Source organism: Pristis pectinata, chromosome 31 (genome assembly GCF_009764475.1).
Source record: "Pristis pectinata isolate sPriPec2 chromosome 31, sPriPec2.1.pri, whole genome shotgun sequence".
In the NCBI taxonomy this organism is placed as follows: Eukaryota; Metazoa; Chordata; class Chondrichthyes; order Rhinopristiformes; family Pristidae; genus Pristis; species Pristis pectinata.
The window spans coordinates 3,027,290-3,284,939 of NC_067435.1; the positions used below are offsets into that span (position 1 = coordinate 3,027,290).

Below are 257,650 nucleotides of genomic sequence, written 5' to 3' on the forward strand. Positions count from 1 at the left end.
GCTGCTTCACCAAGGCAGTGAGAGGTATAGACAGAGTCCATGGTTTCCATGATGTGCCGGACTGTGTCCACGACTCTCTGCAATTTCTTGCGGTCCTGGGCAGAGCAGTTGCTGTACCAAGCCATGATGCATCCAGATAGGATGCTTTCTATAGTGCATTGATAAAAGTTGGTGAGTGTCAAAGGGGACATGCCAAATTTCTTTAGCCTCCTGAGGAGGTAGAGGAGCTGGTGAGCTTTCTTGGCTGTGGAGTCTACGTGATTGGACCAGGACAGGCTATTGGTGATGTTCACTCCTAGGAACCTGAAGATCTCAACCCTCTCAACTCAGCACCATTGATGTAGACAGGTGCATGTGCACCACCCCCTTTCCTGAAGTCAATGACCAGCTCTTTTGTTGACATTGAGGGAAAGGTTGTTGTCATGACACCATGTCACTAAGCTCTCTATCTCCTTCCTGTACTCCTACTCATTGTTATTTGAGATATGGCCCACCACGGTGGTATCATCTGCAAACTTGTAGATGGAGTTAGAGTAGAATCTGGCCATGCAGTCGCGAGTGTATAAGGAGTAGAGTAGGGGGCTGAGGATGCAGTCCTGTGAGGCACCAGTGTTGAGAATAATCGTGTTGTTGTTGTTGTCTGTCCTCATTGATTGCAATCTGTTGGTCAGAGAGCCAAGGATCCAGTTGCAGAGAGAGGTGTTGAGTCCCAGATCTCGGAGTTTGGTGATGGAAATATAGTATTGAAGGCAGAGCTGTAGTCAATAAACAATAGTCCAACGTGGGTGTCTTTACTGTCCAGATGCTCCAGAGATGAGTGTAGGGCCAGGGAGATGGTGTCCACTGTAGACCTGTTTCTGCAGTAGGCAAATTGCAGTGGGTCGAGGTTTTCTGGGAGGCTGGAGTTAATGTGTGCCATGACCAGCCTTTTGAAGCACTTCATGATGGTGGATGTCAGAGCCACTGGTCGGTAGTCATTAAGGCACATTACCTTGTTTTTCTTAGGTACTGGGATGATAGTGGTCTTCTTATAACAGGTGGGAACCTCAGAATGAAGCAGGGAGAGGTTAAATATGTCTGCAAATACCCCCATCAGCTGATCAGCACAATATCTGAGGACACGGCCAGGGACACCACCTGGGCCAGATACTTTCCATGGGTTCATTCTCCGGAAGACTCATTTTAGGTCCTGGATGGTGACCATGGGTTCAGGTGCATTGGAGGCCATCAGGGTGGGTGGTAACAAACCAATCCCCTTCTGTTCAAAATGTGCATAGAATGGGTGAAGGGTGGTGAACCTTTGGAATTGTCTACTCTGGGGTTGATCTTTGAGCTAATTCTAAATGACATCAATAAATTTCTGGACATTACACGAAACGAGGGATACGAGGATAGTACAGGAACATAAAGCTGAGGTAGGAGATCAGCCATAATCCTGAAGGGTGAGAGGTCAACTCCTGCTCCTAATTCTTATATCCACAACACCAGACTACAAACTGGATACTGGAGACACAAGAGACTGCAGATGCCGCAATCTAGAGCAACAAACAATCTGCTGGAGGAACTCGGCAGGTCGAGCAGCATCTGTTGGGGGAAAGGAACGTCGACAATTCCTTTTCTCCCACAGATGCTGCTTGACCCGCTGAGGTCCTCCAGCAGATTGTCTGTTGCTACAAAGTGGACATGGCTGCCTCCTAGAAGACTCCACTCAAGTATCTCCCTCCAGCAAGCAACATGTTGCCCCAGGCAATGGAAAGAGCTGTCTCCCAGCACAGACGCCCACTGTCCTGGAGAAGCAGCTGAAGTGGAAAATAAAAATAAAAATAAACTCACTATGGTTAGAAAATACCTGTTTTCTGCTCAGGGAAAAGTATCAGAAAGTAAACAATTTATCATAGGCTGTAACTATTCCTGGCACTTCAGCTCTCAATTTTTCCCTCCTAGCCTGAACAAGGAGAGGGTTCCCCTTGTCCACAACCTCCACCCCACCAGCCCCATTCAACAGATCACCCTCCAATTTCTTCCATCTTCGACACACTTCCCCCGTCAGGCACATCTCCCCTCCCGAGGTGATTGGACCTTTTGCAACTCTCCCCCAATCGCTCCCCTTCAATGTGCAACACCTGCACTTTCCCACATCCCTCACCACCACCCAGGGAGCGGAACAATCCTTTTAGTGCATCAGTGATTCCCTTGCACTTCTTCTAGAGTACGGCATTTAGAACTCACAATGTGGTCTCTTCTACATTGGAGAAATCAAATGCAGATCTGGTGACCATTTTGTAGAATACTTCCATCCTGTCTACGAGGGAGACACTGAGCCTCCAGTCACCTGTCAGTTTATTTCCCTCTTTCACTCTGAGAGGGCTCCATTGGAAGAGTGTAGGAAGTGAACATTGACAATCGAGGTACAGCATCCCACCTTCTAGCTAGGCAACACCCAGGACTCATTATTGAATTCAACATCAGCTTTCCATTAGTGAGGCTGCATTTGGAATATTGCTTCACTGGAGCTTTGGAGAATTGAGGGGTGATCTCATGGAGGTGTATAAAATCATGAGGGCCATAGATAGGGTGAATGTGCACAGTTTTTCCCAGGGTTGAGGAATCAAGAACTAGAGGGCATAGGTTTAGGGTGAGAGGGGAGAGATTTAATAGGAACCTGAGGGGCAACTTCCCCACACAGAGGGTGGTCAGTATGTGGAATGAGCTGCCAGAGGAAGTGGTTGAAGCAGGTACAGTAACAACATTTAAAACATACTTGGACAGGTTTGGAAGGATATGGGCCAAATGCAGGCAAATGGGACTAACTTAGATGGGAATCTTGGTCGGCCTGGACCAGTTGGGCCGAAGGGCCTGTTCCTGTGCTATACAACTACAACCAGCAACACACCGAATTCTGCAGTCTTATTAAAACCACAAGAACAAATAAAAGAGCGATACTGAATTTTAGAATCGAGGCATTGGGTGCTTATCATCATCTGTTGAGGTTAATGTGAAACCAACCAGCACACAAGCTTTTTAAGAATTCGTGCAGACCCCTATGTCCCAGGTGGATGCACAAATCTCAGCAAGGTACAGACCACCGTCAGGACACTGGAACAGAAGGCGGGGTGGGGGGGGGGGGCAGGGGGCAAGAGGGGAAGGAAGAATGTAAAATCCAAAGCTGCTGATTCAGATTGGTCAGGGCAATTCTCTGTTGGAGAACTGAGGGCAGGCTACGCAAATTAGGTTCAGCTAAGGTTGTGATGCCTTCCAAGATGAAATAACCAGTCAGGTCCCTGACTCAGCAGAGATACCAGAGGGGACTGAAACCCACCATCTCAGCACTTCTGTGAAAAACAATTTTAAATTCAATTTAATGCACTCAAAAGGATTTTGTTTATTTGCTACTAGGCTGTTGCAGAACCCATGGAAACCGTCTCATATAATCCTACACTGTATTACTATTGATTTTCTCACAAGTACACTGCTAATAGCACAACCTGTTTTTCTAGAAAAGTACCCAAAAACAATGCTAACTGGATAGTTTTGCATTTATCCCATGAGATGCTTACCACTGACAAAAAAATAAATACCTTTTTTTCAGACTGCAAACATGTTAAAATTGAAAAGAGCATGCGGACTGGTGAGTGTGTGGATAAATCAAAATAATTCCAAGGCGTTAGGTGGTAACAGTGAAATCACTGGACTGATAGTCCAGAGATTGGAGATCAAATCCCATCCAAGAGAGTGGTAGAATTCAAAGTCAGCAGTTCAAGAAGACGGCTCACCACCATCTTCCCAAGGGCAACTTGGGATGGGCAATTAAATGCTGGCTCTGCCTGCAAAGCCCACATTCCTTATATATCTATATAGTAATCTGGAACACCAGAATAAACTTTTTAATTTCAGCCCTTCAGGTGTTCTTGCTCAATGCGGCAACGTACAAAGCTGCAGAGTAGTGGACTCTGCCCAATACATCACGGGCACATCCCTCCCCACCATCGGCAGTATCTACAGGAGGCGCTGCCTCAAGAAGGCAACGTCCATCATCAAAGATCCCCGCCATCCGGGCCGTGCCATCTTCTCACAGCTGCCATCGGGCAGGAGGTACAGAAGCCTGAAGTCCCACACCACCAGGTTCAGGAACAGCTACTTCTCTTCAACCATTCGGTTCTTGGACCAACCGGCACAACCCTAATCACTGCAGTTTAGCAACACTATGGCCACCTTAAACTATATATAGATATATATGGACTAAAATGGACTTTTGTTCTTTCTTTGTTTTCCTTGTGAATGCTGCTTGTATGATGCTATGTGCCTGTGATGCTGCTGTAGCTAAGTTTTTCATTGCACCTGTGCACACATGGACTTGTGCAGGTGACAATAAACCCGACTTTGAAAAATGAGACTCCAGACTCAATATGGTTGACTGAAGTGGCCAAGCAAGCTACTTAGTCTGATGTCAACTAGGAATGGGGGAAATCAATAATTGGCCTTTCTAGTAATGCCTAGTGCTGAAAAATTAAAAAGTACCTGGGATTCACAGATGAGGTTAGATTTGAAGTTTGTCAAATGAAAGTATTTATAATAATTAAAGAATTTGACAAAAACTTACCAGGGACAGTGTTAGGGAGACAAATGCCCAGGCAAAGGGGCATGACTTTCAAAGGCAGTCACTCGAGTGATATCAAGCAGCACAGTGAGTTATTCTTCCCTCTCAAGAGCTGAACCAGGATTGTGTTGGGCATGGATTATGGAAATGGGGGATATTAGAGCAAATAGCCTCATCCACTTTGTGTCCTCACTACTCCAATCTCCAATGCTGTAATGTCGTATCCACACTGCAGTTTCTGGTTACAAAGCTACATCGAAGTTTGCCCAGACATGCTAAAATTAGTTCATCAAGAGGACCAGTAGCACCTCAGATTGTCTGCTGAAGAAGCCACTTACTGACAGTGGAGTCCCAAGGGAAGACAGGACCTCAACCATTTTCCTCTTACGGTTTTGTAACTGGTTTAAAATTCTGCCAGTCCTTCGACTGTTCTCAACGCTTAGCTTCACACACAGTACAACTCTGCCATTAACTTACCCACTGGCCACCTGTGGCTTACAAGTTTAGAGGTGTTTATTGCAATGAAAATGATTTGAAAATTATGGATATTTTGTTGGGCATTTGATGCCAACACATCTGCACACATTTAATATTTTATACAAGTGGTAAAATGGCAAAATAAGAGTACATTTTTCCATCGACGAGTGCTTTCATTGCCGTTACTAAATAGCAACATAGGCTGGTTAATTTGCACACATTTACTTACCTGTGTGCACGAGTGTAAGGAGTGTGTTACTATTTGGTGAATGTCCCTTTAGGACATAGCACAGTAGTGCGTGTGTGGGGGAGAGGTGGGGGGGGGGTGCGTGATTACGACAACAACAGGAGATAAGGACGTGCTGACGTTTTGGAGCAGTCAGTCAGAAAAGAGAGAGAAGGGAGAGAGACACCCTGCCTGCTGGTCTCTATCAATAGATGAAAAACAATAACTGTGTCTGTCACTACAATCCGCATATGGATTCTTGGAATAATCCAGGAGTCCGCTTTGTCATTAACCTGTAGAAGGAAACAGGTATTTCTGTGGACGGCCACAATTCCGATGCCTTTCGGGGTGGCAGATACTTCGGAACAAAGCAGTGGAGATCATAGGTGACTGAGGTGTCGTATGGGTTCCATCGTGGAACATTTGGATTTTGTAATCTCTCTACATCATCTCTTCAGTCAACGGTGGTTTTTGCAAAAGCTTTTGCTCACGTTTTACCTTATGGCTTGCTGAACTGAACTTTGAGAACTATTCCTGGACTTGGAGTTTGGGAATTTGCCACACACACACACACACTTCGGGTTTAGTTCTTGGGGTTAATGTTTAAGATCTAACATTTTTACTTTTATTTTTCTTATCATCATAAGTAATTACCAACAATAGTTTCTGACACTCATCCATGACTCAGTGTGTTTCTTTTGTTGCTGGTACGTAACAAGTGCCACTGAAATGAGTGCACATGGATCATCATTACCATCCCTGTGGTTAGCTCGCGGTTTCTACTGGGAAATACAGGCCTGATGATGTAAACTTGAGATATTGCCTTTGGAGGCACTGAGTGATCGGCACCTCAGGTTTCACACAGCCAGCAATGCTGCCTCATTTACTTTACCAAGCTAGTATCCGCGAGTTTTCCACCAACGGCTTTGCCATTTAATTACCATCAATGAGCAAGGACCTGGACCTGCTGCAACAGGTCTACAGCAGATGCAAACTCACTGGCTCTCAACTCTGCTTTGAAGCACCTAGACAACAGCAAGACATACGTCAGGCTGCTGCTTATTGATTACAGCTCGGCATTCAACACCATCGTCCCTTCAGTACTAATCAACGAGCTTCTAAACCTGAGCCTCTGTACCTCCCTCTGCAACTGGATCCTCAACTTCATTGGGAGACCACAGTCAGTATGGATTAGTGATAACATCTCCTCCTCGCTGACAATCAACACAGGCGCACCTCAAGGATGCGTGCTTAGCCCACTGCTCTAGTCTCTCTACACTCATGACTGTGGCTAGGCACAGCTCAAATACCATTTATAAATTCACTGATGACACTACTGTTGTTGGATGAATCTCAGATGGCGATCAGGCAGCGTACAGGAGTGAGATAGATTGGCTGGTTCAGTGGTGTCACAAGAACAACCTTGCACTCAACGTCAGCAAGGAATTGACTGTGGACTTCAGGAAGGGGAAGCCAAGAGAACACACACCAGTCCTCATCGAAAGGTCAGCGGTGGAAAAAATGAGCAAGTTCCTGGGTGTCAACATTTCCCAGGAGCTGTGTTAGGCCCAACACATTGATGCAATTATGAAGGTGGCACACTGGTGGCTCTACTTCCTTGGGGTTTGAGGAGATTTGGTACATCACCAAAGACTTGCAAATTTCTATAGATGTGCGGTGGAGAGCATTCTGAATGGTTGCATCACCGCCTGGTGTGGGGGCTCCAACTGTAACACTATATCCTGCATTGTGTTACTGTTCTTCCCCTTGTACTACCTTGATGTAATTATGTACGGAATCTGTCTGGATGACGTGCAAAGCTTTTCACTGTATCTCAGTACATGTGACAATAATAAGCCAATTACCGTTATTTAGAGCAATTTTTGCTTCTCATTACTGAACCACTACTCTGAAGCTAATGACACCTTTCCTCCAAACCCAGTTCGGCCTGGTACATGTTGAATCCAGCGTGTGAAGGATATAGGATATAGTGCAGGATATAGTTCAACCAGTGTGGTTGTACTTGCAATCAAGGCTGCATTGATCCCATGCAAGGTTTTCTGCAAAGGGACAAAGAAGTGACAGGAAAACACATTCATTCCAGCTCCAGCCACCAGTTTATTTTCTTTTGTCACCATTAAGATATTCATTTAATACAATTTTACTTGACCATGGCAGCATGTGATTGTAACCAGCTGACAGGGCAGTCAACCGCTGAAGGGACAACAACTGGGCAATGTTTGGTCACCTCTGGAAAGATGGTTTACGGTCAGATAAGAAAAATACAATGATCCTACTCAATATTTTTTTTAAGACACGATTGCTTGGTCACAGACACCAAAGGTTCACACTAAAATTGGGTTTGACTCAAGTGCATTGAAGATGCAACTAAACAGGGCCTGTTTGAATCATATTTGCCTTGATACTGGTGGGGAGGGAAGAGGGGCAGCAAGTCATGCGAGAAGCAGGTGTGAGCAGCACGTCAACAAAACCAAAGCCAGCAAGGCTGTAAAACCGTAGCTCTAACTGCTGCACAACAGAATCACCTGCTTATCACACATTCAAGTAATACACACTTACTGGTTTCCCGCTGATATTACAGCAGAGGCAAAAAGAAAACACATCTGTCCCTCGTGGAAGTAAAATAAAGGCCCCTAGAAAACCTGTTTCACTCTGCCTGAATCCAGCCAGCTGAGTAGTGAGAAACACCTGTTAGAAAAACCCGTCACATTAACTGCCTTGGCCTCCCATCGAGGGAGAACACTAAGGTTTCAAGCACTTGTTAAAAGGAGAAAAAGACTAGGTGGTGGTGGTGCTGGGAGGGGAACGAGGAAAGTTAAACAAATTAGAAACTCAGCACAGACAACAGTTGGCTATTTTGGTACTTTCACATTTAGGATACTTCCAATGTTAACACAGTAGAAGCTGCTTCTTGAGAGAGGAGTGGGAATGGGGAAGGAAGAAAGAACCCATGGGAAAGGAAGTTCCTCAATCAAAAATCTGCAGCATGCCTACAACCAAGTCCAGAGCCGAACAAGACCTCTTTTAAGAAAATAAAAGATGTGCGACTTAGAAACACTGGCCAACCAACGTACCACAGCCCCAATCAGCCCACTGATTTATTATTCTCCTCTAAGTTTTAAAAAATCACAGAAAATTTCAACTTAATTTCAAAGAGGCCTGTAGCATGCTGCTCAGGACTGGGTGCCAGACTGAGCCGCCATACTCTGTGGATATAATAAAGGGAAGAGGAAATGAGGAGACAAAACCCACATTAAAAACAAGAGACTTGTAAAATTTACATTAGCTCTGTGAATGGGACGGGATAGCATGGGACGGTCAAATACCCTGGGAATAAAGGAAATATTTTGGGAAAACTGCCCGTTGGGAGGGCTTCAACTATACAAAGAACAAGTCCATCAGAGAAGGCGCCTGCTGGGTTAGCAGTGCGGCAAGCCCCTCCACGCTCATCCACTTCTTCACACAGAGGATCCATCAACCTGCAAAAGAAAGAACAATCACATTTGGGACAACAGAAAGCATCCTATCCGGATGTATCAAGGCTTGGTACGGCAACTGCTCTGCCCGGGACCGCAAGAAACTGCAGAGAGTTGTGGACACAGCCCAGTGCATCACGGACACCAGCCTCCCCTCCTTGGACTCTGTCTTTACTTCTCGCTGTCTTGGCAAAGCAGCCAGTATAATCAAAAACCCCACCCACCCGGGTCATTCTCTCTTCTCTCCTCTTCCATCAGGTAGAAGATACAGGAGCCTGAAGGCACATACCTCCAGACTTCAGAACAGCTTCTACCCCACTGTGATAAGACTATTGAACGGCTCCCTTATACGATAAGATGGACTCTTGACCTCACGATCTAACCTTGTTGTGACCTTGCACCTTATTGCACTGCACTTTCTCTGTAGCTGTGACACCTTACTCTGTACTGTTATTGTTTTTACTTGTACTACCTCAATGCACTCTGTACTAACCCAATGTAACTGCACTGTGCAATGAATTGACCTGTACGATCGGTATGCAAAACAAGTTTTTCACTGTACCTCGGTACAAGTTACAATAATAAACCAATACCAATACCCAGAGAACAAATACTAGTTTCCTGATTTGTTTTTATGTCTAAATTGGTTTGTTCACAGCGGTTGGTGCAGCCAGAGTTCTACAATTCGTTGGACTGCAGAGGGATCTGTTCAAACCTGCACAAGTCACAGCTTACCAGGATGTTGCCTGGACTTGGGGGCCTGGGTTACAAGGAGAAGTTGCATAGACTAGGACTTTATTCCCTGGAACGGAGATTGAGGGGAGGATTCACCATGTGATGAACATGAAATGGTGAACTTATACAGTGAATGGTCAGCCCCGGGGAGTGTGTTGGAACAAGGAGACCTGGCAGTGCAAGTGCATAGTTTGTTGAAGGCGGCATCACAGGCAGACAGGGTGATGAAGAAGGCGTTTGGCGTGCTGGCCTTCCTCAGTTAGGACACTGAGTATAGGAGATGGGAAGTTATGTTGCAGTTATATATGATGTTGAGAGGCTGCACTTGGAGTATTGTGATCAAGGTTACAGGAGACATGTTACTAAACTAGACAGAGGACAGAAAAGATTTACCAGGATGTTGCCTGGACTTGGGGGCCTGAGTTACAAGGAGAGGTTGTGTCCACTCGGACTTCATTCCCTGGAACATAGAAGATTGAGGGGGTGACCTGATGGAGGTATACAAGATCATGAGGGGCATAGACAGGGTGAAGGCACACAGTCTTTTTCCCAGGGAGGGGGAGCTAAAAACAAGAGGGCAGAGGTTTAAGATCAGGGGCGAGAGGTTTAAAAGGGACATCAGGGGCAGCTTCTTCACACAATGGCTGGTGCATATTTGAATTGAGCTGCCAGAAATAGTAGTTGAGGCGGGCACATTAGCAACGTTTAAAAGCCAGCTAGATAAGTACATGGAGAGGATAGGTTTAGAGGGCTATGGGCCAAATGAAGGCAGATGGGTCTAGCTCGCTGGGCAACACAGTCGGCATGGACCAGTTGGGCTGAAGGGCCTGTTTCCGTGCTGCATGACTCTATGATTGTCAATGGATATTGGTTTCCTTCCCTTTGGGCTGGGTCGCAGAAGGCACAACCAGGGAATTGAGAATAGAAAAACACAAGCTGAGAATAGAAAAACACAAAGTTAACCTGATTCATCTGGATCTGAATATCATTGGCCTTTGAATGTGGAAGGAGAAATGTCTGTCTGTCCTATCTGTGGGGAAAAGTTTAAGCAACTTGTGACTGGAAAAATACTGACCAAAGTGAAAAGCAGAAAATGCTGGAGATACTCCTCAGCTCAGGCCATGTCTGTGTGGACATAGATAATGTTTCAGGGTCTGATGAAAGATCATCAACCTGAAACGTTTCCCTTCCCGCAGATGCAGCCTGACCTGTTGATAATCTTCTGTATGTATTTGTTTATTATCTGGGAACCAGAACAGACCTGCTCCCTGGATCAAGCAAGGCATTTCATTGCATGGAAACTTACACGACAGAAGGAAGCCATTCAGCCCAGTCTCCATGCTAGCTCACAAAGAGCTAACCAGCTTCATCCCACAGTCTGGGCAGTAGGCTACATACTTAAAGACCAGAGACAAATACTTTTTGAAAAGTGACTTTTAATACCATCTCAGTTGGTGAATTTCAGACACTAACCACAGAATGCAAAGTTTCTCAGTTCCCCTCTACAATTATTTTAAATCCATGTCTCAACTCTGCTGAGCAACAGGTCCTTCCTGTCCAGTTTATTCCTGCCTCTCACTTTTATACACGTCTCATCTCTGCCTCTTCAATTTCAAAGGAAGTAACACAACTATCCAATCTTTCTTCACAACTAAAATCTTCCAGTCCTGGCAACGTCCCAGATCTGATCTTCAACCTTCCTGTGACAGGGAGACCATGACTAACACATGTCACATGACTAACTAGTCATTTTATGCACACCAAGCAAAATGCTCGCCTCTTGCTCCAGATTCCAGCATCTGCAGTCTCGTCTCCACTTCTGTGCCTCAAGTCCTCTTTCCCGTACAATCTCCAAATCCTATGTACAAAAATAAAAACTCCTGACCCCAGCTGAATACGTTCAATGGCTAAAACAGTCCCAAGCTAGAGATTTACGAAAATATCCCTGCCGGAAAGAAGCTTCTTTCATTTTACAACAAAGTACAGTACAGGAACAGACCCTTTGGCTCTGAAATAATTAAACTAGTTACACGCCTCACTAAACTTATCCCTTCCACCTACATAATATCCATATCCCTCCATTCTCTGCACATTGATGTGCCTATCTAACTGCCATTTAAACACCTCTATCGTCTGCCTCCACCACCACCCCTGGCAGTGCATTCCAGGCACCTCCACACTGTAAAAAAAAACACTTGCCCCGCACATCTCCTTTGAACTTTCCCTCTCTCACCTTAAATGCATGCCCTCTAGTATTAGACATTTCAACCCTGGGAAAAAGATACCTAGCTGTCTATTCTATCTATGCCTCTAATAATCTTATACATTTCTATCAGGTCTCCCCTCAGTCTCTGCCACTCCAGAGAAAACAACCCAAGTTTGTCCAACCTCTCCTCATAGCACACGCCTTCTAATCCAGGTAGCATTCTGGTAAACCGCTTTTGCACCCTCTCCGCATCGTTCCTATAATGGAGCAACCAGAATTGAATGCAACACTCCAGATGCAGCCTAACCAGAGTTTTATAAAGCTGCAACAAATCTTCCTGGCTCTTGAATTCAATGCCCCGACTAAGAAAGGAAAGCATGCCATACGCCCTCTTTACCACCCTATCTCCCTGAGCAGTCAATTTTAGGGAGCTATGGACGTGGACCCCAAGTTCCCACTGTACATCAACGCCGTTAAGGGTCCTGCCATTAACAGTGTACTGTCCCTTTGCATTTGATCTTCCAAAGTGCAACACCTCACATTTGGGCTGGATTACACTCCATTTGTCATTTCTCTGGCCATATCTGCAACTGATCTATATCCCGCTGTATACTTTGACAATCTTCTACACTTTTGGTCCCAAGTGTCCAATTCTTTACCCCGAGATTGTCTCCTCATTCACAACTCTCCAGCCTCGAAATGGTCCTTCCAGCCGATGTGGCTCTCGCAATGAACACCTGAAACCTGATCCAAAGCACAGTCTGAATGTGCATGGTATCCAATACCTGCAACACACTTCCCTCCATGACAGAGGTTGATAATGCACATTAATTGTTAAACAAGGTCCAACAAGAGCTTTTTAAAAATAACGATTTGCTCTTTATTTTGCTCGTACATCTGCATCGTTTCCTCAGCTTCCATCACTTGAGGCAGTAATCGTGATTCTCCCTGATCAAGGAAGAAGCTCAGTCACTGGACTGCTTTCAAAAACCTATCTAGCTGATTAAGTGGGAAGGAAATAGGTTAAGACCATAAACTGCCATCAGACTTTCTCACCTGTTACATCCATTGCCAAAGCTCACAGTTCATCGTGGTCTGAGCCACCTTCTTGAACTTCCTCTTGACAAAAGGCTGGAGTCGAAAATTCCATCAGGTATTCGCACCGGCTGGGCTCCGATGTCGACAGCACAACAGTCTCTTTACCACAAGAAAGCTTAACCTGTTGGTAATTAACCAGTGCTGTTAAAGCCCCTGTGAACAGGTTAAATATTAAACTAACCTCCTTCACTTCCTTTGACAATATTTTTATTAAATCCATGAAAAAAAAGAGTACATGCATCAAAAAAAGGATAAAGATACTACTGAATACATTGTGTTAAATCATACTTAAGATCACAATATTCCAAATTAATAATCACATGTAATAGTTAATAAAGAAAAAATTGGAATATTTTTATTATAAAAAAAATCTTTCCCCACTACCAAAACCGAAGCTGTTTGATAAAAGAGAAGATAAGGAAAAACCCTTGAAACCTAACAATATCATCCAATGTCTGTATTTCAGTCACCAAATCAAAGGTTTTGAAAATAATTCAAAGAAGGTCCCCACTGGGTTTGAAATTCTAAGTTAGATTCAAGAATTGAACAACGGATGCCTCTTTCGCTTTCAATTGTTTCCTCCCCTTTGGTGGCTGTTGGGTTCAGTGGCAACTGAACATCTCAGCCGTGGGAGAAAACGTCTCGTGTGAACTCAATCCCTCAACTAAGATTTGAGCACACAATTGAGGCTGCCAAATCAGTTGATTACTGACTGCTGACTTACACTGCAGAACATCCCTTCTTTTGACTACACAACCAAAACAAGCTGTCTGGGCCACACGAATGTTTATGCACCATGAGCTTTCTCAAAAAACCCACCTGTATGAAGTCTTATCCTGATTTTATTCTTGCACCTACCTTGCTCTTCCTGAAATGGATTTATGCCGCTTGCCCCAACTATTCCTACGGAAAAGTGTCGCAGGTGGAAGACGGCCCAACCAAAAGAGAAAATATCAAAGAAACCCATGAAGAGTGCACCAAGGCATCAACCTGATCACTCAGGCCCTGCCATCAGACTTGAACTTGTGAAACTGCCTTGGAGGCATGTTGGACTGAGCTGCCCAGATACCTGATCCACTACCTCCAGATTCAGCAGCACTGAATCCTGCACCTGGCAACAAACTATTATCCAAATCCACTTACCATGGTGGATCTGTTTGGCCCCTGCCAGCAGCCTGTACCATGTTCATACTTCATGACACTATATTTGTTGTCTTCTGGTCCAGCCCACGAACCCCACACACTGTAAGAAACAAAATTGTTAATAATGCATAACATTACACACGTGTGTGATTGATGCAAAACTAAACTGGCAATGGCACAATGATATCACTTCATCAACACTAACCTCCTTTCAGTTCGATTGACATGTACCACAACTCCTGCCTCCACGTCCTGCAACAACCTTGGACAACCCAGTTTTTCCAGCTGCTCGCCATCACCCACGCCACAGCCTCAACAGATCCTGAGGGCACTGGATTTCCATTACTCTTTGTATGCATTGCTTTCTGCCACAGAGTTATGTGGGTTCCTTTGATAGGGCAAGGTTTCCAACCTAGTTTTCCAACCAAACGCAGATTGCGCGATTGCTTTGTGAAGCACCTGTGTTCAGCCCACAAGGGCAATGCCGAGCTCCTCGTTCCCTGCCACTTTAATTCTCCATCCCTCTACCACCCTGACCTATCGGCCTGTAGGCCCCTGCACTGTCACAGTGAGGTCCAACCTAAGCTCGAGGAACACCATCTTCTGTCTGGACCCGTTGCAGCTTTCTGGACTCAAATGAATTCTACAACTTCAGGTAACTTGATTTCTCATTCTGCATCAGTCGTCCATCAGTAATATTATCTCGGTGTGTGTTTTTTTTCTTGTTTTTCTCCCTCTGGGAATGGAAAACGTGCCCAGCCGGACCTGTTGGACTTGTTCTCCTGCTCTGCATTTCGCAGGTCTCACATTCTTACTCTCTAACTGCTCCCGTTCACGCATTAACCAGATAACCCTGTTCACAGCTTAACCACAGTCACCCTGGTTTTGCCCCATCAGAGACAACCCCTCCCCGAAGCTTCTTTTGTCTTCTATTTAGTTCTGACGTAGGGTCTTCGACCTGAAATGTTGACTGTTTCTCTCTTCACAGATGCAGCCCGTGCTGCTGAGTATTACCAGCATTTCCCCAAGGTGCTTTGACACACATTAAGTCACACAAGGAAACACAAGTCCATGGGTGACCAAAAGCCTAGTCAGAGGTAGCTTTTTTTCCAGACCTCATTGGCTATGCCAGTATTTGTCGCCCATCGCTAATCACTCTTGCAGTGAGTGACCATTTTAGACAAACATTTAAGAGTCAACTACACACAGGTCTGGTGTTGCTTACAAACTCGACCAGGGAAGGATGGCAGATTTCCTCTCCTTAAGGCAATTAGTGACTGGGTTTTTTTGTGGTCATTATTAGAACCTATTATTAAATTAGCACAGGAACAGGCCCTTTAGCCCATGATGTCTGTGCCAACCATGACGCCAATTTAAACTGCACATCTGCCTGCACATGGTCACTCTCTCTCCATTCCCTGTCTAAATGCCTCTTGCACGTTGTATTTTTAAAAAATCAAGATTATTAACTGAATTTAAATTTCACTGGCGGTGGTAGGATGCTGGTCTCCGGAACATTAATCCAGACTTCTCAGCTAAACTAACATGTAATAGCACAGTACTAAAGCAACAAAGGTAGAAAGATATCAGGAGGAAAATGCACATTCCAGCCACTTAAAGAATTCCTAGCAGCAGTGGAGTGATTCAGGAATATGCAAGAGGCCCAGATTTGGGGGTGGGCAGGGTTACGTGGATGAGGAAGTTACAAAGATATAGAGGGGTGACAGTTGAAATAAATGTGAAAATGTCAAAATCAAAGTGCAGCTAGAAAGGAACCAATGCAGGTCAGAGAGAACAGTCAAACCACCCTATTCTAATTGAAGTTATGCCCACTTGTTCTCAAAGGAAATGATTTCTCGCTTCTGCCAACTGGGTACAAGACTCACTAATTTCATTATCAGATAACCAGCCATTCCAGTTTTCTATCTCACATTTGCAGCAATGCTTTTATTTCCTCCCTTCAGATTTCAGAGTTATAGAGCACTAAAGCACAGAAACAGGCTCTTCGGCCCATCTAGTCCATGCCGACCTGATCTTCTGCCTAGTCCCATCTACCTGCACCCGGATCACATCCCTCCAAACCCCTCCCATCCACGTACCAATCCAAACCTCTCTCAAATGTTACAATTGAACCCGCATCCACCACTTCTGCTGAAATCTCATTCCACACTTGCACCACCCTCTGAATGAAGAGGTTTCCCCTCAGATTCCCCTAAAATATTTCACCTTTCACCCTAAACCTATAACCTCTAGTTCTAGTCTCACCCAACCTGAGGGGAAAAAGTCTGCATGCATTCACCCTATCTATACCCCTCGTAATGTTGTATACCTCAATAAGATCTCCCCTCATTTTCCTGCGCTCCAGGGAATAACACCCTAACCTATTCAACATTTCCTTATAACTCAGGTCCTCAACTCTCGGTAACTTGTCATCTCCTGCTTATGTTGGAAGGAGGTGTTTCTTAACCACCCCTTCCCAGCCAGCCATTCCATCTCTCGGAGTCTCTCTGCCCTCACTCCACAATCACACATCTTCCCTTTGATCTCTCCACTCCTCCCACCGCCTCTCCTACTCCTGTTTCTCTGCAACTTAACACTTATTTCAAACTGTTCCCAGTTCAAGTGAAAGGTGAGACCTGAAACAAATGCTAATTATAATAAATCTTTGCCTCACAGCTTTAAGTGCCGTGCACTGTAAATCATTCTTCCTGGTACCTAAAAATCCAAGCCAGTGCCCTGTCCCGACGGGAATGATTGAATTTTGTACAGAAAGAGCTTCAAGTGCTAACTGCAAACTGGACCTCCCCAGATTAAAAATGAAAATGATAGAATAGAGAACACAGCACATTCCCCAGCATCTGAAAGAAAGTAGAGATTTGAGTTAATAGGTAGAAGGATTAGAAGGGAATTGGGGAAATGTTTTTATTTCAGTCAAGAGGTGGGGTGTGAAAGTCACCGTCTTATAAAATGGAGACAACAAAAACCCTCATTACATTTAAAACATAGTTGAAGACCCATAATCTACAGACTGAGGTGGGATTAATCAAAAGTCCATTGATGGTCAGCATGTGTGCGACATGAATGGCTTCCTTCTGTGGTGTGAAGTAGTATGCTTCTAGAAAGCAGGTGGATATTTTAGATCAGGGCATTTCCTAGTTCTGAAGTGTTACAATGATAATCACTAAATATGAAAGGATAAGATTCAGAGTTGTAGGAAGAGCACTGGATTTACTCCAGGGAAAAGCTAATGGGCTATAACGCAAATTGCCTGATTAAACAATCTTTATCAGTTGCCAAGTACAAGACTTTTCACACTCAATTTCAGCAATGGTAGCACTTTAGTTTTACCACAAAGCAAGGAGGACAATAGCTGACAATCTTGTTCCTATTTTCATTTTGTTGAGATCCTATTCAACCGTATTTGACATTTCTGCTTTTCTGTTAAAGACATCACTTAGCAAAATGAGATAGAAAAACAAAGTCCATTATACAAGGCATGACCTTCATAGCTTTTAAGCTTAGATTTAGCACTGCATCCATAAATAGGTGCAGATATATGGATTCTGTACTTAAACTGACAAAGGATTTTTTTTAAATAAGCATTAACTTGCAGGATGAGTTGGTAGTAAAGGCAGCACATGCAATGTTAACATTCATTTCGAAAGGACTATATAAAGGCAAGGATGTACTGCTGAGGCTTTAAGGCATTAGTCAAACCACGTTTGGAATTTTCAGAGTAATCTTGGACCTTGTATCTATGGAAGGATGTGCTAGCCGTGGGGTGGGTCCAGAGGAGGTTCACAAGAACGATCCCAGGAATGAAAGGCTTAATATACGAGGAGCATTTGACGGCTCTGGGCCTGTACTCGAAAAGAGTTCAGAAGGATGGGGGGGGGGGGGTATCTCATTGAAACCTACTGGACAGTGAAAGGCCTGGATAGAGTGGACATGGAGAGGATGCTTCCATCAGTAGGAGAGTCTAAGATCCGAGGGCACAGCCTCTACATAAAGGGACGTCCCTGAGATGATGAAGAATTTCTTCAACCAGAGGATAGTGAATCTGTGGAATTCGTTGCCACAAACGGCTGTGGAGGCCAAGTCATTGGGTGTAGTTAAGGCAGAGATTGAGAGGATCTTGACTGGTAAAGGGGTTAAGAGTTACGAGGAAAAGGAACGAGAATGGGGTTTAAAAAAAACAGCCATGATTGAATGGCAGAGCAGACTCGATGGGCCAAATGGCCTGATTCTGCTCTGGTATCTGATGGTCTTACTTTTAATTTATTTCAGATTTACTCTCATCCTGCTAAATATATCATATAGAATAGGTGCTTTCAAAGTTAAATACCACATTTATTTTCTGGTGTTCTGTGTGCAACACAGAATCCAAGCATAGATAACCCAAACGCCAGGCTTGATTAGCACAAACGTAGAGCACTGTTCAGAGAATTTACATTCTCCAGTTTGACCCCTAGATGTTGCATGGCTGCAGTGGAGCAGGTCATTTTAAGTGGCAAAGCAGGTAGGATGATCCACACACAAGAGCTGCCTGTCTCTCTTCTTCCACATTCCCCAGGCACAAGCATTTGTTCAATCACCAGTTCTAAAATGCATTGCTCACCCTCCGAACTTGCTGGCCACGCACATCTGTTCCCACCTCATTTCTTTGCTTGTCCCACTCTCACCCCGTTGTCCTGCACCTGCACTCTCACCATTTTGTTCTTCCCTTGAACTTGCTATGAAGCAACTGATCAGAAATAGTGTCCAATTCTAATTAAAGATGCCCATCTGCTTCTCCTTTCAGTTATGTTGCCTGATCTGCTGAGTTTCTGCCAGCTTGTTTATATTTCCAGCATCTAAAGGTATTTGAATTTTGCTGTGCTTTGCATTAAATGGCATACTCTGATGAAATATTTCACATCAGGTAAATAAACATACAAAGCACTTATTGCAATTCGAAGTCTATATTTTAGGTTTAGTTATCAGACTATTAAGTGCCATGGATGATTATCAAGAAATCAGACTTAAATTACTCTGTTGGGATACAGAAAAATAAGGCCTTCTGACTGCATTAATGTCACAGTGGATTGCACAATGCTAGTGTACCAATGTACTGCTCCTGGCTTCCCTCAGCTACACCAGTTAGCAAAGTTCATGCACAGTAATCCTGACAGAAGCTGTTCAGAGTATAAATCAAAGCGCCAGTCCACAGTATTTTCTAACATTGGAGGGGAAGCAGGTACAACACTTGGAAAAAGCAGCAACAAGTTCAGGAATAACTCTATAATTATCTTACCCAAGACTAGTTTCTGAACCTCCATGCTTTGGTTTTTGTGCCACTTTGTTGAATGGACAGAGTTTGTAGACATACCTGCAAGAAAAGGAAGCTGTGGTTAAACACACAATCCTAAACAGCACTCATTACTTCCAGCCCAGTTGCCTTTAAGGACTGGCGGCTTTATTCCATCTTCTCTTGGGTTTACTGGTTGGTCTTCCATTGTTGAATTTCGTAGATTTGTAAGAGACTGCTTTAAGAGTATTGCTGAGTAGGCAAATCTTCAATGAAAACAATAAGGTCCATTAGTAACAGGATACAAGGAAATTAATCAGAATATGGATTTAAACATGGCTGCACACTGTCTGCTGAATGAGGGTAGTCTATTCATGCCTTGAGAGGTTGAGTTACTTGAAAGTAAAGCTACACAATGGAGCATTATTCTCATTCCTGCTCTACCTATCCCTGGAAGCACTTCACAACACACTGGTTTGGGAGAATATTTTCTTCTCATCACTAGAAAGCTAACATTACATTTACAAAGCACCTTCAAGGTATCTCAACTGTGTTTATAATCAATCAAATAGGTTTGAAGTACCGTCACCAGTGCAATGGAGGGAACTGCTGCTTTCAGACTGCACATAAGTCCACAAACACTGGAGCTCTTGTGAAAAGAGTGACACTGTTTCGGCTTGAATGACATGGATCTTGTATCTGCAGAGGGGATCGGGACAACAATTTCTCTGAAAAAACAGTATCTCCAAATGGCACAGCACACACATATACTAAAAATTCTCCAGGTAAATTATTTCTCAAATCAGCCCGAGGTATTATTAGCATTGCTGGTCGGCCTCTTCCATCCAATGTATCTAAATGCATTCCATCAGTTGTCAGCATCCTAACTTACACCAAGTACTGTTTACCCATCACCACTGTGCTTGATGACTTACTGTGCATTAGTCCCCAGAAGCAATGTCTTGATTTTAAAAATCTCTTCATTTTCAAATCCTTCTGTGGTTCCAGTCCTCCATGTCTCTCACCTCTGCTAGTCCAACAAAATTCTAGGATACCACCACTCCTCCAATTCTACCCTTATCACCCAGAATTTATTTACTCAGCAGATGACAGTCACACCTTCTCAGGAATTCCAACTCAATTTTTTTTCTGGAGGCACAAGAGACTGTAGATGTGGAATCTAGAGCAACAAATCTGCTGGAGGAACTCAGTGAGTCGAGCAGCACCTGGTCCTGATGCAAGGTTTTGACATGAAATGATGACAATTCCTCTCCCCCACCCGCCAGATGCTGCTCAACTGCTGAGTTCCTCCAGCAGATTGTTGGTTGTTCAAAATTCTTCTGCTTTGCTCCTCTCAAGACGGAAATTAAAGACATGCCATAAAACCAAACTTTTGACCAACCTTTGATCCTCTTTTCGACTACCACCTTATCTGATAAACTTTATTTGGTAATGTTCCTGTGAAAGATGCTGCACATTCTGCTGTGTTAGATACTTCATGATTTACAATGTTACAAAAATGCATATTAAAATCTACACATGTTGGGATTTTAAGAACAAATGAGAGGTACATCTTTTTGAAGTAGAAGCCTCTTGAAACATTTGGTTAAAATGGATTCCACAGTCAGAACTGCAATCAAGGATTATTTTGACATCTTCATGAATTTACATCCAAAAGGATCTGTTATGTTGAAATTTAAGATGTCAGTACGTGTTTGTTACACAAGTGTAAATGTATAAGGAGGAGGAACAAGTACATGTGCTAAACATAATGAATGCTACAAACGTCATAACATGCAAGTCTGTTCCAACTCACGGCATACAAAGAGTTGGAATGACAAATATCCCATAGGATCCAAGGCTCAAATGAATTCAATGGAGTTTGTAGGTACAGATTTAAATAGGGAAAGCAAATTAATTTAGAGTCATACAGCACGGAAACATGCCCTTTGGCCCAATTGGTCCATGTCGACCAAGATGTCCATCTGAGCTAGTCCCACTTGCCCACATTTGGCTCATATCCTTCTAAACCTTTCCTATCCATGTACCTGTCCAACCGTCTTTTAAAAATTATTGCACCTGCCTCAACCACTTCCTCTGGCAGCTCATTCCACAAACATACCACCCTCAAGTCCTATTAAATCTCTCCCCTCTCACCTTAAATCTATGTCCTCTATAGTTCTTGATTACTCAACCCTGGGAAAAGGACTGAGTGCATTCACCCTATCTATGCCCCTCATGATTTGATACACCTCTAAAAGATTACCCCTCAGTCTCCCATGCTCCAAGAAAAAAAGTCCTAGCCTGTCCAACCTCTCCCTATAACTCAGTCCTTCAAGCCCTGGCAACATCCTCATTAACCCTTTCTGCACTCTTCCCAATTTAATAACATCTCTCCAACAGCAGGGTGACCAAAACTGAACACAATACTCAGTGCAGCCTCACCAGTGTCTTATACAACTGCAACATAACCTCCCAACTTCTATACTCAGTGCCATGACTGACGAAGGCCAGCGTGCCGAAAGCCCTCTTCCCCACCTGTCTGCCTGTGACTCCACTTTCAGGAAACCACATACCTGAACTTCAAGGTCCCTCTGTTCTACAACACTCCCCAGGGCCCTACCATTTACTGTGAAAGTCCTACCTTGATGTGACTTTCCAAAATGCTACACTTACCTGAAGTAAACTCCATTTGAAATTCCTCGGCCCACTAACCCAGCTGATCAAGATCCCCCTGTAATTTCCGATAACCTTCTTCACTGTCAACGACACTGTCTATTTTAGTGTTATCTGAAAAATTTATTATTTTGCTAATGTTAATAATTTCCAAGGCTTTTAGTTACTTTCAATAATGCTTCCTAAATTTACTTGAATGTCAATAGCTTCTGAAGTATCTGAATATCAAAGCCCATGAGATTTCTACTGTGCCAAAGTAATCAGCACCAATCAAGGGGGGTGTGCAGACTAGAAGTGAGTGGGAGATGGGACTCCACACATGCAGCGTGTGGTCCTATTGCTCTCTGCACACAGCCCAGGTAAGTGCAGGTGTTTGTAAACCTTGGGTGATAATTACAGGTCAGCAGGATCCAGCCCTCGATGCTTTTAGCAATTATGTGACTGCAAAAACCTGTCATCCCACTATGGATCCCAATACGAAGATGGGGCTGCAGAGGACAGAAGGATATGGGACCAGGAACAGAGATTACTCTAGAAGAGTTAGCTCAGTCACAAAAGCTCACCAACACCAAAGCAAAATGTTTTGAAATGGAATTCTTGTGAGCTGTGGATAACAGATTAAAGATGTTACATCCCTGGAGCTAGATAAAAGTCAAGCACTCCATGGTTTGACCACTCATTTTCACATCAAGGCACTCTGATCAGAGCCTGACAACCTGACCAGAGTATGACAAGGCACCAGGTGTGTGTTCTGATAAAACATCAGGGGTTGAGCCATGCCAGGATAGCTCACAACTTCATCTGGGTCAGAACAATTTGCATTGTATTATCGAAGTCCCCTGTTCTTGTCCAATATTGTGATTTGCCCTCAAACAGCATTCTGAAAATATTATATATACAGACTGTTAAGATGGGTATAGAATGGAAAAAATACTTGGGCTCAGGTCTGGTTTGAGTTTTATTCTTGAAGACATTTTAAAGAGATTATATGCCCTAATTGCACTTAGGTTTAATGTCTCATGCATGGCCATGTAGTCTTTAAACATTAACACCTGCTATGGAGAGGGTCTGAAAGCTGCAAGAAAAGCACTACAAACCATCAGACAGTGATCAGTTAAATAGTTAAATCACGGGGTCAGGGTGGGGTGGCAGCGAAGAGACAGAATCCAGCTCCTAAATCCAAAGCACAAAATAAATTATCCAACTGGTGAATTACCCAAGCGTATTATTCATAGCAGAAACTTTTATTGTGCACCATTCCACCTGTGAACAATGAATTGATTGACCAGTTAATCTACTTTAAGTGGGCCTTTGAAATGGAATAAGTTGACAAGGACACTGGAGAATTCATTGCTCCCTTTCAGATATTGCCAAGGAACATTACAAACATCCATTTGAACGGCCACACAAGCAAACATCTTCATACAAAGTACTTCTCAATGTCATATCTTCACTAGATTTGTCAACCTAAGACTCAACACACAAGCATGCCCTTCTGACTTGGCCTTGCCAACAATGAATTTCATGTAACAAGGGGAAATTTCTTGCTGAAATACTAATACTCTCACTTAACACATATTAGAAAAACAATTAGTTACACTTCACACTCTTACCTGCATTTAAATTAAATTAGCTTATAAATTCCCATGTTGGTCATCCTATCACTTCAGATACAGGCTGCAGCTAAATACCAAAGTAAAATTGTAGCTTTGGGAAAGGCTATGGTGAAAGGGTGGGGGTCGGGTTGTTGGCATTGCTTCAGTGTGAGAATGGGGAGGTGGAGAAGAACAATTACAAGGTGGACAGTTATGAACCTTAACCCAAGTTTTAGTATCTTGTGATTGGGAATATGAAGATGGATGAGAATCCACCTACTTACAAACATTACCAACCATTATGGAACACTTTGCACTCTTAGTTTTGCCAGTTCTAAACAGATACACAATTATATTCAAAATCCATTCCAAGTACCAGCCTCAAAAGCAGCGAGGATACAAGATTTATTTTTTAAAAAAGTTAACTTGCCAAAATAAGGCTGCTACTCCTAGTCACAGATATAAAACAAAAGGGAAGAAATTAACTTAAGAGGATTTTATTTACACAGGGCAGTTGGAATCAGGAACACACAACCTTCAGATCTGGTGGAGTTCGGTTTCACTGTGACCTTCATGGGAATTGATAATTGGGAGAGAAAACTTGCAAGGCTACAAAGAGAGAGGAAGTCGACGAACTGGAGAGTTCCACAGGAAGTGAGGGCTGGCAAGGGCCAAATGGCCTCCTCCCGTGCTGTAACCATTCTGTGATTCTAATGCCAAACTGGCACTGACACATTTGTACGAACATATTAGTTACTTTTATACAGACGATCCCTGCACTATGGGGGGAACTGCGTTCCTACAAAATGAGCCGTATCACAATTTTCCATGTCGCAAAGCCGAGTCATCTGCACATGCATCAAAAAACACATTGTTTAAAAAAAATTGCATTGATTTATTTACTTTTTCTCCCCCCCCCCCCCCCCCCCCCACCACACTGAAGTTCCATGAGAACGAACTTTATTCTGTCTCTCAAATTTTTGGGTAGTGATCTGTGAATTCTGTAAGGACGAATTTCTGAAACCTGAACGGCTGTAACTTGAAGTGTTACATTATGAGGAGACTAAGGGAGCTAGGGCTTTACTCTTTGGAGAGGAGGATGATGAGAGGAGACATGGTAGAGGTGTACAAAATATTGAGAGGAATAGATAGAGTGGACAGCCAGCACCTCTTTCCCAGGGCACCAATGCTCAATACAAGAGGGCATGGCTTTAAAGTCATGGGTGGGAAGTTCAAGGGAGATATCAGAGGAAGGCTTTTTACCCAGAGACTGATTGGGGCATAGAATGAGCTGTCTGGGGCGGTGGTGGAGGCAGGTACATTGGTCAAATTCAAGAGATTACTAGATAAGCATATGGAGGAATTTAAAATATATATGGGAGGAAGGGGTTAGATAGTCTTAGGCGAGGTTTAAAGGTTGGCACAACATTGTGGGCCGAAGGGCCTGTATTGTGCTGTACTATTCTATGTTGAGGGTCACCTGTACTGGACATTGCTTTCAGATGATTCGTCCAAGTCTTTTCACCACTTGCAGGAAAACATGGGAACAGAACCTCGGGACCAGCTACTCTACTTTTGAAACTGGCAGCCTGAAACAAATTAACTCCCTGATTGGGCTGTTCCTTACAGCCAGACATGGACAAGTGCACGCCTGCTGTCAGCAACGTTTTTAACTTGCAGAAGCACCAACAGGATGAGTCAGCTACAGAAGTTAAGCAGGTGCCATTAATATGCAGAAAATTACACGCGAGCTGATAAAGGTAAAAGGCTGTGATCACTCAAATGCTGCAGTTTAATGCTGCCAACGTTATTGGTCAATTAAAGCTCATTGCTACAAAGTCAAAGTCGAGTTTATTGTCATATGCACAAGTACATGTGTGCACAGTGCAATGAAAAACATACTTGCAAGCAGCATCACAGGCACATAGCATCAGACACAACATTCAGAAGAAATAAGCAACACAAATTATACAAAAAAGCACACAATTAGATCAAAAAAAGAGTGCAAGGTGCTATGTGGATGAAAATTGATCGAGGTAAAGAAATTTGATTCCACATTCCACCTATTTCAGTTCTCTGATAGGAGATCTCAATCATACTTTACCTGTCTTGAGTAACAAGAGAACCAGCAGTATCTTCATTTTACACTGAAACCAAAAGGGACATTACAAAAAGGAGCAGGGACTGAGGGGAAAAAAAAGCCACTTACTCATTAGTTGTCATTTCATAGCACTGATTGAACAAGTAGGCAAATTCTCCATCAGGTCCAAGGTCAACCATCAGTTCCTTCTCGAGGCTCCTACAAAACAGTGTCACTGAAATGGTAAATACAGGGCTGCATTTTCTAGGTTGGAACTTTTGATATTTGAAACTGCAATTCAAAGCATTCCAAATCCTGTCTACTGTCACCAACCAAAAAAATCAAATGGCAAAGAAAATAAAGAAGTTAGAAATGTGCCTTTCAATTGAAAATGGCAATCTGTTTAGATTCTTACTGACCCAGTCCCACAGTATTGCTGTAACTGCACAAGTCAGAGTTAAAACATTCCCTACCAAAACTGTTCTATACTTCAGTTAATACCCTTTTTAAACACTTTTTGTTCCAATGTCAGAGCATCTACACCACCGTTTGGGGTAGACAGAGTCATTGACTAATACAGCATTGAAACAGGCTCTTTGGCTCAACCCATCCATGGTGTCCACTAAGCTAGTCCCATCTGCCCACATTTGGTCCATATCTCTCTAAACCTCTCCTGTCCATGAACTTGTCCAAATGTCTTTTAAATGTTGTTAACGTACCTGCCTCAACCACTTCGTCTGGCAGCTCGTTCCACATACTGACCACCCTCTGCATGAAGAAGTTGCTCCTCGGGTCTCTTTTAAATCTTTCCCCTCTCACCTAAAACCTACGCCCTCCAGTTTTTAGTTTCTCTTCCCTGGGAAAAAGACCGTGCGAGTTCACCCTATCTATAGCCCTCATGATTTTATACACCTCTATAAGGTCACCCTTTCTCCATCACTCCAATGAATAAAGACCTAGCCTGCCCAACCTCTCCATATAACTCAGCCCCTCAAGTCCTGGCAACATCCTTGTAAAGCTTCTCTGCATTTCTTGCTTCATGTGTCAGACAAACATCTGAAGCAGGACAATCTGCCAGGCAATTGATTAACTTTCTAATTATTTGGAATGAGGTGGGGGAGGAGAGAAATCAATTCACATATAGTGCTAAACAATTTATATTGTGTGCTGCACTTTGAAGTAATCTAAGAATCTAGGTTGAATTATTTTAATTGTCCATCTGGATTGGTCTAGTTTAGGGCACTGTAGAGGCAGGACAATTAACTTCAGTTGATTCAAGGACACAACAAGCCCCCGGCATCCCCACCGCACAAAAAAAATGCAGCAGTCCTCATGACTGGTTACTATCCAGCAACCACGAGGACAAGATAGCTTCAGGCTGTGAAACATCCTGCAATGAAACAGCCCGTCAACACTTGCAATCTAATCTGGAGCATGAAGAACAGTCAGGATATCAGAGCTGATGACACATGTGCAGTCATACCTCAGAAGCAATCACCACCTTCAGCAGAGAAAAGAAAATATCTTATTTTAAAGTACATTTGACTTAAATAATAGCAAAATTAAATATTGTCTAATTTATGGCAAAAAAATAAATGCATTGTGCTGTCATATATACTCCTGCCTCTTAATATAATTTGCAACTCAGATGGCAGCACTCTCCAAGTCAGAAAAATGTGAGTTCAAGCCACCCCAGGGACTGGAGATAAAATTTAGGTCAGTACAGAAACAAGGGAATAAATGAATCATGAACCAAGTTTTTGTGAGCAAGCTCTCCAGGTTCGTACATTACAGGTACGTCAATGATCTTGAATCTTTTACAGGAGGACAGGGGAGTTCAGGTGGACATTCAGTCATTGAGCTATTGATGGTCAGCTAGAGGGAATGAACACCTCCTTGTGTTCCCATTCCTCAACCTTTCCTACATTTGGATTTTCCAGTTGAGGGCACTACAGACATTGTTTGGCATCAAAGTGACGCCCCTCCATTTACCTTCGTTATGCCACATCCCGGATCAGGGAGGACAGAGCACTGAACAGCCATTGGAAAAACACAAAGATACAACTCCTCCCCAGGTTACAAACAGCTGATGTACAGTCCGTACATACAAATGAGCATTTGGGAAACTGGCAGGATGGATTTGCCAGCTGCAGGCATCTGCCGTGTGGGAACTCTGTTCAGGGCAGTATCTGAATGGTTGAGTTACACACCCTGGTTTAACCGCATGTTGCTCTTGGTTGGCCTACGTTTTTATTTAAATACATCGCGGCCGCATTTCCAGCTTGCAAACCGTCTGGGTTATGAACGGTTCTCAGGAACAGAACCCTGTCATAAGCTGGAGAGGACCTGCAGATGACAATGTCAATTTGACATCAGCACTCCCTCTTTGGAGCTCAATACAAGTGACAGGAGCATGAGGTCACGTGATTCCCTTGTACCTGCTCTGGCAGTCGGTAAGATCATGGCCAATTCCCTTACCTCAGCAGCACTTTCCTACACAACCCTGTATCTTCACATTCCCTTCATGTCCAAAAACCCAGCCATCTCTAACTCGAATGAACTCAAGCCTCCACAGCTGCCTTGGAGAGTGAATTCCAAAGATTCAACCCCGCTGGCTGAAGAAATTTCTTTTCCCAAACCTGTCATTTTTGGCCCCCATTCAAGATGCCGCAGCCAGAAGAAAAATCAACTTCACATCTACCCTTCCAAACCACAGAATAATTTGTACAGTTCAGTGCTATCACCTTTCCTCCTCCTAAACCACAGAGCATAGATCCAGTCTGCTCAGTCTTTCCTTACAAGACAAACCCATGATCGCAGGGATCAATCTGGTGAACCCATGCTGCAGTCTCGCAATCACAAGTCAATCCTTCCTTGGGTAGGGAGAGCAGATATTCCACATGCAGTCTCACTTGGGCTTTAAATAATTCGAACAAGACATCTCTACTTTTGTACTCAAATCCTCTTGCAAAGAAGGCCAACATCCCTCTGCCACTACCTGCTTTCTAACCCTCATTTAATATTTAGTGATTCACATACAAGGATGCTCAGGATCCTCTGAACTCCAATGTCTTTTGAATCCTCCCCATCTGAAGAATACTCCACCTTTTATTTTCCATCAAACCTCAAGCACCCTCTCAAGCACACACAAGCCGAGCGCTCATTACCCCATCGACATAATTTAAAGAGATCATCCACTATTTATAGGTTAGCTGCTAGTTGGCTTTTCCTGGCTGTTGCCACGATTCCACGTGAACCTCTTGTAGTTGCTGGTGGAAGAATAAGTGTTCAGTTGTGTGTTTACAAGTTGAAGACTGCAGGGTGGTACGGAAGGTTCTGAAAGATTTCACCGACTACATGCTTCAGGCACAGCCATACATACAGCAAAGGAAACAGGCCCTTCAGCCCGACTGGTCCATGCCATCCAAGATGCCCATCCAAGCTAGTGTCATATGCCCATGTTTGGCCCATATCCCTCTGAACCTTTCCTATCCATGTACCTGTCCAAATGTAAATTGGTAAATTGGTTTATTATTGTCACATGTACAGAGGTACAATGTAAAACTTTGTTTTGCATGCCATCAATACCGATCATTTTATTACAGTGCACTGAGGCAGTACAAGGGAAAACAATAACAGAATGCAGAATAAAGTGTCACAGTTACAAAATGTCTTTTAAAGGTTGTTATTGTACCTGCCTCTTTCTCTGGCAGCTCATTCCATCTACGTACCACCCTCTGGGTGAAAAAGTTGCCCCTCAGGTTCCTATTAAATCTCTCCCCCCCCTCACCCTAAATCCATGCCCTCTACTTCTTCATTTCCCAACCTTGGGGGGAAAAAACTCATTCACCCTATCTATGCCCCTTATGGTTTTAAATACCTCTACAAGGTCACCCTTCAGTCTCCTATGCTCCAAGGAAAAAAGCAATGATTGGCATTCTTGTAATAAGGCATAAATAGGAGAAGTCTGCCACTTAGAACATAGAACAGTACAGCACTGGACAGGCCATTTGGCCCATGTTGTTGTACCAATCTTGATGCCAATTCATACTAAATGTCCTCCTCCTGTGTGTCATCCACATCCCTCCATTCCCTTCATATTCATGTGCAAATGCTGGAATCTGGAGCAACACACACAAGCTGCTGGAGGAACTCAGCAGGTCAGGCAGCATCTATGGAGGGAAATAAGCTGTCGACATTTCAGGTCGAGACCCTTCAACAGGACTGGCAAGGAAGAGGGCAGAAGTCAGAATGAGGAGGTCGGGGGTAGGGGAGGAGTACAGGCTGGCAGGTGAAAGGTGAGCAGCTGAGAGGGAAAGGTACGTGGGTGGGGAAGGGGGATGAAAGAAGCTGAGAGGTGATAGGTGGAAGGGGCAAAGGGCTGAAGGAGGAATCCGGTAGGAGAAGGCAGTAGACATCGGGAAAAAAGGGGAAGGAGGTGGGACATAGGTGAACAGGATATGAGGGTGGGGGAAAGGAAAGAGAAGGGGTGAGGGCCTACTTGTGGAGAACAACCTTTGATTCTCTGACCCAGAAGGTACCTTATATAATCCTGAAGTGCAATAGGAAAGGAATTCTGCTAACTTGGCTGCAGCAATAATTCCAGCATCTTTGAGAGACTTGAGTAGGATTTTGACTTTATTTTACAAGAAGTATGCTCCTTCACCTGTAGGATAGGAGGGGTTTAGAGGGATGTGGGCCAAATGTGGGCAAATGAGACTAGCTTGGTGGGCATGGATGAGTTGGGCCGAAGGGCCTATTTCTATGCTGTATTACTCTGACTCTAATTTTTGAAACATCCTACGAGATAGGTTGGGCCTTTGAATATAAAACGAGGCTACTGGAAACACTAAACACTTTGGAAAGAGTTAACATTCCAGCCTTTTCTGTTTTATTTCAGATTTCCAGCATCTGCAGTACTTTAGCTCTTATGGACCTTTTTATAGTTGTATTGGCAAGACAGTCCAGTATCTGAATCTGCCATTCATCTCAGTGCTGTGCTCCTGTCAGCTTGAATGCCCGTTATCCTTAAAGTACTGAAGTACAGTATCTTTCAGCATAATGCTGATTGTGAATAATATTAAAATACAGCAAGAATTTAAGAAACCATGGGACTAAGCTTTTTCTCAAATTTTAGAGTTGTCTCATTGTGCAAATATCAGCATTCACTTTCATTATGCTGCAAAACTGACAGCGGACTTCAGGACTCCTGGGCATTCATAGTTTAATGCAGAAATCCTCGTCGGTAACTCAGCATTCCTCTACACTGTTGTTTTGCAATCTCCTCTACCAAAGGCAAGTGATCCGACAAAAATAACCTGGTGCCTGGGAACTATTTGTGCTGTAACAGTTTGAAATTGTTGCATCCCTACACATATTTCAGCATCAGAGTCTGGTTTAGAATCAGAAGACTTTCCAAACTATTTGGCCCTAAAAAAAATCAAACTATGAGGATTGTAAATCCCTTGAAAGTTTCATGATGTTTTAATATGCAAGTCAAAAAAATCAGTTGATAGTCCAGCTTCCATCTAGACCTTGTGTATATCCAATCCTTACATTACGCTTTACAGAATACTAAATTAACTAAAATTGAGCTTTTCCTTTCTAGTTTGATGTGAAAATTCTATCAACATGATTGGGTGCTCAACCACTTTGATAGCATCACTGTTGCCAGATGCCTAATATCCTCCAACTCTGATGTCTAACAGTAAATGCCAAGGGGCAGAGATAGCTCTATAAAATCTGCCCCCAAGGATATAGCAAAGTTCTATCATTGCACCACTGACAGCAAAATTCTGTCTCAAAGAATTCCTTTTTGAAGCAAAGTGCAGTGATTTCCAATTTTATCCACATTCAAATGGAATTTTCCCTTTAAAGATCAAATACCGTTCAAGTGAGGATTGAGAAACAAAAAGAGTTACAGATGTGCCAACCCAATAATGCAGACAAAATTCTCATCATCATATGAAATGTAATGCTGAAGACAGTCAACCAAGGTAAAGCCATTGAAAGAAAATCAATTCTGCTTCCAGTTAACAAAGTATAAAGGCATTGCATATTTGGCTGGATTTTCTGTGAGCCAGATTTGAATGCAGCTTTGCAAGACCATTTTGTCCTAATACAGTTCTTGAATTAGCATTTCAATCCAGCGTAATCACATTAACTAATTCTCAACATCAAATATTTCTGGCACTAAGGTCTTCAGTGACAGAGAAGGATGGAAAATCACCTCCCATGTTAATTAAGTGCCCTCAGTCTGTAATGGGGCAGATTGATGCATCGTAAAACGTCTACATGCCGTGCCTTAGCTTTTCCAGCAGAGAGAACCTTTCCCTTTCCTACTGCTTCTTTTCTGCTCTGCAAACATTACGTCTTCCTCCTGTTATTTCTTAACTTTAATGGAAAGATTTGCAAGTAGCTTCTGAAATCCTTCAAGCTCTGGGGCCACAGATGACTGATTTTCTCAGCTTCCTGATGGTGCCATTTTTTTTTCCAAAAAGAAACATTGGTCACTTTATCTTAAATATCAAACTGCTAAAATATTTGAGATACATTACCCAATCGAACTCTCCACCTCTTTCAACGATTTCTCTGCTTCGGAGAATTCATTTCGAGCTTTTTCAGCAACTGAAAGAAAATGACACACAGATAAAGAGGCTACAGGTTTAATGCCCTACTGAGCAGGATGACTTAACTTCGACCAGAATGGTTCAAGAGTTACAGAACTAGCAGCCAGGGTTTAGGATCATTAATCCAGAGAGAGTGGTCTGAATCCCAATACTGCACCTTGGGAATTTAAGTTCAATAATTAAATAAGATCTGCAATTAAAAACAAGAAGGACGCAGTAATGGCAGCTATGAAACTACAACTGTAAAAACCCATCTGTTTCATTAATGTCGACACAGAAGCAAATGCGCTGACTTTACCCAATCTGGGCTATATGTGGGTCCAGTCTCAATAATGTGGTTGACTCTAACTTACCTTCATAGTTTGGGGGCAATTTGGAATGAATAATAAAAGCTGACATTGCTAACAATGTCAACACCTTAATAACAAATAAATATAAAGAGCAAACTTGTTTAGTTGGCATTGGTGAACACCTCTTTACTTCTTCACGAGAATGAAGGTAATGATAGCATTACTGGAACAGATGGTACGTTGAAATGTCTCAAAGTGCTTTATACAATTATAACACATACAGTTACATAAACTGTTACGTGCTGACACAGAACACTGGCATATCAGTGCTTTGCACTAGCTTATGTATTCCCATATTGTAAAGCACAAGGAAAAAGTCAGCGAGTCATTATTTAAACATTCCTTAGAAGAGGAGGATATCGATGATGGCAAGACCCATGTCTGCCGAGCAGCAATGTTGCTGCACAACTCCAGTGATCCAGGATCGACCCTCACCTTAGGTGCTATCTGTGTGGACTTGGTACGTTTTCCCCATGTCCGCCGATTTTCCGCAGGATGTCCCAGTTTCCTTCCACATCCCAAAGATGTGGTGGTTGGTTAAATGGCTGCTGTAAATGACCCCTGGGTGGGTAATCGGAGAATCAGGGGAAGTCAATGGGCATGTGAGAGAACAGGCTACAGTGAAGGAGGTGGGGGAACGCAATGGATGAGAACACCCTGGGAGCTGGCATAGACCCAATGGGCCAAATGGCTTGGGTGTCATAAGAAAATGAGAAATATGAAGAAAAAGGTATGCAAATTTACTTGAAGTATAGATAGGGTACATAGTAGGAAATTCTCTTCCATGCAAGTAGTATCTAAAACTAGAGGTACCTAGGTTTAGATTCAGAGGCAAGAGGTTAGAAGGATCTGGGAAAGAATTTTTTCACTCGAAGGATGGATGGAATCTGGAATGAACTACTTGAGTTGAGGAGGCAAGTACTCTTGTAACTTTTACATATCTAAATGAGTATTTGAATCACCAAAGCATAGAAGGCTGCGGACCAAGTGCTGGTTAACGTGGATTAGTATGGGCGGCCCCCCGCTGGGTGCCGGGGGAACGGGCAGGGCCCTTGCTCGGCGCCAGGGGGAATGGGTGGGCTGAAGAGCCTGCTTCTGTGCTCTGACCATGAGCAGCCTGGGGTCCCAAAGATGCCAATAGTTTACTCTCTTTATAGAATCTGAAACCATCAGTGATGGAGCAGCCAAACCAAAGGCAGGGTTGACAACTGAGCTGCTGAGAAAAAGCTCCCCAGCAACAAGCCTAGGGACGACAAATCCTTCAAAGTACGGATGTTCACCTGGTGTTCATATGTGTGGTGTTTTACACTCCAGCTTTACTCTGCTGGTTAGTTATGTCACAAGGTAGTCTTTTCCATCAGTAAAAAGGCAATGTTGGAATAATGCAGAGATCTGCTGGAGGAACTCAGTAGGTCGAGCAGCATCTGTGGGGGGGGGGGGGGGGGGGGGGGGCGGGAGAGGAATTGTCAATGTTTTGGGTTAAGATCTTGCATGAGTTCCTGCAGCAGATTGAGTGTTGCTGCAGATTCTAGCATCTGTGGTCTCATGTCAACATCGCAATAATATTCTGCCAACCAATAATGAGATGGCAAATGAGGGCCCCATTTGGCTCATTCAGAGAAACTTAAGCGGTTCAATGGGAGGGGCTGCACATTTTTCTTAATATTCTTAGCAAAATGTGTTCATCAAAAATCACATCATTGCAGTTTGTGGGCCAATTTGTTGGTCCATTAGCTAGGTGACTACACTCAAAAGGTCGATTAGCTATAATACAAGAGCAATCCAAGAACATAGAAGTAGCTATGGAGAGTCTTAAGCCAATGCATTTCTGAACTCCAAACGAATCACATTAAACTAGAAGCTGCTTCCATCATTTTCCTCTCTCTCCCCACTAGGGGTCTTTTCTCTCCTTATCCTAACAGACCAGGAGTTACACAGGGAATTTTATGCTTGTAAATACCGGTTTCATATTCCAGTGTGGGTGGTTACCCAGGCAGATTCCAAGATCGATTCAGACAATGACAGATATAAAGCAGTAGTCTCAAAAATCTGAGTAAAAAGTGATGAAAAACAATGTCCTCACTGTAGAAAATTTGCCAAGATTTACGAGAAGTATCATTCCAGATGATGAATGTACTCAGTACACTGTGCCATAAATTTTCGAAGAAGTGTCATATTATTCATACTTAAGACGCAGAAGGCCACTCCACACATTGTCCACACCAGTTAAAAACAAAAGCTTCCCCCCCTCCTGCACCTGCTCCACAGATCTGCAGGTCATTGTTTCTCAAGTACACGTTTAGGCAGGATCAGGGTTTCTGCCTCCACTACTCTTTCGAACAGCAAGTTCCAAACCCCAACCAACCCTCAAGTGAAACTACTTATCCTCATCTCCTATTATTTTAATCCACACCCTCTGGATTTTGACCACTGCCGTCCCAGCACCACAATCTCTCTGCCCTTCACCTCACTGCTCCCCTCCCTCCCACCACAAAGAGAAATTCCTCCTTCCTATTTACTCTATCTAGGTGTCTGAATTTGTTTTACAAAACTCTACTCAAGTCTTTCAGCCTCCTCTGTTCCAAAACAATTCTTGTTATCCAATCATTGCTCAGAGCTACAACTCCCCAGTCCGGGCAACAACTTTATAAATGTGGAGTGAAAGACAAACTGCAGCAGGTCAGGTAGCATCTGTCCAGATGAAGGGTCTCGATCCGAAATGTCAACTGTCCATTTCTATCCACAAATGCTGCCTGACCAGTTGAGTTCCTCCAGCAGTCTGGAGACATCAGAGAGTTTGTTTTTTGCTCCAGATTCCAACATCTGCAGTCTCTTGTGCCTCAGCTTTGTGAATGACTTCTGTACTCTCTCCAGTGCAATCCCACCTTACTGCCATTTGAAATAAAGTTGCAAGAAATACAAGGGTGCTCTTCAATGACTGATGATAGCAATTAAGAGTGAGGCATCTGGTGTACGTCCCTGGTCTGGGTTGAGATGTTCAAAGGTAGCTACTGCACCACTCAAACTAAGCTACAGTCTTTCTTCAGGGTGCTAGCCACTGATCCTTTCAGAGAGGTGGATGAGGTATGGATTAAAAGGATAATGCTTAGATAACATCTTCCTCCACTCTATAATCTAACTGCATTCATGCTGCTCACACGAGCAACATCTCCACAGGTCCACCAAGCCTTTGTGCATTTGTGAGGAAAGGTAACTAGTTAAAATGCTGAATGGTTGGTCTCTTGCAACAGCATAGAACCTCTGAACAACACACAGCACTTTACATTTCACAAAAAACTTCTCTTATTTAGACAAATACAGCAATCAATTTCAATAGCTATGATGAATAACCAATTCAACTAATTTTGTCGATATTTCTGAGAGCATAAATGCTGTACAGAGCTCCTGAAGTTTTGCAGAAAAAATGGTAAAAAAATGAAATCAAATCCTTAGCAAGAAGTTACATAGGATCAGAAGACAGACTCCTCTTGGGTAGGGTTAAGGAACTGCGAGCGTAAAAAGACCCTGATAGGAATTATATACAGGCCTCTGGTTAGTACCCTATATTTGGGGTACATATTACAACAGGAGATAGAAAAGGCATGTAAAAGAAGCAATGTTAAGGTGGCCATAGAGGACTTCAATCTGCAGGTAAGAATGGGAAAATCAGGTTGGCACTGGATCCCAAGAGAAGGCATTTGTAGAATGCCTAGGAGATGGCTTTCTCGAGCACCTTGTGGTCAAGCCCACGAGGGAAAAGGCAATTCTGGGTTTGGTGTTGTGCAATGAACCAGATTTGGTTATGAGCAAGGTAAAGGAACCCTTAAGAGGCAGTGATCACAATATGATAGAATTCACCCTGCAGTTTGAGAGGGAGAAGCTAAAATCGGATGTATCAGTACTAAGAGTTGAGTAAGGGTAATTACAGAGGCATGAGAGAGGAGCTGGCCAAGGTTGATTGGAAGGGAACCCTAGCAGGGATGATGGTAGAGCAGCAATGGCAGGAGTTTCTGAGAGTAATTCGGAAGACGCAGGATCATTTCATCCCCAAAAAAAAAACACTCTAAAGGGAGGATGAGGCAACCGTGGTTGACGAGGGAAGTCAGAGACAGCCTAAAAGCACGAGAGGAAATACAATATTGCAAAAACTAGCAGGAAGCTGGAGGACTAGGAAGCTTTTAAAAATGAACAGAAGGCAACTAAAAAAGCAATAAGGGGGAGAACAGATGAAATATGAAGGCAAGCTAGCTAATAATAAGAGGATACCAGAAGTTTTTCAGATATATAAAGAGTAAAAGAGAGGCAAGAGTGGACATCGGACCACTGGAAAATGACGCTGTAGTAATGGGGAACAAAGAAATGCCAAATGAACTGAATAAGTATTTTGTATCAGTCTTCACTGTGGAAGCCACCAGCAACATGCCAGAAATTTGAGAGTCAGGGGCAGAAGCGAGTGTAGTTGCTATTACTAAGGAGAAGGTGCTTGGGAAACTGAAAGGTCTGAAGGTAGATAAGTCGTCAGGACCAGAAGAACTACACCCCAGGGTCTAAAAGAGGTAGTTGAAGAGATTGTGGAGGCATTAGTAGTGATCTTTCGAGAATCACTAAAGTCAGGAATGGTTCAGTAGGATTCCGCTCTTTAAGAAGGGAGGGAGGCAAAAGATAGGAAAGTATAGGTCAGTTAGCCTGACTTCAGTGGTTGGTAAGATTTTAGAGTCCATTATTAAGGATGAGGTTTCGGGGTCCTTGGAAGTACATGATAAAACAGGCCGAAGTCAGCATGGTTTCCTTAATGGGAGATCCTGCCTGACAAATCTGTTGGAATTCTTTGAGGGATTAACATGCAGGAGAGACAAAGCAGAGTCAGTGGATGTTGTTTACTTGGATTTTCAGAAGGCCTTTGACAAGGTGCCACACATGAGGCTGCTAAACAAGATAGGAGCCCGTAGTATTACAGGAAAGGTACTAGCATGGATAGAAGATTGGCTGACCAGCAGAAGGCAACGAGTGGGAATAAAGGGGGCCTCTTCTGGTTGGCTGCCAGTGACTAGGGGTGTTCCTTAGGGGTCAGTGTTGGGTCCGCTACTTTTCGCGTTATATATTAATTATCCGAATGACGGAATTGATGGCTTTGTGGCCAAGTTTGAGGATGATATAAAGATAGGTGGAGGGACAGGTAGTGTTGAGGAAGCAGGGAGTCTGCAGAAAGACTTGGGACAGGTTGGGAGAATGGGCAAAGAAGTGGCAGAACGAATACGGTGAAGGGAAGTGTAAGGTCATGCACTTTGGTAAAAGGAATAAAGGCATCGACTATTTTCTAAATGGGGAGAAATTTCAGAAATTGGAGGTGCAAAGGGACTTGGAGTCCTAGTGCAGGATTCCCTCAAGGTTAACTTGCAGGTTGAATCAGTAGTAAGGCAGCAAATGCAATGTCAGCATTCATTTCGAGAGGACTAGAATATGAAAGCAAGGATGTAATGCTGAGGCTTTATAAGGCATTGGTCAGACCACATTTGGAGTATTGAGAGCAGTTTTGGGCCCAAACATACCTTTGCTCATTGCCGCCAAAAAGTTCTATTTTGACTTCATCAGTCCACAGGACTTGTTTCCAAAATGCATCAGGCTTGCTTAGATGTTCCTTTGCAAACTTCTGACGCTGAATTTTGTGGTGAGGACGCAGGAAAGTTGGAGAAAAAATGGTGCTGAATTTCATGAAAAGAACACCTCTCCAACTGTTAAGCATGGGGGTGGACGATCATGCTTTGGGCTTGTGTTGCAGCCAGTGCATGGCGAATATTTCACTGGTAGAGGGAAGAATGAATTCAATTAAATACCAGCAAATTCTGGAAGCAAACATCACATTGTCTGTAAAAAAAAAAGCTGAAGATGAAGAGGTTGGCTTCTACAACAGGATAACAATCCTAAACACACCTCAAAATCCACAATGGTCTACCTCAAGAGGCACAAATTGAAGGTTTTGCCATGGCCCTCACAGTCCCCCGACCTAACCATCATTGAAAATCTGTGGATAGACCTCAAAAGAGCAGTGCATGCAGGATGGCCCAAGAATCTCATAGAACTAGAAGCCTTTTGCAAGGAAGAATGGGTGAAAATCCCCCAAACAAGAATTGAAAGACTCTTAGCTGGCTACAAAAAGCGTTTACAAGCTGTGATACTTGCCAAAGGGGGTGTTACTAAGTACTGACCATGCAGGGTGCCCAAACTTTTGCAACGGGCCCTTTTCCTTTTTTGTTATTTTGAAACTGTAAAAGATGTAAAAGTAATCTTGCTTAAAATATTAAAGAAATGTGTCATCTTTAACTTTATGCCTTTTGGAAATCAGGTCATCTTTTACTCGCTTAGCTATTCACAGTAACAGAAATTTTGACCAGGGGTGCCCAAACTTTTGCAGGCCACTGGCATCTGATCTTCAACACTCATCCAAGCAGGCAGAGATACTCTCACTGTGGCTGTGTGCATGCACCTGAATAACAACTCCCTCAGTATTGCATTGATGCTTCAGTACAGGAATGGGGTTCGACCCATCGACTTGAAAAGGGGTTTTACCACCGTATGGTCATCTAAAGAAATATGCAAACTATCAGCACTTCATGCAAGACGGCAGATTTCATAATTGGCTAATGAGTGGAAATACTAGGAACAATGAAAAGGAAAGGCCCCATCACCCCATTTCCATGTCCCCAAGACCCACGCACTTCTTGCAGTGTCCCCTCCTGCAGTTCCCATCTGCCCACCCCACCTCCCTTACCTTGATTCCATGCTCCACCTTCCTCTCCAATCAGATCCCATCTGCAGCCCTTTGTCGCCTCCGCCTATCGCCTCCCATCCTGTCACATTTCCCACTCTCCCCTCCTCCATCTGCCTATCACCCCTCCTCATTTGGACCCACCTATCGCTTGCCAGCTCTCGCTCCACCCCTTCCCCTCACCTCTTCATACTGACCATCTCCCTTCCATCTTCAGTCCAGGTGAAGGGTCTCGACCTGAAACATCGACTGTCCGTTTCCCTCCTGACCCGCTGAGAATCAGATTTATCACTGACATATGATGTGAAATTTGTTGTTTTGCAGCAAGAGTACAGTGCAAAGACATAAAAATTGATAAATTACAAAACAAATAAAATAGTTGCAAAAAAAAAGGAATCATGAGGTAGCGTTCATGAGTTCATGGACCATTCAGAAATCTGATGGCAGAGGGGAAGAAGCTGTTCTGAATCGTTGAGCCTTAGGTCTTCAGGCTCCTGTACCTCCAACATCTTGTTTTTTTTTTGCAATAGCACAGTACCTCTGAACATCCCACAGCACTTCATCGTTATTTTTATATGAAATGTTACCTCTTATTCAGACAAATACAGCAGTCAATTTCAATAGCTATGATGAATAACCAGTTCAGCTAATTTGATGATTATCAGAGCATAAATGATGCACGGGGCGATGAAGTCAAAGACCTCCAAAGGGAATGACAGAACTGGAAAGGCCCCACAAAGGAAGTACATAATGGGTTAAAATAGAACCTCTCTCAAATGGGTCTCCAAGTGTGTAACTACACGCTCATCGCAGGGCCAGTCTCCAGCTTGCAATGGCGCCACAAAGGCTGCAGCTCTGAGCGGAGAGCCAGCAATTTAGGTTGGAAAATGCAGCATTATCCTCCCAGCAGGAACCTGCACCTGCCATCCTCAGAGAGAATGACATCAGCTTTGTGCACGCTGACATAGCCACTTACACAAACACCACCTTCTCTCCTGGGACGACAACTACTCCATATTTCATGACAATCGATTTTTTTTTAAAAACATTCTCACTGTGCAATTTTTTTTTAAAAAGGTACATGGCAAATCCATTTACCCCATTTTGAAAATGGTGCCAGTTTACAGAATGATTTATAAAATTAAATAAAATGTTGTGCTGACGAGGAACAGGAGCAAATTTAATTAAAAAAGGTAATCTTGAGCATGTTGTGTCCCAGAGCAGTTATGTGCCAGGCTGCTGACTAGTAAAGTGCCAGATTGATGGGTCTCACCCAGGATCATCAACTGGGTCAGAATTTCAGGGGGAAAACAGGTCACAAGATACGACGATTTCACTCTGACACGCGAGTGACTGAATATCCTGCAGTCTCCTGTGATTAACAATTAGATTGTTCAATTATAATCCTCAATATGTGGCTCCGCTTTCAATAAAATTGCATGCAGGCACGCAAGGGGGAGGTCTGTGGAGGAGGCATACTCTCTACACTGACAGTTATCAAGGTCTTAAGAGATTTAACCAGATCCCACCAAACTAAATTTGCCAATGTTGTTGAGTAAAGCTGAAGACGACCAGATGCATCCTTTTTCACAACCATGCAATGAAAATATAGTCAATTTCAATGTGCGCGATGTCACAGGCAACAGACTGCAAAACTCAGTCCACTAGTATTCCACCTCCGTCACAGAATCCAGATAAACAGCTATAAATGCATCTGACTCAGAGCGAGATTGTTTCAACTATTTATTATTCTTCCCTGCCATTTTCAGTCACTTTACGCTGTCGCACCATGCTGGCTGGTTTTGAAGTAACAATCTTTATCTGCACTAATAAATATCATACTGATGAACTTATCTCTTCTATCCCATCCTCCTAACGTAGGGGAACACTTGCTTCTCCTCCCCATAAGGAGGCCTATGCAGATTTAGGGTGAGAGGGGTAAGATTTAAAAGGAACCCAAGCGGCAACTTTTTCACACAGAGGACGGTGAGTATATGGAACAAGCTGCCAGAGGAAGTGGTTGAGGCAGGTACAATACCATCATTTAAGAAGCAGTTGGATAGGTACATGGAGGGGCGGGGCCTGGAGGGAAATGGGCTGAACGCATAAATGGGGACTAGCTAGGTGGACAACATGATCGGTATGGACTGGTTGGGCCGAAGGGCCTGTATCTGTGCTGTATTGCTCTATGACTCCATAAGCTTTCATGATGCCTGGTAATATTTCCAAGATGCTGCTTATTTAGAACAAGATAACCAGACTGTGCAGAATCTCCCAATGTAAAGAAATGCTTTACACTTCAATTGATTCAAAAGATATTTCTCCATTTTGAAAATAAAATTTGTTCAAAATGGCAGCTGCAAATGAAGCCTTTTTCCACACAAAAATAATTTTCCATTAGCGGGTGTGATAAAATCCAAACATATTTGCAGTGCAAATAAGCTCAAAGCAGAAAGAAGTCAGACTCTTACTGTCAATTCTGTGTACTCAGATCAAAAAGATTCAGATAAGGCCTTTTTGCTCATTTTGTTGTTTCAGGCCTTGAACTTCAAAAAGAAAAAAAATTCTCTTCAGTTTGTCAAATGAATTGATATCCAGCGGACAGCTTCACTAATCCAGGTCACTTTCATCGATGGAAGCCTGAAACCACTCTGGAACAAGAATAAGGGCTGGTAGGAAACTGCTGGCTCAGCCCTGACCTGTCCTTTGATCTGTTTAGAGACGAAATATAAAGAGGATAAAGCAAGGAAGCAGGAAAAAAAAGCAATGCCAGCAGTTTTCTGCTGCAGTAGCAGCTCTGCTGAAATAGAACAGTTCAGTCTGCAGTGGCCTCTTCTTGCCCTCACCTCTCAGAACAACAACATGCTCAGCAAAGAAGCCAAATTAAAGAAAAGCTGAAGCTGCTCCCCTCATGTTGTCAGGTTGGAAACATGCAACGATGTTGGAGGAATGTTCATGAAAAGATTACATGGATTAGAAATTTACATCAATAAAGTGCATCACATCTCTAGTAAGGTGCTCTTTGCTAGTGAAACAAGTTATTACATATTTATTTTTGTCGCACTGCTTGTCTGGCATTCAGTAATCAATGAACAGATATTTCCTCAACATCTATATACAGGTTGAAACTCTCCAGTCCGGCAGCCTTCAGATCTGACCAGTGCTGGGCCACAGAAAAGGCCCCCTGATCATGTTCCTCTGAGAGGGAGGACTTCTCATTTTAAGTACAATCACTTTAGATACTCCCCAGGTTACGCAAGGGTTCTGAGAATACATAACCCAAAGTTTCCCCAGGTCGGAAATGCTGTTGGCTGAGATTACAGAAGTTGCACTGGTAGGTTAATTAGCTACAGATTAGTACAGATCCTAGTTAGAATTAGTTAATTTGTACAGATCTGTACTACAGATTCAAAACATACCAGACCATGGGAATCTGGAACAACACACAAAAAGCTGGAAGAACTCAGTGGGTCAGCCAGCATCTCTGGACGGAAATGGACAACCAACTTTTCAGGTCGAGACCCTTCTGGACTAGAAAGGGGGAGATAGCCAGTATAAAAAGTCGGTGGGGGGGGGGGGGGGGGGCGCGGTGGCGGAAGGGCTGGAGCTTGAGCTGTGTGTTGAAGGTACTCTGTTGTTTGGTTGGCAACTGTGGGTGATAGGTGGATCCAAGTGATAGGCAGATGGGAGAAGGGGGAGAGTGGGAGTGATGCAAGAAGCTGGGAGGTGATAGGTGGAAGTGACAAAGGTCTGAAAATGGAATCTGACAGGTGAGGACAGCGGAGCATGGAATAAGGGGAAGGCGAGGAGGGAAACCAGTGCGAGGTGTGTGTGGGTGATGGGCAGATTGAGAGGGCGGTGGAGGGGAAAGAGATGGGGTGATGGGGACCAGTGGGATAAGGGAAAAAGGGGCAAAGGGGAGTGGTTACCAGAGGTTAGAGAAATCAATGTTCATGCCATCAGGTTGGAGACCACCAAGGCAGAATATGAGGTCCACAGTTTTTCATGATTGAAGATGAAAGTTCAAACTGAGGTTCATATATCAAAGATCCCCACCATCCGGGCCGTGCCATCTTCTCGCAGCTACCGTCGGGCAGGAGGTACAGAAGCCTGAAGTCCCACACCACCAGGTTCAAGAACAGCTACTTCCCTTCAACCATTCAGTTCTTGAACCAACCGGCACAACCCTAATCACTGCCTCAGTATAGCAACGCTGTGACCACTTTGCACTACAATGGACTTTGTTTCTTTTGTTCTAATTATGTTCTTTCTTATAAAAATCGTGTATAATTTATGATTGCACCTGTGTATACATGTACTTGTGCATATGAGAATAAACTCGGCTTTGAAACTTTGGTAAAGGCTGGGTACAATGGTTAGTTATACTTCCTGCATTCCTCAGAACTGTTGTGCGGTGAAGATCACATCCACTGTTCCTCTAGATGGATAAAGTCCACACTGCCTGCAGGAAGTATCCTAGCTACAACTGTTGCAACACAGGTACAGTGTAGACAAGTGCTGCAGTAATCCACAGAAGATTCTTTAATAGCACCTGTTACATGTAATACCTAGGCTAGGTGATACAGTCATAAGAGAATATCACATACATCTAAGCTCCCCTCCATTGCAGACCATTTCAAGTTGGAAATGTCACCATTCCACCAATGACACCATGTCAAAGTTGCCTACCAAACAGCAAAGTGCCCTCACTGCACGGCAGGGCACCCCCACCTCACAAGCTGCAGCACAAGCAGCATCTCACCCCCAGCTTCTTAAATGCAATTAGGGATGGGCAAGTGCTAACCGCATGCTTTTATTGAATAATTTTATCAAAAACTATTTGTCTCAGTAAGAAGCTGCCCAAAGTTCATCGCAGTCATAGGTAATCATGACCCTGGGTTTACACAAGAACCTATATACCTGACGTCAAGCTTTGCTTAGAACCTTTGTGAAGCACAAGACTAAATCCAACAAGCAAACGATTAGAAAAAGTGCAATGAGCATAACTATTCATACACCTTGACAGAATTAAAACTGCAGGACGACAGGAAAAGAGACATTAGTGTTCTCACAACTGGTATTGTGTCTAGTTCAATGGCCATTACAACACATGATTATACATAGCTATGGTATACACTGTCAACAAAACAAATATGAGAGCATCAGATAAACCCAGCATGTAACTGGCATAGATGTGCCTGAACTAAAAACAGGATATGTTCAGAGTTAATCAATATCTGGATGAAAGAAGTGAGGCAATCTGGCTGATTGACTTCAAAACTCTCCTGTGTATTTCTGGCTGTGTGCTTTTTTTGGATCTCCAGCAATTGTGTTCTTTGACTCATTTAATTTGAGTAACATTTTCACTTGGGCGTATCGGTTTTGTAAATAGTACATCTCCAACGCAAATGCTACTTGGCTCTGCTTCCTGCGTTGGAATCATAAAACAGTACAGATGCGAGCACCATTGTTTGCATGTCGCATCCTGCACGTGTCAGGGAGTGAGCCAGCACTAACTAGAAGAAAACAAGTGTCCTATTAATCTGCATTTAGCTCGCCTAAAAGCTGTTTAGCTGGGATGAAACCTGAATCTAGAATGCACCCAGCAAACATGCCTCAACCTGCAGCAACCCCGGTTTCATTTTGCACTTGCATTGTGTAAACAAGCATCAGACACCCATATGAATTAAATGGCGACACACCTGCAAATTATAAAGAGCAAGACGGTTGTAAATAAAGTAATGATGCACCTGCTCACTCCTCTTCACACTATGGCTATTTATTACAGGTATAACTAAAATATGTAGAAGACTTGCAGCCCCCAAAGGCGATCCTGACCTCATGTTTTGTTTCTGTAATTGCAGGGACAAGCCCCAGTGGCAAATGACACTTAATATTTGCTGAATTGTCAGTTCTAGTCTAATCGCTGTTGTGACTGTTACTACCCAAAGGGGAACTTTATATAAAAAAAATGCTGTTTTCACCTCTTGTGTAAGCCAAGTTGTTTATTCTCCAGTCAAAAACCCATCCCAATGGCCTGATGAATATAAGCATGACTTGATATCTCTGCTGGGTGAAATGACCTTGGCATTCACGGCACCACAACTGAAGAATGCCAGTAAGCCAAGGAACACAAGAGCAGGAGTCAAACAAGGTCTGCACCTCCTACTGCAAGGAATCTAGCCGAGTGCTGCTACTGAATAATGCAATGAGGGCTCAGCTGTGATGCCTCCAGCGACTGAACATCCAGACTTCAATGGCCACATTTGAAAAATTATCCACTACAAGTTTGATACTCCTAATGGAACCATACCCAGCAGGAGGTTTGGGAAGGCCAAACAAGGGAAGAAAGAATACAAAAAGCAGCAGGATACTGAGAAGTCTAGAGGAAGAGAGCTCTTAGGAGGCCATGTACAAAGATCCTTAAATACAGATGAGACATCTGCCTTTATCGGCTGAAGCAAAACATTAGAGCTGAAAATGGATGAAACAGAAGTTGGACCACAGAAAGAGCACGGCGTACAATTCTGGTCACAGGGCAACTGGGAAGTAGCAATGCACTAAAGAGAGTACACGGAAGATTAACACACACAAGCAGCAGGTCAGCAGCATTTATGGAGGGAAATGAACAGTCAACGTTTCGGGCTGAGATCCTTCATCAAGACCATGTCATGTGCACAGAAGGATGCTGGACGGAGAAGCAGCAAAGTACTATTTTCTTTGGCAGAAGGTCAATTACCTGGGGAGTGGTCAGATCTCAGGCTGATGGTGGAAGGAGTAGAGGGCAAATTGAGGGATCAAAATTTCACCTGGAATGGTGAAAGTCACTATCTGAAAAGACAGAAGTAGAAACTCTTCCCAGATCTGAAGAGAGGTTCTAGATTGTATTTCCTGTTTACCATTCTGCAATGTTCTTTTTAGCCAGCATTGACATGATGGGCAGAGTGGCCTCATTCCATTCTGTGAATTTCTAGTTCAATAGGAAGGAACAGGAGAAAAACAAAACATAAACAAACATGCAACACCAAAGGACTAATCAATTGCTGGAACTTCTATTTAACTGCATTCCAATTCTCTGCAATACTTTTGGCAGCATTCTTGCAATTACAGCTTCACAAAGTTTATTACCTTTGTTGTACTGGTTTTGCTCCCACCACTAGAATAAGTCTCTACTATATATGAAAAGTGGGGAACTTTTATTCAGCAATTCCCTTTCATCACCAGACTCTCTCTTCTAAAATACTGATGTTCAAAGTTCCACTTTAAAAAACAAACAGCTTCGCTTCTTTGCAAATACTTAACATATCGTTCTGCACATCTCTCAATATTTATATGCATTTCACAAAACCTGAAGACAAGGAAATACACGCTCTGGTTACCCTGCGGTGGGGAAGTGCAAGGTCCTGCAAAAAGAAGAATCAAAAGGCAGATTATCTAAATGGAGAGAGACTGGAAATGAGTGAACTTCAGAGGGATCCATATGTTCCAGTGCCCGAATCAAAAAAGTTAGTAGGTGGGTCCAACTGGTTGTGAGGGCAAACAGTGTGTTAATTTTTATTGCAACGTGTTTGGAGTTTAAGAATAGGGAGGTTTTGTTTCAGTTGTACAGGGAGTTGGGGAGGCCACACTTGGAATACTGTGCACAGTTTTGGTCCCCTTACTTCAAAAACAAAGGATGCAGTAGCATTGGAGACAGTCCAAAGGAGCTTCACTTGGGAAATTCTTGGGATGAGAGGATTGTTGTATTAAGAGAAGCTAGACAGATTGGGTTTGGATTATAGTGTTTAAAAGACTGAGGGGTGACATTATTCAAACATATAAGATCCTAAGAAGGCTTGATAGGGTAGGTGGTGAGATGTTTCCATTGGAGTCAGAGATACAGGATGGAAATAGGCCCTTTGGCCCATCTGGTCCATGCCAACCAAGATGTCCCATCCAAGTTCATCCCATTTGGCCCATAACCTTCTAAACCTTTCCCATCCATGTACCAGTCCAACTGCCTTTTAAAAGTTGTTATTGTTCCTGCCTCTGACACCATATCCGTAACCATGACTAAAAACAAAAAGGTAACAGTTTGGGAAATTCAGAGTGGGAAATTACTGAGGATACAATGCAGACAACTGAAGATGTGGCCATAAAATGATGGGCAATTAAAGCAGGGATGCACAGGTAGTCAGAGAGACCACATCGCAGTGACCTGTAGGTCAAAAAGACATAACTGATAAAAGTGAAGGGTCACAAAGGAATCATAGTGAAGACCCAAAGCCAACTGTGCTCCAGATCTCAATCCAAGCTGGTAGACAGTCCACTTCAATGAGGTCAACTTAATGATATATTTACCCAGGGAAAGATACAGCTCTCAAATGAAGAAACAAGAACACAGCCCCTTTTAATGAGGTCCTCAGCTGAAGGTTTGAAATCTGCACTTTCACAATTAAGTAGCTGAGATGGAGAGACCTTCCTTCTGTTCAAGGGACAGTAGTAAAGACCAAAGACAATAAGTAGAAATGGCACTCTCCAGAAAAGCTGCATGAATTCAAAGCTAGCTTCAGTGAAGAGAAACATACCATCAATCAGAATTTGTGTTTCTTCATCGTATGCTGGCATCTTCTCTTCATCCGGTTCTTCCTTTTCTGGTAAATAGCTTTGTCGATTCTACAAAGAAAAGGATCATTACCTGTCTGGCAGCTTAAAATGCTGTGTTATCTGTGAGCTAAGTTCATAAACTATACAGACTTCAGAAACTAGTGTCTGATTAACAATACCAGAAGCTGACTGGCACTGAGAATCCAAAACCTCTGTTGGGTCTCGAACCAGACATTTTCAAATATGTATTTAAACAAAACATTGAATATTAAAAACAATTGGAAATACACTAAAAGGTTGTACACATCTCTCAAAATGAACAAATCAAGCTACCAATATCTGTAGTTTATTAGCACAGTACATGTATAGCACATATTTTAGAAACATGGTTTGAATCATAGAAACATACAGCACCAGAAATGGGCTGTCTTGGCCCGCCTGGTCCATGCCAACTATGACACCAATCTATGCTAATTCCATTTGCCTGCATTAGGCCAATATCCTTTTCCGTCTTCCTATCGAAGTAACTGCCCAAACCCCTTCTAAGCATTGTAACTTTACCTCCCTCCACTACCTCTTCTGGCAGCTTGTTCCAGATGTTCACCACCCTGTGTGGGAAAAACATACCCCTCAGATCTCCTTTAAACTTCTCTCCCTCACCTTAAACCTGTGCCCTCTCGTTCTATGCTCCCCAAATCTGGGAAAAAGATTCTGACAACCTGCCCTATCTATGCCCCTCATAATTTCACGAACCTCTACAAGGTCACTCCTCAGCCTCCAACATTCCACTGAGAATAAACCCAGCCTATCCAATCTTTCCCTACAACTACAGCCCTCCGTTTCAGGCGACATCCCAGTGAATCTTTTCTGCACTCTGCCTATTGCTACCACATTCTTCCTGTAGTGTGGTGACTAGAACTGTACACATTACTCTTAAGTGCAGTCGAACCAATGTACAACCACAACATGACGACCCAACTCTTATACTCTTGGTAACTGAGGACTGAGCCACAATTGTAGAATATTAGCACACATTATCAAACTTGGGACATCAAGGAACTGTCGGACTCAATTACTGACTGAATAAAAGTCAATGGGAACAAGCAGTGGCAGTGCTACCATTGAAATGTAAATACAGTAAAATACAATACAAGCACTACAGCCAAGTATACCGCAAACCCACTGAGAGATTAAGAATTTACTTCAAAGCAATGCAGATTACAAATGTTTCGAAATACCTTTTACCTCAAGTGCACAGAAATAAAACGTTTTCTTAGATTCTCATGGATTTTAGAGCTAAATCACAAGTTGAAAAATCAAAGTTAGGTAACCAAGCTGAAACTATAACTGAAGTTATTCTATACGGTCATCATGCCAGAGTCCATGACTTAAAACATCGAACAGTACAGCACAGTACGGGACCCTTTGGCCCATGATGTTTGTACCGGCCTACATAAACCAACCCACAATCAATCTAACCCTTCCCTCCTACACAGCCCATAACCCTCCATTTTTCTTACATCCATGTGCCTAAGAGTCTCTCAAATACCTCTATTGTATTTGCCTCTACCACCACCCCCGGCAGTGCGTTCCAGGCACCCACCACTCTGTAAAAAGACCTAACCCTGACATCCCCCCTAAACTTTCCTACACTCACCTTAAACTGATGTCCTCTGGTATTGGCCATCGCTGCCCTGGGAAAAAGGTGCTGGCTGTCCACTCTATCTATGCCTCTCATCATCTTATGCACCTCCAGCAAGTCACCTCTCATCCTCCATCACTCCAAAGAGAAAAACCTGAGCTCACTCAACCTATCCTCATAAGACATGTTCTCTAATCCAGGCAGCACCCTGGTAAATCTCCTCTGTACCCACTCGAAAGCTTCCACATCCTTCCTATAATGAGGTGACCAGAACTGAACACAATACTCCAAGTGTGGTCTAACCAGAGTTCTATAGAGCTGCAACGTTACCTTATGACTCTGACATAACATGGTTTTCTATGTTCTTTCTCAACCTTGCCTTCTCTCCTGTTCTGAAATACATTTACTGAATGTGCTACAGTTCCCTCTAGCACCTTGCCTTGTCATATTTCATACACACTCTAGGTTTTTTTGGGGCACTAAGGGCAGTGGTATCCAGCCCTACAAACCCAGTTCTTGTGCTGGTGAACCTTTCAATATTTGGCAACTATGAAGAGCAGGGATGCACCTAACCTAGACCCAGAGCACTGATGCAAATTGTCTCAAGTCCACTGATTGCTTCAGCAGGAAGTTACAATTGTTGCAGACCAGTGAATCAGGAACCATTCGTCCTACATAGCCAAGTGGCAGAAGTTTTACTTTATACTTAATCATGTAGACTAGACAATCTTTGAACACTGTCCTAACCCAAAGGCCTAAAGTTCAATCTTGTGTTAAAGAAATGAGTGTGCAGAAGACCTTATAAATAAACTAAAATAATTATCCCAGCTTACTCTATTAACTAGTTATGATTTTTTTTGAAAAAATGAGTATTCACTGCTCTTTTTATGATGCAAAGACAATGGTTTACCACAACCAGACGCTGTAAAATGGACCTTCTGTACCTGTAGAATAGTGGGAGCATTCTGTACCCACTGGAAGACTGCAGCTTCAGTGAAGGTGATGATAATATTTGGTAGGAGGAGGAACCTGGACACACAGTGAGAATTTGAGGTTGGAATTTTTTCCCCCTTTGGCAGCTGTCAAAGGGTACAGCATCAAACGTCTGCAAGCCACCTCTAATTCAATGAAGTTAACTGTGGGGGTTCGAAAGGAATCACAAGCAGGGTTGTCGTGGGCAAAGGAATGCTACTAATACCGCTGTTTGCAGATGGATCAGGTTTCACTTTCAGCTGACAATTTAACACAATGGATATGGTGAAAATTTCCACGGATGTGCAGGTAGCTTATATTGGTTTTTCCAAAGAATCACCCTCAGGGACTCACTTGAATTATTATATAAAACAAAATTATTGACTGGGAGTGAATTCAAAAAGAAGTTATTCAATTCATACAAAACTGTAACAATATCACATTGTATTAGTTGCACAGAGGATTGATATTAATAAGAACCCACTCCATCACTGAAGCAGTTGCATTTGAAAGTAGCTAAGAAACTACTCAATATTTTCAGCTTTGTCAGATACCATTATAGTCTGAGCATTCCACAGTATGTATTGTATAAGCCATCCGAGCCTGAAGAAGGAACATAAACACTTTCATTGCGAAAACCTCCAGTATTCATCCACAAGCAAGAAATGACCACATTCCTTATTGGAAGGGGGAGAGATTTAAGGTGCACTCCAGTCTCCAGGGACCATCAAGTGACTGTGGGATCTTTTTGTTTCCAAGTGACCAAACGCCTCATTTCTTTCCCCAGCCTGTCACTCACCAACAGTTGGGTCAGGAAAAACAATGGTATAACAAAAACGCATCCCGAGTGTCACCTGAAGGAATGCCAGAACATCAGAGAGCAAAGAGATCTCCAGGTTGTTAGACCAACACGTTAAACAGAGAGAGCAACCAAGAGATAAAATGTTATGCTTGTGCAGCATTCTATCAAGGTGGTGTGAGGTCCCAGCCCGAGGAGCTTATGGTAAATGACATGGAGATGTTAACTGCATGGAACTGTACAAAGCAAGGGCAGGTGGTGGGGATTCAGCCAATTAACTCATTACTGGTTTGAGTAGGACAGCCCAGTCCTTCCCATTCCACTGCTTTCACTCTGTAGCCCTGTAAATTATTCTCTCAAGATGCCTATCCTATTCATTTTAGAAAAGCATTCACTGCTCTGGGTTTCAACCATCCCAACAGGAAGTGAATACCAAACTAACTACTCTGCACAAGGAAGATTTCCCTCACATTCCCCTGATACCTTTGCACTGCTAGACATGGACCCCCTCCCAAGTCCTTGAACTTCATACCAACAGAAATGGCTTCCCTTGACTTGCCCTGTCCAAACTACTCATCTTCCTGTAACACATCTGAAATCTCCTACCAACTTTGGAGAACCACAGCTTCTCCAGTTTATCCCTGCAGGTAAAATCTCTCAACCCCAGAACCATGCTTATAAATCTTTTCTGCACTCTCTAAGACTGCGATTACCTTAGGTCAAACTGTGATGGTGGATGGGATAAAAACAGGAGGCTTAAAGATTAGCAGCGTTCAGGCGTCAGAAAGCCCCATCTCCAATAGTGGTATATTCCAACTCACTGAAGAAATAAAGGAAGCCCTGCTCTGAAGTCTTCTCATTATCCTTCTGTGTCAAGGATGCCAGAGGACAGGAGCAATGCAAATATCAAATCGTTATTTGAGTATTGGAGATAAAGCGGGCTGTTACAGATCAATTAGCTTGTCAATTTTTTTGTTGAGAGATGGTTATCAAGGACAAAATATTCTGACATTTAAATAAAAGAGGCCCATAAATGAAAGTCAGCATGGATTTGCTAAAGATAAAAGATGCTTGACTAATTTAAGATGAATTATCTTATATTTACACAAGAGGCCACTCAGCTTAAAGGGTCTATGCCAGCTCCTGGGGAGCAAGCCCATTAGTTCCATTTCCTCTCGCTTTACTTCCACGTACCCCTGCAACTTGCTCTCTGACGTGCCCAAGTCACTTTTGATTGTTTTTGCCATTAACCAACTCTAAGGGGTAATTTATAGCAGCCAATTAACCTACCAGCACACCTTTGGGATTTGGGAGGAAATTCGGCTACCTGGAGGAAACCATTACAGAGAGGACATGCGAATACCACACAGACAGCATTGGAGGTCAGGAATCTAACCTGAAATAGCAGCACTAACTACTGCACCATAATGCCACCCAATTAATTAGTCTATCATATAATTTGTCAACAGCACAGATGAGTAGAGTGCAAGAGATGCCATACAGACTTGGACCTTAATAAAGTGTTTTGACAGACTCAAGCAAAGTTAAAGATCACGCATTTAGGGACAATGACAGTGCCAGTGTCAGTGTCAGGTTAGATAAGGGACAATTTCTATCATCTTCCAAAATCCATTGGATTCCAAAATTGTTTCTGTGGATTAGAATGTTTTAAAGCTGACCGAACTATTTAAGAGCAGTGGGAGAGAGAAAACAGGAACTACTGATTGTTAATGGAACACGAGGGAAGATGCCAGAATCTATAACTGAAGATGTAATCCTCAACTGCAACATCTTGAAAAAAACAATAGGATTAGACAGGGTCAGCATGGATTCATGAAAGGAAAAGCACATTTCACTCATCACCTGGAGTTCTTTGAGGACGTGACCAGATGTGATATATGTGGATTAGCAGAAGGCTTTTAAGGTCCCGTACAGGTTGGTCAATAAGGTTAGGGTAACCCTAAGGTTAGAGCACACATAACTGGGGGCAACATGCTTTCAGAATTGGTTCTCAAGAAGAAAGCAATGGAGCAGTAAACAGATCGTTCTCAGATTAGCAACCTTTGGCTAGTGGGGTACTGCAGAGTACTGTGCTGGACCAGGCCTGTCATAATCTACATGAACAATTTGGCCAAGAGGATTAAGTGTGACATTTCCAGGAATGAGAAGATACAAAAGTGGAACTAAGAGTAGGGAGGAGGACGTAAGGAGGCTTTACATTCAAGCTAAGAGAGGAGGCATGAACACAGCAAGTGCAATATAATATGGATAAATGAGAAGTTATGCCCTGTGATTTGCAAAACAGAAGCAGAGCTCTGTGAGAGATGGCTGAATCTTCAAGTTCAAAAGGGACTTTGTGTCCTCGCTCACAAGTCACTTGAATGTCAACATTCAGACAGGGCAAGCAATTAGGAGAATGAATGTATGTTGGTCTTTATTATTAAAGCATTTGAGTGCAAGGGAAGGTCGGTGGAACCGTGGTGCAGCAGGTGATGCTGCTGCCTCACAGCTCCAGCCACCTGGGTTCCATCCTAAAGTCTGCGCGGATTTTGCACATTCTCCCTCAGTACTTGTGGGTTTCCCCTGGATACTCTGTCCATTCAGTGCTTTGGCCTGCCTGCCCTAGGTAGCCTTGGTCTCAGCAGCAGATAGGAGCTGTCAGGCAGACATGAAATTTTGTGCCAGCGTTGAGGTCTTTATCTTCAAACTCTTTGCGTCAATTGGTCAAAGCAAGCAGTGAAGGTCATCGTCAGTACCTGCCTTCGCTGAGGAGCAGTTCCAAAGACATGGCAAGTAGTCCATGTTTCCAAGGTGTCACAGTGAACCTTGTCAGGGGATGGTGTTAACAGCGGAGGCAAGTTGGAAGAGGACCTTGGTGTTGCAAATATGCTTCAGTGAACAATGATGACACTTGGAATTCAGCCTCCGATCGCATACAGACGTGAACAGTGCCTGCCTGCTGCAGCTTGACAAGACAGGCAACCCTGGTTCTGGAGTGGAAGGGACACAGACTGAATGATGTCCTATTAGTTCCACTCCAGCTAGAAGTTTGTTTGAAGAGAAGAGCAGTAACACAGCAATTAAGATTGTGTGTAAAAAAAAGCAACAGGGCAATGCCACAACTTAAGATGCCTGTACTAAGATTAGATCCACTGTGGACCCACTAGTTGGGATCACGGCCTGCCTACCATCAGAAATCGACATGAGATGAATTTCTATAGTGAGCTGAATTTGAAGAATTACTCTCCATGATCCCTCCAGACTGATAAAGTCAGTGGCTTTAAATGAGGTCAAAATAGGCCACATTATACCTTCCCTGGAGTTGTTGCAGAGTGAGAATCATATCCACTGTCAAATCCACACCGCCATTCGCCGGCCGGGGTGGGAGGGGGTGTTTTGACACCTGGGAGAAGACAATTGAGAAGAACCTTGGCAATGACCTCAAAGGCAAGGAGACCCAACTTGAAGATGGTTGCGATTACGACATCTGAAGTCCCTTCGCACATCCTCTTCTTCCCAGACATGGACATTGTCGTGGACGGACTTCAGTCACAAATCCAGAGGTTTCTGACTTCAGCAAGGATGTAGTCTGCTCCCAAGGCCTTGCTGCTGACACAGGACCTTTTCCACTTCATGATGGTCACAAGCAGCAGGAAGGCTGGATTAACCAGGTTGCAATGTGATGCATTCCTGGGCACTCAACAGAGATCAGTCTCTGTTGAGATGGTCTTAAAAATGTTCCTTCCTGTTTAGCAACCATCGCTATCCTTGACAAATTTACTCTGTTCACGGCTCATGGATGGGGCCTTAAGAGTGGCCTTGAAGAATCAAACGTCATGGCTGTCACTGAGCTCCTGTACTCTCTCCATCCAACACCTGTTCTTTCAGCCCTGAGCTTTCTGCTGGTCCTCGACCTTCAAATACCTGCAAAGCTATTTTCTCCCCCCCCCCTTCAGCCTAAGTGAAGATTCCATGATGCTGCTGCAAGTAAGTTTCTCATTGCACCAGTCCATACATGTACTTGTGTATATGACAATAAACCAGACTTTGAAGGAACCAAGTGTTGAAATGGACATCCACACAACTTTTCACACAGTAATGCAAAGTGGTACATTTTGTTGGAACAATAAAGAGGTAATATAAAGCAATTGGCCTGATTGCGAAAGGGATGCAAGAACAACGATCTGGCTGCCTGAAGACACAACAAGTCCCTAGTTTAAATGGCAAAGGACCAGCTAATGGACAACCAGCAGATAAAAGGAAGTTGTGCTGAACATTTATAAAACCATGGGGTTAGGTGACCACTGGGTGTCAAGGTGCCACACATCTGGGAGAATATCAGGGCCTTCGAGAAGGTGCAATAGATATTGACAAGACAGGTTGTATTCCAGACAATTAGACAACAAAAGAGCACGTGGAAGAGATTTAACTGTGTGCAAGATCATGAAAAGGTTTTAACTGAATAAATCAAAAAAAAATTCCAACCAGAAAAGAGAGAAGTTGATTGTCCAAAGAATTCCAGGTGACTTCAGGAAACTTGTTGAAGTTTAGACAGTGTCGGCTGTCAACTGGAAAGCACTGCCTGCAAGGACAGAGGAAGAAGGCTCAAAACAACTTTCAGAAGGGGGACAGGATAAAGAGGTAAACTGAAAACATTTACAGGACCACGGGAAAAGAGCAGCAGTGTGGGACTACGTGAATATCTTTTTCAAAGAGATGCCGCAGGCATGACAGACTGAATGGCTCCCTTCCGTGCTGTATCATTTTATGATTTTATTAGCTGCTTAGCTGATAGTAGTGAAGAAAGTAAGGTTTTCTATTTGTGGATCAGCTGCAGGGCACCAGTGAGATTTTTCTCTCCTTTCTCTTCTGCCGGGAAAACCAGAACGCTTTGAGGCGGTCACTGAAAGATAGCTGCCACGGTTACAGTTGGTGCTTGATGATTGCAGCTCTCAACCGTTGGTTCTGCAATCTGGCTCTGGATGGATTACTATCTCAAATATACAGGGCAAGTATCCTCTGATGTTCTGGGTCTCACAATATGTTATACTTGCATGAATTATTAGCCCATTTTTGATGTATTTAAATCCCATTGCAATACAAATATCCTGCTTTTCTTCAATTACCTTATAATCATCTTGCCCAACATCATCATCATCCTCCTCTTCGTCTTCATCATCGTCACTGTCATCATCGTCAACACCATCATCTTGGTCTTCGCCATAATCCTCATCGTCGTCACTCTTCCTCTGTTCTTCATGGTCCAGTTTAGGACTACTGTCTGCTCCACCTTCCACAGGAATCTCTGGGGCAATGGGGGCCTCGGTTACTGCCTGTCAGAGAAGGGGAAAGGGTGGCCTGAAGAGGCTCAGTGAAATACAAACCATGCAGTTAAGATGCAGATGTAATAAACCCGAATTTTTTAATGGCTTCATTGGCAGCACATCTGTGGTGCCCATTAGATAATGGATCTGCCAATGTATGACCAAGTAATAAGAGGCAGAAAGTCTTAAGTTTGACTCTCTAGGAGAAACTTCTTGGTCTAGGTCTTTGGAAATTTCAATGTCAGAGAGCTGGTCAGTCCTCGAGTATATTCAAGAGTGCAATCAACAGACTTTTGGGCAAAGGGAACCAGAGGATATGGGCATCAGATGGGCAAGAGAAACTGAGGCACAGGATCAGCACATGGCTCATTCCTGCTTCCAGTTCTTATGCTATTTCACCAGAGCTAACTACATAGATGAAAACACAGAATTTCAATACCCAACTGCTTTCAACGTGTTCACATTAAATAGGAACAAGTTAAACGTGGGCACCATGCACCCATGTCTGACCAGGCTCCTAACATAGGCTTGTGTTCAACAAACAGCCACTTCAATGAGCCAAAGAATAATCAGCATTAGGGCATCATACTACAAGGTGAAAACCATGCACAGCCAATATACATTACGAATTTAGCACCCCGAAAACCTGCAATTTGTAGGCAAACAAAATTCACTAACCTCAGACTTGTACTTGTCCTGGATACCTGCCCAGACAGCCTCCTGGAAGCTGGTAACATCAACCTGATTGGCACCTCCCAGTAGAGTCTAAAAGAAAATTATTCATTTAATATGTCTTGAGATATTTAATCACTACAAAGGATTATTCAACTCTGATCAGAAATCAAGCACTCCCACATCAATTTTGTAACTTAGAAACCTCTGATTCCTGCAATATTTTGCAGAATTCTGCAACTCTCCAAATCCTAAAGTCCCACCTTTCAGACGCAGCAATAATTTTGCTGATCTTCCAGAAGAGGAAACCTTGTGAATTTTGAAAGCCACAGGAGAGAAAGAAAAGTGGAATTGGTCAACCCAAGACCCTCAGATTCATCTGGTGGCTTGCACTATGCCTGGTCCCTCAGTTTATCTAACGGTAGATGCGGATGGAACTGGAAGGTGTACGACTTGAAACCCCTTTTGCTTTGAGGAAACTGTGAGGGAAGCAGGGGAAGGAGTGCGTGGATGTGAAAGAGTACACATGAAAGGAGGGAATAAAGGGCCATAGATTATCATCTTTGGAGCAGCTTGGGACAAGAGGCCATCTTACTTGGAAAACCTCAGCAAAACCAGATCCAAGGGCTTTAAGCACTATTTGGAAACACCAGCTTCAGATAGTAAAGCCAATTGATGAGGAGGATTTTGTTTCTCCAAGTTGTTTATATCAATTATACTCCGCTGGTTAACAAATCGAAGGAAAGAGGTAGAGGGAGCAAGAGTTGGAAGATCTAACCCAACCTGCAAGTTGGTAGCTAACAAAGGGCACCAGTAACCACCATATTAGAGATGTAGCCCACCTTCATTTCTCTATGCCTGAATGGAAGGTCAGGGGAATGAGTTGTAGTAATGTTAAAATCAGTGTTATACCTCAGCTTCTTGCTCAGAAACCACACCATCCCCATCGCTGTCCAACTCTGTATGAGTCTGAATTTCATTCACTGTAATACTGAAACGGAAGAGAAAGTTCTATTCACATTTTCATTTCCTTTATTCAAGTCTCAAAATCACTGCTGGAAAAACTACCGGTTTGTTATGTCAGAGACCACAAATTTAATTTGATCCAATAAGATAACGCACTCCGGTTAAATTGCAACATAAATTTAAGATTGGAAGCATATGAGAAAGGAAAAGAAAAGCCTTGCTATTCTTCATTTGAATTTTTTGATAAAATATTTTAATAGATGGAATAGCAGACAGTAGATCTTTCCACAGTTGTATACTCAATCTTACTTTTTAAATCAGTGAAAACACTAACCCACAAGATATAGAATTTTACACTGTTTGCTTTGGTATACAGTACTTGTCCAAAATGGACACACTGCTGAAGCATGATCTTAAACCATTTCCCAACTGTTTGACAAGGAAAGAAAATCTGGTTGACCAGATAGTTAAATTGTTAAACGAATGCTCAAAAAAAAAGGAAATCCAAGTACCAGCAGGGCAGACACTGGCAAATGCAAGACGAGCTTATTCAGAGAAATTAAACAGAAGATTTGTGAATAATAGGCAAGAATGAACACTAAAGTAATTCTGGAGAAACTCCAACCTTGTGAGAATGAGAGAAGATGAATTGTTTTCAGTCCTACTACCTCAATCAGAATATAAGGGTGACTAATTTGTAAGACTTTTTAAAAATATCTCTGGGAAAGGGAAATCAGAGCAAGTTGATATACTCACAAGCCATCTTCATTGTCATCTAGTTCCTTAAAGGTTTCAGCAGCCTTGGCTTTGTTCTTCTCTAACCTACGTGCAGCTTGGACTTCTGTCAAATGAAAACGCACATTAAAAGCCATCCAAAGCAACTATGGCAAGGGATTAAACCTACAAATAAAAAAAGTTACATGCAGTTCTTTTTTAAAAGCTGCTCTATTTTTGCCTTCCGTCACACCTTTTAATTGTTCACTACTAGGAAAGTCAAAACATTGTAATAGCTTCCGACAATAAATTTTAGAAAGCGACCATAAAACAAAGCTAGATAAGTCTTTTGTCATGATCAAAAAAGCTTTAATACTTTTTAGCGAGCATTTCCTTGTCAAGGACATACAACATGGTGACAGCTGTGGCTAATGCAAAAAAAAGCTGCGAAACTGAATTGGAAAATACTACAAAGAAAACCACACAGATTGCAAGGGGGAGTTCAAGGCCGTATATTATAAATCTTGGTTTAGATGTTGATTTTAAAACCATTCAATCTTCTCTGCTGCTGCTTGGATGTCATCAGAAAACCCCCCCTTGATTAAACTGCAACCACAGGCAGCTTGGCCAGGTATTCATTATGCACTCTGTAGATATATGCGGTACCACAGTACTGAATCATATTCGCCCTGCACATGTTTAAAAATAATTTGCTCATATGAATAATTTATTAGCTGGCAAGCTGCTCTTCATTTTCTAGAGCACAAGTGGCACGCGAGGATTTGAGGTGTCTTTTACTTGATGAGTAAAGAGAACCTCTCACAGTGACAGTGATTTCCAGACGTTCGCTCACTAATGCAAATGGAATCAGTTGCTCAGTTTTGTAGAGGTCTTTTGTAACAGAGACAAAACAGCAGTAACTTGTCACTGCTAAGCTGTAGGAACACACTTTGCCAACCTAGCAATATTCCTGCTCAGTCGCAATTAGCATACCACCATGGTCGCCTATGCAACAAGGGATGGTCCGCTGTTACAACCCACACAACCGAGGGGAGGCTGACACAGCGACTGCAAATCGAGTGTGGAATGGAGAAAGTAAAAGATAAAAGAAAAAAGGTGAGAGAAGACAAGGAACGAGTGCAACACAAAAAAAACCTGGACATGCTTAGAATGTGAAACAGCAAGAACAGCAAGACTAAACGGCAATTATACAGGCAGCTACGCAGGAGGAAACCGGACAGCCTCTCCAGACAAGTGCAGTTAAATACCGATTTCACAAAGCTGCTGCCAGTAATTTTCTGCCCCTCCAAAGGGTGCCTTGTTGCTTCCTCCTCTGACATAATCAATGAGTTAAGGAGAAATTCAACTATTGGTTGTTAAAATGCAAAAACATTATACCTTGTTGAATGAAGCGTCACTAAGATTTTTATGTCTTGCCAAGCAATGTTTGCACCTCTGATTGAATATTACTGTCCAAAATATCTTCCTTTCACTCCGTTTTAAAGTTGCAAGATGTCAGTCCCTTTGAGAATTTGGGTGCCAGAATATATTGCCTTGATCTTCACAGAATATGGTCAACAAACTCTCTAGCTTCAAAATAATTTGACACATAGATCGTCACTCCCTCGGATAATTATTTCAAAACTGTCTGAAGTTTGATATTTCAGCTTTCACCTAGGTTTTATTTTGGTTTCTGTCCCAGTCTGTGAAGCATTCAAATAATTAAAGAAGTATAGAGACACGAGAGACTGCAGGCACTGGAATCTGGAGCAACAAACAATCTGCTGGAGGAGCTCAGCAGGAGGAAAGGAATTGTTGGCACTTCAGGTCGAAACCCTGCATCAGGACTGATGCCAGGTTTCCACCCGAAATGTTGACACTTCCTTTCCTCCCACAGATGCTGCTCCAACCACTGAGTTCCTCCAGCAGATTGTTTGTTGCAATTAAAAGTGTTTTTACTTCCTGGTTTGCAGTCTGAGAGGTCTTCAATGATTGAATACCCGCTTTGCTTCACAACACAAGTGATGCTAGACCCCCTAAAGCAAAAGATCAACCTGTATCTGGGCTATTCACGCCTTGAAGATCACTTGATCTTCATGGGCAGCTTACAACATCCATGCTGTAACTTTGCCACTGACCACTAATCCAAATCAATACACATTCTTCTTTCAGATGTGTGCAAAAACATTTTCTCCTTTATACAGAAGGCACTTAAGTGACTTGTGGTCGACAAACAGCTACATATTACGAGCTTGCATGTGATCATTGCACACCGAATGCATGATAGAAATATAAAGCAATTGGTGGTCTTCAAAACTCTCATTGCTTTTCCTTCAGTCTTGAAGCAGTGACCTTACAATTGATTCATTCACCACCCCCACACGTTCATGTTACATTGCACCATTCTTCAGCAAATGATGGCTGTCGTTACAACCTCCTATACTCAGTTAGCTTGGTCAAGGCAGGGGGAATACCAGGTATGAAGCCTGGAGGGACGTTGCAAGTTTGTACACTATTTGCCGGTAAATTAAATTTTGATGTGCCTACAATTTTCTTTAAAATCAAATGAGAATATTGTTTTGATCTTGGGTGTTGATGTACTTGGTAAAACTGTACGCCAGCAGGTTTTATCTTCAAGACTGCAGAAGGCATTTCTATCTAACTCAAAGATAACAGAGCTGAACACCAATCTCTGAAGATAAGCAGTAAACCGCAGAATTATGTAACTGAAATGAACTCATTCCTTATTCATCCTGCGAAGATCAAGGCAATATATTCTGCCAGCCAATTTCTCAAAGGGACTGGCACTCAGCTACGTTAAAATAAAGAAGAAAAGGAAGATAATATTTTGGACTGTAATGTTTAGTCAGAGGAGCAAAATGTGGAGTCTGGCACCACCATGTGGGGAGACAGTGTATTAGGAATTCTGTTTAGTTAATTCAGCAGATAGCTTCATCCCTCCTTGGCTCGATGAATAACATCAGCATAAACTCAGGAAACAAGAAATTAAAGCAACAGAAGTCGACCAAGCAGCTTTCCTCCTCTCTGCTCTGTATTTCAAGCTGGTTGATTTGAAGGTGGGCTCAATACCTTCAAGATAAATCAGATCCTGATTGCCGTAACCCGACTCTCCTATTGACCAAAAGCCCATCTTGGCCTTGAACACCACTGTGTTCCAAAGGACTGGGAGATTTTCACTGAAGAAAGGTCAAGTTTCCCAACTCAGGAAAGCAAAGGTTGCTGTGGTACATTTGCAAATGTTAAAATGCTTTTACTGCCTCAATTTACAAATCACCCCTAGCATTTGCAGGCACAATTTAATGTTTTACTTTGTCCACCAGTGGATAAAGGTAAGAAATACGGTCAGAGAAACGAGAAGAGCTTAAATTTCTGATTGGTGGTTACTTCAGCTCCATCAGGACATCAGTTGATATACAAGTTGACTGTGGTTCAGGCTAGGAAGGAACCAGGAATATCTACACCAGACTTCCAATGATCCCTGCTTGGAGGTGCCTGTGGACATTTGCTGAGTAAAGTTTTAGATCTGCTTCAAACTTCTCCCACTGTCAAAAAATCTACCGAGGATAATGGAAGAAGAACAGCACTTTCAGAAATGTTGTTAACATGCAGAATTAGATCGCTCTATAAGCTAACGTTTCCATAAGAGAAAGGATTAAAACCAACCAGGAATGCAGTGATCAAGTTACTGGGCAAGAAGCAACTGTTCTGGAACCATCAACTCAAAAACATTAGTTCAAGTCCCACAATGGAAGCTGGGAAGCTTAAATAAAAGATAAATTAAAATTAAAAAATACTCAGTAATGGTAACTATGAAGCTACTGGACTGACTTAAAAACCCATTTGTCTCATTAATGTCCTTGCGTGAAGGCAACCTGCTGTCCTTACCCAGTCAGACCCACCAATGTGATCGATTCTTAAATACCTCCTCAGTTCAAGAACAATAAACGGCAGCATTGCCAGTGACATCTACATCCCATGAATAAATAAAACGAAGGATACTGTACTCCACAAGTGTGCAGCTTATCCATGTGAGTTTGTGTGTTTCTATGCACAATCTCACGGATTTAACACGTTAAACCAGATAAATGGCAAAATTAATTCTAGTTTGAACCTGTTCATTAATCTCATTTAGGATTCTTAAAATCTATGATGCATTAAAATAAACAGGAAGAGAGCATGCTAAAAACCATGTGCTGCTGATGGTGGTGAGCCTGCCAACAAAATAAAGTGTGAGCATCACTGCAACTGGAAGTCTCGTGACCCAGATCTTGCGGTTAGCAGCAAATGGTGCTACAGTCTGCGGGAGGAACTCAGCGGGTCGAGCAGCACCTGTGGGAGGAAAGGAACTGTCGACACTTCAGGTCGAGCGGGGTTTTGACCTGAAACACTGACCATTCCTTTCCTCCCACGGATGCTGTTCGACCTGCTGAGTTCCTCCCGCAGACTGTTTGTTGCTCCAGATTCCAGCATCTGCGGTCTCTTGTGTCTCCAGCTGCAAATGGTTGTTATAAACTGTTAATTAAGTAGGGGAGGGGAGGGGGGAAGAGAGAGATCGATCTTACGAGATTGCTTTGTTTTAAAGGCTCTTTTTCAGTGCTAGACAGGCTGGCAGTAATTATAACACTATTAATAATTTTAGAATATCATTAATATTTTATTTGCAATGTAATAGGCAAATCACAACTTTTTCTGGCTTATCCAGTGGGTATCAACTTCACACCCTTTCATTTATTTCTACGCTGAGTCCTAGGGCTTTACTATTTGGAGAGGAGGAGAATGAGAGGGGACATGATAAGAGGTGTACAAAATATTAAGAGGAATAGATAGAGTGGACAGCCAGCGCCTCTTTCCCAGGGCACCAATGCTCAATACAAGAGGGCATGGCTTTAAAGTCATGGGTGGGAAGTTCAAGGGAGATGTCAGAGAAAGGTTTTTTTTACCCAGAGAGTGGTTGGGGCATGGAATGCGCTGCCTGGGGTGGTGGTGGAGGCAGGTACATTGGTTAAATTCAAGAGATTACTAGATAAGCATATGGATAAATTTAACATAGAGGGATATGTGGGAGGAAGGGGTTAGATAGTCTTAGGCGAGGTTTAAAGGTCGGCACAACATTGTGGGCCGAAGGGTCTGTATTGCGCTGTACTGTTCTATGATTCTATGAAAAATTTCTTGAAGACCAGTAACTTCACAGCCTCTGCATTTGACTACAGAGAAGTCATGGAAGTTACAATTTAATTTACCTTTAGGTGATGATGAACTGTTATACTGCCAGTGACCTCATAAATCTGGGGTGAACCTGCTCAGGTCAGGAAACAGTGCGGGAAAAGAAACAGAATTAATGTTTCAGTTTGAAGACATTTTATCAGAACTGAAACATTAAATCTTTCTCTACAGGCACTGCCTGACCTACTGAGTGTGTCCAGCATTTTCTTTTTTTTCCCCCAGATTTCCAGCATCTACAGCTGTTTTCCTATTTTTCTTTATGTAGAGATGGGCAGAACCAGTGGGTGGGGAAAATATCCATCAATAATTGCCATGTTGATGGAACTCAAAGTCAACGGCAAGAACAGAGGTCACACTTTTAATGTCATATACTGCAACTAAATTATTTAACTGCAATATTGTGAAATTATAACTCAGTATTAATATTTAATATGCTCAGCAAATAATTTTCACTGCTGCTTTCAAATCCAAGTTCAAGTAAATAAAAGTAATTTACTAATCTAAATCCGATTTAAATATTATTTGTTCACAAGCAAGGTGCATTAGAGCCTGGAGATCCATGCTGGAATCTACGAACCACACAAGTGGAAGAAACCTGGCTGGATTGGAACATGCTTGTCAAACCAGTAACAGACTGACTGTGAAATGTGACAGGAAAGTTACAGGAAGTATTGGGGCTTCAAATATCAAAAGCAGATTGAGGAACCCTACATCCAACACCAAGTCACAGGCGCCTTGGAATTTAGACAGGTTTCCATCTAAGACAGGTGTCCCATGCGCATTGGGACATTAGAGTGAGTGGTAAGCCTTGTTGGTTGGCTAATTGGAGGGCACTTTAACCAACAAAAGGAAGGTGAGGTTAAGTGGAGCTGCCATTGTGATACAGACAAGTATAAGAGTGGGGAGCTGAGGTTTCAGCTCAAGAGGCTTCAGTGAGGAGGAACAGGTAAGGTTTTTATTTTCCTGTTCATCCTTAGCACTTGATTCAGTGTCAGCAGGATGGCAGTTAGGGCAGTGGAATGTTCCTCCTGCAAGATGTGGGAAGTCAAGGAACCTCATGGTCTCCCTGGTGACTGTATCTGTGGGAAGTGCACTCAGCTGCAGGTCCTGACAAACTGGATCAAGGAACTGGAGCTGGAGTTAGATGTACTCATGATCACCTGGGATGCTGAGAGCATCATCGATGAGACTTGTACTGTTCACACCCAAGGTGCAGGCTTCAAATAGATGGGTGATCATTGGGAAAAGTAAATTGAGTAGGCAAACAGTGCAGGATTCCCCTGTGGCTATTCCCCTCACTAACAGGTATATCTCCTTGGATATTGTTTTTGTGGGGGGGGGGGGGGGGGGGGGGGGTGATCTATCAGGGGATAGCAGCAGCAGTCAGGTCTCTGGCACTGTGACTGGCTCTGAGGCTCAGAGAGAAAGGGTGCAGTCAGACAGGACAGAGCAATAAATGATAGGATACTCGACAGTGAGCAGGACAGACAGGAGATTCTGTGGCCCCAGAAGAGACACCAGGATGGTGTGTTGTCTCCCAGATGCCAGGGTCAAGGATATCTGAGTGGTTGCAGAACATTCTCAAGGGTGAGAGTGAACAGCAGAGGCCGTTGTACACATTGGTACAAATGACATTGGTAGAACAAGGGATGGGGTCCTGCAGAATGAGTATCAGGAGTTAGGTAAGAGTTAAGAAGCAGGACCTTGAGGGTAATAATGTCTGAATTACTCCCAGTGCCATATGTTAGCAAGGTCAGAAATAGAAGGATAAGCCAGGTGAATTTGTGGCTGAGGAGCTAGTGCAGGGGGCAGGGTTTCAGGTTCTTGGACCACTTGGATCTTTTCCGGGGTAGAGGCAACCTGTACAAGAGGGACAAGTTGCACTTGAACCACAGAGGGACCAATATCTTTGTGGGGAAGTTTGCTAGTGCTATATGGGAGGGTGTAAACTAAATTGGCAGGGGGGTGGGATTCTGAGCAGGAGCAAGTCATGGGATAAAGCAGTAACCAGCAAGAGCAAGTTTAGTGATCAAGATAGCCAGGGGCACAGTAAAGGCAGGGAAAGGAATATTCAGTTAAACTGCATTTATTTCAATGCACAAGGCTTAACGGGCAAGGCAGACAAGCTCTGAGCGAGGACTGGCTCTGGGGACTGGGATGTTACAGCCATAACAGAAGCATGGCTGAGAGAAGGGCAGGACTGGCAGCTCAATGTTCCAGGATACAGAGGCTACAGGTGTGACAGAGGAACAAGTAAGTGAGGAGGGGGAGTTGCCTTTTCGATAAAGGAGGGCAGAATAGCAGTGCTTAAGAGATGACATTCTTGGGGCATCGTCCTGTGAGGCCATATGGGTAGGACTGAGAAACAAGGGGTCTCTCTAGTGGGGCTCTATTACAGACCCACCAATAGTCAGCAGGAACTTGAGGAGCAGGTGTGTTGAGAAATTGCTCATAGTTTTAAGAATAATAGGATTGTATTAGTGGAAGACTTTAATTTCCCCTGGTGCTGACTGGGCTACTGAGTAGTAGGGGCTTGGACAGGGTGGAATTTGTGAGAGGTTTCCTAAGTCAATATCTAGAGGGCCTGACTTGGGCGGGTGCAATAATGGACCTCCTCTTAGGGAACAAGGCAGGACAGATAACTGAAGTCGCAGTCGGGGAGGGAGCACCTTGACTGCAGTGATAATTCTATTAGTTTTAAGATACTGATGAAAAAGGATGATACAAATCCACAGGTTAGGTTCCTAAACTGGAGCAGGGCTAATTTTGGGGGAATCAGGCAGGATCTAGCAGAGGTTGACTGGGAGAGCCAGTTTGAAGGGAAAGGAATGAATGGCAAGTGGGAGGCTTTCGGGAGTGTGGTATCAGGAGTCCAGAGGCAGCATGTTCCTGTTAGGGTAAAGGGTAAACCTGGCAAGTATAGGGAACCTTGGCTGATGAGAGATATTGAGGCTCTGGTCAAGAAAAAGGAAGCATGCATTGGGTTTAGTCGGGGACAAGTGAATCCCTTGATGACTATAAAGAGATTAAGAATACACAAGAGGGAAATCAAGAGGGCAAAGACATCATGAGATGGATCTGGCAGGTATGGTGAAGGAAAATCCCAAGGGGTTTGAGATATATTAAAAGGGTGGCTGGGGAGAGACCAGCAGAGCCGCCTATGTCTTGACCCACAGGAGATGGGTGGGATTTTTACAAGAATATTTCTCCTTGGTGTTCACTAAGTTATGGGAAACAAGTGGAGATGTTTTGGAGAATATTCATGTTACCAGGGAGGAGGTACTTGCAGCCTTACAGCGCATTAAGGTGGATGAATCCCCTGGGGCCTGACAGAATGCATCCTCGGACTTTGTGGGAGGAAAGAGAAGAAACTGCAGCGGCCCTTGTGGAGAGATCTGCTTCGTTAGCCACTGGGTGAAGTTCCCGAAGACTGGAAGGCGGCTAATGTCGTTCTGTCCTTTAAGAAGGGTAGCAAGGACAAGCCAGTCAGCCTGACATCAGTGGTGGGGAAGTTACTGGAGGGAATTCTGAGGGACAGGATCTACTAGCATTTGGAGAGTCTGATTAGGAGGAGCCAGCATAGCTTTTTGTGTGGTAAGTCATGTTTGACAAATCTTTTCGTTTTTTGAAGAGGTAACCAAAAGGGTAGATGAGGGTGGAGCAGTGAATGTTGTCTATTTAGACTTTAGCAAGGCCATGAACAAGATACTGCATGGCAGGCTGGTCTCGAAGATTGGGTCCCATGGAATCCAGGGAGAGCTAGTTGGGTAGATTCAAAATTGGCTTGAAGGTAGAAAGCAGCGCATTATATTAAGGTGAATGGTAAGAGTCTTTTCCCCAGGGTAGAGGAGCATAGGTCCCAGGGAACATAGGTTCAGGGTGAGAGGGGAAAAGGGACCTGAGGGGCAACTTTTTCCACAGATCAGTGAAAGATAGAACAAGCTGCCAGAGGAAGTGGTTGAGGCAGGTACAATAGTGTCATTTAAGAAGCATTTGGATAGGCACATGGAGGGGCGGGGCGGGGCTTGGAGGGATATGGGCTGTACGCAGGAAATCGGGACTAGCTGGCAGGATGTGGTCAGCATGGATTGATTGGGCCGAAGGGCCTGTATCCGTGCTGTATTGCTCTCCCGCACAAACATTTAAATGAACATACTCAGAACAATAGACAGATCATCTTTGGAATTTTGAATTTTTTGAAAAATCACAAGGACCGTCTGGCTTCTCACCTCAGGCAAATTAGCCAATTCAACTCAGGAGCTATGGAAGATTCGATACACCCAGTGTAAAAAATAAATCTCCCCAAAAAGCCCTGATGATAAACCAGGTAGATGAGTCATAATGACCAGCTGATGAAAGACCTGATTGTCACAGTCCAACTTAAACACAAATATTTCATGGCTACAAAGTAAATTGATAATTTACAGCTCTGTGCAGAAGCAATTCTTAACTAACTTCAGCCAATTAGCAGAAAGGAAAATGCAGTTGATCCTTTACTTTTGGATTAGAAAATGGAATTAAAGGATTGGTAAGGCAATGGATCCAATCGCCCAGCAGGAATGTAGGTAACAGTCAGGCCAAGATGACAGGGGCAGGGCCAGAACCTACGTGGAGCATCTGATTGCTCTGGACTTGGGCTCAGGATGGGACGGGGGTGCTGCCTCATTGAAACTGACCAGATACTGAAAGGCCTGGATAGAGTGGACGTGGAGAGGATGTTTCCATCAGTGGGAGAGTCTAGGATCCGAGGGCACAGCCTCAGAATAAAGGAACGCTCCTTTAGAACTGAGATAAGGAGGAATTTCTTCAGCCAGAGGGTGGTGAATCTGTGGAATTTGTTGCCAGAGGGTTGTGGAGGCCAAGTCACTGGGTGTGATTAAGACAGAGGTTGATTGGTAAGGGGGTTAAGGGTTATGGGGAGAAGGTGGGAGAATGGGGTTTTAAAAAAAATCAGACATAGTTGAATGGCAAAGCAGACGATGAGCTGAGTGGCCTAATTCTGCTCCTATATCTTATGGTCTCATGGACACTGGGAGATGCTGGTCAATTCAGCTGTCAGACTGAGGTGGCAGAAAAATTAGTGCCACTGTGCCAGCCAATGCAGGCAGGCTGGATCCAAATCAGAACTTGTACGAAATGTATTTATTTGAAGAGTAAACAGAAATTAAAAGTGGAACAACAATATCACAAAATAAAAGTAGCATTAGTTCTGCTGAGGGAAGGATCGATGCCCGATGTAGACTGTTCATCTGCAGCAGTGCAGCCACCAGGTTTGACAGATGGGGCAATTATCCACTCATCTCCAGCTGAGAAAAGTGGAGGCCAGAAAAAGAGCCACTGCGCTGAGATACTGGTGTGCGGAGAACTCATCCCTCATGAACGGGGGGGGGGGGGGGGGGGGGGGGATCTGGGAGGGCAAAGAAGAGGGAAGATTTCTTTTATCAGGCTTCAGTACAGATGGATGAGTAGGAGAGGGTGAGCAGGAGTTCCTGTTACTGTGCTGGATCTAGCTCTAACTTTTCAGAAGTTAATAAGTACATGGATAGGAGAGGTTTAGAGGGCTATGGGACGCATGTGGGCAGATGGGACTAGTTCACTGGACAACACAGTCGGCATGGACGAGTTGGGCCAAAGGGCCTGTTTCCGTGCTGTAGGACTCTAGAAATCCACCACTGTGCTCTTCATTATTTCGTGGATACACAGTTCATTAATTATTCTTAGTAGGAATTATCGGAAGATTACCGTCCCAGGCCTTTTTATGCTTTTCTTTAGCTTCCTGTTCAGGCTTTTCTGCAGCTTCCTTCACTGTTTTAAGAGAATCCACCTGTTCTTCCCAGGTAACCTTCTCCTTCTGCAGCTCGGCAAGCTTTTGCTGTGGAAACACAAGATGTCAACCACCACTTCTACCTGCTTCAAAGTCAAGTGATGTCACGGCACAACAATGGAACAATTACCCACTCTTGGCAACACGAGTCTGTCATCCATTCACAGATACAGCAAGGAACATCCACAATACAGCCCTTGGACTGTGTTTTGACAACAAGCCTGGCAACTTTCTCTGAAGAAAAATATTAAAGATCCCAGATCACAAGCTGAAAAATGCCAAGGTGTCATCGTCCATTTGCGCACAGAATTAAAAATCAATCCTAACTCAACCGTGGCTAAATTGAAGCAACACACAAAGCACTGGAGGAACTCAGTGGGTCAGGCAGCACCTACAGAGGGAAATGGACAGTTGATGTTTTGGGTTGAGACCCTTCATCTGGACTGAAAGGTAGAAGAGATATAGCTCGTATATAAAGGTGAGGGGAAGGAGTGGAGCAAGACCTGGCAGGATCCAGGTGAGGAGGGATAATACGCAGATGGAGGGGAGAGTAGAAGTAGTGACGGAGACTGGGAGTGATAGGTGCAGGTGACAAAGGTGGAGGTGACAAAGGTGGAGCATGGAATAATAAAGGGAAGGAGGGGGATCTGCCAAACTGAACTTGACGTGAACCCAAAGAATCAAAATGCTTTGGATTCCCAACAGAGTGAGGTCCTGTCCAATAGCCAGGCTCTTGCAAGAAGTTCTCCCAGTGCTCAGGCCAACATTAATTATCACTAAAGTATACCAACTCTCATTGCCGTTTTTGAGATGTTGAACAGTAACTGGATGTAGCCTTTGGCAAGGTAACAATAAGAACAGTTTAGAAGTGATCCTTTTTTTTAAACTTTAAATATCTAAAGGAGATGAACTACACCATGCAAATGCTATGTTACGTTTGTCGTGCTCGTAATGTACTGTGCTGCAGCTGCAGAAATTAAACTTTCATGGCATTTATACCCAGGGTATGAATGCCCATAACAATAAATGTGAACCTGAGACCCATTGATGGCACACTAAGTCAAGTCAAGCACCTTTCTTTGACTTCCTCCCTCAGAACCAGCTGAAGCTCACTATTTAGAATAACAGATGGAAGTCCATGAAACGCCATGTCTGAGACAAGACCATACACAGCCCAAAGTTCATCCTGCAGAAAATGGAAGGTAGTTCTCTTTCATCAGTACACTTATACAGTAAATCTCCAATATCTTTGGAAATCTCAGTGGTTTGGCATTTAGTTCACCAAGTGATGTCTCCCATGTTCCGTCTAAACTCAATGTGGTCCTGGTTTGCGCATTACATTTAAATTCAGAGTCACTGGAAAATTTATTATAATACTGCGCAACATCTAAAAACACTAAGAGCGGGGGTATTAATAAAGAATAGTCCAGAAAATCTGCCTGTCCGACACTAAAGTCCACAGCATGCGGCATTGAGTTTTACTGTATTGGCAATCTTCAACAATGCTTAGCTAGGTGAACGCGACAACAAAGCCATATTCCATCACATTATCCCCAGAAAAGCAGAAGAAATTATAAACTGTTAACTTAAAAAAGGCCACAAAGTGTCCTTCAACTCACCTACACCCTTGATCCGGGAGACAAGAGAGGAAAAGCAAAATACTTTAAATCTTTATAGGGACTTTCAGAAAGACAAGAACAATTTCATGTTTATTCCCAGCGAGTCAGAAGAAACCTCACAAGTAGCGTTATAAACACAAAAGCAAACTGGGCATAAACATATAACTATTCTACAAATTGCAGAGTTTAAAACCGGGCATTTCGTGCACTAAGCTCAAGAAATAATAAAATTGCATTTGCAGAACCACATGTCTTTAAAGATCTAGTTACTTATGGGGAATTCAAAGCAGGAGCAAACCTGTTTATCTTCTCTGCTTTTCTTTGCTTCTTCAATGAGCTGCTGTTTCAGCTTAAATCCTTCTTTCGCAATTTCTGCCATTTTCTGCAGGGTTTCCCTTTCTTTGCGTCCTTGCTCCCTGTATTGTTGGAAAATTCAGTGGGTTAAAGAGTCTGTTTCCATGCTGTATGACTCTATAACAATCAGCATCTTGAAGGCAAACCTTCACTCACGAAAACAATCCCTGCTAGAACTTCCCTTTATGGCACTTGAGACCAGTTTGAATTAAGTGTACTTTAAGAATAAATCATATGGTGAAATTTAAGCATACCCCAAAATAATCTCCAGCTTTAAAGGAAAAAAGATTTTCAATGCACATCAGCATTTCAGATGCACAGGTTCTGAATCTGACAATCACAAGGGCAGATAAATCCAGCAACTGTGCTTGGAAGCAGATAAAGGAAGAAAAATATCTAAAGACTATCTAAGATTGTCTAAGATATTAAGTCAATTATCTTAATTTCTGCAGAAATGAAACCAAGCCATCAGCTAGCAAGAGGCTCCAATATGAACCAAGTTGAAAAGTTTTGTTGTGCTAACATTGACCTTCACAGTCCAATAAACAGTCTTTATATATTCCTTCAAAATTCATTCTTTAATGCAATTACTGAAAGATCAACACGGTATACTTACTTGCAGGTGTTTACACACAAAGCTCCACTGTTGTACTCATCAGTAGTATCACAGCAATCTACAAAAGTGACAAGAAAGGAACAATGTACATTTGCACAGGGTAGGGTTGTCAGTCAATGATTCAGAATGCTCAGTAACCAAGGGAACTTAAGCCAAGTCTGCCTCAATTTACTGGTGAGGATCTGTCAAATTTCCAACAAAGGCTTCTGATTTCAATAGAGAAACAAAGGACTGCAGATGCTGGAATCTAGATGAAAAAACAACAAGATGCTGGAGGAACTCAGGAGGTCAGGCAGCATCTGTGGAGAAAAGCAGACGGTCAACGTTTTGGGTCAGGACCTGAAGAAGGGTCCTGACCCGAAATGTTGACCGTTTGCTTTTCTCCACGGATGCTGCCTGACCTGCTGAGTTCCTCCAGCGTCATCTTGGTTTTTTTCTCCTCATTTCAATAAAACTGGGTGTGATACAAATCCCTTCCCTGAACTCAGACCAGCAAAATTCAGATTCGGACAAGAGCACAATTTAACTCTACCTATATTATATTTTCAAGAGAAGAGAATAGTTCTCTTCCACAAATGGAGTGGGAAAGCAGAATACTGAGCCCAGCCTACAGACTGAAGATCAAGGGAATGCAGAATGAACAGAGGCTTCAATAAATTTATATACAAGAGAAATGGAAGAGAAATATTACACTTCAAGTGATTGTAGCCTAACTTGGCACAAGGTATACAAACAAGTGGTCATTTCAGCAAGCAAGATTGATTTGAATAATAACACAAAATAATATTAATAAAATAATTATCACAACAAAAAGGAAGCACATATTCTAGCCAAACTATTATGGATTTAGGTTTCCCCTCCCCCTAAAGTTTCAGTGTACATTATCCTGTCCACTGCGCCACTGCCTTGCAGGTATTTAATAAATAACCAGCATTTTATTCCAGATTTTAATGACTTGAACTTAAAAGACCCAAGATGGTGCAGTGGAATTTGAGCTTGCAACTTTACAGACCTCTGGACATTCACCCAGCAACTTAAATCACCAAACCCCTGCAACACACACGTGAGGTACAGAATTATTTGCCTTGAAATTGTCAATTTAGATTCATGAATGAACGGTTAGTGAAAAGCAGGAATTCATGTTTATTTTCTACTCTGGACCAAACAAAAGAAGTTTGCCAGGTGTGCCCAGTAGGGATAGCCATAAAATTTCCAGAGAGTTTGGCTTCGTGGTACTCACGATACACCCACCGACAAGGGGCCCAACATCTTGAAACATCTTGGTTTGCCGTTCAGAAAAAAAACTCACAAAGCAATGTCTGAAGTAGAAGCAGGGAGTAATCTTAACCCTATCAACTAGCACCTATTAATCTGAAAAAAATTTCATACCTATTTTTCTCGATGCAAACCTGTGCAGCCAAATCTTAGCTGTGATGATGCCAAGTTTGCCATCAATAATCACTAAGGGTCATTGGAGTCTCACAAAGATTTTGGAGAAGTCTAACGAGTGCCATCTAAAATTTTCATTAGGTCCACAGAATCTGAAATACCCAATGATTTTAACAGATACTATTCTCCCAAACAGCGTTTTGATAAACACTGCATGCTGGTGAAGCAAGCATGGTGATAAAAGTGGATACAGTTAATGGTAAATTAAGGGCATCACATAAGGAAATTTTAAAAAAGTCTAAGCTGCATCCTTCCTATACAAGTACCAATATATTAAGAACACTGAGGTTGCCCTGTGCTCTAGAACAAAGAACACTCAGCATCAAAACCAAAGGAATGCTTATTCCTATTTTTAAAGGTTTTTTTTTAAAACACGTGTATAAATAGACTATTAAGTCACAGGAAAGGTTGTTAACTGAAGAGTCTGTAACTGAATTATTACTGCTTTACGAATTTTAGTAAAATAATATGCAGAATTGCAATTGAAGTTTCAGTAGTTATTCTGAAATAATGCAAATTTTATACTTTTCAGTCTTGAAGATACTATCTCAGTCCTACAACCAAGTCCTACATTGTTGACAGGTGGTTCCACTGACGGCAAATTTGTCCTGTTACAAATTGTGTCAAAGCAAGTTGGTATGAGCTATTTAAAAAAGAGCATTTTTTGTTTGAAAATGCTAGAATATCCTGATCTTCCAAGTGGAAGCATGCAAACCACAAAAATGAAATAGACAAAAAAAAATTTGTTAAGAAAACAGAGGAAGGATTCTTAAACTCCTCCATGCCAACAGCAGACGACAACGTAATACCAAGGTTAGCTAGTCCAGGCCAAGCACACAGTATACAAGAGGCTTTTTCTCGGGCACTGTGTTCTGGGTCACCAGGAACTACATTCAATTATTCCTAGAATTCCTCCCCACTTGTGATTGCTTAAACCTGGAGCATCCAAAGTCTGCTGGCAGCAACCTCAACAAGGAGCCAAATTTGTAAAAGTTGCCAGAACTACTTCATGGTGAACTGGAACCTTATCCAGGTCACCTGGAACCAGGATGACAGCCCAAACAGCTGGCTCTATGCAACGAAGAGAGCGTTTAATGCAAATTGGTAATTGGTCACATGTACTGAGGTAGTGAAAAAAAATGTTTTGCATGCTATCCATACAGATTATATCTGTGCATTGAGGTAGTACAAGGGCAAAGCAATAACAGAATGCAGAATATAATGTTACAGAGAATGTAATGCAAGATATTAATAATAGAAAAATAAACACTTTCTCTCCTTTTTAAACCAAATCGTATTTTCAAAAAAATGGAGCAAAAGTCCTTGTTTACCTGTTGTCAGAGTAACCCTGTTCCAAGATCAAACTACAGTCCATTACTGCCCACCCCGGTACGTTAGTGTAGCGGTTAGCATAACTCTTTACAGCACCGGCAACCCAGGTTCAATTCCGGCCACTGCCTATAAGGAGCTTGTACGTTCTCCCCGTGTCTGCATGGGTTTCCTCCAGGTGCTCTAGTTTCTTCCCACATTCCAAAAGATGTACGGGTTAGGAAGTTGTGGGCATGCTATGTTGGCGCCAGAAACGTGGCGACACTTGCACCCAGAACACTCTACACAAAATATGCACTTCACTGTGTGTTTCGATGTACATGTGACTAATAAAGATATCTTATAAGAGCTCTTACCACAAATGCCATCATTCACTCGGGAAGAGGGAATGTACCGAGGTCGGTGGCCAGCATTGGTGCAGTGGAAGCTGCCATTTGGACAGGCCGATGTTCCTGGTAAAGCGAAACAAGATCAGGCATTTCAACAACTTTCACTCATATAGCACAGCAAGCCTTTCCATGTGCTACATGGGGGGGGGGGGGAAATCAGGGTCTCTGAAGGAAATTGGGCAAATGGCTAATGGTTATTAGTTTATTATTGTCACATGTACCAAGTTACAATGAAAAACTCTGTTTGCATCCCATCCAGGCGGATCATTCCATCAATAAATACATCCAGATAGTAAACAGAAAACAGAATGCAGAATTTAGTGCCGCAGATACAGAGAAAGTGCAGTGCAGGTAGACAAATAAAAGTGCAAGGGCCACGGTGAGGTGGATTGGGAGAACAAGATTTCATCTTTTAGTGTATGAAAGGTCCTTCCAAGAATCTGATACCAGCAGAATAGAAGCTGTCCTCGAGTCTGGTGGGACTTACCTTCAAGCTTTTATATTTTTGCCTGACCGGGGGTGGGGGGAGGCAGGGAGAAGAGAGAATGACCGAGGTGGGAGGGGTCCTTGATTACATTGGCTGCTTTCCCAAGGCAGCGGGAAGTATAGCTGGAGGCAATGGTGACTGAATGAATGGTCATGTTGTGGTTTGAAGGTGAACGGCAGCACTGCAAGGCAAAAGTCCTTCAAAAGAGAATATAAAAACATGGATAATGAACAAATTTAGTTGGAAAGTGTGCAAGCTGGGATTTTTTTTTAATCTATTCAGAGAATGTGGACATCACTTAGCAATGTTGGCATTTATTGTCTATTCCTAAATAGCCCTGAACAGAAGAGCCAGTTAAGAAGCAACCACCATGGTTGGTCTGAAGTCACAGAGAACATACAGGGTAATAAACAGATTTCCTTCCCTTAACTGTATCAGTGAACCAGGTGTGTTTTTTTTATGACAATCCAGTAATGTTACTGTTACTGAAACTGGTATTAATTCCACATTTTATTTAATTACACAAGTTTTAATTCCCCAACTGTCAACATGAGATTCAAATGCATCTGCAAATGAATGGCCCAGAAGACAGGGTGCTGGTCCTGTAATCTACCCACCACACTGCAACAGGTAGCTTATGTAGGCAGCCTGGATTTGTACACCGCTGTTCACAACCTCAGGAGCTCTTAAGCATTTCATTGACAATGAAGTACTTATGAAGTGTAATCACATTGAAAACGATAATTAGCATAAATGAATTTGCCACGATCCGCAATGTGATATCCTGTTTTTTTTATTCACGTTATTATTCACTATCAGCCAGGACAACAGGGAAAACTGTCCTGCTCATTCCTAAATGCTGCCACAAGATTTCTTTTTAAATCAACCTCAGAGCAATTGGCAAAAGACAGCAGAGCCTTAGTTAAATATATCCAAAAAAAAACCCAGCATTTCCTGAGGCAGAGTTTACAATGAGTCTGCTGCTGTCATTGGGAAATTCCTGGAATCCATCATTGAGGTAATGGAAAATCATGAGACAATCATGCAGTCAGTTTTACAAAACGGAAATAATGCTTGATAAATTTGATAAGGGCTTTTGATGCAACAAACAGCATAAATAAAGGTGAACCAGTAGATATTTCGTATTTGGACATACAGAAGGCATTCAATAATGTGGCACATCAAAGGTTAGTGTATAAGCTACAAGTGCAATAGCGATGGGGGTAATAGAGTGACACAGACAGAGGAGCGGCTAACCAACAGGGAAAAGGTCTAGATAAATGGGTCTACCCTGGAAAGATTGCAGATGCTGGAAATCTGGAGCAACACACAAAATGCTGGAGGAACTCAGCAGGTCAGGCAGCATCTATGGAGGGAAACAGACAGATGAAGGGTCTCAACCCGAAGCGTCGACTATCCATTTCCTTCCACAGATGCTGCCTGACCAACTGAGTTGCACCAGCATTTTGTGTGTTGCTCCAGATAAATAGGTCTTTTCAGATTAGCAACCAGCAGCCACATAGGGTGCCAGAGGGAACAGTTTACAATCTACATTAATGATTTGGACAAGGGGACCGAGTGTACTGCAGCCAAATTTGTTGACGATGGGTAACAAGCTGCGAGGAGAAAACAAAGAGCCTGCAAAAGGATATAGACAGGTTAAGTACATGACCAAGTATACACTTACTATACAAGTTTACAAGTATGCTACTATAGCAAGTAATTAGAATATTAATACAACGTTGGCCTTTAATGCAAGGGGTAGATTCAGCCAGTTCCATCTAGGGCACAACACTCCCTACCATCGAGGACATCTTCAAGAGGTGGCATCCATCACTAAGGACCCTCACCATCCGGAACATGCCCTCTTCTCGTTACTACCATTGGGGAGGAGGTACAGGAGCCTGAAGACCCACACTCAATGATTGAGGAACAGCTTTTTCCCTTCCACCATCAGATTTCTGAACAGCCCATAAACACCACCTCACTATTCCTTTTTTTTTTGCACTATTTACTACTGTAATTTATAATAATTTGTATGTCTCTGCACTGTACTACTGCCGCAAAACAACAAATTTCATGTCATCTCAGTCAGTGATAATAAATCTGATTCTGATTCAATAGAAGTAGGGAAACTTTAGAACATAGTACAGCACAGAACAGGCCCTTCGGCCCACAATGTTATGCTGACATAGCTATTCCCTCCTAACTACAGAATGCCCATATCCCTTCATTTTCTTCTCATTCATGTGCCCATCCAAGCCCCTGTTAAAAGCCCCCCCCAATGAATCTGCCTCCACCACTCTATCAGGCAACGCCATTCCAGGCATCGACCACTCTCTCAGTAAAAACGTACCCCTCACGTCTGTTCTGAACCTACCCCCTCTCACCTTAAATACATGCCCTCTGGTATTGGATTGCTCAATAATGGGAAAAAGATATTGCTTGTCCACCCTATCTATGCCCTTCATAATTTTATACACTTCCAACAGATCACCCCTCAGCCTCCACCGCTCCAGAGAAAAGAGCCCAAGTTTGTCCAGCCTCTCCTGATAGCACGTGCCCTCTAATCCAGGCAGCATCCGAGTAAACCTCCTCTGCACCCTCCCTAAAGCCTCGACATCCTTCCTATAGTGAAGTGACCAGAATTGTAAGCAATACTCTAAATGCGACCTAACCAGAGTTCTATAGAGTTGTATCATAACTTCTTGCCTCCTGTACTCAATACCTCAATTAATGAAAGCCAGCATTCCATAAGCCTTCTTTACCACCCTATCTACCTGTGTAGCCACTTTCAGTGAGCCATGGATTTGCACCCCAAGGTCTCTCTGCTCTTCAACACTGTTAAGGGTCTTGCCCTTAAGAGTGTACTGCCTCTTGACATTAGTCCCACCAAGGTGTAACACCTCACATTTATTCCAGTTTACTTCATCTTTACAGAGCTAAAACAACACCTTGGAGTACTGCATACAGATGGCCCCTTTATTTAAAGACACATACTTGCATTGGAAGTAGGACAGAGAAGATTCACTCGGTTGATCCCCTGGAATGAAGGAGTTGATGTATGAACAGAGGTTAAGCAAGTTGAGTTTATGGCCACTCATTTAAAAGAATAAAGTCATTTCACAAAAGACTGAAGGTGATTGACAGGGTGGATGCTCCCCTGCAGGGGATATTTAGAACTTGGGGGCGTTAACTCAGAACTAGGGGCTGCCAATTTAAGTCAGATACAAGGAGCAATTTCTTCCCAGAAGGTCCAAGTGTCTGCCTCAAGCGCTGATAAGGAGTCATTGAAAATACTCAAGATGGAGATTGAAATTAAAAAAACATCACAGGAGTTAAGGGGTACAGGGAGAGCAGGTACTGTTTTGAGGTTAAGATTGGATCAGCCGTGATCTTACTGAATGCCAGAATAGGCTCAAAGGGCCAAATGGCCTACCAGACACCCACCACTCTGTAAAAAACTTGCCTCAAATCTCCTTTAAACCTTCCCCCTCTCATCCTAAAGCTCCGCCCTCCTGTATTTGACATTTCCACCCTGGGAAAAAGGTTCTGACTCTCTCCCCTATCTAAGCCTCTCATTATTTTATACACCTCAGTCAGGTCTCCCCTCGACCTCTGACATTCCAGAGAAAATAGTTCAATTTTGTCCAACCTCTCCTTGTACCTAATACATAGAAACATAGAAAAACCTACAGCACAATTCAGGCCCTTCGGCCCACAAAGCTGTGTCGAACATGTCCCTACCCTAGAAATTACTAGGCTTACCCGTAGCCCTCTATTTTTCTCTAATCCAGGCAACATCCTGGTGAACCTCTTCTGCACCCTCTCCAAAGCCTCCAAATCCTTCCCGTAATGCAGAGATCAGAACTGCACACAAAATTCCAAATGTGGCCTGACCAAATATACAGCTGCAACATGACGTGCTGATTTTTTATTCTCAACACCCCGACTGATGAAGGCAAGTACGCCGTCTGCTTATGGTGCCACCTTCAGGGAGCTATGGACTTGCATACCAAGATCTCTCTGTAGATCAATGCTCACGAGGGTCCTGCCATTTAGTGTATTTTCATCTAATGCTTGACCTCCCAAAGTGCAACACCTCACACTTGTCTGGTTTAAACTCCATCTGCCATTTTTCTGCCCACATTCCCAACTGGTCTATGTTCTGCTGAATCCTTTGACAACCCTCTTTGCTACTCACAACTCCATCAATTTTTGTGTCATTGGCAAACTTACTGATTGGGGCATCTACATTTTCATTGTATATATAATCAAACAACACACATCCCAACACTGATCCTTGCAGAATACCACTGGTCACAGACCTCCAATCAGAATAACACCCCTCCGTCACTACCCTCTGCATTCTATGGCTAAGCCAATTTTGAATCCAATCTACCAACTCTCCATGGATTCCATGTGCCTCAATCTTCTGGATCAGCCTACCATGAGGGACCTTGTCAAGAGCTTTACTCAAATCCACATATACAATATCCACTGCCTTACCCTAATCAATCTTCATCATCAGCCTCAAAAAAACTCAATCAAGTTTGTGAGCCATTACGTCCCCCGCAGAAAGCTATGCTGACTCTCCCAAATAGGTCTATGCTTTTCCAGATGTGAGTAGATCCTATCCCTAAGAATCTTCTCCAATAATTTCTCTTCCATTGATATAAGGCTCACTGGCCTCTAATATCCTGGTTTATCTCTGTCGCCCTTCTTGATCAGAGGAACAACACTGGCTATTCTCCAGTCTTCTGAAACGTCTGTGGTTAAAAGGATACAAAGATCTCTGTCAAGGCTCCACCAATCTTCTCTCTCAATAACCTGGGATCTATCAGGCCTTAGAGGCTTATCCATCTTAATGTTCTTCAAGAGCCCCAGCACCTCCTTGATGTCATCATGCATTAGATTATCAGCATACCCCTTCCCTTCTCCTTGGTAAATACCAATACAAAGTACTCGTTTAGCACCTCGCTCATTTCCTCTGGCTCCAAGCATAAACTCCTGAGTCTTTAAGTGGTCCTACCCTCTCCCTAGTTACCGAGTTTTCAATGCATGTATAAAATGCCTTGGGATTCTCTTTAAGCCTACACGCCAAGGACACTTCATAGCCCCTTTTAGCCCTCCTCATTCCCTATTTAAGTTCTCTCCTGCTTCCTTAATATTCCTCAAAGGCCCTGCCCGATTTCAGCTTCCTAAACTTTACATATGCTCCCTTTTCCATTTTGAATAAATTTGCAATATCTCTCGTCATCCAAGGTTCCCGAACCTTGTCATTCTTATCTTTCCTCCTCACAGGAACATGTTGATCCTGAACTCTGACCAGCTGGCCTTTAAAGTTACCCATTAACAACTGCTCCCAATCTACTCTCCCCAGCTCCTGCCAAGTACTGCTGTAATTTGCCTTTTACCAATTTAGCACTTTCCCTGAGGTCTAGTCACATCCTTATCGATGACCATCTGAAAACTTACAGTTACAACCATTATTCCCAAAATGCTGTCCGACTGAAATGCCAATCACCTAGCCAGGCTCATTTCCCAATACAAGGTCTAGTATTGCTCCTTCCCTGGTTGGATTATCTACCTACTGCATCAAGAAACCCTCCTGGACCCAGCCATCAAATTCTGCCCCATCTGTGGCTCTGGCACTGAGCCCAAGTCACGGTACATGACAGTAAATTCCAGACAGATTTACCACTGTGAATTAGCAAACAACTACACTCCACCATACAGGGTTTTATGCAGCTGTATGAGCCCATTCCCCACAGAAACAGTAACAGACAAAACACATTCACAGCTCCATCACTTCAGACAACCATCAACAGCACCATGTGGAACAGGCAGGTTTAAAAACTGATACATTAACAAATATGCAGGCAAATTAAATTTTGCACTTGTAAGTAAGTGACAGTCTTACGTTCTGACTTCTGGCCAAAATAAATCTGCAAACAACACTTAATAGGAACACCATCTTCAAACAAACAGGTTTAAAGATAACACTTCGAGAAGGAACTTAAGGCAATTCAAGCTGCATTTAAAAAAACTAGTTTATTACATGGCACGCCACAATCACTCAGATATGATCTTGAAATTGTTTTCTTTCCCCACAAGTAGCCCAAGTGCAAATTTAGTGACATCAACTGTCCCAAATTTATTTAACAAAGAGTGACATGTTTCTTTAGCTCTCCTAGATAGATCACTGAAACACTTATCTCATAAGCTATTTTGCCTGTTAAATATATTTCACTGGATGTAAAATTAGTTTTTGCAAATAATTACAACCTGTGCCCATCAAATGCTTTAAAAATTAGCACACCAACTGCCCACAGCAAAGGAAACATGCAAGTACACAAAACTTTGTAAAGAAATTATTAATAGATCTTATTACTAATAAATACGCATATAGACAAATTTCTTTTGGAAATGTACTGGTCTTGGAAAATTCCAGCGTTCCATTTTATTGACACCAGGCAACCCCCACGTTACAGCCATTCCGGTTACAGAAATTCACCCATACAAAATTCACGTCACCCTAAAGTTCGAGACGCGAATTAAGATTCGAGACGCGAATTAAGATTCACTCCCACGGAATTTGTGAAAAAATGGAAATAAACAAAATTTATTCTTTTTAAATGCATTTCTTGACACATGCACAGATGATGTGGCTTTGTGTTACGGAAAATAGCGACACGGACCATTTTTTAACTACGCAACTCTCCCCACGTGACACAGGAGTCACCTGTATATTAAACGAGCACAGGTACCAAGTGTACTCTCTTCACAAACGGGCATACTGAAAAATAAATCACTCAATTGGTAACGTAGGAAAATTAACCAAACTTTCATTTTAGTTTGACGTTAAAATGAAACCATCTAACCTGGTTCATCCGAGCCATCCTTGCAATCACAGTAATCATCGTTCACCTCATGGAATGGAATAGTTTTTGAGCCGTCCAAGCATGTAAATGGTTTGTTCTCCTCGTAAAAGTGTCGATCTACAAGAACAGAAATAAGAGTTACTGGTGAAAATCAGGATTCCCCCACTCCACCATGTAAATATTTTTCGTTCGCCAGTCCTACCGTGAGAGTGAAAAGATTAAAATCGCCTGTGCTCCCCGCACCTTTCACAACTTCAGAAAAGCCGAAGTGCTGCTCCGCTACTAATGAAATACAAACTCCACCCATTATAAGCTTTATTGGGATTTATGCAAACGTCCCACAATCAAATAATATTCAGCTAAGTTGTACTAAAAGATGGCCACCAACTTCTAGGTCTCCATCCTCACCGAGATTTACCGCATACTGGTCTACACCAGGGTTCATGCCCCACATCAGTCTCTCCGTCACTCTTTCAACCTCTGCTTTCTCCTTCAAACACTTACACAGTTCCTGCTGAGAAGCACACTGGGCATTTTTCCTTCCACTTTACAACTTCTTTGATGGCTTTGATGTATGAAAGCCTGGTTTTGTTCTTAACTGGAATCTAATAAGTGCAAAGGACACATTTCATAGTTGCACTACCTAGATCATGTGCATAAGATTATCAAGGTACCGATATACCACACCACCAACTGAATGCCTGCAACTGCTAAATAAGCAGCATCACTGTAAACTGACTCCTCCAGTGGCAAAGTTAGCAATTTACCCAATCTGGTTGGCTACCTGTAACTATCTCAAAACAACACTTATGAAGTCGTCACAATTGTAAGTGCATCAGACAATTAACATGTTGAAAAGCCTCCAAAACAACAGTTAATTACAGAAACATAGAAAAGTAGGACCAGGAGTCAACCACCTGAGCCTGCTCCACCATGTAACATGATCATGGTCGATCACCAAAATTCAGTACCCTGTTCCAGCTTTCACACCATAACCCTTAATCCCGCCAGTCCTTGGAAACCTATCCAATTCCTTCCCGAATATACTTAATGATTTGGCTGGTAGTCAAAGTCGAATTTAAAAGTCGAAGTCTGGTTTGTTGTCATATGCAGGAGTACATGTATGCAATGAAAAACTTACTTGCAGGAGCATCACAGGCACATAGCATCATGGTAGTACATAATCCCACAGGTTCACCACTATTTGTGACAGGAAACTTCTTATCTCAGTTTTAAATGACTCACCCCTTATCCCTAAGAACATAACCCCTGGTCCTTGACTCCGCAGCCATCGGGAACATTCCTCCTGCATCTATACAGTCCAGTCCTGTTAGAATATTTTACATTTCTGAGATGCCATACCCAACACAGGGGATAGGTGTTAGCCAGACATAACGAAGAACATCCCTATCCTTCCACACTCTACCTTGTATGACCTGAGCTGGCATACAAGATCTCACTGCAACATTTCATCCAAAGGCCAGCATTTCCCACAGTGCCACACCAAAACGTCACCTTTGTGCTGAACTCTTTGGCATTGCAATTGAACTGACACAGAGGCAAGAGTACAATCAGAGAGTGACACAGAGGCATGAGTACAATCAGAGAGCCAAGGTTAGTCTTGGTGGAAACTTTACGACCTTAAGTCTGTTTAGATATAAAGTTAACATCCAACCCCAAGACTTGAGATCTTTCCCATACCTCACCAGAGGCTTTGCTGAAACCCTAAAAGAATTGGTATTGGTTTATATTGTCACTTGTACCAAGGTACAGTGAAAAGCTTGTCTTGCATACCGATCGTACAGGTCAGTTCATTACACAGTGCAGTTACATTGAGTTAGTACAGAGTCCATTGATGTAGTACAGGTAAAAACAATAACAGTACAGATTAAAGTGTCACAGCTACAGAGAAAGTGCAGTGCAAGAAGGTGCAAGGTCACAGCAAGTTAGATCGTGAGGTCAGAGTCCATCTCATCGTATAAGGGAACCGTTCAATAGTTTTATCACCGTGGGGTAGAAGCTGTCCTTGAGTCTGGTGGTACGTGCCCTCAGGCTCCTGTATCTTCTATTACTTTCAACAGTGCACATACTATGTCACTTATCAAGAATAGATGACACATTTGCATCACAATGCAACTCATTCTGACCTGGATGCTTCTGAGCCAGGCTACTACAGCTGAACCTGCCCCTGTAGTTAGATCCTCTTGGGGTCAGATTGGGTAGAGTCAGGCTCCATCATAATCCAACTTTTAATCACTCTTAGTTCCTCGATCAATGCCTGCTGGCATTATCAAGCACTAAAATTAGCTGCATGGCTGCTGATATCGCAGTAGCATCTAATATTTGCATCTTTCACCAATTTAAAGGAAGATTACGCAAACACAGATGAAACAGTGGTCAGAATAAAGCTTTGTTTTAATACTCTCATGTCTTCATAACCATTTTCTTTTCCAAAGTCATTGGGCTCCAGATTTTTCATCCCTCCCCTCATGCTAATATAAAGACATGCTGTACGGTTCATTTAGGCACCAGTGGTCATGAACACTGCATAAGGAACATAAAACTGGCAATTTAGCGAGGTTTTTTTTAAAACCTTAAAATAAACTTTAGCTCCCAATGCTCTCAGGATGTTGGGCACTGCTACCAGGAAGTTTGTTGCCTGCTCTTGGCTGACCTAGCTTTGTAGTTATTGCTTTTATAATTAACTGTGATAGACTGCTTCCAAGCTTGCGATGAACCAGTTGGGTGGCAGCAGATTAACTACCTGGAAATTTTGTAAAATCGAGCAGAAGATTATTTCCTTTCTTTTCTCTGTTCACTTTTGAAGTTTATCAGAGGGGATTTCAACTGAATCTGGTGGCAAAGAAAACCCTGTGACAGTGATTCAGATCTCCACAGAAGAGCTGCTGAATACTAGTCATCATTGGTTGAAGATAAGGGGTAGGTGGTTTAGATGAGATCAGAGGAAGAATATTTTTCACCCAGAGGATGTTGAAATCACTTTTATAAAGTAGCTAAACAAGCATCTGAATCACCAGGGAATAGAAGGCTACAGGCCAAGTGGTGGAAAATTGGATTAGGATAGGTTTTCAATGGTCAGTTTGGAGATGTTTGATGAGGGGCCTGTTTCAGTGCTGTATGAATCTCTGCGACACAAGCATGTAGCATTTACCAAAGCTAGTAACAGTGAGGGCCACTTACTACTGTATTACTGCTTCCTGATACATCGTAGATTACTGGTCGACCTTGATCAATTAAGGAAGTGGACCAAGGAGTGGCAAATGGATTTCAATGCAGATAAATGTGAGGTGATGCATTTTGGAAAGACAAATCAGTATAGGACTTGTACTATGAATGGTAGGGCACTCGGAAGTGTAATGGAACAGAGGGATCTAGGAGTACAAGTACATAGTTTACTGAAAGTGGTGTCATAGGTAGACAGGGTGGTGAAAAAGGTGTTTAGCATGCTGGCTTTCATCATACAGGGCACTGAGTATAGGAGTTGGGACATTATGTTGCAGTCGTATAAGTTGTTGGTGAGGCCACATGGAGTACTGTGTACAGTTTTGGTCACCCTGTTATAGGAAAGACAGGGTTAAACTGGAAAGAGTGCAGAAAAGATTTATGAGGATGTTGCCAGGACTAGAGGGCCTGAGTCATAGGGAGAGGTTGGCCAGGCTAGGTCTTTATTCCTTGGAACGTAGGAGAACGAGGGGCGACCTTATAGAAATGTTTAAAATTATGAGAAGCATAAATGAGGTGGATGGTAACAGTCTCTTCCCCAGGGTCAGGGAGTCCAAAACTAGGGGGCATAGGATTAGGGCGAGAGGGAAAAGATTTAAAAGGGACCCGAGGGGCAACTTTTTCCACACAGAGAGTGGTGAGTATATGGAACGAGCTGCCAGAGGAAGTGGTTGAGGCAGGTACGATAGTATCACTGAAGCACTTGGAGAGGTACAGGGAAGGGAAGGGCTTAGAGGTTTATGGGCCAAACACAGGAAATTGGGACAAGCTGGCTGGGTACCATGGACTCATTGGGCCAAAGGGCCTATATCCATGTTACACTGCTCTATGACTATGTATTCTCATTGCATTCTGATACTCCTGCACATTTTATAAAGCTGAAGCCATGAGATGCAATACTATTTTTATAAATACTTGCATTGAAGATCTTTTGAGTATTTGCTAAAATTAGCAATGCAATTCCCCCTGACGCTGTTACATTCCAAAGTCTATACTATATCCAAAATATGATTGTTGTTGAAACTAGGAACAATGTAGAGCCATTTTTTCCACCGCATTTTTGCATTGCATCTCAGATGAGTTGCACAGTGGGTGAGTAGGTTGCAGTGCATTTTTATTGCCTCCTGGCCCCTTCCCAGCAGCAGCACAGGGCCACTTCCCGCAGCACCGGCGCTTTCCAACGTTCGCACTGCATCCTCAATGTGTTGCTAGGCACCGCGCCTTTAAAATAAACACTTGTTGCACGGTCACTAATGCAGGGTTCGGTGCTCGCTGCATTAAATGCATTGCACGGTTTGCGCCGGGTACTCACTGCACAGGGAGACCCCGCGGGGCCGCTTCACTTCCACGGCGCTGGCGCCGGCGCCGAGGGCCAGCAGCAGCAGTAGGCCCAGGCCCGGGGCCCCGAGCACCGACGCCACAACCGCCATCCGATCAGCGAGCGAGTCCAAGCGGCCGGAGCTGCGGCGGCGACACCGAGGGACGGAGAGGGCCTAAGGGACCGGCAGAAGCCCCGGGCAAGGGTACAACCAGGAGCCGGAGCGCAGGAGCCCCACCGCCACGGCGCCGCACCACCCGCCCGACTGAGCCCGCTGCCCGCCCGCCCGCCGCGGTGACGCGTCATCACCGCCGCCGCGCCACCTGATTGGACGCTGAGCCCGGCCGCCCCGCACCGCACTGCGCATGTGCCGCCCGCCTTCTGGGAATGATGTTCCCCTGATTCATTCATTCATTCATGGTGGCAGTGGGGTCACAGCTGGTGGGTGGGGAGGGAATGGGGGGGGAAAGGAGGAAGGTGTCACTGGCAAAAGGGTTTGGGGAGAAGCAGATGCAAAGGAAATAGAGTTATAGAGGTACATGATAGAGGTGTACAAAATATTAAGAGGAATAGATAGAGTGGACAGCCAGCGCCTCTGTCCCAGGGCACCAATGCTCAATACAAGAGGGCATGGCTTTAAAGTAATGGGTGGGAAGTTCAAGGGAGATATCAGAGGGAGGTTTTCAACCCAGAGAGCGGTTGGGGCACGGAGTGCGCTGCCTGGGGTGGTGGTGGAGGCAGGTACATTGGTCAAATTCAAGAGATTACTAGATGAGGATATGGAGGGATATGTGGGAGGAAGGGGTTAGATAGTTTTTAGGCAAGGTTTAAAGGTCGGCACAACACTGTGGGCCGAAGGCCGGTATTGTGCTGTACTTTCTATGATATGATTCTATGATAAAAACAGTCCCAGCACAAAGTCTATGCGCAAGTACTTGTATGCACGGATGCAATGAGAAGCTGACTTGAATCTTCTCTGTTTGCCATGAGAAGGGGGATGGGTATTGGAGATTCAGGAACGAGCTGAGGAGTCACAAGGGGAACTGTTCCTTTGGGATGCTGAAAGGAAATGTGTCTAGTGGCAGCACAGTGAAGATGGAAGTTATTAGAGAATTAATCCATTGAATGTGGATGCTATGGGTTGTAGACTCATAGAGGAAGACAGCATGGGATCAGGCCCTGGCAACCAGTCTTGCCTCCCTCATTGGCCTACACTGCCTCCTGGTTAAGCAATGCCTGATTTTAACATTTTTTATCCTCAATTTCCCAACACTCCATGGTCTTAGTTCTCCCTATCTCTGTAAGCCTATAAGTCCCTGAAATATTCGCACTCCATCTGATTCTGGCAATCTGAGCACTCTGAATACAGGCCATTCCCCACTAATGAACAGGTTCTGTTTTTACAGAAATCCCACAGGACAATTTTGTCCATAAGTTGGAAAGTACACAAAAATAACTCAACATGGTAACTGTACCTCTGCAGCATTGTAATGAATGGCAGATAAGACTGATAAGAAAAACAATGAATAAAAGTGGAGAGAGAGAGAGGAAGCTAGATCTGCCATTTGGAGGAACGAACATATGTATATACATCGGACTTGTTGAATTTAATAATATTATGAGAGCTTGTTCATACCTCCCGCATTCGAAAGGCGTATGGGTTAGGAAGTTGTGCACATGCTATGTTGGCGCCGGAAGCGTGGCGACACTTGCGGGCTGCCCCAAGAACACTCTACACAAAAAGATGCATTTCACTGTGTGTTTTGATGTACATGTAACTAATAAGGAAATCTTATTTTATGTTACCTAGGGGTTCCATAATCCAGGCATCCCAGCTGTGGCCTGTATAATTGTTCTATCACTGCTAGCTGTGCTTTAGCAGCATTTGATAGTGTGGTTAAGTTATTGTGTTATTATTCAGGTGCCCGGACCACTGATTTGGAGACATGAGTTTGAATCCACTATTGTTTAAATATGGAATAATATTGCAAAAACTTTTCCTTGAAAGTTTGTCAAACAAGATTAGGGAACGTTTTAGTCACTGACCATACAGACTTACAAATTAGAAGCAGCAGTTGGACTCTCCGGCCTTCAAGCCTGCTCCTTCATTCAATGTGACATATTCCTTGATCAACAAGTAGTAATGTTCTGCCTACTTTCCTAATTACTTGTTGTATCTGCACACTAGCTTTCTACGAATCATGCATTAAGACATCCAGATGCTTCTGCTTCTCAGAACTCTGCAGTCTCTCACCATTTCAGGTAACATGCTTTGTTTTTAACTCTTCCTGTCAAAATAGACAATTGGTAACTAGTAATTGGTTAATCATTCACACATACCTAGATACAGCGAAAAGCTTTTGTTTCCATGCCATCCAGTCAGATCATTCCATACACAAGTACCTCAAGGTTGTACAAAAGGGGAAAAAAAACAGAATGAAGTGTATGGTCTTACAGTTACAGAGAAAGTGAGTGCAGGTAGTCAAATAAAGTGCAGGGGCCATGACAAGGTAGATTGAGAGATCAAGAGTTCATCTTTATCGTACAAGACGTTCATTCAAGAGGCTAGAAGCTGTCCTTGAGCCTGGTGGTGTGTGTTCTCAAGCTTTCACATTTCACACTTTCCCACATTATAGACCACGTGGAGGCAGCTTGGATTGGCATCGTGGTCGACACAGACATTCTGCCTGTTCCTGTGCTGAACTGTTCTATGTTCTCTCTCCTTCTCTCTCTTTCTCTCTCTCTCTATTTCCCCTGCTTGTCCTCATGTGTGTCCCTTTCTCCCCCTCAATCTCAGTGTTTTGCTTCCCTTTTACTTCTTGCTGTAATGAGCAACGTACCGCCAGGATCGGTGCTGAGCCTCACCGTTTCGTAATGTATGTTAGTACTGCTGAAGTCGCAGGAGGTACGGTTGGCAAATTCATTGATGAGGCAGCGACAGGTGGGAAAGTCAGTTGCAGGAGGATTGAATGAGACTAAACCAATATATTTAGGCATAAGACCACAAGGCAATAAGTTATAGGAGCAGAATTAGGCCATTCAGCCCATTGAGTCTGCTCAGCCATTCAATCATGGCTGATTTTTTTTCTCAACCCCATTCTCCTGCCTTCTCCCCGTAACCCTTAACCCCCTTACCAATCAAGGACCCATCAGTCTCTGCCTTAAATACACCCAATGACTTGGCCTCCACAACGCTCTGTGGCAACGAATTCCATAGATTCACCACCCTCTGGCTGAAGAAATTCCTCCTCATCTCAGGGATGTCCCTTTATTCTGAGGCTGTGCCCTCGGATCCTAGACTCTCCACTGATGGAAACATACTCTCCATGTCCACTCTATCCAGGTAGGTTACAATGAGATCTCCCCTTATCCTTCTAAACTCCACTGAGACATCAAATGCTCCTCATACATTAAGCCTTTCATTCCTGGGATCATTCTTTCTTTTTCAATCTTTTTATTAGTTTTCAAATTAATACAGATTGATATATAACATCAATATTTATACATGTAATACAAAGAGATTAGGAGAACAATCATAGCATAGATAATCATAAAGAACAATAAAATATTTAAAAAATCTGTAGATCCAACGATCTCTTAGTAAATGAATATAATATAAAAGAAAGGAAAGAAAAAGATTTATTACTGGGATCATTCTTGTTATCTTCCTCTGGACTCTCTCCAGGGCCAGAACATCTTTCCTTAGATACAGGGCCCAAAATTGCTCACAATATTCCAAATGTGGTCTGACCTAAACTGTGGAATAGAGTAGAAAGTAAATCGGGGAGGACGGAAGTAGCCTATAGAACAATGTAGCTGTGATAAGAGGCTGAGGTGACCTGATAGAGGTATATATTATGAAAGGCACAGATTTGGTAGGGTAGATAGCTAGAGTCCGTTTCCAATGGTAGAAGTGTCCACAACTAGAGCGTGACGCTATTAAAGCACCAGCGATTGGGATTCAATTCCCGCCACTGTCTGTAAGGAGTTTGTACGTTCTCCCTGCGACTGCGTGGGTTTCCTCCGGGTGCTCCACTTTCCTCCCACATTCCAAAGACATACGGGTTAGGAAGTTGTGGGCATGCTATGTTGGCGCCGGAAGCGTGGCGACACTTACAAACTTGACGAACGCACAAACTCCTGACAGACAGCGGCCGGAACTGAACCCGGGTCGCTGGCGCTGTAATAGCATTAGGCTAACCGCTACACTACCATGCATAACTAATAAAGAAATCTTATCTTATCTTGGTCAGCACAGACAAGCTGGACCGAAGGGCCTGTTTCTGTGCTGTATAACTCTATGACTCTGTGACTGTGCACACGTGATCCCTTCGTCCAAATCATTTACACAAATGTTTGAAAAACAGAACCAATCCACTTCAGACATTGCATCCTGCCAGCCAGAGAAAGACCCATTTATGCTTGGGTCTGCAATGTTCCTGGGATCTGCAGTCTTTCTGGGATCTCCAGAAGATTGAAATTGAAAAGTTTCTGGAGGATTATCAGTACTCATGAAACAACCAGAATGTAAAACAACAGTCTGTTTCACTGCAGCTCTGACCCACGCATGTGACCATTGACTGTCAGTCTGAACCGGAATACACACAGCCCAGGAACAAATATGTGTCTTAAAAACATTTCCTTCTCTGGCTCGCTGTCAACATTCTGCCAAGGTTCCTTGACGCAGCTTGGACGGGCTGCAGCCGCGGCTATATAAATGGAGTGAATGTTGTTGGGAGGGTTTCAGCTTCTCCGCGGGAAACTGCTTGCGTCTGAACCAGGAAGTAGAACGGGTTGGGCGGCGATGGCTGGAATTTTGCTGCAGGTTCTCGGCGCCTTCGGAGCAGGAGATGGAGGGGGCATCGGAGGTGCCGGGGACGCTGGAGGTCCCGGGGGTGCGGCAAGTCCTGGGAATACTGGAGATCCCCGCAATGCTGGAAATCCCAAGGGTTCCGGAGGTCCCGGGAACCCAGGAGATCCCGGGAACACTGGAGATCCCAGGAAGACTGGAGATCCCAGGAAGACCAAAGACCCCAGGAACATTGCAGATCCCAGGAGTTCTGTCGATTCTGGGAAGACTGCAGATCCCAGGAACATTGTAGACCCCAGGAATGTTGAAGATCCCTGGAGTTCTGTAGATTCCGGGATGACTGTAGATCCTGGGAAGACCAAAGATCCCAGGAAAATTGTAGATCCCAGGAGTTCTGTAGATCCTGGGAAGATGGTGTATCACAGGAACCCAGGAGATCCCAGGAACACTGCAGGTCCCAGGAGTGTGGTAGATCCCAGGATCTGGGACAGCTCGGACATGGAGGGCTGCCTGCTGCTGGGGGAGAGGTCCCACGCCAAGACCGCCCTCCTGTTCCAGGCGGCAGCTGCGGTTGCTGGTCAGTGGGGGCGGCGGGTGCTCTTCCTCGCCCCCCGCCCCGTCCAGGTGCTGCCAGCGGCACTGCTGCACCTGGAGCCCTGCAGCTTGCGCAGGGTGCAGTTCGTGTACCCTCAGTCAGCGCAGGGGCTGCTGCATGCCGTGGCATCTCTGCACGAGAGCCCAGACAGGCTACCCTCCCTCATCCTGCTGGACGGCCTCGATGAGTTCCTGCAGGGATGTGGCGGCCAGGAGCTGAGCAGGCAGGCGGCTCTTCTCGCTGCCTTGCTACGGGACACCACTGCCTGGGTCAACAGGAGCCTTGCACCCAGCGCCCAGTGCCAGGTCATTGTAACCCTGCAGGTGAATATAACCCCATCCTCAACCCTCCCACACTGCACCTCACAACCTCAGAGTAAAGGGATGTTTCCATCAGTAGGAGAGTCCAGAATCCCACAGCACAGCCTCAGAGTAAAAGGATGTCCTTTTGGTAGATACTGTATGAGGAGCGTTTGATGTCTCTGGGCCTGTGCTTGATGGAGTTCAGGGGGAACCTCCTGGATACTGAAAGGCCTGCTGAGAGTGGACGTGGAGAGGATGTTTCCATCAGTGGGAGAGTCTAGGATCCGAGGGCACAGCCTCAGAATAAAGGGACGTCCCTTTAGAACGGAGATGAGGAGGAATTTCTTCAGCCAGAGGGTGGTGAATGTGTGGAATTCCTTGCCACGGAGGGCTGTGGAGGCCAAGCCATTGGGTGTATTTACGGCAGAGACTGATAGGTTCTTGACTGGTAAGGGGGTTAAGGGTTACAGAGAGAAAGTGAGAGAATGGGGTTGAGAAAAAAAAATCAGCCATGATTAATTGGCCGAGCAGAACCGAATGACCTAATTCTGCTCCTATATCTCATTGTCTTCACAGATTTCTTCCTAAAGTTCAGTAGCTCTTTACTCTTTAAATAACAACATTTAAAAGACATTTGGATAAGTACATGGATAGGAAAGGTTTAGAGGGATACAAGCCAAATGTGGGCAAATGGGACTAGCTTGGTGGGCACTGTGGTTAGCACGGACAAGTTGGGCCGAAGGGCCTGTTTCGCTGCTGTATTACTCTGTGACTGTGCATGTTCTGGGTTCGTAATTGGTTTATTATTGTCACATGTACAGATAATCTTTTTTCGCAAGTACTGGATAAAGTGGTTGGTCAAACTTGGGTTGTTTTCTCTGGAGTGTCGGAGGCTGAGGGGAGACCTGATAGAAGTTTATAAAATTATGAGGGGCACAGATAGGGTAAACAGTCAGAATCTTTTCCCCAGGGTAGAAATGTCAAATACTAGAGGACATGCATTTAAGGTGAGAGGGGGAGAGTTTAAAGGAGATGTGTGCGGGGCAGGTATTTTACACGGAGAGCGGTGGGTGTCTGGAATGTGCTGCCAGGGCTGGTGGTGGAGGCAGATACGATAGTGGAGTTGAGATTGACACATGAATATGCAGGGAGTGGAGGGATATGGATCATATACAGGTAGGTGGGATTTGGTTTAATTCAGCATCGTGTTTGGTGCAGACATCATGGGCTCTGGGGCCTGTTCCTGTGCTGTTCTGCGTTCTGCGAGGTATAGTGAAAAGCTTCTGTTTGCGTGCCATCCGGAGAGATCATGCCAGTACATGGAGGTAATACAAACACGGGAAACAGAATGCAGGGTACAGATCCACCCAGTTCCTTCTGCACCCATCCCAGCCCCCATCACCCTGTCTCCTTCCCCTTCCCCCACCCACTGGACGTCACCCACACACCCCTCCCACTGGGTCCCCTCCCCCACGGGTTCCCATCCACTGTCCCCACCTCCCTCCCTCGGTTCCATGCTCCATCTTCCTCTCCTATTAGATGCCACCATCTTCAGCCCTTTCTCACCCCCACCTCCCAGCCTCTGTCGCCATTCCCACCCTCCCCTCCAACATCTGCCTATCTCCCCTCCTCACCTGGATCCACCCATCACCTGCCAGCTCTTGCTCCACCCCCTCCCCTCACTTTATACTGGCTATCTCCCATCTATCTTTCAATCCAGATGAAGGGTCTTGATTCAAAAAGAATTCCTCTCCCCCCACAGATGCTGCCTGACCCGCTGAATTCCGCCAGCAGATTGTGGCTACAGATTCCAGGATCTGCAGATTCTTATGTCACTAGTTCATTCTTAGAAATAACAGAAAGAAAAGCTGACTTATCTAAAGTTGGAGAATATGATATTGAATCCTGCAGGCTGCAATGTGCCCAGACAAAAGATGAGGTGTTGTTCCTCAAATCTGCTTTGGACATTCTAACAGCACAGAGGACACAGCAGAGGGGTCAGAGTGGGAGTGGGATGATGAATTAAAATGGCAGGTAACCGGAAGCCTGTGGACTGAGCAAAGCAATCGCCCATTCAAGGGAGGAACGGTCACATTTCGTCAGGCATCACCCATCGCCCATAAACCAGAGCAAAAAACAAACTGCTGGAGGAACTCAACGGGTCAGTCAGCGTCTGTGGAGATAAAGGATGGTCAGTGTTTCGGGCGGACCGACAGATGCTGCCTGACCCAGTGAACTCCTCCAGCTGTTTGTCGTTTTACTCCAGATTCCAGCATCTGCAGTCTCCAGCTCACAAACCAGAGATCGAACCTTGATCTTTCCTGAACTCGATGGTGAATCATTTACTCACTGACCCACCAAAGAACCCTTTGTTCATTGATCTTTTAGTACTGGTGTGCACATTGGTTGACAAGTTCTTTTCACTTTTAACTCTGCCTAATATGTCAAATACTAGAGGACATGCATTTAGAGTGAGAGGGGATAAGTTCAAAAGAGATATGCTGGGCAGTTTTTTTTACGCAGATAGTGGTGGTTGCCTGGAATGTACTTCCAAGAGGCAGATACGATAGAGGTGTTTAAGAGGATCTTAGACAGGCACATGGATGTGCAGAGAATGGAGGGATATGGACATTGTGTAGGCAGAAGGGATTAGTTTAGTTAGGTGTTTAATTGCCAGTTTAATTAGTTCAGCACAACAACGTGGGCCGAAGGGCCTGTTCCTGTGCTGTACTGTTCCATGTTCTGTGTTCTAACTCTGCAGACGCTGAATCAGAAGGAGAATGCAGCAGATCTGGGCCTCCAGGTGATCGAGCGATACTTCCCGGTGAAGTGCATGATGAGTGAGCAGCAATGCCACGTGGAAGGGGCTCAGATTTACCTCGTTTCTTTCTCTGGATTGATGAAGAACGACACCAGAGAGGCGTGTGTTTCTCAGATCGAGGAGGACTGCACCTGGGAACTGCTTTTTGAGGATGATAACATCTCAAGAATCCACCGTGCAACAAGAGAGAGAACCTGAAGTAGCTCAGGGTACATAGGGACAGCAGGAAGGAACATCCGACTGATTTATGGCCAACTTTCAGAAGGAGACATTCAAGACACATTAGATATTGTCTTCTTCAGTGTCCAACTCCACTTCCAGCACTCTTAATGTCTCAGTCTTAGCTGCCACTGATCCATTTGTTAGATTTATAAAGGAGACAATTAATTCAGGTCCTGTCTGCCTAACAAAAGTGCCAGATGTTCAACGGGACAACAGATCTGTTCATCGTCAATGTGTTGGCATTGTTACAAAACACAAAATGTTACTGCTACTGGGTATCAGAGGTAAGAAAGAGAGTTCTGAAAATATTCAGTTGGTCAGCAGAGAAAATAGCTTTGTTAATGTTTCAGGTTGATGACACTTCTATCTTTATTCTCAAAGTGCTGGTAGTGTTCAAACTGTGTTGGAATTTGTGATTCGGGTGTGAGGTTCCAACAGTGAAGGTCTTCAGTGGACCAATGACCTTCTGTGAGTGGAACAGACATTGTGCATGAAGTTAACTGCTGCCTTACTCAACCCTTCCAACTAAACGACAACAATTCCTGGCAGATACTCCATGGCAAGGCTATGGACTGAGACCAGAGCTGCAAATGGAGGCCAAAGTTCTTTGAAGCAAAAACAGCAAATGCTGGAAACACTCCGCAGGTCCTCGGAAAGAGAACCGGAGTTAACGTTTCAGGCCAAAGACTGGAAAAGAGAGAAAATTCATTAGTTTTACGTGGCGGAGGATGTTGGAGGGTCGGACGTACAGGACAGATACCAGAGACATGCTGAGAGTTTTGGCTTTAGGTTTCCAACACCAGCAGGTTTTATTTTAATTTTCACCAGCTCCAAATTCTTTGGGTTGTCTCAGCTGCTGAAGTCGCTAATCAGCTGATATCTTCCAACAGGATGATCTTCAGAGAAGAAGCTTCCATCCCTCTCCACATCAGTCAATAATAATAATCCTTGGATGCAGCCGAGAAGGGAAATCAAAATGGCTTTAATGGTCAGGGGCAAAATAACGAGTGTCACCAACAGGCTCAACGCCACAGATCAGAGATTCCCAAACTTCGGCTGCAAACCACAGCAGAGGAGTTTGTTTATCTGCCCCCCAGTTATTTTCAACATTAGTTACAAGGGCTGAATAAAAATAACTAATTGTTTTATAATTACTTTCCCACTTCTAACTTTATCACGTGCCCAGTCTGAAAACCTAGTTCCTAAATCCTTCCTTCAGAGGTAATTCATTTGCTTTGAAGTCCTTCGACATATAATTACAAGTTTTTTCTATCTGTAACCAAAAAAGATTGGGGCTGGACAGTTTTCCTATTTAGGGAGGGGTGGAGTTATGCTGTGGTTTCCTGTTACTGTCAGATGATCCCCATTTGGAAGTTCTCTTGGAAGTACTCACATTGAAGAATTGTTTTTGATATTACTGTTTACACTACAATGGAATTAAAAAGTTCTATTGTGTTTTGTGCTTCTGCTGTCAATGTGCATCCTTCACACTTTACCAACAGCAGGGAGTGTCTGCTCTCTGAAGTCCAACAAACAACAAAGCCACACTAGGAAAGTCCCCTCCACACAAGAGGCAGAGTCGTTCCTGCTCACCCCTGTGAGGTAGGTCACGTCCTTCATCAGTGGACTCCCAGTCTGCTATGTCAGACGTGAGAGGGGAGAGATTTAAAAAGGGACCTGAGGGGCAAGTTTTTCATGCAGAAGGTGGTGGGTATATGGAGGGAACTGCCAGAGGAAGTGGTAGAGGCAGGTACAATTACAGTTTTTAAAAGATATTTGAATAGGTACATGGATAGGGAAGGTTTCAAAGGATATCGGCCAAACACAGGCAAATGGGACTAGCTCAGATAGACAACTTGGTTGGCATGGATGAGTTGAGCCGAAGGGCCTGTTTATGTGCTGTATAACTCTATGACTGTAGCATTCTTGCTTTTCTGGTTTCTGTGTGGGTAGAGATGTGTGCGTTTGGGTAAGGGTCTGAATGTAGAGGGGTGTGTGTGTGTGTGTGTGTGTGTGTGTGTGTGTGTGTGTGTGTGTGTGTGTGTGTGTGTGTGTGTGTGTGTGTGTGTGTGTGTGAACATCTACCAAACCACAATAATCAGGGATCCCACAGTGCAGAAACAAAAGCCCGCAGTACCTTTAATCTCATTTATCCAGCTCCCCGAGGTTCCCAGTGTCATTTCAGAATTATATACTAATTCAGGTGCTTCTTGGCCTCCATAAACCTCTGAGATGTCTGCTCTAGTTCTGGGGTCTTGTATATCCCTGATTTTAATTGATCTGCTGTTCTGGCCTTGCTCCAGAATTAGCTACCCAAACCTTTTCCACCTCCTTCTTTCCTCTGTTGTTGAAGTCAACCACTGACCAAGCTTTTGGACGTTGAGTCCTGATGGGTTGGATTGTCCTGAAGCTCAGCCACTGCCTGGACTCATTGCCTGTAGTAACCTGCCAAGCTCAGGCGACCTTCCCTACCTGAGAGGCATCCTGGAAGGTAAGATAAGATAGAGCACATCATAAGCAGCAACTCAGGTGACCTGTCCTGAAGCCTTGTTCCCAGAATGGGAAGACTCACTACTCTCTAAAGCTGTTGGAACTGTCTTTGGTACTCAGGAATATTTAAAAACTGTTAACATCCATTTAAATATTTTTTATAATTGCAAAATAGAATGGAAGTAAATGTAATTTAAAACACCTTAAAATTATTAATTAAAATGATTAATGAACAAATAATTAAAAGCATTAAATAAAATGCAATAAGTTATAATAAAAAGACAACATACCATTTTTCAGGGGGTTGGCAACTTCATTAAATGAATGGAGACAGGTAATGTTCACCAGCCAGCCCTGGCTAAACCAGAGGGCTGGTACAATATTGGCAGATGCTGCACTCAGCAGGTCGATGCTCCATCCCTGAGCTTGGTGGTGAGTACAGTGGACAGCAGGTGGGGGTCAGATGCACCAATGCCCAAACCAACCAACATAATCAAAGACTCCTCACGAAGACGCCACGGCCAAGAAAGCTCACCAGCGCCTCTACTTCCTCAGGAGGCTAAAGAAATTTGGCATGTCCCCCTTGACACTCACCAATTTTTATTGATGCACCATAGAAAGCATCCTATCTGGATGCATCACGGCTTGGTATGGCAACTGCTCTGCCCAGGACTGCAAGAGAGTTGTGGACACAGCCCAGCACATCACAGAAACCAACCTCCCCTCCATGGACTCTGTCTATACCTCTCGCCGCCTTGGTGAAGCAGCCAGCACAATCAAAGACCCCACCCACCCGGGTCATTCATCTCTCCTCTCCCATCAGGCAGAAGATACAGGAGCCTGAGGGCACGTACCCACCAGGCTCAAAGACAGCTTCTATCCCATGGTGATAAGACTATAAAATGGTTCCCTTATGAGATGGACTCTTGACCTCACAATCTACCTTGTTATGACCTTGCACCTTATTGTCTACCTGCAATGCACTTCCCTGTAGCTGTGACACTTTACTCTGTATTCTGTTATTGTTTTTACCTGTACTACCTCAATGCACGCTGTACTAACTCAATGTATCTGCACTGTGTAATGAATTGACCTGTACGATCGGTATGCAAGACAATTTTTTCACTGTACCTCGGTACAAGTGCCAATAATAAACCAATACCAACACCAATACCTGGAATTCTCCCTTCTCCCCCCTCCCACCAGGCAGAAGATACAAAAGCCTGAAAGCATGTACCACCAGGCTCAAGGACAGCTATCCCGTTGTTATAAGGTTCCCTAGTATGACAAGGTGGACTCTTGACCTCACAATCTACCTCGTTATGACCTTGCAGCTTATTGTCTGCTTGCACTGCACTTTCTCTGTAACTGTAACACGTTATTCTGCATTCTGTTACTGTTTTCCCTTGTACTACCTCAATGCACCGATGTGATGAAATGATCTGTATGGACGGCATGCAAAACAAAGTTTTTCACTGTACCTCCATACATGTGACAATAATAAACCAATTTACCAATTTTCCACAGTTCGAGGTGAAGGTGGGAGGAACAATGGGCAGGAGGTAGCAGGAGGCTCCTGAGAGAAACAAACTCTCCAGCTCAGCCTCTCTGTACTTGTCTGACTATTGAGGGGTTAAATGGGTTAGGGGGAGGTGCAGTTGTTAAATCAGTGGACCATGAATTCAATCCTACCACAGTAGCTCCAGAATTTACATTCAGTTAATAATCTAAAACTAAACAATGACCACACAAAAACTACTGTAATTGTCATAAAAACACTCTTCTGGTTCACCAATGTAGCTTGGGGGTTGAAATCCGTCAAGCAAGCTTGGTTTGGCCTGTATGTGATCCTAGCCCATTGAAGTGGTTGACTCTTAAACATCCCAGCAAGTCACTCCGTTCCAGCGCACCCTGAAATGGGCAAGATCCTGGACAACAAATAAAAACCTGTGATCGCAGTAAAGACACCAAAGGCATTCAAGCTGTTTTTCTAATGTATTGGTATTGGTATTGGTTTATTATTGTCACTTGTACAGAGGTACAGTGAAAAGCTTGTCTTGCAAACCGATCGTACAGGTCAATTCATTATACAGTGCAGTTACATTCAGTTAGTACAGAGTCCATTGATGTAGTACAGGTAAGAACAATAACAGTACAGAGTAAAGTGTCACAGCTACAGAGAAAGTGCAGTGCAATAAGGTGCAAGGTCATAATGAGATAGATTGTGAGGTCAAGAGTCCATCTCATTGTGTTACGGACTCAGTGAAAGTCCCTTTAAGATAGAGAGTGTGTGTGTATGTGTGTGTGGGGCGTGCTTACGTCAATAGAAGATAAAGGACGTAATGACGTTGTTGAAGAAGTTAGAAGAAGAAGAAAAAAGGAGAGAGAGAGAGAAGGGAGAGAGACACCAGCCTGCTTGTTTTCTCTATCGATGGATGAGAAACAATAACTGTGTTTGCCACTGAAATCCATGTATGGAAGTTGGAAGTAATCCGGTGGAGTTCACTTTGTTGCTGACCTGTAGAAGGAAACAGGTATTTGTGTGTGGACGACCACGGTTCGGATGTTTTCGGGGTGAGGAAGTCACTACCGAGTAAACACTGAAGTGTCGTTTGGGTTCCATCGTGGAACATTTGGATTTCGTATGTACTCTCTCTATGTTTTTCTACATCTACATCTTATCTTCAGACAACGGTGGTTGTTGAAGAAGCCCTTGCTCATGTTTCACCTTATGGCTTGCGGAACTGAACTTTAAGAACCATTCCGGAACTGGGAGTTTTGGACTTTGCCACACACACACGAAGAGTTTAGTTTTGGGGTTAACGTTCAAGGTTTAACATTTTCCAATTCTAACATACTAACATTTTTACTTTTATTTTACGTATTATCATAAGTAGTGATTAATAAAATAGTTTTTAACACTAAATCATGCTCAGTGTGTTTCTTTTGTTGCTGGTTCGTGACAATTGTATAAGGGAACTGTTCAATAGTCTTATAACAGTGGGGTAGAAGCTGTCCTTAAGTCTGGTGGTACGTGCCCTCAGGCTCCTGTATCTTCTACCCAATGGAAGAGGAGAGAAGGGAGAATGTCTCAGGTGGGTGGGGTCTTTGATTATGCTGGCTGCTTCACCAAGACAACGAGAGGTAAAGACAGAGGACACAGGAGTCCTGGAGACACAGGAAGCTGCAGATGCTGGAATCTGGAGCAACAAACAATCTGCTGGAGGAACTCAGCGGGTCGAACATCACAGAAACAGGCCCTTGGGCCCAACTCGTCCATGCCGACCAAGTTCCCCATCTAAGCTTGTTCCATTTGCTCGCATTTGGCCCATATCCCTCTAAACCTTTCCTATCCATGTACTTATCCCAATGTCTTTTGAATGTTGTTATTATTCCTGCCTCAACACTTCCTCTGGCAGCTAGTTCCATCAACGCACCATGTTCTGGGTGAATAACTTGCCCCCAAAGGCCTTCTTAAATCTCTTGCCTCTGTCAGATCTGGTTATTTTCAAATCTGCAGATTCTTTCAGGAGTCCAGGAATGAGTTGAAAACAACTTGGTGCTTCACAAAATTTTATTGGAAAAGTTTAAGACAAAGAAACAGTCACAGATCACATGGCACTAGCTTTACTACTGGGAGATGAGACGAGACAAAAGGGACTAAAGATGAGTTAGGGCCGGGGGGGAGGGGGGGGGGGCGGGAGGAAGAGATAGAGGCGAGAGAGGGAGATAAGCAAGAGAGTGATAAACAAAAAATGGCACCTTTTATACCTGAGGTAAGAGGTACTCCTTAGCTAACAATAGTCCAATCTGAAAAACTATTAGATACCTGTAGCAAAACCAACCAGTGAGAAAACACATATTCACCTGATGGACGAACCAATAAGCTAGGAAGAGGCCATTCCTTGTGCAGCCACTTGAGGTGTATTAAACATTATACATGTTAAAAAACTACTTAAAACAGTCGAATCCAACACCTTTCACCCTAAACCCATGCCCTCTAGTTTTAGGTTCCCCTTCCCTGGGAAAAAGACTATGCACATTCACACTATCTGTGCGCCTCATGATTTTATACACTTCTATAAGGTTGCTCCTCAGCCTCCTACACTGGAAGGAATAAAGTCTTAGCTTGCCCAATCTCCCCCTATAACTCAGCCCTCGAGTCTTGGTAACACCTGTAGGGGGGAGGAATTATTGATGTTTCGGTTTGAAATCCTGCACCAAGATTAAGCTGCTTTTGCAATGTTTTACCTCCACCTACAATCACATACTGCATGTCCCAAAGAGATAAGCAGCGGCGCCTTCACAGTTTTCCTGATAATGTGTGCTCAGGAATTTACAATAAGGACTCAGTGATCTATAGTTTTAAAATGAGAGCTGATTATTTCTGTGTTCCAGGTACTCAGTGGGGTTTTGACATCCGCATACAGTGCCAGAAGGGGTTGGTTAATGAGCTTTGGGTTTTCTACTGGGCAAGAACTCGCAGTGAAGACTGACGTTACTCCTTGTTCTGAAAGCAAGCTTCTTTCCCGCCATCTTGCCAGTAGAAGGAGCCTTTAATCTTTTCAGAATAATATATTTCACCAAGTGTGTCAAGTATGGGAGGAGTGAGTACAAAAGTCTGGGGGCGGTAAACATGCTGAGCCTTGGCATGGCTGACTCGGAGGAGATAAACTTATCGTGCGTGTGAGCAGAGTTACATCTCAGTCCACACCCAAATTTGGTCTGCGCTAATATGTCATCTTTCTCCAGTGTTACAGCTACTCACACAAAACAAATACATGCTTAAATGGATGTATCCATCTTCCTCTGAAATCCTTCCCCATCTCTTGGTCTTGTACAAGGAGATGGTAGTTGGCATTGGGAACAGGAAACTTGGCTAATTCTCCCTTCCCTAATCTAAGGGGGGGTGGTGGTTGACAGCTAACCAACAATGTGTGCACAAGCCATGGTCCAAACCTTGGATGTAGTATCACATCCAGTTAAGTTACTCAGCAGCAGAATTGGCTTTCCTATGGAGGTTTGGAAGGTATACAGGTCATTTGGAAAGAATAAGTGTAAGTGGAGAAGGTTAACAAATGGTGAAAGGCCAAATCTTGCTGCAAAGATAATAACATGTTAATGATGCACACTTCCTCATAAGCAAACTGACAGCTTGTTCAGGAGACGAGGAGTTCTTCTGTGTTGTAAATCACCAGAATTTGCTGGTTGACTTATTGTCGGGAACATCTTGCATTACTCCTGTAGCGTGTCCAACAGTTACCAAGAGTTTGCTGCACGTCCACATTACCTGCGACGTAAACTTGCTGCGGAAACCTCAGGCTCATCGTTAGCTATCAGTAACTTTTATAAAGATGAGGAAAATGTATTTTGTGGATTCAAAGAAGGACAAAGATGTAAAATAAATCAATCTCAGTTTATTTATAAAAAAATACCTGCCCAAAATAAGGTGCAGGAGATGGTTGCAAAAAATATTTACAACATTTTAGCAAGGTAAGAAAATACATTCTGTAAGAATAAAATGCTTACATTGATCAGTTGTTACATCTTACAGTAATGTGCACTTCAGATCAAGTGACTATGAGTAACAAATGGAAAATGTAATGTCATTTCAATAAGGTTGAACAGTACCTCACCAAAGCATCTGCTCCTAGGTTCGTGGCAGTGTTACTCTGGCATTCCACCATGTTTAGCAAGAAGGACAGAACACGAAGTATTCTATTGCTGTAAAAGAGATCCCCCCCCAAACCACATCCACCCCACCCAATAGATGGGAAAAACACTTTACCCGTGGAATCAAATTTGCAAAAGATCTTGTTTGATGCTGCAAGAATTCATCGCTTTTGTTTCAGTTCCTCAACCTCAAAATTTAACGCCTCATTCTTCCCCTCTGGAGGAACTTCTCATGCAGATGTTTGTGAGGTGCTGTGAAACATGAAACACAGTTAAGGTTCCCAGCTTATTCAGCCTGCTTGTCAAGCTCAGGATAGGGTGAGCTGTCAGAAAACTGTCCTGGGCCCAGCACATAGATGCAATCACAAGGATGGCGTGCCAGCGTCTTTACTTTCTTTGAAGGTTAAGGAGATTTAGCATGTCACCGAACACTCCGACAAACTTCTATAGATGTACTGTTGAAAGTATTCTGACTGGCTGCATCATGGTCTGGTATGGCAATTCCAATGCACAACAATGTAAGAATGCAGAGAGTAGTGGACTCAGCCCAGTACATCGCAGGCACATCCCTCCCCACCATTGGTACTATCTACAGGAGGCGCTGTCTCAAGAAGGCAACATCTATCATCCCCACCATCCGGGCCACGCCATCTTCTCGCAGCTACCATCAGGCAGGAGGTACAGAAGCCTGAAGTCCCACACCACCAGGTTCAGGAACAGCTCCTTCCCTTCAACCATTTGGTTCTTGAACCAACCGGCAAAACCCTAATCACTACAGTTTAGCAACACTATGGCCACTTTGATCACTTTGCACTAAAATGGACTTCATTTTATTTTGTTCTATTTGTGTTCTTTCTTGTAAAAATTGTGTATAATTTATGTTTAATTTATGTTTTTCTCGTGAATGCTGCTTATCTGATGCTCTGTGCCTGTGATGCTGCTGCAAGTAAGTTTTTCATTGCACCTGTGCACACATGGACTTGTGCATCTGACAATAAACTCAACTTTGACTTTGACCTGAAGCCCACAATTCCAAATTAGTTGAAAGTCAAGTTATTGTCATCTGCACAAGTCCATGTGTGCACAGGTGCAATGAAAAACTTACTTGCAGCAGCATCACAGGCACAAAGCATCAGATACACAACATTCACAAGAAAAACATAAAGTAAACATAAATTACACCAGAAAGAACACAAATAGAACAAAAAAAAAGCCAAAATCCATTGTAGTGGAAAGTTGGTTCAAGACCAAATGGTTGAAGGGAAATAGCTGCTCTTGAACCTGGTGGTGTGGGACTTCAGGCTTCTGCCAGGTTGGCAAACAGGCAGTTCTGTGGTGAGAGCAATGCACTCTACAACTGCACTAAGTTGCTGTGGCAAACTCGATGGGGATTTAAGTTGCCTGAATGGGACACTGCTGCTCGCACTCGCCATGAACTCACGTAGATGTCTCCCCTCCGACAATGCAAAATCATGGTCAGCACTTTCTGTCTCTACTGTGGCCTCTGCGTTAATGTCAAGCAGACAAGCATGGCAGGCACCCAGTGGAGAAATATATTAATTGAAAGCACTGACGACTCCAAGCAGGCCCCCTTAAATTTCTTAGAAACTAGTGCATGGGTGTGTGAAGATGCAAAGAGTGCAGTGTTCCCCTATCCATCAACACACACTCCTTACTGATATTGTCTGGTCTTCAACATGACACCACTTTTACAACTGATAAACTGTCCACCTACCACACAGTTAATGCAAAAACCCAATTGTTCTATAACTTCACCTCGAGGTTCAGTGACAGCTTCTTCCCCATTGGCATAAGGTTCTTGAACTGACATGAAAAACCTTAACACAACCTCCCACTATATTTTTCTCTCTCTCAATTTTGCACTAGTGTTGTTATGTTCATTTAGTTGTGTAAGTTACGTATAATTTATGTTAACTTAAGTTTATGTTAACCTATGTTTGTCCTTGTGATGTAATATAACGAGCTGTTGCTGCAGAAGACTAATTTTCATGGTCTTTGTACCCTGGGTATGTACGCTTATGACAACAATAAACTTGAACTTGAACTTGAGCCATTCGAGGTTACTTCTGGCCTCACCATCTTTTAGTTCCCCTCCCAACTCCCCTCCTCCATTTCCATCTCCTTGTTTGTCCAAGGCAGGCATTCCAGATCAGGGTTTCTGGTGTAACAACATCAGTACTACCTGCAAGTTGCAGGTTTGATGATCTGCTCCCTTGTTCTGACCTGGAGCTCTGAGGTCACACGACGGTTGGCTTTCCATTTTGAAGCTCACACACCATGGACGGTTCAGGTGCAACAGATGATTGTCCAGCTCTTGTCAGGGAGACTTGATCCTTCATGTTCTGCTGTGGGGGGTTTCCATGGGGAATCCACTTGTTGGGCAGCAGGTCTTCCAGAGCAAATGACATTGGCCATCATGGTCTGCTCAATAACCTTCTAGATTTAAGAGAGACTTCTTGTACATTGTCTTTGGATTCCCTGAAGTCTGTATATTTGTGATCTTCCAAAGCACTGGGTACAGGGGTGTTGATGTCAGTAAGTGCTTTCCAGTGATGATTCTACATGGGGTTCAGCTGGATACCACTAGACGAGGTGTGGATGATACCAGGGCAGAGTGGAGGGGTTCCTTGTTGTAACGTGTTGATGTTGGTGGAGGCAGGTGTTGGTGGAGGGTGAGTCGGAGTCTATGCTCCCCTTACAGATGAGGTGAGTTTCCAAATTGTGTTGATGATAGTTTCTTCCTGAGGTGGTAGAGCTGATGCCAGTTGTGAGGATCTGTAAAGGCGGTGTGATCGAGCGGTCTCCTGGGTATTACAGGTCTTGTTTTTGGTCACAGTTTTATCTCTGGGACTTTCAGAAGTTGGCTTGTTTCTTGTCGAGCCAGCATGGCAGAGGCCAGGCTTTTGTGCATGTTTTGGTGGCTCTTTGCTCATGAATACTGCGCTGGGGCATGTTCCATCCTCCAGAGTTGGGTATGGAACTCACAACCTTCTGGCGCAGAGGCGAGAGTGCTTGCCACCAAGGCATGTTTAGCACTGTGGGCCCAAACTAAGGCAAAGTTAGTCAAACAGCACCAAGGTTCTGGTCCATTGGCACTGTGTCATGAAATTAATTCCCAACCTTGAATCTGAGAAATTTAAATTCAATTAATTTAAAAAAATGAAGGGTGATGGTAGCGATGGAAACTCAGTAATGGTAACTATGGAACTACCAGCTTGTTCTAAAAACCCATCTCCGTCCCTGGAAGCAAGAGAAGAGGGAGCAACCTGCTGTCTTTGCCCAGTCAGAGCTATACGTGAATCCAGACCCACCAGCATGGTTGACTTTTAACTGCCTCATTCGGAACAACATCTCGGAGGATCTACCCTGGGCCCAACACGTTGATACAATCAAAAAGAAGGCATACCAGTGGCTCTATTTCATTAGGAATTTGAGGAGATTTGGTATGTCACGAAAGACTCTTGCATATTTCTATAGCTGTACGGTGGAGAGCATTCTGACCGGTTGCATCACCGCCCGGTATGGAGGCTCCAATGCACAGGATCAAAAGAGGCTACAGAGGGTTGTAGACTCAGCCAGCTCCATCACGGGCACAACCCTCCCCACCATCGAGGACATCTTCAAGAGGCAATGCCTCAAGAAGGCAGCATCCATCACTAAGGACCTTCACCATCTGGGATATGCCCTCTTCTCGTTACTACCATCGAGGAGGAGGTACAGGATCCTGAGGACCCACACTCAACATTTCAGAAACAGCTTCTTCCCCTCCACCATCAGATTTCTGAATGGTCCACGAACCCATAAAAACTACCTTATTATTCCTTGCATTTTGCACTATTTATTTATTTTGTAATTTTCTTGGTGTAAGGTGTCAGGGTGGTGTTACCCCAGCTGTGTAATCGCTAAGTAATCTTTTTTAGTTGAGGCTGCTCATACAGTTTATAAGCAGATTGAACCATTTCACGTCATTGATGTAAGTTCACCTAACAGTTGAACCCCTTCCATCTTTAGCCCTTGCACACGACACTACATTGAAAGACCTGGATTGAGTGGACGTGGAGAGGATGTTTCCATCAGTGGGAGAGTCTAGGATCCGAGGGCACAGCCTCAGAATTGAAGGACGTCCCTTTAGAACAGAGATGAGAAGGAATTTCTTTAGCCAGAGGGTGGTGAAACTGTGGAATTCATTGCCACAGACGGCTGTGGAGACCAAGTCACTTGGTATACTTAAAGTGGAGGTTGATAGGTTCTTGATTGGTAAGGGTGTCAAAGGTTACTGGGAGAAGGCAGGAGAATGGAGTTGAGAGGGAAAAATAAATCAGCCATGATCCAATGGTGGAGCAGGCTCGATGGGCCGAATGGCCTAATTCTGCTCCTATGTCTTATGTCTTATAATCTGATAGGTGTTATTGTATAAGCAAACTCATCCACTTTCTTATCTGAAAGAACATCATGCATTCCAAGGGATAAGTCAGGAGTACTGATAGTTAAGTGACATAGTTTCTCTCTGGAAGTGTACGGTCCAAATCGACTGGTCATGTTCTTTCCCCAGACTGTGCATATCCAACCTATACCCTTATTCTTGGCTTGCCAGCTACTTGCCCATCTATCACCTTGAAATTCCTCATGAAATCAAACACATGAAGATCTACTCCTTCACAATCAATATCGCTCGGATATTCTGCCTTGCTACAATCTCCAACTTGGTGCACTGACTTGGGTTGAGTAGTCTGTTTCTTTGGTGTTATCTTGGGAAGGTGCTGGGTCTGAGCAGATGTTGCCCATAGTAGCAGTTGTTCCTCTGTGAGCCCCATTGGTTTCTTAACCCTGCGCATCAAGTTAATTTGTCTGCTTCACTCTTACAGCCCAAATGAAACTTGTGATGCAATCTACATGATAAAGCCTTAAGTACCAACAGTAGGATTTTAACTGCAGTTCAGCCTTCCTTTTCCCAAATACAGGAACTTTCCACGACGCATGACCTTAGACTTCTATGTGGAGGATATCTGAGGCAGGAATGTTCTCACGGAGGCCTTCCCTTTTGCAGAGATTTGTGTAAATACCTGTGTTGGCTCTACTAATGAATGTTGGAAAGTCAGTTAGGCTGAAGCCAGTAGAAACCCCAGAGTCCAGCATTAGAAGGTACGGATAACTTGTGTTGTTCTCCGGAACAGCCTCCGAGGGAGTTGGGTACAGCAATTGTCCACTAGGGTCACATTTGGCATAGTCAAAAGCTCCAATTGATGCTGGGCTTTCACAGCCGATCCCACTTGACTGTGAGGACTGCTGTGACATTGAGTCATGAAACACAAAGTTTTCTTCCCCCTCTTCAGGTGAAGTCTTGTTCTGATGCTTCATTCCAGGACTCCAAAACAGCAACTGCAAAGGCATCTCTTCCTCTGAGACATCGTTGCTGCTGTGAGTGAAACTGTGCGTGTCAGAAAGGAAGTCGTTATTGAGCAAAATATTCTGATTCAGGACAACATAGGACTCCCTGGTGTTGGCTTGTGACTGCAAGTCGTCAGGTGACTTGCTCTCGTCCAATGGCGCCCATTCTTGCTGCAGCTTGAAGGCACCTGATCCGCTCATCAGGGACCTCTGTTCTTCTTGGAAGATTTCCTGATGCTTGTTCCTCACCAAGCCTGGCGGGAAGGTCTTTATCTCGGACAAGACCTCCAGGGCTGTGGGTGGTTCATCAGTGCTGAAGAACTGGAGGTTCCAGCAGACATGTACATTGCCTCGGCCAAGCCACTCCTGCAAATAAATTGGTAAATTGGTAAATTTTACTGTTGTCACATGTACCGAGGTACAGTGAAAAACTTTGTTTTACGTGCCATCCATACAGATCATTTCATCACATCAGTACATCGAGGTAGTACAAAGGAAAAGCATTAACAGAGTGCAGAATATAGTGTTACAGAGAAAGTAGGTTGTAAACAGTATGGTTATCCACAAGAATAATGGACAGAGAACAAGGAGGTCAAATTGCAACTGTAAAAAACATGAGCTGGGCCGCAGTGACTGAACAGTGTACCTGGCTAGAGACACCAGAGACTGTAGTGCTGGAACCTGGAGCAACACACAAAGTGCTGAGGAACTCAGCGGGTCAGGCAGCATCTATGGAGGGAAATGGACAGTTGACGTTTCGGGTCGAGAAATCTGGACGGGAAAGAAAGAGGGGAGGTAGCCGGTATAAAGAGGTGGGGGAAGGGGTGGAGCAAGATCTGGCAGGTGATAGGTGGATCCAGGTGAGGGGGGTCTTCCTCCCTTCACCTGGACTCACCTGTCAGGTGTCAGATCCTGCTCCACCCCTTCCGCTCACCACTTTATACCGGCTATCTCCCCTCTTTCTTTCCAGTCCAGATGAAGAATGTAACTAGCTACACCACTCTACCTGAGGATCGTGCAGAGGAGATCGATGATATTATTGTCAGGACTGAACAGTTTGAGATAGAAGCAGAAACTGTCCAGAGGGAAGTTGTTTTCCAGATTTGATTTGAACTGTATAAGATTATGAGAGGCCTAGACAGAGTACTATAGACTTGTCTTTCTCTTTGATTGTGTCTGTTTTTATTTTCACTTGTTTTTACACAGTCTTTTTTCGCTGTGTGGTATAATCCGTGTATAATTTATGTTCTGTGTGTTGCCTGTACCTACATGCCTGTGATGCTGCTGCAAGCAAGTTTCTCATTGTACCTGTACCTCACCGTTCTTGTGCCCATGACAATAAACTTGACTTGGGTGAACAGGGAGTGTGGAGAGAATAAAATGGGATTAGTGTGGATGACTGTCGAATTCTTAATGGTCAGTGTGACTCGTTGGGCCGAAGGGCCTGTTTCCATGCTGAATGATTCTATGACTTTTAGCAGAGAGGTTCATAAGTAGGGAGAAATAGACTTAAGGTAAATTCTAGAAAGATTCCCCCTCTCACAAATACGTCCTCTCGTATTTGACATCACTACCCTGGAAAAAAAAAGATTCTAACTGTCTACCCTATCTATGCCTTTCATAATTTTATGAAGCTCAGTCAGGTCTCCCCCTAGCCTCCGATGTTCAGGAGAAAACAACCCAGGTTTGTCCAACTTCTCCTTCCAGCTCATACACTCTAATCCAGGCAGCGTCCTGGTGAACCTCCTCTGCACCCTCTCCAAAGCCTCCACATCTTTCCTGTAACGGGGATGATTAATGTCAAGCTTGAAGAAGTACCAGAGGCAGCCGGGGAAACCCATTTCAACGCAAATCCCAGTGAAAGAAGGAAGGGCTTTTCCATTAATATTTTCCAAAACATTCAATGATTGAATTACCGTGAGTGCAGAGGTAATAAGCCAACACTTACATAGAACATAGCACAGAATAGGCCCTTCGGCCCACAATGTTGTGCCGACATAGCTAATCCCTCCGAGCTGCAGAATACCCATATCCCTCCACTTTCCTCTCATTCAGGTGCCCATCCAAGCCCCTCTTAAAAGCCCCCAATGAATTTGCCTCCACCACACCACCAGGCAACACATTCCAGGCATCCACCACTCTGAGTAAAAAACTCACGCCTCCTCTGAACCTACCCCCTCTCACTGTAAATGCATGCCCTCTGGTATTGGATCGCTTAATAACAATCTGGTTTACCTGGAAGTTTCCCTGGTATACAGTGAAAAGTCCATCGAACATGTTCTCCGGGGAAGGAATCAGCGGCCAGACAGTTTTCTTTATCATCCTGTAAATGAAAAGGATCCAGTTAAGTGTTGAACTGCGGTAAAAGTTTAATTTGTCTTCAAAGGTTTTCACTGTTGTCTTTGTGCTCCCTCAGCTGAACCCTGGGCCTAGCGATGAAAGGACACAATCACAGAGCCCATGAACTAGTTCAACACCCCCCCCCCCCACAATAATATTTAATTCTGCTTTCAGAAATGAAGAAGAGCCATTTATCGGTACTCTAAATTTGACGTCAATGTTACTGAAACAAAAAGAGATGTAAAGTGGAGCATCTTTAAAGTACACAGGAGATACAAGAGGCCGCAGATGCTGGAATCTGGAGCAACAAACAAAATGCTGGAGGAACTCAGCGGGTCGAGCAGCATCTGTGGGGGGAGAGGAATTGTCAACATTTCAGGACCGGTGCAGGGTTTCAACCCGAAACTTTGACAATTATTTTCCCCCCACAGGTGCTGCTCGACCTGCTGAGTTCCTCCAGCAGATTGTTTGCTATCCTAAAGGGGTATTTGGACAGAGGGGTCAGAATTCAGAATTCAGAATCAGATTTATGATCACTGAAGTGTGTTGTTTTGCGGCAGCAGTACAGTGCAAAGACAAAAATCTATCAATTACAAAAATAAATAAATAGTGCAAAGAAAAGGAATAATGAGGTCATGTTCATGGATTCATAGACTGTTCAGAAATCTGATGGCAGAGGGGAAGAAACTGTTCCTGAATATAAGTGAGTGAATCATTGAAAGTGGCAGGGAGAGCTGCAGAAATGGTTAAAAAGCACACAGAACGATGTGAATAGAGGCAGTGAATACAAGAGCAAGGAAGTTTTGATCGGCTTTATAAATCACAGGTTTAGCGAGAATTGGAGCATTGTGTCCAGTTCTGGACACCACATGCTAAGAAAGATCTGAAGACCTCACACAAGGTATAGAGAGGGTTACCCCGGTGACTCCAGGGATTAGTCATGTGGATAGACTGAAGCAGCTGAAATCATTCTCTCTGGAACACGACCTTGTCACTTTCTAACTCAGAGGCAATGTTAACCCATGAACAGTATGCCTAGCTTGTCTAACGTCTGCATGTTTAAGATAAGATATCTTTATTAATCCCATGTATAGTGAAACACACAGTGAAATGCATCTTCTGCGTAGAGTGTTCTGGGTGCAGCCCGCAAGTGTCGCCACGCTTCCAGCGCCAACATAGCATGCCCGCAACTTCCTAACCCGTATGTCTTTGGAGTGTGGGAGGAAACCGGAGCACCCGGAGGAAACCCACGCAGACACGGGGAGAATGTACAAACTCCTTACAGACAGCGGCCGGAATTGAACCCGGGTCGCTGGCACTGTAATAGCGTCACGCTGACAGTTACACTACTGTGCTTGCCCTGGGCAACAAACATAACAGAGAAAAATCTTTAACTGCGCCAGCCGATCGGGGGAATACCTGCGGTGGGTGAGGATAATCGTCAGTAACAGCAATGCAGTGATCAGGATGAGGACCGAAGTCAGGCTCACAATCAGTGGATCCAGGTCTGGAAGACAGAAATGCAGTGTGTGAAGGTTTGCTGCTCAGCCCATGGTTCATCGGCTCTGTGACCTTCCTTTTGCCCTCTCAGCCTCCGACACCATCTACGACACACCCCTCCTTTAGCATTTCCCACCGCATCCCAACCCTATCCTACGCCAACTCAGGATGCTAACCCCACCCTCCACATCCCATTCCCCCAAATACCTCCCACCCTGTCCTCCCAAACCCTCTCACCACATCACTCTGACCAGCCCCCCGATCGCCCTCCCTCCATCCACTCACCCCACATCATCCCCCTTCCCCCAGCACCAGCCAGGGGAAATGTAGTATGCTGGTTAGATCATGACCCAAGTAATCAAGGGATCCGACCCAGCGATCAGAAGGCAGAGTTCAAATCCCACCAGGAATTTAAATTTGTGATCAAATCGATTTAAAATCAGAATCAGATTTATTATCACTGACCTCTACAACGTGAATATTTGTTGTTTTGCGGCAAAAATAAGACATAAAGTGTATTATAAATTACAAAATAAATAAATAATATGAAAGACAAAGGAGGTGGTGTTCATGGGTTCATGGACCGTTCAGAAATCTGATGGCGGACGGGCAGGCATGGTAGTGCAGTGGTTAGCGTAACGCTATGACAGCGTCAGTGACCCGGGTTCAATTCCTACCACTGTCTGTAAGGAATTTGTACGTTATCCCTGTGTCTGCGTGGGTTTCCTCCGGGTGCTCCGGTTTCCTCCCACATTCCAAAGGCGTACGGGTTAGGAAGCTGTGGGCATGCTATGTTGGCGCTGGAAGCGTGACGACACTTGCGGGCTGCCCCCAGAACACTCTATGCAAAAGGTACATTTCACTGTGTGTTTTGATGTACATGTGACTAATAAAGATATTTTATCTTATCTTAAGAAGCTGTTCCTGAATCATTGAGTGTGGGTCTTCAGGCTCCTGTACCTCCTCCCCGGTGGAAGTAACCAGAAGACCCGGATGGTGAGGTCCTCAATGATGGATTAAATTAAACAAAACTGTCACAGTGGTGTCTGGATTGTGGTTCAAACTGTATCAGGGTCACTAATATCCATCAGGGAAGGGAGTCTTCTGTCCTTCTCCAGTCTGAGCTCCCTATCCAAATCCAGACCCCGAGTTAGGTGGCTGACTCCTCACTGCTGGCACTGAACCTGGATGGCCCAGCAAGCATCCAGAGACAGGCAGTAAACACTGTCCTCGGCAGCAATGCCTGAATGAGAAAGTTCCCATCACTGTTGAAAATAATGATGCAACTCACAGTACAATGTGAGTGATATTCTGTTGTAAGTGTTGGGTTATTACAGGGAACCCCATGTTACTGCAGTTCAGGTAATGGAAATTCGCCCCTATAGAATTCACAAATCACTGTCATAAATTCACTCTCATCAAACTTACCTGCCAATTTCTTTTTTCAATTCGGGTTCCTTGATGCATGTGCAGATGATGCGGCTTCACTTTCCGGAAAGTCGTGACCTGAACGGTTTTCTGGGAACGCAAACCTCTGATACACAGAGGTCACCTGTACTGAACTGTTATGGCGATGAGGAGGCGTACAGGAGTGAGATAGACAGGCTGGTTGAGTGGTGTCGTAACAACAACCTCACACTCAACGTCAGCAAGAACAAGGTACTGATTGTGGACTTCAGGAAGGGGAAGTCGGGAGAACACACACCAGTCCTCACTGAGGGGTCAGCGGTGGAAAGGGTGAGCAGCTTCAAGTTCCTGGGTGTAAACATCTCAGAGGATCTGTCCTGGGCCCAACACATTGATGCAATCACGAAGATTGATGCCCGCCAGCAGCTCTACTTTGTTAGGAGTTTGAGGAGATTCGGTATGTCACCAAAAACTCTTGCAAATTTCTACAGATGTACGGTGGAGAGCATTCTGACTGGTTGCATCAGCACCTGGCATGGAGGCTCCAATGCACAGGATCGAAAGAGGCTGCAGAGGGTTGTAGACTCAGCCAGCTCCATCATGGACACAACCCTCCCCGCCATCGAGCTTCTTCCCCTCCGCCATCAGATTTCTGAACGGTCCATGAACCCATGAACACTGCCTCGTTATCCCTCTTTTGCACTATTTATTTATTTTTGTAACTTATAGTAATTCTTATGTCTTGCACTGTACTGCTGCCACAAAACAACAAACTTCACGACATATGTCAGTGATAATAAACCTGATTCTGATTCTGATTCTGTTTGATTCTGTAAGATCTGGAGGTGATGTTGTCCAGAAGGTTCTTCAGAAGTCAAGAATGACACACAAATCTTACGATTACAGCCATTTTACTGGACGTTCATCAAAGTATAGGTCAGGCAGTGTCAGCTTGTAACAGAAAGTAAGGCAAGTAAAACGAAGTAACAAAGAACTTGCTCTCCATTTATACTGCAGACCAATCTAAACTGGTCAGAGATAAGGGGATCTTCTGATGATAAGGCAGTCAGTGGAAAAGTACTGTCTGTGTTACACTGTCACAACACCTCAGTCTTACAAAGAAAATACAGAAATACAGAAATACAGAGCCAACTATACTACAAGTTACTAAAAACTTAGAAATAAGTGGTTATATAAGCAAACAAAAAGAAAACTAAAACTACAAGAAAAACAAATAACCTAGACCCTAATTCGATAACTCCCAAGCCCATTCCTACTTGGAATTTCATACTTGACAATGTTTCAGGCATGATGGTCTATTCATGCTCTCTTTCTGATGTTGCTACGGAAGGTTCAGTGGAGAATCAGGCCATTGAGCCCACCTAGCCTATGCTGGTGCTTTTGGTGCGAACAAATTCATTCGCACCCTTCTTAACTGAAGCCTGCTCTCTCTCGCTGGTGGACTTATCTAGGATCCCCTTGAAAGCGTCCTTGCGGTAGCAATTCCTGAATGGTTCAGTGAAGCGTCACCCACGATAATGCGTAAAGTCAAGTCCTGAGACTTGACCTGCTCTGGTAGACTTCTGGGCGGGAAACGAGAAAGGTCTTTGTCTCTTTAACATGTTACTAAAAGTAATCCAACCCCACAGCCTTCCCTCTGCCAAGCAGGAGAACATGTCAGATGCCCAGAGATGATTCCAATACCTGAATCTGTAAAAGCTGACACCGGTTTGGACCACGCAGTCCAGTATCCATCCATGGAGAGTCCATCTGGCTTTGCACGGATACTGACAAGGTATTCCGTTTGTGATTTGAGCTTCAGAATGACACACTCTGTTTTCCCTTTGACAATCTCCACCTACACAGATGGCGGAAAGTTATTGAGATATATGTTGCCTGACGACCTGGTTCACAACACTCACTCATGCAGTAGTTTGTGAGATTCACATATTCAGTAACGTATCAGTAGAACAGAGGTGGCTACACAATGCGACACTGCTAGTCCCAGGCAGTCTATGACGAAAACCAGCCTCCCCTCCATGGACTCTCTACACTTCTCGCTGCCTCAGGAAAGCAGCCAGCATAATCAAAGATCCCACCACCCCGGACATTCTCTCTTCTCCCCCCTCCCATTGGGCAGAAGATACAAAGATTGAAAGCACGTACCCCCAGGCTCAAGGCAGCTTCTATCCCGCTGTTATAAGACTCTTGAATGGACCTCTTGTATGATAAAGATGAACTCTTGACCTCCCATTCTACCTCGTTGTGACCCTTGCACTTTATTTGTCTGCCTGCACTGCACTTTCTCTGTAACTGTAACACTATATTCTGCATTCTGTTGTTCCATTTGTACTACCTCAATGTACTGATGTATGGAATGATCTGTCTGGATGGCACGCAAACAAAAGCTTTTCACTGTATCTCAATACATGTGACAATGATAAACCAATGTACCAATTACCAACATGGAACCATTGGTTGCTTCCTCCAATGTTTATGGATTAACTTAGTGCTCATAAGTTACATTGTCTGATCTTTCTCCGCACACTGCATCTTGATGCGGAAATCATCTTGGTCTTATCAGAAGCTGCTGCAGGTTACATTGTGAGCTCTGTTTACAACAGGCTCTTTAAAATACACCTGTAGAATGGACCTTGTTGCTTTGCTCTCTGTGGACTGTCTGCTCTCAACAGTGGCTGGAATCTTGGTCTGTCCCCCTCCCTCTCTCTCCATCTCACTGACTCATACAGTGGTGTCAATGTTCCCCATACATAAACAGTTCTTTCATTATCCTGCACTCACCTCTGCTCTCACATAGAGAGACACACAGAGACACATAAACTCTCACACAGAAACACACACACCCTCACACACACAATCATACACACAGTCACACACACTTACACACATACTCACACACATACACTTATACACACACACACACTCACACACTTACATGTGCTCAGACACATACACTCACACAGACACACACACACACACACTCACACACACAGGTGTGTGTACATGTGTGTGCATGCACATACTTCAAAGCAGGTAATAATCAGGAGTGAGAACAAACCAATATCCAGAGTTGGTGATTGGTTTGAGTGTGTGAAGTGAGCGCCTCGCCACGTGGATAGAATCGTGCATTTCATTACCTTCTGCATGTTGGAACCAGCTGAAGAAAAATTGACTTCGTACATTAAGGAATTTTCCAGGTATTTAAACTGAGGCGGTGACCACTTGACGTGAAGCTGTCCGGGTTTCCCGGTCGGGCGGACTGTCATGTTGGACGGCGGATCCAAGACAACTGAGGGAAGAAGAAGAAGTCAGAGTTCAGAACTTTCTGTCTGTGTGCTTGGATCATTTCAGCCTCTGAGGTCTGGGCCGAGTGTGTGACTTCAGAGGAAGGTGTGAAACTGAGGGTCAGGTGGGTGTTGGAAGCAAGGCAGCATTTGCAGAGGAGCGGGGAATTCTCAGTGACATTGGCCAGGAATTAGATGGTGTAACATTCTTCGTTTCGGTATGAGCTCAGTGCCAGCACCACTGCCAGAGCAACTGGCCAGATGTGCTGACAACTGGTGAGGCCCCACCCTCAACTCTCTGCTCTCAGACCTGCTGTTTAAATTAAATGTGTGTGGATACCTTTGAGTTAGACAAATATTCAAAGTTATGCACGGCATTAAAACATTGAAATGTTAAAATTGTTAAAAAATTTGTTAAAATATTAAATTTATGAAAATAGTTAAAAGTAAACAAACAGATATACACAAATGTGTACACATATATACCTTTGCACATGACATGCAGACATGCACACAAACACAAGTAGATTCATGCAGGTGCATGTATGCAAATACACAGTGTTGACACATACATACATGTACATACACACACATACACACAATGCGCACACACACACACACACACACACACACAATGCACACACACATACTGACGCACACACACATGCACACACAAGCACATGTGCACAAGATCACACACATGTGCACATTCTACTGTGCGGAAGGTCTACGCTTCAGCCTCCAGTCGGGAATTGTCAGTGGTCATGGGCACAACCACCGGGTGATCCACACACTTCCCAACGGAAGATCGCGGCATCATAAAAACAGAAGAATAAGAAGCAGGAGTCGGCCATTTGCCCCTTCAAGGCTGCTCCACTGGTCACCAAGACCATGGCCAACCTCTCACCTCAGCACCTCTTTCGTGCCCTATCCCCGTATCCTTTCATTCCCATATAATCCAGAAAGCTACTGATGTCTGTTTAGAATGAGCTCAATGACTGAGCTCCACTGACTCCGGGATGGAGAAGTCCAAAGATTCACCGCCCTCTGAGTGAAAAAATGTCTTCTCATCTTGTCCTAGATAGCTGACCCTTCTTCTTCTGAGCCCTGGTTCTCGTCACCACAACAGGGGAAGCATCCTCCCTGTGTCCAGCCTGTTGACCCCTGTGAGTACCTTCGGTTTCAATGAGATCTTCTAAATTCTACAGTTCGGCTACTGTTTGACCTGAGTGGGTTGTGGCAATGGCTTTCTCCAGGTCTGTACCCAGCGCTACAAATATTTTGTTGGTTATGTCCCACCTCACTGCAATGTGTCCAAAATTCTTCATTAATGAATGCCAAAATTAAATCAATTAGCAGAGTAATTATGCACTCCATTTGCATTGATTAACTAACACAGATTAACTCCCACTTTCCATACAATGGAGATGACTAATTCATTATAAAGCTCTGTCTACATCTACTGGGCCACTCTCATGCCAGAGATGCTGTATATTTTATAATTTTTTTATCATGATTTATGCTGGAAACAGTGCCAAAAAGATTTACGAGGATGTTGCCGGGACTCGGGACTGAGTTGCAGGGAGAGGTTGACTAGGTTAGGACTTTATTCACTGGAGGGTAGGAGAATGAGGAATGATCTTATAGAGGTGTATAAATCATGAGGGCCATAGATAGAGTGAATGCCCATTGCTGTTGGGGATTCAAGAACTAGAGGGCATAGGTTTAAGGTGAGATGGGAGGGATTTGATAGGAACCTGAGGGGCAGCTTTTTCACCCAGAGGGTGGTCCGTATGTGGAACGAGCTGCCAGAGGAAGTGGTTGAGGCAGGTACATTAACAACATTTAAAAGGCACTTGGACAGGTACATAGATAGGAAAGGTTTAGAGGCATGTGGGCCAAATGTGGGCAAATGGGACTGGCTTAGATGGGTATCTAGGTCGGCATGGACCTGTTGGGCCCAAGGGCCTGTTTCTGTGCTGTATGACTATAGCAGACATTCTCTCACTGAAATCCAATCCTAACCCTGCATGGTTTCTTGGTTTATTGACCTTTGAAACAAACAAACCAGGGTCTGCATAACGAAGAAAGAATTTACATTTTATTGCAGCTTTCTTCACATTCCAAAGCATTTTATAACCAATGATAAATGGTTGTAGTGTAAGAAACAGGGCAGCCAACTTCTGTACTACATACATTGACCGAGAACAATGTGATATCAGCCAAATCCCCTCCTTCAGTACTACTGATTGAAGAACAAATATCCCGTTTTTCTTCGGATAGGGGGTCTTTTACACCCATCTGAGAGAACAGGTAGGACCTCAGTTCAACATTCCACCCCTGACAGTGAAGAGATCCCTCAGGGGTGTACAGAGGGACATGTGGGACTGCACTGTATAAACAGAGAGACACAATACAAGAGTAAGGAATTCCTAATGAGCTTTTATAAAACACTGGCTCAATCACAACTGCATTGTTGTGTCCAGTTCCAGATTCCACACCTTTGGAAGACCTGTAGCCTTTGGAGAGGATGCAGAAGGGATTTATCAAAACCTTTGTTATGCGGGTGGACTGGAGAAAGCTGGGGATTGTTCTTGGAATAGAGCAGGGAGCTGAAAGAGGAATTTAAAATCAGCAAGGCACAATGGAGTAGATGGAGACTGTTCCTATTAACAGAAGCTTCAAGAACCAGGGGATACAGGATAACGAGTTCGGCTAAAGAATCAGAAGGGACAAGGAAACGCTTTCATGCAGTTTGGGTTTGAAAACTGCGGTGTGGTGGAGGGTTCAATTGCAGTGTTCCAGACAAAGGAAGTGTCTGAAAGGGAGAAAAGATGTCAGGGCAAGAGAGAGAGAGCAGGGGTGCACCAGGTGAATTGCCCCTTTATAGAAATAAAAAAAAACTGCAAATGGAGTCATATAGAGTGCATGGAAACAGGCCCTTTGGCCCAACCTGTCCATGCTATCCAGGATTCCCATCTAAGTTAGTCCCATTTGGCTGCATTTGGTCCATATTCCTCTAAATCTTCCCTATCTGTGTACCTGTCCAAGTGCCTTTTAAATGTTGTTAATGTACCTGCCTCAACCACTTGCTCTGGCAGCTCGTTCCACACACTGACCACCCTCTGGGTGAAAAAGTTCCCGTTAAATCTGTCCCCTCTCACCTTAAACCTGTGCCCTCTCATTTTTGATTCCCCAACCCTGGGAAAAAAACTGTGTGCATTCACCCTATCTATGCCCTTCATAATTTTATACTCCTCCATAAGATCGCCCCTCATTCTCCTACATTCCAATGTAAAAGTCCCAACCCCTCTCCATAACTCAGTCCCGCGAGCCCCTGCAACATCCTCATAAATCTCCTCTGCACTCTTTCCTATAGCAGGGTGAAAATGCGGCTGTATTCCAAATCGGAAGTAAAAACAGAAAATGCTGGAAACACTCAGCAGGTCGGGCAGCATCTGTGGGGAAGGAAGCATAGTTAACGTTTGAAGTCAAAGACCATTCATCCAATCTGGAAGGTGAGAAAACACATTCGTTTAATTTGCAGAGAGCTGGGGAGGGACAGACAGGATAAAAGGAATAAGTCTGAGAGGGTAAACTACTATAGACTTAATAGGCCGAATAGCCTCCTCTCCCTGCAGTAATCATTCAATGATTTTTACACGGAGAGTGGTGGGTGCCTGGAACGGGCTGCCAGGGGTGATGGTGGAGGCAGATACGACAGTGGTGTTTAAGAGGCTGTTAGACACATGAACATGCAGGGAATGGAGGGATATGCATCATGTGCAGGCAGAAGGGATTTAATTTAATTTGTCATTGTGTTCAGCACAGACATTATGGGCCGAAGGTCCTGTTCCTGTGATGTATTGTTCTATGTTTTATGATTCTGTACTTATTAACATTCAGAATGTTTCTTTGTGTCACTTGCTATATGAAGTTAAGATTTTGTATGTTGTTGGACAACACGTCTTTAATCTCAAAGTCAAGGTAACATCTCTGCAGATGCACATGTACCAATGACCATTCAATTACAGAGGGATATAGCATAATGACGGGCATCGATAAGGTGGACGATCACAGTCTTTTTCCCAGGGTACGGGAGCCTTAAACTGGAGGACACAGGTTTAAGGTGAAAGGGGAAAGATTTAAAAGGGACCTGAGGGGCAAGTTTTTCACACAGAGGATAAGCAGTGACCTGCCAGGGGAAGTACAATTACAATATTTAAAAGACATTTGGACAGGTACTGTAGATGGAGAGGAAAGCTTTCGAAGGATATGGGCCAAACACAGGCAAATGAGACTAGCTCATATAGACAACTTGGTTGGCATGGATGAGTTGGGCTGAAAGGCCTGTTTTCCATGCTGTGTAACTCTGTGACTCTAAAAACTTTCACAGACAGCAAACCAGAAAATAAAAAGCTCTGATGTACAATTAATTACTTCAACGAAATAGAGTTGGCAAAATGAAGGAGTGCGGTATAACTCTATGACTCGAAGATGCATTGAATTTGGGAAATGGTACAAATTGATACATTCATGAAGAAGGCATGCCAGTGGCTCTACTTCGTTAGGAGTTTGAGGAGATTTGGTATATCATCAAAGACTTACAAATTTCTCTAGATGTACGGTGGAGAGCATTCTGACTGGTTGCATCACCGCCTGGTACGGAGGCTCCAATGCACAGGATCACAAGAGGCTGCAGAGGGTTGTAGACTCAGCCAGCTCCATCACGGGCACAACCCTCCCCACCATTGAAGACACCTTCAAGAGGCGGTGCCTCAAGAAAGCGGTATCTATCATTAAGGACCCTCACCACCCGAGATGTGCCCACTTCTCGTTACTACCATCAGGGAGGAAGTACAGGAGCCTGAAGACCCACACTCAATGATTCAGGAACAGCTTCTTCCCCTCCGCCATCAGATTTCTGAAGGGTCCATGAACCCATGAACACTACCTCGTTATTCCCTTTTATTGCTCTATTTATTTATTTATTTTTGTAGTTTATTGTAATTTTTATGTCTTGCCCTGTACTGCTGCCACAAAACAACAAATTTCACATCATATAAGTCAGTGATAATAAATCTGATTCTAACTCTGATTCTGAGAATGCACTCACCCAAATGATTAATGTATATGTCCTTCCTGCTCATGACAACACTTGCGTTTAGCACCACCTCAATGTCCAGTGGGACAAACAAAGCCACCTCCATAATCGGAAGGGAACAGATGTAACGTGTTGTGTTACCGGCAATCTTTTCCGTGAAAAGCTGACATTCTTTCTTCGTCCCTTCATCCCTGCAGAAGGAAGCAACATGACAGAGAGCAGCTGAAGATTGAAGGCAGAGGCAATGAAGCATGGACTTGATGGGCCAAATGGCCTCAAAGTTTCTATGATGACACCAGGCTGATTTTAAAATGCTGAAATATCCATCCATCCAGTTCTGCCAGAAGATTAAAATTGACCCCAGTGCCTTCTTTTTGTTCAATATTTCCACAAAATGTTCAAGGCAACTTTTTATTCATTCTCAGGATGTGGACATCGGCAAGAATGCCAGCATTTATTGTCCATCCCTTACTGCCCTTGGACTAAGAGGTAGTTAGGAATCGACCATATTGGTGAGTCTGGAGTTACATATTGGCCAGACCAGGTAAGTGTGGCTTGGTTTCACTCAAGGACATTAGTAAACCAGGTTAGGTTTTTATAACAATACAGTAGTTTTAATATGATTGTTACTAAGTCTTTTTTCCCTCAAATTTCAGCTATTATTCAATTACTTGTATTTGAATTCCCCAGTGGTGGGATTTGAACTCATGTCTCCTGATCAATGGTCCAGAACTCCAGTGTCTAATACAATAACTTAGCTGCTACATGATTACACCCCTCTATGGTCATGGATTTTTATAGAGACTTTAACACCTTAAAATAATTGTGACTTTAACACAATAAAAAGTGACTTTAACACTTTAATTCCACTGCTGTGCTTCACAGGAGTATAATGAAGCAAACTAAGTTGATCAAACAGGGAGACGTTACGGGAGGTTTAAAACAGGAGGAAGAGGGATGGACAGGTTAGGACTGGGAGGTCCAGAGCACAGGACCTCAGCAGTTGAGGACGTGGTCGGCAATGCGTAAAACTCAGTTAATCCAGCACACCCAGGACTTTGGTAGGGCCAGTCCAACAGAATTTCCTATTAGATTTTATTAATACAACACATTTTTAATGCACCTTCTTTAGATGTTACACGGTTATGTTGAAGTGAACTCAGTAAGTTTAAAGGGAGGGAGGTCAACGGAAACAGGTGAGCTGAAAGGGAGTGTGGGAACTGGGGCCCCAGTGAGTGTACAGGGAGTGTGGAGACTGGGGCTCCGGTGAGTGTACAGGGAGTGTGGGAACTGGGGCCCCAGTGAGTGTACAGGGAGTGTGGAGACTGGGGCTCCGGTGAGTGTACAGAGAGTGTGGGAACTGGGGCTCCAGTGAGTGTACAGGGAGTGTGGAGACTGGGGCTCCAGTGAGTGTACAGAGAGTGTGGGAACTGGGGCTCCGGTGAGTGTACAGGGAGTGTGGAGACTGGGGCTCCGGTGAGTGTACAGAGAGTGTGGGAACTGGGGCTCCGGTGAGTGTACAGGGAGTGTGGAGACTGGGGCTCCGGTGAGTGTACAGAGAGTGTGGGAACTGGGGCTCCGGTGAGTGTACAGGGATGTGGAGACTGGGGCTCCGGTGAGTGTACAGAGAGTGTGGGAACTGGGGCTCCGGTGAGTGTACAGGGAGTGTGGAAACTGGGGCTCCGGTGAGTGTACAGGGAGTGTGGGAACTGGGGCTCCGGTGAGTGTACAGGGAGTGTGGGAACTGGGGCTCCGGTGAGTGTACAGAGAGTGTGGGAACTGGGGCTCCAGTGAGTGTACAGGGAGTGTGGAGACTGGGGCTCCGGTGAGTGTACAGGGAGTGTGGGAACCAGGGCCCTGGGGAGTGGCAAAGGAACCTGGGAAACATGACCAGGTGAGCCAGATGACGAATCACTGGGATTTCCAATTGGTTGCACGGCAGATTATCTACGTTTTACTGTAGTGGATGCGCGGTAAGGCTGAATTAGAATGTTGAATTCTCAGAGTATTGAAGGATTGGGAAAGGTTACAGACTCAGGGAAGCCTGGGGTGTGAGCTGAACATTTAATGATCACAATCTTCCCGAAAGAAGAGTTGTCTGGATAAATCAGTTAACGGGACTATGTACTATCATCACACACAATTGTTTGCATTCCTAAGTAATAAAACTTTGCTGCACATTTTCTGAAGGAGACACTTTTCCCATTGAGCGTGAACCCCAAATGTAAAGACTCGAGAAAGTTCCCGGGTTGCTGAGGTGGGATTTGAACTTTTATCTCTGGATCAATGGTCCAGAACTTGTGTTCGACGCCATAGTTGAGAAACACAACATACTGGTACAGGTACTGGTAGAAGAATCTGTACTGGCTGCTGTTGCTTCTGTTACTCCTTTCATCCCAGACGCAGGTGAAGTCCTCCAATGCTTGAGTGAAGCATTTCAACTTCTCCGATTCAAATGTCTTTACCTGTAGGACTGGTGAGAAAGACTTGTGTAAGGCACTTGTAGCAGGGTGTGTAGTCATCCTAACGCAAGGGCTTGTGAACTGGCTGACAAACAACATGGAATGGATCACTGACAGCTTCAAGAACAGCTCCTTCCCTTCAACCATTCGGTTCTTGAAACAACCGGTACAACCCTAATCACTGCCTCAGTATAGCAACACTGGGACCACTTTGCACTACGGTGGACCTTGTTTTTGATGAGATAAGATAAGATATCTTTATTAGTCACATATACATCGAAACGCACAGTGAAATACATCTTTGCTTACGGTGTTCTGGGGGCAGCCCGCAAGTGTCGCCACGCTTCCGGCGCCAACATAGCATGCCCACAACTTCCTAACCCGTACGTCTTTGGAATGTGGGAGGAAACCGGAGCACCCGGAGGAAACCCACGCAGACACGGGGAGAACATACAAACTCCTTACAGACAGCGGCGGGAATTGAACCGGGGTCACTGGCGCTGTAATAGCATTACACTAACCACTACACTGCTACCTGCCCACGTTCTAATTGTGTTCTAATTGCATTCTTTCTTGTAAAAATTGTGTATAATTTATGTTTAATTTATATTTTTCATTGTGAAATCTGCTTATCTGATGCTATGTGCCTGTGATGCTGCTGCAAGTAAGTTTTTCATTGCACCTGCGCACAGGTCATAAGTCAAAATGCCCTTTTCCTGTAGCTACCTATATCGTATCACTCTGCATACACTTCCGATAATTCCTTCATTTCATCAAATATTCACCTTAACATTACCCATAATTAAACGAATGGAATATAGAGTCATAGAGCAATAAAGCACAGATTCAGGCCCTTCGGCCCAACAAGTCCATGCCGACCATGGTGCCCACCCACACTATATGCTATACCCTGTTGCTGACCAATGCCACAAAATGTTTTGAAAGAATTTTTCAAGATAGTAATAATAAAATGTATGGGATAATTTGTGCAAAAGCAGATTTCTGTAAGACATTTCATACAGCCATAGAGTCATACAGCACAGAAACAGGCCCTTCAGCCCAACTGGTCCATGCGGACCAAGATTCCCATCTAAGCTAGTCCCATTTGCCCTTATTCTGCCAGAAAATGGAAAACATCATCTGTTAGCTGGGGGGAGGGTGGGGGCTGTATTTGTTTATTGATAGATTCATTCCCAGATGTAAGTCCGGTTTTTTTTGTTCAACATATTTGCCCCTGAACTTAACACAGTTAAGAATCAACAGCAATGGTTGGGTCTGGAGTCATGTAGAGGTCAGATCAACTGAGATGGTTGATTTCCTTCCCCAAAGAGTGTGAATGAACCAGATAGGTTTCCACACTTCCCTGTGTCTTTCTCATTGCAAATATTTGAATTTAAATTTCCCAGCTGCCCTGGTGGGATTTGAACTCATGTCTTTGGATCAACCATGGTGGTCCAGTAATTTAACCACTGCACCATTGCTATTACTGTGCTGAGGTGTTTATTTACATCACTTAGGCTTTCAAGGAAAGTTGAAGGTCAGAGTTAGATGCACAAGTCCATGTATACACAGGTGCAATGGAAAACTTACTTGCAGCAGCATCACAGGCACAGAGCATTAGGTAAGCAGCATTCTTATACAACTTATAGCAACCTTAAACATGCCACTGTTCATTAGGTCCAAATCGTGTCTGTGCTTTGGTCAGTTGTTAATCACAAGAACGCAAGAAAATCAGAGCAGGAGGAGGCTACTCGGCCCCTCAAGCCTGCCCCACCCCCATTCAACATGATCATGGCTGATCTATGCTGGCCTCAACTCCTCTTCTGTGCCAATTCCCCATAACCCTCAATTCCTTGATTTTTAAAATATTTATCTATTTCCACTTTTAATATATCTAATGATCCAGCTTCCACCACCCTCAGAGGCAGAGAATTCCAGAGGTTCACTACCTTCTGAGAGAAAAAAAATTCTATGCACCTCAGTTTTAATGATTGTCCCCTTATTTTATAACAATGCCCCCTTGATCGTGACTCTCCCACTGGTGAAAACCCTTCACCTGGACTCTTTTTGGGCTGAAGAGCCTGTTCCTGTGCTGTACTGTTCACTGTTCTATGTTCTATGATCAGAAAGTTATGGGATGTTTAATCCAGAGATGTCCAGATGAAGGATCTCAACCTGAAACATCGACTGTCCACTTCCCTCTGTAGATGCTGCCTGACCCACTGAGTTCCTCCTGTTTTTTGTGTGAAACTAATTAACATCTCAGTTAAATAACAGGAAACACAGATTCATAAAGCTTGCTAAATGTTTACATTAGATCGACCTTCATGGCAGTTATCCATCTTAAAACCTTTGACGAAACCCTGAGATTGGATTACCAACTGGAGTCACATGAATATCTCTCCTGATACTTCTTCCACCAATGTCCGGCTTTGGTCTGTGATGTATATCTGCTGCAAAACCACAGATCAAACCCTCCACATGCAGAAGTAGATTAATAGCCACATCCTGAACTCAATTGTGGGCTAATTTGTTGCTGTCAGAACTTTCTTCAGGTTGACCATTTTGGGCAAAGGTCAAGTTGTCTCAAAGCTAGGAAATCAGGAAACACTGGTTGACCCTCCGTTTGGTTAATGCTTTTATTTAGAAGCACAGCCATTTATGCTCCAATGAATTGGTACTCTGCATAAAGTGTGGTCTGAACTGTGATTAAGAGACTTCCTCTTCCCCTTTGGTGGATTGAGGATGACAATTCCATTCCAGATTTGTGGGTAATGTGGGGACTGATGAGGTGACTGTGGGAAACGCAGTCTCTCCCCAGACGGGGAAGAAGGTGGTTGACGGGGTGGGTGGGACAGTTTGGGAGCACTCCTTCCACTACTTACATAAGGGCTTCTTCATGCTCCTGATGCTGGAGTCAAGGTTCTCAGTACCTCACTCCTTCTCCACCTTGAGCAATCATGTGCCAGTGACCCCCAGGAGGCAGTGGGGATTCACCAAGGACCCTCACCATCCGGGACATGCCCTCCTCTTGTTACTACCATCAGGGAGGAGGTACAGGAGCCTGAAGACCCACACTCAATGATTCAGGAACAGCTTCTTCCCCTGCACCATCAGATTTCTGTATGATCCATGAACACTACCTCATTATTCCTCTGTACTATTTATTTATTTGTATAATTTATAGTTTTTTACAACTTTGCACTGTACTGCTGCTGCAAAACAACACATTTCATGTCACCTAAGGCAGTGATAATAAACCTGACTCTGATTCCGGGATGTTGCATCTCTTCAAGGAGACTTTGAGCACGTCCTTGAACCCATCTGTCTGCCTGACAATCGCTTCCTGCGTCACAGCTCGGAAAAGAATGTTTGTTTCGGGAATCTGGTGTCAGGCATGTGAATGATGTGGCCTACCCAGAATAGCGGACTGAGAGTAATCAGGGTGTCAGTCCTGGGGAAAGACACAAATTGCTGGAGGAACTCAGTGGGTCAGGCAGCATCTGTGGAGGGAAGTGGACAGTCGCCGTTTCAGATCGAGACCCTTCATCTGACCTTTATGTGCAGTCTCTTGTTGGCCTGGTAGAGGACACTGACAGACAATCAAAATTTATAGGTAAACATAGATTTTACACACACACACACACACACACACGCACACACACACACACACACACACACTCTCACACACACACATAGACACACACACACACTCTCACACACACACACTCTCACACACACACATAGACACACACAAACACATACACATGTGCGTGCACACACACACAAACACATACACATGCACACACGCACAGACATATACACGCGCACACACACACAAACATAGACACACGCACACACACACACAAACAGACACACGCACACACACACACAAACAGACACACGCACACACACACACGCACACACACACACAAACATAGACACACACACACACACACACACACACAGAGGAATGGTAATCAGAACAATTGGTTTTAGAAAGTGTGAGATTATTTGGACTGAAATGTGCAAATATAAATCAAAAAACTGCAGATGCTGAAAACCCTAAATAAAAGCAGGAAATACTAGAAACACCCAGCAGGTCAGGCAGCATCTGTGGAGGGAAATGGGCAGTCGATGTTTTGGGTCAAGATGCTTCATTGGACTGGAGCGAACTGCCTCCAGCAGTTTGTGCTCTGCTCCAGATTCCAGCATCTGCAGTCTCTTGTGTGTCCAAGTTTCAAATCAATGACCATTCAGTGGAACAAATCACCATTTCCAACTCAGATGAAGGTTCACCAACCAGAACTGTTAACTCTGCTTCTCTCTCCACAGATGCTGCCTGACCCGCTGAGTGTTCCTCATGTTTCAGTTCACACTTTGCCAGGCCTGGCTCCCAATGCAGCACTACCACTGGCAGGAGGTGTAAAGATAGCGTGGCGTTGGCCTGGGCAGCTTCCTTGGTTTGGCGAACAGAATGAAAACATTTTCAGAAAGTGCAAGTAGGGAGTCTTGGTTTAATTTTCAACTTCCATGGTTTATTAACATTTAGCATCTATAACCCTGCACTGATTTTTGAATGTCGCCTCAACCGCTAAAGGACTATTCCAATGATTAAAGTCAAAGTCGGGTTTATTGTCATCTGCACAAGTCCACGTGTGCACAGGTGCAATGAAAAACTTGCAGCAACATCACAGGCACATAGCATCAGATAAGCAGCATTCACAAGAAAAACATAAATTAAACATAAATTATACAAGAAAGAATACAATTAGAACAAAAAAAATGCCCATTTTAGTGCAAAGTGGTCAAAGTGGTCATAATGTTTCTAGGATAATCACTACAATCAAGGTTTTGCTGGTTGTTTCAAGAACCAAATGGTTGAAGGGAAGTAGCTGTTCCTGAACCTGGTGGTGTGGGACTTCAGGGTCCTGTACCTCCTGCCCGATGGTAGCAGCGAGAAGATGGCACGGCCCGGATGGTGGGGATCTTTGGTAATGGATGTTGCCCTATTGAGGCAGCGCCTCCTGTGGATACCACCGACGGTGGGGAGGGATGTGCCCGTGATGTATTGGGCTGAGTCCACTACTCCCAGATCCAACTTTCATTGGACTGCATTTTGGGGTTTGTCTGTAACTTTTTATTCTCCGGTCTCCCACTCTGGAATACTGTATTTACTTCATTCCACCATAAAAACTGATCTTTCCACCACTACACCCTAATTCCTTGGAACTTTCCTCACCTTGTCCCAATGGACTCACCCTGACTTCCATGAGTACCTAATGATTCTTTAGATGGCTCCCTCAGTTCCTAACCCTTCTCCACTTCCTATTCTTTTTGTGGAGAATCAAATGAAAGCCTATTAAATATAACATTTCATTAATAAAACTGCATATTTCATGCGTCTTGCAGGGTATCGGGCACTAAGGTAAGAGGGTACACAGTTAATACAGGAACCACTGACATAAACAAGAACTGGCCTTCCAACCATTTCCAAATGTAACCTAAAATCACAAGATGAAGCTTTGGAAACAAAGTTCACTCTCTTGGAGAAACAGAAGTTTCAAAGGGGAGCCACTGGACTTAAGTAGTTTGGAAACTGATACTGTAGCATACATATCAATGATTGGCCCTACAAAGTATGTTATTTGTAGAGATATATTTGTTCATTATTTGGACAGAGAATAACTATGAGGAACAAAGAGGTTCACTTCGGCATGGCTGAGGCACAAGGACTCTGTTAATTGGATTCCAATTAACTTTGGAGAGGGTGCAGAAGAGGTTCACCAGGATGCTGCCTGGGTTAGAGGGAAGCTGCTATAAGGAGAGGTTGGACAAACTTGGTTTGTTTTCTCTGGATTAGCAGATGGTGAGGGGAGACCTGATAGAAATTTATAAAATTATGAAAGGCATAGATCGAGTAGACAGCCGGTATCTTTTTCCCAGGGTCAAAATGTCTAATACTAGAAAACGTGCATTTAAGGTGCGAGGGAGAAAGTGCAAAGGAGATGTGCGGGGCAAGTTTTTTACACAGACGCTGATGGGTGTCTGGAATGTGCTGCCAGGGGTGGTGGGGGAGGCAGATACCATAGAGGCGTTTAAGAGGCCCTGTGTAAAAAAACTTGTCCAGCAACTTGCCCCACCCTGCACATGAATGTGCAGGAAATGGAGGGTTATGGACACTGTGTAGGCAGAAGGGATTAATTTAGTTAAACGTGTAACCACTAGTTTAATTAGTTCAGCACAACATCGTGGGGTTAAGGGCCTGTTCTATGCTGTACTGTTCTATGTTCTATGTCCTTAAGAGATATCAGACTCAAAGCCACAGGATACTGATGGGATCAGCTTAAGGGAGCTCAATGTACTCTCGGACGGTGTGAATTGTACCAAGTTTCTTAGAACAGTCATTGATACAGGGAAGCAGCGGGTGAAAGTTCTCGGCACTAGAACCACCAAACATCCTAGAGTAAAGGTATTTTGCATCATTGAGACAAAGATGAGGGAAATGATTGACGAATGGGCCCAGTGTCTCCAACTCATCCCCAACACCATGAAAGGTTCCAAATGGGCCACATGGGCACACCAAGCATGGCCACTGTCACATTTGATGTCTGTCAATCAACATGTCGTGCTTTGTCACTGTAAAACTCGATGTATTTGAATTTCGGGGAGATTCTTCCATCTGATCTCTGCCCCCCGACCCTCCGCACTCGTGAATTGAATAAAGCCCTGTTACATCCATGATTCTGGGCTTGAGTGGCTTTCCAACCACAATACTCTCTGTCAGTTGGTTTTGACTTGCAATAGTTTAAAATATACAGAAAATCATACCATATGAACATTTATATGTGATTCCTTACCCGAAGAAGTGTTCTACTATGTGCAACATGACATAAGGAAACATGTAATACAACACTGATATTGGTATTTTAAGATAAGATTGGTATTGGTATTGGTTTATTGTTGTCACTTGTACTGAGGTACAGTGAAAAACTTGTTGTACAATCGGTATGCAAGACAAGCTGTTCACTGCACCTCGGTACAAGTGACAATAAGAAACCAATACCCAATACCGATATCAGTGTTGTATTTCATATTTCCTTATGTCATAGAAGGGGGCCATTCAGTCCATTGGGCCTACACCAGCCCTCAGAGCAATCCCATTCCCCCATTTATTTCCTTCTAGCCCTCACATGCCAATCAACTCCTCCCTAATTCTCCCACTGCCCACCTTCACTACACAGCAGCCAATTAACCTATCAACACGCACGTCTTTGGGACGTGGGAGGAAACCAGGGAAACCCACGCCGTCAGAGGGAGAACATGCAAACTCCACACGGACAGCACTGGAGGTCAGGATTGAACCGGCGTCGCAGGAGCTGTGAGGCAGCAACAAACCAAGGTGTTAAGACTGGAGTAATGTATGTACAGAATACATCCCTCTGTGTATTATTCTGTACAAATTGCATTCCCCTCTTAATAGCTTGACACTGAATTTTGATGGGAACATCCTGGTGGAACAGTGTTGCAACTTGTTAAATCACTGCCTCACAGTGCCAGAGACCTGGGTTCAATCCTGACCTCGGGTGCTGTCTGTGTGGAGTTAGCATGTTCCTCCTGAGACTTATGTACAGAGTAACATGGAGTGGGATATTTTATGTGCATAATAATAATTTGTCAACACATTTGTATAGCACCTCTGATAGGAAAACACCCTGAGGTGTTTCACAGGGGTGTTTTCAAACAGAAACCTGACTCCATAGATACTGGGGCCAATAGCCAAAAGAACAACAAGATATAGGAGCAGAATTAGACCATTCAGCCCATCGAGTCTGCTCTGCCTTTCAATCATGACTGATTTTTTTCAACCCCATTCTCCTGCCTTCTCCCCGTAACTCTTACCTCTCCTATCAATCAAGAACCTGCCTTAAATACACCCAATGACTTGGCCTCCACAGCCCTTGCTAACCATGGTGCCCATCTAAGCTGGTCCCATTAGCCTGTGTTTGGCCCATATCCCTCTAAACCTTTTCTATCCTGCCTCAACCACTTCCTCTGGCAGCTCGTTCCATATACGCACCACCCTCTGTGTGAAAAAGTTGCCCTTCAGGTTCCTATTAAATCTCTCCCCTCCCATCTTAAACCTATGTCCCCTAGTTCTTGATTCCACAACCTTGGGGAAAAGACTGACTGTATTCACCCTATCTATGCTCCTCAAGATTTTACACCTCCATAAGATCACCTAGTCTCCTACGTTCCAATGAATAAAATCCTAGCCTGTCCAGCCTCTCCCTATAACTCAGTTCCTCAAGTCCTGGCGACATCCTTGTAAATCTCCTCTGCACTCTTTCCAGCATAATGGCATCCTTCCTATAGCAGGTTGATCAAAACTGAACACAATATTCCAAATATGACCTCACCAACGCCTTGTACAACTGCAACATAACATCCCAACTTCTATACTCAATGCCCTGACTAATGAAGGCCAGCCTGCCAAAAGCCTTCTTCACCACACTGTCAACCTGCGACGCCACTTTCAGGGAAATGTAGCAGCTGATTCACAGACTTGAAGATCTTGCAACCAATAATAAGAGAACTGGACAGCTAATCTTGCCTTTAACCATGATGATTGAAGGTTGAAGTTTGCGCATACCACGAGGGTGACCTTCTGTTTTTATCTTCAAGGTCACTATCCTGGAATCTCATCCATGTGAGAGGATGGATGAGGCCTTGTTTACTCATCCATAACACAAAATGACAATGACTCTTGGAGGTACAAGGTACTGAAGATGCTGGAATCTGGAGAGTGTAAAAAAACAAACTACTGGAGGAATTGGGGCAGCTGGGGCTGCTGGGGCAGCTGGGGCAACACACAAGAAGCTGGAGGAACTCATCGGGTCGGGCAGAATCTGTGGCAGGAAATGGACAGTCGACATTTCGGGTCGTCCCGATGAAGGGTCTCCACCCAAAACATCAGCTGTCCATCTCCCTCCACAGATGCTGCCTGACCTGCTGAGTCCCTCCAGCAGTTTTGTTTTAACAATGACTCTTCTTGGATCAAGTCACAGGCAAGGACATGCTAACCATTGGTTCCTGTGTCTTTTTGAATGGTGGATAGAATAAATTACACCACTGCCTGCACTTGTCAGTAAGCTCTTATCCAGAGGCTCCAAGTGTCCATTCCTAGCCCATCACTGAAACACGTGTTTGGAAAGATAAGACTCCCTGTGAACATCACTGCTGGTAAATCCTGTGATAAACAAGATCGGGTGACAGTTTGTACCATATTTGCAGTTAATAATGTTATCTTGCTGCAGCAGAAAGAAAAGTTTTCTCCAAACTAATGTTTGTGTTTTTGTAAGGAATGCAGTTGTGTTCTGGTTCAAGTCCTCCCTGTAGATTTTGCAGCTGTGCTCTCCAGAATTAAAATTATTAAATAAGTGCAGTTGGGTCAATGTTCCTGACGGGTGACGGCTAAACTTTGTGCTGCTTAAATGTGACAAAAGTATTTAAGTTGTATGGTTTACTCAGACGCAATGGAAGTACAGGCTGTTGCTGAGGTGTCAATGAAAGGGTGGTGGCGATCTGGAAGCAAAACTTGTTGAAAGTGAATAAAACAACAGCCTTCAACAGAAGGAACTGGGCTCAGCTGGTTACAATAGTGCACATGTGCAACTTGTCGCCCTCCAGTTTCAGACTAACACTTGAGGGCTGGAGGGACAGGTTAGATATTGAAGCAAATTCTTGGCTACATTCTTATTCCCATTAGGCTATAGAACTAGAATGATAAGGCTTTGGACCGCTCACAAAAAGGAAGTCTTCGCCTAAAGGGACTGGTCCCCCCAGCTTCTGAATATCCAACTTGCGTACACCTCGCAAGCACGTGAGAGCATCTGGGAGACCGGCAGGATGGAGTTGCCAGCTGCCATGGGGCTGCAGGGTCTCCTGCCAGGTGGGAACTCAGGTTCGTGACCGCATTTCCAACTTGTGAACCGTTCAGGTTACAAACAGTTCACTGGAACAGAACCCTGCCGCAGCCGGGGGAGGACCTGAGGTCTGAACGTCCTTCACGGCTCATGAAGTAACTTGATGTGTGCCATCTTCTGTGAAGTCAGAACAACTGACTATTCTGCAGCAAACACCACCAACAACAAGGTGATAGCTATAAAGCAGTCAGTGTTACTGAGTTGCTTGAGGGATGAGTGTTGGCCAGGGAGAACAAAATATCCCATGGGATCTATGATAGAGAACAGGAGGGTCCTTGGTTTAAGATACGATTTCTTTATTAGTCACATGTGAATCGAAACACACAGTGAAATGCATCTTTTGCGTAGAGTGTTCTGGGGGCAGTCTACAAGTGTCGCCACGCTTCTGGCACCAACATAGCATGTCCACAACTTCCTAACCCATGCGTCTTTGGAATGTGGGAGGAAACCGGAGCACCCGGAGGAAACCCACGCAGACATGGGGAGAATGTACAAACTCCTTACAGACAGCGGCCAGAATTGAACCCGGGTCGCTGGTGCTGTAATAGCGTTACGCTAACCGCTACACTACCGTGCCTGCCCTAACCAATTGCTTTACAATTATCACTTTGTTATTGATGTTGTTAAATTGCCGGTGATTTTAGTAATAGTACAGTTTGCTCTTCATGAAAACCTGACATTGCACATTTTGATCTGTCATATTTTGACTTCGATTCAAGAAATGATTTCTGTTGCTTATAAGCAAGTATCTCTTACATACAAAGTGATAGGTTTAACATCTTGTTCAAAACAGAGCAGTTGGAACAATCTGACAATGCCGCCCTTTGTACAGTGCGGTGCCAGAACGCTTATCTGGGTTGTTGCACTCACAACTCTGGAGCGACACCAACTTACAGTTTTGAACTACAGGACAATCAAGGTCAATAGGTTCAGGTAGCTGAGGCCAAGGACCAGATCCTCTGAAGGTTATTGGACAGTGGAATGGGTTCAAGGGCCAACTCCTGTCTCAGTTTGTGATTCTCCTGTTTCCTGGTTCAACAGCTAGAATGGGCAACCTCTTGCACTCATAGAATCTTGGAGTAGTACAGCACGGAAACAGGCCCTTCGGCCCAACTTGTCCATGTCGACCATGGTGCCTGACAAGCTGGTCCAATGAGCCTGCCTTTGACCCATATCCTTCTAAACCCTCCTGTCCATGTACTTATCCGAATGTTGTTTATGTACCTGCCTCAACTACTTCCTCTGGCAGCTCGTTCCACACACTCACCACCCTCTGCGTGAAAAAGTTGCCCCTCAGGTCCCTTTTAAATCTTTCCCCTCTCACCCTAAACCTATGCCTCTAGTTTTTAGCTCTTCTTTCCTGGGAAAAAAACTGTGTACATTCACCCTATCTATGCCCCTCATGATTTTATACACTTCTGTAAGGTCACCCCTCAATCACCTGCGTTCCAAGGAATAAAGGAATGAACCACTCGATTAACAATATTATTGGAATATCGTCTGATTGACTGGAATAATCATCCAATAGCCTTTCCCTCAAGAAGCTGATCTAGTGTTGGAAGTTCTGCTTGACCCTCGGATGTTGTCTCAGTATAGACCTTTGATACTGCCATTCAGAAGTGAGGATGTCTCCATGGAAACTGTGACTCAAATGTGTGTGGTGCTCAGTCATCAGAACCCCCCGCTAAGCCAGGACATATACCTTTGAGTGTGGCTGTCATCTTATTTCAAAAGGAAAGTTTGTTTGCATCTGCTGATGAACAAAACAAGACCCCCACCATCAAAGACCCCCACCATCTGGGCAGTGCCCATCTTCTCTCAGCTACCATCGGGCAGGAGGTACAGAAGCCTGAAGACCCACACCACCAGGTTCAGGAACATCTAACTTCCCTTCAACCATTCAGTTCTTGAACCAACCAGCACAACACTAATCACTACAGTTTAACAACACTGTGACCACTTTGATCACTTTGCACTAAAATGGACTTGTTTCTTTTTGCTCTAATTGTTCTTTCTTCTAAAAATAGTGTTTAATTTACATTTAATTTATGTTTTTCTTGTGAATTCTGCTTTTCAGATGCCATGTGCCTGTGATGTTTGCTGTAAGTAAGTGTTTCATTGCACCTGTGCACAACTGGACTTGTGCATCTGACAATAATTCGACTTTGACTTTGACATCCAAGCCTGAGTTATCCAACAAATTGTTTATAACTTTAAAATAAAAAAATGGTTCCTCAAATCATTTAAAAAATATATTTCTTTATGATATATTGACATGGGAGATGTGGAGGCAGTTAAGAGTCAACCTCATTGGTGGGTCTGGAGTCATTCATGGGCCAGACTGGGTAAGGTTAACAGATTTCCTCTCCTGAGGGACATATGTGTGAACCAGACAGGTTCTCACAACAACCCAGCAGTCTCATAGTTATTATCGAGACTTGTTCTTTTAATAAAACCCAGATTTTATGTAATTACTTGATCTTAAATTCCCCAGCTGCCATGGTGGGATTCGAACTCACATCTCTGGATCAATGCACTGGAGCTTTGGCTGCTAGTCAGGTACCGCACACCTCAATATAAAATAGGTAATATTTCAACGTGTTGACCTGTTAAAGATATGTGAAGGATTCGATCCAGATGTGGGCAAGTGGGGTTGGTGTAGATGGGCAAAAAAGGTTGGCATAGACATGATGGGCTGAAGGGCCCATTTCTGTGCTGGATGATTCTATGACTAATTACTGGGCTTCAAACAGTTGTGACCAATGTTGGGTCAAATTGGCTTCAGGAACCAGTGGTTTGGTATGTTGGGTTGACCCTTAGGCTGTTTAGTTACAATGGGTAGGGTGTATAATAAAGTTACTGAGCTAGTTTACTGAGCCATCAGTTTGAGTCCCATCACAACAGCTGAGAAAAGAGAACAGAAGAAAAGAAATATATGTGAAAAGTGGCTTTGATACCAGTGAGTGTGAAACCACTGGATTGTTGAGGAAAATGCATTGGGTTCACTGATGTCCTTTTGAGAAGGGAACCTGGAGCTTTCTCCCAGGTCTGGCCTCGATGTGACTTCAGACCGACGACTGTGGTGGATTCCGAACCTCATTGTCAACAGACCCAAGGGTGGATAACAAATGCAACTCTGTCAGTGAAGACAACTTTTTTAAAAATTTGCTTTGGTGCAATGGAGTGTGTGTGGTGCATGTTGACGGCCTATCCATACACAGCAAGATCTGACTGCATACCAAGTGGGTTGCCTTTTGTGATAGTGTTACATAATAGTTGGATAAGATAAGATAAGATATCTTTACTAGTCACATGTACTTCGAAACACACAGTGAAATGCATCTTTTGCGTAGAGTGTTCTGGGGTCAGCCCACAAGTGTCGCCACGCTTCTGGCGCCAACATAGCACGCCCACAACTTCCTAACCCGTACGTCTTTGGAATGTGGGAGGAAACCGGAGCACCCGGAGGAAACCCACGCAGACATGGGGAGAACAGACAGTGGCCAGAATTGAACCTGGGTCGCTGGCACTGTAATAGCATTACGCTAACCACTACACTACCGTGCCTGCCACAATTAGATGCAGCTTCATTTCAGCACTTGGAACTTAACTATTGCCTCCAATCATGAATGAGAGAAATTTGCTTTGGCTGGGAATATAGTGATGGGATCTATCCCACCCACCCACAAATGGGGAGGCAAAGTGGTGCAGCTGGTAGAGCCGCTGCCTCACAGCGCTGGAGACCCGGGTTCAATCCCAACCACCGATCGTATCTGTGTGGAGCTTGCATCTTCTCCCTGTGACCACGTGGGTTTCCCCAGGGTGCTCCGGTTTCCTCCCACATCCCAAAGACGTACAGGGTGGTAGGCTACTTGGCCACTGTAAATTGTCCCTGGGGTGTGGATGAGGGGTAGAATCTGGGGGGAGTTGATGGGACTGTGGGGAGAATAAAAAGTGGGGTTAGTGTAAATGGGTGGTTGACGGTCGGCAGGGTCTCAACGGACCGAAGGGCCTGTTTCCATGCTGTACCTCTCTGTAACTCTATGACACCTCAACAGGTGGCAATTCAGTAGTTCAGCTGCACTTCAGACTGTCCAGCACTCCCTCAGCAATTCTGGACTCGATCTGGCTTCGAGTGTATGAAACGGAGCTCGAACCTTTACCGAGTTACAGGATGGAGAACAGCCGTGAGGTGATGTTGCAACATCTCTATTTATTCACGTCTTTTTAATCCTTAACACAATTAAACTGCTGCCGGAAGAAGCCGAGGGAATGAAGAAATCAAAGAGCTGGCAGGGGTTCGAGAGCCAAATGGCCTCCTTCCACCCGATTTGATTCTGTTTGAATTACAACAAGGATATGTCCAACTCAGTCACTTCCAATGATAGCTCCGTCAACAACAGCAGAAATTCAGTATTCCTTCAATTGATTGCAAATTTAAAACACTCGGCAATGTAACTAGAGAGCAGGATCACACAAAACTAAAACCTTTGAGATATCAGCCAATTCACAAGGATAGCCTCCCTCTCACCATAAGCTCAGTGTAATACACAGGCAATGTCACTCACACAAAGGAAAACAGAGCATATTTAAAAGTGAAAAAAAGAACATTACACTTTCCTTAAACTAAAGCATTCTGTCAAAGGTTTTATGTACATGCTTACAATTTGAAAAATGAACATATAAATGTATTTTTACCTGCTAAAATTCAAGTGAATGATCTGTAAGTATCAAGATCTCTGATGTACAGTGAAGAGTTTATTCACAAAGTGAGGATCCAATGTCTACAATAAGAAACTTACTTTTTACATCCAGGTTTGATGGTTTTGGCTTCAGGACAGCTGCAGCACTCAATATGAGAGGGTAAAATCCCAGTTTCCAAAGGCAAGCCAGCACGAATCATGGTGCGAGGTTCTTGCTTGTGAATGGCCCTGGCTGTTTCTGAAAGTGTTCTGAGCCAAGTAAACACGTCAAGCTGTTTCCCAATCTCTGAGATCTGGAGGGAAGGAGTTTGGGTCGGGGGTGGGGTTGGGTCGATTGGGGGCGGAGCCAGCGGAAGAGACTGCCACTTCCAACCCATTGCCAAGGTTGCTGAAGAAACAATTCGAACACCTTCCTAATCTGGTGAAACCTTTCGTAATTGGAGCTGACCACTCTGGGTTGGGAGCCAATAATTTTAGTCCCATGTTTCTATTAAGCAAGAAAGAAAACAAGAGATTATGGTGCTTTCACTGCATCACAAAAGCACTCAATGGCTAATCCAATACCTTGGAATTACAATCATGATTCCCTATTGCTGGGAAAAGCCACAGACAAGTTGTTCACAGTGATGCCCTATCGTGCTACGGCAACTGCTCTGCCCGGGACTGCAAGAAACTGCAGAGAGTTGTGGACACAGCCCAGCACATCACGGAAACCAGCCTCCCCTCCATGGACTCTGTCTACACTTCTCGCTGCCTCGGTAAAGCAGCCAACATAATCAAAGACCCCACCCACCCTGGACATTCTCTCTTCTCCCCCCCTCCCATTGGGCAGAAGATACAAAAGCCTGAAAGCACGTACCACTAGACTCAAGGACAGCATCTATCCCGCTGTTATAAAACTATTCAATGGTTCCCTAGTACAATAAGATGGACTCTTGACCTCACAATCTATCTCATTATGACCTTGCATCTTATTGTCTGCCTGCACTGCACTTTCTCTGTAACTGTAACACTTTATTCTGCATTCTGTTATTGTTTTCCCTTGTGCTACCTCAATGCACTGATGTGATGAAATGATCTGTATGGATGGCATGTGACTGTACCTCAGTCACATGTACCTCAGTACATGTGACAATAATAAACCAATTTACCAATTTACCAGTGAGGTCAGGAGCAGATCATCCTGTTTTACTGATGTATACCGAGGAGTGAATGTTGTCCAGACAGGTGAAGCATCGGCTGTGCGTCTCCAAGTATTGCCATGGAATTGCTCAACAACTGGAAGAGTTGGCTTAACATCTCTCCCCAAGGGTGGCACCTCCTACTCCCTCAGCACTGAACTATCTGCACAGGTCTCCAGAGAGGAAACTTCAGCAATGGTCAACGATCAACTATTCACTGAGTCCCAGGTAGTGTGAATAATCCAATTTAAAATTATCACAATTGCATTGGGCTTGTAATGCCATCATCACTGGGTCTAAATCCTGGAACATGCTCCCCAGCAGCACGGAGGGAGGTACCTTCACCAGAAGGACTGCAGTGAATGAGACTCAGATCCACCTTCTGAAGATAATTCACTGATCTTTATTTCAGAGGTTTCCAAACCTATGATTCCATTGAAGTCAATAGACACTCTCTTCTGTCCTATGTCATCTCACCAGTCTGGTCTACATCCACCTCATTGCTACACGGCGCTCCTGTCTCTTTTCTCTTGAGAAAAGGGGGCTGAGGGGCTTACTTAACGGAGGTGTTCAAAATGGGTTTGGATGGTGTGGATGCAGGGGAGAAGGTTTCCTATCCTGGAGAAAGGCAGAAGCAGGGGGTGTAAATACAAGGGAGTCAGCAACTGATCCAGCAGGGAATTCAGAAGGAACTTCTTTACCCAGTGAATGAGGGTGAGTAGGGTAGAGCTCACTTCCACAGTGAGTGGTTGAGGCTGATAGTGCTGATGTATTTCAAGGGAATGAGACCAGCAGTAGATGGAGAATGGAACTGACCGTCACGTCGGTAGATTTAAATGTGTTAATGGGAGGGGGTTCAACTGAAACAAAAAAGAGACTAGTTAGAGGGAAGAGGCTGAACAACAGTGGCCCAGTGAAATGGTGCTGCAAGAGTACTTACCAAATGTTTGACAGCACGTTACAAAAAGCATTGAGGCAGATGGTCAAAGACTGGGGGAAAGAGGCAGATTTTAAGGATCATTTTGGGAGAGCAGAGCTAAGGTGAGAGACACAAGAGATTCTGCAGGTGCTGGAATCTGGAGCATCACACGAAACTCAGGCAGCGTCTGTGGAGGGAAATAAACAGTCGACGTCGAGAGGCAGTGGATTCAGGGAGAGAATTTCCAGCAAAGGCCACAAGTGAAAGAATTAATTTTTAAAAAATTGCCCAGTCACAATACAATTCCCACAAGGTTTTAAAGGGGATATGGTTACACAGGGAGATAACACTAACACCCTACTAGATTTTCTCCGTATGACTTTGTCAATGAGTTCCACTCAGTGGATGGGTTAGGAGAAAATCCATCCTCCGTTTATACAGGTCATGGAGTGTCTGTGATAAGGACAATGTTGGGTTTCAAGTGCTGAAATATTTGCAATGATCATTCCTGCTCAATGTTACCTCTGTTCAGACAGGACAGTGAACTGGCCAGACTTTTCTGCAAGGAGATGCCTGAGACCTGAATCCATTAGAGGCTTTTCAGACCAGGAACTGCACTGATAAACACAGAGAGGCTACAGTGGAGAGCACAGGTTCTTCGGATCTTGTTCTTGACAACTCAGCGCTGCCTGAATTGTCACACAAGGAAGCAGAGAGGAGAGAGAGAGAGAGAGAGAGAGAGAGGGAGGGAGGGAGAGAGAGGAGGGGGGAGAGAGAGAGAGAGGGGGGGAAGAGAGAGACGAGAGAAAAAGGAGAGGGAGAGGTAGAAAGAGAGAGGGAGAGAGGGAGAGAGAGAGAGTCATCTGGTGCAGGAGATTTCATCAAACTTCAATCAAAGGCAGGAAGCAGCTTATCTTGGGGAAGGCAGGGTGAGGTGAGGGAAGTCGGTGTACGCTGCAAGAGAGGGATTACGTTGTACACTAATTTGGAGTTAGAAATGAAATGAGAAATGAAATCCATGAAACAGCACAAAGCAGGGACCGTCCAAATCCCTGGTGATGCGTCAGCCTCCATCGAGCGGGAATCAGATTTCACTTCACCAGACTTCACCCTGATCCACAATCCAATCTGATCAGTGATGACATGGCTTCTACCACTGACCTGCGTGACAGTTCTACAGCCTCACACCCTGTTATCCATGATTCCAAATCATTTATTTTTCATTCAAATACAACCAAAAAATGATTAATGCAAAAAAGGATTAAGGCACAGTAGTGTAGCGGTTAGTGTAACGCTATTACAGCGCCAGCGACCAGGTTTCAAATCCAGCCGCGGTCTGTAGGAGTTTGTACATTCTCCTCGTGTCTGCGTGGGTTTCCTCCGGATGCTCCGGTTTCGTCCCACATTCCAAAGACGTACGGGTTAGGAAGTTGTGGGCATGCTATGTTGGCGCCAGAAGCGTGGCGACACTTGCGGGCTGCCCCCAGAACACTCTACACGAAAAGATGTATTTCACTGCATGTTTTGATGTACGTGTGACTGATAAATAAATCTTATTTTATCTTAAATGTTCAGCAACTGGAAGGAAAGGACCGGGTCATGTCCTGGGAAAGGTACACTGCAAGGTGATGGGGAGCTAACTGAGGAGTGGATCTGACTGGGTTGTCCTTGCTGAGGGCTATCAGAGACTCGATGAGTCAAATAGCTTCCTTCCATATTTTAACAATTCCATGGTCAGCGGGAGACAGTGAAATTGAAAGTGATAAAAAGGAAGAGAGATAAAGTACATGAGGTGGCAGTGGAAGTGCTGGTGTTGTGGTCAGTTATCAGACAGTTGCACTTGTGCCATGTCTCCTTCTGATCACACTGATGCATAAAATCTATTCACTGTCTACTAGCACCTGCCTGACACTCAGTTTTGTCAGTACCTAACACAGTTTGCAGTCAGAAAACAACAGCAACCTACATTTATGTAGTGCCTTTAACATTGTACAATTTCTCAAACTGTTTCACTGGAATGTTATCAAATAATATAGTATGGCTGTAATATGAAGATGTTGTGGGGGGTGGGGGGCAACCAAAACTTTAATGGAAGAGGATAGTTTTAAGAAATGTTTTAAAGAAGGAGCTGGAAGTTTAGGAAAGGGAATTCCAGAACTTAAATTCTAGCAGATGAAGGTACCACCGCCATTAGTGGAATGTTTGGTTTCATGGCTCCCATGAAGCCAGGAATTGGAGGAGCATTGAGATCTCAGGGGATTGTCTCAGTCAGTAACACTAACTCGCTATACTGTATATATTCAATTCCAATATCCCTCCCCTCCATCGGTAGTATCCACAGGAGATGCTGCCCCAAGAAGACAACATCCACCATCAAAGATCCCCACCATCTGGGCCATGCCATCTTCTTGCAGCTGCCATCGGGCAAGAGGTACAGAAGCCTGAAGTCCCACACCACCAGGTTCAGGAACAGCTACTTCCCTTCAGTTCTTGAACCAACCAGCACAACCCTAATCGCTACAGTTTAGCAACACCAGGACCACTTCAATCACTTTGCACTAAAATTGACTTCTGTATTTTTTTGTTCTAATCATGTCCTTTCTTGTATAAATTGTGTATAATTTATGTTTAATTTATGTTCTTCTTGTAAATGCTGCTTACTGATGCCCTTTGCCTGTGATGCTGCTGCAAGTAAGTTTTTCATTGCACCTGTGCACACATGGACTTGTGCAGATGACAATAGATTCAACTTTAACTTACACCTTTCTTCCAGAATTCTGCTATAATGAAGCCAAGGGAATTTAATCTCAAAAGTAACGCGTTATGTTGTGTGTTTCGTGTCACTGTGAGGCATGAACGTTTAGTCAATTGTTTTCAGGAGCAGACATCTCTGTGGTGGAGGATTTTGACCAAAGATGATAGCTGAAAGAGCCAGAGTGGACTCGAGGAAAGTAGTTGTCGGGATCTGTAATGCACCACCCAAAATGGTAGTGAAGCAGATTTCAAAAAGAGGATCAGACAAATATTAAAAAAACAAAAAGAACATTCAGGTGAAAAGCTAAAAAACAGAAGAGTGGATTGATGGGATAGCACAGATCCAGCGCGCCAAATGGTCTTCATCTGTACGATGTCATTCAATAATTCTGTGAGTTCAGTCTGAATCCATCACTGGGAATGGACAACCTTCAGTATAGACCCAGAGTCTCCAGGAAGTAAAGGATTTCTCCCAGAGTATTGTTCGAATCAGAATCAGATTTATTATCACTGACTTATATAATGTGAAATTTGTTGTTTTGCGGCAGCAGTACAGTTCAAAGACCTCAAATTACTTTCAATTACAAAAATAAATAAATAGTGCAAAAAAAAGGAATAACGAGGTAGTGTCCATGGGTTCATGGACTGTTCAGAAATCTGATGGCAGAGGGGAAGAAGCTGTTCTTGAATCATCGAGTGTGGGTCTTTAGGCTCCTGTACCTCCACCCCGATGGTAGTAACGAGAAGAGGGCATGTCCTGGATGGTGAGGATCCTTAGTAATGGGTGACATCCTCCTGAGGCACCGTCTCTTGAAGATGTCCTCGATGGTGGGGAGGGTGGAGCCCGTGATGGAGCTGGCTGAGTCTACAACCCTCTGAGCCTCTTATGATCCTGTGCATTGGATCCTCCGTACCAGGCGGTGATACAACCAGTCAGAATGCTCTCCACCATACGTCTATAGAAACCTGTAAGATCCAGGTAATGCTCGAGAGAGAAAAAAAACACAGGCAGTTCAGAAAAATATAATTGTTTAAAATATTCTCGGAATGCTTTGATTTTTTTAGTCTCACAAACACTGAAGTTGGGAATATAGGCTGTCAGCTGAGAGTCGAGGATGGTCTAATCAGTTTATGAAGAGACGAGTTTGTTTTCACCCCCTTGCACTGTTTCATTGAAACCCAATGTAAAAGGTCCTCATCTCTGGACTCAACATAGAATTCAACCATGTCAGATAAATGTAACTCACCTCTCCAGCACTCAGAGAGTTCTGTTCCTCTTGTCTCTTCCATTTGAACCTCCCCAGCTGCACCTTTTGCTATTCACCACCCTCTAGCCATTTCCATGGAGACATAGTCCACAGGCCATTCAGCCCGTCATGTCCATGCCGACCTCTGGGTGCCTACCTGCATTAACCACATCTTCCAGTACTAGGTCCCATAGCCGTCTATGCCCAGGCAATTCAGGTGGTCTTCTAGATTCTTCTTAAATGTTGTCTGTGACTCTGTTTCCACCACTCTCCCAGGCAGTGTGTTCCACATACTCACCTCTCTCTGGATAAGAAAAGTCCCCCTTGGAGACTCTTTAAATCTTTTACCCTTTACTCTGAACCCATGTCCCCTAGTTTTATCTACCTCTGAGAGGGGAAAAAGTCTCCTGCACTCTACCCTATCGATACTCTCATAACTTTATATACCTCAGTCCTTCACACATCTCACTAGGTTAACCTGCGCCGCTCTAGAGAGAACAGGCCCAGTCTCTTCGGTTTCCCCTCATAACTGAACTGCTTCACCTCGGGCAATGTCCCGGGAATCTCTTCTCCTGCTCTCCGAATGGTCTCTCCGTCACTTTCTCTGCCATTTCAAAATCGTTTAATTTTTTTTAGCTTTTCTTAATTCTGAAGAAAGGTCGTTGACCTGAACAATTAACCCATTTCCTTTCTCTGTAGCTGAGCACTTCCAGAACTTTCTGTTGTTCCTTCCAGCATCTGAAGTTTGTGACTTTTCCAATCCCTGTCTCATTTGGGATGTTTTCGGGTCGAATGCAGGGAGGCAGCCACCACTTTGTGTGGCGATCAGGCCACCAATTAAAAGAAAGATTGCATTTCCACAGCAACTTCCACAACCCCAGGACATCTCAAAACATCGATGACGGTCCAGTGGTAGAGCTGCCTACTCACATCTTCAGTGACTGGGTTCAATCCTGACCTCCGGTGCTGTCTGTGTGGAGTTTGCATGTTCTCCCTGTGACCGCGTGGGTTTCCCCCAGATGCTCCGGTTTCCTCCCACATCCCAAAGACATACAGGTTAGTAGGTTAGCTGGCTGATGTAAATTGCCCCTGGTATGTGGGTGAGCGGTAGAATTCGTGGGGTGGGGAGTGTTGATGGGGAACATGGGGGGAATAAAAAGTGAATAAAATGGTTTCGGGGAGGGTAAGTGTAAAATTGGGTGCCTGATGGCTGGCATAGATGGGCTGAAGGGCCTGTTTTTGTGCTGTATCTCTCTGTGACTCTATGACTTCCCAGCCAGTGAAGGACTTTTGAAGTGTGGTCATTGTGGTAATGCAATGGTGGCCAATCTGCACACAGCAAGATCCCACAAACAGCAACATGGTAATAACACCAGATAAATGTTTTTTAATACAAATTAAGGGATAAATATTGGACAGGAGACACAGTGGAGAGAACACCATTGCTTTTCCTTGGAATAGAACCGTGAAGGGATAAAATTGGAGTCCAGTGTAAAAGTGTTCAAAGCGAAGCCAGATAAGGATCTGAAAGGTAAGTATTTCCACGGTGATGGGGAGAGGGACGAGGAGGTTTCCACGGTGATGGGGAGAGAGACGAGGAGGTTTCCACGGTGATGGGGAGAGGGACAAGGTGGTTTCCATGGTGATGGGGAGAGGGACGAGGAGGTTTCCACGGTGATGGGGAGAGAGACGAGGAGGTTTCCATGGTGATGGGGAGAGAGACGAGGAGGTTTCCACGGTGATGGGGAGAGGGACAAGGTGGTTTCCATGGTGATGGGGAGAGGGACGAGGAGGTTTCCAGGATGATGGGACGAGAGATGAAGAGATTTCCTGGGCGATGGGGAGAGAGACGAGGAGGTTTGCTGTGATGCAGAGCCGGTACTAACTCAGTCGAGTGAATGACCTCTATCTGTGCTGCGACCATTCTGTGATTGTGATCCCCATCTGGAAAACGCCACCTCTGACTGTGCGGCACTCTGACAGCCGTGTGTCAACCTAGGTCTCTGCCCTCAAGCCTCAAGACTGGATTTGAACCTCAGTCTTTACTATTCAGAGGCAAGAGGCGCTGGCAACTAAATCACAGGAACGGTAAAAGCACAGCAGGTCACGTGATTGGAGGCAAGGGTTCACCCGCTCCTTGACGTCCATCCACCTGGCCATGAGCTCTGACACCCACTCTTGCTCTACAGAGCTCAGTCCTGATGTGTTACCCATTTAACTACTGGGCGATGGTGTGGGAGGATGGTGGGATTGGAGGGGCTGTGCTGTATGTGGGAGAAATGTCTTGAAACTGGGCTTTGTGCAAGGAATATTATTAAGGGCCACATGAGTATTAAAATTATAAAAATGACAACAGCTCTATAAAGAGAGAAGTTCAGAGACTGACTTTACAACGTGGTACACAGCAGAGTGGTGAATCAGTTTATAGACTCCATCTTTTCCAGTGTTTTTACGGAGTATACGGAAAGAGCTGCCAGAGGAAGTGGTTGAGGCAGGTACATTAACAATATTTAAAAGGGCCTTGGACAGGTACATGGTTAGGAAAGGTTTAGAGGGATATGGGCCAAATGTGGGCAAATGGGACGAATTTAGATGGGAATCTTGGTCAGCATGGACTAGTTAGGATGAAGGGCCTGTTTCCATGCTCTGTGACCCTATGATTCTAGGTTTAGAACATTGCAGTAATCTACAATGTCAACAGTGATTGAAACTTCCACCCTCTCTCTCTCTCTTACTTTTCGATAATATTTTTCTCATTAAACACCCTGTAAACCCATTCCAGCCAAAACTATGTTTACACATTTTTTGTGTTTGTTGTGCTTAAAATGTTCACGGGGTTTTGAATGTGCTGTGTGGGTTGGATGGAGACTGAAGCCTGGGGTAGGAGGGGTGGTGATGAGAAGGAAAGGCCCCAGTTTTTCTTCGTGAGGCTGGAGTAGGTATTGTGGTTTTGGCTGGTTGGAAAGATAAACAAAAAAAACATGGTGAGGGCGTCACAGTTAAACCACAGGACAAGAGGCCCACTCAATGTGAGATGTGTTTTATCCCAAACAGTGAAGTTGCAGTAATCTCCAGTGAACAGAACCCCGTGGCCTCTGCCTTGTGTTCGAGCGAGCATTGTGTGAAAATAACAGGTCAAAAATATTCATATGAAACAAACAACGTAAGGGGATTCACTTCTGTTGCGGTCTCAGGATACTCCAAAATCTTGCTGACCTTTTTTTAAAGTTTATTTGCTCATATGCTTGAGGCATTGTAGACCACTGCTGGCACTTATTCTCCATCCCTGACTTAGAACACAGAACACAGAACAGTACAACATGAGGACGGGACCTTCAGACTATGATGTTGTGCTGAACTAATAAAGTAATGCTGCCTAATTAACCTAATTCCTTCTGCCTGCACATAGTTCATTTCCCTCCATTCTCTGCACATTCATGTGCCTATCTAAGAGCCTCTTAAACGCCTCTATCGTATCTGCCTCCACCACCACCCCTGGCAGCACATTCCAGGCACCCACTGCTCTCTGTGTAAAAAACTTATCCCACGCATCTCCTCTGAACTTTCCACCTCTCACCTTAAATACATGGCCTCTGGTATTTGAGATTTCAACCCTGGGAAAAAAATACCGCCTGTCCACTCTATCTGTACCTCTCATAATCTTATAAACTTCTATCAGGTCTCCCCTCAGCCTCCAATGCTCCAGAGAAAACAACCCAAGTTTGTCCAACTTCTCCTTATAGCACATGCCCTCTAATCCAGGCAGCATCCTGGTGAACCTCTTCTGCACTCTCTCCAAAGCCTCCACATCCTTCCTACAATGGGGCGACCAGAATTGAATGCAATACTCCAGATGCGGCCTCACCAGAGTTTTATAAAGCTGCAACATAACGGAGAAAACGTAAAGAGCTGAGGTCTTTATTTATAAAGAATTGAGGACCATATTGGTGGGTCTGGAGTCACATATAGGTCAGACCAGGTAAGGGCAGCAAACATTCCTTCCCTAAGGAAAATCGGTGAACCAGAGATTTTTTTTATATAAAATGACGATTGAGCAGTTTCATGGTCATCATTACTGAGGCCAGCTTTTTTTAAAATCAAAGTCGAGTTTATTGTCATATGCACAAGCCCGCACAATGAAAAACTTACTTGCAGCAGCATCACAGGCACATAGCATCAGATAAGCAGCATTCACAAGAAAAGCATAAATTAACAACATTTATTATACAAGATTATACAAGAACACAATTAGAACATTAAAAGAAAACAAAGCTCATTGTAGTGCAAAGTCGTCATAATTTTGCTTCACTGAGGTAGGGTTGTGCTGGTTAGTTCAAGAACCGAATGGTTAAAGGGAAGTAGCTGTTCTTGAACCTGGTGGTGTGGGACTTCAGGCTTAAGGATTCCAATTTTATTCTATAAACATTCTAGATTTATGGCATGACTTGAATTTCAGTTCACCAGATGCCAGGGAACTATCCACAGAACTGAAATCTCTCATCCCTGCTGAATCTCTTCCCCACCCTGTCCACAGCCCTCAAAGCTGTGACACCAGCCAGTCTCCGCTGCTGTTTGGATGTGAAGCTCCCTGGATCAATACTCTGGAACTGCAGCTGATGGTACAGCAGCATAACCATGCAATCGTACCCTCACTCCTCTGGGGCAGTCTTGCAATGCAGGGAATATGATGGCCAATTTATGCACAGCAAGATCCCACAAGAAGCAATGGTTTAATGACCAGGTAATCCATTTATGTGATGCTCCAAGGATAAATATTGTCCAGGACCCTAGAGGAGAACCTTGCTCATCCTCAGAATTGTGTCCTGGAACCTTTTGCATCATCTGGCGGAACAAAGAGCACCTTGGTCTGCTAGCTCATCAAAGAGTTGGTACCCCCAACAATGCAGCACTCCCACCTTTGACTTGCCACACTGAGAATGGGTGCTTCTAAACTGTTCTCGGACAAGCATTTGATGCAGTGCAGCCAATTGACTTTGGATGGTGTAATCAAGGGACTCTTATCTGCAACTGTAAACCCATCCAGGCAATGCCATACATTGGGTACTTGATGGCCAACATGGACATGATGGGCCAAACGGTCTGTTCCTGTGCTGTAGGAATCCGTCTGGAGAACACGGCACAGAAACAGGCCATTTACCCATCTAGTCCAGGCCAGAGTTCATGCTCCATTTGAACAACCACCCAAAGTCCATCAGCGAGATCGTCTACCCCTCCTTCCTCGACTGCTTGTCCAACCTCTCCACCAGTGCGTCGGCACCCTTCACTGTGGGAGCCACTGGGTTTGTCAGTGACTCAAATAAAATCATGAGGGGCACAGATAGGGGGAACACGCACAGTCTTTTTCCCAGGGAAAGGGAACTAAAAACTAGAGGGCAAAGGTTTAAGGTGAGAGGGGAGAGATTTAAGAGGGACCTGAGGGGCAACTGCTTCATGCAGGGAAGGTGGGTATATGGAACGAGCTGCCAGAGGAAGTAGTTGAGGCAGGTACAGAATCAGAATCAGAATCCGGTTTATTATCACTGACTTATATGACGTGAAATTTGTTGTTTTGCGGCAGCAGTACAGTGCAAGACATAAAAATTATTATAACTTACAAAAATAAATAAATAGTGCAAAAGGGGAATAACGAGGTGGTGTTCATGGGTTAATGGATCATTCAGAGATCTGATAGCGGAGGGGAAGAAGCTGTTCCTGAATCGTTGAGTGTGGGTCTTCAGGCTCCTGTACCTCCTCCCTGATGGTAGTAACGAGAAGAGGGCATGTCCCAGACAGTGAGGGTCCTTAATGATGGATGCCACCTTCTTGATGCATCACCTCTTGAAGATGTCCTCGATGGTGGGGAGGGTTGTGCCCGTGATGGAGTTGGCTGAGTCTACAACCCTCTGCAGCCTCTTGCAATCCTGTGTATTGGAGCTTCCATACCAGGCGGTGATGTAACCAGTCAGAATGGTCTCCACTGTTCATCTGTAGAAATTTGCATCTGTGGGGAAAGAAACACGGCGAAGGATGGAAGGATTGAATAGCTAGGAGGGATTTAGAGGGATATGGGCCAAACATGGGCAAATGGGATTGGTTTTATGGGCACCATGGTCAGCATGGACTAGTTGGGCCGAAGGGCCTGTTTCCATGCTGTATGATGCTAGTTCATGACTCTATGGCTTCTGTGTTAATGGCCTGTAGTTACACCCTTCCCCCCAAGTGGAAATGTTCTGTCTGCGACCCCTCTATTGTAACTATAAAGAAATTAATTACATCACACCTCAGACTTCCTTTGAATAGAGGTTCCTGCCCACTGACCATGAAGACTGGTTGATGTCACAGCTTCAATAGCTGTGGAGAGGAGATTTAGCAGGAGGTGTGACTTCAGTCCGCGGATAGGTTGGGCAAGCTGGGGCTGTGGTCCTTGGGACAGAGGGGAGATCTGACAGAGGGATTTAACGTCATGAAGGGGCTCGTGAAGGTACATAGAGACAAACTCTGACAAACGTTGGCAGCTACAGAAGGAAGGCGGAGACACGAGAGACTGCAGACGCTGGAATCTGGAGCAACAAACAATCTGCTGGAAGATCTCAGTGGGTTGAGCAGCATCTGTGGGGGGAAGGAATCGTCGACATTTTGGATCAAAACCCTGCACCGGGAGGGAAGGTGATCGGCAATTGAACCAAAAGTGAAAAGACAATTTGTTTTGAGGTCTGGAACACTCTGCCCAGGATAATCATGGATGTAGAACATAGAACACTACAGCACAGTACAGGCCCTTTGGCCCACAATGTTGTGCCAACATTTTATCCTGCTCTAAGGTCTATCTAACCCTTCGCTCCCACATAGCCCTCCATTTCTCTATCATTCATGTGCCTATCTAAGAGTGTCTTAAATGTCCCTAATGTACCTGCTCCCACCACCTCTGCTGGCAGTGCGTTCCACAAACCCACCAATCTCTGTGTAAAAAAACTTACCCCTGACATCCCCCTTATACCTTCCTCCAATCACCTTAAAATTATGTCCCTTCGTGTTAGCCATTTTCGCTCTGGGAAAAAGTCTCTGACTGTCCACTCGATCTGTGCCTCTTATCATCTTGTGCACCTCTATCAAGTCACCTCTCATCCTCCTTCTCTCCAAAGAGAAAAGCCCGAGCTCGCTCAACCTATCCTCATAAGACGTGCTCTCCAATCCAGGCAGCATCCTGGTCAATCTCCTCTGCACCCTCTCTAAAGCTTCCACATCCTTTCTATAATAAGGAGACCAGAACTGAACACAATACTCCAAGTGTGGTTTGACCAGAGTTCTATAGAGCTGCAACATTACCTCGTGGCTCTTGAACTCAATACCCCAACTGATGAAGGCCAACACACCATTTGCCTTTTTAACAACCCTATCAACCTGTGTGGCAACCTTGAGGGATCTATGGATGTGGACCCCAAGATCCCTCTGTTCCTCCACACTGCTAAGAGTCCTTCCATTCACCTTGTAAACATGGTTAGATGCCACTAAGTAGATGGCAATGCCTTAACCATTTGTGTGTTGCAAGGCCACTAGGGCCCCTTCCATCCTTATCAAGGGGAGTGCTAAGCTTCTCTCCTTTCATACAGTTATAGAGTAATACAGAACAGAGACAGGCCCTTCATCCCAACTCGTCCATGCCGATCAAGATGCCCATCTAAGCTAGTCCTATTTGCCTGTGTTTGGTCCGTATCCCTCTGAACCTTTCCAATTCATAAACCTGTCCAAATGTCTTTTAAAAATCGTAATTGTACCTGCCTCTACCACTTCCTCTGGCAGCTCGTTCCATACACCCACCACCGCCTGTGTGAAAACCTTGCCCCTCAGGTCCCCTTTAAATCTTTCCCCTCTCACCTTAAACCTGTGCCCCCTAGGTTTAGACTCCCCCACCCTGGGAAAAGACTGTGATCGTCCACCTTATAGAACATAGAACAATTACAGCACAATTCAGGCCCTTCGGCCCACAAAGCTGTGCTGAACATGTCCCTACCCTAGAAATTACTAGGCTTACCCATAGGCCTTTATTTTACTCAGCTCCATATACCGATCTAACAGTCCCTTGAGAGACCCTATCGTATCCGCCTCCACCACCATTTCCGGCAGCCCATTCCACACACTCACCACTCTCTGAGTAAAACCTTACCCCTGACATCTCGTCTATATCTACTCCCCAGCACCTTAAACCTGTGTCCTCTTGTGGCCATCAATTCAGCCCTGGGGAAAAGCCTCTAACTATCTACCCTATCAATACCTCTCGTCACCTTATACACCTCTATCAGGTCCCCCCTCATCCTCTGTCTCTCCAAGGAGAAAAGGCCGAGTTCCCTCAACCTGCTTTCATAAGGCATGCTCCGCATCCCAGGCAGCATCCTTGTAAATCTTATCTATGGCCCTCGTGATTGTATAAACCTCTGTAAGGTCACCCCTCAGCCTCCTTCATTCCAGGGAAAACAGTTCCAGCCTATCCAGTCTCTCCTTATAACTCAAGCCCTCCAGTCCCGGCAACAGCCTTGTAGATCTCCACTGCACCCTCTCCAGCTTAATCACAGTATTCTAGGTGAAGTCTCACCAACATCTTGTAGGGTTGGAACGTGACATCTCAACGCTTGTGCTCATTGTCCAAACCGATGAAGGCAAGTGTGTCTTACACCTCCTTCACCACCTTGTCTACCTGTGTCACCAGTGTTTCTCTCTCCACAGGTGCTGCCTGACCTGATGAATGTTTCTGGCATATTTTTTAATGTCAGATTTCCCGAATCTGCAGTTTTTAAACAAAAATAAAAACATAAAATGCTGGAAACACTCAGCAGGTCAGGCAGCGTTTGTGAGAAGAGAAACGGGGTTAACATTTCAGTCTGAAGATCCTTCTCTCTGTTTATCTCCCCACGGATGCACCATGACCTGCTGAGTATTCCCAGTATTTTCTGTTATTTTAGATTTCCAGCATCTGCAGTTTTATTTTAATTTTCACTTTATTTTTTTAAATTTTTTTCCCCTTCCAGTGCCGGGTTTGGAGTCGGTGTGAAGAACAAACCCCTCAAACCACCGGAGAATTGCTCAGTAATTACAGTCACTGAGAGTGATCACATGGATGAAACACAATGACACATATTGGAGCTAAATATTGACTTCACCACCTTTCCAAACCCCCTCTTTCCCGCTCATTTATACAGGAATAAACCGGCTCCGGTGTTCGCCCAGTGCAGGCTGCACTCATCTGGATTTGCTCTTGTTTTTTTTTTATTTCTGTCGGCGGACGTAAAATCAGGGCGACCCCTCGCCTTTAAGAGGCTGGCCAGGAGTTGGGGGGGGGGTTACCTGCCGAAAGGTGACGTGGGGCGCCTCACCTGTGCGGAGGGAAGCAGGAAGTGACTGCTGGGGATTTCTGCAACTCTGTGGGACACGGGGAATGTCGGCTTCTGCGATCTTTATCCTGGACCTCAAAGGCAAGGTAAGAGTTTTCATGGTAACTTCCAGCAGAAACCTCCAAAATTCCGGAAGAGAATGAAGAATTTAATCTGCTCAGGCCGGTTAACGCCATGCAGGTGATCCAGGAACAGGTATCACTTTGGGAGGGAGCCTCAGTCGTTGTTGTAGTTCCTGCTTCACTGAGCTGGGTTTCAGCTCCAATGCCAGGAGTTTGCCCAAGGGTGGACCTCCTCGGCTTTCCAAATCTTTTTTTTCCGCAATGCAAAGGAAAGAGCTTTAGAAACTCATGCCAAGGCCTTAATTGTGGATTTACCACTGTTTCAAAGGTGGTGTGAATTAAATGTTGACCTGATTTCTTCTGCTAAACCTGGTTTAACATCAGTTTTGTATTTCAGAATCAAACAATCAGGTTTATTATCACTGATTTACATGGAGTGAAATTTGTTGTTTTGAGGCAGCAGTACAGTGCAAAGACATAAAATTACTGTAAGTTGCAAAAAAAAGGAATAATGAAGCGGTGTTCATGGCTTCGTGGACCGTTCAGAAATCTGATGGCGGAAGGGAAGAAGCTGTTCCTGAATCGTTGAGTGTGGGTCTTCAGACTCCTGAGGCCTTGGTGACATTCCTGGGTTGGTAGCAAAATGGAGGCACAAGAGTGTGCAGATGTGGGAATCTGGAGCGAGAAAGGTTGACCGTCCATTTCTCTGACCTGCTGAGATCCTCCAGTAGTTTGCTTTGTTGCTTCTAGTTTGGCAGGCTAATACACCTTTGTCAGTTGTCCTGAGTATGGGAGGAGTTGATGGGACTGGATGAGTGTAAATTCAGTGTTGTGATCAGTGTTCAGTGGGATTCAGTGTTGTGTGACTCCATTAGGTTAGAAAGCTGATATCTGGCCTCACTCAGGACCACGGTGGGATGGAGACGTGTACGTTGGATCATCACCCTTTTGCATAGCTGAGGTATTGGGGCTCTTGCCCTTGAGGCAGAATGTTGTGGGTTCAAACCCCAACTTGAACACAAAGTTGAGCGATTCTCCAGGATCGAGGAGAGCATCTCTGTCAGAGGTGCTCACCTTCACTGTGGAAGGGTCTTGGAGTGTACATCAACAATCTGGACTGGGCTGTCCATTCCACTCTACTCTTTCAGTCCAGATGCAGGGTCTTGACCTGAAACGTCGACCATCCCTCTGCCTCTGCAGATGCTGCCTGACCTGCTGAGTTCTTCCAGCAGTTTTGTTTCTTGCTCCAGATGCCAGCGTTGGCAGTGGACTTACCCCGGGTGCTCCAGTTTCCTCCCACGTCCCAAAGGCATGCAGTTTGTTAGGTTAATTAGTTGATGTAAATTGCCCCTTGTGTGTAGGTCAGTGGTGGAGTCTGCTGGGAATGTAAGGAGAATAAAGTGGGATTAACGTAGGATTAGTGTAAATTGATGGTCGGCACAGACTCGATGGGCAGAAGGGCCTGCTTCCGTGCTGTATGTTTCTATGATTCTGAAGAGCAGGAATAAGCCCTTTAAACCTGGAAGATGCTACGTAGATGCAAAGTTTTACTTGGGTGAATAATTCATGTTCCATTAGAATTTAAAAGGTTAAAAAACTACTCCCAGTTTAATTTGCAACAAGGCAACAGTCAATGTGTGGCAACACGTAATCCGTCTCTGGATTTAGCTGAGGTTCCAGGACTCAGAGAGGCAAAGATTTTAAAATATAAAGGAAATGCGCATTGTCAATAAAATCTCATTTGCTTTTGTGCTAAAAACAAAATTGGTTTAATGCACTGTGCCAGGGCAGTCATTTTAAAATCTGGTTACCATTGGTAGCAGGATATCCCACAATGGCACGATACTGGCTTCAGTTTTAAAATAACTAATTGTTAAGATTAAAAATCAAACTGTAAATGTTGACAGAAAATGCAGTTCTGTTATCACAGTTTATACCCTGAAGTCTAGAGTCAACTTCTGAGCATTACCACAATATATTGAGAAAGTAAAATAGGGGCTTTAATTCTAATTATGTTTTGATTTGCTTTCTGAAAACACCTTCATTTATGATTTAAAGGTGTGGAGACGGGCAGGGTCAGCAGTTTACAATGAAACACTTATTGTCAAGTTCAAGTTTACTGCCATTGGCATCCACACCCAGGGTATCAATGCCATGAAAAGTAGCTTTTTGCAGCAGCAGCACAGTGCATTATAGACGTGATAAACCTAAGTTACGTAAACTTAAATTAACATAAATTATACACAACATACACGACAAACAAAACTAAATATAATGATATTGGGTGCAAGTTGAGGGAAATGTAGTTGGAAGTAGTGTTGGGGTTTTTTGGGTCGTTTCATGAACCTGACGGCAGTGGGGAAGAAGCTGTTGTTGAACCTTGAGGTGTGGGTCTTCAGGATCCTGTACCTCCTGCCTAATGGCAGTATGTGTTCCCAATAAAGCACGACTAAAGTATCGTCATGACGGCAATGGGACAGCTAGTTTTTTGCACAGCAAGCTCCCACAAACAGCAATGATCAGATACTGTTGGACATTACTGTTGTGTGTTTGTGTTAGTGATGTTTGATTTTGTGATAAATTTGGCCAGGGTGCTGGGGAGAACTGCACTCACCTCTGCAATAATGCCAAAGGACCTTTCTATCCCTCCTGAGAAGGCAAATGGGAGAGAGTGTGGCCAACACTAATACTTGTATCCTTTAACCTCCTGGTACAGCTCCTAGTATGTCGGAATTACAAAGGAGATGTGGATATGTCGGAGATCGAGCACTTCATCCCTATCCTAACGCAAAGGGAAGATGAAGGAGCTGTCTCCCCTCTCCTAACTCACGGCAAAGTTCATTTCTTGTGGATCAAACACCGAAACCTGTACTGTATCCTTTCTGTGTGACAAATTACCGAATCAGAATCAGTTTTATTATCTCTGTCTTATATGATGTGGAATTCGTTGTTTTGTGGCAGCAGTACAGTGCAAAGACATAAAATTACTGTATATTACAGAATAACTAGTGGAAAAAAAAGGAACAATGAGGCAGTGTTCATGGGTTCATGGCCTGTTCAGAAATCTGATGGCGGAGGGGAAGAGGCTCTTCCTGAATCATTGAGTGTGGGTCTTCAGACTCCTGTACCTCCTCCCTGATGGTAGTAACGAGAAGAGGGCATGTCCCGGGCGGTGAGGGTCCTTAATGATGGATGCCGCCTTCTTGAGGCACCGCCTCTTGAAGATGATCTCAATGGTGGGGAAGGTTGTGTTGTGATGGAGCTGGCTGAGTCTACAACCCTCTGCAGCCTCTTGTGATCCTGCGCATTGGAGCCTCCATTCCAGGCGGTGATGCAACCAGTCAGAATGCTCTTCACCGTACATCTATAGAAACTTGCAAGAACCTTTGGTGACATGCCAGATCTCCACAAACTCCTAACAAAGTAGAGCTACTGGTGTGCCTTCTTCGTGATTGCATCCATGTGTTGGGCCTAGGACAGATCCTCAGAGATGTTGACACCCAGGAACTTGAAGCTGCTCACCCTTTCCACCGCTGACCCCTCATTGAGGACTGGTGTGTGTTCTCCCGACTTCCCCTTCCTGAAGTCCACAATCAATTCCTTGGCCTTGCTGATGGTGAGTGTGAGGTTGTTGTTGCGACACCACTCAACCAGTCAATCTATCTCACTCCTGCACGCCTCTTCATCGCCATCTGAGATACAGCCAACAACAGTGGTGTCATTGGCGAATTTATAAATGGTGTTTGAGTGTTTACATCGCAGTGTCTCTACCCAATGGGTAAAAATTACCTGCAATGTCTCGGAGTTCTGATGAAATGGGCTGTTCAAATCCACACCTTAATTGCTGATTGGTCTGGTATTCGGGATACTGAATGAGGGTTTTGTCAACTCTGCCTTTTGCATTACTCAACTGATTGAGGGGTTGGATTCCTGCACTCTTCACACTGTCTTCCCCCACTCCCCCCACTCTGTTTCCACTTACCCACTGCTCACTCCCTCAAGCTGTTGATGAAAGTACGGGCAGACTTAACAACGCCCCTCAACAGAACCACCAAGTCATGCAATTACAATGTGACAGCCCAAACAACATTGAACAAGAAATGTTGACATAGCAGTTTACAATGGGAAGTATCAACACTGAAACATTGCAATAGTAGAAAATTAAGAATAAAGCTTGTGGGCTGTAAGAATGGATTATGTGGACCATTTAACCCAGCGCTTCATTCCTCATTGACTAATTACTACAAAATATGCAGTAAAGGGAACACAAGGATGCTAGTAGGAGAGACCTCTCCCCCTCCCCACGCTTTACCTTTTAATAAGATCATCGTTGATCTTCTGCCTCAACAGCACTTCTCTGCACTAACTTAGTATCCCTTAGTTCCCTTTTCTCTAAAAACTTGAGAGGTGATCTTACAGAGGTGTATAAAATCATGAGGGGCATAGACAGGGTGAATGCACACAGTCTTGTTCCCTGGGTTTGGGAATCAAAAATCAGAGGGCACAGGTTTAAGGTGAGAGAGGAAAGATTTAATAGGAACCTGAGGGGCAACTTTTTCACTCAGAGGGTGGTCGGTACATGGAACGAGCTGCCAGAGGAAGTGGTTGAGGCAGCTACATTAACAATATTTAAAGGATACTTGGACAGGTACATGGATAGGAAAGGTTTAGAGGAATTTGGACCAAATGCAGGCTGATGGCACTACCTTAGATGGGAATCTTGGTCGGCATGGACCAGTTGGGCCGAAGGGCCTGATTCCATGCTCAGTGACTCTAAAAATCTTTTCACTCCTGAGTTTATCTCCTTGTGCTCAAGTCTCATCCTGATGCACGGATCAATTCCAGCTGAGCGATGAGTATCTGCCTGACCTCGAGGGAGTCAAATCCAAGGTAGCTGGGGGCTGGCCTTATCCAGCGACAGTCCGGTGAATATCTCTGATACCGGAGGCTCCCTGGGACGGAAGCCCTGCGGTACAGAGGCTCCGCTGGTTTAACGTGGTCAATAACCCTGATGGCATTCCCCATCAGAGCTCCCATGCGATCAAATTTAGGAGCCTTTTCATTTTACTCACTATGGCACACGAGGCTGTTCAGCCCATCGATTCCATTCCAGCCCCCAGCACAACAACCCCATCGGTCCCATTCCTCCTCCCTTTTCTCTGTATCCCTGCAACTCCTCTAAAGTCCCCTTTGGTTATTTTGCCACTTACTTACACACCGACCCGCACGTCTTCAGGAGGTGGGAGGTCTGGACCACCCGGAGAAACCACACAGTCACAGGGAGAAGGTAAAAACTGGCAGTCAGTACTGAACCGGGTACTACCCGCTGCTCCATTTATCTTGGGTTATAAGACCAGAAGATATAGGAGCAGAATTAGGCCATTTGGCCCATCGAGCCTGCTCCACCATTCAATCATGGCTGACTTTTTTTCAACCCCAATCTCCCACCTTCTCCCCATAATCCTTAACCCCCTTACCAATCAAGAACCTATAGAACTCTGGTTGGGCCACATTTAGAGTATTGTGTGCAATTCTGGTCACCTTGCTATAGGAAGGATATCGAAGCTTTAGAGAGGGTGCAGAGGAGGTTTACTCGGATGCTGCCTGGATTAGAGGGCATGTGCTATCAGGAGAGGCTGGACAAACTTGGGCTCTTTTCTCTGGAGCGGTGGAAGCTGAGGGGTGATCTGTTGGAAGTGTATAAAGTTATGAAGGGCATAGATAGGGTGGACAAGCAATATCTTTTTCCCATTATTGAGCGATGCAATACCAGAGGGGGTAGGATCAGAACAGACGTGAGGGGGACATTTTTTACTGAGAGAGTGGTGGACGCCTGGAATGCGTTGCCTGATAGGGTGATGGAGGCAAATTCATTGGGAGCATTTAAGAGGGGCTTGGATGGACACATGAATGAGAGGAAAATAGAGGGATATGGGCATTCTGTAGGTTGGAGGGAATAGCTATGTCGGCACAGCATTGTGGGCCGAAGGGCCTGTTCTGTGCTGCACTGTTATATGTTCTATCAATCTCTGCCTTAAATACACCCAATGACTTGGCCTCCACCGCCCTCTGGCAACGAATCCCACAGGTTCACCACCCTCTGGCTGAACAAATTCCTCCTCATCTCAGTTCTAATTCCCCTTATTCTGAAGCTGTGCCCTCAGATCCTGGACTCTTGTCCTTATGGTGGGCATCTTCCAGCCTTCATTCCCCTGACCGCTGTCCATTGACCTTTATTGGACGGACGTGGACAGGCTCCTACTTGGACCCAACCAGGACTCCAATGTTATTATCCTCCCCTCAAGAAATCACCTGGCAATGCTCGTCAAATAAATTCAGGTACAAGTCCAATTAGCCAGCACTGATAACAGCTCCTAAACCCCACACCACCTCCCTTTCTTCCTCTGCTCACGTTCAACTCCCTCTGTTTACTCTTCTGACTTCACTGCTGGCTCTTCAACCAGCCCCACTGCCACTCACTCTTGGTCTCTGCCCAATCACAGACACTGCCTTTGTTATCTCCCACCTTCCCACTTCTCTACATCTTAAAACGTATTTGATTTCCCAGTTCTAGTAAAAGGTCATTCACCTGAAACATTAGCTTTGTTCCTCTCCCCATGGATGCTGCCTGACCTGCTGAGTATTTCCAACATTTTCTGTTTTCACTTCAAGTGGAAGTAAGTTCCAGAAGTAGCCATAATCAGCAAGGAGTCTGGTTATTGGGTGGCTGTCATTGTGATTTAATTAGTTTTGGATTTTCCGTGAAGGATTTCCATGCAGTGGGGTTTTTGTGACCAAGTTGTCACAACGTGAAGACAGAAGAGAGTGCAGATGCTGGGATCTGGAGCGGCAAACGAAATGCTGGAGGAACTCAGCGGGAGGGAGTGCTGTCCGTCTCCCTTCACAGATGCTGCCTGACCTGCTGAGTTCCTCCGGCATTTCATTTCTTACTCCAGGCTGCGGCAATCCTGGTCAAGCCCAGGACCACCTTAACGACAGTCTATCCCTTACACCAATGTGGTGGTGACCATTTCAGAGACGGGCTCTGTTTTCTCAAGGGCATTGAATGGGTTAACTAAAACTGAATTTATGATTGTTGATCCAAGTTAGTCAAACGAACGGAGCAGGAACAGGAAGGCTGAGGAGGAGTTTATAATGGACTTAAATTGATCGATTCGTGAGATTTACGCAGAAGTCAGGAGTCTGCAGAGAGATATGACGTAGTTAAGTCGATTGGATGTGCAGTGTTATACATTGGATATCGATAAGTGCTTTTTCTTTCAAAGTTTCAAAGTCGAGTTTATTGTCATGTACACAAGTCCATGTGTGCACAGGTGCAATGAAAAACTTACTTGCAGCAGCATCACAGGCACAGAGCATCAGACTTAAATTGATCGACTCTGCTGCTTTGGAAAGTTTGTGATGACTTGAATACGGTTGAATGACTTTCCTTCCTTAACCTGGAGTTCAGTGGTTGCAACGACAAAGAAAAATGCAAATGCCTCTCTTGTGTATGCGTTCCTGTATAAAATCATTCAGGTAACAGTTCCCATTTTGTTCTTTTTTTTAACTAAGTGATGCTTAGTTGATTATTTTCACTTTGTCTCTGCTCCTTTTAACAGGCCTGCAGCTCCTCTGGACCCTACCCGAATCACCCTTCCTCCTGTGCAGTTGGGGGCTACTTGGGTATAGTTAGACCAACCCGACCATCGCCCTCCAGAATCTGACCTGTCGCGTGACATGTGGCATACACGCACTTTAACCACAGCATAGCTGTGCCCCTCCAACATGGTAGTGTGTTTATATTAGGCCTGAGGACTTGTAATTGACTTAAGATCCCATCCGACATATAAAGGCAGGGCTCCCTTGGTCTTGGGTTGGGGAAGTAAGCGAGGCCCTGAGCTGTGAATGGCAGCATAGCTCAAGTCCGGTAAAACACTCACTAGCTGGTGAGTGGGTTAATCAGTGAGGTTGTCCATCGTGAGTGACCACTGTAGTTACTGTCACAGTATTTGAGATGAGATGAGATATCTTTATTAGTCACATGTACATCGAAACACACAGTGAAATGCATCATTTGTGTAGAGTGTTCTGGGGGCAGCCCGCAAGTGTCGCCATGCTTCTGGCGCCAACATAGCACGCCCACAACTTCCTAACCCGTACGTCTTTGGAATGTGGGAGGGAACCGGAGCACCCGGAGGAAACCCACGCAGACACGGGGAGAACGTACAAACTCCTTACAGATGGTGGCCAGAATTGAACCCGGGTCACTGGCACTGTAATAGTGTTATGCTAACCGCTACACTACTGTGCAAGTCAAGTCGAGTCGAGTTTATTGTCGTGGGCACAAGTACAGTGAGGTACAGGTACAATGAAAAACTTACTTGCAGCAGCATCACAGGCACAATGCATCAGATAAGAAAATTCACAAGAAAAACAAACATAAATTAAACAACTTTTACAAGAAAGGACACAATTAGAACAAAAAAAAACAAAGTTCATTTTAGCGCAAAGTGATCGAAGTGGTCATAGTGTTGCTAAACTTATGGTTGTGCTGGTTGGTTGAAGAACAGAATTATTAGGGAAGAAGTAGTTGTTCTTGAATCTGGTGGTTCAATTTCAGTTTCACAACCTGGTGTTGCTGTGGAATCTCATGCCCTGCCTTCTCTCCAGGTTTTCACAGAATACTTTAAGGAGCTGGAGGAGGAGAGTATCAGGGACAACTTTGTGATCATCTATGAGCTCCTGGACGAGGTGATGGACTTTGGGTTCCCGCAGACCACTGACAGTAAAATCCTACAGGAGTGAGTGTCAGCAGCCGACGTCAACCCCAGCTTGATCATCGGTCAAAGACCAGGGGTGTAGAAGTTAGTCACTGGGCCACAGAGTTAACGCTTCAGATCAAAGACCCTCGGTCAGAACTGAAACACTGGCTTGGTTTCTCTCTGCACAGATGCTGCCTGACCTGCTGAGTGCTCCCAGGTCCCTGGCATCTGCAGTCTTTTTGATTTGCGTTTCAGCTCCGGAGCAAGACGGGAGAAAGTGGGGTTGAGAAAGAGAAAGAAGTTTGAAAGGAGGTTTGATGGAGGTGGGCTAGTTTGGATCGGGTAGATTGTGGGAAGCAGATGGTGCATGGTTCAAGGTGCAGAGTTCATCGACTTTTTAAAAAAAATTGGCCAAAAGAGACAAAGAAGTATGTGAAGAAGACCTTTTCTTTGTATGATCTGGAATTGGTGTGGGCAGAATCCATCGGTGCCTTCGGTAGGGAATTGGATAGACTGGAGAGGCAATAATTTACAGGACCGTGGGGAAGAGCAGGGAAATGGGATCAAGGAGCCAGCATAGATTGAGTGACTGAGCAATTCTAAATCAAAGATCAGCTGGCTTCCCAGTAGAGAATTCATGCATCACGTGGGATAGGTTGCATGGAGCGGAGTACATTTCCCCAAGCGTTACGCTGTGAACAGAAGATGGAAATGTTTTGTACTTTCTCTTTCTTAACCAGAGTGAGATACTCTGGGTTGGAATGGTAAATATTGTGTTTCATATGGTCGCCTCATTATCGGAAGGATGTGGAGGCTTTAGAGAGGGTGCAGAGGAGGTTTACCAGGATGCTGCCTGGTTGGGAGGACGTGTGCTATAAGGAGAGGTTGGAAAAGCTGGGGTTGTTTTCTCTGGAGAGGCAGAGGCTGAGGTGAGATTTGATAGGTTTATAAAATTATGTGAGTTACAGATAGAGTAGAAAGCCGGTATCTTTTTCCCAGGATTGCAATGTCTAGCGTGCAATTAAGGTGGGGAGGGGGAAAATCAAAGGTGATGTGCGGGGCAAGTTTGTTACACAGAGAGTGGTGGGTGTCTGGAATGTGCTGCCAGGGGGGTGGTGGAGGCAGATAGCATCGGGGTGTTTAAGAAGCTCTTAGATAGGCACGTGAATGTGCAGAGAATGGAGGCATGTAGTCAATGTGTGGGAAAGAGGGATTAGATTAATTAGGAGTCATTGGTTTATTTTGTTTGGCACAACATCGTGGGCCAAAGAGCCTGTCCTGTGCTGTGCTCTTCAATGTTCTATTGGAAGCAACTCATGGGAGAAGAGTTTTAATGCAGATTGCAATCTTCTCTCTCTGGTGCTACTGCGAGGGGTAATCGTGCTGGTCTCTCTGACCGTGAGGTTGGATGTTACACCCGGCCCTCTGCTGCGAGTGGTCCATGTCCTCGTTCCGCAAAACCTAACGATCCCCTTGGAGCAACTCACACGTAGTGCTGGAGGAGCTCAGCGGGTCAGGCAGCATCCACGGAGGGAAATAAACAGTCGACATTTCGGGCTGAGACACTTCATCAGGACTGGAAAGGAAGAGGGCAGAAACGAGAATAAATGGGGAGGGGGAGGAGCACGAGTTGGCAGGTGATTCACCCCTCCCCTACCCCCTCCCCTCCCTTCCCCTCCTCCATCCCCTTCCCTCCCCTCACAACTTGCCCACCTTCTTCCCTTTGTTCTACTGTCCTCTCCTATCAGATTCCATGTTTTAAATTTTAAATTTTTTAAAAAAATTTTATTTACAGCGTGGTAACAGGCCCTTCCGGCCCAACGAATCCATGCTGCCCATTTTAAACTCAAATTAACCTACCCGTACATCTTTGAAATGTGGGAGGAAACCGGAGCACCCGGAGGAAACCCACGCAGACACGGGAGAACGTACAAACTCCTTGCAGACAGCGGCGGGAATCGAACCCCGATCGCTGGCGCTGTACTGTGCCGTGTTCTTCAGCCCTCTGCCTCTTCCATCTATCACCTCCCAGCTTCTCGCATCACCCCCTTTTACCCCCCCACCTACCTACCTTCCCCCTCTCACCTGGACTCACCTATCACCTGCCAGCTTGTGCTCCTCCCCCTCTCCCTCTCTCCCCCCCCCTCCCCCCCCACTCCCATACCCCTTTTATTCTGGCTTCTGCCCTCTTCCTTTGCAGTCCAGGTGAAGGGTCTCGACCCTAAACGCCAACTGTCCATTTCCCTCCCATGGATGCTGTCTGACCTGCTGAGTTCCTCCAGCATTTTGTGTGTGTTGCTCCAGATCCCAGCATCTGGAAAATCTCTTCTGCCTCTGTGAATCCACGGAGCTCTTGTTCCCTGTGAGCCCTGGGTCCCAGATCAGGACTGATCACCACAGGGCAAATCATCAAGGGTAGAACCAGGCCTTCCACCCACTCTGTCTATGCCGACCATTGTACTTATCTATACTGGTCTCATTTAGAACATAGAACAGTACGGCACAGTACGGGCCCTTCGGCCCACAATGTTGTGCTGACCCTCCACGATGTCCCTTTCTGCAGCTGTGATACTATCCCTGATTAACAATGCCGCTCCACCTGTTTTACCTTCCTCCCTGACCCTTCTGAAACATCTGAACCCCAGAACATCAAGCAGCCAATCCTGTCCTTGCGACAGCCAAGTCTCTGTAATGGCCAGAACATCGTAATTCCACATACTGATCCGTGCTCTAAGTTCATCATCCTTATTCTTCTTGCAATAAAATAGACACATTTCAACCCATCCAACTGACTGCGTTTATGCCCTATCCACTGTCTATCCTTCCTCAGTCCCCCTGCACATTGTACCTACCTTTACACCAACTGCTCCATCGTCTGACCTAACACTCTGGTTCCAGGTCACCCCTCGGCCTTCTCCACTCCAGGGAAAACAAGCCCAGCCTGTCCAATCTCTCTGTTAACTAAAGTCCTCCAATCCAGGCAATGTCCTGATGAATCTCTGCACTCTCTCCAGTGCAACCAGTGAGAGGTCCCCCTTCACTCTGGGCACCTATCTGTTGGCAGGACTTGGCAGGAGAGCAGGATAATCTCTCGTTTCTATTCGTTTACGTTATTTGCTGGAATTTATTGTCTGTCTGTAGTATTCCCCGACCTAAGGGGGAAGTTAAGAGAAGACCACTGTGGTGGGCTGGAGTCACAAAGGGCAGACTGGGTGAGGGTAGAGGTTTCCTTCTCTGAAGTTGACCAGATGAATCTTTCACAACAATTTAGCTCTTTCATGAGTGTCGGAGACCAATTTTTTTTAAATTTAAGAATTATTTAATCATTTTAAATTTCCCAGATGCTGTGGTGGGATTTGAACTTGTGTCTCTGGATCCATAACCCAGATCTTGAGCTACTGGTCCAGTAACTTAACCACGAGTCTACCGCTGGCAGGAGTAAGCCTAATGTCTCCTCACATCTGCCTCATCATTCACAGAGACTGACTGATCTTCCAGCTGAACCCCAGTTACCCTCCCAATGCCCAAACTCCTTCATTTTCTCTGTACTATTGGGACATTTTAAACCATTGCTGAGAGCACCTCTCCTTCTAAACTCCGGAGAGGATGCTGTTATGTGTGCTAGTGACGTCAATGGATCCTGTGGATTGGATAGTAGCTTTATAGCACCTTGCATCTGAAAACACACAGGAGGCCATACAACCCATCAGGTCCATGCTAGGACCCAGTGGAGCAGTCCAATCCCCCCTCTCCTTATTTCCCTGCTCTCCTGCCACTCTCTCTCTCACACAGACACCCATCAACTCCCCCATGATCATTTTTGCTATTAACCTACACCAAGGGGTAACTTAGAATCAGAATCAGGTTTATTATCACTGACATATGATGTGAAGTTTGTTGTTTTGCGGCAGCAGTACAGTGCAAGACATAAAAATCTATAAATTATAATAATAAATAAATAGTGCAAAGAAAAAGGAATAACGAGGTAGTGTTCATATGTTCATGGATTGTTCAGGAATTTGATGGCAGAGAGGAAGAATTTACAGCAGCCAATTAACCTACCAGCAGGTCTCTTGGATGTGGGATGAAACTTGAGAGTACTCAGCAGGTCAGTCAGCATCTGTGGAGGAAGGGAGAGAGACAGAATTGGTGTTTCAGCTCAGAGCTTTCAAATAGTTGGAGACTGGCAGGGGAATGGAGCATGTGGGGTGAGTATGGGTTTTGAGGGTTGTGGGGAGAGAGTGTGTGGGTTTCTGGGGGGTGGAGTGGGTTCCTGGGGAGGTGGGGAGAGGGGGTGGGTTCCTGGGGAGGTGGAGAGAGGGGGTGGGTTCCTGGGGGGATGTGGAGAGGGTAGGTTTTGGGGGGGGAGTGGGTGGGGAGAGAGGGTGGGTTTCTGGGGGGTGGGGGGAGAGGGTGGGTGTGGGGTGGGGAGAGGGTGTTTTTGGGAGGGTGGGGTGGGTTTTGAGGGGGTGGTGTGGGTTTCAGGAGGTATGGAATGAGACAAGGTGGGTTTCTGGGGGAGTGGGGAGAGAGGGTGGGTTTGGAGGGGAGTGCACAAGGAGAGGGAGAGAGGGTTTTGTTGGACATGGGGAGAAGGAAGTGGTTTAGAACATGGGGGGAGTGTTGGAGGGAGGGTGAACAAAGGAATTTGCCCACAGAGTGACACAGAACCCACCTTGAGCTTGCGGTGAGGTGCCGTTGGTTGAGATGCTGCCCTGGGCTTCATGGTTTTGTCCTGAGTGAATTCGACCCAGAGCTGAGTGTTGTCGTTTCACCTGGACAGGTACATCACACAGCAGAGCCAAAAACTGGAGCTGGCTGCCCCCACGACCCCCAGCCACCGTCACCAACGCTGTGTCCTGGAGGTCGGAAGGCATCAAATACAAGAAGAACGAGGTCTTCATTGATGTCATCGAAGGTGTCAACGTGTTGGTGAGTGGGGCAGTTTGAGATGACTGGCTGGCGTTCTGGAGTGTTCTGGAATTCAGGTCTGGACTGAAGGCGGTCCCTGTAAAAAAAAATCAATGGGACCTCAGTTCCATAAGAAAACTGACAAGGTTCTATGGGCATTGAGAGAGAATAACTTGCAGGATATGGGAAAAGACAGGGAATGAGAGCGATGGCAAAGTTCTACCAGCAGCCTTCATGGACCTGATGGGCTGAATGGTCTCCTTCTGTATCCTGGTGTTTCATGGAGCATTTCTCAAGATTGGTAATTGGTTTATTATTGTCACATGTACCGATACCCAGTGAAAAGCTTTGCCATCCAAATGGATCATTCCAGACATACAATCAAGGTAGTACAAAAGGAAAACAGGATGCAGAATAAAGTGTTACAGTTACAGAGAAAGTACAGTGCAGGCAGACAATAGGGTGCAAGGACATGACGAGGTCAAGAGTCCATCTTATTGTATTTGGGACTGTTCGATAGTCTTATAACAGCGGGATAGAAGCTGTCCTTGAGTCTGGTGGTACGTGTTCTCAAACTTCTGTATCTTCTGCCTGATGGGAGGGGGGAGAAGAGAGAATGTCCGGGGTGTGTGGGGTCTTTGACGATGTCGGCTGCTTCCTGAGGCAGCGAGAAGTGTAGACAGAGTCCATGGAGGGGAGGCCGGTTTTCTGTGATGTGCTGAGCTGTGCCCACAACTCTCTGCAGTTTCTTGCGGTCATGGGCAGAGCAGTTGCTGTACCAAGCCGTGATGCCTCGGGATAGGATCCTTCCCAGGAGGTTTTAATTCGGAATGAATATCATGCCAAAGGTTTGGTCAAAGACGTGGTTTAAGGAAGGTTCTGACGGTGAAGGGGTAACGAGGTTAAGGTGAATGTTCAAGAGCATGGGGTCTGCACAGGTGAAGGTACAACCGATGTGGTGAAGCTGCAGAGTGGGGAGTGCCAGGTAATCAGAATTCAGGTTTATTGTCACTGACTTGGATGACATGAAATTTGTTGTTTTGCGGCAGCAGTATAGTACAAACACATAAAATTAATATAAGTTACAAAAGTAAATAGTGTAAAAAAAGGAATAACGAGGTAGTGTTCCTGGACCGTTCAGAAACCTGATGGCGGAGGGGAAGCACAGTAGTGTAGCAGGTAGCGTAACGCTATTACAGCACCAGCGACCCGCGTTCAATTCCGGCCGCTGTCTGTAAGGAGTTTGTACGTTCTCCCCATGTCTGCGTGGGTTTCCTCTGGGTGCTCCGGTTTCCTCCCACATTCCAATGGCGCCAGAAGCGTGGCGACACTTGCGGGCTGCCCCCAGAACACTCTACGCAAAAGATGTGTTTCACTGTGTGTTTCGATGTACATGTGACTAATAAAGGTATCTTATATCTTAAGGAAGCTGTTCCTAAGTTGTTGAGTGTGGGTCTAATGGTAATGATGTGAAGAGACATGTTCCCGATTGGTGAGGGTCCTTAGTGATGGATGTCGCCTTCTGGTGGGGAGGGTTGTGCCCGTGGGTGGATGTGAAGAAGAAGGCAGTGCCCATGAGGCTTGACAGGGTCACAGATGAACAGAGGATAAGGAGGGTTTTAAAGGTCACCTGGCATCAGTGGCAGGGCTAGCATTTATTGTCCATCCTGAATTGCCCTTGGGAAGTTGGTTCACCTCCCTGAAGCACTGCAGTCCTTCTGGTAAAGGTGTTGTGGGCCAAAGAGGTTCCAGGATTTAGTCCACTGCTGCTGAAGGAATGATGCTGTATTTGTAAGTTGTTTAATCTGGCGGAGAATCTGCAGGTGGTGGTGTTCCAATACACCTGCCGTCTTCTCTGTGCTGGTAGAGGTCGTGGGTCTGGGAGGTGCTGTCGAATGACAACTCCAGTGTTATCTGTCGTGACAAAGAGTGAGCGAGCTGCACTTGGTCTTCCTATTTGTGATGTACAGTGGAATCTTGTGGTCCAAGTCCAGAGCTCCTGAAAGTGGCTGCACAGCTCGATAGGGTGGTACAGAGACGTACGGCACACTTGCCTTTATTAGTTGAGGCACTGAGTTCAAGAGTCAGGAGGTTATGTTGCAGCTTTATAAAACCCTGGTTAGGCCGCATCTGAGGTATTGCATTCAATTCTGGTTGCCCCATTGTAGGAAGGATGTGGAGGCTTTGGAGAGGGTGCAGAAGAGGTTCACCAGGATGTTGCCTGGATTGGAGGGCATCTGCTATAAGGAGAGGTTGGACAGACTTGGATGGTTTTCTCTGGAGCAGCAGAGGCTGAGGGGGAGACCTAATGGAAGTTTATAAAATTATGAGAGGCATAGATAGAGTAGACAGCCGGTAACTTTTTTCCAGGGTCAAAATGTCCAATACAGGAGGCATGCATTTAAGGTGAGAGGGAGAAAGTTCAAAGGAGATGTATGAGGCAAGTTTTTTACACAGAGAGCGGTGCATGCCAGGGGTGGGGGTGGAGGCAGATACGATAGTGGTGTTTAAGAGGCTGTTAGATAGACACATATTAATGTGCAGAGAATGGAGGGAGATGGATATATGCAGGCAGAAGGCATTAGCTTTATCAGTTCGGCACAACATTGTGGGCCGAAGGGCCTGTTCCTGTGCTGTACTGTTCTGTGTTCTATGTTCCCATCCACTTCCTCTGTTATGGCAATAGTCCCCCATAGGGACAGCTCATTTCTTCTTCTTCTTGAACAGGTCAGTGCCAACGGGAATGTTCTACAGAGCGAGATAGTCGGCCAGTGTGAAGCTGAGGGTTTTCCTCTCGGAATGCCAGAACTCCGGCTTGGACTGAACGATAAAGTGCTCTTCGAACTGACTGGGCGTAAGTAGGGTGGCTGTATTCTGTTGGCCCAGTGTCTCAGGGTCCTGGTCACAAATGTTGTCAGAGTTGAGTGCTGACTAAATTGTCCATTGTCTTTCCTACTTCAAACTCATTTATTTTCTACACCCACAAACAACAGTTTTATGAAAGATGTATTTGAAATATTCAAATGAAAACAGATTTTAAAAATGATTCTTTATTGTCCGTGACCTAAAATAGTAGTTTTAAAAACTCCAATGAAAACCTTTTCATATGTGTGGACAGATATTTCTGCAGTGATGTAGCCTTGATGATGTGTTAATGTGTCTGGAACACAAAACAATGCAACACAGGAAAAGGCCCTTCAGCCCATGATGTTGTGTCAAGTTTATTAAACTAGTAATTAATTGCCTCACTAAACTAATCCCTCCTGCCTACACAATGTCCCAATCCCTGCACTCTCTGCATATCCACATGCCTATCTAAGAGCCTCAAACCCCTCTATCATATCTGCCTCCACCACTACTCCTGGCAGCACATTCCAGGCACCCAACACTCTCTGTATAAAAAGAACTTGCCCCTTACATCTCCTTTGAATTTTCCCCCTCTCACCTTAAATGCATGCCCTCTAGTATTAGATATTTTGACTCTGGGGGGAATAACGATACCGGCTGTCTACTCTATCTATGCCTCTCATGATCTTAAAAACTTCTGTCAGGTCTCCCCTCAGCCTCTGACGCTCCAGAGAAAACAACCCAAGTTTTGTCCAACTTCTCCTTATAGCTCATGCCCTCTAATCCAGCCAGCATCCTGGTGAACCTCCTTTTGCACCCTCTCCAAAGCCTCCACATCCTTCCTATAATGGGGTAGCCAGAATTGAATGCAATACTTCAGATGTGGCCCGACCAGAGGTTTATAAAGCTGCAACATAATTTCCTGACTCAAAGTGCTGGATCATCTGTTTGGGACAGGGATTCTTTTGAAAGGGTGTACTTGCATTCTGTTGGCCTGGTGGTAAGAAGCAGCTCCTGCAACATTGCTGCACTGTTGACACTAGAGTTGACTTTAACATAGAATTTGCTTGGCTAGCCCTGTTGTGCAGCTGTTGTCTATCCAGCAACATGTTTGCATCAACCATCCCTGTGAATGACGCCTGATCACATCCGGAGGTAGTTCCTCTGAGGGAATTGTTTGCTGGGAATGCCTCTGACTGGGGGCTATCACTGAGGCAAAGATGAATTGTACTAACCATCAGAATCCGGTTTATTATCACTGACTTGTATGATGTGAAATTTTGTTGCTTTGCGGCAGCAGTACAGTGCAAGACATAAACATTACCATAAATTATAAAGGAAATAAATAGTGCCAAAAAAAAAGGAATAACCAGGTCGTGTTCGTGGGTTCATGGACCATTCAGAAATCTGATGTTGGAGGGGAAGAAGCTGTTCTTAAATCATTGAGTGGTGGGTCTTCAGGTTCCTGTACCTCCTCCCCGATGGTAATAACGAGAAGAGGGCATGTCCCAGATGGTGAGGGTCCTTAGTGATGGATGCCGCCTTCTTGAGGCGCCGCCCTCTTGAAGATGTCCTTGATGGTGGGGAGGGTTTTGCCCATGATGGAGCTGGCTGAGTCTACAGCCCTTTGCAGCCTCTTGCGATCCTGTGCATTGGAACCTCCGTACCAGGCTGTGATGCAACCAGACAGAGTGCTCTCCACTGTACAGCTGTAGGATAGGATCCCATACAGAGGGGCCACAGGATGCATTCTGATCTCAGCAGCTGAGTGTCCACATCCTTCTTGTAAGGGGGAATTCCAAAGAATTACAGTTTTCTGAATAAAATTTTTTTTAAACACGTCTGAATCTTGAATCGTGCAGGCAGAAGGAATAGTTTAATGGGACATCATGCTCGACACAAGAATTGTGGTGTTGTACTGTTTTCTGTTCTGTGAACAGCCAACTCCTCACTTTGTGTGCATGCCAGTAGGTTCTACAAAAGAATGAGATCACCTGTCATTCTTCTGAACACGTGTGTGTACGGTCCAATTTTCCTCAATCCCACATCCAAGGAACCAGCCTAGTGAATCAATGCTGTACCAAATCTATCTCAATCCCACTCCTGTGTACTCTTCCAACTTGGCCGACCGAGGTCTTTAGAATCAGAGGGCAAAAGATGCTTCCGGGGTTGGTCTGCTCCCTGGCATCAGGTGTGACTGAGTATGTGGTGCTCCCATCTCTGAGTCAGCAGGTCAGGCACTAAAAACAAGTAAAGTGCAGCCCTGCGGGAATGCTGCACTGTTGGACAAACCTTCTTGAGGATGAGGCATTAAACTAAGGTGCAGCCTTCCCAACAGAGATGAAAAACCACCCTATGGCACTGCATCGAACAGTGAGGAAGTTCTCTCCCAGTCACAATATAATATGTAGGAGCAGAATTAGGCATTGGCCCATCAATTCAATCATGGCTGATTTTTTTTCAATCTCATTCTCCCACCTTCTCCCAATAACCCTTAACCCCCTTACCAGTCAAGAACCTGTCAATCTCTGTCTTAAATACACCCAATGACTTGGCCTCCACAGCCCTCTGTGGCAACGAATTCCACAGATTCATCGCCCTCTGGCTGAAGAAATTCCTCCTCACCTCAGTCCCTTTACTTTGAGGCTGTGCCCGCGGATCCTAGACTCTGCTACTGATGGAAACATCCTCTCCACGTCCACTCTGTCCAGGCCTTTCAGTATCCCGTATCTTTCACTGAGATCCCTCCATTGAACTCCACTGAGTACAGGCCCAGAGACATCAAACACTCCTCTCATACGTAATATTCATCCTTCAGTCAACATAACCGAAAAGTCATTGAGCTAATGATCAGGTGAACTGATTCTGCAGCTTGCTGTACTCTCCATTGTAGACAAGCTGGTTGTTTTGTTCCCTACACTGTTGCAGGGAGCACACTTCAAAAGTAACTGATTTGCTGTAAGTCTGTCTGGGACATCCTGTGAAAGGTCCGATAACAACCCGAGCTTTGTTTTAATTCAGGAGGCAAAAATAAATCTGTTGAACTGGAGGACGTGAAGTTCCATCAATGTGTGAGACTGTCGCGCTTTGAAAATGATCGAACAATCTCCTTCATCCCACCAGACGGGGACTTTGAACTCATGTCTTATCGACTGAACATCCAAGTGAGTGAAGCAAGTTTGGGAAGACTTTCCCTAGTTTCGTTTTCATAACACTTGTAGACGAAGGGCACGGGAGCCCTGGGGCCAACGCAGGGACATCCTGGTAATTTGTGGTCTTCTGCTCCCAGCCAATGTTAAGGGAAAGGTGTTAAGATGCATCTAAAAATTGGTATTTAAAAATTTATTCACCATAAACGTGTTCACTCTGTGCTACAAAGAGAGATTAGACAAACTTGGGTTGTTTTCTCTGGAGTGTGGAGGCTGAGGGGAGACCTGATAGAAGTTTATAAAATTATGAGAGGCATAGACAAGTTAGACAGCTGGTATCATTCTCCCAGGGTCAAAATATCTAATACGAGAGGGCATGGATTTAAGTTGAGAGAGGGTAAGTTCGAAGGAGATGTGTGGGGAAAGTTTTTTACACAGAGAGTGGTTGGTGCCTGGAATGTGCTGCCAGGGGTGGTGGTGGAGACAGATACGATAGAGGCATTTAAGAGGCTGTTACACACATGAATGTGCAGAGAATGGAGGGATACGGACATTGGGTAGGCAGAAGGGTTAGTTTAGTTGGGCATCATTAGCTTAGTTAGTTCGGCAAAACGTGGGCCGCAGGGCCTGTTCCTGTGCTGTACTGTTCTATGTTCTAAATGCTTCCAAAACCAGTAACTGTGTGTCCCAGCTGTTGCCTTGGTCAGTGACCCAGAGATGTCCCTCTGCTCACACAATATATGTGCTAGGGTTGTGTCAGGTGTAAGTTCTCATGGAGTACCAGAGTTCGTTCCACGTCAGGCCCAGCTCAGTGCAGGTCGTCCCCGGGTTACGGCAGGGTCCTGTTCCCTCGAACTGTTTGTAGCCCGAACAGTTCACGAGTCGGAACCAAGTTCCCACCCACGCAGCAGAAGACGCCTGCAAGTGGTGGGTTGTTCTGGAGCTGCATTTTAAATCTCGTTTTCTCATTCTTATTAATAAAGTTGATATTAACACATTTCGCCCGTGTCTATCGCAGGCTGATGATGATATTCTTATAAAAGACTTTACAGCAGACGAGGTTTTAAATGCTATTGATGATTTTAAAAAGGATATTGCTGCTGCCAGACAGCGTGTCTCGAGATAGGATTTGCAAAATGGACATCAATGTGTTAACTAGAATGTTTTCTTCACGGGTTCGATGTGTCAAAGTTTTAGCTCGTGTTCAGAACAGTGTCCTGCAGCCTCTCAGCAACCTGCAGATCCATCCCACCAGTCCCTCAAACACTTGCTTGTACTTTCAGACTGTATGGGCATTTGCTTTGTTGTTATGTACCGAGGTACAGTAAAAAGTTTTTTGTTTGCATGACTTCCAGACTGACCATTCCATACGTAAGTACACTGAGGTGGTAAAAAGGAAACCAGGATACAGGATATAGTGTTGTAGTTACTGAGGGAGTGCAGTGCAGGGAAACATTAAGGCGCAAGAGCCATGATGAGGTAGATTGGGAGATCGAATTCATCTTTTGGTGTGTGAGAGGTCTGTTCAAGAGTTTGATAACAGCGGGATAGAAGCTGTCCTTGAGCCTGGTGGTACGTATTCTCAAACATTAGTATCTTCTCGCCGATGGGAGGGGGCAGAAGAGAGAATGACCGGGGTGGGAGGGGTCCTTGATTATGTCGGCTGCTTTCCCGAGGCAGTGGGAAGTGTAGACAGAGTCAGTGGAAGGGAGGCTGGTTTGCATGATGGACTGGGCTGCGTTCACAACTCTCTGCAGTTGCTTGTGGTCTTGGGCACTTGTCAGCTGGGGAGGACCTGTATTTTTAGCAGATCTGCCTTCCCATAACTGGCCTGTCGATAGTGTAATTGACACTGTTAAATCTGCAGCAATGGGGTCAGGTCCTGGGACCAGCTGTGGTTGGGTTGGGATTTAATTTTCTACTCCAGCAGATCTTTAACCCACTGAAGCCCTGTTGCCCACGAGGATTTTCTCTCCCAGCTTAAAGAACAATGAGGAGCTGATCCTCACAGAAGGTGGTACCCAGCCATTACATCCATACACACTCCAGGCCTGTTGACTCTCCACCCCCTCCAAGATCTGGTGGAAGCCGCTCATTCTCCTGAATGCAATGTCTGCAGAAGAAAGAGGTGGAGATGAAGCAATGAGCATCCCATTGTAGTGGGAAGGATGAAAGATGTGTTTGGAGCTCCACGTAACAATCCCCCAGCACTTCCCAGAACGTGGAGGGTCATTCAGACATTGTGAAGATGCACCTTATTGAAAGCTTTCTCTGTTTTTATTTCAGGTGAAGCCTCTGATTTGGATTGAATCGGTGATCGAGAAGTTCTCGCATAGCCGGGTTGAATATATGATCAAGGTAAATCCCTCGTTGTGGATGGACCGGGTCAACGTGAATTGACTTTCTTCTCCTTGTACTTTTGAAGGCGCAGGAGTTATTTTAACAATGAATTTTCTTCTCTCGTTGACCTAACCCACAGCCTGTGGCCACTCCAGCAGATCTCAGACTTCAGATGCTTCTGTCTCTTCCCCTCAAATCCAGAAAACACCCCATGGGTGGGCAAGTTTTGGCGAGACCAACAGCACTCCCTCATTTTAACATAGGACGGTACAGCACAGGAACAGGCCCTTCGGCCCACCATGTCTGTGCTGAACATGATGCCAAATTAACTAAATCTCTTCCTGCCTGCACATAATCCATATCCCTCCATTCCCTGCATACTCATGTGTCGATCTAACAGCCTCTGTCATATCTGCCTCCACCACCACCCCTGGCAGCCCGTTCCAGGCACCCACCGCTCCCTGTGTGTAAAAAGAAAACTTGCTCCACACATCCTCCTTTAAACTTACCCTCTCTCACCTTAAATGCATGTCCTCTGGTATTAGACATTTCAACCCTGGGAAAAAGATACCGGTTGTCTATCTGTGCCTCTCGTAATTTTACCTACTTCAATCAGGTCTCCTCTCAGCCTCTGCCGCTCCAGAGAAAACAACCCAAGTTTGTTTAATCTCTCCTTCTAGCTCATACCCTCTAATCCAGGCAGCATCCTGGTGAACTTCTTCTGTACCCTCTCCACAGTCTCCACATCCTTCCTGTAATGGAAGTTTGCCTTTTAAGAAGGTCATGTTGCTGATGGGCCGTAGCCCAAAGACACTCTGGCTTTGGTTTTCTAATGGAGAAACTTTATTGCTCTTGAAACTTGCCAACATTTGAAAACCATAACCCGGAGGTGAAAGGAAGCTGGTGTGGATCGGTGTGTCCCACCTGTAGGAAAGCAGTGGGAGCTGTGTTTGTGACTGTACCGGTAAGGAATTTAGGTTACTGTCACCCATCTACGTCACTGTGATCACGAGAGTCAGTGTCATGCATTCAGAAACAGGCTCTTTGGCCCACCAGGTTTGAGCCAACCATCACGCACCCATTTACACAAATCCCCTTTCATTCTCCCCACATTCTCCTCAACTCCCTCCCTAGATTTTACTGCCCATCTCTATCTGACACTTAAGTAGACCAAATTACAAACTTCCCCAATTTCTTATGATTCCCGGAGATTCTTTCTCACCCATTGGTTGGACCGGCTAGGACTTTATTCCTTGGAGTATAGGAGACTGAGAGCTGATCTTACAGAGGTGTATAAAATCATAAGGGTCATAGACAGGGTGAATGCACACAGTCTTTTTCCCAGGAATTGGGGCATCAAGAGGGCATAGGTTTAAGGTGAGATGGGAAAGATTTAATAGGAACCTGAGGGGCAACTTCTTTACACAGAGGGTGGTGAGTATGTGGAATGAGCTGCCAGAGGAAGTAGTTGAGGCAGGTACAATAACAACTTTTAAAAGACAGTTGGACAGGTCCATGGATAGGAAAGGTTTAAAACGTTTTGGGCCAAATGCAGGCAAACGGGACTAGCTGGGATGGGGCATCTTGGTCAGCATGGATGAGTTGGGCTGATGGGCCTGTGTCTGCTCGATGACTCTATGCAGTGGAAGAGCCAGCCCTGCCCTTTCTAGGCTGAACTTGACAAGAGGTCACTTGAGTAGATGTTGGCGCCGTCGTTAGTAAGGCTCTCGAAGTTCAGGACAGGCAGGAGGAAGACCAGAGGTCTATTGGTGGGAGGCCAGATGTTAACGTGGATGACCATTTCTTTCCAACAGGCCAAAAGTCAGTTCAAGAAGCAGTCTGTGGCAACAACGTGGAAATCATTATCCCAGTACCCAGTGATGCTGACTCACCCAAGTTCAAGACCAGCGTGGGCAGTGCCAAGTGGGTTCCTGAAAATAACACAGTGTGTGGACCATCAAATCCTTGCCGGTGAGTGAGAGTCATCTTGTTCCTTGAAGCAGCTGAAACAAGGTCTAGTGGGTCAGCAGTGGGTAGGGTCCAGTCCCCAGGTCAGAAAACGGTTGTGTTGGAATTCCACTCCTGCTTGTCTGGAGTCTTGCATTCAGTTCTGGTTGCCCCATTACAAGAAGGGTGTGGAGGCTTTGGAGAGGGAAGCAGAAGAGGTTCACCAGGATGCTGCCTGGATTAGAGGACAGGTGCTATCAGGAGAGGTTGGACAAACTAAGTTGTTTTTCTCTGGAGCAGCAGAGGCTGAGGGGAGACCTGATCAAACTTTATAAGATTATGAGAGGCATAGATGGAGTAGACATTGGGTATTTTTATTCCTAGGGTTGAAATGTATAATAGTAGAGAGCATGCATTTAAGGTGAGAGGGGGTAAGTTCAAGGAGATGTGCAGGGCAAGTTTTTTTACACAGAGAGTGGTGGGGTGCCCAGAATGTGCTGTCAGGGGTGGTGGTGGAGGCAGATACGATAGAGGTGTTTCAGAGGCTTTTAGATAGGCACATGAATGTGCAGAGAATGGAGGGATGGGGACATTGTGTAGGCAAGAGGGATTAGTATAGTTAGGTGTTTAATTAGTTCGGCACAAGATGGTGGGCCGAAGGGCCTGCTCCTGTGCTGTTCTGTTCTATGTTCTACGATCACAGTTGATGCTCCTTTGGAGTGGGGGGAGATGTGCCACTGTTTAATGGTGTCATCTTCCAGACTCATTTCTAAATTAAGTGGATGTAAATATCCAGAGCATCCTGTCGAGGATTTCCGCTCCTGTCCTGGTCACCAGTGAAGTCTCTGCCAACACGGACGAAGCTTTGTGCTGGCATGTTGTGGCTTTCTTCTGCAATGTTGCTGTACATGAATCACCAGCTGGGTTGAGTACAGGGACTTCCAGGTAACAGATGACTTGACTTACAAAAATTTGACTTTACACGAATTCTCCAATGCATTTTTCAAGCTAGTAATAATAATAAGTCAAAGTCGAGTTTGTTGTCATATACACAGGCGCAATGAAAAACTTACTTGCAGCAGCATCACAGGCACATAGCATCAGATAAGCAACATTCACAAGAATAACATAAACACAATTTTTACAAGAAAAAACACAATTAGAGCAAAAAAAAAGTCCATTTTAGTGCAGAGGGGTCATAGTGTTGCTAAGCTGCAGAGTGATTAGGGTTGTGCGGGTGGTTCAAGAACTGAATGGTTGAAGGGAAGCAGCTGTTCCTGAACCTGGTGGTGTGGGACTTCAGGCTTCTGTACCTCCTGCCCGATGGGAGCTGTGAGAAGATGGCACGGCCCGGATGGGTGGGGGGATCTTTGATGATGGACGTTGCCTTCTTGAGGCAGCGCCTCCTGTAGATACTCCCGATGGTGGGAGGGATGTGCCGATGATGTATTGGGCTGAGTCCACTACTCTCTGAAGCTTCTTGCGTTCCTGTGCATTCGAATTGCCGTACCAGACCATGATGCAAACAGTCAGGACACCTTCAGGATACTAAATAAAATATTAGTATTCAGGATACAGGATAATAAAATGTTTTATGGTGTTCATTAATGATTGCATTGTGTATATTTTCCATTAGTTTGTTTATGCATAGTGCTGGAGTGATTATTTAAAGAAATAAAAGAATTATAGCAAGCGTATGTACAGCGACATGTTGTGGGCAGCTATGGAAAATGGATGTTTCTGATTAACAAGGAAAGCGATAGATCTTGGGAACAGAACCCTTACTTAACCCAGGGACCACCTGTGTATTAAAAGAGTGACTGGACATCACCAGCACTTCCTTGGCTGAAAAGTGCTTTAGGACATCCTCGCGTGCTACATAAATGCAAGTCTTTATAAAGTGGAAGATCAATAAGAGGTGGCCCAAAGTTTGGAAAGAGGCCGAGGGTAAGGGGATGAGTAAGGGTAGAAAGTACGGGTTTTGTGATTTGAGATTGTTCACCATTATGTTCTCTAAATGGCTTCTCATTTTAATCTTTTCTTCTCTCTTGTTCTCGCTCCTTCTCTTTCTACCTCTCCCTCCACAGGGCGGGAAGGAATATTTAATGCGTGCTCACTTCGGCCTACCCAGTGTGGAAAACGAGAACAGTGAAGGCAGGCCACCGATCACCGTGAAGTTCGAGATCCCTTACTTCACCGTCTCGGGGGTGCAGGTCAGTGCTCGCGTCACTCTCTCTCCAAACCACAGCCATCTGGGACTGCTGGGTGTGTCATGGATCAAAGGTGGACAGGTGGCCCAACGCTTGCACAGAGCAGTGGGGTGCAAGCTGAGAATCAGTCCTCCCAAGTTCAAGTTTATTGTCATGGGCACACACACCCAATGCCATGAAAATTAGCTCTTTGCAGCAGCAGCACAGTACGTTACAAGATGAGGACACACATTAGTTAACATAAACTTAAATTATACATAACTTGCATGATAGATAGACGTAACAACACTAGTGCAAGCTGTGATAGAGAGAAAAAGAAATGTAGTCCGAGGTAGTGTTAGGATTTTTTGGGTCAGTTCAAGAACCTGATGGCAGTGGGGAAGAAGCTGTTGTTGGACCTTGAGATGTGGGTCTTCAGGCTCCTGTACCTTCCGCACGTAAAGACACAGCTTGTTGTCAGTGAGTGGGTCCAACTACATCCTCGGAGATGGAAGCAGTTGGGTGGGGGGTCAGTACAGTGTGCAGGTAGGAAGGTGGCAGAAGGATTTGCTTCAGAGGATAAAATCGCCGCTGTTTCTCAGTACAAGCTGTTCCCTGGATACTGACAGGTTCCATTTTTACAGACATCCATGTTGATTTTATCCTTAAATTGGAAAATACACAAAAATCATTCTATATGATAACCAAACCTCCACAGGATTGAAATGAAAGTCAAAGTTTATTGTTACATGCACAAGTATACTGTATGTATGCACAGGTGCAATGAAAAACTTACTTGCAGCATAACATCATATAAGCAGCATTCACAAGAACATTAAACATTCACAAAATAAATTAAACATCAATTAAACATAGTTTTTAGAAGAAAGAATTAGAACAAAAAAAGGACACAGTCCATTTTAGTGCAAAGTGGTCAAAGTGATTCTAAACTGTAGTGATTAGGGTTTTGCCGGTGGTTCAAGAACCAAGTGGTTGAAGGGAAGTAGCTGTTCCTGAACCTGGTGGTGTGGGGACTTCAGGCTTCTGTACCTCCTGCCCGATGGGAGCTGCAAGAAGATGGCACGGCCTGGATGGTGGGGATCTTGATGACGGATGTTGCCTTCTTGAGGCAGCGCCTCCTGTAGATACTCCCGATGGTGGGGAGGGACGTGCCCGTGATGTATTGGGCTGAGTCCACTACTCTCTGCAGCTTCTTGCATTCCTGCACATTCGAATTGCTGTACCAGACCATGATGCAACCGGTCAGGATATTTTCAACGGTACATCTGTAGAAGTGTTCGGTGACAAGCCGAACCTCCTAAGAAAGTAAAGCTGCTGCACCTTCCTTGTGATTGCATCTGTGTGCAGGGCCATATTCTCCAGAAGGACTTGTGACAGTTTAAGAAAACAGCTGAACACTTATCTTCTCAAGGGCGTTTAGGGATGGGGAATAAATGCTGGCATTGCCAGCAACAGTCACATCCGGAAAAATTAATTAAAAAAGGATGAATTTTTGCCCTGTAGCCTCCTTGACATGACTGGTGATCAACTGTAGGTAACGTTTTGGTTTGTTCCCTGTGTTGCAGGTGCGGTACATGAAGATCATTGAGAAGAGTGGTTATCAGGCGCTGCCCTGGGTCAGATACATCACCCAGAGTGGAGGTCAGTGCAGTGGTGACAGGGATGGTGGGGGGGAGAACAGACACTGTGTTGCGTGTCCCCAACATGCAGCTTGTCAATGAGGGGCCCCCTGTACCGTCCCAGTGAGTGGGAATTGGTCCAATCCTGCTGACTTGCCTCTCGGGCTGGAACCTCCAGCCATACCCTGTCCCAGTCCCTCTCCCCACCTCCAGCCATCTGCTCCAAGCCATCCCAGAACCTGGTGGCATGGTGTGGACAGCAGTCTCTGGTGAGGTGACTTCACCCCCAACAGCTGGAAAAGCCCCAGCCCCAACTCTGCCAGCTGTGAAATTTGCCCTGGTCATTTAATAGGTTTTAAATATCTCTTTTTAAGAAACTTTTCAAAACTATTTCACATTTAAGAAAATAATTAAAGAAAAGAACCCTCGTTTTTAAATGAACTAAAAAGATCTGAAAATGCACAATAAATTATAAATGTTAAGCTGAAGTAAACTGTTTTAAGATGAAGTCATGCGCCACTCAACTACCCTACAATTGCCACCAATAGAGGTACTTGGTACTGTCCTCCCTGGCATTGCCCTTCCTGACATCACCTCTCCCTTGGTCTGTGATGGAACCTCTTCCGCAATGTGAAAGAAAGAGAAATTCTGACATAATTCGGCCAACATCTGGTTTTATGACACTATTCTCCTCATCTCCCTTTCTGAAGGCAACAAGTATTTCTGGAGCAGGAATCCCAAGGGTGCTTGGCTGTGGTCCCAAGGGTGCTTCTTTGGCTGCATGCGCCCATTGTTGAATTAATAAATTGGTTTATTATTATTGCGTGTGCCGAGGTATAGTGGAAAAACTTGTTTTGCATGCCATCCATATAGATCATTTCATCAGTGCATTGAGGTAGTACCAGGGAAAAACAATAACAGAATGCAGAATAATGTGTTATGGTTACAGACAAAATGCAGTGCAGGCAGACAATAAGGTGCAAGGGCCATAGTGAGGTAGATTGTGAGGTCAAGAGTCCATCTTATCGTACTAGGGGACCATTCAATTGTCTTCTAACTGTGGGATAGAGGCTGTCTTAGAATAATAGAATAATTCTTCATGAGTTGATGCTAGGCTATTTAACAATGGTGGGCATCACCAAGTTGGCTTCAAGCAACCCGAAGGGGCACTGACTACCAGGGTGAAGAACCCAGGTCCCATCAAGGTTAATCTTTAACACTACCCCAGTTGTCTGACTGGAATCGACGAACTCCAACAGGGGCCGGATATCGAACTTGTGGTGTGGTGGTCTGAACTGCTTGGTGCTTCACCTCACGGTGAGATCCAGTGGGAAGGAAGGTTAGCAGCTCACACACAGGCTGATTGATTCCTTTGTAAAACTGAGAATTCGTTGGATCTGTTGGTCAATATAGCCGCTCTCTATAACTGGTTAATTTTTACAAAAAAGTCAAACTCTGATCTCAAATCTGATGAGTTGGTTTGAATGAATTTCTCGCTGAAAACAGACTCTCCTTTAATTCTGTGTCTTATTTTTCAGATTACCAACTGCGGACACATTAAAGTTGCGACAGATTGAGAAAGGTTCTCCTAATTATCATTGGTTAAATTGGGCTACTTATTACTGTTGTGGCAAGTGCCTTAAACATCTTGTTAACTTTTATCTGTTAAGCTACCCTACAATAATTAATGTTGGATATCTACAGTTACAGAAGTCTATCAGCAGACAGTGCTCCAAAATAAACACATATCCCTGGAAGACCATGATTTAACATCATTTGGACAAGCTTTTAGTTTCTGCCACTGAGAGGAATCCTTAAGCCTTCCCTACTATGGAATTATAACCTGCCTGATTTATACTGTTTTATTGCACACCTTTGCTCCGTATCTTCTCATCCTTGCCTAATATTAATCGCTGTCTGGAAAATGCCCCCAAGGATTCCCAGAACCACCACCTTTCTGAAAGAGAATTCCAGATTTCCACCATTTCGCTTCTGATTGGGTGAACTCTATCTCTAAAAATGGTGGGCTAATAACTCCGAGCTGGAGGTCAAGTCCAAACTTAGTCTGAGAATTTGATTTCACTTTTCAGTAAAAGTGGCCATAAATCTGTTTGATAGTTTAAAACCCCCTAAAAGTCCTTACCACATCTGGATTATGTGCAACTCCAAGCCTTAAATGATTCACTTCCTTCTTGTGGTCTAGTATGTTGAAACATCGATTCTGGAAATCCAAAATCAGTGTTGGAAACTCTCAACAGGTTGAGCAGCATCTGTTGGGGAGAGAAACAGAGTTGTGTTTCAGGTCAATGACTTTCCATCAGAATAAAACTTGGACATTAAAGGTGGTTGATGTTAGCACTACATGGAGGCGTTGCCAGCAACGACTGTGTTTCCAGATCCACATACTGACAATGCTTTCTGCTCAAGCCACAATGGGAGAGCTTGTCTATCTCACAGCTGTAATAAAGTCAACTCCCATTCTTTGCTGGCCCCACACTCCAATCACTTTGCCGTGCTACCAGAATGTTCAGTTGACGTTGTGATTGGTAAGACCTCGTCCCCGTCTCTGATCATGGGTTCCATCTCATTTGAACCTCTGTTGGTTTGGGCTGTTCATCAGGAGGGGTTGGAGAGAAATTTTTAGTACAGGAATCCTGAAATGACCATGGATCTTTTTCGCATCATCCCATCTCCCCGTTCACTCCAAGCACAAAAAGGCACCAATGAAATTAACCAAGGTAATTGAAAGTAGGGATATGATGGGCAGATGGCCTCCTTCAATGATTCTGTGAAGTTTTTGGGGCCGCATGGAAATTATTAATTGATAGTGAAACATAAAACTTGCCGCTGGAAGAAGGGTTGGACAGTCTCCTGAACAAGGAACTGCCACTCTTGGAATTCCAGATGGCAGGATGACGAGTAGTTTGGGCTTGTTTGTGACATCTTCACACTGCAGAGGATGTTGGGCTGGGGTGGGGAGCAGGTGAATGGGCAAGAGTGTGTGTGTGTTCCTCTTGGCTCCTAGTCCTTCGAGCTCTTCAATGTCTTCATAATGGCGGGCAAATAACGAGAAGAACATTAAATGTTTGCCACAGGTCAATTATTCCAGTTGAGGAATTCCAGATCACGGTTCAAAGCCCACTGTGTCCTCCCAGCAAATAAATGAATGACTTGTTCAATTGGTCACAGCAATGCTTGTGAACTCCATTCTCATGAAGTGAGACCTCCATTTTCACAAATCCAACATTTCTACACAGAGCTGTACAACACAGAAACAGGCCCTTTGGCCTACCACGTCCCTGACAACCTTTTTGCTCATCCATGCTAATTCCATTGGCCTGAATTAGGTCCATATCCTTCTATGCCTTGCTGGTCTAAACGTCTATTAAACATAGTACAGGTGACCTAGAAAATGACTCTTTCTGTAACGCGAAGCCATGTCATCTATGTGTATATCAAGAAGTACAAATGGAAAAAAAATTGTTTATTTACCTTTTCTTGTGAGAGTGAATTTTATTTCATATCCGAATTTTTTGGGTAGAGATTTATGAATTCTGTAAGGGCAAATTTCTGTTACCTGAAGGGGCGTAATACAGGGGTTGCTTGTAATTGCATCTGACACCATAACCTTCTCTGTAGCTTGTTCCAGATATCAACCACACTGTGTATAAAGAAAAATGCCTCTTTAAAACTCTTTCCTCTAATCTTAAGCCTATGCCCTCTTGATTTTGACACCCATACCATGGAGAAAGATAAGATCAGATACCTTTATTAGTCACATGTACATCGAAACACACAGTGAAATGCACCTTTTGCGTAGAGTGTTCTGGGGGCAGCCCGCAAGTGTCGCCATGTTTCCGGCGCCAACACAGCACGCCCACAACTTCCTAACCCGTACATCTTCGGAATGTGGGAGGAAACTGGAGCACCCGGAGGAAACCCACGCAGACACGGGGAGATCGTACAAACTCCTTACCAACAGTGGCCGGAATTGAATCTGGGTCACTGGCACTAATAGCCTTATGCCAACCTCTACACTAGATTGTCAAGGTGAGATTGTCAGAATCTATCCCTGCCACGTTCTACTCTATCCTGAAGTGTTTGGAAATTAAGAAGATTAAATTAAAGGCATGGAAACATTGCACCAAAGCTCAACCAGAACTGTCTAACGCTTGCACTGTTTTAGAGAGAATAGACGTATAACCTGGCAGACACTGTTCGTCATCTCTGCTGGGAGTCTCCCTTATCCTGTGGAATATATCATTCCAGTGATAAATCACTAGATTCTTTGGTAAACTGTGTCTGGATCTCCGAGTTATAATTGAAAATCAAAGCAGCAAATTAACTGTGGCAAGATGAACTTCTGCACTCTTGCCCTCTGCACACCCTCCCAATGAAACAGGTCAGCTCGCGTCTCTGCACGAGAGGCAACACCAAGATTAAGGTGAAGGGGTACAGAGAGAAGAGGGGGTGCACAAGAAAATCATTCAAGAAGAAAAAACAATTTGGCATCATGTTCGGCCCAGACATGGTGGGCTGAAGGGCCTGTTCCTGTGCTGTACTGTTCTGTGTTCTGTGACTGTGAATAGGAGCAGGGGTCAGCCTTGAGCAGTTCAGTGAGCTGACCTCCTCTTAATCTTGGCTCAACTTTGGAGTCCAGAGTGAAATCTATAATCTGAAACCCTGTCTAAACACGCGTCCTGTTGTTAACCCAGATGTGGATATTTCTTGACTAACCAGTTCCATTGCAAGGCCTCTGAGTACACAGAGTGACAACCAGAGCAGAAGTGATTGGGTAGTTCTGTCAATCAAGCTCGAGGACCGTAGTGCTGATGGCGTTGAAGGGATTTTATGCACGTGGTTATATGGGACTGTCCTTGGGTTGCTTGTTTCAATGGGAAAGTTAGCCTGCATTTACTGGTAGAGGTTTCTAAAGTTTCAGCTTCCTCCCTTCTTCAGGCTCTTGCCTTCTGAGTAAATTTATGTTGCTACACGAAAGTTACACAGTGCATTTGCCAGGAATGGGTCAAAGGTAAGGAGAGAGAGTGAAAAAAAGGCTAGGAAAGGGAAGAAGAGAAGAAGCCTGGTGGGGGGGTGGGGGGGGGGGGGGGGGGGCATTACCTAAAGTGGGAGAATTCAATGTTCATGCCATTAGGCTGCAAGGTTCCAAGACGGAAAATGAGGTGTTGTTCCTCCAGTTTGCGCTTGGAATTCTCCCGGCAGTGGAGGACTCATCACTGCTCTGCTTTTCCCTCCTATATATTGGGCTTCCCCTTTTCCTATCTTCAGCCCTGAAGAAGGGTCCTGACCCAAAACGCTGACCGCCTGCTTTTCTCCACGGATGCTGCCCGGCCTGCTGAGTTCCTCCAGCATCATCATGTTTTTCGTCTAGATTCCAGCATCTGCAGTCCTTTGTTTCTCCATCATTTTGTGGTGTCTAGTTTGAGTACTGTGAAAACCTCTGTTGCTGTAGATTTGTAGAAAATCATCATGCTTGGTATGTGTAGAAAGTTGCCTGTGTTTTTGATATTTTGTGACTAAATATCTGAAAATGCATTCAGTCGAAACCCTTTTTGTAATTTCTCATTGGCTGATGAAGGGACTTGATTGTTCCTGAAATGAATGTCTGTTGACTTCAATAAAATTAAAGAAGAAACTCTCTCTGTTGTGTGGTTTAAATCTGTGTTTCTACAGTAGAGATATTTCTTTTAAAAAAGTGTCCAGAACCTAAAGAGGTTAAGTCTCCTCATGTCCATTATACTGAGCGCCAAAGATGAGAAGTTGAATTTTAGCAGGTGCTGATTGGTTGCAATGTTTCTGGGCTGGGGGGAGCCAACAAGAGGTCCCACCCCTAATGATGTATTGAGGATAACATGGAGTCTCTGGTGTGATGCCTCACGTGGTCAAACAGCTCGCCAACACACACCAGCTTGCCCAACAGGAATGTGTATAATTGCAGGAGGGCAATTGGTTCATAGGCCAGGAGCTTGGTTTGATTCGTTGCATTAAGAAGAGGGAAAAATGAGAATAAAACATTACTTCAAACAGAGATTGGGATAAATGTATCACATGTGCACCCTACAAATGAGGAAGACACTTACTGCCTTTATGAGAAACTGCTTGAACAATACACACTATATTTTTTTAAATCAAACTGCAAGGCAGGCTTATCAGAATCAGATTTATTATCACTGACTTGGATGACGTGAAAGTTGTTGTGGCAACAGTACAGTGCAAAGACATAAAATTACTATAAATTACAAAAATAAATAAATAGTGCAAAAAGAAAGGAATAACGAGATAGTGTTCAAGGACTGTTCAGAAATCTGACAGCAGAGGGAAAGAAGCTGTTTCTGAATCGTTGAGTGTGGGTCTTCAGGCTCCTGTACCTCCTCCCCGATGGTAGTAACGAGAAGAGGGCATGTCCTGGATGGTGAGGGTCCTTAATGATGGATGCTGCCTTCTTGAGACACCGTCTCTTGAAGATGTCCTCGATGGTGGGGAGGGTTGTGCCCATGATGGAGCTGGCTGAGTCTACAACCCTCTGCAGCCTCTTGCGATCCTGTGCATTGGAGCCTCCATACCAGGCTGTGATGCAACCAGTCAGAATGTTCTCCACCGTACATCTGTAGAAATTTGAAAGTGTCTTCGGTGACATACCGAATCTCCTCAAACTCCTAACAAAGTAGAGCCACTGGTGTGCCTTCTTCGTGATTGCATCAATGTGTTGGGCCCAGGATAGATCCTCTGAGATCTATTACAGGCAAGACTAAGATTTAAATGCCTGTCAGTAATTGTTTTTGCTAGGTCAGTTCATAGAACATTTTTTTTGCTTTAAGTCTAGAGTCACCAAGGCTCAGACCAGGAAAGAACAACAGGCTTCGTTCCCCTAAAGGACAGCAGTGAACCAGATTGATGGCAACCCACCAGCTTTGTCGTCAAGCTAGCTTTTTTTAACCTTCTTGGTTTGTTTAAATTCTCCAACATTTATGGTGAGATTTGAACTCACTCCTTCAGATCATTAATCAAGGCCTTTGGACCACTACACCAGTAACATAGCCATTATATAGCGGTTAGCGCAACACTATTACAGCGCCAGCGATCGGGGTTTGATTCCCGTCGTTGTCTGTAAGGAGTTTGTACGTTCTCCCGTATCTGCGTGGGTTTCCTCCGGGTGCTCCGGTTCCCTCCCACATTCCAAAAGACATAGGGGTAGGTTAATTTGGGTTTAAAATGGGCGGCATGGACTCGTTGGGCCGGAAGGGCCTGTTACCACGCTGTAAATAAATAAAAATAAAAAATAAAATATTATCTTACCGTCCTTGAAAAATGTCTGTCAATCTCAGAACCATTGGAAGAAATTATAGCTTGTCACCCAATTCTTGTGGCTTAAGTCTACATTCCTCTACTAATGTAAAGTGTTTAAAAACAAAGGTAAATTCTCCATTAATTTTCAAAGTCAAAGTCAAGTTTATTGTCATCTGCACAAGTCCATGTGTGCACAGGTGCAATGAAAAACTTACTTGCAGCAGCATCACAGGCACAGAGCATCAGGTAAGCAGCATTCATAACTAAAAATATAAATTAAACATAAATTATAAACAATTTTTACAAGAAGAAACACATTTAGGACACAAAAACAAAGTCCATTTTAGTGCAGAGTGATGCAGTAGTGGCAATAATTGTCTGCTGGTATCTCTGGGAATCAGTCTGGTCTCCACTGGTCTGGGAAGGACTCCTGCTAACAGCAGACATCATGGGTTCCCTGTCGAGAGCCACCCAGCTTGGGCGGGACTGTGGAGCAGCGGTGAGCAGCTGAAGGGATTCCCTGACCCAGAATTAGACACTGAAGGATGACTCCCACTTGCCTAAAATAGAAATGGAGAAGTGCGAGAAATATTCAGCCTGTCAGCCAGCGTCTGTGGGGAGAGGAACAGAGTTAGTATCCTTCATCAGAGCACAGGCCATCCCTGGGTAACAAACGGGTTCCAGTCTCACTGACGTCCATGAATCAATTTTGTCCGTAAGTCGGAAAATACACAAGGATCACTCGATACGGTAACTGTACCTCCATGGATATTGTAATGAAAGGCATCAAAAACCCAGTAGGCTTATAAGAAAAAACAATTACTTAAGGCAGAAAGAGAGAGGAAACTAGTTCTGCTGTTTGTACAAATGAACAAATTGAACGTATGTTGGACTTTTGAATTTACTAATATTATGGGAGCTCACTTGACTGTAAGTCAGGCATTTGTAACCTGGGGTCGGTTTGTATCACATCTTTGATAAGTCAGCCCATCCCAAGATGTTCCAACATCAATGAAAAACTTTGGAATCGTGGTCATTGTTCTCTTCTTCTCCGTAGGCAGTCCCTTGGGGTTGCTGGAGACACAAGAGACTGCAGGTTCTGGAAACTGGAGAAACGAACAATCTGACCTCCAGCAGATCACGAGTGGCCCCCGGGGCTGGTGGTGATTTGTTACCACTCCGGTCCTGTGGACTCGAAGATGTCTGATGAGGCCGATGTGGTACTCGCAGTTGGGGGTGGCAGGTGTTCCACCGGCAAGGTGGAGGGGGGATAGTTGGGGACAAGAATGAAAATGCTGGGAATACTCAGCAGGTCAGGCTGCATCTGAGGGGAAGAGAAACAGAGTCAATGTTTCAGGTCGAAGACCCTTCGTCAGAACTGAAAAGGAGATAGAAGCTCATTAAGCTGCCAGGAGGGTGGAGGAGGGAGGATGTCTTTGATGGGGTAAACTGGGGTGACCATGGGGATAAGCTGTAAACAAGGTTATCTGGTCAATGAGCAGTTATATGGTGAGATCATAGACTACAGAACATAGACAAAAGCTATAAGGAGAGGCATTGGCACACTTGTCTTCATCAGTCAGGGCACTGAGTACAGGAGTTGAGACGTCATGTTACAAACTGCACAAATCACTGGTGAGACCACAACTTGTGTGCTTGGATTTCTGGTCACCCAGCTACAGGGAGGATGTCATTAAGCTGAAAAGGGTACGGAAAAATTCATGAGGATGTTACCAGACTGGAGAGCTTGAGATATAAGGAGAAGGTAGATAGGCTGGGACTTTCCCTGGAACGGTGGAGGTTGAGGGGTGACCATCTCGAGGGACATCAAACCAAGAGGGGCAGAGATAAGGTGGATGGTCACTGGCTTTTTCCCAGGGTACGGGAGTCTAAAATTAGAGGACACAGGTTTATGACGAGAGGGGAGAGATTTAAATGGAACTCGAGGGGCAACTTTTTCCACACAGAGGGTGGCGGGTGTGTGGAACCAGCTGCCAGAGGAAGCAGCAGGGGCAGTTATAATGTTTAAGAGATGGGTAACAGGGATGGGAAGGTTCAGAGGGGACACGGGACAAATGCAGGAAAATGGGACAAGTTCCGGTAAGCAACTTGGTCAGCATGGACGGGTTGGGCCGAAAGGTCTGTTTTCTGTGCTGTATTACTTGATGAAGAACTTTAATAATTACACATGTTGGGAGTGTATGGAGGGGAGGGGGCGGGGTGGGGCAGAGGGGAGGAGGTTGGTGGGGGTGTAGGAGGGGAGGAGGGGAAAGGGGAGGAGGTTGGTAGGAGGGCTAGGAGGGGTAGGGGAGAGGGAGGAGGAGGGGGGGAAGGGGAAGAGGAGGGAGAGGAGGGGGGAAGAGGAGGGGGAGGAGGGGGAAGAGGAGGGGGGAGGGAGGAGGGGGAAGAGGGGGGGAAGAGGAGGGGGGAGGGGAGAAGGGGAGGGGGGGATGGGAGGAGGTTGGTAGGGGGTGTAAGGGGAGGAGGGGGAAGGGGAGGAGGTTGGTAGGAGGGCTAGGAGGGGTAGGGGAGAGGGAGGAGGAGGGGGGAAGGGGAGGGGGAGGAGGGGGGAGGGGGAGGGGGGGAGGAGGGGGAGGAGGAGGGGGAGGGGAGGAGGAGGGGAGGGAGGGGGAGGGGAAGTGGAGGGGAGGGGGAGGGGAGGGAGAGGGAAGTGGAGGGAGAGGGGAAGTGGAGGGGGAGGGGAGGGAGAGGGGAAGGGGCGAGGAGGGGAAGGGGAGGAGGTGGTAGGGGGTGTAGTAGGGGAAGGGGTGGGGGAGAGGGAGGCGGGGAGGAGGTTGGTAGGAGGGCTGGAGGGGTAGGGGAGGGAGGAGGAGGGGGAGGGGGGAAGAGGAGGGGGGGAGGGGGGAGGGGGAAGGGGAGGGGGGAGGGGAAGGGGGGGGGGGGGAGGAGGGGGGAGGGGGAAGGGGAGGGGGAGGAGGGGGGGAGGGGGAAGGGGAGGAGGGGGTGAGGGGGAAGGGGAGGAGGGGGGGAGGGGGAAGGGGAGGAGGGGGGGAGGGGGTGTAGGAGGGGAGGAGGTTGGTAGGGGGTGTAGGAGGGGAAGGGGTGGGGGCGGAGGGGAGGAGGTTGGTAGGAGGGCTAGGAGGGGTAGGGGAGAGGGAGGAGGGGGAGGGAGAGGGAGGAGGGGAGGAGGGGAGAAGGTTGGTAGGGGAGAGGGAGGAGGGGGGAGGAGGTTGGGGGGAAGGGGAGGAGGATGGGGGAAGGGGAGGAGGTGGTAGGGGGTGTAGGAGGGGAAGGGGGGGGGGGGGCGGAGGGAGGAGGTTGGTAGGGGAGGGAGGAGGGGGGAGGGAGGGGGGGAGGGGGGAGGGAGGGGGAGGAGGGGGGGGGAGGGAGGGGGAGGGGGGGAGGAGGGGGGGGGAGGGAGGGGGAGGAGGGGGGAAGGGGAGAAGGTTGGTAGGGGAGAGGGAGGAGGGGGGAGGAGGTTGGTAGGGGAGGGAGGAGAAGGTCCCGGGCTGGTTCCGAGCTCCGCCCCGGACCCGGCTCCGAGCTCCGCCCCGGGACAGCAGCCATGAGTCTCCAGGCCGTGCGCTACCGGCGGGGCAGCCTCAGCGTCCTGGACCAACTCCTCCTGCCCCAGTGCAGCCTCTACCGGCAGATCCACGGCGTCCGCGCCGCCTGGGAGGCGATCCGGGACATGAGGGTGCGGGGAGGGGGGGGAGGGGGGCGGGGAGGGGGGGGGGGGGGGGGGGGGGGGGGGGGGGGAGGGGGGGGAGGGGAGGGGGGAGGGGGAGGGGGGGGAGGGAGGGGGGGGAGGGAGGGGAGAGGGGGAGGAGGGGAGGGGGAGAGGAGGGGGAGGGGGAGGAGGGAGGAGGGAGAGGGGGGAGGGAGAGGGGGAGGAGGGGAGGGAGGGAGAGGGAGGAGGGGAGGGAGGGGGAGAGAGGGGGAGGGGAGAGAGGGGGAGAGGGGGAGGGAGGGGGAGGGGGAGAGGGGGAGGGAGGGGGAGGGGGAGGGGGAGAGGGGGAGGGAGGGGAGGGGGAGGGGGAGAGGGGGGGAGGGAGGGGGAGAGGGGGGGGAGGGAGGGGGAGAGGGGGAGGGGAGGGAGGGGGTGAGGAGAATATCAGTTGGGTTGGGATGGACGGATACCATCTGGGTGTCACAAGGGGACTGAGAGTGGGGAAGTGACGGGGGGGTCACTGGGGGTAGCAAAGGGAAGAGGTTGTGATTGGGGGGGGGGGGGGAAGGTGTTCAGTGAACATCAGGGAGGTATGTAAATAAAAAAACACCTGGATCCATATCACCTGCAGCTCTTGCTCCGCCCTGTCCCCTCACCTCTTTACGCCGGCTGTCTCCTCTCTATCCTTCAGTCCGGATGGAGGGTCTTGACCCGAAACGTCGACTGTCCGTTTCCCTCCACAGAGGCTGCCTGACCTCTGAGTTCCTCCAGCATCTTATGTGTTGCTCCAGATAAGATAAGACAAGATAAGATTTCTTTATTAGTTGCATGTACATCGAAACACACAGTGAAATGCATCTTTTGCATTGAGTGTTCTGGGGGCAGCCCGCAAGTGTTGCCCCGCTTCCAGCACCAACATAACATGCCCGCAACTTCCTAACCCGTACATCTTTGAAATGTGGGAGGAAACCGCGGAGGAAACCCACGCAGACATGAGGAGAATGTACAAACTCCTACAGACGGCGGCCGGATTTGAACCGGGTCACTGGCACTGTTATAGCGTTATGCTGACCGCTACACTACCGTCCAGCATCTGCAGTCTCTCGTGTCTCTATGTAAAGAAAGTGGGAATGGGAGGATCCAGGTGGACCAGCTCAGTGCAGAGACTGTGGACATGGTTGTGTAGAGACAAAACCTTCCACCCAATGCTTGCTAGTTTTTAGCATGTTGTTGGGTTTCAAGGCTTCAGGACTTTGTGTCCACCCCTCTGTGACCTCTTCCTTCAGGAGGGGCCTTGACAGGGTCTCTGACCCTGGCCTCGCTCTCCCCAGCATCTCCCTGACCACCTTGTAATCTTGGACCTCTTTCCAGGTGCGGGGAGCTCCAGCCATCGCCATCGTTGGGTGTTTGAGTCTTGCCGTGGAGCTTCACCACAGGGAGGACCGTGACAAGGAAGCCATGGCAACCTTTGCTCTGGAGTCACTGGACTACCTAGTAACTGCCAGGCCCACGGCTGTTAACATGGCAACGGCAGCCCAGCAACTGTCCCGATTTATAGCATGTGAGGTCGAGCGGGCGGATTTCACTCTGGAGAACTTCAAAGAAAGGTGAGTGCCAGCCAGAAGCTAACTCCTCTCTCTGCCGGGCAGCCTTGGGTACACTCTAGGTCCACCCTCATCCAATGGTTGTGGAGGTGCGGAGATTGTCACTGGACTAGCTACCAGAGGTCTGTGTCAGTCATAAGATCTAGAAGCAGAATTAGGCCATTCTGCCCGTCGAATCTGCTCCACCGTTCAATCATGGCTGATTTTTTTCAATCCCCATTCTCCTGCTTTCTCCCTGTAACCCTTAACCCCCCCCCCCCTTACCAATCGAACTATCAGTCTCTGCCTTAAGTACCCCAATGACTTGGCCTCCACCACCCTCTGTGGCAACGAATCCCCACAGATTCACCACCCTCTGGCTGAAGAAATTCCTCCACATCTCAGTTCCGAAGGGACGTCCCTTTATTCCAAGGCTGTGTCCTCAGATCCCAGACTCTCCCACTGATGGAAACATCCTCTCCATGTCCACTCTATCCAGGCCTTTCTGTATCCGGTAGGTTTCAATGAGATCCCACCTCCCTCATCCTTCTGACTCGATGGCCCAGAGACATCAAAACCGCTCCTCATACGTAAAGCCCTTCATTCCTGGGATCATTCTTGTGAACCTCCTCTGGACCCTCTCCAGGGCCAGCACATCCTTCCTTAGATACGGGCCCAAACCTGCTCCCAATGTGGTCTGACAACGCCTTATAAACTTCAGCAGCACATCCTTGCTTTTATATAAAAAAAAGGACGAAGCAGTCGGCAATTTAAATTTGGGAAATTAAATAGGTGCGGACTTTTCGTTAAACAAATGGTGGTCATAGCAACATTAACTCCTGGATTGTGTTAAAACAATCTGGTTCATTAACAGGGAAGGAGATTAAAGGCCTATATGTGGTTGACTCTCAACTGCTTTCTCAGTTCCGAAGCAACGAGAGATAGATGATAAATGTCAGTGGTGACCATATCTTCTGAGAAGTTCTAGATAAAGAGCTGGTTTTACGTTTGGGGGGTTCATCAGGTCCATCTTGTGGTTTAGGGTGAGTTTGGGTTCCAGTCTGTAGCCCAGGTTTCCATCTTCCACGTCCCCTTCCCGCTGGTGCTGGCACGTTCTCCTGTTCTTGTCACTTCAACATTTCTTTTTGCACGATGATATCTTTGCACCATCCTGTTGTTTGTGCTGATTTCTGCATATATTGCTGTATTTATCATTACCACGTACACTGTTTACTCTGTGAGCTTCACACGAGCGAGGAATTTCATTGCACCCTCGTGTATATGACAATTAACTAATCTGAATGCAATTTGAATCTGACTTCTGCACTAGCAGAGGCCAGCTTTCAGAGATGAGGTTAATTGATGTTTAGAAAATAGGAGGAGGACCACTTTTAAACTAATATTAATTTGTCGTCAGACTCCCAACCATATCTGGAAAGTTATTTGTGTCTGCTTCTGTGAAGATGGAATCAAAGTATTTGTTCCATGGTCCTGCCATTTCTGTTAAATTATAAATTCTCCTAATTTTGGCTGTATATTTGTCTTCCACTGATCTTTTTCTTCTTGCATGCTTGTAGGAAATTTGCAGTCCTACTTTTTATGTTCCTTGCAGGCTAACTCTTGTACAGTTTCTCTTGGAGCTTTTAAACTCTCCACTGCTCCCAGTTCTTGGGCTTGCTTCTTTATCTGACAACCTTATCCTTAACCTCTGTAGCCATGGTTGGGTTGCTTTTTCCTTTTGTGTTTAAGGTCTAATCCTTGTTTTGTATCCCTCTGTGTCCCTTGCACCACATTCCTTGTCCCAAAAAAGTGTTCTGACCTTGCAGGTCTCAGATTTCTGCACTCTCCAGGTAGTTCCTCTGGGTCAAGGCTATGCGAACTTGACCGTATGAAAGGCTCCAGTACAAATACAACGACTGTTGTGCTTGTTCAGATGATCCTGGCTCTTGGGGTCTTGGTTTATAATCTTCCTGCAACATAATCCCCTTTTTATTAGATAAAGGAGGGACAAGTTTGGCTGCTTTCACTTAACCTTCCATCCGGAAAAAATGCCATCAGATCGATTGGCAACTGGATTGGGAGCAGCTAATCCTGGCTTTCCCTCTGAAAGTGGCTCCACGGGTCCATAGGTTTGGTAAAGAAGGTGTATGGCATGCCTGCCTTATTAGTCGAGGCATTGAGTTCAAGAGTCAGGAGTCTTGAGTATCTGGAGTATTGCATTCAGTTCTGGTCACCCAATTACAGGAAGGGTGTGGAGGCTTTGGAGAGGGTGCAGAAGAGGTTTACCAGATGCTGCCTGGATTAGAGGGCATGTGCTATGAGGAGAGGATGGACAAACTTAGGTTGTTTCCTCTGAAGTGGCAGAGGCTGAGGGGAGACCTGATAGAGGTTTATAAGATTATGAGAGGAGTAGATAGAGGAGACAGCCGGTATCTTCTTCCCAGGGTTGAATGTCTAATACTGGAGGGGATGTATCTAAGGTGAGAGGGGGTAAGTCCGAAGGAGATGTGCAGGGCAAGTTTTTTTTACACAGAGAGTGGTGGGTGCCTGGAAAGTGCTGCCGGGGTGGGGGTGGAGGCAGATACAACAGAGATGCTTAAGAGGCTCTTAGATAGGCCCATGAATGTGCAGGGAATGGAGGGATATGGTCCTTGTGCAGGCAGAGGGATTAGTTTAGTTTGGTGTTTAATTAGTTTGGCACAACATTGTGGGCCGAAGGGCCTGTTCCTGTGCTGTACTTTTCTACGTTCTAAAGGATTTTCTTGTCTTCCCAACAAAAAAGTCTGATTTGCAGAATCGAGTCCATGTTGGAGAAGGATATCTGTGACAACCGCAGTATTGGATCCCACGGTGTGCCGAACATATCTTGTCCAAGGCGGAGACGGACAAAGTGACGATCCTCACCCATTGTAAACACCGGCTCTCTGGCTACAGCAGGATACGGCACAGCGCTGGGTGAGAGCCCGCTAATCTCAACACTGATTGGACAAGGGCCGCTTTCTCCTCTGATTGCGTCCACCCGTTACTTTCTCCTTTGTCCTGCTCCTCCCCATCCCTGGAACCTCCTCCGGTACCATGACGTTCTGAGGTAGCTCCTTCCACCGATTCCGATCTCATGCACACCTCCTTCACTCATCGATTGGCAGCCTGGCCTTCCAAGGTCCAGACCCTGAGAACAAAATAAGACCAGTCTATTCAGCCCCTCGAACCTCTCTGTTCTAGGAGATGGGTAGTCCAGCTAATCTCCACTCTCCTGCCTCATCCACATCTTTCCCAAGTTCTGGAAACCCGTCCTCGACCCCTTCACCTCCTTTTGGTCAGTTTGGTTACCAAGTCACCAGTCCTAATTTACCTTTTTTCTCCCCTGAGGTTTGGTTTCAGATTTTGCTTTGACAGTGTTCCTGTGACACACCTTGAGCCCTAAACAGCCCTCCCAGGTGAGGCAGGTATTCACATGCATCTCCTCCAACCTTGTTTGTTGCACCTGATGCTCCCAATGTGGCCTCCTCTACATCGGTGACACCAGGACTAGGTTAGGTGACTGATTGACCAAGCACATTTGCAATGGCCGTCTGGAACTCCGGGTTGCAGGACATTTTAATTCCCTCCCCATTCCCACACCGACACGTCTGTCCTCGGCTTCCTCCACTGCCAGGGTGAGGCCAACTGCAAACTGGAGGAACAGCCCCTCATATTCCCCCTGGGTGGTCTACACCCCGACGGCATGAACGTCGAATTCTCCATCTTCCGGAACCTGCTCCCACTCTGTCCCTTTCCTCTCTCCTCCTGACGTACCCAGCTCCTCTACACACCACACCAGCCTCCATCACCCTGTTTCTATCCCCAGCCCCCACTGTTCCCATCTGCCCTTCCTCCCTTGGTTCCAAGTTCCACTTTGCTCTCCTGTCAGATCCCATCATCTACGGCCCTCTCACCTCCGCCTCCCGGCCTCTGTCACTATTCCCACCCTCCCCTCCTCCATCTGCCTATCACCCCTCCTCACCTGGATCCACCTATTGCCTGCTGATTCTTGCCCCACCCCCTCCCCTCACCTCCCCTCCATCTTTTTGTCCAGATGAAGGGTCCCGACCCGAAATGTCGACTGTCCATTTCCCCCAACAGATTGCTGCTCGACCTGCTGAGTTCCCCCAGCAGATTGTTTGTTGCTCCGGATTCCAGCATCTGCAGCCTCTTGTGTCTCCATCTTGGATGATCCACTGCACTAAAGGTGCTATGTAAATGCAGTTTGTTATCCCCTTCTCCTGACAGGTGTGATCCGATCTCTCTGGGCCTTGGGTCGCCTCGAACACGTCTATTGCACGGAGACCCGACCGTATAACCAGGGAGCGCGACTGACTGCGTACGAGCTGACCTATGAGAAAATCCCTGCCACGCTCATTGCCGATAGCATGGTTTCCATGGCGATGAAAGAGAAGCATATTTCAGGTAGTTTTCTGATTTTGGAATGTCTCCACGGATCACTGTCCCAACCCCTGGAGTCATGTTGGAATGACCCTGGGTAGGCCAGACACTGGAATTAGAGTATTGTGTGTAGTTCTGGTCACCCCATTACAGAAAGGATGTGGAGGCTTTGGAGGGGTGCTGAAGAGATTCACCAGGCTGCTGCCTGGATTAGAGGGTATGAGCAAAAGGAGAGGTTGAACAAACGTGGGTTGTTTTCTCTGGAGCAGCGGGCACCTGGTTTACATCAGTGCCCAAAACACAAGAACTGAAAACATGCAGCACGGAAACAGGCCCTTCGGCCAACTGGTCCATGCTGACCAAGATTCCCATCTAAAGCTAGTCCCATTTGCCCGTATTTGCCCATATCCCTCTAAACCTTCCCTATCCATGTACCTGTCCAATGGTCTTTTAAATGTCGTTAATCTACCTGCCTCAACCACGTCTTCTGGCAGCTCGTCTCCATATACGCACCACCCTCTGGGTGAAAAGTTGCCCCTCAGGTTCCTATCAAATCTCTCCCCTCTCACCTTAAACTTGTGCCCTCTTGATTCCCCAATCCTGGGAAAAGTCTGAGTGCTTTCACTCTATCCACTCCCCTCGTGATTTTATACACCTCTATAAGGTCACCCCTCAGTCTCCTACACTCCAAGGAATAAGGTCCCATTTGCTCAACCTCTCCCTATAACCCTGTCCCTCGAGTCTGGTGACATCCTCGTAGGTCTTTCCTGGACTCTTTTCCAGTTTAACAACATCCTTCCTTTTATTTTAATATAAATGTTTATTAGCTAAAAGCACTACAAAATGACAAACCGGTGTCAAAATACTACAAATAATACAGAAAAGAGAAGAAAGACAAACTATGCATCTACATAACTACAGCAATAATGCAAACGAACACCTGCTAAACGCAGGCGCAACACTTCAGAGAAGGATCGCATTTCACCTTGCACGACACACGCGATCTCCTGAGGGGCCCACCAAGCGCAGAACTCAAACCAGGGTGCCCGCGGAGACCGCGTGCTCCCTCTCCAAGGACAATAACATCCTTCCTATAGCAGGGTGACCAAAAACTGAACACAAAATACTGCAAATGTGCCCTCACCAACATCATGTGCAACATAACATCCCAACCCCGATACTCAATGCCCCGATTGATGAAGGCCAGTGCACGGTAGTGTAGTGGTTAGCATAGGCGCTTTACAGCGCCAGCGACCCGGGTTCAATTCTGGCTGCTGTCTGTAAGGAGTTTGTATGTTTCTCCCCGTGTCTGCGTGGGTTTCCTCCGGGTGCTCCGGTTTCCTCCCACATTCCAAAGACGTACGGGTTAGGGAAGTTGTGGGCGTGCTATGTTGGTGCCAGAAGCGAGGCGACACTTGCGGCTGCCCCAGAACACTCGATGCAAAAGACACACTTCACTGTGTGTTTCAATGTACGTGTGACTAATAAATCTTATCTTCACTGCCTGAGAACTGGATTGATTAGTACCGGTGCTTCACGAGCAGAACTGAGTTGATCTCCAGGACGTGGTGCTGATGTGAGTTGGACTGATTAGGGGTTGGGGAGGAAGGAGGGGGCAGGGGCTAACTTGTCCGCCTTTCCCACTCCTGCAGCCGTCGTGGTGGGAGCAGACCGGATCGCGGCCAACGGCGACACGGCCAATAAAATCGGCACGTACCAGCTGGCCATCTCGGCCCGCCACCACCGCATCCCCTTCTACGTGGCGGCCCCCAGCACGTCGTGTGATCCCGGCCTGGAGCGGGGCGAGCAGATCGTGGTGGAGGAACGGCCTGCTGAGGAACTCACGGACGTTAATGGAGTCCGCATCGCGGCGCCAGGTGAGGGGCTGCTGTCGGTGAGCGCAGCTCTCGCGAGTCGGTTTTCTCTCGCGTCTCTGTCTCGTCGCCGACTCCCGCCCCTGAGTCCGATCTCGCGTCCCAGTCCAGAGGTTCGGCTGGGAGTCCGCAGAGCAGTGCCGGGGGAGCGCCGCGCTGTCAGGGCTTCCTGTCCCACATCGGGCAGAAGGTACAGACGTCCCACACCACCAGTTTCAGGAACAGCTACTTGGTTATTGGTTTATTATTGCCGCACATACCGAGATACAGTGAAAAACTTGTGCATGCCATCCATACAGATCAGTGCATACATCAGTACATTGAGGTAGTAGGATTAGACATTTATTTATTAGTCACATGTACATCGAAACACACAGTGAAATGCATCTTTTGCATAGAGTGTTCTGGGGGCAGCCCGCAAGTGTTGCCACGCTTCCGGCGCCAACATAGCATGCCCACAACTTCCTAACCCGTACGTCTTTGGAATGTGGGAGGAAACCGGAGCACCCGGAGGAAACCCACGCAGACAAGGGGAGAAGGGTACAAGCTCCTTACAGACAGTGGCTGAAATTGAACCAGTTTGCTGGCGCTGTAATAGCGTTACGCCATCCACTGCACTCCCCTGCGACCAAGGGAAAAGCAATAACAGGATGCAGAATAAAGTGTTACAGTTGCAGAGAAAGGTGCAGTACAGGCAGACAATAAGGTGCAAGGGCCATGATGAGGTAGATTGAGGAGGTAGTTAAGGCAGGTACATTAACAACATTTAAGACACTTGGACAGGGACATGGATAGGAAAGGTTCAGAGGGAGATGGGCCAAACGTGGCAAATGGGACTGGCTTAGATGGGAATCTTGTTCAGTATGGACCAGTTGGTCTGGAGGGCCTGCTTCCATGCTGTATGACTCCGTGACTCCATCCCATTACATCCATCTGGGAACTGGGAAGATCAAGCAGGGGGAAGATAGGATGTATGGTTTATTATTGTCACTTGTACCGAGGTACAGTGAAAAACTTGTCTTGCGTACTGATTGTACAGGTCACTTCATTACACAGTGCAGTTACATTGGGTTAGTACAGAGTGCATCGAGGTGGTACAGAGTGCATTGATGTAGTACAGGTAAAAACAATAACAGTACAGAGTAAAGTGTCACAAGCTACAGAGAAAAGTGCAGTGCAATAAGGTGCAAGGTCACAACAAGGTAGATCCTGAGGTCATAGTCCATCTCATTGTATAAGGGAACCGTTCAATAGTCTTATCACAGTGGGGTAGAAGCTGTCCTTAAGTCTGGTGGTACGTGCCCTCAGGCTCCTGTATCTTCTACCCGATGGAAGAGGAGAGAATGACCTGGGTGGTAACTTCTGTCTGTCTGAAAAGGGGCAATTCGCACAAAGTGCTGGAGGGACTCAGCAGGTCAGGCAGCATCTGTTGGGGGAAATAAACGGTCGACGTTTCGGGTCGAGACCCTTTCATCGGGAGGGTCACCTTAATTGCTCTTCTTCACTCCCGCTGGGCCTAGACGCGAAACAGACTATTTATTTCCCTCCACGGATGCTGCCTGAGCTGCTGAGTCCTCAGCATTTTGTGTGTTGCTCCAGATTCCAGCATCTGTAGAATCTCTTGTGTCTGAAAAGGGGTTTGGTTATGTTCTCTGTCTGCAGGGATCGGGGTGTGGAATCCTGGATTCGACATCACTCCTCATGACCTGATCACGGGATTCATCACCGAGTTAGGAGTCCACGACCCTTCGGAGCTGCAGAAGTGCTCGCTGAGAGGACACAGCTGGTCTCCTGAAGCAGGCATTCGGAACATCTGGATGACAAGTTCCTTCCTGCCCTTTCCAATGGCCCAGTGGTTTCATTCTGTACAAAGTCCAAACGTGCTCTTCAATTTCATAAACTTGAGGATTGCAGTAGTTCCTCTTTGTGCTGGTTTTGTAGTGGGAATAACTCAACAAATAAAAGCAGGAACAGGCCTGTTGAGCCTGGCTCTCGTTCAGTACAGTCACAGGCAGTTCCCCCTCTTCACCAGTTGGTCATAGAGTCATACAGCACGGAAACAGGCCCTTTGGCCCAACTTGTCCATGCCGGCTGTGTTGCCCAGCGAGCCAGTCCCATCTGCCTGCGTTTGGCCCATAGCCCTCTAAACATCTCCTATCCATGGACTTATCTAGGTTGCTTTAGACGTTGTTCATGTGCCCGCCTCAACCATTATTTCTGGCAGCTCATCCCAAATACGCACCACTCTTTGTGTGAAGAAGCTGCCCCTGATGTCCCTTTTAAATCTCTCGTCTCTGATCTTAAACCTCTGCCCTCTTGTTTTTAGCACCCCCTCCCTGGGAAAAAGACTGTGTGCTTTCACCCTGTCTATGCCCTCATGGTCTTATACACCTCTGTCAGGTCAGCCCTCAATCTCCGATGTTCCAGGGAATAAAGTCCTGGTCTACACAAACCCCTCCTTGTAACTCAGGCCCCCAAGTCCAGGCAACATCCTGGGAAATCTTTTCTGCACTCTTTCTAGTTTAGTAACATTTTTCCTGTAACAGGGCGACCAGAACTGCACAATACTCCAAGTGCAGCCCCACCAACGTTTTGTACAACTGTAACATAACGTCCCAACTCCTGTACTCAATACCCTAACTGATGAAGGCCAACTTCATTGTTAGGAGTTCCTCAGTCCTACTGATGTCAACTCTCAATGACCAGGCATCCACTGATTCTGAGGTAAAGAATGCCGAAGGCTCAGAACTCTGATGAAACATCTCTGCAAGTGGCCAAGCTTTTATTCTGGCCTCTTCCAATGACAGGAACATCACTCTCAGAATCGTGTTTGCCCAACAAAATGGATTGGAGTTGGTTTATTATTGTCACATGTATCGAGGTACAGTGAAAAACTTGTCTTGCATACTGATTGTACAGGTCAATGATGCATCGAGGTAGTACAAGGGAAAACAATAACAACGCAGAATGATTATAGCTACAGAGATATTAGATATTTATTAGCCATGTACATCGAAACACACAGTGAAATAAGTCTTTTTGCATTGCTAAGAATGTGCTGGGGTGCAGGCAGACAATAAGGGTGCAAGGCCATAACGAGGTAGAATTGTGAGGTCAGGAGTCCATTTTGTTGTACTAGGGGACTGTTCAATAGTCTTATAACAGTGGGATAGAAGCTGTCCCTTGAGCCTGGTGGTTTGTGCTTTCAGGCTTTTGTATCTTCTGCCCGATGGGAGGGGGGAGAAAGAGAATGTCCGGGGTGGGTGGGGTTTTTTGATTATGTTGGCTGCTTTACCGAGGCAGCGAGAAGTGTAGACAGAGTCCAAGGAGAGGAGGCTGGTTTCCGTGATGTGCTGAGCTGTGTCCACAACTCTCTGCAGTTTCTTGCGGTCATGGGCAGAGCAGTTGCTGTACCAAGCCGTGATGCATCCAGATAGGATGCTTTCTATGGTGCATCAATAAAAATTGGTGAGGATCAAAGGGGACATGCCGAATTTCTTTAGCCTCCTGAGGAATGAACCCTCGTTCTTCTAACTTCACTCATTCAGGACTCACCTTCTAAGTCCTCTCCTTGGACAACCCTGTCATCAAGCAGTCAGGTGAGTCCACACTGCATCTGGGGTTACAGAAGGACCAATATAATGTTCCTTGATCAAAATACGGCAGGTGCTAGAAATTTGGATTTGGAACGGGAAAATACTCACCAGGTCAGGCAGCATCAGTGGAGAAGCAGAAAGTTCGTTGACCTGAAATGTTAACTGTTTCTCCTCCCACATGTCTGACCTGCTGAGTGTTTCCAGCGTTTTCCTTCAGAACAAGAGATTGCAAAACTGGAAAATGACCGGATTGGAGAATTCCTGTTGGTTTCTCCATCCGTCTGGAATTCCGAGAGCTGCCTAACCTGGAGCCGCTGTCATAGGCCCCACCTTCTCCCTAGGAGGAGGTGGGCTGGGCTCCGGGGCTTGTCCCAATTCAAATAAAACAAGTTCTGGATAATATTCCACGGACCAACTTCTTTTGTTTGGCAGGATTGGTGAAAGTGTGGAATAATGTAGGATAGATGGAATCATGGATTTGCCGTTATCTCGTTGGAAGTTTTCTCAGGAACAGCCTCTTCCTACCGTAGAACCACAGAATACAGGCCCTTCGGTCCACCATGTTGTGCCGACCTTTAAACCTCGCCTAAGACTATCTAACCCCTTCCTCCCACATATCCCTCTATTTTAAATTACTCAATATGCTTATCTAACAATCTCTTGAATTTGACGAATGTACCTGCCTCCACCACCACCCCAGGCAGCACATTCCGTGCCCCAACCACTCTCTGGGTTTAAAAAAAAACCTTCCTCTGATATCTCCCTTGAACTTCCCACCCATTACTTTAAAGCCATGCCCTCTTGTATTGAGCATTGGTGCCCTGGGAAAGAGGCGCTGGCTGTCCACTCTATCTATTCCTCTTAATATTTTGTACACCTCTATCATGTCTCCTCTCATCATCCTCCTCTCCAAAGAGTAAAGCCCTAGCTCCCTTAGTCTCTCCTCATAATGCATCCTCTCTAAACCAGGCAGCATCCTGGTAAATCTCTGCACCCTTTCCAATACTTCCACATCCTTCCTATAATGAGGCGACCAGAACTGGACACAGTGCTCCAAGTGTGGTCTAACCAGAGTTTTGTAGAGCTGCATCATTACCTCGCGGCTCTTAAACTCGACCCCACGACTTACACAACTTCCTGTGTAACAATCTCAAGGGGCTGAATCACCTCCTCCTGTCTGAAGCTACAGTTGGAGAAAATACTTTCAAATGGTTTCTGTGAAGTAGAGACTCGAGAAGAGTGGGAGTGGCTGCTGCTTCGGTTGTTTGATCTGGAGTGACAATCTGCTGGAGGAGCTCAGCGGGTCGAGCAGCATCTGTGGGGGGGAAGGAACTGTCGACGTTTCGCGTCAAGACCCTGCATCAGGGCTGACTTGAAACGTCGACAATTCCTTCTTCCCCACAGATGCTGCTCGACCCGCTGGGTTCCTCCAGCGGATTGTTTGTTGCTCCAGATTCCGGCGTCTTCTGTGTCTCCCTGAAGATGAGATTTCTTTATTAGTCACATGTACATCGAAACACACAGTGAAATGCATCTTTTGTGTAGAGTGTTCTGGGGGCAGCCCGCAAGTGTCGCCACGCTTCTGGCGCCAACATAGCATGTCCACAACTTCCTAACCCGTACGTCTTTGGAATGTGGGAGGAAATCGGAGCACCCGGAGGAAACCCACGCAGACACGGGGAGAACGTACAAACTCCTTACAGACAGCAGCCGGAATTGAACCTGTGCGCTGTAATAGTGTTACGCTAACTGCTACACCACCGTGCCTGAAAGCCTCATTGAAACCCCAACCATGTCCTGTGTGTGCCTGAATCCTCCTTTGCTTGATTTTACTTATGATGCAGAAGCTGGCCATTTCCCCCTTTGGATACATACTGTCCCATTCCCTGGAGTGTAGGAGACTGAGGGGTGTAGAATCATGTGTGGCATAGATAGCATGAATGGTCACACTCTTTCCCAGGATAGGGGAGTCTAAAACTGAAGGGCATAGGTTTAAGGTGAGAGGGGAAAGATTTAAGAGGGAGCTTGAGAGGCAACTTTTTCACCGCAGAAAGTGGTGGGTATGTGGAATGCACTGCCAGAGGAAGTGGTACAGGCAGGTATAATGGCAATGTTTAAAAGACATTTGGACAGGTTTGCATACAGGGAAAGGAGACACAAGAGACTGCAGATGCTGGAATCTGGAGCAACACACTATCTGCTGGAGGAAGTCAGTGGGTCGAGCAGCATCTGTTGGGCGAAAGGGTTTAGAAGAAGCAACACACAGGATGCTGGAGGGAATCAGCCGGTCGGGCAGCCTCAGTGCAGGGAAATGGACATCGACGATCATCTGAAGGGTCTCGACTTAAACGCTGACTGTCCATTTCCCTACATGGTCTGACCCACTGAGTTCCTCCAGCATCTTGTGTGTTGCTCTTGATTCCAGTATCTCTTGTGTCTCCAGAGTTTAGGGGGATATGTGCCAAATGCAGGCAAATTGGAATTGGTTTATTATTGTCACATGTACCGAGGTCCAGTGAAAAACTTTGTTGTGCATGCCATCTATACAGATCATTTCATCACATCAGTACATCGAGGTAGTACAAGGGAAAGCATAACAGAGTGCAGAATACAGTGTTACAGTTACAGAGAAAGGTGCAGTGCAGGCAGACAATAAGGTGCAAGGCCATTATGAGATAGATTGTGAGATCAAGAGTTCATCTTATCGTACAAGAGGTCCGTTCAATAGAGTTATAACAGTTGGGATGGGACATTGGGACCTCCTCAGATAGATATCTGGGTGGGCATGGACGCGTTGGGCTGAAGGGTCTGTTTCTGTGCTGTATAACTCTATGACCATATAAAAACAACACTACAATACAACAACTCCATAAACATATAACAACTCGGCAACAACAACTACAGGGTGGCACGGTAGTGTAGCCGTCAGTGTGACGCTATTACAGCACCAGCACCAAGGTTCAATTCCGCCACTGTCTGTAAAGAGTTTGTACGTTCTCCCCGTGTCTGCGTGGGTTTCCTCCGGGTGCTCCGGTTTCCTCCCACATTCCAAAGACGTACGGGTTAGGAAGTTGTGGGCATGCTATGTTGGTGCCGGAAGCGTGGCGACACTTGCACGCTGCCCCCCAGAATACCCTACACAAAAGGTGCATTTCACTGTGTGTTTCGATGTACATGTGACTAATAAAGAAATCTTATATAACAACTCTGCAAAACTACTCTACAATACAACTCTAGAACCATGGTAGGCTTCTTCAGAAGGTCAGAGGGCATGGGATCCAGGGAAGCTTGGCCATGTGGATTCAGAATTGGCTTGCCTGTAGAAAGCAGAGGGTTGTGGTGGAGGGAGTGCATTCACATTGGAGGTCTGTGACTAGCGGTGTCCCACAAGGATTGGCTCTGGGACCTCTGCTTTTCATGATTTTTATTAACGATTTGGATGAGGGTGTAGAAGGGTGGGTTGGCAAGTTTGCAGAAGACACAAAGGTTGGTGGTGGGCTGAGAAATGGCAGATGGAGTTCAATTCGGAGAAGTGTGAGGTGGTACACTTTGGAAGGACAAACTCCAAGGCAGAGTACAAAGTTAATGGGAGGATTGTGGGTAGTGTGGAGGAGCAGAGGGATCTGGGGGTTCATATCCACAGTTCCTGAAAGTTGCCTCACAGGTGGGATAGGGTAGTTAAGAAAGCTTATGTTTAGCATTCATAAGTCGTGGGATCGAGTTTAAGAGCCGTGAGGTAATGATGCAGCTCTATAAAACTCTGGTTAGACCACACTTAGAGTACTGTGTCCTGTTCTGGTCGCCTCATGATAGGAAAGATGTGGAAGTATTGGAAAGGGTGCAGAGGAGATTTACCAGAATGCTGCCTGGTTTAGAAAGTATGCATTATGAGGAGAGACTAAGGGAGCTAGGGCTTTACTCTTTGGAGAGGAGGAGGATGAGAGGAGACATGATAGAGGTGTACAAAATATTACGAGGAATAGATAGAGTGGACAGCCAGCGCCTCTTTCCCAGGGGCACCAATGCTCAATACGAGAAGGCATGGCTTTAAAGTAATGGGTGGGAAGTTCAAGGGAGATATCAGAGGAAGGTTTTTTTAAACCCAGAGAGCGGTTGGGGCACGGAATGTGCTGCCTGGGGTGGTGGTGGGGGCAGGTACATTGGTGAAATTCAAGAGATTCTTAGATAAGCATATGGAGGAATTTAAACTAGGGGGATATGTGGGAGGAAGGGGTTAGATAGTCCTTAAGGCGCGGTTTAAAGGTTGGCACAACATTGTGGGCCGAAGGGCCTGTGTTGTGCTGTACTGTTCTCTGTTCTATATAACTCTACAATACAACAACAACTCTATAACAACCAGGTGTTGGTGCGTAGGATTCCAGGGACCTCTAGAGGGCGCCACCGACCTCGACCAGCGACCTTCCCTGTCCCATAATTCTCTGCCCTGCGACCTTCAAGCTCCCACCACGCACCGCTCCTCGACCTTCTCTGCCCCACAATCTCTGCCAATCCCCACGGTGCAGGACCTCACCGTGACCTTCTTTGGTGCCCCAGCCCGCCGCCCCTCCACAACCTCTCCCTCCCCCTCCCTCCCTCCCTCCCTCTCCCCCTCTCCCCCTCCCTCTCCCCCTCCCTCCCTCCCTCTCCCTCCGCCCCCTCCCTCCCTCCGCCCTCTCCCCCTCCCTCCTCTCCCCCTCCCTCCCTCCGCCCTCTCCCCCTCCCTCCCTCCCTCCGCCCTCTCCCCTCCCTCCCTCCGCCCTCTCCTCCTCCCTCCCTCCGCCCTCTCCTCCTCCCTCCCTCCCTCCGCCCTCTCCTCCTCCCTCCCTCCCTCCGCCCTCTCCTCCTCCCTCCCTCCCTCCGCCCTCTCCCTCCTCCCTCCCTCCCGCCCTCTCCTCCTCCTCCCTCCCTCCCTCCGCCCTCTCCTCCCTCCCTCCCTCCCTCCCTCCGCCTCTCCTCCTCCCTCCCTCCCCCCTCTCCTCCTCCCTCCCTCCCTCCGCCCTCTCCTCCTCCCTCCTCCCTCTCGCCCTCTCCTCCTCCCTCCCTCCCTCCGCCCTCTCCTCCTCCCTCCCTCCCTCTCCTCCCTCTCCTCCCTCCCTCCCTCCGCCCTCTCCTCCCTCCCTCCCTCCCTCCGCCCTCTCCTCCCTCCCTCCCTCCCTCCGCCCTCTCCTCCCTCCCTCCCTCCCTCCGCCCTCTCCTCCCTCCCTCCCTCCCTCCGCCCTCTCCTCCCTCCCTCCCTCCCTCCCTCCCTCCGCCCTCTCCTCCCTCCCTCCCTCCGCCCTCTCCTCCCTCCCTCCGCCCTCTCCTCCCTCCCTCCCTCCCTCCGCCCTCTCCTCCCTCCCTCCCTCCGCCCTCTCCTCCCTCCCTCCCTCCGCCCTCTCCTCCTCCCTCCCTCCCTCCGCCCTCTCCTCCTCCCTCCCTCCCTCTCCTCCCTCTCCTCCCTCCCTCCCTCCGCCCTCTCCTCCCTCCCTCCCTCCCTCCCTCCCCCCCTCCGCCCTCTCCTCCCTCCGCCCTCTCCTCCCTCCCTCCCTCCGCCCTCTCCTCCCTCCCTCCCTCCCTCCCTCCGCCCTCTCCTCCTCCCTCCCTCCCTCCGCCCTCCTCCGCCCTCCCTCCCTCCCTCCGCCCTCTCCTCCCTCCCTCCCTCCGCCCTCTCCTCCTCCTCCCTCCTCCCGCCCTCGTCCTCCCTCCCTCCCTCCCTCCGCCCTCTCCTCCCTCCCTCCCTCCTCCGCCCTCTCCTCCCTCCTCCCTCCCTCCTCCGCCCTCATCCTCCCTCCCTCCGCCCTCTCCTCCCTCCCTCCGCCCTCTCCTCCCTCCCTCCCTCCGCCCTCTCCTCCCTCCCTCCCTCCCTCCGCCCTCTCCTCCCTCTCCTCCCTCCCTCCCTCCGCCCTCTCCTCCCTCCCTCCCTCCCTCCCTCCGCCCTCTCCTCCCTCCTCCCTCCCTCCTCTCCTCCTCCCTCCTCCTCTGATCCCTCCCTCCCTCCTCTCCTCCCTCCCTCCTCCTCTCCTCCCTCCCTCCTCTCCTCCCTCCCTCCTCTCCTCCCTCCCTCCCTCCTCTCCTCCCTCCCTCCCTCCCTCCCTCCTCTCCTCCCTCCCTCCTCTCCTCCCTCCCTCCCTCCCTCCTCTCCTCCCTCCCTCCCTCCTCTCCTCCCTCCCTCCCTCCCTCCCTCCCTCCCTCCCTCCCTCCTCTCCTCCCTCCCTCCTCTCCTCCCTCCCTCCCTCCCTCCGCCCTCTCCTCCCTCCCTCCCTCCGCCCTCTCCTCCCTCCCTCCCTCCGCCCTCTCCTCCCTCCCTCCCTCCGCCTCTCCTCCCTCCCTCCCTCCGCCCTCTCCTCCCTCCCTCCCTCCGCCCTCTCCTCCCTCCCTCCCTCCGCCCTCTTCCTCCCTCCCTCCCTCCGCCCCTCTCCTCCCTCCCTCCCTCCCCTCCTCTCCTCCCTCCTCTCCTCCCTCCTCTCCTCCCTCCCTCCCTCCCTCCCTCCCTCCCTCCTCTCCTCCCTCCCTCCCTCCTCTCCTCCCTCCCTCCCTCCCTCCCTCCCTCCGCCCTCTCCTCCCTCCCTCCCTCCGCCCTCTCCTCCCTCCCTCCCTCCCTCCTCTCCTCCCTCCCTCCCTCCCTCCGCCCTCTCCTCCCTCCCTCCCTCCCTCCGCCCTCTCCTCCCTCCCTCCCTCCGCCCTCTCCTCCCTCCCTCCCTCCGCCCTCTCCTCCCTCCCTCCCTCCGCCCTCTCCTCCCTCCCTCCCTCCGCCCTCTCCTCCCTCCCTCCCTCCGCCCTCTCCTCCCTCCGCCCTCTCCTCCCTCCGCCCTCTCCTCCCTCCCTCCCTCCGCCCTCTCCTCCCTCCCTCCCTCCGCCCTCTCCTCCCTCATCGTTCCGCGGCTTCCCATCTCCAGCTCAGGTCGGGTCGCCGCCCCCCTCAGTCCTCCCGCTCCCCGCCCCGCAGTCCTCCAGTATCCCAGCGTGCCGCGCAGGCGGTCCTCCCGCTCCCCGCCCCGCAGTCCTCCAGTATCCCGCCGTGCCCCGCTCCCAGAGGCCTTTGCCATGGCGCAGGGTCGCTTCAAACTGGCGGCGCGGAGACCGGCGGCGGGAAAACCCCGGAGCGGAGCCCGGGGGCCGCGGAAGGGAGGTGAGGGTGGGGTGGGGGGGGGGGGAGGAGAGGGGGCGGGGGTCGCCGACGGGGCTGGACCGACGTCCTGGCCGCTCCCGGAGCCGCCGTGATCCCCCGGGTCGGGGCCCGGGTTCTGCCGGCTCGGCCCCGGCTCCGGGCTCCGGGCTCCGGGCTCCGGGCTCCGGGGGGGGGGGGGGGCGAGTCTGTCGTCTTTCTGCCCCCCTCCCTCTCAGGGGTGGGGGAGGTCCGGAACAGCAGAGAAACAGGCCCCTCGGCCCATCTGGTCCATGCTGACCACGTTGTCTAAGCCCGTCCCAGTTGCCCGTGTGCGGCCCATAAACTTTCCTGTCCGTGGACCTGCTTTAAATGCTCTTCATCTACCTGCCTCACCCGCTTCCTCTGGCAGCTCGTTCCACATACCGACCACCCCCTGGTTCCTATCAAATCTCTCCCCTCTCACCTTAAACCTGTGCCCTCCGGTTCTTGATTTCCCCGACCCTGGGAAGGAGACTGTGTGGATGGGCACAATCTGTGCCCCTCGTAATGTTATAATCTTCTATGAGACTGCACCTCGGCCTCTTGCGCTCCAGGGAAAACAGTCATAAGAGATAGGAGCAGGAGTAGCTCATCTGTCCCGTCGAGCCTGCTCTGCCATTCAATGACGGCCGATCTGATCCACCTACCTACCGTTTCCCATAGCCCTTAATTCCCTTATTATGCAAAAATCTATCTAACTGTGTCTTAAATATATTTGATGAGGTAGCTTCTGCTGCTTCCTTGAACAGAGTCTCAACCTGTCCGGTTTTAACTCTCACCCTCCAGTCCCAGAAGCGCTCTCGTGAATCTTTTCTGCACCCTCTCTGGCTTAATGACACCTTCCCTAAAGTACGACAACCAGCACTGCACACAATACTCCAGGTGCAGTCTCACCAACACCTTGTACAACTGTAACCTGATGTCCCATTTCCCGTACTCTGTGCCCCATCTGATGAAGGCAAGAATGCCATATGCCTTCTTCACAACCTTGGCTACCTGTGTATCTTTAAGATGGAGATGGATAAATATTCGAGGGTCATGGGGAACTGACTCAGAAGGAGAGTTGAGGCCAGCATAGATCAGCCACAAGCATATTGAATAGCAGGGTGGGCTTGACAGGACAAGTGGCCAACTCCTGCTCCAATTTCCTTGTGTTCTCGTTGTCCAGTGAGACTTGTCAGCGCTGATGTGGGTTGATGCCTCTCCAGGTTGGGATGACTGCAACCAGAGTCACATCTCAAACTGAGGACTTGACCATTCAGGACAAATGAGAAGAAATATCTTCATTGGAGGGTGGTGAACCTTTGGCAGTATCTATCTGAGAGTGCAGTGAAGGCTCATTGGCTGAGGATGTTGAAGACACTCTCACAACACCTTAGAAGTATCTTGGACTGTTGAATCACCAAGGCATAGGAGTATTGTGTAGTTCTGATTACCATGCTATAGCAAGGATGTGATTGTGCTGAAGAGACTGCAGAGGAGTTCACCAGCAAGTTACCTGGATTGGAGCATTTTATAAACAGTGGAGTGGAGGAGGCTGAGGAATGACCTGACAGAGGTAACACAATTACAATGGGGATAGATTGGGTAGATAATAAGAATCTTTCTCCCTTGGTGGGGGTGTCTAAGACAAGTGAACATAGGTTTAGGTGGTTTCGGGGGGATCTGAGAGGGAAGTTTTTCACTCAGGCTTGGAGTCTGCAATGTGCTGCCTGAGGAGGTGGTGGAGGCAGAGATTCTCGCAACATTTAGGAAGCCAACAAGACAAGCACTTAAATCACCAAGGCATAGAAGGCTGTGGATCAGGTGCAGGTAAATGGGACTTGATTGACCACGATCTTACTGAATGGTGAAGCTGACTCAAGCAAGTGTATGATTCCTATTTCTTGCACTAGTTAGACTGAGTTTATTACCCACTCAGAACACAATTGTACACCCACAGCTCGGTCATTTCATACTTGGGTAGAAAGGGGTGAATTTAAATCTTGAGAACATGTAAGAAGTTTGTAAATTAATTTTCTCTTCATCCCGATGGGCACGTAGAATGAGTGATGTTAGGGCATTTTCCAAAGGTATTGGAGGTCTCTAGTTGGACACATCTCCAAAATATTATACAAAGTACCCCACCAATAGCATTTCATGAAATTTGTCGACAAACATTGGACTTTGGCTGAGCACAAAGATCACTTAAAATCCTTGTTTTTGGGTGTCTTCATGGACTCTCTCCTACCTCTCTAACTTTAGGTCCCATCACTGTCAAAGATACTCGTTTCTCTAATTGAAGGCTGTTGTCTTTCTCTGAATTTAATTGCTCTAGCCTTGGTGTTTAGCCTCCAGAGACAAAGCTCTGGAAATCCCCACTCCCCAAACCCTCTCGATTTCTCCACTGCTTTTCAGCTTTAATGCACTCCTAATAATCTCCTCTTTGGCTAAGCCACAATTGCTTCTGTGTGTCTTGGTTTGAATTTCTAAGTTTGATAATGCCTCTAAATTAATTTGTTCAGCTTGTAACATTAAATATGCTAGATTAATGGAAGTTGTTCTGTTATAGTTTTTGTTCTGTTGATTGCCTTTGTCCCACTTTAGTTCAGTAGTACTCAGCTTTATTGTGGAGAGGTCAGATTTTCAATCCTATCTAAAATAAAAACAGAAAATGCTGGAGGTACTCAGAAGGTCAGGCTACATCAGTGGGAAGAGAAACAGCATTAACATTTCAGGTCAAAGACCTTTCATCAGAACTAGTTCTGTTCAGGTCTTCGATCTAAGCCACTAACTCTGTTTCTCTTTCCACAGCTGTGGCCTGACCTGTTGAGTATCTTCAGTATTTTCTGTTTTTATTTCAGATTTCTGCAGTTTATTTGATATTTAAGATAAGATCTTATTGGTCACATGTACATTGAAACACACAGTGAAATGCATCTTTTGCATAGAGCAGCCTGCAAGTATCACCATGCTTTTGGCGCCAACATAGCATGCCCACAACTTCCTAACCCTTACGTCTTTGCAATGTGGGAGGAAACTGGAGCACCCAGAGGAAACTCACACAGACACAGGGAGAATGTACAAACTCCTTACAGACAGTGGCTGGAATTGAACCCGGGCTGCTGGCGCTGTAAGTGTTATGCTAATCCTTTCTTCTTTGCTAGGCCTGGACACACCAATACCATACCTCAGTGATCTGCAGCAAGAAGTCTGTTCCCACCAGTACTGTGCTCCAGTATTATACAGTTGTATATCTGTCCCAGTTTGTACTGTGTCCCATTGTTATGCAGTGACACTTGTTCCATGAGTACCCTTTCCCAGTGTTATCCAGTGACAGACTGGTCCTTGTCAGTATTGTACTCCAGGGTTATGCAATGACAGACACATCCTCACTAGGACTGTACCCCAGTGTTATACAGTGATAGATCTGTCCCTACCAGTCCTGTAGTCCAAAGATATGCAGCAAGAAACCTGTGGCATCAGTGCTGTACTACCCCAGTGCTATACGCTGCTTGACCAGTTCCCACTGTATCATACCTCACTGTTGCGTACCATGGAGCTGTTCCCACTAGTACAGTTTCCCAGTGTTTTACACCCATAGATCCGTGTGCTCTAGTGCTGCGTCCCCCATTTTAAGATGCACCCTTGCCCACCAGTACATTGCACCTGGGTCTGAGTCAGGATATGGACCTGGATCTCAGACCAGGTTCAGCTTGTTTCCTTGGTGTCTCACCCCTGGGTCTCTGGTTGCAGGTCCTCTCAGGTCGTGGGTCCTCTGGTCTCGGTCCAGCCCAGGGGACGTCTGGTTCTACCTTGGGTCTTCAGTTATAGCCTCTACGATGGTGCATTTGCTTCCCATGAACTTCTGGCTGCTCCTTATAAAGAGTTGGGACTGACTTGGACCTTTCCCGGGGAACTAGCAAAGGAAAATGTCCAGATGAGAAAGAAGTGGGATTGAAGGGAGCGTGGGGTGAGGGCTACATATTCACTGTGAATCTTAGTCCATTCACTGCCTCTTCCCCTCTCCTGCTTTCCATCAGCATCAAACCCAATGATCTCATTCCTTTCGGGAACAACCTAAGTTCTGACCAATTCTGCAGTGGTGCATATCAGGAATGTGTGTAGGCAGTTGTTTATGGATGGCATGTGATTTTTATTTTTAAAAAATGAGCAAAATAATTGTTATTTAGCTTTCTAGAGAAATAAGAGTGTTTCTATTTATCACGTCCTGTCCCAAGGCACTTCACACCTTGTAAAATACTGTTAGGGTCCCCTCACTTTTCACATGGGGAAATGTGCAGCCAATTTGTAGATAAGGTCATGCAGAAAGCAATGACATCAGTAAGCACTGTTTTAATGTCGATAATTGAGAGTTGAATGTTAACCACGTGGGAATTTTTGTGTTGGCCAGCAGGGGAAGCTAGGGCCTCAGTTTAACAATATCTGAATGACTGCACTTCCAACAATTGAGCACTCCTTCAACTGAAATATCAGCTTCGATAGGTTTATTTTATTTTACTGGTCTAGACTCGAATCCATGACGTTCCAGCCAAGCGTGCTTCCACTGATCTTGGACTGATACAGGGCAAATGTTTGATGCACAAAAGTACAGTTTTGATGTACCTGTTCTGTCTGAGTGCTCAGTTTTAAAAGCCCAGGTTAATGAACTTTGCGTGATTCAACATAATATGTTGCAAAAAACAGATCCATTGAGTCGATATTTCCCTTGTGTGATGATGTTGTTTCTTAACCCCGTTAGGACGAGTAATCGCTCCCAAAAAGAAGCAAGTGATTCAACAGCAGAAACTAAAGAAGGTATCTACTTTGGAATTTACTCTTTTTTTATTGTACGGGGGTGGTGTCTAAGAAATTCCAGTGGTCAGTGGGAAACATCAAAGAGGATAACATCTGTCACAAAATGAACAACATTATCAATGCAATGTCTTCAAGCTTTGAAACAAAATGGAGACCTATCTGCCATTTCCTGATTAGTGTGGCTAAGTCTTGCCTTTAGTAGTGAACCTCTGTATCATAAATCTCCTCATTTCTCACTGGTGCTTCTAATGTGACGACCAGAAGTGTACACAGCTCTGTGGCCTAACCAGTCTTTTGTACAGTTTGAGCATGACCTCCTTGTACTCCATGCTATAGAGAGAGAATGTGACGGTCAAAGCTGCGAGGCCTTCTTTGCAGCTCACTGTTGCTGTAGACTTATTGCATGTTCCTGTTGGATGAGTGAGTTAAGGCTGAATCATAAGCTTTTGGATGAGTGGGTAGGATGCAGACTGGTTCCTGCCTCTGGCTGGCTGGGTAGAATGAGGATTGAGGGTCATTTACACATTGTGTTGAGGAAACGAGGCAAGAAACATGTCCTGTGGCCCAACCAATCCATGCTGCAGTCAAGATTCCACCTATCTTTGGAGAGATGAGATGCAGACGCTGGAATCTGGAGCAACAAACAATCTGCTGGAGGAACTCAGCAGGTTGAGCAGCATCTGTTGGTGGGGGGGGGGGGGGGGGGATGGTGGGGGAGGAATGGTCAATGTTTTGGGTCAAAACCCTGCATCAGGGCCTATCTTTGCTTATCTATCAATGAAACCCACTTTTCCCTTGCCCCTTGCATGTTTGTTCAACCTCCCCTTAAATGTAACTATCTCATTGCCATGAACCGCTCCCTGTGTGAGCAAGTTCCTGCCGCTCTTGCGGATAAGGAGATGAAAAATTGCTTCTCTCAGCAGCTGGAGTTGTTTGCTCAGGGAGCAGTGGATACTCTGAGAATGTTTAGGACTGAGCTGGGTAGAACTCTGTGTACGGAGGGATATGGGGATTGGATCAGGAAGTGGACTGTATCAGCCGTGATCTTTTCTTAAGTACCAGAGCAGGCTTGAAGGATCAATGCCCTACTATTCTGACCCTTGATGTTCTAAGTTTAAGGATGGAATGTGTACAGCTGCAGTGCTGTGTACTCTGCCAGTAGAGGCAGCCAGTGAGCAACATATGACAGGAACTGGGGAGTGTAATCAGTCAATTGCATTTGATTTTGTCACCTGATGTGGAGCAACTACCAGCCACCATTCAGAACAGAGAAGAGTACAGCACAGGAACAGGCCCTTTGGACCACGATATTATGCCGACCTAATTTAACTAGTAATTAAATGCCTAACTAATCCGTTCTGCGTACTCAATGTCCATATCCCTACATTCTCTGCACATTCATGTACCTATCTAAGAGCCTCTTAAATGCCTCTGTCTTAAATGCCTCTATTGTACCTACCTCCACCACCACCACCCCTGGCAGCACATTTCCAGGCACCCACCACTCTCTGTGTAAAAGAAAAACTTGCCCCGCACATCTCCTTTGAACTTTTCCCCCCTCACCTTAAATGAATGCCTTCTAGTGTTAGACATTTCAACCCTGGGAAAAAGATACCGGCTGTCTATCTATGCCTCTCATGATCTTATGAACTTCCATCAGGTCTCCCTTCAGCCTCTGTCAATCCAGAGAAAGCAACCCAAGTTTGTCCAACCTCTCCTTGTAGCACATGCCCTCTAATCCAGGCGGCAACCTGGTAACCTCTTCTGCAACTTCTCCAAAGCCTCCTTCCTATAATGGGGCAACCAGAACTGAATACAGTCCTCCAGATGTGGCCGAACCAGATTTAAGCTACAGCATAACTTCCTGACTCTTGAACCCAGTGCCTTGACTAATAAAGGCAAGGATGCCATATGCCTTCTTTATCACCCTATCAACCTGTGCAGCTACTTTCAGGGAGCTATGGGCTTGGACCCCAGGATCTGTCTGTACATCACTGTTGAGGGTCCTGCCATTTACTGTGTCCTGTCTTATTGTCATCTGTCATTATCTTTTGGCCCCTCACACAAATTCTAGGCTGCTGCCAGGGCTTCCCTCGTGGAGGCCTTTGACTCTAAGCTGGGAAAGACCTGTCCAAGTGACTTTGTTCCTGTATGCAAGTGCACAACCTCTGCCAGGGGCTTTGTTAATTCATGGAACAGGAACTGCGCTGATGAGGAGAGGTTTCCAAATGCACACCATCTCCTGCGCATCTGTGATTAGCTGCTGCTGATCAGAGATGTCAAGTATAAGGTTGTACAGGCAGCTTAAGAATCCAATTGTTAAATTTTCCTAATTTAGGTGGAGGAGGGGGCTTGATAATGTTTCACCAACCCATCACTGGGGTGTGGTGTGGTCAGGCCTGGAGACCCACCAGGAGGCATTTTTGAGCAAAGCGTTCCCAATCTTTCTCCCCCTCTCTTGTTGTCCTTCCTCATGTTTGCAAACTGCCCTCCTCCCTTGCATTCTTACCGCCTTCCTTGGGCACTCTTCATGATCCCTGTTCCCCTCTATCTGAATCCATTATGGTTTGCTTACCCCCATTGTGCTATAAACTGAAAGTTGATTGATGAATCAGAACCAGATTTATTATCGCAGACTCGTATGAGGTGAAATCGTTGATTGGCAGCAGCAGTACAGTGCAAAGACATAAAATGTAAGTTAAAAAAATAAATAAAATGTGTACAATAAAAAAGGAATAAGGAGGTAGTGTTCGTGGACCATTCAGAAATCTGATGGCAGAGGGGAAGAAGCTGCTTCTGAATTACTTCCTTAGCTTAGAATCAATGAAGAGCTTCCTTAGGTGTTCATTGCCTTGGATTTAGAATCTCAACCACTGTCCTATCTTCCCTCTCAGGTCCATGTAAAGGTTACTGTAGCACTGTGGTGAATAAAAGATAATGCCTATAATTTGGTTGTTATCCCTTGTAATGTTGGGAGTTTGATGTGCAAAGGTCGGCTGCAGTCTTTTCTAGGTTGCATTAAGTGACTAAACTTCAAAAGTATTTCATTGGTTGCGAAGAGCATTGGGGTGTCCTAAAAGGAATGTGAAAGGGGCTACAGTAAAACTCTGATAATTTGGCACACAGAACAGTACAGCGCAGGTTATAGGTGCTTCAACCCACACATCTGTGCTGACCATGATGCCAATGTAATCCCATTGACCTATATGTGGTCTATATCCCTTCGTTCTCTGTCTGTTCATGTACCTGCCTAAATGCCTTTTAAACATTGCTAATATATCTGCTTCCACCACTTCTCTGCAGTGTGTTCCAGGCACCCACCACTCTGTGTGTAAAGGGAAAAAAACTTGCCTCACAAATCTCATTTGAGCTTTCTCCCTCTCACCTTAAAATTATGTCCTCTGGCTCTTGACATTTCCACCCTGGGAGAAAGGCTTTGACTATCTACCCTATCTATGCCTATCATTTTAGATATTGTTTGTTGATCTCCTCTCTGCCTCTGACATTCCAGAGAAAACAGTCCAAGTCCAAGTTTGTCCAGCCTCTCCTTATTGCTGATACCCTCTAATCCAGGCAGCATCCTGGTGAACAACTTCTGCACCCTTTCCAAAGCATCACCCTTCCAAAGTTCTGGTCATTACATTACATCCTTCCTGTAATGTAATGACCAGAACTGCACACAGTACTCCAAATGTGACCTAACCAAAATTTAATACAGCTGTCAATTTTTATACTCAATGTCCCAAGGCACCCCTGGGACTATGGTGGTGTTGGACTAGTGAATTTTCCAGAGAGTGCCTATTTCTCCCAATAATATGCCCACATTTTTATTTCACCCTTTTTTTAACATGTATCACACTGGTGTAATAAATCTTCCAGTCAACCCAGTGAGGTTAATGGGAGTGGGAAATATGCAAACACTCCAAGCCCCAACTGCAAATCTATCCAGGTTCCTGACCGTTTGTGTTTCCTATCCTACCCTGCCCCTGGTTGCACACCAGAGCCATTCTGGACCCTGGCTCTGACTGCACCCCACTTGCACTCCGGACCAATAAGTGAGCTTGATGTCAAACCATCAGGATTTCCAAACAATTGGATGCCAGATTATTGGAGTTTTACTTTATTATAAATACAAATTGTTCCCTTTTTCATAACTTCCTGGAAATGCTCATCTGTGTGCATCATTCTGGAATGGGAAGGACACTTTTCCCTACCCATGGGAATCTTGGGCAGCACTGCTCTGCATGTGTTAAGATACGAGTGGGTGAAATCCTACAGGTGGCTGACTCCTGGCTTTTAACCTTGTTCTGCAGAACCTGGAAGTAGCTATAAGGAACAAGATTGAACATGATGTCACCATGAAAGCCAGCTCCAACATGCCCAAGAAACTCAACATTGTGAAAGCACCGCAGAAAAAACAAACAGCAGACAAATAGGCACATGCAGGATTGGGAAAACCTTCGAGATATTGGAAAAACCTTGGAGATAGTGGGAAAAAAAACAGAAGGCTACCCAGTCAACAGTTGCTAAATGAGACCTCTGGAATAGCCCTGACACATTGAATATTAAAAACAGTTGGTTTTACATTGATTGTTCAATGTTGTCATTTCACATGTTGATACTAATTTGCCAGAGCAAAATCACTCAGTAACCAACGTGCCCTGCTTACGGGAAGCTGCTCGAACTCTTTATCTGCCATTGCTGAAATCTTCATTCACCCTTTGCTTGGACTTCAGTCAGCATGGTCGCAGTTCATACCTAGCACAAAGTCCAGTTTCACCTGCCAAACATGGTCCACTTGCCCACTGTTTCCATCCACGGCGAGCTCCATTGGCTGTGTAACTCCATTAACCATCCCTGCCTATAACTCTCCGCTTGGCTTTGTTCCTTTGTACACCTGTCACCTCCTCCAATCTTTGTCCTTGCTCCTGTCCTCTGCTCATCCAATGGCTGTGCCACCACCCTCCACTTTCCTGGCTGTACCATTAGCCAATATTTCCTCTGAAGACGCAAGAATACAGATGCTGGAATCTGGAGCAACTCAGCATGTAGTTACAACTAATCTTTTCAGTTGCCCATTAATATGCCCCATCCAGGGATTTTTCCAAATACACGGCTCAAAATTGCTCTCCAGTTCAGGATGAGGTCTTCAGCTGGTGAGTTTAACTGACTGACTGTAATGAAGTTTTCAAAATAGGGTAATTAAATCACATCCAGGGATGTCAACCTGTGTGTGGAGGTTCTACTTAATTAGAAAGTAATTTATCTCAATATATGTGGGTTTTAAGGGCATCTGATTTGTTGAGGGGAATAGCAACTGCCTTTCAGTCCAATTTTGTTTTGAGGAACACACTTTTCTCAAATGTTTCTATTCCACTGGAAGGTCTATCTTCCTCTGCTCACGTAATATTTTGGAATCCTTCTCTTCCTGCATATGGAGCTTGTTTAATGTCCTCCCCTACTTCCAGCAGTGCATCACTCCCTCAGAACTACAGTGAAGTGTTGATACAGATGGTATACTCATTTCCTTCGGGGATACCGTGACCTCTGTCTCAGAGGCTAAAATACCAACTGGATCAAACACTTTTTTATAAATAATGGCAGAGGAGCTATTTAGAAATCTAGGAACAAGAGGCTATTTGGTCCCTTTATCTTGTTCTGCCATTAAGATGGTGCTGATCTTTTAACAGAGAACAGACCCTTTGGCCCATGACGTCTATGCTGACCATGGTGCCAATTTAAACTAATCCCGTCTGCCTGCATGTGGTCTTTATCCCTCCATACCCTGCCTATCTGAGTGCCTCCTAAACGTTGCCGTCATATCTGCTTCCACTACCTCTCCTGTGTTACACACCTGTGTGTAACAAAAAAAAACTACATCCCTTGGTGCTGGTTAAGAAATAGAGCAGGTGTTTTATCATTTGGTTTAAAATGAGTCAGCTTTGAGCTGATGACTAGTCAGCATTAAAGAGCAAGATGTTCAGTGGGCTGAGCATCTGGAAATGCTTATTGCTGATTAATCCTTTTTGAAGTATCTAGTCCACAAATATTGGGAAAATGTTCCAGCAAATAAATAATGAAAATAAATTGTGCAGGAAGATAGGCAGACATGACAGGATTTGGACAATGTTGCTGCCACATGCTGGATGCCATTGGGTAGTGGTTGACTGACTAGCCTCTTAATCCAGATGTCTGGACTGATACTCCAGATTCTGTCATGGCAATGAGGGATTTTCAGTTAAAGTTTAAAAAAGAATCTTTGAACAGAAAAGCTGGCATTCATAAAACTAACCAGTGATCTGTTAAAGTTCACAAACTTTTAGGGAGGAAAATTACAGTTGGTGGCTGCCCTCTGATGTTCGGCCCATGTCAGTTACTGTGGCTTAAACTGCAGCCTCATCAGTGGCCTACTTGGTACAGTCAAAACCATTAATATGTGTGTCATGTGATCTCGCTGACAGCCCCTGCACCCCTGGATGACTGGACAATTTTCTGCTTTTTCAAAACATTCCAAATTCATCGTTTGAAAAGCTTGCTCAAGGTACGTGCACACTTGTGTACACAGATCTGTGCCCTGGCCAGGAGTGCAGCACTTCAAAAGTCCCTCATTGGCTGTGAAGCTCTTTGAGTATCTACACAGTGCGATATAAATGCTAGTTTATCCTACTTTCCTCTTATGCTCAGTTCTCTTCAGTCTCAGACCAGTTGAAATGTATAACTGCACTAGAAAACAAACCAGTTTTTTTAAAGAAAAAGTCCAATACAATCTGTTCCAGGACTCTGGAGGTGCTTTTGCTGTGAATGACTTAACTAGGGCTTCCCACCAGCTAAGTGTTATGAACATCAGAAGGTCAAGCCCACTTCACAGATGACAGATTTGACAAATCTCCTCATATCCCACCACCGCTCCCCACAACTTACACCCCTGTTGCCAGGTTGCCTTTAGTGTCTTGTCCTGTATTTAATCACTTCACCATTGTCAGCCATGCCTTCAACTGCCAATTTACTCTGTAAATTCCTTTCTTAATCTCTTCAGTTCTCAATGTCTCCTCTTTTATGATGTTCCTTAAAACTTTCCTTTGTGACTAATATCTCCTTGTGGTTCAGTGTGAACTTTCTGCTTGCTATTGTCAGTATGAGGTGCTTTAGGGTGTTTCTGTTGCATTCGACACTGGAGTAAGGAGGCAGGGTACAAGTTGTTATTGCTTTAGTCTGTATCAATCTGTGGACACTCATACAGGCAGAACTGACACCAAGCTCCACTCAATCACTGTCTGTCGATGCATAATTGAGACAAAAGGCAGGAAACTTCACAGATAAACGCAGAGAACAAAAGCATCACAGGAGTGCAGTTGATGGCAGTCACTCCTTCCCCCTCTGTCAATCTTGTTCCTTGGTGTAAGTGACTGGTCTTACACGCTGTTGTCCCGTGAAAATGTGAATTTATGAAGCTGTTACTGAGTTACGCCCAGCCAACACATGAATTAAACACAGCAGCCCACCAACACAATTGGATGTCCACAATGCAGACAAACTCGGCATATAAACATTGAATTTTAAAAAAAAGTGCAAAGAGCTTGTTGAGATTTAATGCTCAAAATTAAGGGGAGTTTTACTTGAAGCAGGCACTGTTTCCACTGGCAGCCGGGTTCAGTAATCAGAAGGTGGACTTCAGATAATTGACAAAATGGTGGGGAGGGAGGGGAGGGAGAAATGAGGAGAACTCTTTGCATTGAAGGTTATTGTCACCTGGAACGCGCTGGCTGAGATTCAGTAGCAGCTTTCAAAAAGGAAATAAAAAAATAATTTACAGGTCTATAGAGAAAGAGCAGGCGAATATTTATTCCAAAAAAGACTTGCATTTGCACAGCAACTTTCATACCTTCAGGATATTCCAATGCACTTTACAGAAAATAAGGTACTTCTGAAGTGTATTCAGTGTTGTATTAGGGGAAGAACAGTAGTCAATTTGCACACAGCAAGCTCCTGCAAACAGCAATGTGATAATGGCCAAGTCTCTGAGGGTAACTACTCTTTGAAGTAGCATCCAGGGATCTGTATACCCACCTGAGAGGGCAGACAGAGACAACTCTGACACTACTGCACTCCCTCAACACATCACTGGGATGTAAACTTAGATTTTTGTGCTCAAGACTGGCTTGGAACTTGAACCCATAAACTTCTGGCTCAAATAAAAGAGCACAACCAACTGAAGTACAGTTGAAGTTTATTATTTATCTAATTATGGTCAAATGACCTTTTTCCAGAAGTCATCGTCCAAAACCAAATGGGGTGGGGTGATACTGCAGCTCTAGGACTGTGGGCTACTTTGACAACTCAAGGACCACACCCAAAGATTAAACACATTGGTGGTGAGCCACCCTGGCCATGATTTACATCCTCTAATGAAAGACAAGTATTTGTTTAAATTGTCTTCTAGTTTCCATCTGATTTACATTCTAGGAATTTCTGGCCAAGTCATCCATAACCAGGCCAAGGCAGACAGAGACGTTCCAGCCTGCCTCAGTAAGGAGATCTCTCTGAGTGCATAACTGGGTGAGAGAAGGTTCAGACTGAGGGGTAGGAGGTGAACAGATTGGTATGATGAATGAATATCATTCTTATAAGCTGGTCGTAACAACTTGCACGTTGATGTCCCTGCACTGAAAATACTGTCCAAACAAGGAACTCGATCAAGAACCAATGACAAGGCTGCCTGGATTTCACCAGCCTCTGAGGACATGGGTAGGATTAAACAGGATCATAGTGGGACATGATCGACATTGCGACTTAACTCTCCTCTTGTCAATGAATTCAGCGACGTGTTTCAAACTTCGGACCAGATCATCACATCTGATCCTCAAGACAAATTCAGTGGAGATATCTTTGAGCTAAAATCTCACTCGAAAACAGCCATGCAGACTCAAACTAGTCAGCACAACATCGGGGGCTGAAGGGCCTGTTTCTATGCTGTACTGTTCTGTGTTCTATGTTCTAGCCATGTGGAAGGACTCCAGTGTCTGTCATTTGGAAGATGCACAACACTTACCTACCTGAGGTACTTTAGCAACACCTAAATCCATGACCTGTACCATTTAGAAGGGCACGGTGTGAGGCTCATGGGACCATGTTCCCTCCAAGTCACAAACCATTTTCAGTTGAAAGTGTTTTGCTCGTCCTTTATCATCACTGAGTCCTGGAGCTCCCTCCCCAACAGCACTGTGGAGAACCTTCACCAGAAGGACTACAGCAATTCAAGAAGGTGACTCACCACCACCCTCTCAAGGGCAATTAATGATGGGTGATAAATACTCACAAGAAAATGATGCCCATATTTCGATGAGTAAATTAAAAACTGTCCAAGACTTGGAGCCATGTAGTGGCAGCTGGTGTGGCCATGTGCACTGGAACGGACGGTCTCTGATGGTGTGTTCCATTATTTGTCACAGCTTGCACCTGATTTAAATTTCCACAAATAAGGCAACAGGGCCAGCAGTAGAACTAACCTCCAGCAGGATAGGCGGTGAGATTTTATTTGAAACATTCTATTTAATCTTTCCTTGTCCTCATCCTTCCCTTCCTCTGTAAGCTTCCCAAGCTATATAACCCTCTCTGCATGCTTCCAATTCAGGCATCATATTCATGCCCCACTTCTCCCTACAACTGGTAATTCCTTCACCAAACCAGGTCCTCAGCTTTGGTGATATTCAAGGTGTTATGTAAATGCAAGGTGTTATTGTTGATGAAACGCGATCATTGCCAGTGTAGTGAGGTTGCGCACTTTCACCTGCCCTCCCCCCACCCCCTTCCCAATAGAAAGCTGGCCTATTGGAAGGATACCACTGGATAATTAGATATTTGAGGCAGTGGTTTGTATCCAAACAAACAGTGTAAACTGTGCCATTAATTACTACTTTGCATTAGTTAATGATGGATAATAATTACACAGGGGCTGTAATAAAAGGCAGATGTTGACTGCCATGAAATTTGCACTGATTAGTAACCATTTTGTCGTAAATACATCAGGGCAAAGCCATACGTGTCTCTCATGTGCGTAAAACTTACTGCAAACCTACAATTTAATACTGGCAAATGAATGAGAGGAAGACTTGCATTGCACGGTGCCCTTCACAACTTCAGGACGTCTCAGAATACACTGCAGCCAATGAGATGCATTCACAGAGGCAACACGGCAGACTATTTGCACAGAATAAATTTCCACAAATGTGAAGGTAAATTGGTTTATTATTGTCACATGTACCAGGGTACAGTGAAAAACTTTGTTTTGCATGTCATCCATACAGATTATTTCATTACATCAGTGCATTGAGGTAGCGCAAGGGAAAAGCAATAACAGAATGCAGAATAAAGTGTGAAGAGGTAGACTGTGAGGTCAAGAGTCCATCTTGTCATGCTAGGATGAGATCATTCAATAGTCTTATAACAGAGGCTGTCCTTGAGCCTGGGTGTACGTGCTTTCAGGCTTCTGTATCTTCTGCCCGATGGGAGGGAGGAGAAGAGGGAATGTCCAGGGTGGGCGGAGTCATTGATTACGCTGGCTGCTTTACTGAAGCAATGAGAAGTGTAGACAGAGTCCAAGGAGGGGAGGCTGGTTTCGGTGATGTGCTGAGCTGTGTCCACAACTCTCTGCAGTTTCTTGTGATCTCGGGCAGAGCAGTTGCTGTACCAAGCCATGATGCATCCTGATAGGATGCTTTCTATGGTGCATCAATAAAAGTTGGTTTCAGTGCTCTTAGTTGAGGGATTGATGCTGGTGAAAAAATCATGTAGACAAGATACTGTAAAATAGTCCCTGTTTGAGAAGCATTTGAGGCTTTGAATTAATGTCTTTGGTTTGGTTTATTATCATTGTCACATGTACCGAGATACAGTGAAAAGCTTTTGTTTTGCGTGCCATCCATACAGACACAATTACGTTGCGGTAGTAAAAAGAGAACAGTATAGTGTTGTAATTACAGAGAAAGTGCAGTTGTGCAGGTAGACAAATAAAGCATCTGATGCAAAAGACGACATCTCTGACACTGCAGCACTCCCTCAGTATTGATATTATGCTCAGGTGAAGCAGAATGGGTGTGATAGAAGGGAGGAACATTGTGAGCCCATCGCAGGTACAAGGGAGACAAGACAGTGCCCAATATAGCCACCAATGTCATAATGGTACTGTCATAATAGAGGGCTCCTAGTTGTGGCTCTGTGGCATTTGTTGTTGGCCTGGAGTGTCTAAGCTCTTTTCCTGTACATTTTATGGCACTGTGCACCAGTGTTTGTTTCCTAGCCTAAATACGTTTCTCGTGGCTTTTTTTTGTGCAAATCTATGCATTGCATAATCCTTTAATTTCACTCTGCTTTTAATTCTTTTGGCTTTGTGGTAATAAAACATGTATGGAATTAAATTTGCAGATAAGTTTTAAGTGCATTTAATGGGGTAATTGTAGGTTAACAGCAACATGAAACACCAATTAAAATGTAAAAGCTGTGAAGGCCCACAATTTAGTTCAATTCTAAAGTATTCCTCAAAATAAACTGAAGTTGAGAGAACTGTTTGCAGTTCCTTTCAATTATGAGGTCATGGTATTCAGTAGTTTCTTTGAATGATGCAAAAGACGACATCTCTGTCTCTAGCTTGAATCTCTGGCTTCTGTCCACTTGAAAGACCAGCAGCTTTTGAGATGGCCTTTTCTGTCAAAGGTCCAGTTAACAAGCACTGGGTAGTACTGAGCATACCCAGGCTGATCACAGGGATCCCAGTGTTTGATCCCCAGTGGTGCTGTTTCACAGAGGAATTATGCCTGATGCTTTGGGCAATATTTAACCCTCACAACAGATTATCTGGTCATTATTTTGTGTGAGAGTTTCCTGTGCTCAAACTGGGTACCATGATTCCTTCATTACAATGGTGGGTGCACTTCAAAAGCGTTTGATTGGCTGTGAAAGTGATTTAGGATGTTCTGAAAGAGGAGTGAACTGAAGAAAATAGGAGCAGCAGCATGACTCTCAGTCCTTCAGGCCTGCCCCACCATTCAATATGATCCTGGCTGATCTATCCCAGGCCTCTCAACTCCTTCTCTGTGCCAGATCACCATAGGTCTCAATTCCTCGATCTTTCAAAAACTTATCTTCCTCCACTTTAACTACTTCTAATGATCCAGCCTCCACAACTCACTAGGGCAGAGAATTCCAGAGATTCGCTCCCCTTTGTGAAAAGAAATTTCAATGTACCTCGGTTTTAAGTTGTATCTATGGTTGTAACTATGTCCCCTCACGAGGAGGCTTTAGAGATGAAGGTTGTTCTTCCTTTCAAGAAAGAGACACAAGGGACTGCAGACGCTGGAATCTGGAGCAACAAAGAGTCTGCTGGAGGAACTCAGCGGGTCGAGCAGCATCTGTAGGGGTGGGGAGGAATTGTTGACGTTTTGGTTCAAAACTCTGCATCAGGACTGAGGCGCTGCTCAACCCACTGACTTCCTCCAGCTTGCAGTTCGTTGCTTCCTTTCAGGAGCCTAGGAATAGCCAATACAGAATAAAATGATCATCCAGGGTCCAATAGCAGTTGCCTATGAGTGGCCAAGTGCTGTGAGGACAGGATCTGACTCAGCGATGATGCCTTCTGCTTCAAAGAGTCTGGTGGCACTCAATGTTCAGATTCCCATGTGAGTAATGATCTTTGGAAGAAAATCATTATAGTACTTTAGGTGTGTACCAGAAACTCTATCTATCTGTCTTGGAAATTCACTTCCACTTTAATTTGAAGGTCTGTAGGTATGAAGGGATAACTCACCTTTCACCTTGCAGTTGTTGGAGACTACTTCAGCACTACAAAATGCGTTTATATAGCTCCTTTCATATGCCAAGGTGCAACAGAAGGGCAAAATCAGACAAGAATTTAACAATGAACCATGTATTATGGCAGGCATAAAAAAAGGTCAAAGAGTTAAAATTCAAAAGGTGTCTTAAGTGAAGGCAAGGGCAGCAGGGATTGGAGAGATTTGAGGAGGGAATTCCAGAGATTTGGATCTAGATATTTAATGTTGTAAATGATTTGGATGGGGAAGTGGAAGGATGGGTTGGTAAGTTTGCAGATGACACGAAGGTTGGTGGTGTAGTAGACAGTGAAGAAGGTTGTTGTAGGTTGCAGACAGGATGCAGAGCTGGGCGGAGAAGTAGCAGATGGAGTTCAATCCGGAGAAGTGTGAAGTGAGACACTTTGGAAGAACGAACTTGAAGGCGAAGTACATGGTTAAAGGCAGGATTCTTACGATAGGGTCATTTAAGAGATTATTAGATAGGCACATGGACAAAAGAAAAATGGAGGGTTATGGGAGGTGAAGTAGAGAAGGGGATAGATTGAATGGGGATAAGGTTTATATAGGTCGGCACAACATTGTGGGCCGAAGGGCCCGTACTGTGCTGTACTGTTCTATGTTCTATGTAGGTGGTACAGGTGCTAACGATGTACCGTCAAAATGGGGAATGAGCACCAGCAGATAACTAAAGCAGCAACCTTGCAGGGTTCCAGAGCTTGAGAAGTAAGTTTTAAGGAGGTCCTTAAAAGAAAACATATAGGATGGTTGGGAGGGAATTTGCGCCCCATGCAGCTGAAAGCAGAGAGACCAATGTTAAAACAATTATAAGCAGGGGGACACAATTGGAGGAGCATTGAGATCTTGGAGGGTTATATGGGTGGAACAGGTTACAGAGGTAGGGGCAATGAGGCTTTAGAGTCATTTGAAAGTAAGGATGAAAACTTTAAAATCATTATTTAAAATAAGATGAGATATCTTTATTAGTCACATGGACATTGAAACACATAGTGAAATGCACCTTTTGCGTAGAGTGCTCTGGGGGACAGCCCGCAAGTGTCACCATACTTCCGGCGCCAACATAGCAAGCCTACAACTTCCTAACCCGTACGTCTTTGGAATGTGGGAGGAAACTGGAGCACCCGGAGGAAACCCATGCAGACACGGGGAGAACGTACAAACTCCTTACAGACAGTGGCCGGATTTGAACCAGGGTCACTGGCGCTGTAAAGCGTTACGCTAACCGCTACACTACCGTGCCTGCTAAAGTACCGTACCGTGGAAGTTAACATAAGTCAGGGAGCAGGGGGATGAATGGGACTTGGTGGGAGCGAGGAATCGGGTGGCAGAGTTCTGGATCAGACAAGAACGGGAGGTTTCAGCCGTGAACTGAAGCTGAATCAGGCGACATTACGGAGGTGGTTGGTGACGGCACGGAGATGTGGTCCAAAGTCAGCTATGGCACCAAGGTTGCAAACAGTCTGGAGCAGTGTCAGGCAGGCACCCTGGTAAATCTCCTCTGCACCCTCTCTAACACTTCCACATCCTTCCTGTAATGAGGTGACCAGAACTGAACACAAAAGTGTGGTCTAACCACAGTTTTAAAGAGCTACAACATTACCTCATGGCTCTTGGACTCAATCCCCTGAGTAATGAAGGCCAGCACACCATACGCCTTCTTAACCCACCCTATCAACTTGCACGGCAACTTTGAGGGATCTATGGACTTGGACCCCAAGATCCCTCTGTTCCTCCACACCACTAGGAATCCTGCCGTTAACCTCGTACTCAGCCTTCAAGTTCGATCTTCCAAAGTGTATCATTTCACACTTGTCTGGTGCATGGACTCTAAGTTCTCAGTGCCATCCTGAATGCTCCTTCTCCACTTTGAACAATCACGCGATAGGGATTCCTAGGAATCAGCGGGGATGGTACAAGGAAGCTTTGAGCACATCCTTGAACCTTCTTCTCTGTCCGCCTGGTAACTTCTTTCCGGAGGCGAGCTTGGAATGGAGCATCTGTTTCGGGAGTCTGGTGCTGGGCACATGAATGGTGTGGCCTGCCCATCGTAACTGGCTGTTGGCAGGAGAGGGTGCTGATGTTTGCTTATCCTGTCAATGGATTTGGAGGATCTTGCAGAGTCAGTGTGCAGATGTCTGTATTTCTGTGTATGTTTCTTGATGTCCAAGTCCGGGTTTATTGTTGTCATAGGAATATATACACAGCGTATAAACACCATGAAAGTTATCTTTTTGCAGCAGCCCCACAGTACCTTACAGGATGAGGACAAACATGTTAACATAAACTTAAAATAACATATGTTATACATAACTTGCAAATATGCAAAATATACAACAAAATAAACATAACGACACTAGTCCAAGATTGAGAGCGAGAGAAAGAAATTTTAGTCCGAGGTAGTGCTGGGGTTTTTCAGGTCAGTTCAAGAACTTGATGGGTGGGGAAGAAGCTGTTGTTGAACCTTGAGGTGTGGGTCTTCAGGCTCCTATACCTCCTGCCTGATGGCAGCATCGAGAAGAGGACATGGCCTGGATGGTGGGGGGTCCCTGATGATAGATGCCACCTTCCTGAGACATCGCCTCATGTAGATGTCCTCAATGGAGGGGAGAGCTGTACCCGTACAAGGGTATTTCTGTACAAAGGTAGATGTAATTCTGAACCAGAGCAAAAATTGCATGTAATTTTACAGGGTCTCAAAGAACTCCTTTTTCTTTCCGAGACCCTTCTCAGAAATCTATGTTTCAAACATCTTTAATTACACGGAGCACAAAGTGCAACTCTGCAACTACCTGATCACTTCTGGTTCTACTTCTCCTTCTGTACTCCTGGCTGGGTCCGCAAGAGATTTTGCAGATGCTGGAATCTGGAGCAACACACACAAAATGTTGGAGGAATTCAGCAGGTCAGGCTGCATCTATGGAGGCACAGTCCTGATGAAGGGTTTCGATCTGAAACGTCGGCTGTTTATTTCCCTCCATAGATGCTGCCTGATCTCCTGAGTTCCTCCAGCATTTTTATGTGTGTTTTCATCTGGCTGGGGCTCACCTCATCCAACCCCAGATGTGTTTACATTTAAAGAGAAGGACCAGAAAGGTACCATAACCTTCCCGTGGGATCTGAAGCCCCACCAGCTTCTGGCTACAAAGCAGCTCTTTGTCATCCCAGAATAGGGACATTGGTTGCTATCCAAGATGTTGGTGAGGCTGTATTTGGAATATTGTGTTCAGTTTTAGTTGCCCTGCTGTAGGAAAGATGCTATTAAGCTGGAAAGAGTGCAGAGGCGATTTATAAGGATGTTGCCGGGACTCGAGGGACTGAGTTATGGAGAGAGGTTGAGCAGGTTAGGACTTTTTTCATTGAAGCATAGGGGAATGAGGGATGATCTTACCGAGGTGTATAAAATCATCATGAGGGAATAGATTAGATGAACGTGCACAATTTTTTTCCCAGGGTTGGGGAATCAAGAACTAGAGGACATAGATTTAACTTGATAAGGGAGAGATTTAAAAGGGACCTGAGGGGCAACTTCTTCATGCAGAAGGTGGTTGTACACACTACGAGCTGCCAGAGGAAGTGGTTGAGGCAAGTACAATAACAACGTTTAAAAGGGACCTGGACAGGTACATGGATAGGAAAGGTTTAGAGCGATATGGGCCAAATGCAGACAAATGGGACTAGCCTAAATGGGAATCTTGGTCGGCATGGACCAGTTGGGCCAAAGGGCCTGTTTCCGTGATACGTGACTCTGTGACTCTAATAGTCGCATAATCTCAATGTGCAGAGGAAATAAAAAGGCAAAGTATAGAATTCTAGACCAGCAGGTTGGGAGACACAAGAATAACCATAATGCACAGACAATCAGTTTAGAGTCACATACTGCCCTCATTTTCATACAGAGTCACAGGGTCATATAGTTCAGAAATAGGCCCTTCAGCCCAACACATCCATGCTGACCAAGGCGCCTACCTGAGCTAGTCCCTTTTGCTTACATTTGGCCCATATCTGTCTAAACCTTTCCTTTCCTTCTTTTTCAATCTTTTTATTAGTTTTCAAATTAATACAGATTGATATATAGCATCAATATTTATACATGTAATACAAAGAGATCAGGAGAACAATCATGTCATAGATAACCATAAAGAACAATAAAATATAAAAAAAATCTGTAGATCCAACGATCTCTTAGTAAATGAATATAATATAAAAGAAAGGAAAGAAAAAGCTTTATTATATAAGTTTAAAAAAACACAAATCAATAAGAAAAATTGTAAACAATATAAACTAAACTAAAAGAAAAGAAAAAAAACTGGGCTAAAATTTCTCAGTAGAAACAGCAATATTATGTCGTCAACTCTGTTCCTACAAGTTGGAAAGTTATTGAAAGGGGATCTACATCATGTGAAAATATTGAATAAATGGACTCCAAATATCTTCAAATTTAAGCGAAGGATCAACAGTACCATTCCTAATTTTTTCCAAGTTTAAACATGATATAGTTTGAGATAAACCTTTCCTATCCACGTACCTGTCCAGATGTCTTTTAAATGTTGTATTGTACCCACCATCTTCTCTCTTGTATCAGTTATTAATTCCTTGATCCATATTTATAAAGGAAGCTGCTATACAACTTTACTCAGTATGATTAGGTTCTGCAGGCACCAGTGGTACAGCAGTGTTTCCGGTGCTGGGTGGGTGCATCCACAGTCTGATGAACAATTTACACAGATCGGTTCAGTGTAAGTGTGGGTGTGGGAGCTAATAATAGGGAAATTATGGTTAACTCTTTACTGCCTCCATAGACCTGGGGCAGATAGGGATGACAATAAATGTCAGCATGACTGTTAACGTTGACATGCCAATGAATGAATAAAAAAATATGATTGCAGAAATCAGTTCAGATCAATAGTCAGTAACAAAGAAAGTGGGGAACCTTGTGTCTTACTTATTACAATTTGATATCTTATTTGAGGCAAATCCATGCCTTTGCACTTTAATTTTTACATAGTTTGTTTTGTAGTCTGTGCCAAATATGTTCTAAAAGATCTGAGCTGGCAGTAATTAGGCTGTGGTCGAAATTAGTATTGGCTATGCTTAAGACCAATGGAATACTTGCCTTTAATTTCCAACACTGCTTTATAGCCAATCTCTAAGGAAAAAATAATTCATGCATTGGGTGAGAAAGGTAGCCAGACAGGGGTTTGCTGTCTGGCAATAGGGTCTTTGTACTCTTGCCAAGTGCACACTTTATACTTTCCCCGTCCTCCAAATCCCTGCCCCCACAATCACTCCCCTCCCCCTCCCATGCCCATTCTAATCTAATTATCTTTTATTAAGGATTTGAAGGGCTTTGATTTTAAATGGGCTTTTTCCTGTCACTTGCGCTCGTTTAGAAAGATTAAAGTCTCGTGTCAAAGATCACTGCTGTGGTCAAGCATAAGTGGAGGCACAAAGCAAAGGTAATGAATAGAGACAAAACGAGAGACATTCAGGATCAAAGGCTGGATCCTGTGAAGTGTGACGGGATCGGATTAGGATTTCAGAATCGCTCTTTGCAAAATGGGGAGGGCATGATTCTGACTCCCTCCCAACCCCCGCAAAAGAAAAAGGAAATGCCATGAGATAATTATTTTAAACTCCCCACCTGTCGCTGAATTAACAGGCAAGCATCCACATGTGGGAACCCAGCAGAAAGAAGAGGGGAGGAAGGCTTGTCTGTGTATATCAACCAGCGATCTTTACTGCTGAACTTACCATGCTTCTGTGAGCCCATGTATGACACAAACACAGATGTGATTGGAGCTCTCTGCCACCTCTTTGTCAACACCTGTCAAGTGTAGGACTGTTTATTCGGTGGAACTTGGATAGGGGAATCTAAACAAGGGGGGATTGTTTCAGAATAGGAAGATATGATGGGTGAATGCGTGGCTGAAGAGTTGGTGCAGGGGGCAGGGTTTCAGATTTGTGGATCATTGGGATCTCTTCTGGGGAAGGTATGACCTGTACAAAAGGGAAGGTTTACACCTGAATTCGTGGAGTATTCTATAGGCCCCCCCAGTAGCCACCAGGACACCGAGGAGCAGTTAAGTAAGCAGATTTTGGAAAGATGCAAAAATAACAGGGTTGTTGTCATGGGTGACTTCAACTTCCCTAATATTGATTGGCACCTCCTTAGTTCAAAAGGTTTAGATGGGGCAGAATCTGGTAGGTGTGTCCAGGAAGGACTCCTGACATAGTATGTGGACAAGCCGACTAGAGGAGAGGCCATACTGGACCTAGTACTAAGCAATGAACCTGGTCAGGTGACAGGCCTCTCGGTGGGCGAGCATTTCGGAGATAGTGACCACAACTCCCTGACCTTTAGCATTGCCATGAACAAGGATAGGAATAGAAATTATGGGAAAGTATTTAATTGGGGGAGGTCTAATTACGATGGTATTAGGCAGGAACTTGGGAGCATAAGTTGGGAACAGATACTCTCAGGGACATGCACAGCAGAAATGTGGAGGTTGTTTAGGACCATTTGCATGGGGTTCTGGATAGGTTTGTCCCACTGAGACAGGGAAAGGATGTTTGGGTGAAGGACCATGATTGACGAGAGGTGGAACATTTACTCAAGAGGAAGAAGGAAGCAGACTTAAGGTTTAGGAAGGAAAAATCAGTCAGGGCTTTTGAGAGTTATAAGGTAGCCAGAAAGGAGTTTAAGTAGCAGAGCTGAAAGGGGACATGAGAAGGCCTTAGTGAGTAAGATTAAGGAAAATCCCAAGACGTTCTACATGTACGTGAAGAACAGGAGGATGACTAGGGTGAGGGTAGGACCGCTCAGGGATAAAGGGGGAAACGTGCCTGGAGGCAGAAGAGGTAGGGGAGGTCCTTAATGAATACTTTGCTTCAGTGTTCACCAGGGAGGTGAATTAGACAAATACGAGTTCAGCGTAGAACAGGCTAATGTGCTGGAGCATGTCAAAGTTAAGAAAGAGTTAGTGTTGGAACTTTTGAAAAACATCAGGACAGATAAGTCCCCGGGGCAAGACGAGATATACCCCTGGTTACTACGGGACCGAGGGAAGAGATTGCTGGGGTGTTGATGATGATCTTTGTATTCTGCCTGGCCACAGGAGTGGTACCAGAGGATTGCAGGATGGCAAATGTTGTTCAAGAAAGGTAATTGGGATAATCCTGGGAATTATAGACCAGTGAGTTACATCAGTGGTGGGCAAACTATTGGAGAGGAATAGTCTCATCAGGGATAGTCAGCATGGCTTTGTGAGGGGCAGGCCATGTTTCACTAGCCTAGTTGAGTTGTTTGAGGAGGTGACAAAACAAATTGATGAAGGTAGAGCGGTGGATGTGGAGTATATGGATTTTAGTGAGGCGTTTGACAAGATTCTCCATGGTAGGCTCATCCAGAAAGCCATGAGCCACGGGATCCATGGAAACTTGACTGCATGGATTGGGAATTGGCTTGTCCACAGAAGGCAGAGGGTAGATGGAGCATATTCTGCCTGGAGGTCAGTGACTAGTGTTGTTCCGAAGGGATCTGTTCTGGAACCCCGACTCTTTGTGATTTTTATAAATGACTTGGATGAGGAAGTAGAGGGGTGGGCTGGTATGTTTGCAGATGACACGAAGGTTGGTGCTGTTGTGGATAGTGTAGAAGGTTGCCGCAGGTTGCAACGAGATATAGATGGTGCAGAGCTGGGCAGAGAAGTGGCAGATAGAGTTCAATCCATAAAAGTGTGAAGTGATACACTTTGGAAGATCAAGTCTGAGGCAGAGTACAAGGTTAATGGCAGGATTCTTAGCAGTGTGGAGGAACAGAGGGATCTTGGGGTCCAAGTGCATAGATCCCTCAGAGTTTTCACACAAGTTGATAGGGTGGTTTAAGAAGGCATATGATGTGCTGGTCGGGGGATTGAGTTCAAGAGCCGCGAGGTAATGTTGCAGCTTCATGAGTTACCTAAAATTGCAGGATTTGATCTTGCATCTGGGAGGCTGCAATATGCCTGATGGAACATGTGTTTCTGTTCCTCAAACCTACATTGGGCCTCACTAGAACAGTGCAGGTCGCAGACAGAGAGGTCAGAATGGGAGTGGGACGGAGAACTAAAGTGACAATCATTGGGAAGCTCAGGGTCACCCCTGAGGACTGAACACAGGTGCTTTGTCACTCAATCTGCATTTGGAGGGGACCACATTGTGAGTGCAATGCGCCAGACTAGAAGAAATACAAGTGAACCGCTGCTTCACGTGACAGTTCTGCTTAGGTCCCTGCATCGTGGAAGGGAAGAGGTAAAAAGGCAGCTTTTGCATCTCCTGTGGTTGCATGGACAAGTGGTGTTTGTGTGTGTGAGTGTGTGTGTACATCTCATCCTCGTTGCGATTCCCCCTCACATTTGCGGTCTCCTGCTTGTGTGTGTGAGTGTGCATCTGTTCCCATTCATTCTGTCCCTGCGTTTGTCTTTGTTAATAAACCATTTTTAAATTACAAAGACTGTGTTCAGAGTTCCTCTGCCTTTAAGATTCCAAAAGAACTGTTTCACACAACAAAAAGTGACACCAGATGAGGAGTGTTTGGTGGAGATGGAAGAGCAGACGAGCAATTCGCAAGAAAAGTGATACCTGAAGTCGATTGAATGTGGAGTCTGGTGGGTTGGAAAGTGAGCACCAGGGGAAGGCTGTCCTTGCTGTGTCTGGGGGGAGAGGGGGCGAGAGAAGATGTACAGGAAATGCAGACAGGAACTCTGTTAATTATAGGGGAAGCCGTAATTCAGGAAGAAGGAAGACAGCTCAGAGGAACCAGTGTGGAAAGATAAACTTGCTGTGGAGGCTGGGCAGAAAGTTTCACCAGGTTGATCCTTGGGATGTAGGGATTGACATATGAAGAAAGATTGAGCAGATTGCGCCTAAATTCATCGGAGGTTAGAAGAATGAGAAGGGATCTTATTCAGAATCAGAATCAGAATTAGAATCTGATTTATTATCACTGATGACATTATATGACATGAAATTTGTTGTTTTGCAGCAGCAGTACAGTGCAAAGACATAAAATTACTACAAACTACAAATATAAATAGTGCAAAAAAAGGAATAACAAGGCAGTGTTCATGGGTTCATGAACTGTTCAGATATCTGATGGTCGAGGAGAAGAAGCTGATGGTCGAGGAGAAGAAGCTGTTCCTGAATCTTTGAGTGTGGGTCTTCAGGCTCCTGTACCTCCTCCCCGATGGTAGTAATGAGAAGAGGGCATACAATCCTGAGCTAGTTTGACAAATGTGGATGCTGGAAGGATATTTCCCCTAGCTGTGGTATCTAGGACCAGGGGGTATAACTTCGGAATAAGGGTCACCCATTTAAGATGGAGATGAGGAAGAATTTCTTCTCCAAGAGGGTTCTTTGGAATTTCTTATCCCAGAGAGCTGTTGTTAAATATATTTAAGGATACTGACAGACATTTGAACCACAAGAAAGGCAAGGGTTGGGGGAGAGAACGAGAGGTGATGTTGAGGCCAGGGTTGATTAGCCATAATCTTGCTGAATGGTGGCAGACACCTGAGAGACTCATTGGTTCACTGCTGCTCCTGTTTCTTATATTCTCATGTACATGGAGTTTGGATCTCCAATGCTAAAAGTATGTTTGACCTCCAAGGTTATTTTTGCTGTGCCATCCGTTGATATTGTGCTCAAAGAGTTTCAGTGAGGTCTGGGAATCTACCTTTGACAGCACAGGAATGGGCCCTTATATCCCATCTGGTCCATGCCGACTGTGATGCCTATCCATGGTAATCCCATCCGCCTGCATTAGATCCCTTTCCTTTCCAAGTACCTGTCCAAAAGCTTTTTAAACATTGTAATTCTACCCACCTCTAAGACCTCCTCTGCCAGCTCGTTCCATATACCCACCACCCTCTGTGTGAGAAACTTGCCTCTCATATCTCCTTTAAATTTCTCCCCACACAGCTTAAACCTGTGCCCTCCAGTTCAAGACTCCCCTGTCCTGGGAAAAAAGAAGTCATAGTCAAGTTTATTGCCGTACGCATGAGTCTATGTGTGCACAGGTGCAATGAAAAACTCGCTTGCAGCAGCATGACAGGCACATAGCATCAGATAAGCAGCATTCACAAGAAAAACTTAAGTTATGCACCATTTTTACAAGAACGAACACAATTAAAACAAACAAAGTCATTTTAGTGCAGTGTTCAAAGTGGTCATAGTGGAGACGCAAGAGATTCTGCAGATGCGGGAATCTGGAGCAACACACACAAAATGCTGGAGGAACTCAGCAGGTCAGGCAGCGTCTGTGGAGGGAAATAAACAGCCGATGTTTCGGGTTGAGACCCTTCATCAGGACTGGAAAGGAAGAGGGCAGAAACGAGAATAAAATGGTAGGTGGAGGGGGAGGAGCACAGGCTGGCAGGTGATAGGTGAGTCCAGGTGAAGAGGGGGAAGGTAGGTGGGTGAGGGAGGGGGAGGTGAAAGCGAATGATGCGAGAAGCTGGAAGGTGATGGGTGGAAGAGGCAGAGGGCTGCAGAAGAAGGAATCTGATAGAGGACAGTAGACCATGGAATAAAGGGAAGGAGGTGGGGAATGAGAGGGAGGTGATGGGCAGGTCGTGGGGGTGGGGGGGAAGAGAAGGCATGAGGGGGCCTCAGGAATAAGGTAAAAAAAAGGAGGAGGGAAGGGGCAGGAGGGAAAGGGAAAACAGAGGGGAGGGGTTACCAGAGGTTAGAGAAGTCGATGTTGATGCCATCAGGTTGGAGACTCCCAAGACAGATTGCGAGGTGTTGCTCCTCCTACCTGTGTCTGGCCTCAACACGGCAGTAGAGGAGGCCATGGAAAGACATGTCAGTATGGGAATGGGAAGTGGAATTGAGGTGGCTGGCCACCGGGAGATCCTGGCTGTTGTGGCGGATGGAGCGAAGGTGCTCGACAAAGCGGTCACCAGTCTGTCCACCGATGTAGAGGAGGCTGCACTGGGAGCACTAGATGTAATAAGTGACACCCTCGGATTCACAGGTGAAGCGCTGCCTCACCTGGAAGGACTGTCTGGGACCCTGAATGGTGGTGAGGGAGGTGCGGTTGCAGTGCGGTTGCAGGGACCCTGAATGGTGGTGAGGGAGGAGGTGCGGTCACAGTGTAGTTGCAGGGATAATGTTAGGATCGGGGATGAGGATGTTCGGATACCGAATGTTAGGATAGGGGATGAGGTCTACACGAACATGTCTAAGATAGTAGGTAGCGAAGATAGTAAGAAGGATGGACAGGTAGAAAGTCAGGATAATCTGCTGATCAATAGAGGTACAATAAAATCAATAGCAGATACCAGTCTAAACATACTATATTTAAATGCACGTAGCATCAGGAATAAAGTAGATGACCTAGTGGCACAACTACAGGTTAATAAATATGACATCGTTGCAATCACTGAGTCGTGGCTTCATGATGGATGTGATTGGGAACTGAATGTCAAGGGGTATACAGTATATAGGAAGGATAGGAGGGTAGGCAGAGGGGGAGGTGTGGCCATGATGGTTAGTAGCGATATAAAATCAATAGAAAGGAAGGACATTGGGTCAGAGGAGGTGGAATCCTTATGGGTGGAGCTGAGAAATAGCAAGGGTAAAAGAACAATAATAGCAGTCATATATAGGCCCCCGAACAGCAGTCAGGAAGTGGACCATAAGTTGCAGATTGAGATAGAAAAAGCATGTCAGAGTGACAATGTGAAGATAATTATGGGGGATTTTAACATGAAGGTGGACTGGGAAATGCAGCAAGGCGGTAGTACTCAGGAGAGTGAGTTTGTGGAATGTCTAAGGGATGTTTTTCTGGAGCAACTTATTGAGGAGCCCACCAGGGGATCGGCTGTTTTGGATTGGGTGCTGTGTAGTGAACCCGAGGTGATTAGGGAACTAAAGGTAAAGGAACCACTGGGAACAAGTGATCACAATATGATTGAGTTTAGTTTCAAGTTTGAGAAGGAGAAGCTGATAACTGGTGTATCGATATTTCAGTGGAATAAGGGAAATTACAAAGGTATGAGAGATGAGTTGGCCCAAATTGATTGGAGGAGTAAGTTAGCTGGAGGGACGGCAGAGGAAAAATGGAAGAAATTTCTACAGGAAATAAGGACAATGCAGGACAGATATATTCCAAGAAAAAAGAAGGTTTTGAATGGAAAAAAGGCACAGATGTGGATAACGAGGGAGGTGAAGGATAAAATAAAAGCAAAAGGGGCGGCGTACAAAGTAGCAAAAATTAGTGGGAAAACAGAAGATTGGAACGATTTTAAAAATCTGCAGAGAGAAACTAAGAAGGTCATTAGGAAAGCAAAGATGAGTTACGAAAGGAAGCTGGCGGACAACATTCGGAAGGATTCTAAGAGTTTTTTTAAATACATAAGGAATAAAAGAGAGACACGGGTTGACATAGGACCAATTGATAACGGTGCAGGAGGTATTATAATGGATGATAGTGAGATGGCAAGGGAATTGAATGAATATTTTGCATCGGTCTTCACCGTGGAGGACATAAGCAATGTGCCCATTAGTCAGGAGTCTCACGAATTGGAGCTGAGTTCAATTGAGATTAATAGGGAGAAGGTGCTTGGAAAACTAAAGGGGCTTAAGGCTGATAAGTCTCCCGGACCGGATGAGGTGCATCCCCGGGTTCTGAAGGAGGTGGCTGTGGAGATAGCGGAGGCGTTGGCGATTATTTTTCAGGAATCGATAGATTCTGGCATGGTTCCGGAGGACTGGAGGGTAGCGAATGTAGTTCCGTTATATAAGAAAGGTGGGAGGCAGCACAAAGGCAATTACAGACCTATTAGTCTGACGTCAGTGGTGGGAAAATTATTGGAGTCTATCCTCAAGGAGGAGGTTACCGAATACCTAGAGGCGCAAGGCAAGATAGGACCTAGTCAACATGGTTTTGTGAAGGGGAGGTCCTGTCTGACCAACCTATTGGAGTTTTTTGAAGAAATCACAGGTAGGGTGGATAAGGGAGAGGCGGTAGATGTTGTGTATTTAGACTTTCAAAAGGCCTTTGATAAGGTGCCTCACAAGAGACTGATTAATAAGATGAGAGGTCATGGAATTATGGGCAGGGTAGCAAAATGGGTGGAGAATTGGCTGGTTGGCAGGAAGCAAAGGGTGGAAATAAAAGGATCTCGTTCTGGTTGGTTACCGGTTACTAGTGGTGTGCCGCAAGGGTCGGTGTTGGGGCCTCTCCTTTTTACCTTGTACATCAATGATTTGGATGATGGAATAAATGGTTGTGTGGCTAAGTTTGCGGATGACACCAAGATAAGTGGAGGAGTAGGGAGCATAGAGGAAATAGAAAGAATGCAGAGGGACCTAGACAGTTTAGGAGAATGGGCAAGAAAATGGCAGATGAGATTCAATGTTGAGAAATGTGCAGTTGTACACTTTGGAAGTAGAAATAAGCGGGTAGATTATTATCTAGAAGGAGAGAAGATTGATAGTGCGGTAGTACAAAGGGACTTGGGGGTACTTATACAAGATACCTTAAAAGTTAACCACCAGGTTGGATCGGTGGTTAAGAAAGCGAATGCTATGTTGGCATTCATCTCGAGAGGTATAGTGTATAAAAGTAAGGAAGTGTTGATGAGGCTCTACGGGGCGCTAGTGAGGCCTCATTTGGAATACTGTGCGCAGTTTTGGGCCCCGCATCTTAGGAAGGATGTGCTGACGTTGGAGAGGGTTCAGAGGAGATTTACGAGAATGATTCCAGGAATGAAAGGGCTTAAGTACGATGAGCGTTTGTCGGCTCTTGGACTGTACTCGCTGGAGTACAGAAGGATGAGAGGGGACCTCGTAGCGACATTTAAAATGTTGACAGGTAAGGATAGAGTAGATGTGGCTAGGCTGTTTCCCTTGGTGGGCGTGTCCAGGACCAGAGGGCACAATCTTAGAATTAGAGGGTACAGTTTCAAGACAGAGATGAGGAGAAGTTTCTTTACCCAGAGGGTGGTGAAATTGTGGAACTCCTTGCCACGCACAGCAGTGGAGGCCAGATCAGTGGGGGTGTTCAAGGAGGAGATAGACAGATATCTAAATAGTCAGGGTATCAAGGGATATGGGGATAAGGCTGGCAAATGGGATTAGAATAGTTTTTTTTTTTCTCTCTCTTTTTTTCCCACCCCATTTCTTTTTCCCTTTTCCTTGGAGCAGACTCGATGGGCCGAATGGCCTGCTTCTGCTCCCTTATCTTGTGATCTTGTGATCTTGTGAAGTGCTGGGAGGATGGTAGGTGGGGAGGGATGAGTGGATAAGGGAGTTGTGGAGAGAGCGATCCCTGTGGAAAGCGGGGGCGGGGGAGGGGAAGGGAAGGGAAGATGTGCCTCATAGTGGGATCCCGTTGGAGGTAACGAAAGTTGTGGAGAATGATGTGTTGGATGCGGAGGCTCGTGGGGTGGTAGGTGAGGACAAGGGGAACTCTGTCCCTGTTGTTTTGTTGGGGGGGGTATGGGGAGTGGTCATAGTGTTGCTAAACTGTAATGATTAGGGTTGTGTAGGTTGGTTCAAGGACTGAATGGTTGAAGGGAAGTAGCTGTTCCTGAACCTGGTGGTGTGGGACTTCAGGCCTCTCTACCTCCTGCCCAATGGTAGCTGCGAGAAGATGGCATGGCCCATATGGTGGGGGTCTTTGATGATGGATTTTGCCTTCTTGAGACAGTGCCTCCTCTGGATACTACTGATGGTGTATTCTGATGATCTATCTACAACCTCATAATTTTATAACCCTCTTAATCTGAGAACCTGTCACTTCAGTCATCCTTAAGATATCTTAACCAGTTAACCTACAAACAATGTATATTATTTATCCATAAAAGAAGCAAAGCCTCCATGAAACTAGTCTATCAACTTACAGTTTACTGGTGTGGAGTGTTATACATTGTTATGTGATTTACAAGATATTATAACTACAAGTCTGTGCTGAGTTTTAGAATAGACATCCTTTGGTTTCTATTTGGTAATGTCAGTTTTTGAACTGTGCTGAATAATGTGGTATTTTATTTCAAGCATCCAAGGGCTGAACATGGTTAGTTGTGAATCAGACTGAGGGTGTAGCATGTGTTGTTAACAGGGCAAGAATGGAGATTGTCGTTCCTACAGAAAAATGACTGGCAAATATTTTAGATTGCTCTGTAATTGCCATAGTTGCATTAACCCACGTAATTAGATGTGCAATATAACGAGAGTTAATCTTATCAATAGTGATGACAAGGCTGCAAACTTGTGATTCTGCACCCATTGAGCCCAGGGAATGTTGGCCTTTATCTCAAAGAGGCTTCAAAGTTCAAGTTGGTGCTACAGATAAGTCCATAAAATATAGGAGCAGAATTAGGCCATTTGGCCCATTGAGTCTGCTCCGCCATTCAATCATGGCTTATTTTTTTCATCCCCATTCTACTGCCTTCTCCCTGTAACCATTAACCCCCTTACCAATCGAGAAACTATCAGTCTCTGCCTTAAATACACCCAATGACTTGGCCTCCACCGCCCTCTGTGGCAACAAATTCCACAGATTCACCACCCTCTGGCTGAAGAAATTCCTCCTCATCTCAGTTCTAAAAGGACGTCCCTTTATTCTGAGGCTGTGCCCTTGGTTCCTAGACTCCCCTACTGATGGAAGCATCCTCTCCAAGTCCACTCTCTCCAGGCCTTCCAGTATAGATGGGGAGGGGTAAGGGTTTGGGTACCACCTGGAGACCAGGGGATGTAGAAGGGGGTCGTTTTAGAGTGTGGACAAAGGATATGAGTGAGCATAGCAATTTATTTTCATATTTTCTTGACATAGAAGGAGGCTATTTGGTCCATCAACTCTATGCTGACTCCGGTCGATTGCATTCTCCCATTTATCCGTCTGTAACCTATTCTCTCTCACATGCCCATTAACACCTTCCTAATTCTTCCATCATCTACTGATATGCAGGATAATCTTTGGCTGCCAATTAACCAACCAGCCACCTCATCTTTGGTTTGTGGGAGTAACTCAAGTAATTATACTTTATATTTAATTGCATGGGTTAATACATCTGTGGTCATTACAGAGTAATGCCACAGTATTTGCCACTCACAGGGAGAATATGCAAACTCCGCACAGACAGGACCAGAAATCAGGATGGAACACATATCACTTGAGCGGTGAATGAGCTGCTGTACCACAGTGTCACTTACCCTGAAGATGCTGTGGGAGCGCCCATTGAAGTGGATCTCCAAGGCAATGAGATCACAGTTCATTGATTATTCTGTTATTGAGAAGAGGAGGAGGGATTGCAATAATGGGACATTAGCACAGCTCCAGTGACCCGGTTCAATCTTGACCTCCAGTGATGTTTGTGTAAAGTCAGCATGTTCTCCCTGTGACCACGTGGCTTTCCCCTGGGTGCTCCATTTTCCTTCCACTTCTTTTAATATATATTCATTCAAGAGATGTGAGCTTCGCTGGCTGAGCCAGCATTTAATTGTCCATTCCTAGTTGCCCTTGAGCAGGTGGTGGTGAGCTGCCTTCTTGAATTGCTGCAGTCTTTGAGGTGTGGGTGTACCCGCAATGCTGTTAGGGAGGGAGTTCCAGGATTTTGACCCAGCGACGGTGAAGGAACGGCGATATATTTCCAAGTCAGGATGGCGTGGGGCTTGGGGGGCAACTTCCGGGGGTGATGTTCCCCGGGCTTTTGTTGTCCTTGTCCTTCTAGCTGGTAGAGGTGGTGGGTTTGGAAGGTGCTGTCTAAGGAGTCTTGGTGAGTTGCTGCAGTGTGTCCTGTAGATGGTACAAACTGCTGCTCCTGTGTGTCGGTGGTGGAGTAAGTGAGTGGGTGTGGATGGGGCTGCTATCAAGTGGGCTGCTGTGTCCTGTATGGTGTCAAGCTTCTTGAGTGTTGAAGAAACTGCACTCACCCAGGCAATGTGGGCTGGTGAGTGATTGGCCACTGTACAGTCCCCCTAGTGTGCAGGTGGCTGGTGGAATCTGGGGGGAATTGATGGGAATGTGTGGAGAGTAAAATGGGATGAGAAAGGGATTAGTGCCAATGGTTGGTGCAGACCCTGTGGGCTGAAGGACCTGTTTCTGCGATCTACGACTCTATAACTGGAGAACACTTGTGACATTTGTTGAGCAGTGGTCTGAGTTATGAGGAAAGACTGGAGAAACCTGATCTTTCCAGCAGTAACAGAGCTATCTGAGATCTGATTGTGATGTAAAAGGTGGCAAATGATATGGAACAGGTTAATCCAGAAAAAATACTTTAAATTAAATTGCAAGGAAAGACAAGAGAACAAAGGCACATTAAATCACAAAAATCTATCTGATATTTTGGTGCCTTGCTAAGACAGTGCTGCATTGTCTGAGGTGACAAAGGTTGGACAAGATGTTAAATTTGACTGCCTCTTGTGAAGATGAAAAATCTCATGGAAGCTTTGGACAATTTTTTTTCCAATGTCCTGGACAACATCCTACTCCCACTCCTAAATCTATTTGGCTGCATCTTCATTGCTGTTTATGGGATCTTTCTTTGTACAAGCTGATGGCAAATGTCTCACATTCCTGCACAACACCACTCCGTTTGTAGTCTAGAATGTTCTGAGAGAAAGGTGCTTTGCAAATGCACGTCTCTTTGCTTCTTTTTTCCCAGGGTAGAAGTGTCAAATACTGGAGGACATGCATTTAAGGTGAGAGGGGGAAAGTTTAAGGGTGGTGCAAGTTTTTTTTACACAGAGAGTGGTGGGTGCCTGGAACAGGCTGCCCAGGGTATTGGTGGAAGCAGATACGATAGTGGTGTCTAAGAGGTGTGTTAGACACATGAAAATGCAGGGAATGGAGGGATGTGGATCATGTGCAGGCAGAAAAGATTTAGTTTAATTTAGCATCATGTTCAGCACAGACCTTGTGGGCTGAAGGGCCTGTTCCTGTGCTGTACTGTTCTATGTTCTATGTTTACTGGATAAGATGAACTTATTTCCAGAATGCACATGGAAATTTCAGGTTAAAGTGACAAACGTAAAGAGGATTACTGTAATCTTTTGATGCTACATCAAACATAATTGGCTTGTTATATTCTGTTTATCAAAAGTCACTTTGCACTGTGCAAATGGCTCATTTGAATTGTTTTTATTTCAGTCAATGTTGCAATATGTTCCTGCCTTAGGTGGAAATGTTTTAGGTACCTTCTTGGCCACCAAAGAAGAACCATTTAGCTTTTTTTCCTCCGACTCTTGAATCATCCTGATCAGCACCTCAGTTTCATTTATCCTCATTTTCTCAATTTCCCTTCAGAATCAGAATCGGGTTTATTATCACTGACATATGTCGTGAAATTTGTTGTTTTGTGGCAGCAGTGCGGTGCAAGGCATAAAAATTACTGTAAGTTACCAAAAAACAAATAAATAAAATAGTGCAAAAGAGGAATAATGTGGTAGTGTTCATGGGTTCATGGACTGTTCAGAAATCTGATGGTGGAGGGGAAGAAGCTGTTTCTGAAACATTGAGTGTGGGTCTTCAGGCTCCTGTACCTCCTCTCTGATGGTAGTAATGAGAAGAGGGCATGCCCCAGATGGTGAGAATCCTTAATGATGGATGCCGCCTTCTTGAGGCACAGCCGTCCTTGATGGTGGGGAGGGTTGTGCCCGTGATGGAGCTGGCTGAGTCTACAACCCTCTGCAGCCTCTTTCCATCCTGCACATTGTAGTCTCCATAGTTGGGCCCAGGATAGATCCCCTGAGGTGTTGACGCCCAGGAACTTGGAGCTGCTCACCCTTTCCACTGCTGACCCCTCAATGAGGACTGGTGTGTGTTCTCCAGACACCAGTATTAAATAAACCATCTATCTCTGTGCTGTAAAACTAAAATCAACCCCTACCACACCACTTGGGGAAGAGTATTACAGATTTCCATCAAGATCTGTGAGGAGTCCCTCCAAATTTCATTCCGAAGTGACTGAGCTCCAATTTGTTCTGGATTTGCTTTCCCAAAAAATAGTTTCTCCACAACTCTCCCAACGAATCTGAGAATCATTTTAAGTATCTCATTCGGATCTCCCTTAAGCTTCACCTGTGGTTTGGTTGATTGCACTCTCTCTTCTGAATCAGGAGGTTGTGGTTTCAAATCCCATATGGAGACTAGCACAGTAATCTAAGCTGACGCTTCAGTGGTGCGCTGCATTGGCATAGGCGCTGTCCTTCAGGTAGGATTTTACACCACTTTCATGGTGTAATATAATGAAGCAGAGAATTTATCTTTGAAGTTCTGGAATTTTGCCTGGGTGGAGCAGTTCAGTTATGAGGAGAGACTGGAGATGCTGGGTCTGTTCTCCCTGGAGCAGAGGAGGTTAAGGAGGGACGTGAATAAGGTGTATAAATGAGGAGTATAGATACGGCAGACTGCGGGAAACCTTTCCTCATATCAGAGGTAGATAAAACTAGAGGGTGTAGGGTAAGGGGGAAGAGGTTCAGAGGGGATTTGAGAGGTGCCTTCTTCACCCAGAGAGTGCTGAGTGCCTGGAATGCACCACCTGAGCGAGTGGTTGAAGTGGAGTCACTGACGACATTTAAGAAGTGTCTACAGGAACACTTGAATTGCTTAGGCGTAGAGAGCTATGGGTGGCGGCGTTCATACAGAAGGGTGCCCACTGGTCAGCATGGATGAGTTGGACTGAATGGCCTGTTTCCATGCTGTACAGTTCTATGAAAATATTTTCCCCCTCATCAATGTTCCTAGCAAACCGATTACCTGGTCATTATAATATTGACTGCTGCTGGTGGGATCTTGCTGTGTGCTACCATCCTTCCTTGCAAAAGTGATCGCACCCAGAACACAGAACAGTACAGCACAGGAACAAGGCCTTCGGCCCACAATGTCTGTGCCGAACACGATGCCGAATTAAGCTAAATGTCTTCTGCCTGCACATGATCCATATCCCTCCATATTCATGTGTCTACCTAATGGCCTCTTAAACCTCAGATTCCTCAGAAGTACTTCATTGTCTGTAATGCGTGTTGGGACATACAGAGGTGCTATATAAACGCAAGGCCTTTCCCTCTAAACTCAAGGGAATAAAAATCTGACCTCTTTTTTTGAACCCTTTGGGTGTTGATGTTGTTCTGGGAGATCTGCACTGTACCCTCTCCAAGCCTTCCTGAGATGTGGTGCCCAGAAGTGAATGCAGTGTTCCAGATGGGGGTCCAACCAACTTCCTCCACTTTGTAATCCAGCCTCTTTGAGATAAAAGCCAACATTCCTTTAGCCTTTTTGATTACCGCTGCTAAAGTCAATAGAGTGTATGGGTTTTTAGATGTATGGATTGTTAAAGCTGTGGGTATTTCCTTGCCATCTGTTGTCAATTGCTGACTATTTTTGATCATTTGTGCAGTCTCCACTCAAATTCTGTTGTATATTTAATTCTATCATCTTCTCACACATAAAATTAGTTGGTCCATGTGACATGCCTGCACATTTATAGGTAAGTTTTAGAACAATAATTCATTATGTGAAGCACTTGGGATTTTCTTTATTAAGGCACAATATTTATTGTTATTATTTTTTTGGCATTATATGAAGCAAAATTTTGCATTGTTGGATGCTGTCTGGTGGTTATTTGGAACTCCCTAGGGCCCTTGTAAAGTGAAGCAGAGTTTTTAAAGTTATGGAAATGTTCCCACTCCTAAAACGTTTAACACAGAGTATCGAGGAACGAAGGTCCATGCATGCAGAGGAACATACATGTAACTTGCTGGGTTACTTGCCTCTGGCTGCTCACAAGTCACACCAAACAACTCTTGTTGTGAATGGATTACATGGTGTAGAACAACTTTGTGTTTTCATCGGCACTCCCGGGCAAGTGTTTGGGACTGATTGCTTACTGTTGATCAGTCCCCAATCCTCCACCTTCTATAAACTTCAGCTCATTGAAACTCTGCTGCCATCGAAAATTACTCAGCCACTGACCTTGTGCTTGCTAACTTGCATTAGTTCCATTGAACCTTAAAATCATATTTTCAAATACTTCCATCATTTCAGCTACTCTCGAATCCCCACAGCTTTTGCCCAGCCTTCTATGGCCCTGGAATTCCCTCTGTAAAGCTCCCTGACTCCCACCTTTAAGATGCTCCTGAAAATCTCAAAGGCAGAGTCATACAGCCACGCAGCACAGAAACAGGCCATTCAGCCCACCAAGCCAGTCCTGACCATTGAACACCCATTCTACACTCATTCCATTTTATTCTCCCCATATTCCCATCAACTTCCTCCAAGTTCTACCACTCATTGACACACCAGGAGCAATTTGCAGTGGCTGATTAATCTACCAACCTGCACGTCTTTGGGACATGGGAGGAAACTGGAGCACCCGGAGGAAACCCACTCAGTCACAGGGGGAACGTGCAAACTCCACACTAAGAGCACTGGAGGTCAGGCTTGAATCCAGATCACTGGAGCTGTGAGGTAGTAGCTCTACTATGACCCATATGACCAAGCTTTTGGCCATCTGCCCTAATCAGTCCTCATGTGGCTATTAACTTCTGTCTGACAAAGCTTCTCAGAAGCACCTCATTACATTACTGACACTGTGTAAAGTTTTGGGTACAGATGAGCCACACACATTGAGAGCAAACCACAATGTCTCTCTGGTACAATGTTTTCAATATATAACCACAAAATCAGTTTGAACGTACAGCTTCCTGACTCAGAAATGAGCGTGCTGACAATATGGGTTATACCCAGGTTTGGGGTGAGGTTTGATCTGCCTACATCACCTGGTACTGAACATTGTCACACAGAGGTACCGGACTAGTCAACAACTGTCTCCAGTAGTCCTGGGGAAGAAGCTGACTGGAGTCTAAAATATTCCAGAAAGAGAGACTTCTATTGTACTTTCTTGTGTCCTAGAAACTCATAGCCAATGATTTACTTTTGAGATCTGTAGATCTTTTTTTGTGTTGTTGGTGCAAAGGAAGGCATCACAAAGCCAGAAATGAGACGAGTAATCAGTTAATCTCTTTTGTTGGTGGAGCTGGTGGAATGAATGTTGCCTGGACACTGGTTTGGGGGAGGAGCTCCCTGCTATTCTTTGTGAAAATGCAGGGGGATCTTTTTGCTTCCACTTACACAGGCAACCGGGCCCTCAGTTGTACATCTAAGAAGCAGCAACCTAAAGAGTGTAGAGGAGCCAGCTTAGAATTATGTGCTTTGGACCCACACTGGGGCTTGTCTCTGTGACCTTCAGACTCAGAGGCTTAGCTAACACTTCAGCCACCACATTTCTTTCAAAGATAAGTGCAAACCAAAAAATGCTGAAGTACTGATGTATGTGCCCTGCCATCCAATGATCTTATTTCATTGAAACCAAAGGCTGCAGCAACATCTATTAATAATTCCCTTATATTCCTTCAGCATTACAAGGTGATTCACAGCATTGCTATAAGATAACCAATGACACGATCCAAGTCAGGAGATTCCAGGGCTGATGATCAAAGCCACAGTCAAAGAAAGAATTGGACAGAAAGGGATAGAATTTGCAGAAACTGGGGCCCAGACTGCTGAAGACATGTCAAAATCTGCAGGTGATCAACAGGTCAAAATTGGAGGAACACAGATGCTCTGGAGAAGATTGCAAAGAGCAGCGGGGCCTGGGAGTGTGGAGAGATTTGAAAACAATGGTAAAAATTTGAGAGACACAAGAGACTGCAGATGCTGGAATCTGGAGCAAAAACTAAACTGCTGGAGGAACTCAGCGGGTCAGGCAGCATGTGTGGAGCGAAATGGACAGTCGATGTTTCAGATTGAGACTCTTCATCTGGGTGCAGATGCGTTGGAATTTTCATCTGCCTTGGAAAGGGTGCAGAGGAGATTTACCAGGATGCTGCCAGGTTTAGAGAGTATGCATTATGAGGAGAGACTGAGCGAGCTAGGGCTTTACTCTTTGGAGAGAAGGAGGATGAGAGGAGACATGATAGAGGTGTACAAAATATTAGAGGAATAGATAGAGTGGACAGCCAGTGCCTCTTTCCCAGGGCACCAATGTTCAATATAAGAGGGCATGGCTTTAAATTAATTGGTGGGAAGTTCAAGGAAGATAGCAGAGGGAGTTTTTTTATGCAGAGAGTGGTTGGAATGCGCTGCCTGGGACGGTGGTGGAGGCAGGTACATTGGTCAAATTCAAGAGGTTACTAGATAAGCAAATGGAGGAATTTAAAATTGAGGGATATGTGGGAGGAAGGGGTTAGATACTTAGGTGAGGTTTAAAGGTCGGCACAACATTGTGGGCCAAAGGGCCTGTATTGTGCTGTACTGTTCTATGTTCTATGTTCTATCTGGACTGAAAGAGATAAAGAGGTGTGGGGGAAGGGGCGGAGCGAGAGCTGGCAACTGATAGGTGGATCCAGGTGAGGAGGGGTGATAGGCAGATGGAGGAAGGGAGAGTAGGAATAGCGACAGAGGCTGGGAGGTGAGAGGTATAGGTGACAAAGGGCTGAAGATGATGGAATCTGATAGGAAGGGTAGGTGGAGTATGGAATCGAATGAGGGAGGTGGGGTGGGCAGATGGGAAAAGTAGGGGGAGGGAACCCAGTGGGAGGTGTGTGTATGATGTAGTAGTTGGAGGAGGGGAAAGAAACGTGGTGCTGGGGGGGCTGGGGTGGGAGGGGATTTGGGATGTTGCTTCACCAGGAACCAGAGCCTGTACTGATGGTCAACAGGGGTATGCACTACCTTAATAATCTTGCTGCAGATATATACGTGTACGTACACACATAATATGAATATATAAAGAGATTCTTCTCCAAAAATGATCTAATTTTAGTTCCTGCCTGTGTCCCTTGTAAGAGAGACACAAGAGACTGCAGATGCAGGAATCTGGAGCAGCAAACAATCTGCTGGAGGAACTCAGTGGTGGGGGGTAGAAGGAATTGTTGATATTTTGGGTCAAAACCCTGGGTTCTGCTCCAAGGTTTCGACCCGTGTCTCCTCACCTCTTTATACTGGCTGTCTCCCCTCTATCTTTCAGTCCAGATGAAGGGTCTCAACCTGAACCATCAACTGTCCATTTCCCTCCACAGATGCTGCCTGACCTGCTGAGTTCCTCCAGCATCTCTTTTTTTTGCTTCAGTAGAGAAAGCCACTTTTATGCTGCTGGGAGGTTTTTTTTAATCCTTTATATTTCAGGATTGTGGATGCAGATTTTTTTTCTCTGTTTTCCACTCAGCTCGTACCATCTCCCCCAAAGGTCTCATTCCTGATATGGATAGAGCTCCCTGTCTCTGTGTCATATTGTTCATTTGTCCAATTATTGATATTGGTATTGATTGGTATTGTCACTTGTACCAAGGTACAGTGAAAAACTTGTCTTGCATACTGTTTGTACAGATCAATTCATTACACAGTGCAAATACACTGAGTTAGTACACAGTGCACTGAGGTAGTACAGGGTAAAAACAATAACAGAATACAGAGTAAAATGTCACAGCTACAAGGAAGTGCAGTGCAGGTAGACAAGCTGCAAGGTCATAACAAGGTAGATTGTGTGGTCAAGGGTCCATCTTATCGTACTAGGGAACCAGTTAGTGAGAATCAATTGACTGTTTACCAAAGGAGAGGTCCTAGTTGAGCCAAAGTTATTGTCCAAGTGACAGGTAGGCAGTCAATGTTGGAAACACTTGTTTGTTTTGTTTCCCTCTCTGCAGGTTTTACCTGACCCACCGCATTTTCTTTCAGCAAATCTGTTCTTTTTGCAGGGTTCCGCTGTATGTAATGTATTATTTTCATTTTATTATTTCTCTTTCACCATCAGCTCAAGTTTCTTGCTCAACCAATATCACGAGCCAAAACAATAACAGATTAAATTCTTAATCTAATATGCCCTTTGTGGGATCTTACTCTGTGATGCAAGTGTTACTTGTCATTGCAGCCCACACCCAGATGTCTACATCCTGCTGCCTTCAGGCATGGGCTGCTTCATTTGCTGAGTAGTTGCAAGTAGAATTGAACATTGTGCAATCACCAGCAAACATCTCCACTTGTGACCTGATGATGGGAGGAAGGTCTATTGATGAAGCAGCTGAAGATGATTGGGAGTAGGACACTGTCCTGAGGAAGTCCTGCAGCGATGTCCTGGGGCTGGGATGATTGATTGCCAACAATGTCAACCATTGTGTGACTTCTGACTCCAAGCAGTGGACAGTTTTCCCCTTCATGCCCACTGAGTGCGGTGTTAGCAGGGCTTCTTGATGCCAGATTGGGTGAGGTGCTGCACTGATTCCAAGGGCTATCACTCTTGCCTTGCCGATTGAACTCAGAACTTCTATCCACGTTTGAACTCAGCTGTAGCGAGGTCTGAAATCAAGCAATCCTGGTGAATCTCAAACTGAGCATTGACAGTCTGGTTTTAGTGAGTAATTGCTGCCCGATGGCAGTGTAAATGACACTTCTTATCACTCTGCTGATCATTGATAGTTCTCTGATAGGGTGATAATCAGCAGGAGACTGCAAGAAATTGTGTCCAGAGGAAGGGTTGTGACCCCAAAAGTCGACTGTCCATTTCCCTCCACAGATGCTGCCTGACCCACTGAGTTCCACCAGCATCTTGTGCTTCGATAATTAGCTGGATTGGATTTGTCCTAGTTTCTGCAGACATGACATACTTGGGCAATGTCCACATTGTTGGGTGGATGCCAGTGTCATAACTGTATTGGCAAGAAGCACAGCTAGTTCTGGAGTGCAGCTCTTCGGTGCTACAGCTGGGATGTTGTCCACTCCCGTAGGTCTTGCAAGAATCAGTGGCCTCATCTGCTTCTTGACTCCGGAGGAAGTCGGGATGGATCATCCACTTGGCATGTCCACTTGAAGCTTTGTTTTGGGCTCTGAAGTGCTGGGCTCTGTCATTGTGGAGGATGAGGAGTCTTCTCCTCTTGTTGGCTCTTTAACTGTCCACCAGCATGGCAGGACTACAGAGCTTTGATCTGATCTGTTGGTTGTGGAATTGCTTAGTTCTGTTTACTGCAGGCTGCTTCTGTTGCTTCAAGCTCTGCCAGGTTGGGACCTCATTACAAAGTACACCAACGTGCCCTTCTATGCTCTTCACTGAACCATAGTTCGATAACAGTGGTTGAATGAGAGATATACTGAGTCATAATTTCACAGAGTATGATGGAATACATTGGTCCACACTGCCTCATAGATGCCCAGTTCTGAGCTGCTGATCGT

At 45.3% G+C, this 257,650-nt stretch overlaps 6 protein-coding genes and 1 non-coding gene across 7 annotated transcripts; 4 read left to right on the forward strand and 3 right to left on the reverse strand.

Annotated features, from left to right (window-relative positions):
* Positions 1–7,398: 7,398 nt before the first annotated feature.
* Positions 7,399–88,087, reverse strand: prkcsh (protein kinase C substrate 80K-H). The gene is made up of 17 exons (XM_052041807.1): positions 87,788–88,087; positions 83,233–83,349; positions 75,829–75,924; positions 72,695–72,752; positions 72,023–72,140; positions 70,024–70,153; positions 59,080–59,164; positions 58,270–58,348; positions 57,364–57,450; positions 56,488–56,694; positions 47,930–48,017; positions 32,175–32,244; positions 25,747–25,836; positions 19,273–19,347; positions 13,980–14,079; positions 12,795–12,957; positions 7,399–8,800 (listed from the first exon to the last, which is right to left on the reverse strand). The coding sequence occupies exons 1-16, from the start codon at positions 87,903–87,905 to the stop codon at positions 12,817–12,819; spliced, it is 1,659 nt and encodes a 552-aa protein (XP_051897767.1). The 5' UTR covers positions 87,906–88,087; the 3' UTR covers positions 7,399–8,800; positions 12,795–12,816.
* A 4,253-nt stretch (positions 88,088–92,340) lies between these two features.
* swsap1 (SWIM-type zinc finger 7 associated protein 1) lies at positions 92,341–97,950 on the forward strand. The gene is made up of 2 exons (XM_052041812.1): positions 92,341–93,521; positions 96,262–97,950. Exons 1-2 carry the CDS (start codon positions 92,520–92,522, stop codon positions 96,517–96,519), a joined length of 1,260 nt encoding a protein of 419 aa, XP_051897772.1. The 5' UTR covers positions 92,341–92,519; the 3' UTR covers positions 96,520–97,950.
* A 7,718-nt stretch (positions 97,951–105,668) lies between these two features.
* On the reverse strand, positions 105,669–141,180 carry epor (erythropoietin receptor). The gene is made up of 8 exons (XM_052041809.1): positions 141,022–141,180; positions 126,106–126,244; positions 123,784–123,962; positions 118,521–118,672; positions 117,067–117,220; positions 113,875–113,962; positions 112,351–112,438; positions 105,669–110,481 (listed from the first exon to the last, which is right to left on the reverse strand). The coding sequence occupies exons 3-8, from the start codon at positions 123,875–123,877 to the stop codon at positions 109,711–109,713; spliced, it is 1,347 nt and encodes a 448-aa protein (XP_051897769.1). The 5' UTR covers positions 123,878–123,962; positions 126,106–126,244; positions 141,022–141,180; the 3' UTR covers positions 105,669–109,710.
* A 13,331-nt stretch (positions 141,181–154,511) lies between these two features.
* Positions 154,512–154,636, reverse strand: LOC127585108 (U6atac minor spliceosomal RNA). The gene has a single exon (XR_007958474.1). It is a non-coding gene; the product is annotated as a U6atac minor spliceosomal RNA (small nuclear RNA).
* Positions 154,637–156,386: 1,750 nt separating this feature from the next.
* LOC127584850 (AP-1 complex subunit mu-2-like) lies at positions 156,387–187,755 on the forward strand. The gene is given in 15 exon segments (XM_052041811.1): positions 156,387–156,495; positions 159,188–159,344; positions 163,943–164,010; positions 165,145–165,275; positions 170,020–170,056; positions 170,058–170,168; positions 172,875–173,001; positions 176,016–176,158; positions 178,430–178,501; positions 180,298–180,325; positions 180,328–180,429; positions 180,432–180,454; positions 182,518–182,643; positions 184,206–184,281; positions 185,798–187,755. Coding segments are annotated over 15 exon segments (1,266 nt in total). The 5' UTR covers positions 156,387–156,453; the 3' UTR covers positions 185,821–187,755.
* A 7,316-nt stretch (positions 187,756–195,071) lies between these two features.
* Positions 195,072–206,153, forward strand: mri1 (methylthioribose-1-phosphate isomerase 1). The gene is given in 8 exon segments (XM_052041810.1): positions 195,072–195,225; positions 196,570–196,805; positions 199,564–199,633; positions 199,636–199,692; positions 199,694–199,736; positions 201,051–201,227; positions 202,856–203,080; positions 204,740–206,153. Coding segments are annotated over 8 exon segments (1,320 nt in total). The 5' UTR covers positions 195,072–195,093; the 3' UTR covers positions 205,120–206,153.
* A 7,404-nt stretch (positions 206,154–213,557) lies between these two features.
* On the forward strand, positions 213,558–223,180 carry c31h19orf53 (chromosome 31 C19orf53 homolog). Its single transcript, XM_052041821.1, has 3 exons — positions 213,558–213,781; positions 218,541–218,596; positions 222,910–223,180. The coding sequence occupies exons 1-3, from the start codon at positions 213,697–213,699 to the stop codon at positions 223,030–223,032; spliced, it is 264 nt and encodes an 87-aa protein (XP_051897781.1). The 5' UTR covers positions 213,558–213,696; the 3' UTR covers positions 223,033–223,180.
* The last annotated feature ends 34,470 nt before the right edge of the window (positions 223,181–257,650 follow it).

Excerpts from the sequence above, each read along its gene's own strand:
- prkcsh (XM_052041807.1), bottom strand. The coding sequence starts at position 87,905 with ATGGCGGTTGTGGCGTCGGTGCTCGGGGCCCCGGGCCTGGGCCTACTG. Across the intron at positions 72,141-72,694 it reads TTGTGTGTAAACACCTGCAA|GGAGCAAGGACGCAAAGAAA; the intron begins GTAAGTATACCG and ends CCAACAATACAG. Across the intron at positions 70,154-72,022 it reads AAAGCAGAGAAGATAAACAG|CAAAAGCTTGCCGAGCTGCA; the intron begins GTTTGCTCCTGC and ends GTGTTTCCACAG.
- swsap1 (XM_052041812.1), top strand. The coding sequence starts at position 92,520 with ATGTTGTTGGGAGGGTTTCAGCTTCTCCGCGGGAAACTGCTTGCGTCT. Across the intron at positions 93,522-96,261 it reads AGGTCATTGTAACCCTGCAG|ACGCTGAATCAGAAGGAGAA; the intron begins GTGAATATAACC and ends CTAACTCTGCAG.
- epor (XM_052041809.1), bottom strand. The coding sequence starts at position 123,877 with ATGGAGGTGGCTTTGTTTGTCCCACTGGACATTGAGGTGGTGCTAAAC. Across the intron at positions 113,963-117,066 it reads GTCAGCTTTTACAGATTCAG|ACCTGGATCCACTGATTGTG; the intron begins GTATTGGAATCA and ends TCTGTCTTCCAG. Across the intron at positions 112,439-113,874 it reads ATTATCCTCACCCACCGCAG|GATGATAAAGAAAACTGTCT; the intron begins GTATTCCCCCGA and ends TTTCATTTACAG.
- c31h19orf53 (XM_052041821.1), top strand. The coding sequence starts at position 213,697 with ATGGCGCAGGGTCGCTTCAAACTGGCGGCGCGGAGACCGGCGGCGGGA. Across the intron at positions 213,782-218,540 it reads CCGGGGGCCGCGGAAGGGAG|GACGAGTAATCGCTCCCAAA; the intron begins GTGAGGGTGGGG and ends TAACCCCGTTAG. Across the intron at positions 218,597-222,909 it reads AACAGCAGAAACTAAAGAAG|AACCTGGAAGTAGCTATAAG; the intron begins GTATCTACTTTG and ends CTTGTTCTGCAG.